General features: G+C 35.9%; 1 protein-coding gene across 4 annotated transcripts; it reads right to left on the bottom strand.

The window, feature by feature from the left end:
* Positions 1–99,267: 99,267 nt before the first annotated feature.
* LOC138710177 (beta-1,4-glucuronyltransferase 1-like) lies at positions 99,268–259,263 on the bottom strand. Of its 4 annotated transcripts, XM_069840812.1 has the most exons (4): positions 167,164–167,345; positions 122,706–123,700; positions 117,536–117,683; positions 99,268–99,508 (listed from the first exon to the last, which is right to left on the bottom strand). In XM_069840812.1, the coding sequence occupies exons 1-4, from the start codon at positions 167,170–167,172 to the stop codon at positions 99,311–99,313; spliced, it is 1,350 nt and encodes a 449-aa protein (XP_069696913.1). In that variant the 5' UTR covers positions 167,173–167,345; the 3' UTR covers positions 99,268–99,310. The 4 variants fall into 4 exon arrangements, 2 of the variants coding, with proteins under 2 accessions (XP_069696913.1, XP_069696914.1); XM_069840813.1 differs by lacking the exon at positions 117,536–117,683 and having other exon boundaries at positions 167,164–168,348; XR_011335144.1 differs by lacking the exons at positions 117,536–117,683; positions 122,706–123,700; positions 167,164–167,345 and adding exons at positions 226,546–226,716; positions 259,111–259,263 and having other exon boundaries at positions 99,272–99,508.
* Between the last annotated feature and the right edge of the window lie 29,095 nt (positions 259,264–288,358).

Raw genomic sequence — 288,358 nt, 5'->3', positions numbered from 1 at the left:
ACATCCAATTCGGTATTTGTTCAGTGACTGAGGAAAGCCATAAAAAACCTAGTCAGACTTGTTGGCTACTAGTTACCGTTTCAGCCATCTTGCTCGGTTATAGCAAACCTCGTCGCCAGAAAACCTGACTGGTGTTTTCCATTGTTTCTCCTCAATCGCAAAGGCAAATACCGGCTTGAGAATATAATACCATAATTAATCACCGTCTTGATTAACAATATCATAAACATGACAAAAAATCTAAACCAGTTACATGAATACAGTGTCTATACCACACAATACATACTGAAAACTCAACAATGCTTAACGGCCTACTAATATACCCAAAGATCCCACATACGCGTTATTTAATAATAATAATAATAATAATAATAATAATAATAATAATAATAATAATAATAATAATGATTTATTTTAGCTGGCAGAGTTAAGGCCGTAAGGCCTTCTCTTCCACACAACCAGCAAAAAGTGTATATACATATGCATGAACTTACAAAGTGCATGAACTCACTCACTCACTGGCTCACTCACTTAATTATTTATTTATTTATTTATTTACTTATTTAGTTACTTATTTATTTATTTATTTATTTTGCTAATAATTGTAACATAAAATATAATATAACAGAAAAGCTTTAGCTCGCCACTCAAAAAGTAGAACTCGTGCTCAGGAGCGAATTCCTGAATTGAAATTAATAAGTATATAATACAATTTGTCTTATGTTTACTACCCTATAAGAATATATGAATTTAAATTTACAATTATTCAATTTTTATAAAATCCATACGTAACTTTTTTAAATTTATTACTAGAACTAATAGAATTGACAAGATTAGGATATTTAAATATAAATTTGTTATATATTCTTGGCCTAAGTTCCTACTATGAATAAATACTATAGCAGTGTTGCATTTTGATTCAAACAATCTTAAAGAATTCATACCTTTTGTTTCATAACTACTGTATGAGAATACAATTCAACATTATTTAGATTATTATGTATGTATTCTTATGAATACAATATAATAAATTTGTCTGATTTTAAGAACATTAAAGTCTAAAAACAGTTTTTGAGATGGAAAATCAATAGGTTTATGAAGTCATATTTTAATTATTTTCTTCTGTAATAAATAAAGTGGATTAAAATTGGTTTTAAATAAGCTATCCCATACATAATTACATACATAATAAATTACCGATTGAAATAAAGTTAAGTATATTGTGCGTAATAAACTTATTGACAAATAATTCCTCAATAAAACAAAATAATATATTATTTTACGTAATTTATTACAAAGGTAATTAATGTGTTGCCTCCATTTTAAATTACTGTCGAAAATTATGCCTAAATATTTAACTTCAGAGGACTCCTTAATAATCGGACATCTATACTATATAAGGTAACAATCAGAGTTATGTAATTTAACACTTGATATATATGTAGGAGGTTTGTTACATTTTCAGATAATGAGAATGGAATAATTATGGTTTTATTTTCGTTGACAGCAGACGTTAAAACGTGTATAATGTACACTTAAAAAAAGTCGTTCAAGTTTTTTTTCTAACTGTTAAAAAATTACAGTTATTTTAATGGAGGCTTTCTTTTGATACTCAGGGACTATGAGAAAGATAATATTTTAGCCTAATGGCGATGAAAAAGAGTGATTTTATTTAATTTTGCTGCCTTCCAAATTAATGAGTTGTAGGTCTAAATATTATAGACGAAAAAATCCGCCCTGTAGTTTGTACACAGATGGAAAGCCGAACGAAATGCCACAAGTACATTCCTAACTTCAATAAGTCTTAGAAGTCGCTTCTGTGAAGATCCAGATTACATTTTTAAACACAGTGACAGTATAGCTAATTATAAAGTAACAAACAGGGAGAGAAACTTGTTGCCCGATGGAAGAGAGGGAAGTGACTTCAGGTTAACTATGATCCAGAGTTCCTCTACCGTAAAGGCCTACAATAGAAGGCGGCGTGGGTCGTGCTCCGTTGAACTACTGTTCCTTAGTTGTTCGCTATTTACTTCTTTGTGTCGACGAGTAATTTTTTATAATTGGTTATTTTACGACTCTCTATCAACTGCGACGAGTAACTTACTTTGTGGGCTAGAGACCACAGAATTTCGTATTAATTTCGAAACATAAATCGTGATAAAAGTAGCCTAGTATATTTCGCGTTTTGTCGCTAATTAGTTGTAAGATAATCGCAATAATTTCATATAAATTGGAAAGAGATTTTTACATGAAAAAATAACTACATATATATTGGGCATTAGGCGTCAAATAATGATAAAGGTTTCATACATCCATTTATTCAACAGATGGACAAGGAACCTAGACACTTCATCACAGCAGGTTTAAATTTAGGGCAATTCAACATGAAAGTCCGTAATGTCTCAATCACGTCAACTTTAAAATTGAAAGTGTTGGATGATTGAAAACTATTTCTTTCAAAGTGAGAAATGCTACAGTGCAATCAGTACTTTTCATATCCTTTAAGTAACTCATTGTTTTAACACTTTCCGTGAGTGCATTAATATTATCAACATTTATGTGTACAATATTTGCTTGGTTGAATAAGTAATTTAAATTTACACACAATAAATATGAATCCTGTTATCCGTATTCTTCAATTTTCTGAATCATCAGTTCACTGACATGCTTAAATAATTTTTATACTTCAGTCTTTCAGTCCAAACTGAAATGGTTAATTAATTTGCGTACCGACTTCCTTACATTATTATACATTACTGTATTCACTCTACAATTCATGTAATTATTCGGAAATCAGTGGTCTCCGCCTACTTCTCCCCAACGCTGACCATGACTACTCCCGCGGAAATAAATCCTTATCTATGGTCAAGCAACAGAATACCTGTTTCATCAGTCAACAAGTTTCGCTCCCTGGTAATGAATCATACTTGTAGCACCAAAACGTTGGATGTATCTGTATCTAGGGCACTGTGCATATATCCAAAAACATCGTAATTCAGAATCAATATGTTTCAGATGCTGTGCACAAGGTGTTCAAAGCGTAGCCTTCAATCCTAGTGATATTCACAGCTCAAAAGTTCGGGTCGTGCCCGAGAAATAGATGTGTGCTGTTGCTTAAACAATTCAACAGATGGGAGAAAAGTTTTAGTTTTTCTTAAACCAGGAAAAACTCTACCAAGTGTAAGACGCGACCTAGTTTCTTCGTGCGTATGGGAAAACTTTGCAACTTATTTATGATTGAAATCCGATACAATCCTTCTGTACCGTGAACGCAGATACATCGATAATACGAGACAAAAAATATATGAGACACAACATACTTTAACGTAGATTGTCCCTCGTACATACATTGATATAACTAACTCATAGCAAATCCATATTAAAATTACTTTCAAATATAGGCGATAGTTGATTTGAAAAATATGGAGCTATTTTAGACCAAGACAAACTTACATCAGAATTATCTCGCAGCGGATCTTTCTGTTTTAGATTTGAGAGGTCTATTGGGGTTATTTTACGACGCTGTATCAACATCTAGGTTATTTAGCGTCTGAATGATATGAAGGTGATAATGCCGGTGAAATGAGTCCGGGGTCCAGCACCGAAAGTTGTTACCCAGCATTTGCTCGTATTATTGAGAGGTCTATATTCGACCTGTAAGGAAAGGAAAAGTGTAACGTTTTGACATTAAAGGTTTACACTGAAGTCACTCGTAGTTTCGTGCAAACAAAAGTGTAAGATGAACTTCATATCTCCTGGTTTTCCAAACGATCCCTCCCAGTGAATGAACGAACGACTCATACATAATTTTACATAGCCTACATACATACAGGGCGAACCGTAATTTGTTGTCATTATATCAGGGGCTTATTCTCTTACATATTTCAAACTTAAAAGGTTAATGCAATTTTGCTCGTTTCTGCTTCCTTTTCGAGATAAAAATTGTTTTATGTGAAACATTTCACAGTGCGTTTTGAGAACGCTATTGATATAATTCCCAATATGCTCAGTCAATTTAAGAGAGCAGTGTCTTATGATAATAAATGATTGAAAGAATTTTAGTTTTGTCATTTAAATGTGCAGAAATTTCATCCTAACAAATGTAACTTTTCGTTCTGAAAATAAATTTTGAAATGTTACATTTGCTCGGATTAAATTTCTCGACATTTAAAGGACAAAACTAAAATTCTTTCAATCATTTCTTATCATAATACACTGCTCTCTTAAATTGACTGAGCACATTGGCAATTAAATCACTGACTTTCTCAAAACACGCAAATGAAATGCTTCATATAATAGTATATTATGATACATGGTTGAGAAGTGCTTTGTACAAAATCTCTGAAATCTCGATTTTGTAATGCACTTCACAAACATGTATTGTACAACATTTTTTGCATTGTCATATTTTTGAAATTGCAAATAGAATATACATCGAAAATTTAGAGTAATATTATTTCATAGCCTTCGCAAAATGCACTGTAATGGTAACTAAGTAACAAGTGCACTTAATGCGTCTATTTTTGTATAGCTTTATGTTATGAAAAATGGTTTCCTAGCAACAAGTTTCTGTGTGGAAAATGTAACTTTCAAGGCCTAACAACAATAGCTGTAAATACAGAAAAAAACAGGAACGTCCAGAATAGTAGTCTATATTGTAATACGGTATAAGTGTTAAAAGGCACTCATTGCGCATCCGAGTGTGATGGTTGATTTTATTAAAACATTTAGAAGGTATAAAGATTAATTGAAAATTATAATGGAATTTGACGAAATTGATAAAGAATTTGGAGGAACTCCACTCGAGGTGGTTGAAGCGACGACTAGTATAAGGAAAGATTTGCTGCCTGAGAAATATAAAAAACGGTACGAGCGAGAATATGATTTATTCACAGCTTAGTGCAAAAAGAAAAATGCCAGGAAAATTAGTGAGACCGTGATGTTGGACCATTTTCTGGAGAAATCGAAGGCAATGAAATCTTCAACATTATGCTCTATTTATTCCATTTTAAAAGTCTTCGTTTTATATCTGAGCCATAGTGTTGATATATACGAGGGTGGATCGGAAAGTAACGCACAATAATATTTTTTTCTGTGTTGGAATTGCGGCCGGGATGTTGACATTTCACAGAGATATAGTTTGAAGTTTTCACTAGAACAGAAATTGTTTTGCATGCACAGCTCTAGCGAGAGAAGCGTGAACTACGCAACAAAGATGGCGCGCATGTTACTGTCGTCTACTTGTGAAGAGAAGCGAAGTGTTGTGCGATTTTGGTGGGCTAAAGGACAAAACCCGAGTGAAATTGACAGGGGTATGTGTGGCGTGTACGGGGAACACTGTATGGACCGTAGCAACATCTCCAGGTGGGGCGCATTCTTCGCAGACGGCCGGTTGGAGTATGGACATATGCGGACAGTTGATTGCACTTCTGTATCGGTCGTAAAGCGATGGCCAGTCAGGAATTCTCTTCATGGGGCCTAACGGCTGAAAGTCCGACGATGCAAGGTCTGGACTGTACGGTGATTGCTGGAGCACCTCCCAACCAAATGTGTTGATTTTCTCTCTCCAAAAATTTCTAACGAGAGACTATCATGTGCAGCTAAAAATTCACAGTGGGGAATGAATCTAATACTGGATTGATAACTCAGAGAGACCACAATGTCTTATCCCGAAGGACCCTGAAGATTATAATTTAAAAAGCTAAAAATATCGGATAGGTAGTTACGCAAGACTTGCAAAACAAGAGAATTTCCTCAGGTGAACTCTTTCTTGTTAAACTGTGTGTGGCAAAAGTCTGAGATAAACACACAAGTCAAATATTTAGAAATTATTATAGATCAGCATTTACGTTGGGGTAAACAAATTGATTTCATGTGTACAGGTATAAGAAAGACAATTTATATATTCATAATACTTCGAAATTTTATCACTAAGGAGGCACTGAAAATAACATTTTAGCTTTAGTACAACCATTAATACAGTATGGTATAATAAACTGGGGTGGAGTAGCATCATCGTGCTTAATCCATTAATTTTATTGCACAGATCAATAAAAAATTTGTCTAATCAAAAATATAGATTACCCAACAAATTTAATTTATACAGACTTTAAAGTGTTAACTATTGAAGAAATTTATAAATATAGTTTAGTAACTGACTACCACAGAAATAAAAAAAAACATAAATGTAATCGACATGAATATCGTAGTCGAAGACAAAAGTCTACTTTCCCATTAATTGAGTCTAAATGTTATACAAGTGCAGCTCTTAAACATGGTGCTAGTTTCGACCCAAGACTTTATAATAAAAGTACAAACCATTTTCAAAATTTGAAATATTTAAAAATTGAAACTTTTAAGAAAGAAATTTATAAAATTATTCATGATATATAATATTAAGAAACGTGTGTATTCTTTTACCTTTTATTTCTGTCGACTGTACTCATGTTTCTATTGAATATCACTGGCTTGTCCGATTGTCAATTTATATTAATTGTGTTTTTTCTCTCTTTTTTTTTTGCCCGTGTGTTATTTATTGGTTTGAATTAAGTTACTTACTGTATTTAGTAAATTGTCCTTGTAAATTTTATGTTACATTATTGGCTAAGACCATACCGTACACTAGCATGACTCTTACGGTAGTGACTAGAAACATTTTTGTTTTATAATTTTAATTTGTACTCACTAGCTAGCTAGTTAAATAATAATAATAATAATAATAATAATAATAATAATAATAATAATAATAATAATAATAATAATAACAATAATAATAATAAAACAAATATTCCAGCAAGCTGATAAAAATCAGAGAATGCGAAGAAGTGAAGTATTGTTAAAATACTGTCTGAAAACACACCTTGGTTCTGCAGACCCCCATAGGTCTATGGACCACAGGTCTGTAACCGCTTCTCTAATTTATTTCTAACTATTCCGGATAATAGATGAAATGAGTGTTGGTGGAATGGAGGATTGAAACGAGAGTACCCGGAAAAAATCTTCTAAAACATTTAGTTCGTCTTCCATAAATTCTATCGTCACCAGTCCGAGGAACGAACCCTTCTGTTGTTATAACATTTTTGTTTGATTGGATATCTTCAATATTTATAGTTTTTTTATTTCTTCTTTAGTTATTTTATATAGTGATGACTATATAGATAGGGGTATAAATATTAATCGATTTATTTTACTAGTTCTGGACGGCAGGATGGAAAAACCAGCGCACATCTGTACAAAGCACGCACGTTCATACATTCCTTAATGAACTTTGTATGTACAAGTTACATTTATTGCAGTCCCTTCTCTGGCTGCCGTCCCTTTCCGCATAGTTTCCTTCATTCTCTACATAGTTTGTTATTTTTCCCGCCGTGCTGTGGGCAGCAATTAAATAAACTCGCCGCTACACCCCAACGATTCTTTAATACATCCACGAGCTGTGGGCAGTGTTACCAACTCAGAATTCCATTTACCGCTGCACAAGCTTAAAAAAACACTAAATTGTAGTTTAAAAACTCCAGATTTTACTTAACACATCACTTTCAAATTTGAAATACAAAATATATAGTTTTAGGAATTGGAGAATGTTATTTAAATACACACTAAATTATGGAAAATGTGTATTAATTTGGGGCTCTACGTTCTATGCAAAATCGTCTTCATCGTCGTACAGGAGGGATGATGTACCGGACAACCCTGAGACTCACGAGATGATTCCCCTTCATTATCCGATTTATATGCAGCCATTTTACCTAAAGAGAAGAAATCATACTCGTGTCGTGTTTATTATGAAAATATTTTTGTGATAAGATAAGGTTTTAAAATCATTATTGCTATTATTATTATTATTATTATTATTACTATTATTATTATTATTATTATTATTATTATTATTATTAAAGTTACCTATTTCCTTAAGTATAATACATAAGTGCATTCATTCCTGCTCGAATGATCAAAATTGCATTTATCATGGGATTTTCCATCCTGTTCCTGTGCTTATCTTTCACAAGATTCATCTGATTAAATAGCTTCTCAAGCTCTGCATCTGACAACGGTAGGATAAGGAAAGGAAATGCCAATTTAGTTAGCTCTTTGTAGGGATGGTCACCACATACGCATCATTGAAAATTTCAACCTAAAATATGGAATGAACCACAATGAGATTTAAAATTTTAAAACATTCTAATATTTCTAACTCTCTGGAAACTGAAATAACATTTTCCTCTGCCCAGAAGCTTGTAGTGATGGAGACATTTTTCCACTTCACAAAGTTAATTTTCCGCGACTATATCTCAGCAACTGTTTCCGACTAACAGAAAAAATACTCGCTATCAGCACGGCCAATTAAATCGGAATATTTTGCATTCAATATCACCTTACACCATTTACACGTAGCTTTCGAACTATCACCGGCAACTTATTTCACCCTGTCTTTCAACACATAATGTTTTTTCCACACATCTCCAAACTTTTCTACGTATGAAGTTTTACACGCCATATTTCTTCAAAAATTGAATAAAGTAGATCAGGAATATACTGGACACTTCGGAAATAACCACATTCACAATCACACCAGTCGGTTTGAAATCTGATTTCACACTGAGAATTCATTTACAAAAATAATGCAGACATTAGATTAAGAAGCGAATTCGGCATACCTTATTTGTACAACAACAATGGATGAGGCAGGAGTTAACCAAATCGAGCTAACATAAAACGTTGATATTTTATACTCGTACAATGAAAAATTGTGATAATACCATACTAAACTCTGGTTTATGATTAACTATACTAAAAGCCAGGTTATGAACCGACCAAACAGGAAGTAGTTGGCAGGGCGAGAGGGTTAGAGGGGTAGTCTGTGCAGCGATGACACCACAGTCTAATATATACAGTCGCGCAACTCATACGTATAAAATATGCCAACATTCGACAGCTGGCGCGACAGTAGCCCTCTAGCGGCAGGCAAGTTAAAAGAGTGCACCACGACATATGATAACACATCAGAATTTGCGTAATTTATTTTATATTTTTATGCTATACAGTAAGTGTATATGGTTCTTATTAATCCTATAAGAATTTCACACGCAGTTAATCTACAATTTTCAGAAGCTGGGAATAAACGTAATTCTTTCTGCTCCTTACAACTGAATCATGGCCCTGATCACGTATCATGGTTTGAAATAATATAATTGTTTGTACGTGGACGGTTAATTCAATTCATTCCTAAATATATTTATGAACCTTAGGAACTCAATATTTCCTGTGAGAAGAGTCAAATTTGTAGGGCATATCTCGTAGGGTACATCGCGTGGTGAACTCCTCTCTCTATTTCCTGAGAAATTAACTATTTTCCATACCGCAAATTGGGGTAAACTCGGCCGCTGAGGTAAACTTAAAAATAAAGAAGGGGAAGATTTAAACCTTAATTTGACAGACAATGGTTTATGAAGTTCATTATTTTTCCATTTTTTTTTTTTTTATTATTTTGAGTCGCTAATAGTGCTCATATTATGGTTTAAATTTTTATGCTAAGTTTTCCGCATTTTACATTACATTTCCAGTTTTCACACATAAGCTTAATTTTAACTTATCCTACCTATACAGGGTGTTTCAAAAATACGGGGCATAATTTCAGGTATGTATTTCCCACATGTAGACAATCAAAATAGTTCATTACAACATGTGTCCGGAAATGCTTTATTTCCGAGTTATTGCCTTCACAACATTGAAATTCACCGGAAAGTTCTTTCCGCAGGTCGTTGCCGTCAAAGGAGACATTAAGAGGGCACTCTGACAGTTCATTCCGAGGCGAAGGTTACATTCAGTGTTGTGTAGACGTTAGACTGTGCGACATGTATTCAAATCAAGAGCTGGCAGAGATACACTTCATGTACGGTAAGGCGGACGGCAATGCTGCGCTGGCTCGTCGTTTGTACCAGGAGAGGTGCCCACAGCGACAATGTCCAGATCGGAAGACATTTGTACGTCTCCATTACCGTCTGTGCGAGTATGGAAAATTTAACTCTCCTGGTTTGGGAAGGGGACGACCAAGATCTACAACTCCACAAGTACAGGAGGAGATTCTGGAGGCTGTGAACATGACTCCTTCTATCAGCACACGAAGGGTAGCGTTGCAAGTCAATGTTCCTCATACGACTGTCTGGAGACTGTTGAAAGAGTAGTCTATCAATTGTATCCTTATAATTTGCAACGTGTACAGGCCCTGTCACCAGCAGATTACCCTGTACGAGTTAGGTTCTGTCAGTGGTTCTTGCAGCAGTGTGGTGTAAATCCGAACTTTCCTGCCTTAGTATTATTTAAAGATGAAGCACAGTTCACACGAGATGGCATAACAAATTTCCACAATCAGCATGTATGGGCGTATGAAAACCCACGTGCAACTGTCCCATCTCATCACCAGGTGCGGTTCTCCGTCAACATGTGGGCCGGTATCATTGGTGATCGATTAGTTGGACCCCATGTACTTGTAAACAGACTTACGGGGCAGGCGTACACAAACTTCCTGGAAAACACCATACCTCATGTTTTAGAAGACACTCCACTGATCAATCGTCAACACATTCACTTCTTGCATGATGGCGCTCCTGCACACTTCAGTCGTAAGGCTCGCCGGTACTTGGATCGAAGGTTTCCTGATCGATGGATAGGTAGAGGTTGCCCACTTGCTTGGCCTCCACGCTCACCTGATCTGAACTCTCTCGATTTCTACTTGTGGGGCCATTTAAAATCATTGGTTTATTCGTCTCCGGTGCCTGATTTGGAATCCCTTCGGAATCGAATTGTGGCATGTTCTGAGGACATACGCAATACTCCTGGAGTTTGAGATCGTGTTCGCAGGTCAATGAGACATCGATGTGAGGTCTGTATTCAAGCAGGAGGTGGACATTTTGAACATCTTGTGTAATGACAACGACCTGCGGAAAGAAAAACGTTCCGGTGAATTTCAATGTTGTGAAGGCCATAACTCGGAAATGAAGCATTTCCGGACACATGTTGTAATGAACTATTTTGATTGTCTACATGTGGGAAATACATACCTAAAATTATGCACCGTATTTTTTAAACACCCTGTATAATACGTAATTTACATGCACTTACTGTTATTATGACGTAGGTGATAACAAATGAATATACAATTAACTTCAATGAACTCAGAAAATGTAGGCCTAATTTTATTTTCAGAGCAGAAGTGGTGTAAGTCAAAAATGGGTAATGAGAGTTAAAGTAAACATTCTGTAAAATACAGCGCAAAGTAGCAGTTAATATTGAATTTATTTAAACTATTAGTAGTCAGTGAATAGCACGAAGGATATATTAATTGCTACTTTGCGCTGTATTTTACAGAATTTTTACTTTAAACCTCATTACCTAATTTTGACTTATACCACTTCTGCTCTGAACGGCTCAAATAATCACTGGCAATGTAAAATCAACACCAATAACAGTCATGCAAATTATTACAGAAGAGATTGCTTTTTATATTAAATTTAAAAAGGTTCTTTTATTTCTTGAGAACCTAATACGTCTGCCACATGAATCTACACCAACACATCAGAAATTTATCGACACAGTCTGGATTTATTCAAGAAGTGAATATTTTGCAAAAGGATTATAATACGCCATGAATTCTTTAAAAATTAACACCATAATTCCTACTTGAATGCAATATAACATTCAACTTTTGAAGAATATAAAGGAAAAAACACGAATACAAAAATTATGGAATTACTTGCATTAAAAACTGTAGATACATTATCCAAATTCGGAATGGTTACACATTTACACATGATCTCCGCAAAACAATAATATACTGTAACAGGTATTTACTTTGATTTTATTTAAACTCTTCTTCCTGACATACAAATAGGTAACTGATAACTAATAAATGTTTTATGGAACACAATATGTAGGCTACCTCAAGAGGCCTATATATATATTATTAGTCCTTTTGGGCTACCTACAGCGTGGATTATAGGTTATGACTGAGTTATGATTTTCTCTTGGTCTTTAGGGAATCTGAAGAACGACAAATTCGGAGATTTAAACTTGTTGTTACTGCAATTTTCGTCATTGCACACATTGCCTTTATTCCGACGCATGATTAAAACGTTATTATAACATTTCGCATACCTTTAAAGTACGTGCTGGCTGTATCAACCCTATGACCAGTGCCTTGCCTGCCGCTTGAGCGCTAGTGTCGTGAATGTTGGCAAAAAAAGTGTTGAAGTTGCGCGACTGTATATATTAGACTGTGGATGATACGTTGAGTATGGCGGGGCGGAGGGGGGAAGGAGAACGGAGCTTTTCATTGGACCTCACGTGAAAATGTCGTCTGCTAACGAAAAACTGGCAACGGAATCACGGAGACAGTGTAGCCAAACTTCCCAGTTCCTTTGGAGTATCACGTGCATTATGAGTCGCATTTCGTACCAGCGTCATTAGCTCGTGCTTTCTTAAAAACAGTAATTTTAATTACTAATATTGTTGATAGTGTTATCGAGAACTATATTCAGTAGTTATTTTAAACATATCGGTGAATACGCTGAATATGCTTTGAATCTCGCGCCACTATGTGGCAACAGAGCTCAGAAAGCGAGCAACAGAACTTTGCTTCCGGTTTAGTCGGTTCATAACCTGGCTTTTAGTATAACATTGTTGTCCGCAAGTACATATAAAAACAATTATAACATATTTACAGAAAAAAAAAGCTTAAAAATATCATCTCCCTCTGCCGGAATCATAAAAAAACACCAAATAAATAGCTAGCCGCTGTCGGTAAAATTCTGTAGCTGACCATAGTCCTGAAAACACCAGATTTAGCTACAAAACCGCTGACTTGGCGACACTGGCTGTGGGCAAACTTTCATTTCAGGAAACAGAAGTTTCCATGACTACGCGCCGCGTCGGGCGGCGTGGCGGGAGACTGAACTACTGAACGCTCTACTCAAAGAAAGCCGCCAACAATCGCACAGCTGAGTGGTAATATCCAACACAGATGACAACGTGGAACAACTAGATTAAATGCCAGTATTCACAGAGAGCCGACGAACAGTAATATACCGGAGGTATCACAGCTGTTTGTCTCCTTATAGCCATTTTGTATATTAATTTCGTTTCGTAGTTTCCTCTATACTTTTGTCCGTCCAGAGTCCGTGGGTATCCAGAGTACCGCAATCGTTTGAGCCGGCAAATGCCGACAAATCCGCCATTGTTAGTCCAGCGCGCTATGCAGTATACAGTTGTATAGGGAAAGAATGTAATTTAAGTGCGAAAAAATGCAGTGCTGCTGTGTTCAGAACTGTTCACAGAGAACTGAAAAAAGCGCACATTTGTTTCCACTGTGACAAGGTGGAAGAAATAAAGAAAAATGAAAGAAGTGACTATAAATATAAAAAGGAACGATCCACTACCAAGGGAGCATACATTGTGAGATTAATGAATGACTGTGTTTTGATACTTATTTTTTCAAAAATTGGGCCCCAAAATATTTTTATTATAACTAATCTAGAATTTAAGTTGTTTCAGCAATGATATTTCTACATAAAACAAATTAAAATCACGTACCAATTAGGATCAGTGTCAAATTTTTACCATCTTCTCCCTTTGAAATCAAGCATTTCTGAATTTAATCCTATTTGCTATTTGCAAGAATGATATAATATATTTGTGAAGTTCTGAATTCATTCTTGACACAAGTTTGTATTGTTTGGCTCGATTGGAAAATGCAGAGACCGTAGAAACTAGAAACCCTACTAAGGTTAGACTGATGTGAAATTTAAATTTTCTAAACTATTTTAGGTAGATCTCTGAAATGTTGTACTTTTAATTTGTAATTTTAAATTCTGTAAATTTAGGTTTTCAAAAATTGCTACTATTATGGCCAGAATGTTTTTCTACATACTTGTCAGACCTTCAGAAACAAAACTTACTATACAATTTTCCTTTTATTTTACTAAAGAAAATAATTTAAAATATTTAATGCACTAAAAGTGTAAAAACAGAAAAAAATTCAACTCGAGCGTAAAAAAATAGTATCAAAATACCTTTTATTGATATTCTGGCTGATATGCATATATATTATCAGGCAGTACATCTCACTTGACGATATGTGTCAGAGGAAGAACAATTGTTTGTATGCATCTGAAGTCTGATTAGTGGAATATGTAGCTAATCGGCGAAGCATGCATTGGAGGGAGAAAGGAACGGGCCTCCCTACCCCATTATCTCCTGGCCTAGTTGTCTCATGAGTGATGCCTTATCGGTGGTACTTATGAGATTCAAACATGTGTTCGGACATTTGACTAAACAACAGCAACAAAAAAAAATATGAGTGTTAGATGTAATCCTGATAGTAAGTCTTCTTAAGAACATATTCAAAAACCTCTAATGATTATTGTAATACAGTAAACTCTATGTAAACTGTAAGAATTGTTTATGTATTTTCACGATATGACTTCCTAAGCTAAAACGACATAAAATAAATAAATTAAAAAAAAACTTTACAAAAATTTATGCACGTAGTACAAAATCTGTAGAAAGAGTTGAATTTTTAGCAATGCAAAATTTACAGTAAATTAAAGTTGATAAAATTCACTTCAAAGTTTTGGATTATAATAATGAACCAGGTCTCTGTCTTTTTTATTTTCTAGGCGTTTTGAAACATATAGATATAGCATATTAAATACAGAACTTACCCTTATATACACTACCACGCTGTGCACACCTAACCTACACTAGTAAATAAAGGTGACTAAAAAAACTATGTAAACTTATGAAAACACTATAATAGATAAGTATTATTTACAAATCACTATAGACTGTAGACACTATTATAACACTAACAATAAAACTGTTAGAAACTTGCAAATATTTCTTGTATCACAAACAAAAACCAAGCATGGAAAACACGTTGTTATGGCTACTAGAAACAAGCGGAATTTTCCTTTAGACAAGAGTTGTGCTCTCCATTGTAACTGAATGATTTTTAAAGGAAAGCAGCCTTTGAAGTAGGCCTAACACCTGTTGGATTCTATGAAGAAATATTTCGAGAAGTCGAGAAGCTACACTGGCTCAATCGGAAATCTAATATAATAAATAATGTATGAAGTAGAGCGTAATTTCCTAAGTGGTTGCAGAATTCAGAGTTGAGGGCGTGGACGGAGCATTTAAATTAAAAGTCAGAGACCGCAGGCTTTTAATAATGTGACCCTAAACACTGATAGACCGGTCGTATGGTCATGAAAATAGGGAGAGAGCATCTTTAGACCAAAAATTAATTTTTAAAGGTAAAATCAAGGAAACGATTTTTTGACCAAAAATGACAAAACCTCACGTCATTGTCTCCTTGGGGACATTATACTGAAATTACTAACTTCCATATTTTTAAAGCTAAATTCACAAAATGTTTATCACTAGTATATCTAGTTGATAATAACACATGTACAAAATTCGTCTCTCTATGATAAGTGATTTGCATTTTATTAATAACTTAATAGAATAATATTAAATTACTTTGTACAAAGAGCCCCTTGCGTCACAATTTACATTATTTTTAGTTGATATTCACTTATATGATTCTTCATATATATTGGAACAAACATTACTATTGGAATTTTCTGTACAGCGAATGGGTAAATTACTGGGAAATTTTATGGCTATTAATTTTTTATTTTTATAATAAAAAAAATTCTAGTAATTTACTGATTAATTTTACAGCAAACCCTATAGTAAGCTTTGATTTCATGTATGTAAGGATCCATATAAGTGAAAATCACTTAAGAATAATGTAAATTGTAGTGCAAGGGCATTTTTATATAATATTTTAATAAAATAATTAATAAAATGCAAACCAAATGCAATTTTGTACACTTGTCACTATTAAGCAGATATATCAGTGATAAAAGTTTGATGAATCTAACTTCGTAAGTATGGTAGTTATTAATTTCACTGTTGTGAACTCTTAATATTAATGAACTTCGCGAAATTTCAGTATAGTGTCCCCTTATATGCGGAAGCCGGAGAGTTCGCACGAGGAATGTAGTTGGAAATGTTTAAATTTATTGTTATTTTATTTGAAACATTGTTGTTTTAATTTGTTACTTGTAATTTATTAAGTTCTTGTTGCTGTAATACCTACAACTGTGACGTTTATGAAGGAGTGTATTGAACATTTAAATGTATATTTATGCTATTATAATTATTAAATGAATTTTTTTACATTAGTATGTTGACTGACAATAATGTTCTATAATGTAAGAAGATCCTTTAGACGTTTTTGCCCTTCAAATTAAAAATATCTGAGTTTTACTTTAAATATTCCTATCCCTAGCGTGTTGAAAAGGACTAACAATGGCGGCCGACTCGATGATTGCGCTACTCTGGTATATCCACGGACTCTGTGTCCGTCTTGCTTCTGCTGCCTCCTAGTCTTATTCAAAACTTCTTGCAGTTTTAGTTCTAAGTTCCTGTCGTTTTCCTTAAAACGGTAAAAAAAATTGGGAGCACGTTTTCTGTACGTCTACTCGCCTTGGATTCTATGTAGTTACCGACTGATCTAAAGAAATATCATTAATACAAATATCATCAAATTTGCTCAAAACGACATACATTGAAAAGAGAAAATTCGTCACAATAACTACCTTCATCTACATTTATTTACTCGAAAAGAGATATCTTTTATAAATTCATTGAATGAAATCCATTCATCCATAGTTTTCTGCCCAAGGGCAGGTCTTTGACTGCAAAGCCAATATTCTCCAATATTCCTATTTTCTGCCTTCCTCTTTGTCTCCACTTTTTGCGGTAGAGACATAGAGGTGAGGAGAGTGGATTTGACTAAATAGGCGCTCCGGATTTCACTGAATGAATAGAATCGAACGTATGTATTTTGCCCCAAGATTTTAACATCATTAAAAAATTCAAATTTACTGGGAGAACATTTCAACCCGGACCCCGGAGATAGGGTATCAGTACTTGCAGACTCAGGGTCACACTCTGAGAGGTAAGAACCCTATATAGAATGATGGAAAATAATCCGTATTGCCAACAATTGGTGGCGGCTTTAATTAATTGATATTGTAATACTAATTATGATATTGAATTACTCTAGCGATAGCTTGGAATGTAACAAACAGTACGCCGACCTCGTACATGAGCAAGTGTTTAAAAATTGACAACGTTTATCCCTGTACCAAGCTACGTTCTTGCCAGGAAGTTTGTACAAGTGCTGTGATTGTTCACGGAGACACTTGTCAGGCAACTCATGTAAAACTGAGGTAGCCAAATAACGGACCGCGGTCCACTAAATTGAAATATTTATTAATTTTAGTTTTATGCCATAGACTTCCTGGTGTGTGTATTTTTTTCATACTTCTTTTGATAACATATAATGTATTATATAAGCAAGGAAAACCTTTTAGCGAGTCTTAGCTTTAGGAATGGAAGTAGTAATTTCTTGTAAGCATGTGGATTTCAACACGAGCGAACACAGAAAAGCTATATGCATCCCATTTTAACAGATCATTCGCCTTTCCAATATCACTCACCACACGAACTTAATCTTCAGTCACAGGGGGGCAAGAAGCGAACCATTTCTCAAACTTTTTTTTTGTAAACGTTCAACCTTTACGGTTCCAATAGTAAAGTAGCCTCATAGTAAGTATAGAGAAGATTGAGAATGCTGGGTTTGCAGTGCAACACCTGCCATTGGACAGGAAACTATGAATGAATGAAATGAATAGTAAATATAACCATAACTAGATAATTTAGTGTGACTATTACACTTTTACTACGTCACACTACTTTTGACCAATAAAACGGTACGTAAGGACATCTTTCAACCAATCATGGCTGCTTATCGCCAATTTTATCGCATCCCTAGCATTTGTTTAATTTTAGCTTTCCCTAGCATTTGTTTCTTTTTATTACTCCCTAGCATTTGTTTCTTTGTTTGCCAACATTTCAAACTGCACTTGTCTGGACGTCAAAAAACAGAAAATTACAAACCACTCCAGTCGATGCACAGCACTTTCAAATATGACTCGCATTGACATTCAAGAACAAGAATTAATAAAGTTTACTGGTCATGGCTATGCATCTTCCCTGAAATCGTATTTACAAATCAATGAAGAGGACCATTCGGAAATACTCAATAATATCAGGAATAAACCACTTCTTTTACGCACACGTCCAATATAACATCAACTGAACCATCAACAACTAAAACATTCAAATTTGAAAATTGTACTTTCAATAATTGTTCCTTTTAAAATTATTCATGTTTATTTTTTATTTCATCAACCTTAATTAAAATTTTTCTTCTTTATTTCATAATCCCTATTAAAACTTTTCTAACACTTGTTTATATTACTTCGGTTATGTTATAGATTCTGCTCTGTGATATTACGGATAATCACGTATCAGAGATTGTTTAATATTAAGATTTATTGAAAATCATCTTTCAAATGAGGTTGATTACTGGGATCCGGATAATTGAAGTGGAACGCAACTGTTTTAACAAAAATGAAACTGAATCAACAAGGCCTTCTTGACTAGTAATCGTCCACAGAGTTCAATGAAGGTTCCATAGTTGGCACAATTGATAACAATAAAACAGCTAATCATAACACACTACTGCCATCTAGCGTAATATTTGTAATGTTCAGATGGAACAATAATACGTTTGAAACAGTTGTATTTTCGTAAGTCAATTAATATTTTATTGTATTGGAATACTTTGTTACTTCTAATCTTTATATACTTTCTTCTAATCGTGTAATAGTCAATTAAATCCCACTCGAGTTTTGACTTTCTCTAGATAAATCAAAACCTCTAGTGAGATTACTGTTGATAATCATTATGAAAGTTACTACTATACAACCAAAAAAATATAGGGTGATATTGATATAACTATGCAGATTCAAGTGGGTAATAGAATACATTAAAATAAATAAAAAGAAATTGTTATGCGCTATATACTTAAGAAGAAACGTGAGCAGAAAACTTGACAAAATATTTTCATATCTTACACAATTTTAATAATATATAGCTTTAACTTAAAATGCTTATTTGAAATGACTCTCGTACTTAATGTGAACTGATTAAGAATTTTTGGTTGATTATTTGTAAAGATTTTTGGTATGCTACGGTTTTCAGGTACAATTACTATTGATATCCGGTCACAGAATTTTGATATTCATGCATAAAAACGATCTGTAATAGCACATATACTTTTAACTGCAGAAACTTCTTAGTAAACATTTTCATTGATTTTGTGACATTTAGGGGTAGCAGATCGTAGGAAGAAGGAAATGAACAACACCCAAATGCCATTGGTCTGCTAAGTCGACCGGTTTAAAACTCTTCGCGGGATATTTCTTCTGTACAAAAAAATGACCATATTCAGGACTTGTTAAAAACCTTGACAATACTGAAAATTGACTTTGTTGATCTAGTTCTCTCGCATAAGCGCTCGTTGGGTTCTCTAACTTCTATTAAAATTTCATAACAGCAATACTTCACTAAAAATGCAATCATAATACTGTACTATTTTAAATGTCACACATGTAACCTTGTATTTTGTTGTTGTTTCTGTTCTATGATTTTACACAGTGAATATAAAAAATAACTATTATCTTTCAATATCAAGGGTTTATTATTCCAAGGCATATTTTTAACCACTGGCTAAACAAAACACTGCAGCTCGTAACGTCAATTCTCGCCCACTAGACTGCGAAAGTTTATGCACTAAAAAACCAAGGAATATGTATGCATTTATGTATTTAGAATTTCTGAAATATGCAGTAAAAATTAATGCTTAGTCGAAGTATTCGCGTTATTGTTTCAGTCTGACCTAATATACAATATATCAACTGTTCTCAACCATTTTCAATGACGTACCACTTGTTTGGATTTTGGACATTAGCTGTACCACTAACCAAATTCATAGCGTAAAATCGTCAACTGTCGATCCCAGGGTTATAATGAACGTTTCTGTGCTCCAGTACCAATTACTGATTGCATAATTTAGATGTGTTTAAGGCAACATCTCCACTAAAAGCATCTTTTTCAACCAAATTTCTAGAGCATGTCTACTATGTGAAGGACTAACAAAATCCAAATTTTGAACTCACAGACGCTTTTAGCTTTTCATTTTTTACTTTTTTTTTTTTCAAACTGAAATTTTTAGTAGATGATCTCAATTTGTAAGCCTATAAGTAAACATTCTGATGGGGGCAGATAAAAAAAGTTATTTCTTTTTCTTTCACCATGTTAATAATGTCAAAAGAAGTGCTTATAGAAATCATGGTCAATAGACCGCAATTACGAGGGCCGTAAAATAAGTAAGAACACACAATTACATTGGAAAAATTTATTGGAACAAACACAGCAATTAATGAGCAATTTTTAACATATTCCCCACCGGAATTGAGACATTTGCCATATCATGGGATAGACCGAGAGGTGCAGACAGCTGTCAAACGCTGGTTCCGATCCCTGGCTGCTGATTTCTACGACACAAAGATAAAAAAATTGATCCCATAGTATGACAAATGTCTCAATTCCAGTGGGGAATATGTTGAAAAATAGTGCAAAAATTAGCGTATTTTTTTAAATAAATATTTTCACGCAATTGTGCTTTTTTCTGCAAACGGCCCAGGGAAAATAACTTTCTGAACGGCCTCGTAATTGCGGTCGAGTGGCCAAAATTTGTATAAGCACATTTTTGACATTATTAACATGGTGAAAGAAAAAAATTACCTTTTTTATCTCCCCCATAAGAATGTTCGCTTGTTAGTTCTTCTTTTGTTACATTCATAAGACATAAAGAAACATATTTTCTATGCATTCATTTTATGAAATATTTCACTTATTCTTTTACAGTTTTTTTTTAATTTTCAATATGTTATTTTTTCTATAATTCATGAGAAAAATGACATCAACTAGCAGCATTTTATACAAAATAAATGCATACAAACATGCAGCTACATCATAAATATTTGGAATAAAAATTTCGTCCGGAGTGATTAATATTTGGCAAAAAACAAGTTTGCTGTCCTATAAAAAAATAAACTTACAGAAAAATAGATTTGAAAGTAAAATGAATATTTATGTAAATTAAAACAAACCTAACCTGTCACAGATTCGTATATACAAGATATACCAGAAACCTAAACTAACCTGAACTGTCACAGATTCTTATATACAAGATATACCAGAAACCTAAACTAACCTGACCTGTCACTGATTCTTATATACAAGATATACCAGAAACCTAAACTAACCTGACCTGTCTGAGATTCGTATATACAAGACATGCCAGAAAACTAAACTAACCTGACCTGTCACAGATTCTTATATACACGATATACCAGAAACCTAAACTAAACTCATCTGTCAAAGATTCTTATATACAAGACATACAAGAAACCTAAACTAACCTGACCTGTCACTGATTCTTATATACACGATATACCAGAAACCTAAACTAAACTCATCTGTCAAAGATTCTTATATACAAGACATACAAGAAACCTAAACTAACTTGACCTGTCACAGATTCTTATATACAAGACATACCAGAAACCTAAACTAACGTGACCTGTCACATATTCGTATATACAAGATATACCTGAAACCTAAACTAACCTCATCTGTCACATATTCGTATATACAAGACATACCAGAAACCTAAACTAACTTGACCTGTCACAGATTCTTATATACAAGACACACCAGAAACCTAAACTAACCTGACCTGTCACATATTCGTATATACAAGATATACCTGAAACCTAAACTAACCTCATCTGTCACATATTCGTATATATAAGACATACCAGAAACCTAAACTAACTTGACCTGTCACAGATTCTTATATACAAGACATACCAGAAACCTAAACTAACCTGACCTGTCACATATTCGTATATACAAGATATACCTAAAACCTAAACTAACCTCATCTGTCACATATTCGTATATACAAGACATACCAGAAACCTAAACTAATCTCTTCCGTCACACATTCGTATATACAAGACATACCAGAAACCTAAACTAACCTAACCTGTTACAGATTCTTATATACAAGACATACCAGAAACCTAAACTAACCTAATCTCTCAGAGATTCGTATATACAAGACATACCAGAAACCTAAACTAACCTAATCTGTCACAGATTCGTATATACAAGACATACCGGAACCCTAAACTAACCTAATCTGTCACAGATTCGTATATACAAGACACACCAGAAACCTAAATTAATTTAATCTGTCATTGATTCGTATATACAAGATAAACTATAAACCTAAACTAACCTAACCGTTTACAGATTCGTATACACAAGACATCCCAGAAACCTAAACTAACCTAATCTGTCACAAATTCGTACATACAAGACATACCGGAAACCTAAACTAACCTAATCTGTCACAGATTCGTATATACAAGACATACCAGAAACCTAAACTAACCTGAACTCTCACAGATTCGTATATACCATACATACCAGAAACCTAAACTAACCAATCTGTCACAGATTCGTATAGACAAGTCACACCAGAAACTTAAACTAACCTATCCTGTCACGGATTCGTATATGTATGGAAAGCATATCCTGAGTGTACACTAGCGCGAAACTTTCGTAATGTCACCAAAGTAATGTTGGAATTACAGATGAGAGAGCTGAAGATGTGGAAGCGAAGTGGCAAGAGAACTATCTCAGCGTTCGTTTAACCTAATTAAGCATTACTAATTACAAATTTCATTAATGGTGTATCTTCGATTCCGCTATGCAAAATACATGGATGAAAAAAAAAATGGACTTAAATAATTGAAAAATTCTAGAAACGTGGCTTACAAATTGGAGAGTAAAAGTAAATATTGAAAAAACACAAGCTATCATATTCACCCATAGGAAACCTAAAAAACCAGATTGCCTTCATCACTTCTCAGAAAACGTTGACTACAAAAATTAAGTTAAGTATCTAGAAGTGATTCTTCTCAAACGTCTGCGCTACAATGAACACATACTATATGCAAGAAACAAAGCTCTGGCCAGATTTATTCACTTATACCCACTGATTAGATCTCCGTATCTTAAAATTCCCCTCAAAATAATGCTTTATACATCTGTCATAAGTTCAGTGATGACATAATATATTTGTGAAGTTTGGAATTCCGCTCATCAAAGAATTATCAGAAGACTACATGCAATTCAACGATCCGTCTGCTTAAAAGTCACTGGTGCTGATTATACCACATCAAATGCACAGCTCCAATATACGTTACAGAGTGAATCATTTTATGATTTCATCAAAACAATTTCAAATAACTTTTCTCGAAAGTTGCTGTATCATTCCAACCCCCTCATTCGAGCTCTGGCTACTTCAAAAAGAAGTGTGATTAATTGTCTTGAGGAAAAAATAATTAAGTTGGAATCAAAAAACATTATAATGTCTTCCTATATTACTTTAACGTAAAAACCTTATGATATATAAGGCTGAAACTTTTGTAAAAATCAAATGATGGCAATAAAAATAAATATTATTATGAAATGGATAACTTTGTATGACGCTTATAATTTTATTTTGTTAATAATATTAATCGCGAATAATGTAATAAAACCTTACCAGATCATGCAAGTAAATCCCAGAAGAATATAAAAACACAGCTAAACAGTACCTACCTCATGTTGTTTCAGTTCAGCAGAACGATACCGGACCCGTAAAATTCCCGTCTTATACCACTTTTTTTTTAATTTAGTACTGCGTTATACAGATCTGTGTAATTTGTTAGTTGAATTAAACCTCTGTGAATGCTTTCTTGTGGGCTACTTATTTTCATATTTAATTTGCAATTCTTAAATTATGTTTTATGCTTCTAACGATAAACTTTTGTCAGGTTTCGGTGCGTACATAAAATGGAAAAGGAGTTTGTTATTGAAATAATTAATACGATCGTTAATTTATTGTTACATTATTTGTTCTTAAAATGTCTATATTATTTAATTTTTTAGACACAGCAAGTGCATGTTAGATAAGTATCTAGCAAACAGAGTTTCATTTGACCCACGATAATAATTTAGTATGGAAAATTAAAATTTTTGGCACGGATGGTACATAATTACAGTTAAACGCAAAATTTTCCTTCCAATTTTCAGAGAATTGGGACTGTTAGTGATTAAGACCGATGTTTACGTGTATATCACTGGTGTGGTGAAAACTTTGCATTTTGATAAAAATATGCTGCTTACTTGTACAATTCATTCATTCATAGTTTTCTGCAAACTCGGCATTCTCCTGTCATTCCTATTTTATACCTTCCTCTTTGATTTGTACAATATTAATCGATATTCTCTGCAAATCGCTTTACTACATGTTTGTTGAAAAAGGATGTAAATTGAAAATACTGGGGCTGTTTCTCAAAACTCATGGACTAGTAATACTAGTCTGCACAGTAATAATATTAGTTTATTTTACAAGTCTTTGTTTCTGGAAACTATAAGGGTAAAGTAGTAGTTGTCGGTTCGCAGACTAGTAACATTGGTTCACCAGTGGTACCTGCCATAACAAGAAAAAAAAATAGAAGTCATGTATTGTTAGCAAAACTTCAATTACAAATTCCTCTGCAAACTGGGATTATTTTCCAGTGCCATCAGGTCTTTCTGTCCTAGACAACCAAGAATTTCAGAATCTTTTCCTAATCTACAGCAGTGAATTTTGCTGGCTTTCTTCTTTCATTGCCAGTTTTTGTGACATTGTCAACTTCAGCGTACAAATTAAATATAAAACTATACTAATTTATGAATAAATCAAATGTAAAATTTAAACAAATATTTAGCAAATTTTTCATCAAGTCATAAGTGGCTGTCGGCAGTAGTCCCTACATGAAAATATGTAGTGTTCGCACGTTCTGTCCTGTAATGTTAGAACTGTATGCAGTAAACCGGCCTTCAGCTAGCTATGACATAATGCACTGCAGCGGCAGGTACTGAACACAAACAAATGCATGAAGGATTTGCATATGCCTACGAAACAAATGACCGTAGATAGCGATACCACAGTCAATTATACAGAGTGAAAAGTAACTAAACCGACAAAGTCCGGGAGGTTATTTGAGACACCAAAACAAACGATTTTCTCTAACGTTATACTTTCCTCAGAGTATTTATTAAACCGGCAGAAGGCGTATGCGTTCTTGATTTCATGACTAGAAATTTACATTTTGTTGTGCGTCTTGACCCGGTGCAGTCTTTTATTAAGCCGATCTGGTAGCTCGGATATTTGCTGCAGCAGAGGGGAAATAAACGATAATCCTGAAGTCTTTCACCATGTTGGACATTGCATGACAATTGAGATAAGGAACCCTGGTCTGGAAATGACTGAGTCGAATGTTATAAGCAAAAATAGTTGTGTGGAAATGGAAGTCTAATTTGGCACCACGTGCCCTCCTTCCCTTAACCTTTGGAACAGTCTTGGAAAGATGGTATGGGCCGGATGTCTCCTACGTGGATACTTGTTCCGATACAATCTGTGAGCTTGTCTGATGTTCCCATTGGCTCATCCATATTCCAAAATCAGATCTGCATATTCCGCTCTCGTGTACTCCTCCACTTCACTAGGACTGAACGACTGGACACTGCAACTTGTACACATACACTGCTGTCTACAGACGTGCATATCAGGATCGACCATGTCCGTTACACATTACACTATCTGCATTGCTTTAGTGTAGTTTCCTGTCCCCATCCCTCAGACAGCGCACTGAATGGAATACTGTATGTAGACAACGTAAACAACGCCAGATGAATACAGTATGATTGTGTAAGATGTACAGACAAATACACATAAATAAGGTTTACAGAGGAATGAAATTATTTCATTTCATTTCACACAACTATTTTTGCTTGTTACTTTGGACTCGGTCATTTCCGGACCAGAGTTCCTTATCTCAAATTGATACATGTGCCCTTCGCCATCATCCCTTAAAGTTTGTAACACTGCCGTTGTAACCTTTGTGTACAGGTCAATGGAGTTATTTTTTAATACCTTTTGCTGTGATTTTGGTGTGTAATGTTCTATAAGACACTCAAGCAATAAAGCATGGAGTCCACACCTGTGGAGTGACGGTCAGCGCGTCTGGCTGCGAAACCAGTTGGCTCGGGTTCGATTCCCTGTCGAGGCAAATTACCTGGTTGAGGTTTTTTCCGGGGTTTTCCCTCAACCCAATACGAGCAAATGCTGGGTAACTTTCGGTGCTGGACCCCGGACTCATTTCACCGGCATTATCACCTTCATATCATTCAGACGCTAAATAACCTAGATGTTGTTAAAGTGTCGTAAAATAACCCAATAAAAAATAAATCATGGTAATGGTTTGTGTTACATTAACATCTATTGTCCTGGCGAAATAGTGCCTGTGCTATATTTGCATGCTGCAGGGATATATCCTTGACTCTGGTGGCTATAATCTTGTATTATTGTTTTGTTATTTGAACGCACCCTTTCTTCCTCGTCTCTGATTGGAGCCTTTGACTTTCGATGGTGGATGTGGATCGGCTGCAAGCGAACGACCTGCGGGTTTTGGGACGACATGAGACTTCAGATGGAGAAAGCCACAGGAAGCAGTAGTGGCAGCCTTTGTCCTTCGGACTTGGAGGATTAGCCAGCCTGTGACCGCCCGGCTAGTAGTGCAGGAACCAATCTGGCGACACTGCGGTTTTCTTCCTGACGGGAAGTTGGCCTGTTGTTAAGGCCCAGCTACGACGTACCCGCTGGCAAGTAGAGCACCAGGGGTTTGTGCATAATTTCATTATTTCCTGAAGTGTGTGTGATCATCATAGTTGGACAAGAAAGAACATTCTTAACTCTGAAATTTGGTGTATTTTGATAATTGTACGGCGTGTGTCGTCGTTTCCTCGTACATGCAGATGTGCGTCGTTCCAAGGTTGGACTGTCCCATCTTTAGGAACAGTGCTAACGCAGTGCGAGAATATTTTCTTATATCTACATGACTTTTACCTTTTCGGCGCAGATGCCGTTATTTGTTATTACATTGGTTCTATGTTTAATTATATGCTCTCTCTCCTTCAGAGAAATATTTATTACACTAACCTGCCACCAGGCTACGCATTTACGTGCCTTCAGCACTAGATTCTTGTATAATATTTCTGGCTATGTCTTATGTGCCTTTTTTTTTTTACTATTTGCTATTTAATTGTAACATTTATAATTTTGTTTCCTAGTAATACTCTCTACTCTGTTATTGTTTTCTATAGTTTATTAAATAGTTAATATGATGGTGATTTTCTTATGAGATTGTTAGGGGCAACCAAAAACCTTATAAGCTGATGATCCATGTTTCCTTCCAGGGATTTTCCCCAGGCACTCTGACCTAACAGTGCCTCATAGCACAATATGACATTAGAGAAAAGTGCTTGTTTTGGTGTTCCATACAACCTCTCAGAGTTTAGCGGTTTAATTACTTTCATTTTTTATATTTGCAAAAATGGTGAATATCCAGAATATTGTGAGATCAGAAATATGCAAAGAGTTTGTAATACTTACTAGAGAGACATACCCGTGAGTGGCAGGCAAGAAAAATGTCACAAATTGAATCGGCTAGCATCCGCCATTAAAGGGAGTGTTTGCGGCTCGAAATTCGAAAACAGTACCACAATACATTGATGTAGCCTGGTGATAGACACTGTTTTAAACATCTTTTACAAAGGATGAGTCGTGATGAAATAAACATGAATGCAGAGGAGCGCTATATTTATTAAAGTATTATAATGGCGATATTCTAAAAAATAAATTAAGTCACCATATACACTCGGGATAAGTATGTGAGATATTGAATAATGGCAATGTCAACATTAATTTTCAGTATTACTAGTATTGTTTTAAAGACATAATAATGGATATTTACTGTAATAAATATCTATATGATCTATATTACAGTCCTTTCATGCAAAGGAAGAGGAAGGTATATGGTGCTTAGAAAATATTTAGTGGTGAAATATGAGATCATAAAAATTCTGGAAACCGATTTAAAATATAATGAGGATAAATTTTATCATAAAACAATCTATTCATTGTCTAATTGATGACCACCAAGTTAGAGGTCAGTACAGACTTTTTAATACAATTAGTAGCGGTAATAGTAGGCCTAGTTGTAGTGGTAATAATAGACCTAGTAGTAGTGGTAATAATAGGCCTAGTAGTAGTGGTAGTAGTAGGCCTAGTAGTACTGGTAATAATAGGCCTAGTAGTAGTGAGACCTAGTCAGTGATAGTGGTAATAATAGGCCTAGTAGTGGTGGTAATAGTAGGCCTAGTAGTAGTGGTAATAATAGGCCTGGTTGTAGCGAGGCCTAGTCAGTGCTAGTGGTAATAATAGGCCTAATAGTAGTGGTAATAATAGGCCTAGTAGTAGTGGTAATAATAGGCCTAGTAGTAGTGGTAGTAGTAGGCCTAGTAGTACTGGTAATAATAGGCCTAGTAGTAGTGAGACCTAGTCAGTGATAGTGGTAATAATAGGCCTAGTAGTGGTGGTAATAGTAGGCCTAGTAGTAGTGGTAATAATAGGCCTGGTTGTAGCGAGGCCTAGTCAGTGCTAGTGGTAATAATAGGCCTAATAGTAGTGGTAATAATAGGCCTAGTAGTAGTGGTAATAGTAGGCCTAGTAGTAGTGGTAATAGTAGGCCTAGTAGTAGTGGTAATAATAGGCCTAGTAGTAGTGAGACCTAGTCAGTGCTAGTGGTAATAATAGGCCTAGTAGTAGTGGTAATAGTAGGCCTAGTAGTAGTGGTAATAGTAGGCCTAGTAGTAGTGGTAATAATAGGCCTAGTAGTAGTGAGACCTAGTCAGTGCTAGTGGTAATAGTCGGCCTAGTAGAAGTGGTAATAATAGGCCTAGTAGTAGTGGTAATAATAGGCCTAGTAGTAGTGGTAATAGTAGGCCTAGTAGTAGTGGTAATAATAGGCCTAGTAGTAGTGGTAATAGTAGGCCTAGTAGTAGTGGTAATAGTAGGCCTAGTAGTAGTGGTAATAATAGGCCTAGTAGTAGTGGTAATAGTAGGCCTAGTAGTAGTGGTTATAATAGGCCTAGTAGTAGTGAGACCTAGTCAGTGCTAGTGGTAATAATAGGCCTAGTAGTAGTGGTAATAGTAGGCCTAGTAGTAGTGGTAATAGTAGGCCTAGTAGTAGTGATAATAATAGGCCTAGTAGTAGTGAGACCTAGTCAGTGCTAGTGGTAATAGTCGGCCTAGTAGTAGTGGTAATAATAGGCCTAGTAGTAGTGAGACCTAGTCAGTGCTAGTGGTAATAGTCGGACTAGTAGTAGTGGTAATAATAGGCCTAGTAGTAGTGGTAATAATAGGCCTAGTAGTAGTGGTAATAGTAGGCCTAGTAGTAGTGGTAATAATAGGCCTAGTAGTAGTGGTAATAATAGGCTTTGTAGTAGTGATAGTAGGCCTAGTAGTAGTGGTAATAGTAGGCCTAGTAGTAGTGGTAATAGTAGGCCTAGTAGTAGTGGTAATAATAGGCCTAGTAGTAGTGAGACCTAGTCAGTGCTAGTGGTAATAGTCGGCCTAGTAGAAGTGGTAATAATAGGCCTAGTAGTAGTGGTAATAATAGGCCTAGTAGTAGTGGTAATAGTAGGCCTAGTAGTAGTGGTAATAATAGGCCTAGTAGTAGTGGTAATAGTAGGCCTAGTAGTAGTGGTAATAGTAGGCCTAGTAGTAGTGGTAATAATAGGCCTAGTAGTAGTGGTAATAGTAGGCCTAGTAGTAGTGGTAATAATAGGCCTAGTAGTAGTGAGACCTAGTCAGTGCTAGTGGTAATAATAGGCCTAGTAGTAGTGGTAATAGTAGGCCTAGTAGTGGTGGTAATAGTAGGCCTAGTAGTAGTGATAATAATAGGCCTAGTAGTAGTGAGACCTAGTCAGTGCTAGTGGTAATAGTCGGCCTAGTAGTAGTGGTAATAATAGGCCTAGTAGTAGTGGTAATAATAGGCCTAGTAGTAGTGGTAATAGTAGGCCTAGTAGTAGTGGTAATAATAGGCCTAGTAGTAGTGGTATTAATAGGCTTTGTAGTAGTGATAGTAGGCCTAGTAGTAGTGGTAATAGTGGGCCTAGTAGTAGTGGTTATAGTGGGCCTAGTAGTAGTGGTAATAGTGGGCCTAGTAGTAGTGGTAATAATAGGCCTAGTAGTAGTGAGACCTAGTCAGTGCTAGTGGTAATAATAGACCTAGTGTTAGTGGTAATAGTAGGCCTAGTAGTGGTCATAGTAGACCTAGTAGCAGTGGTAATAGGCCTAGCTAGGCCATCAGCTATATTTTCACTAATTTCTTTGCATTTAATATAACCAAAAATTAGAAGTACATGCTGTACAAAACGGAAATTACATGATTAATTCATTTATTGTGAAACAAAACAGTTTTAGACAGATATAGTCTGAGGATTTTCTTATGCACTCTGCTATTATAATCCACTGTAATGTGATGGCACCTAACCCTTACATACATTGTTGAAATCTGTCTTATAAACCTGATTAATGTGTTTCTGGAAAAACTTTTATCCAAGAAATATTCCGACATTCTGTAAACACATTCAAAGGAGGAACTGCATTTGGAACATTCTTCCAAATATATTGAGATATGCATGCTTTCCTGGGCATCCTACAATAGTAGTTATGTTCGAACAAATATTTTCGGCGCAGTATTTCACCATTTTCTTATTATTTCCCTTCAAGTGTACTTATATTTATTCGTACTCCTCAATAAGCATGAATGCTTCTCTCCCGGCGAAGCATCAACTCCCTTTAATGGCGGCCGAACAGCGGTTCAATTTTGTACGCGAAACTAGCGCCGTTGGTGTCTCTAGTTACATATTACAAACTCTTTGGAAATATGCTATGTGAAAATACAAAACAATCTCAGCATTATTAAAAGAAACTCATATAAATCATTATCGTTTTATACCTACTATTTCCTCTGATGTAGACAGAAGCTTTTCTCAATGTAATTTTCTCTTAATTGAACATCACCGTAGGAATTTTCGTTTTGAGAATATGCATGAATTTCGTTGTGTATTGCAACGCAACTGTTACGGCATTGTAACCCAGGAATGACAGTAGTAGGTCAGTTGTACTTTTGTTTCATTGTAATTTTCTTCCTCTCTCTTTGCTTTCACTAAACTTTAATTTTGGAAATGTCACCCATAGAAACAAATTTAATTTAATATAATACAAAAAAATACGAGTGTCGTGTATTATATATAATACTGTATATCATATATATTATATTACAAACATTAATATTGCAAGTACCTCCAAATAAAAGGAAAATGAATTTCAGTACGCTGTAGTCTTTCCTCCCCTAACTACCCCTCAGACTCCAGCGCGGTAAGCGTTCCACTCCCCTTTTTCACGACAGGTAACGGCAGACCACGTTACTCTAGACAGAGGGATATGGTCAAAAGTTGCGTACACTGATTCATATTACGATACTGTGAACTTGAATTGGTAGGCTACTTACCAAAGTTGCTTTCTTAAAGTTGGGCCAGTAAATGCCCCTAACGTATGCATAATCTTTGTTCTGAGGTATCAGTTCCAAAGCCTCACACATTACAAAATGTTTTATCCATTTTTTTACTTTATCATTTTTTGTTAATATGCTTGAAAAATCATCGGTTCGGTTAATATGTCCTTTGATTCATTAAACGTATTGAATATAGTTAATTTGCTTTCAATTGATGGCATTTCAGCGAAAAGATAAATCGGAACAAAAAAAAAAAAAAAAACTTGGCCTTCTAACCTGAAATAACAATACCTACCAATGACTATAAACAAATGAACTCAGTCAGCTGACTAGTGAGAGAGATCATGTCACTTGTGAAAAATTGTCACAAGTTACTAGACTGGTAAAAGAGTTTGAGAAACAGAATCTACTAGAACTGGTGAAATACATTCTGGTAACTAGTAATTAGTGAACTACTAAATTATTATTTTTTGAGAAACAGGCCCCTGGTATCGACAGATTGACTTGCTACCATAATAACTTATATAATTCTGAAATTTTTGTAGCACTGAACTCATTGCGGATTTTCTTCGCACAACATCGTTCAACCCCATAGATGTTTAGGTAAGCTTTTCAATACTTCTAAAAATGTCTAAATGTCTGAGTAAGGAGGATGAAAATTAGAATTGAATCTGCTGTAAAATAACTCGCACGTATTTCTTGTGCGAGCATCATCACACGTTTTGTTTTCCCAAATCCTTGAAGATAATGTTGATTCATCTGAAATACAATTTTTAACTAAATAATCATTTTAAAACGTTACCGCTGTAGAAGTGTGACCATCTTCATTAAAAACAAATGCAAAAGAATCTCCTACTTTACATGCATCTGAAAAAGGAAGACAAATATACAGAATGTTTCCTAGGTGGTGTTACAAACTTTCAGGGATGGTGGCGAAGGGCACATGTATCAAATTGAGATAAGGAACCATTGTCCGGAAATGACTGAGTCGAATGTTATAAGCAAAAATATTTGTGTGGAAATGGAATAATTGGCACCACATGCCCTCCTTTCCTAAACCTTTGGAACAGTCTTGGAAAGATGGTATAGGCCGGATGTCTCCTACGTGGGTACTTGCACGGATACAATCTGTGAGCTTGTCTACTGTTCCCATTGGCTCATCCGTATTTGAAAATCAGGTCTGCTTATTCCGCTCTCGTGTACTCCTCCATTTCACTAGGACTGATCGACTGGACACTGCAACTTGTACACATACACTGCTGTCTACAGACGTGCATATCAGGACCGACCATGTCCATTACCCATTACGCTATCTGCGTTGCTTTAGTGTAGTTTCCTCTCCCCATCCCTAGACAGCACACTGAATGTAATACTGTAAGTAGACAACGTAAACAACATCAGATGAATACAATATGTGTAAGATGTTCAGATAAATACACATAAATAAGGTGTACAGAGGAATAAAATTATTTCATTTCATTTCACACAACTATTTTTGCTTGTTACTTTCGACTCGGTCATTTCCGGACCACGGTTCCTTATCTTAAAATTGATACATGTGCCCTTCGCCATCATCTCTGAAAGTTTGTAACATCACCTCGGAAACACCCTGTATGTCTAAGCCGTTTACTTTCGTTGTCCATGTACAAGTCGCTGAATTTTTCTGTGGCAAGCTTGTGAAAAACTAAACCTACATACAACCAAATATAATGGAACTTTTCCAAATATGTGTTATGTTTTATGGGTAGCACATTTGTAAAAATTAAATCTACATACATCCAAATATCCTGGAAATTTTCCACGTATGTGTTATGCTGTTATGGGTAGCATTATTCAAAATCGAAAAGAAATGTACTTGGATGTAAGGTCAAATTATTTTCTTCATAATTATCATTAAAAGTATGGAGTAGGCGTAGGTTTTATCTTTGAGGACAGCGTATACGAAAAGAATGTAATGACAGTTCTTTTGTACAGTCTATACAATCTATTCAACAATTACCGCACTAAATCTTCCTCGTCGTTCAAAAGGACTTTCGCTCAAAAGAATAGCATAGAAATTTGATGTCGCTCAAAAGGCGTTACCGGACCACACACATAACATTTAGACGTTCGGTAGAAGTTTAACGTAGGTATGGAAGAAAAGCAATGAAATGTAACGAATATGAACATATATCGTAGCGCCTGGTCCTCATGAAAACAAACTATTCTTAATTTCGGTTCTGACAGTAGGATTAAGAATCTCTAGACATGTACACTACCGGTCAAAAGTTTTCGATCACCTATAACAACTATAGATTAGTAGTTAAAACAGGGATTTCGTTTTGAATATTCTACCATAACTTAATTCTAGAGAGAGAAAATATTTCTTTTGTAAGTCTATTTAGTTTTTCCGATGTGTTTGTACATTGAAATAAAGTATATTAAAGTTGTTTTCATAGCTGATCGAAAACTTTTGACAGATAGTGTACATTAAAGGTCAGTATTGAGTTTGAAACTAAATAAAGTTACTCAGAATTGCGATATATGTACGTTTAAGGACCTTAAAATTTTATAAAGAGATTACTGTCCCTTTTTACATCATTACTCTAACACTAAACATATAAGATAATGTAATATATTTCTCGATGGAATCTCTGGAGGTTAAATATTAAGACATGCAAATATTACTATGAAAAAAAGGAACGAGAATACATATAAGAGAATAGTATTACTACTCTGTAAATCGAAGTCTCGAAAATAAAATATTATACAATAAAAGTGCAATGGAATGCTAAGCAGCTAATATTTTCTTCAACAGTAGAGAAATGATGTATTTGAAATCCGTTGGATGGACTTCTAGTGTAAGTTTTAAATATGGACTTTAAGAGTAGATGACAGGTGGATACATTTACTCTTAGATATCCCTCGCAATACATAGAAATGGAACATAGAAAAAATTTGTTAGACAAGAATAAACGTTTTTAATTAAATAATAATAAATCAAAAGCAATAAGTTTGTTCATCTTTAAGACTGAACGATACTATAATTTTCATACATACACTGCAAGTATATAGGCCTACCAGTAAATTCCAGATATTTATAAGAACGTATATTTTTATTTAAAAATGCCTCATGATTAAATAAAGTGGAAATTTTGAAATGCTGACCTAAAGGAAAGGAGATCTCCAAAGACTATTGAGAAGATTGAAAATTGATTCGGAAATCACCAACATCTTTAATGCAAGAAGTGAAGATTGATAAAAATTATGTAGTAAAAATAAACACAGATGTGCACAGGAAATGCTAATGAAGAACTAATAGATTGATATCTTCCTTACTGTAGATAATCTGTTGGAGACTGTGCAAAACTGTAGATGGTCATATGGAATGGCCTTGCTATATTCTTCTGGATCAGTTTCAACAGTTGCTCCTTGTTCTGTGGGAAGCTAACAGACTCATCCAGCTCGTATACTGGTATAACATAGGCTGTTTTACTTGTATCAGCACGTTCCTTCAGGAAATGTTCAAGTTTGTCCGCCATTCCTATGCTCGGTATTATATCCACATCCGTAAGCCACACGTATTTCGTTTGACAATTACTTCTAGCGTGATTCCTCATCTGATTTTGAGGATATATATACCTTTCCCTCCATCTCATCATCACAGGGTTTCTGAATTTTAGAAGCTCCGATAACATCTGTTCTGGGTGGCTGCAATTAAGTTGGTTGTTGAGAACAATTTTGGCGATATCACATGTCGCTGGGTATTCAGAAGGATATGCTAAGTGGAAGCTAGTTCTGTCCCTGATCTCTGGGAAGCATTGTCTCAAGTACGAGATATACATCTCGGCAAGTATGAATTCTTCTCCGGTGACGAAGATAGACAATGAAATCGGTGCTGTCCAATGTTTTGAAACCTCAACCAGTGAGTAAATTTTGTCCAAAGAGCATTGTGTAGCTAGAGAGACACTATAGGAGTCTGTTAATTCTACAAATCCGTCTCCTGGGACAACAAAGTCGAAGAATTTTAAAAGTCTTCTTGCATCCCATCGTCCAAGTCTCAAGTTTATATCGAAAGTGGTGTTGAACTGTAGTGACAGTGGCCGCATGGTGGTTGTTGGAAGGCTATTCATTGTGGGCAAGGATACTTCACCGTCTGAGAAATTCAGCATCTCTTCTTGGTGTACTTCCACTTCGTGCAGAGTATGGAAAGTGTCTATTGCTTGTACATAACATTCCGTGTAGTAAATCTTCCACGTAGAAAGCAGAACGTTGATGATCGTCAGAATAACCATGTATGCAAATCCACACTTCCATGTGGCACTCGTCTGGAAGAAATAATTTGCTCATAATTGCAATGAACAATGATGTGATTAATAAATTGTATTACTAGTATTTTTCTGTCGAATTTAGGTTTAGAAAGATAGATCATTTAATCATAATTCGTATTATAATTAATATTGTAACTTTAAATTCAAAACAACAATAATGTAATTTTATTCTTCCAACAATAAGAACTCTTCACTTTCTACAATTTAATTCCACTCCCATCAACAATGGGATTTGCTCTCCACACAGCAACACAGTGTTCGTTATTGCTCTCCACAGACGACAATGACAATTTACTTGGAATATTGAGAACAACAATGAACTGTTAATTTTAACTAATGTTCACAAAGCACTATTTACAAGTCAGAACTGTCAGTTCTCAGTTCACAGTTCTTCTAGCTCAGTCACTCGAGTTCACAGTATCTCGAACCACAGACCGTCAGAGACAGTCCACTGTACTCGAACCCAGGCCCTCCAACTGCGGTCCACTGCACTCGAACTCAGGACTTCAAATGCTCACACAGCTGCGGACACACTCAAGTCGAACTCCGGTACACAAGACTGGCTGGCTTGCTGACTACAACACTGCAACTAACTAAACTGACTGACGTTCACTTGCGTCTTCTCTTTTATAACCAAACCATAGTTTCTGGAAATTTCCGGAAGATTCCACTCTCGAATAATCTGGATTTCTCTCCTTTCTGCCGCGGTCGCTCTCTGCCCTGTCTTCTCTCCGCCATAGCACATGCCCCAGGAAGCAGATGCGCGCGCAACCTGCCCAAAACACGGCCCTTCCTCCGCCGGTCGTGAGATCGAATCTCACGTGGCCGTCACAATATGAATAATTTATTGTTTACTATAATTACATACAAATGGTTCTTAGAGAATCTGAGGGTTCAGTCCGCCCTCACGTAATCGGTTCCTGTCTTCAGCGAGGTTAATTTAGTCCCTAGAATTATATCTCACCTACCTCAAATCCATTTTAATGTTATCCTCCCAAGTAATAATCGGCCTCCGGAAAGGTCTTTTTCCCTCAGATCTTCGAACTAACACTCCATATGCTTTTCTCGTGATACATGCCCTACCCATCTCAAAAGTCTGGATTTCATCACCATCATCAGCGTCACAGCTTAAGCCATAACTGTCTCATTCCGGTCTCATGAATTACAACTGCTGTATCCATCTCCTTCTCGGTCTGCCAACATTCCTTACACTTTTCCGTTTATAAGTTAAAATTAATTTTGGAATGCGGTCATGTTCCATCCGTTCTACAAGCATATAAGATCCGTAGAACATTGAGTTACCGTTAAGTGGGCGTATAGGGACCGAGGAGTGTGTTTTTGTTTTGCTGAACTTCGAGGCAATGCTGGAGATGTGCTGCGGACAAGAGAGAGGTTGTGCGAGAGCTGTAAGAGAGGCCAGGGTCCTTCATGGACTGCAGCGCCAGGAGAATGGAGAATGAAAACCAAAGCAATGCTAACTCATTTAAAGCTTGTGTGACTGTACCCTGTATATATTTTCGTTTGGTTTTATTTTATTTATAGTTTATTTTTTTTATTACCTTATTTGTATTTCTGGTGATGTGGAAGAATAAATAAATAAATACACATATATACATACAAATTAAAGTACATTTGAATGAATGCCACGTGATAAAATGTTTTCTTTCACTGCCTGACCTACAGTTCTTTTAAATTGAGTTAATGCTTTCCGGCATTTGGCTAAGAAGTTCATTAATTCATGTAAATGATACTATGTAAGGATTTCATCTTTATGGACGAGGAAATCTTAGTAAAGGCAATTCGTTTTGGTTGTCTACAGTTGAGTTTCTGAGATTTCCGGAAAGTCTAATAACCAGTTTAATTTAAAAAAGAAGCAAAAAGGACAACCCGGCTAACGCTAGTATATAATAAATAGCAACGGTGAAAGACCGCACCTTGTCTTACACCTGTACGAATTTCTGTCCATTTTGATAATCTGTCACACCTTACTGCATTTAGATTTGTTTTATAGATATTATATATGTTTACTATAAGTTGTTACGGAACATGGTCTGTGACTAATACATTTCATAATTTATTTCTGTTCACCGTATCGAATGTTTTTTTCTAAATCAATGAAAGCAATATGTGTTTCTAAGTTCAATTCCTGTGTTTTTACATCAATAATTTTAATGTAAAATATCCATCGCAACATGATCTTCCCTTTCGGAAGCCATTTTGTTCTTCTCCGAAATGTGTCTCTTAATGTTTATACAATTTGTTCCTGATTATGCTGGTAAAGATTTTATAGCCTGTATTTAATAGACTGATCCATCTGTAGTTGACATACGATTTTACATCTCTTCTTTTGAATATAGGAACTACGATTCATTTGGTCCAACTGTCGGTATATCATCTCCTGTTCATATCTTATTTAGAAAGTGAAGGAGTCTATCTATAAATGTCTGGCTAGCATATTTAAACAATTCACTATGCAGTAAATCCTCTCCTGGAGCTTTATTGTTCTTCATTTTCTTTCAAACTTGAATGAGTTCAAATTTGGAGATAGGTTCAATTTCAGTATTAGCAGAAACTGGTAGTTCAAGAGGTTCAACAGTTTGGGACCATAATTTCTGAAAATATTGCAACCAATTTTCTAACGGAAAAACATTTACCTTAACATTTTCTCTCACTTCATTGTTTAAATTCTTAAGGATTTTGTATTTATTATACCACAAGATATAGAACGAAAGTAGTACTTGAGTAAAACAAGATCAAACACGCCTTCAGTTTTTTTTTTTCTTACAGTAGTGTACAATTATCGGAATGTGAAATTCAGGCCAACAGCCAACTGGTCTGTCTGGATCCTTCAAGAGTTTTGGCACCACAGATTATTATTATTATTATTATTATTATTATTATTATTATTATTAGTATTATTATTATTATTATTGTTATTATTATTAGTCGTAATTGAGCACCCACGTGCAATAATGGGGGGTAAGTAGTTACGAAATACATTCATACTTATCCCATTATTGCACGTAGTTGCTCAATTATGTTCTTTCATGTCCTTCCAGTCAAAATACTGACAACAATACGACCCAGAGTTTTGCGGAATTTTGGATGCGAGTATTGAAATACAGTTTTAATATTATATTGCTATTAATTTTTAATTGGGTTTGAAACGGAATTGTACTGACTGTATCCGTATTTATGTCCATTACTAGTAAAACATTTATTTGATTTATCGTTTGTCTTCTAAATAGGCCTTCTTTTTATGTTACAGCTCATCGTCTTCTTGTATAAGCTGGAAGGGCACAAGAGCAGAATAATAGATATTACATAATTTTGTTCATTAAGAAACCATTCAAAGAATACAAGATTTCTTCCTCAGAAAATATACTAATTACATATTAAATGAAAGGAAAAATAATTTTTAATAATTATAAATACAATAATAATAATAATAATAATAATAATAATAATAATAATAATTGTGAAGTAAATACGCTGCTTCTCCTGATGATGATGATGATGATAATGATGATGATGGTGATGATAATATTAACTGCTTCTTTTTATGTAGTGTATCTGTTGCCTATATATTATGCTTACTTTTTCATATATGTCATGTTATTTTGATTTTGAATATTGTAACTGTACTGCACCCGAGCACTAGGTTTTGTTCCTTCAAGTGTCTTTATTGTACACGTAGAAGTTATTCTGCACAATCAGAAGGAAACATTATTATTATTATTATTATTATTATTATTATTATTATTATTATTATTATTATTAAATAATAATAAATAAGATATTTATGAGCATAGTGTAATCATTCCAAATATAATTTTTAAAATGCATCTGGTGTACGAGAGGAGTTAGGTCCTTAATAGTAAGTTGTGACTAATGACAAGCTATCACAAAGTAAGGACACCAAGGTTTTCCGAGGGAATGATATTGGTACAGATCACTACTTGGTTATTAAAAAAACACCTCTCATAGAAAATTCGAGGAAACGAGAATAGAACCAAGAAAACTAAAGGAAGAAGATTTTAATATCAATTTAGAACAAGAAGAGAGCATTAGAAAATTATATAAAAACAAAATGATTGAATATATATTACAAATTCCGAGTAATGAAATAAATGAAGAATGGAGAAACTTAAAAGTAATAGAGATAAAAGCAGGAAACGAAATGCTTAAAATATGTATATAAAGAAAGATATAAAAATTTGGAACAAGATGAGATAAAATATATACATCTTGAATGTCTCAATGAGAATCTCTTCATGTCCTCCACACGTTTCATTTGACCACCAGAAATGCTTAATAATATTTTGTATCTACTCCGTTATCTTACTTTTAACTTCCTTCGGCTCTCTGGTTTTACGATGGCTGGCATAGTGACGAGTTCTTACACTGAGACACGTTTTGGCCCTATGTTTGCGATGATTCTCTAAGTTCGAGAGGTGACCTGTGCTGACATTGTGAATCCGACGATAACAGACGTGTCAACCTGTCTCAACCCCTGATGGAGCTAGGTCCGTTTCATTAAGGCCCAGGGGCCCGGAGCCCTAAGCCCTTCCTGATCACTCGGCGCTGTCAGGTGCGCCATCCTGCCTCAGCCCCTGATAAAACCAGGCCTCGTCCGCATAGGAGTAGCCCCAGGGGCATGAGCTCCAAGCCTTTCCTATATAAGCATTGTAAACCAGTACTACCTCCAAGACTTCACCCGAACCCATTTTTACTATGACAAAATGATAGGGAGGTGGAGAGTATTGATGGAATGACAGAGAGAAACAGGAATACCCCGAGAAAACCCCTGTGCAGAGTCTACTTTGTTCACCACAAATTCCATCTCCACCTAGCCGGGGATCGAACGCGGTCCGCGCTGATAAAAGCTCAGCGCTATAGCACTTGAGTCACAAACGCATTAACTTGCGTTAGATTCTTTCGTATAGATTTCGACGTATGACATACGTCGAATTATTCAGGCATTTTATTAGGAAATTTGTCTCATTATCATTCTTCTATCCCTCAATGCCTACCAGAAAGCAACAGTCCGTTATTTTGATCTTTGGATAAGAGACGAGTAATCCATGTTTTACAAGCCGGTCTTTCAGCATACATTTAATAGTACTCTTCAGCAACATAACACAATCTAACATTCTGTCCGTCAACATGTTCATTGTCAGTAAGCCAGTGCTGTCTTATTGGCCATCACAAGCTATCCAGACTCCGTTTTCCTTTACCATAATTATCTACTGTTCGTCCTTTTCTTGTCCCCACACTCTCCTAATTCCGAGACCGATTACTTACTTACAAATGGCTTTTAAGGAACCCGGAGATTCATTGCCCGCCCCCACAAAAGCTCGCCACCGGTCCCTATCCTGAGCAAGATTAATCCAATCCCTACCATCATACCCCACCTTCTTCAAATCCATTTTAATTAGTAATGGGAGTATTCGAATAAAAATTACGAATTATTCGATTCTTGTAAGTCTTCGAGGTATAACTCGAATCGTTATCAAGTATTCGAATACTTTGCTCAGATGGTAGATGCTGTGAGAAAAGACTGAGAACATAAGGAAACAGTATAGAGAAGTTCTCGAGAACACCGATTGCTCATCAATAGTATAGATTCGTCTATCCTCGTCTACAAACATGACGACGTAGTTGCGTGCAATAAAGACTTGATCCAGATCGTCTCTCTCTCTCTCTCTCTGTCCCACCTCTCTCCTCTTTCTTTCTCTCATCCAATTGCGGAACGCAGGAATCAACATCTTTATTGGCAGTTGCGGATAGCTACAGCACGTGATGCTCCTGTGCCTGCACAATACACTGCTGTCGTCGTCGCTGTCATGCTGGATGAGAGAACCGAGGAGCGAGAACCTGCCGGTGAGTAATCAAATCGCTCCAATGATAAAAGTATTCGAGAACATTTATTCGAATAAATTATTATTATTCGAGAACAGATTATTAGATAGCAACGTTCTCTTTTCAAAACACAGATTAGATTTCAACTACAATGTGGCCGCAGATGTAAGTAAGTATTATTAAATGCCTATTGCATAATTTTAATATCTTCCTACAGAGCAACAGAAATTAATTATGCAATTCGTTTGTCCGTTGAATAAAACGCAACAATGTAATCTAGATTCCTGCATCTCGTGACAATGTAATGACTGCACAGGTCGAATTCTGATTATATAAACATTATAGAAAATAACTAGGCCGATTTAGTTACTCCCAAGTCTAAAGAAAAGACGTGGAAAGAAATAATATTGTAACTAATTCAATGCTGGGAATATACCGGTAACTGAAATTTCTATATCCTCCGCACGGAACTGATCATTTACGATTTTCTTTGCGTTACTTCTTGAGCAAATGAAAGTGAGAGATGGAATAATTTACATTACAAAATATGTATATTCAACACATATTATCATCTGTCGTAAAAAATCTTGGTTTCTTTCTCGATAACAATCCAAATTGGAATTTTCAAGTTAAAGAAACAATAAAAAATCTGTTCCTCCATTCACTCTTTGAGTTGCTTAAGAAACTTCTTGCCTCAGCAACTAAAACTCACCCTAGTACAAACCCTAGTAATGTCGCCCTTCGATTATTGTGACGTTCTGTTAAGTGACCTAAGTTCTAAACTGACAGTCAATTTACAGCGAGTTGACAATAACTGCGTCAGATACGTGTGCAATATCCGACGATATGATCACATATCACCGTCTTTCGCAAGTCTTTCGTGGCTCCGACTCAAAGAACTAGAACTATACACTCTTTGTCTTTACTCTTTCGAATTCTGCACACCTTAACACCAAATTACCTTTCGTCTCGTTTCTCTTATCTATACTCTAACCACGACGTAAATACTAGATCACTTATCTGTGGCACGCTAATTATACCTCTTCATAGAACATCTTGTTATTCATCATCTTTTACAGTATCCACCTCGCGACAATGGAATTCCTTGTCACAAAGTATTAGGGGTTGCAAGACAATAAATATTTAAAAAAATAGCTTAAAGGATAACCTTCTTAGTAATTCACTCTAATTATACTGACTTAACGGTCACTGACTCTATGGTAACTTCTTTCTTTAGACATGCATCCTGATAGTGCTATATTTTCAAAATTGTCTCTCAATAACCTCTTCCTATTATCTAACATTATTTGAAATATATTAACATTCTATGCATGTTAGTTTAATTCTGCTACACAGTTTGTATTTGATTATTTAATAATTAATAGGTCATAGTATTTTACTGTTTAATTCATAAGTAACTCTTATTATACACGTAACTTTAATCTAAATCAAATAATTGTTGTATTCTTTGTGGCTTGTAAGTTCATACATATGTATGTATACGTTTTGCTTGTTGAGTGGAAGAGAAGGCCTTACGGCCTTAACTCTGCAAGCTAAAATAAATTATTATTATTATTATTATTATTATTATTATTATTATTATTATTATTCAGTATGCCGGCGAGCAAAGATCTTTGCCCGGTTTGTCGCGCTGCCTTCTCCGGTAGGCAGAAATTTTTGAAATGTGCGGGATCTTGTGGATCAAGATATCATCTGGAGTGCATCAATCTGGGTGAGACGGAGTACAACTTGTTCATGGATGGAGGCATCTCTTCCTACAAATGCGAGTGCTGCGTAAGTGCAATGAAAACTTCCCGAGGTGACGATACTCCGGTAAGTTCTAGAAAGCCTGTTTCGCCTACAAAAAAAGTCATTTCACCTTCAAGGGAGCTCAACCTACCGAGCCTGCCTTCAGTTGATTCACTCTCCGTTCAGGTTGAGACTGTTCGATTAAATAGTGTGAACATTCTGGACACAGTGAGTGACATATTGGAATACGTAAAGAGTCTCCAAAAGGAGATGATAGAACTGAAGAATGAAAATGCGGCTCTGAAAATTCAGATGGCCGAAATTTTGGTGAAGACAAATTCTAACATACTCACTAATAAGGGAAATGTCCCTTCTGAATCAATTCAATACGAACCCAAAGTGGGTCAGCAGTCCAGTCAATCTGGCATTAAGAAATCATATAGTAAAGTGTTATCCGAGAATGTAAACACTGTGAATTCCGCTGGGTTAGCGTCTAGTAGGATGTTGTCACACAATAGTACGGCGACTCAGCAAGATATTAGTTGTAACGGTATTCAGGCCAATGTTTCATCTTGTAATAAGAATTTTGATGATTTCCAAATTGTAACACGTAAGAGGAATAAAAATCGCGAACACAGAGTTAGAACTTTGGTCAACAGTAAACTAGAAATGGCTCCCGAGAGAATAAAAACTAAATCTTTATTCGTTTCAAGATTTAGTTCTAATGTTAATAAGTCCAACATTGAGGATTCACTAAAGAGTCAACTGAATGTAAGGTCACTTGTAGTTACAAAATTAAAAACCAAATATCAGACGTATTCCTCTTTCCATATATCTGTTGACGAGAGGGATTTTGACTTAATAAATAATACCAATGTCTGGCCAGCTGGGTGTCTCATTGCACCCTTCTTTGGAAAATTAAAACTTGAGCAGCATTTTGCTCCTGCAACTACTAGTGTTCCAGTTTAATCTAGGGTGAATGCCTCTTAGTTTGACTTAACCATCTTACAATGTGCAATTCAAGTAATCATCTTGAAATATTTTATCAAAATGTCAGAGGTTTGAATACCAAGACTAATGAATTTTTTGAGAATATAGTGAGTAATAATGATGACATTATCTGTCTCACTGAAACATGGTTATCTGATTCAGTTCTAAATACAAATTTATTTCCAAACAGTTATACTGTGTTTCGTGCAGACAGAATGTTTGTAGACACTAATAAAACAAGGGGTGGTGGAGTCCTAATAGCGATTAATGACCATTTGCCTTTTACATATCGCCGACATGATTTAGAAATTATTAATGAATGTGTTTGGGTTGAAATTAAAATGGCTGATGGTTATAACCTGTTAATCGGAAATCATTACTTCTCACCTGATACAGATCATAATCATTTAAAATCTTATCTCAGTTTCATTGAGAAAAACCTTGACACCCATAATTTTAGAATCGTCTTCCTTGGGGATTTAAACGCTCCTGGTATGGACTGGTCTACTGGATTTAATCTTAATGACAGTCATTGTTACTCTGAAATTAAATCAATGGATTTATATTCCTCGTCTTGCCTTCTTGGTTTAATTCAAATCAACTTAACTGATTCTAGCAAAAATTTACTTGATTTGGTTTTCACTAATATCTATAATAATTCAGTTAAGCTCGCTGACCACTCTCTACTTCCTGAGGATAATTATCACCCATCTATATCAATCGATCTTGAACTAAATTTATCGTTACCTGTATATTATCATAATAATTGCAATAATAGTTCCTACTTAAATTATTCTCAAGGTGATTACTTGAATCTCTATTCTATTCTGAAAAATTATGATTGGAACAGTATTTATCAGATCACTGATGTAAATGCTGCCACTAATTCATTGTCTCAAGTTATAAATAATGCTATATCTCTGTCCGTCCCAGTCACATTTGTTAAAAAGTCACACTATTCTAAATGGTTTTCAAACAATTTACGTCAACTCATAAAGCAAAAAAATAAAGCACATCGAAAATTTAAAAAAATACAAAACCGATTATCATTATCAAATTTTTTCTAATCTTAGAAAACAAGTCAACGCTATGATTAAATTGGACAAATTTAAATGGTTACAATCGATTGATGATAATTTAAAGAATGAACCAAATAAATTTTGGAAATACGTTACGTCTTTTCGTAAAACTAATAATTATCCTACAGAATTATTAATAAGTGGGGTTCACATCACGGATCAAATTGAAATTGTTAATGCATTTGCTAGTCAATTTAAATCTGTTCAAGAAAATTATAACTCTAATTTCATTACTTACGTTTCTAGTATTACTGACTGTTTGCCCCTACCTAAAATAACAATCGCTGATGTAACTAAAGCCATTAAAAAGATGAAGCCTAATAAATCTAAAGGTACTGATAACATTACTAATTTTATAATTAAGGGATGCTCTGATATTCTCATACCTGTTTTAACTTATTTATTCAATCTTAGTTTAAAAACAAGAATTTATCCTTCACTATGGAAAGAAGCATCTATTATTCCTGTTCTTAAAAATCGTAATAAAAACAATGTTACTAATTATAGACCTATTTCTATCCTGAACAATTTTTCTAAAATTTTTGAAAAAAATTATACAGAAACACATTTCATTTTATGTCAAAAATAAGATCAATTCAGCCCAACATGGTTTTACTAAAGGGAAATCTACAACTACTAATTTAGTATCCTATCTCAATCTCATTATGCCTGTTATCGAAACTCAAGGTCAAATTGACTCAATTTATTTTGATTTTAGCAAAGCATTTGATGTTGTTCCTCACAAAATTTTATTAAACAAATTAAGTAATTTTGGCCTCTCCACGAACTACGTGAATTGGTTTCAAAACTATTTAACAGATAGACAACCTTGTGTTAAACTAGGTAATTCCATCTCGGATCCATTTAATAGTATATGTGGAGTCCCTCAAGGGTCTACTTTGGGGCCTCTCTTATTTTTATTATTATTTATAAATGACATAAGTAAAAGAATAAGTTTTAGCTTTCTTTTATTTGCAGATGATCTCAAAATCTTTCTCAAAATTAGTAGTTTGGCTGATTGTCAAATTCTTCAAAAGGATATCAATTCAATTGCACTTTGGACTGTTGAAAACGGAATGAAAATTAATCAATCCAATACTTTTGCTATTTCTTTCACACGTAAAACAACCTCCCAAAAATTTAATTATACTCTTAATAATGTCATAATTACTAGGAAAGATACTATTAGAGATCTTGGTGTCTTACTTGATTCTAAATTATATTTCCATGATCATGTGCAATATATTTATACCCATTCATTAAGAATGCTTGGTCTAATTAGATCTATAACTTATTCTTTTTCTACACCTATGTATTTATTAATTTTATACTATACATTGGTCAGATCCAAGCTTGAATATGCATCTGTAGTATGGAAGTCTATTACTTCCACTGACTCGGCTAAGCTTGAGAATATTCAAAGAAAATTTATTTCCCTGTGTTCTTATAGATTTTTACCTAAATCTGATGATTATAAATATGAGATTAACTGAAAATATTTTAATTGTTGTAGTTTATTTACCAGACGTCAAGTTCTTGATTACTTATTTTTTTGTAAAGTTTTTAAGGGTGATATTGATTGTGAATATTTCCTAAGCAATATCAGTCTTCGTATTCCTGCTAAGGGTTTAAGATATCATAAAATGTTTTACAATAGAAATTCTAAATCTCTCTCTCCGGTCTGCAGATATATAAAATATGCTAATTTGCATGGATCAAACTTGGATCCATTTAATGTGTAGTATAAACTGTACTTTGAATTTCGTATCAGTTTTCATTTATATCTTTTGTTTAAATATATATTTTAATATTATTCTCGCCAACTTTTGTATCATTTTGTTATTTATTAATTCACTTGATTCCATCCTTTCATTTTCAAATACAATTACCTTTATCTCATTATGCTATGTAGTTTAGTCATCCATTTTATCCTGTCCATTCATTGTCATTATTGTCGTTGTATTATAATCTTGTATATCGTAGCTTAAGAACCAATACCGTGTAACAGACATTTTTGGTCAAAACTGTTTTCCTTGCACAGATGGTACCTCCACTGTCATCTGCATGCATTGACAAGCGCGGGAATTTGATTGCATGAATGGCCTGCGTGCGAAGGAGGGGGTACAATACCGCGTATCTGAAGTCACGAGAAGTCTGTAGGAAATACCGCGTATCTGACAACAGATAGGCTGTTATGTCTACTACCTGCGTGCCATCAGTACGGAAGCTGGTTCTCGTTACTGCCTTGTGAAATTGTATCAACAGTGTGTGATATTCTGAGAAGATTAAAGAAGTGTTCAGTTTCAATTATTTAAAAGGTAAATATAATAGAATTATTTCACTAATGTCAATTGAATGTTAGTTGAGCTGAATTGCCGCAGAATCTCCAAGTTCATTCACTGAAATATAGTACATTTAATATTTTATTATTATATAGGCCTACAGATACAAGAAAAGAAATGGACAGTGAATCGGACGACGGTCAGTTTAGCGAGAACGAAATCCTATCTGAGCTATGTTCTGCATTCAAGACGGGAGAAACTTCTTTGAGCATTAACAAAGGTATGGCATAAGAAATATCACAGTTCTTAAACGTTTATTTTTCTTCAGTTACGGAATCATAACAGCAAGCTTAATTTAAGTACTTAATATAAATATAATCATGAATGGGCCGCTAAAATAATTTGCGCTACATTCAGTGTTGCTGAGCTTGGTTCCTTCCATTTCCTCCGATAGGAGGAAGATCTAAATTGATGATAATATTTACTACACATGTTTTTAAGCCATTTATATCACATTTGTAAACACTAGTAATCTTATCTTATTCGTAGGTGTACTGCTTGATAATTCAAATGCAAAAGAAAACCGTCCTTCTGGAAATGAGTTGCTGCAGATCAGGGATTATCCGTCTAGTGTTACCGGTAAGGTTATGATCGTATTATGCAGTCTGGTATGATTTAAAGCAACGCTATTAAAGTAATACAGCTAGAAATAGGACAGGACAGACACTGAAGACAATACCATGTCAATGAAGGATCTACACCAAATTTCGGAAGCGTCTTCATATGTAGACGACCCCGAAGAATTTGTGAGTGCTACTTATTCTATATCTTTACATTCGTCAGAAGAAGGTAAAGAGAAGAATCTACAAGCGTTTCATGGAAATTTTCCAGAAAAGAAAAATAAGTTCAAAGCCACAAAAGGGTAAGTGGAAGAAAATGAAAAATAGAAAACTTAGAATGGAAGAAGAAGCTTATCTTAGCTACAAGAGATCGAAAGATGGCAAAGTAACACATGATACGGAAAGAGATGCAAGGAATTTGGGGCCAGAGTGTGGTTATAAAATGTGCCAAAATTCGAAAGTAATGGGCTGTAATTTAATTTCTAATTAGAGAAGACATCTTTCAGGCATTCTGGAAATCTATGACAGAGGACCGTTTACGTATCAAATCTACGAAAAGACCTGACAGTACAAATTCTGAATCGAGAAGAAAGAGAACATTTGTCTACAACCTAAAAGTTGATGAGAAAAAAATTCAGGTTTGCAAAAAGATGTTTCTGTGTACATTGGGAATTAAAGAATGAATTGTGCAATATTGGTTAGCTAATAGTACTGATGGCGTCCCTTCAGTAAAAAAAAGCCATGTTCTCGTGCAAAAGCACAGAAAAAAGAGCATTAGTAGCCTGCCTAAATTACCGTCACATTATTGTATATAGAATCGATTGTGCCATAGCTTTTATGATAGTATTCCACACTAGGGTTACTCAAGGATTAGTTTTTGTGATTTCAGCATAGACCTATAATTATTTCTTTATTGTGTTTAACGAATGTTGTGCCTGAAAAATTATCATCATTATTATATTTTTGTGATTTTCTTTTCATTATTCGCAAGTCAGTCAAGTCCATCGTTAATAATAATAATAATAATAATAATAATAATAGTATTATTATTATTATTATTATTATTATTATTATTAATTATTTTATTATAAAATTATATTTGTGAGCAAAGTTTTAGCAACAATTCTACTTATCTATTCATATACGTAATGTGAAAATAAAGTACCTGGTATCAGATTGTCATTATTATTATTATTATTATTATTATTATTATTATTATTATTATTATTATTATTTGCTTACTTACTTACAAATGGCTTTTAATGAACCCGAAGGTTCATTGCCGCCCTCACATAAGCCCGCCATCGGTCCCTACTATTATTATTATTATTATTATTATTATTATTATTATTATTATTATTATTATTATTATTATTATAACAATAAACATTGAACTGTGTCTTCTTTTTCCTTTCCCATAGTTTCAGCATTTGATTGACTAAGAATGCAGCAATCATTGTCAGGAACGTAATCTAGTGCTGATTCAAGCTACAGCCTACCGACGTTGACCTCAAGTCAGACGGTAGGACAATAATTCAGATAACATATTGACATATACAAGAGCACGAATAATATTTCCAGAAGGTAGTTTTCACGCAAAGAAAACGCTTGTCAGCATGTGTCCTGAAGCTGCTAAAGTTGCCTCACAATACCGCGTAACTAACAAAATGTAGTCAACGGCAGAGTTCCAATACCGCGTAAGTGATATGGCCAAATGTCTACGGCCATGATCATCCATTTTCACTTGGTTACAAATTAGTTATGCTATTTCATAGCCATACACCACTTTTCAAGACTATTGCGTTATTTTTATGGTTTTTATTCGGTTTTTCCTTCTCCTGTAAAATTTACATTTTGTCAGTTACGCGGTATTGGTTCTTAAGCGACGATATATTTGTAATATTATTTTATATGATTCCATTCTTTCTTTATGATTCCATTATTTTATTTGTAATTATCATTTTAATTAATTGCCATTAATTTAATTATTTCTTTGTACTTTTATTGTAAATGATTGCTAATGTTTTTGATATATTGTTTGTGCTGAACTGTAATTGGCCTCCGGCTGTTGTGCAGCACATTAAATATAAGTAAATAAATAAATAAATAAACAAATAAATAAATAAATAATTATTATATTACGTACTAATTATTCCATAAGGTACACATTTATTATTACTTAAACGTTTATTTCTTTATAAACTCGAAATTAATTAAATTATCAACGATTTCATACATGTTTATTTTTAATGATTAATAATAATAATAATAATAATAATAATAATAATAATAATAATAATAATAATAATAATAATAATAATAATAATAATAGGCCTATACGTTTGTATTTAGGATGTAGGACAATATCCTCATTACTGATATCTATAATCTCACTTCTGCTAAATTAATACAACCTTTAAACAATGTTACTTAAATAACTATAATTCAAAATGGACAGAATTCACCTCAATATAAGTAGTTGTTATACAAAGTTAGGGTACACGAAAATTCTTGCTTTATGCTTCAGAACAGGTTAAGTATTAAATATGAAAGCTTTTGATCAAGATTGAAGGAGATTAATCGGCGAAAATTGGAGAGTTAAATATTAACTTAGATTGAGATAATATGAACTTAGATTATTATTTGTACAACAGAAAATCAAATGTACAATATCATTCTGAAGGCTGTGTGAGTTTTGTGATGTCTAAAGTTTCCTTGCTGCAGGTTTTCTTTGAATTCCCCATTGTATCTGCTACTCATTGAATCTGTCATTTAAGAAAGGTCTCAATGGCATGTTGTTAAGAAAATGGTTTCTTCACATATATTGGCGCATAATGGGTAGATACATGATTCTGCATTAAAAGAGCTTATTTCCACTCAATAACATCGATTCTATAACTGTCTGAATATGGCATTCATTTTAGAAGTGGCTCAACTCCTGGAATTGAGGCCTTTATAAAGTGAATTTACCTTGACACCTAATGGCAAACATAAGAATAATGTGGTCACAGTTTGTTACCGGTTTCCAGTTCAAGCTGTTTTAAATAAACATGGCGTCTCTTGGAGGGAATGCAGTTATTTGTAATGAGAAGAAAAAAAAAAGGTGTATGTAATAAGTAAAATTATAAAAGTGGAATATGTAGAAATCATTGGAAATTCTTCAAATGAAGAGAGATTTATTGTAAAATTGGTATCAACTGATGATATGAAAGAGGTTAGTAAATGGTAGCAGAAATACTACAAGAGAACCTGCTTGTCAGGAGAAACACAATCGAGAGAAACACCCCGTGATCAAAAAGTGAAACTGCAACTAACAATGTTCAGTGAATACAAGTATGACAAGTACCCAGGGAAAGTATGTGTTTCAGCATTCATCGGATGTTTGATAAGACACACTTTTGATTTGAAGATATCTGCTACAGATGTTGTGAAACTTCCGGGTCAATGTGCCTACAGTGAAAAAGTTCCCATTAACGTGAAGAAGATTGAGGATTTGTCTAAATTAATGTGCTACATACCAGATGAACTTTTATGGGTTTACAGGGACATCGTAGCTTCTCCTACTAGGAGCAAAAGTGATGATAATTCATGAAGGACATTAAATTTATTGTTCACTTTTTCTGTTGTTCTTAACAATGTGTTATAATTTTGACGCAATATGTTAATGTTTGTGTTCCTGTGATTATGAATATCAGAACGATTTCAGTGAAAAGAAAATATTAGTCAAAATAGATTCATTTTTCATAATTTTATTCTCAAAATAGAAATTTCCTTTTGAAAGGGTTCAATTCCATAATTTGAATCAGTATAACAACTTATCTGAACGAACTTTGCTTGTGTTTCATACATGCTGATGCTAAAAGCACTGATAGGATAAGTGTGTAATTTTATATCAAATATAGCCATATTTTTATATAATCGGTTTTTTCTTTCTCCTGAAAAATTGGAATTTGTCCATTGAGCCCTTTCTTAAATGACTGATTCAATTATTCCTTACGGTAATTCACATGGCAACACTACGTCATCATAAATCTTATTTGCAAGATGTCTGTAGTTTAAAAGTCAAGATTATTTAAAGCAGTGGGGAAAATTTAATTGCGGACTGTAAATCTATAAGAAGTATCAATTTTATTATTTAAAATTGAAAAGAGAATAAATCTAGTTAGGGGAGACACTATGGTGAAATAATGGTTAAAAAATAAGAAAAATCCACTTAAAAATTTATTGTTACTCTCTATTTAGACCAAGCTTAAAAAATTTAATTAATATATGTTCCCATGACTATTTTGAAGCTTTTAAGCTAATATAAACTAAAAATTGTGATAATTGTGACGCAAGGAGCCTTTTTAGTGACGTCAATATAAAATAAATTTTAAAAGTGTAATTTCAAAACTATTAGCCCTAACGGCACCAAATTTTGTAGGCATGTTTATGTAGTTTAAAATTGTTAAATTTTGGATGAAAATTGTAAAAGATTTAAAACTCAGATAAGTGTCCCCTTTATTGATAAAAAATACTGAAAGAGTATTTTACTGAACGAGTTAAGGTCGATGGCTTGTAATCATGAATGAAGAATAACTTTACCTTAGCACCGTAGAAATGATCCTTCTGGGCCACCATCACTGGCAAATGAGAAACATTTGACAGTTGAACAGCTTGTTAATTATATGCTGGTAACTTGTTTCCCTACCCGATAAGAAATAGCGTTTATTTTATCACTGAAGGAAGGACACGCACTTCCAAAATATACTATGTAGGCTGCTTAAATAAGATTAAACGTTAATCTAAGGTCCGTCAAATGCCTTATTTTATAAGAGTTCTCAAAATTTCATGGAAGGAAATGAAAACAAACGTATAACTATTACTAAATGTTTTATAGAATTAAAACTAGAACTTAAACATAAGCCCTTGCTTAAGAAGGTGAATATGTAATTAGAGAAAACGTTGAAGTAAACACAAGACCGGAATGAGTTTTGTTTTATCTGTAACTGTTACCCTGCTTGATGATAATGATTAGAAAGGCAGAGAATTATTGCGCATTTTGAAAATGGCACGGTTATTATTTAATAATTGAGAAATGAAAAATGAAACATTAGGGCATGTTTTTAATTGGTTATTTTACAACATTTCACTATGGTGTACAGAAGTACATATGGAGTTTCAGTGCAGTAATTCTGTGTTTCCATATGGTGAAGAATCGGTAAATCGGAGAAAACTTCTCTCCGACACCGGGATTCAAACCCGAGTAGCGCTGGCGCTTTATCCACTAAGCCACACCGGATTCAAGTTTCACTGCCGGATTGAATCCCTACTGCGTTCCCTTTTGTTGGCCTACCCTCGCGTACCGTGTTACAGTAGATACAATGTCCAACCACAAATACAGAGGTGCACTCATTAAGAGTGAATAAAAATATATTACAGTATTTTACAACGCTTTGTCAATTGCGAGTCCAGGGTCCAGCAGCACCGAAAGTTATGAATCAGGAGGTCTGAAGAAAGATATTGTCGAAAAAAATATGGAGAAGAAATAAATGACGAAATTAAATGAATGGAGGGATGATGTGAAGAAATTACCCGAATCTTAAAACGAAACAATAGTAATAATAGGACTGAAATAATTGGAGATTGATGATGAAGGAGGGAAATAATCCATTATGTTGTTGGAGATTGGTTATTATTATTATTATTATTATTATTATTATTATTATTATTATTATTATTATTATTATTATAGGTTAATGGTAAAGAATAACAATATCAAAATTGAATGTTTTGAAAATGCCATTATATGTCATACCTTTGCAACAATTCAGTTACTTATCATCTCGCTAATGACAATAACATTCTCTATTGTATTTCATTTTTAACTGTCATTACACAGGTGTTCCAAAGAAGATTTTTAAATAGTGAAATGAAACTTAAGATATTGTATTAAATTAACTTTTATTGGATATATGAAGCTATAGAATATAGTATGCCATTTGCATGTAATCACTACTTCTTGAAAATGTCAGCCTCTAAATGCTCTCCACCAACGTGCATGCATTCTTGTAATCATTCTTCGAAGTTTCTGATTACACTTTCCACATTTCGGCTGCGATGTTTGAAATTTCTTCACGAATTATTGTTGTCTTCAGTTGTTCAATGTTTCGCGGTTTGTTTACGTAGGCCTACACCTTACTTTTTAGATACCTCCATAAAAAGAAATCACATGCACTTAAATCGGAGGATCGTCCAGGCCAGGGAATGTCTCCATTTCTTGATATGACATGGCTTCCAGAAAAGTTTCGCATTCTCGTCATAGATATGGCTGCAGTATGTGCAGTTGCACCATCTTGTTAGGACCAAGTTCATCTATTGATACGAAAATTTATTATTCTCAATTAATCACTTAAACAATTTTGAATCATTATCACACAAAGAACTGCTTTAACAGTTGGCACTTTTTTCTTTACCTGGAGGTTTCTTATTTAGTGCTGAGACTGTTTTTTTTTTAATTGCGAACCTAGATTTTAATAGCATGTGAAGAGAGTACAGGATCATGACAACGGAGTTTAAAGTGGCGGTGAAACTCCCTACGAGCAGCTTCTGCGCATTGACCATTTAGATAACAAGATTTTACAGCAAATCTTCGTTGCTCATCAGTCAAATTCTTCATGTTTAGTAAATTGCAACAATCAGAATCAGGTTAAACAAAGACAATGAATCTAAGCCTATTCAAATAATCCATGTATTACCAACAACAAAATTAAACTCTCCCATTTCTTTGACCCACCTTGTGCAAGCCACAGAGAAATGATATTATAATGCGCTATGAAACTAAATAAGAATGTAAAACTTTAAATTTCTCGTTTGCACAAATAACATGTTTCTAATTTGGAGTGAATAGCTCTTTAACTTCAATGACAGAACAAATATAATTTAATTCAGTTTGTACAATTTTACCTCATACGGCTCTTATGATTATTATTATTATTATTATTATTATTATTATTATTATTATTATTATTACTATTTTGCTACTTGTGAAAGTCAGTACTTTAAGTTGATAAAGATTTATGAAAATATATAATTTGTTTATAACGAAGTTCTATGTGTGTTGTCAAGAATCAATTAACCTTGAAGAAAGAAACTGAAGCCAAAATAATTTATGGATATTTCCTTTCCAATAATATTATGCAGTTGTTTTAAATCCAGAGTTTCTTCTTGCGTCATATAGATCCTTTCTTCAATTGTCTAAATATCTCCTTAATTGCTAAGGTTACGGTAGTTCTGAAAATTGCTTACTATAAATATATTTAAGTCAGAAAACTTCTATCTCAAGTGGTTTCCAGTTTTATGTATTTCCGTAATATAATATATATATATATATATATATATATATATATATATATATATATATATATATATATATATTGTGCAGACAGCAATATAAAACTAACCAAATGACAGAGGAGCAAATAGTCGGAAATAAGTTACACATAAAAGTAATGAAAAATGCTGAGTTGCCTCAAAGCAGTAGGCTACCATCTTATGACTAGCCCTGTACAAGTTTGACTACGAGTGTGTACAACTTTCAGTTATTATCGGAACCTCGCAGACTGAGGGTGATTGTGGAGTATTGATGTAATGTTTTTGAAAGTGAATTTTTATAGATATTGTTGAGCTTTAATTATTTTGCTTGAAGAAGGTTTTAATCGGAGATATTATACAAAGGTTTTTTTTTTTTTTTTTTTTTTTGGAGAAACGGTCTATATAATTTCATTTATCACTTTATTTTGCGCAAAAGAAACTGAAATGCCCCAAAGCCGTTTTCTAGTAAGTCACTATTTGTATGTACCTATTTTTAAGTAAGCTTCCATGCTCTATTAAAATTATGTTCCATGTTTATCATTCCAGGCTGAATTCACTCTTAGATAGTTTCTGGATATTAAAAAGTATCCAATAATTTAACAGACATCGCAGTATACAGAGTGCAAAAAATATATGTCATAAGGCTTGATGGTAAGTAGCTGGGTACCGTGTGATAATATTTTGTTAATAAACCCATGTCCAGAAACGCTTTGTTTATATGCTAGCATCTCTGAAATGTGAAGGAGAACGTAGGCAGTACGGATCACAAAAGCTACCGATCGTTGATGACTATCTAATCATCTAATAGGTCCGTACCTCATACATCTGCGTTTTAATGGTTCCAATTATCCAGTATTTCTGTGGCAAGTCTTACCTGAGTTGCTGGAAGAGTTGACTTTGGAAATCCCTCATGCGATTTGGTTCCAGCATGATGGCGCTCCAGCACACTTCGATCATGAGATACCGGTACGTGGTCACTTGAATGACACCTTTGGTAACAGATGGATTGAACGTGGAAGTCCAATAACCTTGCCTCTTCGCTCACCTGACCGGACACCGTTGTATTTATTTTTCTTGGGGTAGGCTACATGAAAACCCTGTTGCACGAGATTCCCGTGAAGACACAACAAGATCTTGTGGCACGAGTTCAAGTAGCAGCTGGAGTCATCCGAGATATGCCGAGAATCATTCCAAGATTTCGACATGACATAACCAGGAGATGCAAAAAATGTATCAAAGTTGGTGGCAGCCATTTGGAGCACCTTTGTAGTAGATTCAAATGTTGTTTGCTTACAGTATTTCAATTGTCTCTTTTACTTCTTTCCTAGCTTTTCGTGATCCACATTTCCTACGTCCTCTCCACATTTCAGAAAGCTAGCACGTTAACAAAGCGTTTCTGCAAATGGGTTTATTAACACAATATGATCGTATGGTAAACATCTACCTATCGCCAAGCCTTGTAAAAATATACCCTGTATAGACAGATAAGACGTGCAGAAAAACACTTCATCAGTATAGAGAATTCTTCGCATAGTGAGAAAGTGAAAATAGTTTCTTTCCAAACGTGAACAGACATATGTATCTGAATATTTTCAAAATTGAATCATTCCTGGTTTCTAACACAATTGTAGTAGACTAATACAACAATTTCAATTAATTCTATGCACATTGCCTCAATATAAAACGATTTATTGCAAGTTTTATTTTTATATTAAACATTGGGTAATCCTATTGTGGTTCTATTAATTATAATAAATTAATTCAACTCTCCGTTGATCAAGTACAACGATGAAATGCTAGTATAAGGCAGGGTTATAATGTGAGAATTCGGTCATACTGTAATAACTGGTAACACAATAATGCATTCAGTACATAACACTCATTCTAACATGATCCCGACTACGTTGCGCACAAAACTTAAATGGTAGTCTTGTTGATCTTTGGTTCTAATCTAATGTACGAAATGGATGTTTGCTCGCTGCCATGTGGAAGATTTTCGTCGTGTCCCTTTCATATCCATCATAACGGCTGAACATTATATTAAAATAATCTGAAGTAAGAAATCACATAGCATTTTTCTGCACGAGGTACAGCTGTCAAAAGAAAGCGGCCGCACTCGTGAACAGCGAATATTTTCGAAGTCCACTTCGGATCATGGTAATGTTAGACGATGCTCGCGCTTGTAAAAGGAGTATTGGAATTATAGAGCAATTCGACAACTGCATTTCGTAGAGTAGCGGCAGATTGCGCACTTTATGACTGGAAGTTTCTGAGTTCAACTTATTATTTTATTTGTTATTCTTTAACGATATAAATAATATTCAAGTTATTATTTTTATTCTGCTATCATTCTTTAGCGATATAAATAATATTCAAGTTACCATTTATATTCTGTTATCTTTCTTTAGCGATAAAAATAATATTCAACTTATTATTTTTATTCTGCTATCATTCTTTAGCGATATAAATAATATTCAAGTTACCATTTATATTCTGTTATCTTTCTTTAGCGATAAAAATAATATTCCACTTATTATATATATTCTGTTATCGTTCTTTAGCCATACAAATAATTTGAAATTCATATTAATATATTAGATATAAATAATATTAAAGTTATCATTTATAATCTGTTATAATTCTTTAGCGTTATAAATAAAATTCATCTTATAATTTGTATTCTGTCATCGGTCTTTAGCCATATAAATAATATTCAAGTTATCATTTGTATTCTGCAATCGTTCTTTAGCAATATAAATAATATTCAATTTATCATTTGTATTCTGCTATCGTTATTTAGTGATACAGATAATATTCAAGTTACCATTAATATTCCGTTATCATTCTTTAGCGATATAAATAATATTGAAGTTGCCATTTATATTCTGTTATCGTTATTTAGCGAAATAAGTAATATTCAATTTACCATTTATATTCTGTTGTCGTTACCAAATATCATTTGTATTCTGCTATCGTTCTTTAGCGATATAAATAATATTCAAGTTACCATTTATATTCTGTTACAGTTCTTTAGCGTTATAAATAATGTTCAAGTTATCATTTATATTCTGTTATCGTTATTTAGCGAAATAAATAATATTCAAGTTACCATTTATATTATGTTATCGTTCTTTACAGATATGAATAATATGCAAGTTATCATTTTTATTCTGTTATAGTTCTTTAGCACTATAAATATTATTTAGTTATCATTTATATTCTGTTTTTGTTCTTTAGCGACAAAAATATGTAAATATAAATATATATAGAGTGTCCCAAAAATGTATACACTCTTTAATAACACATAACTAACTCACATTTTAATATTTTTTTAGGTGTGACCGCATCAAATAATAGCTGAAGTCTAACTAAACTTCGAGGAAAGAAAATTCATTCTAAATAGGTAATGGAAGACTGAGAACATAAGTGAATCACAAAGAAGAGAGTTTCAACGAGGTGCAACAACGCGTTTCACAATTACTCATTTGCAAAATACGTTTGAGGATGAATGAACTGTTCAGAATGTCCATAAGAACAATTCCGGAAGACCACGAACATCCACCAGCCCCACAAGAGAAAGAGAAGTCATCGAAAGGTTTCAGCAACCTCCTAGAAAATCTGTTCGACAAACGGCTCGTGAGACAGGATTTTCAAAATCGAGTGTCATCGCGTTTTCAACCGTGCTCAATGGAAAAGTTTTACGCCTAGTCCACGTTCTCAATGAAGATGATCATGAATGGAGAATTGAATTTTGTGAGTGGTACCAGCAAAATGTACGGAGGACAATCAATTTCCATACAAGTTTGTTTGGAGTGATGACTCCACGTTTAAGTTAAGTGGCACAATTAATCGTCACAATTGCACCTACTGGGCAGCTAACAATCCTCATGTGACAGTGGAACACCATGTGGAGTTACAGTGTGGTGTGGTTTGTCAGCATTTGGTTTAATTGTACCTTTCTTTTTTTATGGTACCGTGACTGGTGCAATTTACCTCAACTTGCTATAGAAATCCGCCATGCCATGCATCCAAGAGATGTTTGGGAATGAAGAATGGTACTTCCAGCAGAATGGAGTATCTCCTTACTACCATCACGACGTGGGGACCTGTCTTAACGGCCACCTTAGAACAGATGGATAGGTCGAAGAGGTATTTCCGAGTACCCCCCTCTCTCACCGGATTTGACTCCGATGGACTTTTTTCTGTGGGGACACGTAAAGCACAATGTCTATAGCACAAACCCCGATACAGTTAATGAGTTGAGAGCAGCCACTGAAAGAGAATGTATCCAAATACCAATCAAAATGATTAGGAACGTTTTGGATTCCATCGGTCAACGTTATCAGCTGTGCTTGGACCACAATGGCCAACAACTTGAACACTTTCAATAAATGGCTGGTTTCTACATTGATTCACATTATTTTTAATTTTGAAACGTTTCTGTATCATAATAATTCTTAACGTCATAGTCATTCAAAGAGTGTATACATTTTATTAGGACACTCTGTATATATAAATTTAATGTTAGATTTGGAAAAATACAGTTGCATAGTTATAGTGTTAGTTTTTCTTCTTATATGACTAATTATTACATTACACTATCCTGTAAAACAATAAAATGAAAAGGAACCACGAGAATTTGAGCCTGAGACGTTAGCATCTGAATTGAAACGTTCTTGCAAATGAGCACGAAGGCACAAGTGAAGAAGCCTAATGATATTCGGAAAACTTAGCCCACTCCCCCTCCAAGACGTCCTGATGATTTGTGGAAGCTCGTCCAGGAATGTCCACTCGACTGCAAAATGTGATCGAGATTTGAGCAAGATGGACTAAATATTGAATCGTGGCTGTTGGTTTGCTTTTTTTTTAACTTTTAATTGTTTGAAGTTTCTAAGGCAGACGCCAATATACTTGTTTTGTTTATGCCACTAATGATATTTTTGTAGAATATACAATTTTTCTTTCTTTCTTTTCATTTGCAGCCATAATGTCATAATAAATAATGATGAAATCATGGCATAATGCATCCATGAACCTGATGTTAATTAGGCCTATTAAAACAGTGATAAAAGAGACAGCAGCAATTATATTTTCTCTCTATCTTAAAAAAAAAAAAAAAAAACTTAAAAACACTCGTTGGTGATCGAAAGCACGACCTCACGAAAACCAGCCCGGAACGCTACAAGTGTAACACGTACAATTCTTTAATTATAACTGTATATAGCAGGCATCGTGTTCCAACAACATGTAACATCGCCTGTATCCGAATTGTAGCGGAGATACCCGAAGGGAACTTAGTATCTAGAGAGCGGCCACTTTAACTTTTGACAGCTGTACAATGACGTATGCACACACTTAGTGCTCGATGACAGAAAGATGAGTCACCTTGAACTGGACTTGTATCACATGTACAATAATTACTATTTGGTTTTTTATGTGTCAGAATTCAGTGATAGGACGAATAGTTATTTTCCTGTAATTTGCATTCATAACTCATATCAGATACGGGAAGTAGGCTATTTTTTTCCAGTAGAGTGATTCCACATATAATGAGTAGTGTCTACAAATTTGTCAAGCATTTTGTCCAATAACTGAGAAGTCACTATTTTAAGCAAAACTGGAGAATTTTTTATCTACTTTCTTATTGCTCCGAGTGGATGCTTGAGAGGGTACGAAAGCAAAGCAGAGATGTATCCAATATCTTTATTGAGAAAAATATACACTTTTATTAAAAGGAAGAACTACCGATATAATTATACAAGGCGTTAAAATGGTCCAATACTTTAAGAGAACTCATTAGAACAAGTAAACAAACTAACATGTATCCTGAAATTAATATCTTCCGAGATATCAGTACCTATTTGTTCAAAAGAGATGCTCAATCTGATTTCCATTCATGATAACAAATCCTTCTGCTCTACGTCTTAGAGAGCCACGTAACCATTCAGACACCACTAGTTGATATCCAGTGTTTTCACGGGAGTTGAAGACACTCTCCTGTACTGTTTGATCATCTTCAATGAGTATTGCATACACTAAGGCCTTTGAGTGATCTCATAACCAAAAGTCAACGGATCTGAGAATGAACAGGTCATGGTTTTTTTTAATGTTTTAGTTAGTTATTTAACGACGCTGTATCAACTACTAGGTTATTTAGCGTCGATGAGATTGATGATAGCGAGATGGCATTTGGCGAGATGAGGCCGAGGATTCGCCATAGATTACCTGGCATTCACCCTACGGTTGAGGAAAATCTGGGAAAAAACCCAACCAGGTAATCAGCCCAAGCGCGGATCGAACCTGATCCCGAGCGCTACTTCAGACCGTCAGGCAAGCGCCTTAACCGACTGAACCACGCCGGTGGCTCAGGTCATTGTACTGGACCTTCCGGCCAATCTATCAAAGATTAAACACTTACATATCTAATAATTTAAGAAAAACTCGTTCCGGCACCGTAAATCGAACCCGGGACCTCTCAGCTCTGCGTGCTGAGCGCTCTTTCCAACTGAGCTATGCCGAGACACGATCCACGGCGCCATCCCAACTCTCCTCATTTTATTGTCAATGGCTTACTACCTGAAGATAATGAGGAGAGTTCGGCCGGCGCCGTGCATCGTGTCCCGGTATAGCTCAGTTGGAAAGAGCGCTCAGCACGCAGATCTAAGAGGTCTCGGGTTCGATTCCCAGTGCCGGAACGAGTTTTTCTCAAATTAATAGGTATATACATGTTGACTACTAAATAGTAGTCTTGATTATTCAATATGGATATAAGTACTTATATTAAACACCTATGTTAGATATCGTCTGACTCTGTTATGGAAATGGGCTGATGCAATGTCATGCATAAACTACATTTGTAATCTCTGATGGTGTGGCGCTTCCTCCAGCAAGAGGAGAATTTGATTGCTAAGAAACGCCGATACTGAGAACCAGTTAATCTACGGATAAGGATGTGTGATCCTATTAACCTATCACCAACACACAAATTTTATAGTACGTTTTCGTAATAACTGTTAATTTTTATTGGACTTTTTTACTACCACCCCTCAAAACATTAAACCCTTTTCTAACCTGTATATGTATAGGTATATATGAGCTGCATAAGTTCTATACCTTAAAAATTACTGAATACTAAATACATTATAACCTGAAATAACTACTGAAGCTTTCCAGGCGACGTGATAATTCGAAATTTTCTTAGGGACCAGTCTCATCATAATCAACCTCACGGACCAGCAGCTAGATGAGGCCACCACATCAGTACTTGCCAGGGGTCTCAACTTCGCTCCCGCTCCAAAGAAAATTCCGGTCCCAGACACCATTAGCAGTATTGAAGGTGCTATCCACCAGCTCCCACAAGACAGAACGGAAGAAATACACCGAGAAGTTGCCAGGGCTGTTACCAAGGCCACCATTCCTAAGCCCAACATCAGCCGAGAGGAGAATAGAGCCTTGCAGATGCTTGGGAAGAACGGCAACTTAGTCGTTCTCAAGAAAGATCCCACCAGCTCAGTAGAGAGACGCACCAACCAGCTAATCAAGAAATCCAGTTTCCGCGCCGGCGCCGAGAGTAAGCGGTTAGTTTCACCGTCAGGCAGTATACCACCCAGGTTATATGGTCTACCCAAGATACATAAGCCGGAGGTTCCGCTAAGGCCTATATTGGTTGCTATTGGCAGCCCTACGTATCGCTTGGCCCGCTATCTCACCAACCTGCTGCAACCACTGGTGGGTGGGTGCGTACATCATGTGAAGAACTCTAGACAGTTTGTACAAATCCTCGACAACATCAAAGTGAAACCGTCCGACCTTCTAGTCAGCTTCGATGTAGTGTCCCTCTTGACCAGAGTTCCACTGTCGGAAGCCATGCTACTGCTTTCCGATCAATCTCCACCTGACGTCACGGAATTGTTCCGCCACACGCTCACCTCCACATATTTTCTACAAAACAACACCAACTATGAAAAGATAGACGGAGTCGCCATGGGTTCTCCACTTTCACCAGCCATCGTCAACTACTATATGGAGCATCTGGAGCATGAAATACTAGCTACAGCGCCATTAAAGCCTACACATTTCTTCAGATACGTATACGATGCGTTCGTCATCTGGCCTCATGGACAAGACACATTACCAGATTTTCTCAGGCATATAAATTGTATACGACCCCAGATCCAGTTCACTAAGGATGTTGAAACGAACGGTAAACTCCCATTTCTGGACATCCTTATCTCCAGAAATAACAACGGATATCTTGGCCATGCGGTATACCGTAAACCAACACACACCAACTTGTACCTGAACGCGAATAATTTCCATCACAAAGCGCAGCGGATGGGCATACTTAACACACCGGCCCATAGAGCAGTCTCTATATCGGACCCGGAGCAATTAGACACTGAATTTCGACACCTGAAGCTCACCCTCCAGCAGAATGGATATTTGGCTAAAGACATCACGGCCTCTTTGAATAGAGCAAGACACAAGAAGCAGCAGCAGCAGCCAAACACGGACTCACTAGAAGCGGAAAAATCCAGCCACAGCCTGTCTACCATTCACAGGGAAGTTGTCGGGAAAAATAAGCAGACCCCTCCACAAATATAGAATAAAAACAATCCACAAACCTCCGGCGAAATTCAGGAATAAGGTGAGATCAGTAAAAGACGATCTAGGCCTCAGAGTACCAGGGATCTACCGCATCCCGTGTGAATGTGATGCAGCTTACATTGGACAAACCGGACGCACAATAGCGACGCGTCTTTCGGAACATCAAAGAAGCGTCAGATTAATGCAGCCCGAAAAATCCGGATTGGCTGAACATTACATTGAAAAAAAAGCCATATGGCTAATTTCAATAACACCGAGGTCCTGGCGAAGTGTTCGGGCTATTGGGATAGAAGAGTAAAAGAAACCCTGGCCATAGCGGCGGAACGCGGTAACCTGAACCGGGACTCGGGTCTCCAACTAAGCGCGGCATGGGCACCGGCTATTAAATTTCTCACCGTCCGGACGACGGGCCGTCATCAGCGGAGGACACATGAGAACTCGTCCGCCGAGCCCACCGCGAGACCCAAGGCCATTCAGCCGAAAAGCATAAAGCAAGACGACACGTCAGCAGCGTTCTCGCCTCGGTCCGCACTAATAACAGCCAATCGGCGCACAGCTCCTCTGCTGACTCCTCCCTGTGGCACTATAAATTAAGGATCTGGGTACCCATCAATCCAATTTCGGCTTCCCCTTCAAAATTTTCTAGAGCTCCTTCAGTGGAGCAGCGTAACCCGGAGTGAGACTAGTGGCCAACAGGCTTGGAGCTCACATATTTAGTTTTTGTACAGCCCCCAACCCCTTGCAAGGATGCGTTTTGCGTACTTTTTAAATTTGTCCTCCCAATTCTCTTTCGATTTTTCTCTTTTTCTCTTCCCATCAGTCGCCTCCGAGATCATATCCATTCCCTGCTTCGTAAGGCCAATGGATTGATAGTTAGACACTATCCCATTCTGGCGGCCTTCACTCCTGACAACCTCGGGGTTGTCATGTATAAGGCCCTCATTCGGTCTAGACCTCGGATTTTTAGGCTCGTTTAGCGTAGGCTGAAACATACGTTCTTTAATGCATCTAGTTTTAGGCAATATCATCGCTTGAGAGTATCTCGTGTTGCATACATTTAGGAATTTTTACATATAATTCTTGTAACCTATCCTATTCGAGCCTAAAAATCCTAGGTATAGTAATAACCTATGCCGCACCCGCATAGGGGTTCGCGGCAATGACCCATGTCCGGAAACTCCAAGTTATCCAGAACCAGGTGATTCGCATCATAACACATCTCCCGCGAGTCGCTTCGAGAGAGAAGTTCCACGATGAGGTAACCTTGCCAACCATAGACGAGTTCATTGCTCGATTGGCTAGAAACCTGTATGAGGCCGCTCGTGCCAGCCCCAACCCGCTCATATCAGGCCTCGGCCGGTATGATCCTAGGTTACGGCGAAGACACCAGACAGGTCCACTAGCTATTCTCTTAAGACAGGAAAACAGGGAGGCAGGTATCACTCCCAGATTTAGGTAGATTATTAATTCATGACTTAATCTAATAAGAAACCGCTGTGAAGTGACCTGCTCTAACTCGGGATATAAATCTATTCTATCCCTCTTACAGGTGTACGGAGTGAAGAGTCAATGACTAGACTCCGGATCTGACAGAAACCATCAAAAAGTCAATTGGCTAATACCGTTATGATGATTAAATTACTTGAGCTAACATATCGTCCCCAATAATTCCGTTTTGCTGATCGATGGAGTTGTAACTGAGCCAATTGGCTAGTCTAGATCCATCGAATCAAGTCATTTTACCTAAGAGCCAACTGGCTAGTCTCTGAAATTGAGACATCTCATCCTGCCTAAGGTTTTTCCGTGGTTTTCCTAAGGCGTTAAGACAAAAGTCGGGATGAGCCCTAAAAGAAATGGGCCACGGACCTGCATTCACTTCCTCAGACATTGGTGACGGCTCAAAATTAATGATTATTCACATCGAACTCGGGCCCTAACAGAATTCAATCGTCACCTTGTACAGATCAATGGAGTCATCAAAGAGCCAATTGGCTGGTCTCCTGATCTGAGAAAAATCATCAAAGAGCCAATTGGCTATTGCCGTTAAGATTAATCCCTTCGCTTTCGAATCTTCAAACAGCCAAACTGGCTATTACCGTTTCGTGCCTAGACTCCTCCTCCTAGTTGGTACCATCGCGTTTCTACTCCGGATCAGGTCGCTATACTTATGCCCCTGGCCCCCCGTATGTTGTAGCTAATCAGTTACGTCCATTTTCGGCTTACCCACTGGAAATTTCTAGCGCTTCTTCACAGGGGCGGCGAAACCCGAAGTGAGACAAGTGGCCAAGAGGCTTGGAGCTCACATATTCAGTTTTTCACAGCCCCAACTCCCCCCTTGCAAGGACGTGTTTTCACGTACCTTTAAAGTTTCTCCTCCCACTTCCCCCTCATTCATTCATTCATTCATTCATTCATTCATTCATTCATTCATTAATTCATTCATTCCCATCAGTCGCCTCGAGAAGAAAGTTCCATGATGAACTAGAGTTGCCAACCATAGACGAGTTCATTGCTCGACTGGCTAGGAACCTGTATGTGGAAGCTCGTGCTAACCCCAACCCGCTCATATCTGGCCTCGGCCAGTATGATCCTAGGTTAGACCAGACAGGTCCATTAGCATACTCTTGAGACAGGAGGACAGGGAGGCTGGCGTTACTCCCAGGTTTTGGTAGCCACGACTCAACTCCATGAGACTCCTTGGATAGTGCAACCGCTGTAAAATGACCTTGTCTTAACTGGGCTAAACAAAATCCCTCCCTAACAATATCTACTTTTGTTGATCGATGGAACTATCATAGAGCCAATGGGCTAGTATATATCCATCGATTCATAGAGTCATTCTACCTAAGAGCCAACTGGCTAGTTTCTGATATTGAGACAACTCATCCTGCCTAAGGTTTTTCCGTGGGTTTCCTAAGGCGCTAAGACAAATGTCGGGATGAGTCCTAAAAGAAATGGGCCACGGACCTGCACTCATATCCCCATGAATCTCCCTAATTACTCTAAATTAATTAATAATTACATCTCTTCCCTCTCTTCGTAATTGAGTCACCATAAAGCCAAATGGCTGGTCTCTAAATTGAGACGATTCAACAAGGATCATGACAACAATCACCTCCTACATAATAGCCAAATTGGCTAATCTCTTATATGTGAGACAACTCATCCTGCCTAAGGTATTCCGTGGTTTTCCTAAGGAGTAAGACGAATGTCGGGATGAATCCTATAAGAAATGGTTCACGGACCTATATGCCCTTCCCCATATATATTCCCCTTTTCTTGTAAACGACGTATGCCCTAGTTCAGAACCTATAAATTGTCTATTAAATGTACGAGGTCATTCAATTAGTCGCAAATTGAAAGGATAGGGACCTCTCAAATTGCAAATTTTGATTTCACGGCGATTCTTCCGACGGCCTTCACATGCCTTGTCATCGAACAACAGATGACAGCGTCTTGCCATCCTAACGGCAAACACCAGCCATCTCCTCCTCGCCCCGTTCCGTGATCACTTGATCAAATCTCCGTCCCCCTCGCGTATGTGGTGCCTAAGAGGTTACGTCCAATTTCGGCTTCCCCTTCAAAATTTTCTAGAGCTCCTTCAGTGGAGCAGCGTAACCCGGAGTGAGACTAGTGGCCAACAGGCTTGGAGCTCACATATTTAGTTTTGTACAGCCCCCAACCCCTTGCAAGGACGCGTTTTGCGTGTCTTTTAAATTTGTCCTCCCAATTCTCTTTCGATTTTTCGATTCCCTCAGATATCATTTAACCCTGAAAATGAGGAAGATGAACATCCTCGAAACGTCGGTGGATCACCAACTTATGACCTGGCTGGAAGCCCTAGAAAATTTCGACATTATAATCTTAAAAGAACACAATTTTCATAATTAGAAACATAAATAAGTAAATAAAATTTACCTTCTGGGTGTTTATGCAGTTTACAGGAACCACATTGTTGTAATCACCTGAAAATGGGTAGTTATTTGATTATCTGATATAGTGTGTGTGTAAACAGCTCTGACTCCAGCGTAGCATTTACAGTTATGTTTTTAAAGCCCAATGTGGATTGGATGACTCATTTTAATCTAGCATTATCACATGATCATTAGGAGGCGGATTTTTAGCATATGTGCATGTTTTATTTCTTAGTGCAAGTTCCTATTCTGCCATTATTTAAATGCGTTTCGAGAGATTTTCAACCAAAAACAGGATTTTATACTGCATATATTATATCCATATTTGAGAGGGTATTGAATATTACTGTAGATCCTATATGCACCTATGAATAAATATTTATTGATTTTTATTAATCGATCCTTGAAATTATGTAAAAAAATTAGAATCGCATTATGCAAATTACGAGAATCGGAGACAACGTAGCCATTTTTCAATTTTAACTTACTGTAATCTGACGACTCGCAGACAGCGACACCATTTTACAAAGCACTCGTTATTAAACTCATTGTTCTGTACCAACACAATGTTGTGATATCTTAACAGTTCTCCATCATCCTTATCATTATCATCATTGTCGTCGTCATTCATTACAAGTGTAACGTAAATCCAATGTCTGTGTGTACTCTGCATAGTCCCTGACATTAGCGACGTCTATGAGACAGGCTAGTGGAGCCAGAGATAATAGCGGCATGTTAAAGACATTGCAAATGTAATAATAATAATAATAATAATAATAATAATAATAATGTAGTACTATTTGCCGGCTCTTATTGAAACATTCTAGTGGACAAAGGAAAATCTTTGTTGTCTGATAATTTGTAAATATGTAGAGTGAAACGTAAGTATGATTGAATTTCCAATTTGCTCAGTCATTTTAACAGAGCGGTGTATTATGACAATAGATGATTGAAATAATTTTAGATTTTACCTTTAAATGTCCATAAATTTTATCTGAACAAATGTAAAGTTTCGTTCAGCAATAGTATATTACGATACAAGGTAGGTAGGTAAGTGCTTTTTACAAAATCGAGGAAAAGTTTGAAAATTTCCGAGATTTTGTAATGCACTTCGCAATCGTGTATTGTACAGTCTTTTTGTACGATAAGATATTGTGAAAATAATATTTTAAAAAATCTTCATTGATAGTACGTACATGACACTATTAACAGCTGACTGAAGGTTAGCAGTCTGGCCAACGTACAAACTTCACCATTAACTTCAATATGAAGGATTAAAAATGATTCAAGTACTTGTACTATTTCGTGTTCAATTGAGGACGTTTTTACAAAACTTACTAACTGAAAAAAACTAAATTTTACAGGAGACAAAACACTATAGTAGGGCCTAAGTAAGTTTTGCTGTATGTCTCACTTATAGCAGAAAGCACGTTTTGAAAAAACGATCATACTTTGACACACTAAAATGAAGAGAAATAACCCAATTTTACTAAGACGCTTTGAACATCATGTAGAGGCCTGCCTTATGTTAACGAATCCATCAAAATCTCAATTTTGCAAATTTTTCAGTTAGCAAGTTTTGCAAAAACGGTCCTCAATATTGCAATAATTTCTATTTCTTTTTGTCAAATGAAGTTTGAATTGTTGAAATAAAGTGCAGTACAGTTCAAATACAGTGATTTGTTTCGCATAATGTAGGCCTATATTAATTAACATTGCGTTTTGCAAATGAATTTTACATGCATTGTAGCATACATAGAAGACAGTGGTTTTAAATTTCTTATTTTAACCATTGTAGTATAGCCAGAATTGTTCTAAAATGATTTTCATTTGCAGCTGCACTTTTCTTGACAGACCTAGGAGCTGCTTTAAGCTTATCAGTTTGTTTAATAAAATTCTTCTAGAAATCGCAAGGAATCGGTCATTTGAATATTTTTCGTTTGTAAATTCTTAATGGTTTTGTCACATCTGCAAATTTTTCAGTGAATAAAAAATGTTCATACAGTTTGCTTGAAACAAGCGATTGTACAGATCTTATAGCAGAATTGTTTTAACGATTTTCGTTTCCAATCCCTAATTTATACATGTGATATGAAATTTTTAACGTGGCAACACGTGATGTTTATTATATTATTGAACTTCACGTAACTGTAGAATAGAGTGTAAAGAGAAAACTACTACAAAACAACGTTAAGTTATCCGTACTATGTCTTACCAAAGATTTTACAGCCATGAGTCAGTTTGTGACGTAAGACTTCACGCATACTATGCGCGTCGTAGGTAACTTGACGTCAGCTTCAATGGATACATGTCCTAGCTCTAGTCATAAGCAAGAAAGCCAAGCACTAACAAGCGGAGCGTTAACAATTATGAGAGGACGATACTCAAATTTGAAACACTTTCAAAACATATTAAAGATAAACACATCTTTGAACTTAATAATATGAAAAAAGTAATTATATCGAACAGCTATAGTTTATCAACATATTTAGTGCATGGTAAATTACAAATTTTTACTTTATTATACTGTACTTTTGATCCACGGAAAATACTCGTCTTTTACGAAAAGGCTAATTTTTTATTCACTGATTGTCGTCGATCAATCTAGATTAGTCATCATTCGTGGTGGATGAGAAATTACTCTATGTGTTATGACGGTGAAATTAAAAGTCTCAAATCTGAGTCCACATCAATGTCGAATAAATTTACTCAATGCCCTGATATACACATACGTCACAACTCAATAAGATATCTAGTAAACATTATGGAGACTTGAAAACTCACAGGTATTCGACATACTGATTTACATTATGGGTGTCGTCTTGATGTAAGACCCTATATTATGTTCCAGTGATCTATGTAATAAAGTCACAAACTAGCGAGTTAAGGTTGAGAGACAGTCACATTGTGGAATCCTTCGTTTCAAGAAAAATATGTTTCTTCATCGAAAAGAAAGGGAATCTTAAGGGTGAAACATTAAGTAAGCCAAGGTAGTGGCTATTACGTAAATAGAAAAAAGGTATCCCGTGAAACGATCACGAATTATTAATCTCCATTCTTGCAGAGAATTCAACGTAATGTGAACGGAATTCGCAGAACTACAACTAATTTATCGTGAAGAATACTGTAATCTCTCACTCCAGGAAACACACTTCAGCTTGGAAATTATCTGAAATTTCTGAATTACAAGTTGAACCAGTACAACCACTTTTCTGGTATTACAGTCAATGAAATCTGCAATCCTGATTCGAAAAAATAAATATTCGCCTGTCATTAAAATTAATAGCACATATCGATGGCTGAGAACCAAACTGTTCTAAGTCCAACATTTAATAAGAAAAAAATATTTGTTTCATTGTGTTCCAGCTCTTGTCTGCATATATGAATCAAGCAAAATTGTAAATATTCCTCCCCCTAAGGTTGCTATGAAGCTATTCCAAATTATTCCATGGAGCCTTAAATGTCAGGAGCTTAAAATATCTCTTGAAACAGTCTGGTTCTGGGCCATCGATATGACTCTAAAATTACATTGTTACATTAAATTTGAGTACCGTTCAATTTTAATAGCTTGTGCACTCACAAGCACATGAAATCGCCGACCATGTTTTTTTTTAATGAGCGCCAAAAGGTAGGATTGCCTCCATAAATTCAGACTGCATGTTGAAATAGGGGACCGCCGATTGCTGATCTCTTTTACCATTTCTCAGTCTACCATAAATTACATTAATACCTCTTACTTCCTACGGCTGCTAAATCAGATGTTTCTGGTGTACTAGTTTGGTTGGTTTGTGCATGGAAGCAATAATTAATAAAAGTAGTAGTTCTAATAACATCATAAATATAATCTAACTGAATGAGTAACAATTACAGCAACAATATACAATGAGATGATCAACGAATAACAAAGGTGCGTATAACTGAGCAATGAAAATATTAACATAAAATAATACTGAATCTAATCAAAACTATTACAAAAATTCGTTTCAGTTAACTTCTATACATTACGATCATGTCATAATATTCCTTTCAGATAAGTTTCTATACAATATGATCTTATTATAATATTATTTTCAGTTAACTTACTGTAAAAAACGTTCATACAATTGAATCCTTTGAAACGATGTCCCATACAACACGATCATACAATACAAACTTTAACTATCTCTCATACAATATAGATCATACTACTTTAACCATGGTCATTCATAGGCTATGTCCTCACATCTGTACAATAAACTTTATAACTCTGGTATATCGTGACGAGAGGAGGAAAGAAATACTCATACTTACAATTAGCTAGCAATCTGTTTCCCCATATTAACTACTCTGTTCAAATGCCATTTCTTCGTTGCGACCTAGAAACGTCTATATCCTGGCTGACAATATTCTCATGCATTCCGCCTGTTCTCAATATTGTGCAGCATTCTATCTGATCTCCGCATAATTCTACTCTCGACTGTACATAATCGAACCTCAAAATATTCTACAATATAAACTCGCCGATTACAACCATTAATATACCGACTCACTGGTCCTCAATATATCATATCAAAACACAATTCCACGGCGACATTAATATTCAGCAAATACCACAATGCTGCGTGTTTAGTTCAAAGTGTGTCATGCCTCGCTGTATGCCGTCATGTAGCTAGTCGATGAGCCTAGACAATTCAATCGTCCTACACTTCCGCAGAGGTGTATAACCTATGTGTCAGAGAAGTTGCCTAGCAAGTACGGCGTTCATTCTCAAGAGTACTTACCGATACGTACGGTAACACCTGCAGTGGCAGGAATGTGAACTGTTTGGAAACACGTACTGAGGTGAGTTTTTTTCTTACTGTCGGGATATGGGGAGAGGGTTAAGACCATTACTTACGTACAGTATTTGTTGACATTAACTTCGACGGTCAACATGGACACGGAGCATTTGATTTGTATTGTGGAATGTTGCCGTACGCAACCGATGATAACAAATATCCTGGGTACGACTTGCCCGCCCAAAACACAGTTCGAAAGAGGTTATATTAGTATACAGACTTTATAGACCGCCATCTGTTGCTATGACGTTCAAGTTGCACCGTACACGTTCTCAAGTTCAGATTGAACGCCTTGACTAATAGGCAACTTCTCTGATATAAAAGCTGAAACTCGCTTCAAATCGCTGACTCACAACAGTGACGTCATGACACACTTTGAAGTGAACACCCAGTATATCCTCGACGATTATCACGAATACAACTTTGTTGTCATATATCGCGACGACTGTTACGCTACTTTACCAAAATGTAACCATATTCCATAGCTCTGCCAGATTAAATAAATAAATTATTATTATTATTATTATTATTATTTTTATTATTATATTCGTATCCCACGAATGTAACTTAACACACACAACTACGCGAGTTTCTAAATAATCTCAATGCTGTTTCCCACATTTCACTACGTCTAGGCGGATTTCTACCACGATCGCAATTTACACTGACTATAATCCCTACAAGTTTCCGAGTAACACAAATATATTCACTAGAATGTAATTGATGCTAGACTAGTCATTCACTACATCGCTGGAAATCTCCGAGTCTAACCAAACGTTATTACAATCCAACAGACGCTAACCTAGATGATGTTCACTATATCGTTGGAGATTTTCGAGTAACGTATCTATTTGTAGCGACCTCCCAGCTAACCTCGGCTCCCTCCTCTCTCACATGCTCATAATTCCTGCTGGCCAATGAAAAGAAGGAAATGCACTCAGAATAGAGAGCTCTCACGTCAAGATGAACTCTAGTCGACTGTCGCGGCGCTGGAGTAGGCTGTTCCAACGGCTGAGCCAACGTGCACGGCTCAAGATTAAGGATATAAATAAAATGAAAACTGATCCTGATGTTGTGATATACAAGAAAATGCATCGTAATCAAGATGTAAAATGGTGAGAAACTACATTAGTCATTGAAAAATAAATGTTAGAGGTAATACTAATAAGTATGAGCTAATCAACTTCGACGCTACACTCACGCATTCCGTATGTTCTTGATTGCTGACTGTCAGCGCGTTATCCTGCCAAGGAAAGATTCCATGTTCGTTCCCGGCCGTTACTATTTTTTATTATAGTTACATCTTTACAATTGAATCTATTACTCAGAATTTTTTGTTTCTTGAATACATTTTGGGAATTTTATGTAGCCCTGAAAAGGGCTGTGTTTGGGTATCCATTCAATATGCTACACTAAATTTAATACTCGCGGAATCATATTAAACTATAAGATTGAAATATTTCTAGACCAGAACAATTATTTATAATTGCCATCTATAATACAAGACTGGCGTTATCACTATGTACTCTACTCTATGATGAATGAATGGCGGGAATACAGACAAAACATTTAAAATTTTCCACTTAAATAAAGTTATCATATATTCATTAATACTTTTCAGTCTAGCTAAAATTTTTCCTTTAAATTAAACTCATAGTTCATTTCGGTTTTTTTTTCAAGCTGAAATTATTGCATAACGTTAATATTATAAAAATATTAACGATTTAATATAAAATAAAATAAATGGAAATAAGATGTGTATGATAAGGTTACGTAAGTTTAATTAATGAAATGTTTCATAATTCATAGTTTATATAACTTTATGAGAGATGGACAAAATCTAACACATTAAAGTTTGGATCCTCTTGGGATTTGAAGGTAGAAAATGCACGAGCAAATAATCCCTAAATTCGTATCTTAATCTAAGTGACATGGGGTGCAGAGAGAGTTATTCCGTAAGAGTGTAGGTTGATGTAAAATTGAAGACCTTGGTGCAAGAAGGTGATAACTCATTTTTCTTAGTTTTGAGATACTTCGAGGTAAAGTTAAATCCTTGGAACTTTCAATGTAGTTTGAATAACATTGCTTTTATTCTCACAATATGAAGAGGATACATTCAGTTTTATTTACTATGAGCAGGGAACGGATTTATATGGACTAAAAATATATGAAATATGTAAATATATATGTAGTTATTTTTACCAAAATATGGAATTAAATATGGATTTTTACCAAAATATGGAATTAAATATGGACTTAAAATTATAAAAAAATGACTATGTACGTTAAATATTGGTACATTTTAATCAAACTAAACAAAAAATATAATGGACGTACCTTATCTTCCAATGTAGTTTCAACAAAACACAATTTTTATTGTCTGTTACCATAACAATAGGTTACAAACATTTCTTTCAAGTGCTGAAAAGTGAATCTTCTTCTATTGTCTCTGAGGATAGATTTATACTGACTAAAAGAGCGTTCGACGTCACAAGAAGTAACTGGTACATAATTCAATTTCACAATGTCTGCTGGGGATAAGTCCAAGTTAATCTTCACTGTTGATTCACCACTCATCACAGCAACAACCTTTTGTAGTTCTTCATATCCAGGGTTTTTTGAAAGTACAGTGTCCACCTTAGCTCTTACTGCATCTGCAACTTTACCTCTACCACGATTCAGTTGTTCCACAGTACTATTTATAATTTCAAAACTTTCAGATAGTGAAAGGTGCCTATTTTGGAGACTTTTGAGCGTTTTTATGATGCATGAAAATGTATGCTGAATGTGAGCTAAGTCATTCTTCACACTTATGTCACAGGTAACTGTTTTCGCAGTATCAATTGAGACTGCATCTTCAGAGTCCAATGCAAGGAGAACATTGTTAATAGAGTCTATATGTTCGGCATAATATTCAACTGCTTCTAGCCATGTACCCCATCTAGTTAAAATTGGCTTTGGTGGCAATGGAATTTCAGGGTACATTTCTTTCAACACGTTAACTCTACTGGGAGCTTTGAGAAATACTTTTTTCACTGATGAAATCAACAAATCTACTTTAGGGAAATTGTCTCTGACCACTTCTGCCACACGATGAAATGCATGCGCCACACAAGTAAAATGAGTCAATTTAGGATATACAACAGATAATGCTTGTCCAGCTTTGACCATATAAGGGGCAGCATCGCTAATAAAGAATAACACATTATCGTACATAATACCCTTTGGCCACAGGATACCCATAGCTTCGTTGAACAGTTTAACTATAGTTTTGTTATTGCACTTTTCTAGAACATCACAATGTAAAAGAATTCGTTCAGAATATTGTTCACTTAACAAACCGATAACTACATTACCAACAAGTCTACCTTCTTTGTCGGGAGTCTCATCAATGGAAACCCAAATTGAACTATCTTTAATTTCATCTCTTATCTTCTGTATTGTCTCATCGTAGATGGATGGAGCATACGTCTTCCTAAGTGTTGACTCATCCGGGATTGTATGTTGAGTATATTTTTCAAGGAATTCCCTGAAGACCTTATTCTTTAGTTTGTAGAGAGGAATATCAGCAGAGATGAGAGAACGGCACAGGTCGATGTTAAACTCAGATCTTACATTCGATGTTGTTGGTTGTGTTAAAAACAATTGTCTCTGCTTGGAATTTAGTTGTTTGTTGGCCTGATGTTTACTAGTTGTAATGTGTTGTTGCACCAGGAACTTTTGTGTAGATGATACTGCACACTGACACAAATTACAAAATAATATTTTATTGTCAGTTGATAAACCATCTTCTTTAAATTCTGAAATGTAACTTGTTAGTTTTGATTTTAAATTGACTGAATGACGTACTTTTGGCATATTTACCGTCTTTATAGTATGATTTACAAAACTGAACCTATGTGTACTCTGACTGGCATTTAACTGTTGAGCTGCACAACTGAAGTCTGTTAAAAATTTTAAATTAAATTAATACAGTTTTGTAACTTACTTTCCCATTGTTGATAGGACTGCTAATTTTCAAATAACTCTGATGTTAAAGGGATTACTGAACATGTGTTTAAATCTCTATTGTTGAAATGTATTTTTAAAAGTTAATGGAATTTTGTTTTGTTTTATTGTTAAACCTAATATAATATGGACTGTTTTATATGAAATATGGAAAATATATGGAAATTAACGAAAATATGTACTAAACTCTAAAATATGGAAAAATATGGAAAATAAAAGTAGGATTTTTCAACCCTACACATTGTGAAACATAAAGATAATGCAAAATATAAATTATATTAGCTTTATAAGTAAATATGTATTTACATATAAATCCTTTCCCTGGATATTAGCAATAAAGTCACTCGTTTGGGAATGTAACAGAAATTGGCAATGAGACAGGGAGGAATGTACAACATACTACTGATAATATTTCACCAACAGGTAAAGCTTTCTTGTAAATATAAATTCCGTAAGGGTTTCTAGACCTCAAGCTGATATGAGAGACAGGCATCACAATAGGTCAAATTCAATATCAAAAAAGGATGAAGAGCTTATTCATGAGCATATAAAATCTTTCTCAAGTGAAATGTTCCACTATTCTGGAAACAAAATCTTCCATTGCAGATACCTAACTCCAAAATTATCTGTAAATATAATGGATTATTTTGTAAGAATATCTGTATAAGTAAATACATAAAATCCGTATCTCTTATGATGTGTAAAAATATTTTTTAATGACTGCAATTTAGGTTTTTGCTTTCCATGTTGGGTACTAATACCTCTTGTTAAACCTGTGAGAGATGATAGCAACCAAGAATATATTCAAAATCAAAACTCCGTTTGAGGCTCAGAAAATGGGTAGAGATTGAGTTGGGAATGAAGATAAGACATTATATATAACTTTCGATTTTCAGAAAACTCTACCTCCTCCCAAACTTTCTACAAGAATAACTTTCTATTTGAGATAAATATGGTTATACAAATTTGGAATACATCTTATAAGTGAAACTGATTCAACAGGTAGGTTTTTTATTTATGGATAGAAGATGAAGGTTATAGAGGATCATTAAAAGTATGTAGTTGCATATTATCCTTTCTTGAAAACATGAGCTCCAATTATGACTGTAAGAATATTATAGCATGGAGCTATTCAGCTGCCGGACAAAATACGTAAGAATTCTCAGATTTATGTCTTTGACAGTATATTGTACAAAGAGAGATGATAGAAACAATACAACACAACTTTCCAGAACTGGGACATGCTATTATTAATTCTGATCGTGATTTTGTAGCCGTATAAACATGCAAGAAACAGAGAAAATATATGCAGTGTTGATTAGCATACAACCTTAATGAAAGAGGCAAAGGAAAATAAGACTTTCGCAATAACAAGAACGAAACACAATAAGTTTCAATAAAAATGAGTAAACTTATACTTTCGAAGGATCATGGTATTAAAATTAAGATGAAAACTATATGAAGTATTACATGTTCAGTTAACTGGTAATAATATATATTGTGTTTAGAGTTCGGATTTTGAACTTCCATTTATCTATTTATGTTAAATTATTGTATAAATAAAGAAAGTATTGATGATAAAACTTTCTTTTAATATGAAAAAAATATATATTATATGTCATCCTTTCAATTCTGTAAAAAGGCAATAGCTCAGATTTTCTGGAGAATTTTACAAGGAGTAAGTATTAATTATAAGAGTGAATCATTGTTACTCATAGTCAGGGAAAGGATTTATATGTAAATACATATTTACTTATAAAGCTAATATAATTTATATTTTGCATTATCTTATGTTTCACAATGTGTAGGGTTGAAAAATCCTACTTTTATTTTCCATATTTTTCCATATTTTAGAGTTTAGTACATATTTTCGTTAATTTCCATATATTTTCCATATTTCATATAAAACAGTCAATATTATATTAGGTTTAACAATAAAACAAAACAAAATTCCATTAACTTTTAAAAATACATTTCAACAATAGAGATTTAAACACATGTTCAGTAATCCCTTTAACATCAGAGTTATTTGAAAATTAGCAGTCCCATCAACAATGGGAAAGTAAGTTACAAAACTGTATTAATTTAATTTAAAATTTTTAACAGACTTCAGTTGTGCAGCTCAACAGTTAAATGCCAGTCAGAGTACACATAGGTTCAGTTTTGTAAATCATACTATAAAGACGGTAAATATGCCAAAAGTACGTCATTCAGTCAATTTAAAATCAAAACTAACAAGTTACATTTCAGAATTTAAAGAAGATGGTTTATCAACTGACAATAAAATATTATTTTGTAATTTGTGTCAGTGTGCAGTATCATCTACACAAAAGTTCCTGGTGCAACAACACATTACAACTAGTAAACATCAGGCCAACAAACAACTAAATTCCAAGCAGAGACAATTGTTTTTAACACAACCAACAACATCGAATGTAAGATCTGAGTTTAACATCGACCTGTGCCGTTCTCTCATCTCTGCTGATATTCCTCTCTACAAACTAAAGAATAAGGTCTTCAGGGAATTCCTTGAAAAATATACTCAACATACAATCCCGGATGAGTCAACACTTAGGAAGACGTATGCTCCATCCATCTACGATGAGACAATACAGAAGATAAGAGATGAAATTAAAGATAGTTCAATTTGGGTTTCCATTGATGAGACTCCCGACAAAGAAGGTAGACTTGTTGGTAATGTAGTTATCGGTTTGTTAAGTGAACAATATTCTGAACGAATTCTTTTACATTGTGATGTTCTAGAAAAGTGCAATAACAAAACTATAGTTAAACTGTTCAACGAAGCTATGGGTATCCTGTGGCCAAAGGGTATTATGTACGATAATGTGTTATTCTTTATTAGCGATGCTGCCCCTTATATGGTCAAAGCTGGACAAGCATTATCTGTTGTATATCCTAAATTGACTCATTTTACTTGTGTGGCGCATGCATTTCATCGTGTGGCAGAAGTGGTCAGAGACAATTTCCCTAAAGTAGATTTGTTGATTTCATCAGTGAAAAAAGTATTTCTCAAAGCTCCCAGTAGAGTTAACGTGTTGAAAGAAATGTACCCTGAAATTCCATTGCCACCAAAGCCAATTTTAACTAGATGGGGTACATGGCTAGAAGCAGTTGAATATTATGCCGAACATATAGACTCTATTAACAATGTTCTCCTTGCATTGGACTCTGAAGATGCAGTCTCAATTGATACTGCGAAAACAGTTACCTGTGACATAAGTGTGAAGAATGACTTAGCTCACATTCAGCATACATTTTCATGCATCATAAAAACGCTCAAAAGTCTCCAAAATAGGCACCTTTCACTATCTGAAAGTTTTGAAATTATAAATAGTACTGTGGAACAACTGAATCGTGGTAGAGGTAAAGTTGCAGATGCAGTAAGAGCTAAGGTGGACACTGTACTTTCAAAAAACCCTGGATATGAAGAACTACAAAAGGTTGTTGCTGTGATGAGTGGTGAATCAACAGTGAAGATTAACTTGGACTTATCCCCAGCAGACATTGTGAAATTGAATTATGTACCAGTTACTTCTTGTGACGTCGAACGCTCTTTTAGTCAGTATAAATCTATCCTCAGAGACAATAGAAGAAGATTCACTTTTCAGCACTTGAAAGAAATGTTTGTAACCTATTGTTATGGTAACAGACAATAAAAATTGTGTTTTGTTGAAACTACATTGGAAGATAAGGTACGTCCATTATATTTTTTGTTTAGTTTGATTAAAATGTACCAATATTTAACGTACATAGTCATTTTTTTATAATTTTAAGTCCATATTTAATTCCATATTTTGGTAAAAATCCATATTTAATTCCATATTTTGGTAAAAATAACTACATATATATTTACATATTTCATATATTTTTAGTCCATATAAATCCGTTCCCTGCTAATATCCATTACTGAGTCATCTTCTGAATCAGAACTCACTGAAATATACGAACTAGTCATAAATATTACATTAACGCAAATTAAGCGTAATTAATTAAATAAAAAATCACAAAAGAAAAAACAAAAAAATAATGGATGAAAAATAAAATGTGTTCCTTACCTGGACTTGATTTATTATTCTGAGCCAAAATCTTCAAACATTTAATCTAAATTGTCACCATTAAGTGTATTACGATGATTATTAATATTGTAGGTACTAACTACTGAATAAATAATATTTCATCCTAGCAAGAAGGTGTTATTTCCTGAGTTAAAACCTTCTTACAGTATTAAATTTTTTGACACCTTCTTCCAAAAATCAAAGTACCAGAATGCATGTGAGAGTCAATTATAGTAACGGTATGTCAGGATTTAGAAGACGGAATAGATTCCAATAGCCAAGTAGATGCAGTGATTATTGACTTTTCACGCGCATTCAATGTAGTCCCACACGATATATTGTTGGTTAAACTACAATCAATTCGATTATGCGCACTGTTCAAAACATACAGAGGTGAGCCTGCCTGGAGAGAAATAAAAAATAGGTTGCAGCCGCCAAATTACTCTTCAAGGAACGACCACTCATATAAATTGAGGGAAAGAAGACAGGGGACGGACACTGGAAAGTTATCTTTTCTCAATCGTACAATCTTGATTTGCATAATACACGTCACTGTTCGTTAACAGAAAACCACAATTTAAGTCAACGGAGTTAGTGTGCACTCGAAGTTGGTTGCTTGACGGTTGTCAGCCCACTTTGAGGTCTGTGGATATAGAGGGAAAAATTGGATCGGTGTCGGTTAGAGTTCCCGAGTAGCTCAGTGGTAGAGCGTTGGTACGTTAAACCAAAGGTCCCGGGTTCGATACCCGGCTCCGGAACAATTTTTCCCTCGAAATTATTCAAATTATTCTACATATTCTATGGTTCTCAACCTAGGCTTTTCCACCAAACTGTGCATGTCCTATGGCAAAAATTCCAATCTAAGCGACAAAAATAAATGACATTAGGCCTACTAGATTACTCCCTTATGTACCCACTGAGCATAGGAATTCTATCAAGAAATTACACTCTGACCTACAAGTGAAGTTGTTGATCCAGAAGAGCAAGATGACTAAAGATATGAATAGTGTATTGTCATTTTTTTAATTTCTGGCATTTGCTTACATAAATATTGTTTCAAAACCAACTGTTTTACTGTATTTTATGCTCGTTACCCTTAAAAAACCCTAAACTAAAACCATTAGGGGAGAGTTGCGTAATTTGTACCGTTGCCTAAATTGTACCACCGTCTTGAAATTTAGTTCCTTGTTAAGTGTTGTCATCTACGTCAAACATTGTGAACTACATTTACAAATATTCCATTTTATGAGAGACGGAGCCTATGGGTTGTGTTGTGTAGACGTGAAGTGAAAAAACTTGATTTAGTTAGTTTCAATGTAGTTTTTGCACTAAATGGCTACAACAATTACTTGCGAAAGGTAAGAGGAAGTCCACAATGCTATATATTATTTAAAACTACATTTATATATTGTAATTGTCATTAAGGTACAGACTTCTGTTAGAAACCGTTAAGCAGCAAGAATTTAACAAAGAAAATATGGCGAGGTTGCGTATTTTGTACCGGCTTCAGTTTCCTATAATGTACCGATACAATATAGGAACTTTTATTATATGTTTGAAATTATAGTGACGTATGAAAAAAAAACATACCTAATTTAAATCAGCAATTATAATTTATTAACTTCTTACCATTTCAATATGATTATAATACGGTAATTTTTATTTTTAAGAAATAAAGCACATTCAATTCTGAATTTTAAATAATCATGTCAGACGTTCATCACAAATAATAAAAATTACTGTGACAAAAATAGCATAGACACAATAAATTATGCATTTAGAATTTAATCGAATAATTTCCACATTTCATGTTCTGGCGTTTTTAAGTTTCTTCCTTAATAACAAATTATAATTGCATTTTACATTAATTCCAGAATGGCAAACATCTTGCTGTTTCTGCATATAGCTTATGAATGGCGATCATGGAGTAAATGGATGTGCCCGAATGTACAATGTGCCTAAGTCTACAATACTGAAACATGAGAAAAAAAACGTAATTGCTAATGGAGTTGTGAAATCGTTTGGAAGAACGACAGTATTTTCGGCATAAATTGAAAATGAACTTGAAAATCACATTCTAAAGTTTGAATAAATGATATTTGGATTAACTCCAACAGATGTTAGGAAACTTGTTTTTGATATAGCTCAGAGAAATGGACTGCCATTTAATTTCAATCGTGAAAAGGACCAAGCATTGAAGAAATGGTATTATGCTCAGCCTATCTGAAGAGGCATCCCAAATTGTTTAGGCAGACAGAGGCAACATCCATAGCTCGAGCGAATGGGCTCAACAAGGAACGTGTCTATGAATCCTTCGATTTGCTGGAAAACTTTAGTTAAAGATACAAATTGGAATCCACGAGAATTTTCAATGTGGACGAAAGTGGCTTCTCCACAGTACAGAAGAAGACACAGAAAATCGTAGCGAGGAAAGGCAAGAAAGAAGTGGGTGTGATATCGAGCGGATAAAAAGGAGTTAATACAACGATTTGCCAGTGCATCTGGTCAATATGTTCCTCCCATGATAATGATCTGTGTGTTGGTGCTCCACCGGTCATTATTAATATAGTTTCAGAAACTGGCTACATCTAATCTGAATTGTTCGTCACATGGATGCAACAATTCATTTCCTCCGTCCATCCTACCAAAGAAAGGCCAGTATTGCTGTTGCTTGATGGACACAGCATCCACAGCAAGAACTTTGATGCCCTGATGTATGTGGTACAATTTAGGAACCCAATGGTACAATTTAGGAACCCAATGGCACAATTTAGGAACGCAATGGTACAATTTAGGAACCCAGTGGTACAATTTAGGAAACCAGTTGCCTAATTTGTACTCATTGCAGACATTTAGGAAACTGAACGTCATGACTTTAAGTTAACTTGCAGTAAACTTTTATTTTTAGGAAAATCCTCCCAACATATCAGGAATTAAGATGTCGCTATTGAAATGATTCAACATTTGTCAGTTAAAATTAGAAAAAATAAAATGTGTAAAATGGTACAAATAAGGCAACTCTCCCCTACATCAATGAAATAATTAATCATGTTTATTTTCTCAGGGAAATACAAAGAATGTAAAGAAATATTTTGCTCCCTGCAGAAACGGCTTCAGTCCAGCACACAAAACAATGTTTCTTAGTAATTTAAAAAACTTCAAAGTCATTTAATCTCTGTAAGGCCATTCTTGCTAGGTCATAAGCTTTGAACTCATAATATAGTATACAGAGTGATTTTTTTTAGTATTATCAAAACTAGGTGTAATGGACTGAAGCCCTTTCTACATGGGGCGATTCATTATTTTGGAATATCGAAAGTATGGGCATTAAAGACACCGAGTCAAGATCACAGCCTTTAAATCCTAGGAACACAGAGATTCTAAAACAATTCCACAACTCTTTTCTTATAGAAGAAGGCAGAAGAGTAGTAGGGGAGAGGGAGGAAGGTTGGCTCAAATTTTACGTTTCATTTCTTTTTTTCTTAATTTGTACAGCATTTTATAAAATCCTCAAAGATGGTCGTGCTACGTGGTTCTTTGTCTATATGGAGAGATGTATGAAATTAGATTTCACCACGATTTAAATTTGAAATTTTGTATTATTTTGAAACGTGCAGATTTAGTCAACTTGCCCAGCCCTAAGGGCATATGGTATGGGGCAAATTTACTACAAGTTAAATATAGGCAAACTGCATATAACACTAGATTTTTTTAATTTAAAATTTATTTCTTTATACAGGCAAATGATTTAATATAATGGACGCACATGGGCAAATTTACTACAAGTTAAATAAAGGCAAACTGCATATAACACTAGATTTTTTTAAATTTAAAATTTATTTCTTTATACAGGCAAATGATTTAATATAATGGACGCACATGGGCAAATTTACTACAAGTTAAATAAAGGCAAACTGCATATAACACTAGATTTTTTTAAATTTAAAATTTATTTCTTTATACAGGCACATGATTTAATATAATGGACGCACATAAATATATACACATGAAGTTAAAGCTCAAATAAAAGAAGAACTGAATCCTGGAAAAGCAAGGTAGAAAAATTAATTTTCAACTTGTAAATGACTACATATCGTCGCTTAACAAACAATACCGCGTAACTGACATTTTTGGTCAAAACTGTTTCTTTGCATAGAAGGTACCTCCACTGTCATCTGCATGCATTGACAAGCGCGGGAATTTGATTACATGAATGGCCTGCGTGCGAAGGAGGGGGGTACAATACCGCGTATCTGAAGCCACGAGAAGTCTGTAGGAAATACCGCGTATCTGATAACAGATATTATGTCTGCGTCCTCAGTACGGAAGCTGGTTCTCGTTACTGCCTTGTAAAATTGTGTCAACAGTGTGTAATATTCTGAGTAGGTTAAAGAAGTGTTCAGTTTCAATTATTTAAAAGGTAAATATAATAGAATTATTTCACTAATGTCAATTGAATGTTAGTTGAGCTGAATTTCCGCAGAATCTTATTGCAAGTTCATTCACTGAAATATAGTACATTTATTGTTTTATCATTATATAGGCCCACAGATACAAGAAAAGAAATGGATAATGAATCAGACGACGGTCAGTTTAGCGAGAACGAAATCCTATCTGTGCTATGTTCTGCATTCAAGACGGGAGAAACTTCTGTGAACATTAACAAAGGTATGGCATAAGAAATATCACAGTTATTAAACGTTTATTTTTCTTCAGTTACGGAATCATAACAGCAAACTTAATTTAAGTACTTAATATAAATAATCGTGAATGGGCCGCTAAAATAATTTGTGCTACATTCAGTGGTGCTGAGCTTGGTTCCTTCCATTTCCTCCGGTAGGAGGAAGATCTAAATTGATGATAATATTTACTACACATGTTTTTAATCCATTTATATAACATTTATAAACACTAGTAATCTTATCTTATTCGTAGGTGTACTGCCTGTTAATTCAAATGCAAAAGAAAACCGTCCTTCTGGAAATGGGCTGCTGCAGATCAGGGATTGTCCATCCAATGTTACCGGTAAGGTTATGATCGTATTATGCAGTCTGGTATGATTTAAAGCAACACTGTTAAAATAATACGGCTAGAAATAGGATAGGACAGAAACTGAAGACAATACCATGTCAATGAAGGATCTACAACAAATTTCGGAAGCGTCTTCATATGTAGACGACCCCGAAGAATTTGTGAGTGCTACTTATTCTACATCTTTACATTCGTCAGAAGAAGGTAAAGAGAAGAATCTACAAGCGTTTCATGGAAATTTTCCAGAAAAGAAAAAGAAGTTCAAAGCCACAAATGGGTAAGTGGAAGAAAATGAAAAATAGAAAACTTAGAATGGAAGAGGAAGCTGATCTTAGCTACAAGAGATCGAAAGATGGCAAAGTGACACATGATACGGAAAGAGATGCAAGGAATTTGGGGCTAGAGTGTAGTTATAAAATGTGCCAAAATTCGAAAGTAAGGGGATGTAATTTAATTTCTAATGAGAGAAGACACATCTTTCAGGCACTCTGGAAAATTTTGAATTGGGAACAGAGGACCGTTTACGTATGAAATCTTGTGGATTTCACTCCTACGAAAAGACCTGGCAGTAAAAATTCTTAATCAAGAAGAAAGAGAACATTTGTCTACAACCTAAAAGTTGATGAGAAAAAAATTCAGGTTTGCATAAAGATGTTTCTGTGTACATAGAGAATTAAAGAATGAACTGTGCGATATTGGTTACCTAATAGTACTGATGCCGTCCCTTGAGTAAGAAAAAAGTCATGTTCTCGTGCAAAAGCACAGAAAAAAGAGCATTAGTAGCCTGCCTAAATTACCGTCACATTATTGTATATAGAACCGGTTGTGCCTTAGTTTTTATGATAGATTCCACACCAGGTTACTCAAGGATTAGTTTTTGTGATTTCAGCATAGGCCTATAATTATTTCTTTATTGTGTTTAACGAATGTTGTGCCTGAAAAATTATCATCATTATTATAATTTTATATGAATTTCTTTTCATTATTCGCAAGTCACTCAAGTCCATTGTCAATAATAATAATAATAATAATAATAATAATAATGATAATAATAATAATAATAGTATTATTATTATTATATTATATTTGTCAGGAACGTTTTAGTAACAATTCTACTTATCTATTCAAATACGTAGTGTGAAAATAAAGTACCTGGTATCAGATTGTCATTATTATTATTATTATTATTATTATTATTATTATTATTATTATTATTATATTTATTATAACAATAATCATTGAACTGTGTCTTCTTTTTCCTTTCCCATAGTTTCAGCATTTTATTGACTAAGAATGCAGCAATCATTGTCTGGAACGTAATCTAGTTCTGATTCGAGCTACAGCCTACCGACCTTGACCTCAAGTCAGATGGTAGGACAACAATTCAGATAACACATTGACATATACAAGAGCACGAATAATATTTCCAGAAGGTAGTTTTCACGCAAAGAAAACGCTTGTCAGCATGTGTCCTGAAGCTGCTAAAGTTGCCTCACAATACCGCGTAACTAACAAAATGTAGTCAACGGCAGAGTTCCAATACCGGCCAAATGTCTACTGCCATGATCATCCATTTTCACTTGGATACATATTAGTTATGCTATTTCACAGCCATACACCACTTTTCAAGACTATTGCATTATTTTTATGGTTTTTATTCGGTTTTCTCCTTCTCCTGTAAAATTTACATTTTGTCAGTTACGCGGTATTGGTTCTTAAGCGACGATATAATATTGTCTTATAAAAATATCTGAGAAGGAGTTTATGCATACAAAGTTTCTGTTTCCATCTGTAAAATTTTTATGTACCATAACTTACACTCCAGGCACTGTCACCTGGTGCACATTGTGAATACTATTTAACACAATACAGGCAATATGTCTCTCTGTCTTGTTCGTTACTTTCTTCTTGAATTATTCTTTGTCTTTCGACTGGTCCTAAAGTTCCTTTCCTCACTACTAAAATCTCTTCTTGTATTTTTCCTGAACAAATTTATTTTCCTTTATCGATATCTTCTCCTCTAGTGCTTTCTTAACTGGAGAGTCAGTAAATATCGCAGTAGACAATTTTCCCCTTATGTTCTCATCCGTAGCTTAAATACAATACCGAGTGAGAGTCTGGAATTGGATATTAAAATCCTTGGCCCCTTGGCCACACTTCTGTTTTCTAACTTTACAGCACTGACAGCTCGTAACATCATATTATCAGTAGAAATAGTTGCCCTATAATTTTTTAAAACTCTCATTTTCTGATTCACTGCAATGAACATATATGTTTTATATTTACAATCAATTAAATTGAACTTATATAATAACAAATTGTATGAAAAAGTAAATTATATATTTTATAATTAATATAATCATTTAAAGTAACACAACGGTGTATGTTAAACAGCGTGCCAATCTGCCTCCTAACAACTGTGCCAACTTGCCTCTCGTGTAGATATTTGAATTGTGTCAAAATTTCGGATTTGAGTGATGCACGATCGAAATATAATTAACACGAAACAGAGCCAATTGTTTGCACTTTCCAACGATATATTTAAAGTTCATTTAATACTACATATGTGCCTTGTAAAAAATAATCACGAGATGGTGAATATTTACTTATCTTACTGCAAAAACAACTTTATGACTTCCTTCTTCTACCGCTTGCCACAAAATTCTGACTTTTCTGTGGAGCATACTTTATAAATCAGGGATCATATTGTCTGTGTGGTGCTGCAATCCATCGCATAAAAACCGAAATAAAACTAGTGTGCCAACGTGTTTCTGTAGCCAACCTGCCTCCATCTCTCCTATTACTTCCAAAGAAAGCTCGCTCATTTCTGGACGACAACCGCGCGAATGCCGAAAAATGCCTTTGATTTCTAATAAGCAACTTCGAGAAAAATACCACATACAAGGCCATGTAACATGATCTAATCCTCAACCGTATTGTTGAAGGACAGGTCAAGGACGTCGGCATGAACAGTCAACCCGCCTTACCCTTCTATATGCCACACCATGCTGTCAAGAAAGAAAAACGTTGTTCTACTAAATTGAGAATTGCATTTGACGCTTCATCACATCGATATGGATCCCAGTCACTGAACGAGGTTTTTGAAATTGGACCCAATCTCTTACCAGAAACTTTGGCAGTATTACTTAGATTCAGATTACTTCAGCATGCCTTCGTAGCCAATGTCAGTCAGGCATTTCTGCATTTGTCATTGGATCCCGCAGACAGAGACTTAACAAGATTCTTATGTAATCGCATTGTCTCGGATGATCAAGGTCTTCACCACACTACTGATGACGTAATTACATACCGATTCACCAGACTACCCTTTTGACTGTCTCGTAGTCCCTTCCCTCTGTCAGCAACACTCCGAGAACTAGCTAACATGTACAAGACCAGATTCCTTCCGCCACCGTTCTCATGAATAAATGCACATACATGGACGACTTTCCTAATTCAGTCTCTAATGAAAGTGAACTTTCAACTATATACACAGAGCTTACCACACTAATGAATATAATCAAACTTCCTTTGTCGAATTGAGCTACAAACTCCATATCACTTCTAAATATTTGGAAGACCCAAGATTTAGAATTGCAGATGAAACAAGTCCTAGGTATTAATTGGGATACTGAGTCTGACATTCTTTCTACTTCTGTAGATATTTCGAGAATAGTTTCAGAGCAACCTGCAACCAAACTTCAATTACTTCAAGTTACTTCGGGAATCTATGATCCGTTTGGTCTGTACTCACCAATCACAATAATCGGAAAGATGATTTTCCAGGATTCTTGGACTAGAGGTATTGCATGGCACGAGACACTTCCCTCCGACATAGGCGAGAAATAGTCAATATGGTCCTCCAAGCTCAAATACTTACCTGACATTTTCGTTTCACGATGGATAGGATCTTTGAATTCAAGTATTGAGAACTCTACGCTTCATGTTTTCTGTTACGCATCTAAACGGTCATATGGTGCCGTCATGTAACTTCGTAAGGAATTCGAGAACGTGATAACAGTCCAACTAGTATGCAGTAAAGCCGGATTAGCTCCCATAAAAAGAGTCATGCTACCTCGTTTGGAATTACTTGCTACTTTAGTAGGAGCAAGGCTCTTACAGTACGTCTGTGAAGCCATAAGTTGCGATATAGCAAAACCGACACTATGAACTGACTCCACCATTACTCTTGAATGGATCCGCAACGAACCACACCTTTGGAAAACCTTCATTTGCAACCGTGTTACCGAGATCGTCTCTTACACCTCACCATCACAATGGAAGCACTGCCCGGGAAATGATAATCCCGCAAATCTCCTATCATGAGGACTTCAAGCTAATGAACTAGGTTCAACTGAATCATGGTGGAATGGACTTGCTTGGCTTCGACTTTCACCTCAATGTTGGCCCCGCAACGTGGATCTGAGCGCAGCCCACTACCAGAAGCTAGAAAACCCCCACAACAGACTCTTGTGGTAACTACAGAACAGACTTTTCTTCAATTTGCCAGATTCACTTCTTACACAAAGCGTCTACGGGTAATGGATTGGATACTTCGTTTTCTGAATAACATACACGGCAGAGACAAAAGCTGCAGGGAAATAACAGCTTCTGAACTTGATAGAAGTACCAATTGCTGTATTTGATCTCACTCCTACTGATTCGACACACTGACGTCGAGTTGCATTAACAGGGATTACGGACCGCGCTCCCTGACATTAGAGAAGAATTTTGGATTATTCGAGCTTGACAGGCAATAAAGAAAATTCTACGATCTTACTTAATTCGCAAACTTGCGAACAACTGATATGGACAACTGAAGCACCACTACCCGCAGACCGCGTCCAGTGCTTCTCACCCTTTTCAGTCACTGGATTGGATTTTGTTGGTACGATATATACGAAGCAAGGTCCTACTATTCAGAATGTCTATGTGTTATTATTTCTCACTTGTGCCATTCCTCGAGCCATCCATCTCGATCTTACTTCTGACATGGCAGTAGACAAATTTCTCCTTGCATTTCAAAGATTTGTCAGTCGTAGAGGTCTCCCACACACGGTATATTCTGACAATGCAACTACCTTCCACGCAGCCAATAAGGTGCTCAGAGAACTGTCAACTATCTTTCTGGCAGACAAAACGTTGCAATACTTCGCAATTAATGGTGTACACTTGAAGTTCACTGCTCCATGTGCTGCTTGGTGGGGAGGATGGTGGGAGCGTATGGTTGGCACAGTTAAGTGCTGCATTATAAAGTATTAGGACGCAGACAAGTAGATCAAGAAAACCTGAACACCATTCTGGCTAGTGTAGAATCAGCCATAGATTCATGTCCGTTGCTACAAAATGAAGGATCAGCTACCTTGACACTCGCTAAGGGACGACAATCAACTAACATCCCTATCGGATCAGAACCATTTCTCCATGGAAACACAAAAAGGGAATTCCGACTCCTACAACAAGCTAGAGGAGACTTTTTGAAGTGATGGAGAAATGAATACCTTCTAGAGCTGAGAAATTATCACTATGTGCGGCAGACTACAGGGAAGGGAGTTAAACTACGAGTACCAGACTTGGTCCTGCTCCAGGAAGACGTCCGTCGCCGTCACATTTGGGAAAAAGCTGTCATCGGGGAACTGCGACGAGGACGAGATGGCGACGTAAGGAGCTGATGCTGCGCACACCAGATGGACACCGAACCGTACGCCCCGTGAAGCTGGTCATCCCCCTGGAGGTCGACCAGGGTGGGGAGGATGTGGAAGATTGAACACTGTATTGATATCTTTGACTTTGTATTTAATCTTTGTGATGCTTAATATCTTTACATTTTGTACTAAGGACTTTGGGTAATAAAATGGCAGCGTCATAAACGATCGCATCTGACTTCACTTCCACCCACTATACATTCTGTCAGCATAATAACTGTGAATACACTAACACTAAAACAATAATATCACCGAAGTTCAGTTCACTTATATTACATGACAGGTTAGTTACGCAAAGTGGACACCGCCTCTGAAGCCGCACGCCAGCAATGTTATTTTGTTCGCGGCATCTCATTCCCCCTCACATGGGGTCCGCCACCTACACAAGCAGCATGGAGGCAGAGTGTGTGCGGCCGCTTTCCTGGCTCCCAGGAACGTAACTCTTGTTCAGCTTGAGCACACAGCGCGTTTCATCTCAACAATCACATGGTAAGAATGGTTCATTATAAAACCACCTAAAATTAATACAAATAAATGTGCATTAAACTTATTAATAAGTTTACAATAATTTCAGTTGGAAAAAGTGCCTATGGAGAATATTGATGAGGTTATATTCCTGGAATATGGCTGTTTGGGAGATTATATTAGGAGAATGTAATGAAGGTTATATTGGTGAAATTAATGTTAATAGTGAAGATTATATTGGGTGAATATTTTGAGAATCGTCAGATGAAAAGTAAGCATTGTCGGGTATCTTGTTACTCAGAGTACAAATAGAATTGTACGTTCTTTTGAATAGACGGAATGTGCTTGTTGTAAGGTACCGTCGAGAAAGTTCTAGGTCACATAGACGTAATTTGAGCATCAAAAATGATTGGTTAAATGGGGATAAGATTGACTAGCTGTTTTGCAGAATTGGCATTACTTTTCTCCTCTCATTGATGTACGCCAGAACTGTGGTTGATATATTGTACAGACGTGTGAACATAGTTTGTTATTGGCCGGATTTAAATAGCATATATTGCTTCGTGCTGCAAGCAGCCTGAGAGGACCTACTGTATGATTTGGCGGTCATTAAATATCAGATTCAGTATCCATTATATATTATCATTGTTATTATTTTCCATCATTCATGTTTAATAACTCATCAAAATCACTTCATTCCACACTGTTGTAATACTTTTCTTATACATTCAATCAAATGATATACTTATTGCTTGAAATATTGAATTACTTATTATTATGCTTCCACCGTGTTAATCGACCATATCCAATTTCCCCTAACATCTGATATAGTAGCCGTAAGAGCAGCTAGTCGTCGTATATTGTCAGTTCCACGATTTAGTAGCAGAACATAACGGTTTTATGATGTTAAGAGATAAGTGGTACGGTTCAAATGGTAGTAATAATAGAAACGTCATTATAATGGTAGTGGCAGACAAATGGTAGAAGTTTTCATTGATATCAAATAGTAAATAGGCAAGAGTGGTTTTACATTTCAAATTTTTTAGTACGTCTTTCCTGAAAAATCCGATTTTTGGAAAAAGTGCAGTTTGATTCTACGCAACTCATATTTGCCTGCATAATCAGTATATATATATATATATATATATATATATATATATATATATATATATATATATATATATGACTGCAATTAAGCTGCATGAAAGGTGCGATTGAAAAGTTATTGGCCTGAAACATAGACAGCACTGAACACGTGTCAACAATGCCGCCATTGTTAGCGGCCATTTTACAGTAGTTGAAGCACAAAAAATAAATTTCTGTTGACTACATTTTGTGTCATTTCTTTTTGTAATTAGTGCGGCGAACAGATCGGCAAAAATTGAAAATAACGAGCTTCATACTGTCATTAAATATTTCGTAAAAAGGGAATGCGTCCAACAGAAATTAAAGCAGACATGGATGCTACACTGGAGGAATCAGCTCCAGTGTTTTCGACTGTAAAAAAATGGACGACACTTTTTAAACATAAACGAGACACTGTGGAAGACGACCTCCTTAGTGGACGTCCATTAACAGCAACAAGTGAAGAAATCGTGAAAAAAATATCCTCAATATGGTAATAAATGAACGTCGAGTGACAGTGCAGAAAATTAGCGAGGTTATGCGTATCTGAACTGGTTATGCCACAGTTAGTCAATGCCTTGAGCATGTTCAAGGTGGTTCCGCGTTTGTTAACACCGGAACAAAAGCGCGTCCGATGTCAAATTTCGAGGGATTGTCAGGTTCGATTCGACAAAAACACGCGATTTGTGACCACTGATGAAACCTGGATCCACTGCTACATACAAGAAATAAAACAGCAGTCGAAACAATGGAAGCACGATGATTCTCCGCCTCCAAAGAAAGAAAAGTTGTTCAATCGGCTTGGAAAATCATGACTTTCATGTTCTGTGATTCTAAGGGGTTGTCAAACAAAGGAGAAAACAATAACCGGAGAATATTATTCAAATGCCCTGCAGTAACTCACCTCCTACTCACTAGGTTTCACATGTTCAGACTTCTTTCTTTTCCCAAAGCTCAAAACTCACTTGGTTAGGAAGAAATTTTCGTCAAATAAACAGGTTATCGCAGCAGCAGAAGACTTTCGAGGAATCTGTGTAAAAGGATGATATATCAATATTGCAGCACTGGTGAACCAAATGTGTGAGTATCAGGGGGTTATGTTGAGAGATAAAATTCTTTCGGACTATCCTAGTTAAATTTTTACGTCAGGCTATGAACGTTTCGAACAACCCTAGTAGTATTAGAAAACATCTAGAAAATTTTGAATTTTTATCAGTCTTTTGTTTAAGAAAGAAGTACTGAAAAATCTAAATGTTCTGTCAAAATTGTTACAAAGCACTAAAGTTGATCGTTGGGAAATTACTCGTTTGTTTGGATATGCAAAAATGAATTTTTCTGAACTTAGAAACAAATTTGAAGATGTCGTGATTGAGGCAACTCAACTGGCAAGTATTTGAATATTGAACCTAATTTAATTATCGAACGGGAAACAAAGGTAGAAAAGTTTTTTGAAGAGCTCTCTTCAGACAAAATTATTGAAAATCCATTGAAATCAATCAGAGTGACGGTTTTAAATGAGTCATGGGACATATATCAGCAGTTAACTAAGGATTTCCATTGAATCTCGTAGCACATGTTGCATACTGTCTCATATGTTTCCATTTTGCATTCACTTCCCACTTCTTCGTTTCCAAAAATAATTAGATTCCTTGATTCTTTTCATAATATTTAATGTCCTCCTTCATTTGTCTCTCTTACTTCATTTCTGACTTCCTGTCGTCTGATGTTTTAGCAGTCTTTGACTTTCGGATTTATTATTTTTTTTCAGGTTCTGTACTTCTCTGCAATCTTCACTTCCATTTTCCTCCAGTGATTTACCTTTCTTCGGATTCTTAGCCATATTCTGCTTTCTGTATTGTAGCTTCTTGTTTAACATTAGCTCATAGAGCATTTCCCTCTCTACACCAGAGACCTGCAAGAGAGCGATGCTTAACGATATCTGAGATCGGTTTTACCGAATGCTCTTCGTGTGTAATCGCTCGAGCTCGGGTTTGGCCTCCGCTCGCTCGAGCTCGCCCGGGGGATCGCTCCCCTGTCAGAACGAGCGCTCGCTTCAAGCACTGTACCGCGAAGCAGTATGCTACAGTACTACGTAGTACAGTACTGGTAAAAATAGAATGAATTCATTCGATTTGATTATCAAAACCATTCGAAATAATAGAAATATTCACAATATCACTCGATTATTCATTGGCTTTGCTTACCACCACAACAAGCCGTATGAAGTTATACAAATATGTACTCGCATAACAGAATATGTTCCATTTTATGATAATGATAAGAGCTTCGAGTTCAGAATCATATGACGCAACAATAGAATGATAAGCTTCGAATGTTCTGTGTGGGTGTTGCGTACTGACTCTTCTAACAGCCCCAGTATCTGACCCTGATCTTCATTAAATTAAACACCTGACCTACATGGCGATAAGAAAAAAAGAGTGCTGCTCTCAGATTAGACCTACGTATAGAAAGAGTAATCATCATACTGAAATTATATTGAACAATTCATCCATGCATTCGAATGATTTAATCCTACAATGGAATAATCATTATAGAAATCATTCGATTGTTCTCAACAATTATATATTTAGTGGAAATTTAATTAATTACACATTTTTCTTTGTTTAGATTGAAATAGCCTGAAATGATTTTCTGTATAAATATATTTCGTTCCTACTTAGTTTAACAATTAATCGTGATAATTACTGTAAATGCAAATGAAATGTTTGGTTATATTACTATAAAACGTATATAAAACAGAAAAATTACATTTAATACGTGGTAACTAAAAATGTCTATCGATGTATGAAATGCAAATAATAAATTAGTAGCGATATATTTTGTTTCATCTCGGACGTAGTATGAACTTTACTCATACTAACTTGGAATATTTTTATTTTTTATTTTAATAGGTTATTTTACGACGCTTAGGTTATTTAGCGTCTGAATCAAATGAAGGTGATAATGCCAGTGAAATGAGTCCGGGGTCCAGCACCGAAAGTTACCCAGCATTTGCTCGTATTGGGTTGAGGGAAAACCCCGGAAAAAACGTCAACCAGGTAACTTGCCCAGACCAGGATTCGAACCCGGGCCACCTGGTTTCGCGCTGACCGTTACTCCACAGGTGTGGACAATCCTATGTACTTTAAGGTAATCTTATCCCTTACTTCTCCGAATTTAGTCCAAGCAGAGCTAGTAACTGCTTTCCCTTTTTTTCCACTACTCTGACTCTGCTGATTTAACTTTATTTTCGGTATATACTTTTGACATCGTGTCTTGTAATCTTTTACCATCAACAGAGACGGTGTCCGAGCCTCTGCTTGAGATCGACGTCGATACTATTGAATCATCTTCAACATTCGTTTTGATGAAACGTACTATCAGACAAGCCTACAATTCACCTACTGCTACAGGAAGAGCACTCATGAACACCGAGCGCTCGTCCTCAGACCCGATCGCTCGGTGTGTTTCTTTACTTCGTGATTTATCGGAAATATTCGTAGATGATCGCTATTCATTCCGTCAGTGCCTTCCTGGACTGATAACGATATCCCGCGCTCGCTCTGATGCAGGTCTCTGCTCTACACTGCACACTCAAAACGCTACACTACGCTCCTTACTCTCTCGCTATTTGCTGAACACTCGTATGTGGGACATGTGAAGCAGATTTCCTCGAAATGCATTGGATTTATACATACATAAACACTGGAGATTATTTGCATTGCACTGAAAGCTTACTAATGTAAACGTTAGAGGAGAAGATGGTTCGAAACTAATTCAAGCTTGATAAGAAACTTCTAATGATGATGATGATGATGATGATGATGATGATGATGATGAAAGTCAGGGTTTAGATTTCCTGTAGTTGTTACATTCATAGTTTTCTGCCCAAGGGCAGATCTTTCACTGCAAACAGAGAATTCTCCAATATTCCCTATTTTCTGCCTTCCGCTCCGTCTCCGCGTGGGATTCATATTTCTTACTGTCGCTAACATTCTGATATCTTCCTCTGCCCCGAACTCTTTTCCCGCTCACTATTCCTTCCAGTGCATCTTTCGGTAGGCAATTTCTTCTCAGCCAGTGACCCAACCAATTCCATTTTTCTCCCCCTTCTATCAGCATCAGAATCATTCTTTCTTCACTCATTCTTTCCAACACATCTCTTTTTATGTCTGTTCCATTCTTTTCCATATTCACATTTAAATTGCTCCCCGTCTCTTCTCTTCACTTCGTCGTAATTATCCATGTTTCTGCCCATACAATACCACACTCCACGCAAAACACTTCATTAGTCTCTTCCTTAGTTCTTTATCCGAGGTCCGCAGAAGATGCTCCTTTTTCTATTAAAAGCTTCCTTTGCCATTGTTATCCTAATTTTGACTTTCTATCAGCAGCTCATGTTACGGTTTACAGTGCACTCCAAGTATATGATGTTGTCCACTTGTTCAGCTACCTCGTAAATAAACATTATCCATTTGACATTATTTAAACGTATGTAATCTATATAAAATAATGTAAAATATATCATAACAATATCTTATGAAAAATATATCATAACAATATATCATGTAATGTGCACGTGTATGTATATAGAGCGTCCCATTTATCTTGTGCACATTTTATAACTTTTTTGTTTGGATAGGTATTGCAATTTTTATTTTTGAGAGTTATGTTAGAACGAGGGGCTGACATGAATGTGGAGATTTGGTGCATGTAACTATATTACGGTACAAGGTACACGTGGCGTCATCAATTTTTCAAATAGCACTACATGCTTTAATCATGATACATTGATTACACACATTAAGACGAGTTCAAAAATGTATCACAATGTCATCTTCCTAATCAATAACAACAAAATTCAAAATGAATGCCATCAGAATGTGTCGTTTGTTGTGCCCCATTCATCTTATGCATTAACTTACACAAAATGAAAGACGAATGACGTCGGTACACGTCGTGTGTTGTGTATTTGCTGTCAAACGTGTTAACAAACCACAACAGTCGACGCCACAATCCACGTGCAGTGGTCTGCACGTTCTCCGGACCTGTCGCCACTCGACTTCTTCCTGTGAGGAACTGTAAATGACAGTGTGTACCAGAACATTCTGACAACACCAGACGACATGCAGCAACACATTCGACAGGCTTATGTGTCTATTCAGCCAACAACATGCCGGGCAGTCATACGGTCTTTCGGGGAACACCTTCGAATGTGCATTAATGTGAATGGTCACCATTTGGAACACCTTCTGTGACTCTCAAAGCATAACATTATAACATTGGAAGTACGTTTTTTTTTTAGTTCTGTTGCTGTTATTGATTAGGAATGTGACATTGTGATACATTTTTGAACTCGTCTTAATGTGTGTAATCAATGTAATATGATTAAAGTAGGTAGTGCTATTTGAAAAATTGATGACGTCACGTGTATCTTGTACCATAATGTAGTTACATGCACCAAATCTTCACACTGATGTTAGCCCCTCGTTCTAACATAACGCAAAAAAACAAAACAAAAATTCCAATATCTATGCAAACAAAAAAGTTATAATATGTGCACAAGATAAATGGGACACTCTGTATAGGCCTATGTACTGTACCTATATGTATGGTATATAGACCTATAATTAAAGCAAATCCACATATCATTGAGATCTAACAGGAGCTTAGGAAACAATGTAGTAGGTAATGACAAAACTTTCCATGTATGAATGATTCATGAATTATTGCTTTTATTTCTTTAAACAAATTAACAAATCATTTTTGCTGTGTTAGGATAACGTGAGCTTATTTCATTTCTAAATTGTTTTATCTTTTTAGTGTTAGTGCGGAGTTGTTTTACTCTTGCGTTTGTGTAACTGACGCTTTTGATTGAGAAGCCCCAGTGGCAGGCGAATACAGGCGACAGGACTTGGAACTTATAGCCGGCGGCCAACATTTCGTGTACCTGAAAAATAAAATTTAAAAGTCAACAATGATTTTTCATTGCGTTCTAACAAATGGATTTCCTATAAAACAACCCTAAATTACTTTCCTGAGAAGAGTTCTGCTTCCTTAGGAAACTCATGCTCGAGATAGAACTCAATTAGGTATTTTGTCCAGGAGAAGAGATCGCTTGATATCTAGGTAATATATAAATATGGTTAATTAATTTTCTGGAGATATTTGTTGTCAGATATTCGATACGGAATGTGAGGCAGTTCCTCAAACTACATAATGTTCAGGTTTGTTTTATTAACTTCGATATTTTAATGAAAGGCGGGCACAGGGGTACTGAAATAGTCAGAGAGAACCTGACTTGTTATCAGATATATGCATTATACAAATCTAGTCTATCAGGTAAAGCTCCCTGTAAAGCAGATTTGAATAATTTCAAGGGAAAAATTGTTCCGGGGCCGGGTATCGATCCCGGGACTTCTGGTTGAACGTACCAGCGCTCTACCAACTGAGCTCCCGGGAACTCCACCCGACACCATCTCAACCTTTCCCTTTATATCCACACAACTCGCGTGGGCTGTCGAAACGCCAGAGACCCACATCGAGTGCACACAATCTCTGTGTGACTTGGAATTGTGGTTTTCTGTTAACGTACACAGTGACGTATATGTTATGCAAATCTAGTCTTTCAGGTAAAGCTCCCTGTAAAGCAGATTTGAATAATTTCAAGGGAAAAATTGTTCTGGGGCTGGGTATCGATCCCGGGACCTCTGGTTGAACGTACCAGCGCTCTACCAACTGAGCTACGCAGGAACTTCACCCGACACCGTCTCAACTTTTCCCTTTATATTCACACAACTCGCGTGGGCTGACGAAACTCCAGAGATCCACATCGAGTGCACATAATCTCTGTGTGACTTGGAATTGTGGTTTTCTGTTAACGTACACAGTGACGTATATATTATGCAAATCTAGTCTTTCAGGTAAAGCATTATAGTTTTATATCCCTTAATTCTATGCGTGACTGTCTTCAAGAGAGAAACACAGTAAAGTTGGGGTACCATACAGAGTGCTCTAAAATTCCCCTTATAAACTTCTAGGACTTGTTAAGGGGACTGAGTAGATAATATTTTGAACTGGAACCCATGTCCGGAAACGCACCGTTTCCGTACTACAGCCGTTTGAAAACATGTTTTTAACGCAACCGCCTTTACAAGTAATTCATTTTATTATGAGGCGTGACCCAGTACTTCACTTGTTTTACAGTTCAACTCATTAATAACCAAAGAAACAAAATGGAAACTGAATCATTTGTCACAAACACTTTTGTTTACAGTTCACCTTAAACTGTTTTTGTCCTTTTCAAATGATGGTTAACATTCAAATCCACTACAAATGCGGTTCGATGTGGCGACCACCAACTTCGTTGCACGCATTGTACCTACGAATGATGTTTTGTTAAACGCGCTCTATCACACCTGGTGTATCTGCAATCTCTCCTGCAGCGACCACAACTCGTGCCACCAGATCTTCTGCTATCTCTACAGGAGTCTCATAAACCAAACTCTTCATACCGCCCCAGAGGAAAAAGTCCAATGGATTCAAATACGGTGATCGTGGAGGCCGTACAATTGGACCACATCGGCCTATCCATCTTTGTTCGAATCGTCGGTCCAGATGTTCCCGAACAGCAAGTGAAAAATGAGGAGGTGCGCCGTCATGCTGAAACCACATGTCTTGACGGACGTTCAATGCCACAGCATCCAACACACCCAATACGTGTTGTAGGAAGATCAAGTAGATGGGACCTGTTAGCGGGTATGGAAGAATGTACGGTCCAATCACATGACCATCCAGAATACCTGCCCACACATTGATAGAAAATCGGTGTTGGAATCCCTGGACATGCGTGGCATGAGGGTTTTCGCCTGCCCAGACATGGCTGTTACGTGAATTGAGTACACAATCCCTAGTAAATGTACATTCATCTGTGAAGAGAATGCGCCGTGGAAATAGGGGCTCGTTGATGCAGCGGTGCAGAAACCACGTACAGAACTGAATGCGTGGAGCAAAATAGGCTGGCAGTAGTGAATGTATCCTTTGGAGGTGGTATGCATTCCAGACGGTGCTGGGATCAACATCCATTACACGCGCAATTGCTCGTGTACTCGTTGACGTGTTCCCTTCACGTTGATGCAGTTTGGCCTCTTCCAACTCGGGAGTGCGGCGTCTCCTTGGAGCACCACAGTCATTCCTGCTGGCGGTGAAGGTACCCCTTTCTCGAAGCCGTTGCGTAATTATGGCGAAAAGGGTATGTGATGGAGTCGGACGTTGTGGATAACGATCTCGATTAAGGCGACGAGCACCTCTTCCATTACCTCGAGCTTCGCCATACAGAAGGATCATGTCGATGTATTCTGCAAAAGTTTACTGAACCATGTTTGCTCTAACACTGAAATACAAGTGAATGAGGCTCGAACTAGCTCCGAGAGGTAGGATAAACGTCAATTGACATCACATTTTCTGACGTAAGCACCCTTCATCATGTAACGCTGCAGGCGGACGAATCGCGAAGCTATTACTTGTTGAAACACGTGACGTACGTTCAGGCAGTACTTGCTTTCAAACGGCTGTAGCACGGAAACGGCACGTTTCCGGACATGGGTTCCAATTCAAAATATTATCTACTCAGTCACCTTAACAAGTCCTAGAAGTTTGTAAGGGGAATTTTAGAGCACCCCATATATTTATCACATGGACAAGAATATTGTCCCTGAATGAGAGGACTTCATGAAAAAATCACCAACAATTTGTTATCCTTGTCAAAGCCCTGTAACAATGAATAACGTAAGCAGTTCAAACATCTTAATTAAATAATTATTCAATAAGCACTGATGAGGAATAATCGATATTGATTAAAACCGAAGAAATACCTAGATATTAGTTATTTTTAATGAGGAATGAAGTTATCATACCTACAAACTTAAGATACTTCAGTTAAATTACCTTTATAAATAATTTTAAACCGACTTAGATTATTTTCATTCATATAGAGGGCATCATACCAGAACGGTAAAAGGTAAAGGCAACCCCATGACAGGCCAGGTCGGCCCAGAGAGTGGGTGACGAGAGGTTACTGCTCCCAACTTTACAGACAATCGGCAAGTTAATGCCAGTAGGAGTGTCAATCCTACGTACCCGCCGCCTTTAACCCAGGGAAATGTATCTGGTGCTCATTTCTGTTAGAGGCTGAGTAGACCCCGGGGCCATAGTGCGGCCGGAAGGCTTATGCCAATGGAAGAGTCCATGACCCCATCGGGAATCTAACCCGCGACCTTCCGGCTTTGTAAGGTTACGCCTTAAACGCGGTGCTACAGCACGCCCCCATACCAGAAGGGTGTAGAAAAAATGTTTCGTTATTGACATATTTTAAAATGGAACCTATTTATGTTTGAAAACAATCATTTCAGAATTACAATTTACATGAGAAACAATCAAAGAAAATACCTTGTTATGTAGACTAGGGTAGGAAAAATCATTTCATATTTATATGGCTCTTATGTATATTTACAGTGTTGTTGATAAGACATCTGGTGTGATTTCCTAGATGTATTACATTTCAGAATCTTCGGTGTATTCTGGCAGTAGAAATAAGCTTAATAATAGTAACAATCGTAATATTAAAAATTATGATAACTATTACTGACAAAATAATAGGTATTATTATATTAATAGTTCTCGGATGTGTCAAATTTTGGAAGATAGTATGAATGAATGATGATAATAATAATAATAATAATAATAATAATAATAATAATAATAATAATAATAATAAAAATAATAATAATAGTAATAATAATAATAATAATAATATATATATATAAAAGTCAATGTGGCTATGTATGTATGTATGTATGTATGTATGTATGTATGTATGTATGTATGTGTGCATGCATGCATGTATGTACTCAATACAAATCTACACGTTTTGACCGATATCTGCCAAAGTTTGCACATTTAAACTTCATAACCCGGAGAAGAACATAGGCTACATTTGAATTGGACACAAGGACGTTAAATTAATTGAAAATTTAAAAAATTGAAATAAATAGATCAAATATTCATGTATAATATTAAAGTGCAAAATCTTCTACAGTCAATTATTCTTTATTATTGTCTGTTGTATTCAGCATCGACTTTCACGAGGCCATGGAAATTATAACACGAAATTAAATTACATTGTTGTTACATCATGAAGGCTAAAATCTAGAAGACAATTGAGAGGTTTGGGGGGAAAACCAGGCATCTCAAATTTTTTTTCATTTTTGAGCTATTTATGCAGAGAGGAAGAAAAAAATACGCTCTATTGTTTGGTCGAAGAACCAGGAAATTCCAAGAACTACATTCACAGTTATAATGCATTTTGGACCTGCCTCTTTCTGTACATGTTCATTGTCTGGCGGTAAAACCAGGTAGCTCCAGGAGCCACTTTGTTGTTTCACCAAAATCTTACATTATTGTCAATAGGAAGCAGCGCTATTATCACAGATTAAAAGACAAATAAGAAGGTTAATATTAATCCATTGTTGTCAGTATTATATTCGTATCACATTAGTAGTCAACATGGAGACTGGTGAGAGTGATTTTTCTTCTTTTGAGAGTGAATATAGGCCTAATCCAAATGAAAGTGTGTCTAGTGATGAAACATCCAGTATACTTAGATTCATTGAAAAAGAAAATAGAACGTAATCCAAAACAGTGGCTATCAAATACAAGAAAGGAACTAGAAATGAGGTAAATCATACGTGAACAAGAAAGGCAAGAATTTTCCTATTCGTGTTTCTCAATCCGACTGTAAATGCAACCGCCAATGTTACCAGAAACTTGGTAACCAAATGCAAAAGGACATACTGAAATCATTTAATGACATGAAGAATAAAGAAACGCAAGATGAATATTTGGGTGGCCTGATAACTGTTCGTGATATCCAACGACACCGTGTTAAAAGTGGAGGTGGCACTCCTCGTCTGCACACATATTTATATAAGGTGAGCAAAATAATTAAATGCAAACAGGTTAAATTATACAACATATTTCAAAATACTAATTGAAAAGTAAAAATTAATGTCTACATGAAATTATAATAAATCATACTGAAGTATTATTATTATTATTATTATTATTATTATTATTATTATTATTATTATTATTATTATTATTATCATTATTAATTTTAATTTCGTGTGGGTTCATATGAAATGATAGTGTGTAAAACTGTCTTTGCTGGAAGTAAAATTTAAAGTGAGCTATGACTTTTACTACAGATTCTTCACTACAAATTTTAGTAATGTATCCTTTGGTAAGCCACGTAGTGACACTTGCCAAAAATATTATATCTTAGAGAAGAAGATGTTATATTCTCAAACTCAAGAAAATAAAAAAAGAGCCCTTATAATTCAGAAAGATTTACATCTTAGGAAAGCTGACCTGTTCTATTTACAGTTGAAAGAGAAGTCATCTAGAAACTATCTGCTTTGATTTTCAGCAGAATATGGATTTTCCTACCATACCATCAGGGAATGTTTTCTACAGCAGACACCTATGGCTTTACAGCTTTTGCATACATGTAAGCAGCATTCGTAAAAGTTGCTTCTATATGTATGATGAAAGTGCGGGTAAAAAGTGTCCCAATGAGGACATTAGTTTTCTTGATGTATGTATGTATGTATATATGTATGTATGTATGTATGTATGTATGTATTTATTTATTTATTTACACTGCAAATGGGCAAGCACCCGGTGGCAGTGGTATATACAATATAAACAATACACAATAAAATGATAAGCAATACACAATAAAATTTACAATACACGATACAATTTTACAATACATATACAATTTTATACACAATACAATAAGAATACACAATACAATTTAACACAATAATAATAAAACATAAATAAAACACCTAATTTTACAATACAACCTACATAATTATGTATAGGCCCTACATAAGTGTCAATAGTCTTTCACTTTACTCTCATCTCATTCCCTGTAGTGGCACTATAACGCATTTCACTGACACTTTAGCACACATTTCACTGACACTCTGTAACACATTTCACTGACACTATAGAACACATTTCATTGACGATATAAATTATCACTGATCGGAACTGTTCACTGCACTGTAAAACCATAACTTCACTGATTCACCTCGCTTCACTGATACAACAGTTCAAATAAGCCCTATAATTACATCCTTATGCATACTTATAAACAGAACTACATTTAAACTAAACATTTCTAGCCTAAGGCCCTCTTACACGCTATTTTTAAAATAATTTACAATTCAAACCAAGGAAGTAACTCGTCAGGCTAGATAAATACATGTCACCTTAAAAAATTAAATGTTGAATGTCACCTTAATTTTAATTTGAACTTTATACACAACTTTTTAAGTTATTCTTGAATCTCCTTAAGGAAGGACAGCCCTCAAAGACCGCTGCAGGTAGGTCATTCCAATCATTTATAGTTCTATTTAAAAATGAGAATTTACCTACATCCGTTTTCTGTTTCCTATATTTGATTTTAAAATCATGATCGTTCCTACTATAGTACGTTGGATTTTCTAACCGAGCCGTTATGTCTACCCATGCTTTCTGACCTAGATGTGCTCTATACAATGATGTTATTCTAGTTTTCCTACGTCTGTTTTCCAAAGTTTCCCATTTAAGTTCTTTTATCGTTACGTTTCCATCTTCTCTTTTACCTTTAACAGTTCTTTGCTATAGTTTGAAAGAAATCAGTAAAGCATATTTTCATGTTCTCAGACAACTGTGCAGCACAAAATAAAACCCACACTATTGTGCAATATTTATTCACATTTGTGCAGCAAAGCAGATTTCAGACAATCACACACATGTTTTCAGAGCTGAGTCACAATTTTCTCCCCTGTGATCGCTCATTTGGACTTGTTGAATCACAGAAGAGGAAACATGATTTGTTCCGCAGAACTGGTATAAAGTCGTCGAAGACAGCTCCAAAAAGGTTGAAGTCATTCCAGTAAGTCAATATATGCTGAAGAATTTCAGTGAACGTTACCAAAGCTGCTACGAGGAACTACTAAATAACGCTAGAAATGGCAAGTTCATGATTTCTACTTACAAACTATTTCAGTATAACATGCGATATAAGCAGGCTGTTCGGTGTAGTGAATCATTGAATGCAACTTTATTTTTTGACTTTCCTATCATGTACAAATATGGTCCTTCTTCCCTCATATACCAAAAAATATATTCAGAACATCTCTAGATAAAAGCAGCCAAGTTAAAGATGCTATGAAGTTGGCATGTGAGTATGTGCCACCAGCTGGTATGCCATTTTATGAGAGTTTACTGTGCGACTCAAATACACGTCAAACTGGAACTTCTGAATCTGATGATTAATGATAACTGAGAACGAAAATATATTCACAGTTTCATATATTTGACTCTCAAACAACACCTACGTATGCTATCAACTTTTAAAAATTAAAGTTACTTAAAAGTAATGTTTAAAAATAAAACAAAAATTGAAAGTATCTCTATTTGGTGGAATTACAAGGTGGCTCCAACAAATTCAAAATTTCTGTAATCCTAAAAAATAATTTTAAAATCATGTTTTTCTTAAACAATCATTTACTTATGCCAATTACCATGTTATATGTTAGATTGAACATTAGAGGAAGCATTATTAATCTTTTTAAGAGTTTTTCTTACTTATCTCGAAAAGAACTAAATTGGAGCTGCCTGGTTTTTCCCCGAAACCCATCAATAATCTATACTAATAATAAATCTGTAGCCAAAATTTTTCTGGTAATTTTCGATTTTCCAAAAATAATTGGTCCTAACATATATAATTAACCACTCTGAAACGGAAAATCGTTTTTTTTTTTTTTTTAATTTTTGTTTGTATCTCTGTCTGGATGTTTGCTACCATTTCACGCAATAACGGCTGAACCGATTTATATGAAAATTGGAATATAAATTAAGTTCGTTGTAACTTAGATTTTAGGCTATATGACATTCAAAATACTTTATTTAAAAGGGGGTTTATAAGGAAGCCTGAATTAAATAAATCGAAATATCTCGCTTAATATTGATGTTTGTAAAAAAAAATGTTACATAACAAACGTTTCTTTGAAAATGATTTCTGATAAGTTTTATTCTTTGAAAAATTTTGATAGGACTGATATTTAATGAGATAAATGAGTTTTAATATAATAATATCTAAGACGGTGCACTGAAAGAAGAAGAAATGACTTCGCCTATAAGGGGCCTTGGACAACAACAATCGAAAGCTATTAAAGATAGCCTACATAGAATGTTTCTGTGTTTGTATGAAGTAATATCGGAAGCTAAATTAACCGATTTGTATAATTAATTATTTCACCATTGGAAAGTGTACTTTCTCTAGACGGACATACTGTAATGCTATAATATTATTACAGTAACTTCTGAGTAAATCGAGGACACATAAGATTAAAATAGCTTCTTATGCACAGAAAATTAGATAGGCTATTTTGTACATTCGTTTTCTGTATTTCTTCAAATAATATTTATGTACACACCCATTTTAAACTTAGAGAATTAACGAACAACGAGAGTGTATTGATTTAGTATGCAGTAATAGTACGTTAGCTTAGCAATCCATTATTTTATAATTCAAATTTTAACTATGCTCAATTGAATCGTGTTAAAATACATAAAATATGCAATAAATGCAATACAAAAAAATTTGGTAATGAGCCAAGCAGATTATGTTGCGCTGTTGTAAAAGTTGTTCCTTCTTAAATTCAAGAGCCCCCACAACAAATTAAAAACTTACTTATCGGAGTACATCCGTTATCAACGCACTTTTTATATAATATAATATAATATAATATAATATAATATAATATAATATAATATAATATAATATAATATAATATAATATAATATAATATAATATATACTAATAACACTAGCCTGCGAATTTCAACTTTGTGTTTGTTGCCTAAAGTAAATAATGTGATTTTATATAATGTCGATGTGCTGAATTCGAATTTTCAATCCGTTTACTTCTATCACTTCAGGTTTGTTTGCAAAATCACTTTAAATATATTGTATAATTATTTGAATTTCATCGTAAACTTTCTCATTTCACTTTTTTATTTCAAACGCAAAAGCAATATTTAAAAGACACAGCTTGCTGCAATTATGTGTATGGTTGTTCATACATGTCACTACAGTGTTTCTGATTTGTTTTGTCTTGTTTACTTCACTATTGGATGTATAAATTAGCACAATGCATCACATAAAAAATTACACCACTTGCTTCTTAGTTGAGGAAGTCCTCCTGCTCCTCTTTCTTTTATGTCTGTCTTCGGGTATTTTACGCTTTAACATCCAACAATAATGAGGATGCATACTGATGCTCCAGCGTCCCTGGTATCTCCTTTCGAACTCCTGCAGAACCTTGTGAAATCGTTCACCTTGCTCTTCGCTCAAAAATCCTCTATTTCCCGGGAAATAATCAAGGTGAGAAAACAGAAAATGAATTTTGATACTCATGTTACAACCAAGTTCCTTGTATGCTTCAAGCATGTTAGCCACAATGTTTCGGTAATTAGGATCCTTGTTGTTACCAAGAAATTTTAAAACAAATTCACAGAAAGATATCCATGCTGCTTTCCCCTTTTCATCCACAGTGTTTTTAAATGCTGCATCAGACATCTGTTTTATTTAGTCAGGACCATTAAATATATGTTCTTTTAATTTGCTTCAGATAGTAGTGGAAGTTTCTCACATATGTATTTGAAACAGTCTCTTTCCTTATTTAAAGCCACGTTCTGCAGCACCCGACTCTGGTAGATAGTCACTGTCACTCGTCACAATATCCCTCACCACTACATCAGACTCAGATGAAAACTATTCAAGATTTTCTAGTCGCACAGTGATTGGTACATCAGGCCCATGGGGTACAGGTAAAATGGCTGACCGAATAACTGGATACACGATATGCCTTTTATTTTTAGAATCGTACTCTTTCACATCACACGAACAGAAGTAGCAATCATTACTATGGTTCGACTGCTCTCTCCAAACCATAGGTACTCCAAAAGAGAGCAACAGTCTTCTGCCGTTGATCCAATGATGAAGTTCTTCAATGCATACTCTCACATACTTTGTGTGGTGCCCAAGCTTTACTTTGATCTCTAAGTTTGATTCCAAAATAGGCATGGTATGACTTTTTCACAAAATCTGTAATATTACGCCTCTGCTTTAGGCAGTGTGTATATCCTGCATAAGTTATATAACGAAAATGGTCTGGAATGTTTATACATTCTCGATGCTACATGGTAAATACTTTCTTACTGAACTAGAAACTCTCAACTTTCTACTCCACAATAAAGCTTAAAAAACTGATTTCGTTTCGTTTCCAGGTGAAACACAGACTATTGAAATGTGAGAGGAACTAGACGAGTTGAGTTGAGTCTCTCACCAAGATATGGCTGACATTTCTATCTCCCACAAATAAAGATAATGGCAAGGCTGCACGTTATTTCACCCTAACTTCCTTATACGCTTGCACCCTCTATCTGCTACGAAACATATGTTATCCTTGATTTTCAATATAAACATCTTAAAAGTATGTTGAATATATTTGGTTTTCATATCTTAACGCACTAAAACAGAAGTTGTTAAAGTATTATAGTTTAATTAATTACGCTATAAATTGTCGTAATATATTATAAGAAAATTAAAATAACAAAAACATGGTACGTGATAGGAACTTTCTGGTTTCGAATTTGACTTCAGCATGCTAAAAATACCCTAAAAGCATTCGAACTTTGGAGGCAGTAATTTCATCGCAGACTAGTGTAATAAATATGTAACCGATATTTTTCTGGTAATTTTCGCTTTTCCAAAAATAATTGGTGTTAACATGTAGGCCTATAATTATTCATCCTGAGACCGAAAATCGCTTTTTTGAAATTTTTGTTTGTATGTCTGTCTGTCTGTCTGTCTGGATGTTTGTTAACTTTTCACGCAATAATGGATGAATGGATTTCAATGAAAATTGAAATATAAATTAAGTTCGTTGTAATTTAGTTTTTAGGCTATATGGCATTCAAAATACTTCATTTTACGTGGCCTGAATTAAATAAATCGAAATATCTCGCTTATTATTGCTTTTTGTGAAACATTTTATAGAACAAAAGTTTCTTTAAAAATGATTTCCGATAAGTTTTATTCTTTGAAAAATTTTGATAGGACTGATAGACTTTTAAAATAACAATACAATACATTTTCACCGCCGCATCAGATTGTAGCGTTGTTGTTCCTGCAGTAATTCCTATGTGCAAAATATAAAAATTTTGAGTAGGAAGAAAAAACACATTTATTCAGTCCATGGCAATGGTACATAGGATATTGTGAATTCTTACATTTTCGAAAGAAAGAAATATAATTACATATAATTACTGTAACACTATTTAAGTTATTTGAAGGGTTCCGAACCATAGTGGGCCAAGCGCCATTTACTGAAGACGTAGAAAACAATGGTTAAAATTAAGTTATTACCATAATTCAATGGAAACATATAGCAAGTAATATAAAGTATACACATTAAAACTAAAAATGTCACTCTTCATCAAACTATGGTTGCATGTAATAACAAATAAGAAACATGTTAAAGGAATTGTCATTGCACCAAATGAGTGGTCTCTGGACCAAAATGATCGCATTTTAATTATTTAAATACGATTTAAATTAAGTAACATATTAAACGATTTATCCTTCTATCAAACACGAATGTTCCCTGGATCAAACGTCCTATTTTAATTATGTAATTACTTTATATTTATTTCTAACATGTGCAGCCTAGCGCACGGGTACGGCTAGTTATTACAATAAGTATATTTACACAGTCCAGCACTGCATTATGAATTTCTTAATGTAGTTGTGTTTATCCAACTGAATTCTTTGAAACCACAAGGATTACTATCACATAATTGAATACTTAATATTGAATCACCAATAGTACTCTTGCGAAATATTGACCCACCAAAATTATACATTGGAACTAGATTTGGTGAGGAAAAAACTCATGAAAAACGTAACAGAATTGACAATATAACTGTCAAAACGAAAGAAGATGTTTTTATCCCACGTATTTTATGATATCCACTGACATGCCTTTCGATTTTAAGCAACTGCAATTTCAATTCGACTAGCATTTGTAATGGCCATTTATTAAAATGAAGCTCAAGGACAGTCGCTTAAAGTTGCAGACATTAATTTAAAAACTGCGTGTTTTTCACATTCTCAACTATATTTTATACAAAGGAGTGAAAAAAAAAAATTACACATAACAAAAAGCAATTCAATGATACTTTTCTCATGATGCTAATGTAGTATGTGAATGTACGCCCACTGAAAATAACATTGTAGTAATAATTCTAAAATATACGTATTGTTATTCATGTCCTACAATTTATTACTGCGAAAGTCTATCAGTATAATCACGTTGCCAATGTAGTATTTTATGCATTGTGGAAAGAAAAATCTCTTAATTTTAAAAATACCGGCATATTATATCTCTTAGAATATTAGTCTTTATGTTAGAAAATTACTTCTTGCGTGTTTATATTGTATGTATCTGTATTCTGTATATAAAATAATAATATAATTAATATGTTCTGAATTTGTGAGATACAATTTCTCAAGTCATGTTAAAAAAAAAACTGGGTATTATATAAGCGGGCGTACAGCGATCAAGGGGTAAAAAAATCCAATATAAGTTAAATTATATACGTATATTATATTGCTTCTTTTGTACGACCGATACAGAGATAAATTTTGGCTCACGATGACACCCCAGCGGGTTCAGACTGAGAACATCATCGTCATCGTCATCGTCAGCTGTCTCTGAAATTTAAGTGAACTCATACATATACATGAAGTGACGTGAAATGTATGTCAGCACAGCATAGATCAATTTACAGATCTTCTAATTAGCCTACTTTATCTCTGCTTCTGTCCAACGTCACATTTGCGGTGGGGAGGAAAGAAGACGGCAGGAAGGTTGTAATGATTTTTAACACGCTGACTCCCACGACTAAGATAAGCCACTTGAAATTTAAGTCAATGACCGGCAGAGATAAAATATAAGGCGTGTAGAACATTGAGTTAACGTTAAGTGGGCGTATAGGGACTGAGGGGTGCGTTTTTGTTTTGCTGAACTTCAAGGCAATGCTAGAGGTGTGCTACGGACAAGAAAGATTGGGCGAGAACTGTAGGAGAGACCAGGGTCCTCCATGGACTGTAGCGCCAGGAGAATGGAGAATGAAAATCAAGGCAATGCACACTCATTTAAAGTTTGTGTGGCTGTAACCTGTATATAACTTATTTTCATTTGTTTTTATTTTATTTATAGTTTTATTTTTCTATTATTTTATTTGTATATCTGATGATGTGGAAGAGAAGGTCTGACATCATTAACTACGTCAAAATAAATAAACAAACACACACATACATACAAATTAAAATACATTTGAACGTATGGCACGTGATGAAATTCGTTTTGGTTGTCTGTAATTGACTTTCTGAGATTTCCGAGAAGTCTAACAACCAGTTTAATTTAAAAAAAAAAAAAAGCAAAAAGGACAATCCGGGCAACGCCGGTTGCTTTCAGCTAGTAACAATAATAATAATAATAATAATAATAATAATAATAATAATAATAATAATAATAATAATAATAATAATAGTAATAATAGTAATAGTAATAATAATAATAATAATAATAATAATAATAATAATAATATAAGGTGAACCGAAAGTGAAATATGTCGTTACTTACTATACTGACTTTGCATCTGGTCTCTCATGTAGCGTCGAAATTACCTAGATTTTTAGTATTACAACTGCAAGAACTTTACATCGAAAGCTCTCTTTCGCTGTAAAATTCAATGCATATTATTAATAATATTATTATTATTATTATTATTATTATTATTATTATTATTATTATCATTCATTCATTCATTGTTCTGCGTAAGGGCAGGTCTTTCACTGCAAACCCAGCTTTCTCCAATATTTCCTATTTTCTGTCTTCCTCTTTGTCTCCTCATATGATCCATATATCTTAATGTTGTCTATTACCTCATATCTTCTTTTACCCCGAACTCTTCTCCCGTTCACTAGTTCTTTCAGTGCATTCCTAAGTAGACAGTTGCTTCTCAGCCAGTGACCCAACCAATTCCTTTTCCTCTCACTGACAGTGAGAAGTTTCAACATTAGTCTTTCTACACCCACTCTTTCCAACACAGCTACATTTCATATTCTCTGTGTTCACTTCACATTATTATTATTATTATTATTATTATTATTATTATTATTATTATTATTATTATTGAGGTAACTATCTGCCAAAATTATTATTAAATATTTTGTCTAACTATTGTAAAAAATTATCTTTTATTGCATTTAAGCCGCCTTTAAATAAATACTTCGTTATTATTGTTATTAAATTCAGTGGCATTTTGTATGTGTACTACTCCTGTTGTACACCGATTTATGGGCACAGGTAAACGAATACTGTAGATGTAAACACACAGTACCGGAGCGTGCGGGGGGAGACAACACAGTCAAGTTAGTATGATCGAGATACACCTAACTTCCATTCAACCAAATGCAGGACTTTAGTTATGAGTCTAGAATACGGAAAAAAAACTGCAGAAAGGACAACTTTTTTATAATTTGAATTTCCGAAGTGCTAAAAATGCTTACATTTTCAAAGACGATGCTGAAAACGTTTCCTATTTGCTTCAAGGCAGACATTGCATCGTTTGAAAAAAAAAAATTGATTCACACGCTGCAGTCCTGAATCCGAGAAATTTTGGCTATTTCTTCTCGTTTTTGGTAATTTTGTTTATTCTTATATGTTTTATTCCTGAAAGATTTCCGCGGTAATTGTTTCATTCAACGATTCTTCTGTTAAAACATGACGCTTTCATTTTCTTTTGTTGTCCAGTACTGATCCCGTACGAGATTTTAATTTATTCACTATTTTATGAACTGTAGTCTTGTCCTGTTGATTAATCTCTGGAAAACGATCTTTAAATTCTCTACTACACTGCGGGGGTAATTCTTTCTTTTTTTCTTAAGGTACGACAAATGGAAATTCTTTTCTCTGTATTAAATCTCAGAACCAAGACTCAAGAAACAGACACAAATTAAGAAATGAAACTCAACAATGCACGCAATAACAGATGTACTGCTCTGAAACTCAACAATGCACGCAATAACAGATGTACTGCTCTGAAACTCAACAATGCACGCAATAACAGATGTACTGCTCTGAAACTCAACAATGCACGCAATAACAGATGTACTGCTCTGAGACTCAACTAAATACTGTACACCAGCCCTGGAAGTGAAAGGGACGGAAAAAGCCCAGGCAAGGTCCCGCCAGCTTACACCGCCTTATAAACAAATACGTAGTAAGGCTCTGTGCATCAGTGGTGGATTTTAGGCGACCAACGAGAGCCAAACGTTCGTTAAAGCCATGATGCACGCCCAATACAACCCGTCACCGACAGTTTTGCCTGCACGGTACCGCACCAAAACAATACTCTCTGAACCAGGGAAAGTGGAGTGGGGAGTTAAGGGATGGTCTGCAATGACTCAGTCGAATTATTTACGTCCAGGCCTGCTGTACACAATAACCGATAACCGACTATGTGTGTCCTTGAATGACAGCACGCACAGCTACTTACTGCCGACTTTGGTTCCGTACGCGAGCGCAGAAAGATAAAATTTATGCACTGTAGTAGTCTAATAGCATGTGTAAAAGAGTCATCTGCTTAAACTTCATAAAATACGGTACACATGATTACACCGGGTTAGTACAAAAGAAATAGACATATTAAAGAATTTATAAATACAAAACTATTAAATTTATCAGGAATCAATTTACACTGTTCTGAGAAGTAATTCTTCACGTTTGCTTTGGGAACTAATAAATGTTCAATATGTGCTTGTTGTGTCACAAGGCACACATGAAGGAGATAGTCTAGTTCAGGGATGTCGAACAGCGCTCTCGAGCTGTGAACTGCAGAGCCTTCACTCCTCCCTTACCGTGCAACGGTTGAACACAGGTAGCAGGCACTCCGGCCGAGTGATAGTAAACAAAAGCGAAACTGCGGCGGCTGGTACTTGGATAACTTTTATACATCTTACCAATTGTTTGGGAACTCAGTTTAGATTTTCAATTGATTAACTCTGATAAACAAAGAATGTAGCCTACATGAGGATGAATAATAATAATAATAATAATAATAATAATAATAATAATAATAATAATAATAATAATAACAATAATAATAATAATAATAATAATAATAACAATAATAATAATAATAATAATAATAATAATAATAATAATAGAGTTTAATAATAGAGTTTTATCTACTGGGTCAATCCATGAATGTTGTTCGTTAGTGACTGAAATAGGTAAATCATAATTATAATGTTGTTAATATCATGTTTAAAATATCAACTTTGTGTGTATGTGTTGCAGCAGACCAACTTCAAGTTCAGAAACGTAAACTGTTTCGATGTATGAAATTAATTACTTTTAGCGTGACCTGAAATTTCTTCACAGTTTTTGTTACAGATTCAAAATTATCTCCTCCTCCTCCTCGAGTTCGATCCTTTAGTGAAATGACACCTAAAAGATCCCCATGAACATTGAAATCTGAATCGACACTCCTTATACTGTAGCTAGCTGCGCCGTATCTTTCCGGTCGGTACTTTCATCAACAGCTAAAGTGAGTGACAAGTGAAAGTTTTTATTCTTGCTATCAGTTGTTCCTCCAAGTTATCCCCCTTTTCTGGTACGCGCTCTGCGACAATATTACGAGACAAACATATAGATTTAAAATCATTAACGTATTCCGGACATATCCGTTTTGCAACAGCTATGAGACAGCCTATCACAAATTCTCCGTTAGTAAATAGCTTTGAAGTCGTTGCAATAATTTCACAAATTTTGTAGCTAGTACGAACCAAGCTTATTCTACTAACATCCGATGATGATGGAAGGTTTTCTGAATTCAATCTTGATTTTAATTCTTCTACAGCCTTTTCACGAGTGAAACCGGATAATTTTTCTGGTGCATAAGCTTCAGCATGACGTGTAGAATTAAAATGCCTTTTAATATTATGATGGCTAATGTATCCAAGTTCCTTTCTACATATTAAGCAATGTGTCTTTCCGTCCTTTAAGATAAATAAATATTTATCTGTCCACTCACTAATGAATCGTCGTTCCTTATCTATACCAGCCGCCAGAGTTGAAAAACACACTGCGTACAGAACACTGCTACAGCGAGCTGACTGTCGTTTCAGCTCAGCTACGGTAGGAAACAGTATTAATCGTTTCACAGTTTGAGAGCGCTGTTCGACATCCCTGGTCTAGTTCATCCCGAACCCTGTGTAACATACCTGCATCGACATTAGCCATAGCGCTCGTGATGCGTTGTTTCAACTCATCTAAATCACTAGCGGAAGTAAACATTGTATTTCACAAATCCCCAAAGAAAAAGTGTGAGATCGAGGCTCCTTGGTGGCCACCGTACGAGAGCGCGGTTGCCGTATGTTGCATGGCTAGTCCAGTGCTGTGGAAGTGTTTCGTCCAGATAATTTATAATACCCTGATGCCAGTCATCCCGATGGAGTTACCCGTTTCCCTATGCAGTTGAGGGAGTTCAATCGAACAGCGCAAAATGTATGCTCGTATCAGAGAGAGCCATCTCAGCTATTATGCTTGCACCAGAGCAGCAATCAACGCAGTAATACCAACAGTTTGTCTTGTCGAAGCTTCTGCAGTTCTTGCAATCTAACGACACAAAATGAATGTCACATCGCACATAGTTTTTGTTTTATACAACATTGAAAATGTCTATTTCTTTTATACCAACTCTGTATTATGTTTCACAGCATTCACCTGAGTGTTACGAGTGAAGCCATATCCAATGAACCGTTCGTCGTAAATTGGAACAGTGTTCAAAGCCACGTAGAACGGCTCATACCATTTCGGACAACCGGTCACAACGTGGCATACATGCACCTCTTCCTTGACATCACTCTCCCACCTGTTAGCAAACAAGAAGATTTTTACATAATTTTACAATATGCAATCCTTTAAAGTCTAGTTGATTTATATTGTCACAGGCGGTTAAAAAGAGAAAGTTTTCTTATCAGCAACCTGCTACCACCAATACTGAAGCACAATGCAAAACTCACATTCAGGCTTAGGATTTTCCGAAAGAACTCAATGTTCTTGCCATATTTTCCTCCTAACTATAGCGCTACTTAGTTCAATCAGCTGGTGGTTATCAGTGGTGGCGTTCACATTGTAGTTTTTTTTTTACTTGAGACAAATTCTAGATGTCATGAATCCGAAATTGTATATATATGTGAAGAGAGAGAGAGAGCGCACATAACTTTAATTTAATACAAACAGTTTTATTTGTGTTTATGGTTTTTCAAGCCATATCTTGAAGAAAAGGCAAAATATTATAACCAGTTGGAAAGGATGTCTCCATCATTGCTTCAGCCAGCGGCTATATACAAGGAGTTTTCTCTCTCCCTCCAACACCGTAAAACATAATATTATGCCTAAAGTTTAGGCAACAAGTGTGCAAGTGAGAGGGTGAGTATTACCTTGTGCTTCTTAAAATTCTGTTCCATCATAAACCAACTGTATTTTAGGTGAGATTCTTCAACGCTCTTTAGAGACGAATGATTGTACAGTAGAGTTTGTAGAACTAGATATTGGAATAAATATTTATTCTCCTCGAGACTTCTATTTAAACCAAATTCACATTTAATTCAAACTTTCCAACATAACATTATAATAATTATTTGAAGCAAGGATTTCATTTATTTCAACCAAAGCCTTATCATTGATTAATTGTTAAGTTATTTAAAATAATAAGTGATGACTTCACTGTATCAAAATTTAAGTAATGATGTCATTGTACCCGATTTACTAGTTTCGATGTTTCTTCAACATTTGTTGAATCTTAGTGAGTTTCAGCGCGATCTTCTGGTTTCATATTATGGAGGGGTGTGTTCATGATTGTATCAAAAATGCGTGTGTTCTGAAATTAAAGTGAGTAGTTAGGATGTGTTGTGAATGTGTTTTTGTGTGTCTATTAATTTCGAATTGCTATAGAGTTTCTAGTTTTTTGGTTGAATGATAGTATTTCTTTGTCTGTGTTTGTGTTATTATAGCTTTGGTTTGGAGGTTGTGATGTGTTCTGCGTAGGTTGAGTTGTGTGGTTTGGTTATGAAATGACTGTGATATGTTCCTTGTAACGTGTTTGAAATGATTTTCCAGTCTGTCCAATATAGAAGTCATTATTACTATTGCATGATAATTTGCATATATCTGTTAGGTTGTATTTGTGTTTTGTCTGTGTATTGAGTTCTTTTTGTTGTGTGTTCTATGATCTGTATGTAATGTTCCACTTTAATTCCTTGAAAAATTATACAATCTTGTATTTGTTTTTATTTTCGATAGTTAGTGTGATGTATTTGTTGTGTTCTTGTGTTTGTGTTGTGTTTCTTTGTGCTTCTTTCTTGTGATGTCTATTATGTTGGAGTTTTAGGTTATCCAGTATTCTGTTGTAGTATTTGATCGTGTGTATTTCTTCCTTATACTCTTGTTGGTGCATTGGAATTTTGATTAGTCTGTGTACACTGACGTTCAAAGGTATCTAACAACACTAATCAATAGTGTTCGATAACTTGTTCGTGTAACTGTCGCTTCTTTAGTTATTACTTCCATGAATAGATGGCGAAGGTAACAGTCAGTGTCTCCAGAAGTACATAAATGTACCCCCATTATAAAATTCAAAATTTTTTCCCCTCTAATTATAGTGTAAAAACATTAGATTTAGCGGGAAACCGCTTATAATATCAATTATAAGATAATTTGTACTTAATCTACACTTACATTCTCTGAAATACTTTTACCCGTACTTTTGAGAATTAGCGGAACTATTTCAAAGTTTGTTAATTTCACATATCTTTGGTTCAGATTTATCCCGTGGGTAGAAAGTTCGCTTACACGATCATAAATTCGTAGATCAGATAACTTTGAACGTCAGTGTACAATGGATCGAAATCGTGTGTGTGTGTATGCGCGTGCGTGCATGCGAGCGTGTGTGTGTGTCACTAGGATTAGCAGATGATGAAAATAATATCGAAACCAGTCAATCAGGTACACTGACAGTCAAAGATATCTGACCCCACTAATCGATAATGTTTGATAACTTGTTCGTGTAAGTGTTGCTTCTTGAGTTATTACTTCTATGAATAGGTGGCGAAGGTAATAGTAACTGTTGCCAATCGTAGATAAATATACCCGTGCTGTAGAATTCAATTTTTCATCCCACGCTACTGATTGTGAAACAACACAAAGTTTGTCTAGAAACCGCTGTTATTTTGTATTAAAAGAAAGATTTACGCTCAGTCTACATTCTCATTTTCCCTGAAACTTTTTAACGGCGCCAAATAATGGTGCCACCTATTGAGAACTAGCAGAACTCTTTCAAAGTTCGTCAATTTTGTGTATCTTTTGTTCTGACTTATCCAGTGGTTGGAAAGTTCGCTTACACGATCATAAAATCGTAGGTCGGATACCTTTGAACGTCAGTGTACAATAACATCAATATTTAAAATTTTAACACAGAGAAGTCGTTATTTATTAATTTAAATAGTTCAACAATAATTGTTAAAAGATTGTATACAAGAATGAAGAAGAACTATTCTCGAATTCTATACCAATCCGAAAACATTTCGAGGAAATCAAGGTTGTTAATGATACCAAAAACTCAAATTCTACTCTGAAATGTTATAGTGATCGACAAATATTGGAAGAGAAAATGGCCATTGCTATTGTTATCTGATTTCATACCATTATTTAGTGACTGACCGCAGTTAAGAGCAATGTGAGGGATGTTTATAGGTGTATAATGTATATAATTATATCCTCTTCCCTTTACCCACTAGTCAGTAACTTACAAGATAACACATTTTTTGTATGTTGTCTGTACAGAAGTTAATACATATGTTACAAGCTATTCTACATTGACAGTGTTAAAGTATGGAGTATGAACAAATCAACTATAGCAAAGAAACTTGAAGTGTTTCATTCTATTGATATTGTTATTCTATTATTCATTTAAATAGAATTAAAAACGTTGATACTTGGGAGCTCTTAAAATAATCTGAAAGACTATGATGAGCTAATATACAAGCAACAAGGATTTACTGCAAGAGAGACAAATATTTGAGGGTTGATAAGAGTAAAACATGAAAGCGCCGGTCATCGTAAAGTAAACTACACATGCATTACTCATTATTGTATGCGAGAGCATAATTACTTTATTTATAAGAATGTTATAAAAAGTATTAGCGGGTTAATTCGAATTTAGAATATTTCCATTTTTTAATTCCTCTTCAACTTCGAATTGAAAAGATTTCATTGCAACATGCCTTGTTAAATAGTTTTGTGTACGTCAAACTAATTTAAATATCTTAATTCCTTAGGCCTATTCTTCTTTAGTCGAGAATGGTAAATAAATAAATAATAAACGAATACTGTAAGTAATTACGATTTTAGACATTTACTGTGATGAACATGGTATAGGCTTTTAGAATATTCGCACAGTGCCATGGATATAGAGACATCCTGACATCTTGCCAACGGAGTCAACAGAGAAGTTCCCCTTCAGACCTTTCCTGACAATGGAATGGACATATTGTACGGTTCTATGTAGGACACGGTACAAATACTCAAAAACCTCATACCAAATAAATTAATAAAATAATATATTAATTAAACAGAATAAACATAGCTACAACGATGTAAGCAAAGGAATAAGTAAGCAATCAAATAAAACAAAGGGGTAAATATAGCCCAGAGTGAAAAATTGGTGAAATTCAATCTTTTTTTTTTCAGAACAGTGAATAAATCTGTAACGTTGAAATTCTATGTGCTCAGTATAGTCTTTTTATGCAATTGTATACTACTTTCATATTTAGCGAAATGATTGCCCTTAGAGGCAATTAGCAATACAAATTGGCACCAGTAACTTGTGCCTATTCAAACGGTTTCTCTTGCAATGAAATGTTACGTGTCACTGCATGTCACACTTGTGAACAAACCTACCCAGAACTATTACTTTAACACTTATAGTATTTTAAAAAAAATGGACTTCAAAATATAAATTAAAATAAAACAAATTATTCTTTAGACATTTCAAATATTATATGACATGTTCTCCCTATAACATTCTGAAATAAATATAAAATGAGACGCTCAGAAATATTGATATTCGTGGAAATTATCAGGAAAATGATATTTCAATGCGCAAAATGCAGCTACCATTCATTGCTAATTAAAGGTAATAGTTTTGCTAAATCTGAATATAGGTCTAGTATACAATTGCATAAATACCTTATAGTGAGCATATACAATTCGAAGGTTACATAGTTATTCATTGATGAGAAAAGAAATATTGAATTTTATCAATTTGTCAGTACTCAAAGCTGCAATTTCCTCCTTAATGAATGAATCAGTTTATATGCTACATTGTTGTTCAGCCAACTGTGCGAAGACAGGTCTGAACCTCACAAGTGATATCAAGAAGACACCACTTATGAGGCAACTAGGCCAGGAGATAATGAGGTAATTGGCCAGTTGCTTTTGCCCTCCATTGCTTACATCGCCGATTAGCTACATCTGAAGTCTGATTAGGGAAATATGTACCTAATCTGACACATATCATCAAGTGAGATGTACTGCCTGATAATAGCTGTAGCCTATGTACATATTGGCCAGAACCTTAATCAGAGGAATGATATGCTATATATTGATAAATGAATGTGAGACTAAGTAAATAAGTCCATTTTGTTAGAGTAACTAGCAAGTCGTAAATGAGGGTGATGAGATGTTTGAAAATTAAAAATGAAGTAAACACTTAAAAAATATATTACAATTTTAAAAATAAGAAAATAACAAAACTATTAAATTACACATGGAAAATATATAACCGAGAAAATTAAAAAGGCAGTTCAAATAAATTGTATTAATTTTTACTCACTTCTCGTAGTTGGTGGGAAAATGACCGTTCTTGTATACCATTCGACGAAACGGCCTTGCCAGTCCTTTTTCTATAATTTGCAATATTTCACTCTTGTTTTCCGGAAACGTAACACTGTCATGTAATTCGTATGCTGGTATCACATATGCACATAGATTTGTGTGGTTCTGCTGTGTGAGAAAGATGTCCAGTGCATCAGCCATTCCAGTGCTGGGGATTATATCCACATCCGTCAAGAACACATACGGAGTTTGACAGTTCTTGCGAGCGTGATTTCTCAAATGGTTCTGAGGATACTCGTAAGAATTCAACCAATCGACAGTTTCTGGACTACGAAGTGCAACAAGTTCTGATAACACTTGTTTTGGATGAGAACAGTTTTGTGTTCGGTTAACCACTAAACTAGGGTAATCACTTGCTGCCGGATATTCTGAGGAATAGGCCAAATGGAACGTAACTCTTTCCCTGACCTCGGTGAAACATTGCCTCAGGTAAGAGATATATATTTCTGTCAGAAAGAAATCTTCACCGACAATAAAGACGGACACCGAAATAGCGGCTGTCCAGTGATGTGACACTTCAGCAAGAGAATACAGTCTTTCAAGAGAACTTTGTGTGGCTAGGCTCACTGAATACATATCAGAAAGTTCTTCAAATCTATCTCCAATCACAACAAAGTCGAAATATTTAAAACGTTGATTCGAATCCCATCGGCCAAGCTTAATGTTTATTTCAAATTCCTTGCTGAAATCATCTGCCGATGACCTAATAGATTTCTTGTTAGATTCTGAGGTGTTCCTGTGGACAATTGTGTCATATTTTTCTCTTTGTATGTCCTGGAAACTGCGTGCCTTTCGTGTTGCCTGTAGCTGTTGTTCATAAGAATTTGTTACTTTTCCGTGCTTAGTAATTTTTGTCCAAGGTACAAACCAAATGTTAGCGATTAAGAGAATTATAAAGCACGCTAGAAGCCATCTCCACAAACGACATCTGGACTGAAAAAAAGAATTAGATCGCTGGATAAAAAGTAATAGAGAGAGGGCTATTTGAAATATATGTAATGTTATTTTTACAAACTTTTCTTTCTAATTACTAGTAGGTGGACAGTACAGCAATACTTCACTTACATGAATTTCTATGAAACGGGCTGAGGTTTAGTTAATTAGGGAACCTAATTTATTTTTAATAAACAGAATAATAAAGGAACAAATAGAAAAATTTAACACAGAAGGAAGAAATAGAATGTTTAATTTTCGCTGACAGATTTAAATCTCTAAGGTCTTCTCTTCCACTCAACCAGCCTTAATCAATACAATAGTTACTCGTACAAACATATTTAAATTATGAATATTTAAAATACACTTAAAAGATTCTTCAACAATATTCTTCAGTTAAGTTTTAACGACAAGTCTGCACACGTTTTTTTTTAAATTGAGATAAACCTATAAGAAAAAGTACTAACTTAATTTATGAGCTAATTTAATTCTATTCAGTCAATATGCAATACGCGTATGTAAACAATTGAGACAGGGAAATCAAAAACTCCCTAACTCCAATAAACCAAATTTTAAAGGAGAGAGAAAAAACCTATTATTTCTCTTACTAACTTTAAATATTATACATTTATCTATTAAAATTGTGTAAAATTACATTCTGTATTAATTAAATACTTCAAAACCTAAATTTTTACATTATCTTACGCTACAATTTGAAATAAACAATGCTGGAGTTAGTGGTTTTCTGACTTTCACAGTGTATGAATTAAGAAGTGAATAAATAAGAGCCATGTGAAGAAAAAAGGTAGGTTTAACATAATTCCCTTATGAAACATTGGAATCTACGAGAAAATGGAAGTTTATTATTAAGATTAACATTGCTACATATTTTTAAATTTCTAATATGTGAGACATAAAATCACAAATTACCATAAAGCACATCAAAATGCACAAATAAAACCACAAGCAATATTAAAATGTTAACACAGTCTCATTCATGTTACAGATTCTGTTTTTTTTTCTCTCACTCTCACGTTCTTCACGTGCATCTAGATAATAGATTATTACTGTCCGCAAACAGAGTTTGGTAATTCATCCTACTTTCCTCAGAAATAAAGTGCATTAAATTTTGCAAGTCCTTTTGCTCTATTCTATCAATACCCATGCTGATTTGTACTTTAGTTGACTGGGGAATGATGCATCTGTTTTGAATTTCTGGAAGTTAATCGACTCGATATTGTGCCTTTAATAGTCTTACTTACATGGATTTCATAGATTTTTGTGACATTCTGCTTACCATATCGTATCACTTTACTCAGCTGGTTGAGCGATAGTGTTGCCACCTGCCGGGAAATTAAGCTTGGAATGCAAAAACGCTTTTATTCCATAGAGTAAGTGGAGTTCTGACTTCCACGAGCTATGAAACAGCCCCCAGAATGCACATGAATGTCGATATTAGTGTATTCTTGCCTTCCACGCATGCGGGACAAACTAAAAACCATCATCCAGCCCATAAATCAGTTTTGCCAAAAATTGGGAGTCAGTGGGTTTTTTATCTCCGTGTCTCAATTATAATTAAGTTGAGATATCTAGTTGGTTAAATGATGAGAATTAATTTAATATGTTACTAGAACTTTGTTATAAGGAGCAAATTATAAATCTAAAATATATTGATCAAATGAGTATATTAATGTAATAAAATTCTACCATTAGAGGTTTTGTATTCTATTTAGAGAAATTAATGGTAATAATAAGAATGGACAGATGTCAGTTTTAGATAAAAAGCAAGGAAGCAAACGAAAGGAAAAACAACAGAAATAAAGACAGGTAAGGAGGACTCAAAACAAAAGTAGGAAGAAGAAAAGGATAGCAAAGAAGAAAGCAAGAAATAAAAAAGAATTAATAACAAAAAAAAAAAAAAAAAAAAAGAAAAAGACACGAATCACGAAGCTAAATAAGATTAATCATAAGTGAAATAGAAGCATTGCGATGTGTTCGTATCGGGGAAATGACCGTGGATTTTACGCGACTACGTCTGGCTCAGATCAACAGATCTACACAAAATCTTACGTTTGGCACCAAAGTCAGAGCTCTAGCGCATAGGAAAATTATTGCCCGGGAATTTTCGTCCACGCCTCTCAATATCCGCCAATAGCTGCGACCCCACCCGTGCCTCACGCATGCGCGGTGCCAACCCATGGTCATGGTCGTATCGTAGTCGTATACTCTCTTGAACGAGACGATATTATTTTAATCGCGTTATTAGTCACGAAGTTACAGTGTCGGAATGGATCACCCTGCATGCTTTACATAGCCGTTTCAGTTCTGGTACCCCATGTTCGATCTGTACACTCGTATATAAATCGTGCTGTAAAATCGAAATTTTTATTCATTCGTTAGGATACTGACATGTCACGCAGAAGCAAAGCATTCTATCTCGTGTCAATAGCTCAGGCAGCTAAGATATGTACAGTTCCCCAAAAAAAGAATGAGACGACTCTTGGTTGTAGAAAGTTAAAGTTCTACAGCGCGGTTCACGCGATATCGGCGTAGCCAGAAAGACATCTGGTCGTGCATGCGTAGACTTGTTTTCATCCTACCCCAAAGTGCACACAAGTGTAAAATGTTATCAGTAGTATATTTCTGATGTAGGTCTATTTTTACGTCCTTGGTCCTTTATCTTTTATGAAAATTTGGAATATACCGTGTAACACGAAAGTCAATCGCCAAAGCGATTAATTTTGAAATGACAAATGTATACTCATGGAAAAGAAAACAAGGAACATTGTAAGGACTATGACAAAGTCAAAGATCAGGACCACGATAATATATTAGATTTATTTTTTATTTGTATTTTATTGGGTTATTTTACGACGCTCTATCAACATCTAGGTTATTTAGCGTCTGAATGATATGGAGGTGATAATGCCGGTGAAATGAGTCCGGAGTCCAACACCGAAAGTTACCCAGCATTTGTTCGTATTGGGTTGAGGGAAAACCCCGGAAAAAACCTCAACCAGATAACTTGCCCCGACCGGGATTCGAACCCGGGCCACCTGGTTTCGCGGCCAGACGCGTTGACCGTTACTCCACAGGTGTGGACAATATATTAGAAGGAACACAACAAGGGTTATGATAAATACCACGACATGGACCACAATAAGGTTTACAAGAACAAGAACCAAGAGAAAGGCTACTAGAAAGAGAACAAAGACTACGATAAAGACAAAGATCAGGAACATGATAATATACAGCGACAAGAAATACGACATACACCACGACAAGAATGACGATAAATACCACGACATGGACCACAATTTGGATTACCAGAAGGACCAGGACCACAAATGGGACTATTAGAAAGACAAGGACAAGGATAAGGACCATGACAAAGATATCAACGATCTTCACAATAACGACGAAAAGGACAAAGATTTCAACGAAAAAGACCACAATAAGGATCACGACATGTACCACGGTAAGGAAAACTATAAGGCTCACAACATGGACCACGACAAGAAGTACGATAAGGATTACAACAGAAACTACGGTAAAGATCACGACATGAAACACGACAAGCTTCAAAATAAGAATCACAATAAGGACCTCAATATGGACCACGATAAGGATCACGTCAAGAACCACGATAATGTTCACGACATTATCCGCGATAAGGATCACAACATGGACCACGAAATGGATAATGACAAGGACCAGGATAAGGATCACGGCCTGAACCGCGACAAGCATCATGACAAGTATCACGATAAGGACTCCGACTTGGATTACAGATATGGACCACGATTAACACCATGAGAAAGATCACGATTAGAATCGTGACATGGATAACGACAAACAAAACAATGATCACGGTAGTATCCACGATATAGACCACGATAAGGACTACGAAATTTAACAAGATAAGAACCATGACAAGAACAAGAAATACCACAATAAAGACCATGACAAGAACAACTAGTGGAACGATAAAAAAAAACATTACAATGACAACAACCATTATAAGGACCATAGAGAAAACAACGAGGACAGCTCTAACGGCTGCGATAGAGACAACAATTACGATAAGGACCACAACATGGAAAATGATAAGTATAACGTTAAGGATCACGTCAAGGACCACGAAATGACTATGATAAGAACCAAGAAAGAACCATAAAAAGACCACGAAAGAATCGCGATAAGGTCTGTCTCAAAGACGATGAGGACCACGATTAGGATGAAGTTATGGGCTACGAAAAGCACTTTGATAGTGATCACTATAAGGACCATGACAATTATCACAAGGAGGAGGACTATAATAGAGATGACAAGGACAACGATAAGGACAAAGACAAGGACCACGATGAGGATCATGACATGGGCCACGACGAGCACCACGAGAATGATCATGAAAGGGACAATGACATTGGGCCACGATAAGGATCACAAGGAATAGGATTGCGGTAAGAAATATGAGATTGACAAAGACCACTATAGGAACACAACAGTAACAAAAACAGGGAAGAGAATAAAGATCCCAACATGGAACACAACAAGCACCAAGAGAATGACTACGATATGTGCCACGATAAGGATCACGACATAAATCATGATAGGTACCAAGACCACGATAGGTACAATGACAAAGACAACGAATACATAATATGGATTATGACAAGAGTAGGAAGGAAGATTATAAGGACTATTATAATGCCAACAAGAACCACGATTAAAACAACATACATCACGATAAGGGACATGTCAAAGATAACGACAAAAACAATAAGGATCACGATCAGAACCACTGCAAGAAAAACAAAGACCTATATAAGAAACGGGTCACGGACAAAGACAAGGGCCACGACAATAATTACAAAATGGACCACGATGAGGACAAAGTTCACGATAAAGGTCTCAACATGAACCACGATAAGGATCAAGACCACTATAACAACCATAACAAAGACAATAAATACCATGATAAGGATCTTGGTAAAGACAACAAGAACGATAAGTGTCATTTCAGTGTCAATAATCATGATAAGAACCACAACAAATACAACAAAGACCATGAAAAGAAACATAACAAAGACAACGGTGACCTCGATAAGGATTGTCACAAAGGCAACAAGAATCATTACAAGATCTACGTCAACGATCACGATAAGGACCACGACATGGATCATGATAAGGATGACAATTACCAAGACACGGATCATTAAAAGGACCACGACAGGGACCATGATTCACGTCGTGATACATGGACATATCGTGGTTCTGTCATTGACGTTGTCGTAATCCTTATCGTGGTCTTTGTTGTTTTTGCCAGAGCCCTTATGCTCATCCTTGTTGCTTTTGTCGTGGTCCTTACTGTGATTTTTGTCTTTGTCATGTTCCTTATCGTGGCGATTGCTGTCTTTATTGTGGTCTTTATTTTCTTTGGCAGGGTCGTTATCGTGAACTTATTCATTATCGTGACATTTATCGTGGTTCATTTCGTGGTCCTTATCGTGATCTTTGTTGCGGTGTTTGTCTCAGGTCATGTTCTGATTTTTGTCGTCGTATTCGTCTATGTTATTGTCGTGGTCCTTGTATTTGTCACGCTATTACAACTGTCATTTCAAATGATAATATAGTCTATTTCCCCTTTGACAAGTCACTATTATTTCACACGGCAGATAACGTCCTAAAAGCGGGATCTTACGATGCTGTACGATAGCCTGACCGATCGCAGATTTAATCAGAATATTTTCTACCGTGCTCCAAGATCCAGGTAACTAATTCTCAGTGAGCTATACTATAGTAGCGGCGGCAACTCCTGTCTTGTGACCTTATCATGTACTTCCCTACTTACAAATGGTTTTTAAGGAACCCGAAGGTTCATTGCCGCCCAATCATAAGACCGCCAACGGTCCATAACCTGTGCAAGATTAATCCTGTCTGTATCATCACATCCCACCTCCATCAAATCCATTTTAATATTATCCTCCCGTCTACGTCTCGGCCTCCCCAACTAACACTCTATATGCATTTCTGGATTCGCCCATACGTGCTACATGCCCTGACCATCTCAAACGTCTGGATTTAATGTTCCTAATTATGCCAGGTGAAGAATACAATGCGTGCACTCTGCATTGTGTAACTTTCTCCATTCTCCTGCATCTTCATCCATTTAGCCCCATATATTTTCCTAAGAAAATTATCCCAAAACACCCTTAATATCTGTTCCTCTCTCAAAGTGAGAGTCTAAGTTTCACAACTATACAGAACAACCGGTAATATAATTGTTTTATAAAATCTAACTTTCAAGTTTTTTGACAGAAGAATAGATGACAAAAGATTCTCAACCGAATAATAACTGGCATTTCCCATATTTATTCTGCGTTTAATTTCCTCCCGAGTGTCATTTATATATGTCACTGCTGCTCCAAGATATTTGATGTTTTCCACCTGTTCGAAGGATATCTCCAATGTTTTATTTCCATTTCGTAAAATAATCTGGTCACGAGACGTAATCATAGACTTCGTCTTTTCGGTTTTACTTCCAAACCTATCACTTTACTTGCTTCAAGTAAAATTTCAGTGTCTTCCCTAATGGTTCGTGGATTTTCTCTTAACATATTCACTCATTTGCATTGATGTAACCCGTTTAATTCCAAACCCTGCCTGTTATCCTGAACTTTCCTAATGGCATATTCTAGAGATAAGATAAAAAGTAAAGGTGATAGTGCATCTCCTTGCTTTAGCCTGCAGTGAATTGGAAAAGCAGAAGCTGGCCTATACGGACTCTGCTCTAAGTTTCATTGAGACTCATATTGATTAATCAAACTGATTTCTTGGGAATACCAAATTCAATAAGAATGTGATATAAAATTTCTCTCTTAACCTAGCAATATTATCTTTTTGAAAACTATATAACTGATGTACTATAACCCTATACTCCCATTTTTCTCCAATATCTGTCGAATAAAAAATATCTGATCAATAGGTCATCTATTACGTCTCAAACCACACTGATGATTCCTAATATTGGACAAAATATTGTACGTTGTCAAGAAAAGTGATATTTCTCGGAAGTTGCTACAGTTAGTCTTGTTCCCCTTCTTAAAAATAGGTACAATTATAAACTCCTTCCATAGTACTAGTACAATTTCCTTTTCGCAAATAGCAAGTACAAGCTTATAAATTTCGTTAGATAGTGCGCTTCCACCCTCTTCTATTAATTCTGCAGGAATTTGATCATACACGGAGACTTGTAATTTTTCAGATTCTCTATCGCAATTTTGACTTCAGAAACTATAGGTTCAGGTGGGCTATAAATGGCTCAGCAGTTTGTATTTGGATTTTGTTCCTATCATTTCCTAAGTACATTTATTAGTTGCCCAAATTAGCTCTTCTATCTGTTCAGGATTGAATGAGAGACTGCAAACATGTCACCATTCTCATCCTGCATCACGTTTACCCTTGCATAATATCCGTTCTTAAATTCCTTTATGCCCTTATATAAATCTGGAATGTCTTCTTCTTGCTATTTGTTTCTACCTTATTCAGTTTTCCCTTCAAGTAATCTCTCTTTATATTCCTAAGTGTACGACTTCCTTCCGCCTTTCATTGAAATAATTATCTCTATTCGCCTCAACTGGATCCTGTAAGAATTTCAATTTTGCCGTTTCCTTTTTTCTACTATCGTGCAACAATCTTCATGAAACCACTGTTTCTTTTTTTTAGGTTCATAACTACCTATGCTCTGCTCAGCTGCAATTTTCAGACTACCTCTGATATTTTCCCACGTACTATTATCATCTAGCTCCTACTCAACTTCGTCGGAGCTTTCTAAAGTGGCAAACCTATTTCAAATTTCTACCCGTTAATGCTACTTAATTCCTCGCCCTTTAATTTCATGATATTGGATCTACTTATATTAACTAGTTGCTCTACTCCCTTGGTACTGATATTATTTCTCTTAATTCTCAAATTACAAAATAAGGATCAGAATTACAGTCTTCCCTCCTCCCCCGCCTGAAAGTTCCAATGTCTATTACACTAATGTGTCTCCGTTTATCTATCAAGATGTGATCCATTTGGTTGTGTGTCAATTCATCTGAAGAATTCCAAGTATTTTTATGTACATCCTTATGGGGGAATGTTGTACTTTTGACTATTGAATTTTTAGATGTGGCATAGTTGTCTAATCTAACTTCATTGTCATTACTAGTTACGTGTAGGGTCTCTTTTCTAATAATCGCTTAAAAATATCCTCCCGTCCTACTTTAGAATTAAAATTCCCCAACATAATTTTCATGTGATATCTAGATAACTAATCAAAAGTGTGTTCCAATTCCTCATAGAAGCTATCGTTTATATGACCGTCTTTCTCTTCTGTAGAGGCGTGAGCATTTATAACTATGATATTGCACCATCTACCCTTAAGTATTAAATACGATAACCTGTCACTGATAAATTCGACCTTTCTTACTCCTGATTTTATTCTTTTATGAACAAAGAATCCTGTTCCTAATTGGTGATTATTATTTTCTTCCCCGTAATACAACAAGTAATCTCCTATTTATGATATGTCATTCCCATCTAACCTAACCTCTTGTACTTCCACGAAGTCTATTCAATATCTAGCTAGTTCTTTTGCTACTAATGTTACTCCTCCTGTTCTATAAAGAGTAGTTACGTTGCAAGTACCAAATCTCATAAAATTGTTCCTTTGCTGTGGTTGTCTGAGAGAATCAGTCCCATTCCTAGCGTTAATGTAAGGTTTAGTGAAAAGCCGGTTTTTTTTACGGCAATAGGTTCTTAGCCCAAGCTGGAGGACTACCCCTTATCGGCTGTCCACGACTGCTTATTCAATATATTCGCTGCTACCCTCCATATCTGGAGGCCGTCTCCTCTATCCGCAACCTGAGGACGCGCCATGCCGTGGTGATAGGAACCCGTAATACATGATCTTGTACTGTAGCTATATTACCAATGGGTATAGAGGGGAAGATAGATGTACTTTCGTGTTACTATATTCGTATAATATGAACTATCAAGAAACCATTCTCTTTCTGATAGCTCATTCTTTCCCCTGTCCAACAGCTCATATGACTGAATATATCTCGCCCCCTCATCTATATAGTAGAAACATTTGTACAATTGTAATCTTACAAAATTGTGACTTATTCCACATCTTGAAGTTTCAATACTAATGTGAGGTCTGTAAAATACAGTAAATAAAATGAAATTAATAAACTTAATTTAAAGCCTTCTCGAAGAGGGAAATTCAGCATTCTAACTAAATGGCCCTGGCTATAAGATTCTTTGTCAGTATTTTGAATGGAAACCTGCCTGGGATAGCCTAAGGCTAAAAACCTGAATAAATGTCTGTCTCTCTATCTTTTCTCGGTGACTGATACGGTTAATATTTAAATGTAGTTATTTGAAATCGATTTCTTAATGTTCGTTGCTAAAGAATTTTACATTTTTCAATTGTTTTGTAATGGTTAGCTTTTAATATATATGCCTTTACACTGTATGTGTGAATACTATATATATATATATATATATATATATATATATATATATATATATATATATATGGTGTAATTTCATTCACTAAATTAACGTTTATAATATTAAATTTGTAATTTTGTTTTGTCTGTGACCATTATTAGCACTTACTCTCAGGACTCTGTAAATTCTATTTCAATGTTATTCAGACAAAAAATTGTGAGTATAGATTAGGAATCAAACCCGCTCTTTTATACACCATACGCAGAAGCTGTAGCGTCCGAGCTATTAAGACGACACGGAAGTTTTCTTTTCTGCACGGAGTGTCGATCTACTGAGTGTTCAGTTCAAAGTGTGTCATGGCTCGCTGTATGCCGTCATGTGGCTAGCCAATGAGCCTAGAGAATTCAATCTTCCTACACTTCCGCAGATGCGTATTACTTATGAGTCAGAGAAGTTACCTAGCAAGTACGGCGTTCATTCTGAAGTGTACGTACCGATACGTACGGTAACGCCGGTAGTGGCAGGAATGTGAACTTTTTGGAAACACGTACTGTCAGGATATGGGGAGAGGGTTAAGACGTTTACTTACGTATTTGTTGACATTAACTTCGACGGTCAACATGGACACGGAGCATTTGATTTGTGTTGTGGAATGTTGCCGTATGCAACCGATGATAACAAATACCCTGCGTACGACTTGGCCGCGCAAAACACAGTTCGAAAGAGGTTATAGTAGCATACAGTCCGTACAGACCGCCATCTGTTGCTGCGACATTCAAGTTATACCGTACACGTTCTCAAGTTCAGATTGAACGCCTTGAATAATAGGCAACTTCTCTGATATATAAGCTGAAACTCACTTCAAATCGGAGACTCAACAACAGTGACGTCATGACACACTTTGAAATGAACACCCAGTAGTCATGAAGATTCAAATGTCGATTTAACTACAAGATTAAAGTATATATTTATCTGTTATTTACGTCATATTACCGTTTTTTGCAGTTTTTGAAGTGCATTTCGGAACTATGCTAGCAACAAACCAAATAGCCTGAATTTAAGTATCGGTAACTCAAATATTCGTTATCTTGTGTGCTCTGGTCTCCGATCATGCGTAGTGTTTTACATCTGAGACTTAAGAGTATTCCGTCGACCCGGTTGGCGAGTTGGTAAAGCGCTGGCCTTCTATGCCCAAGGTTGCGGGTTCGATCCCGGGCCAGGTCGATGGCATTTAAGTGTGCTTAAATGCGACAGGCTCATGTCAGTAGATTTACTGGCACGTAAAAGAACTCCTGCGGGACAAAATTCCGGCACATCAGGCGACGCTGATATAACCTCTGCAGTTGCGAGCGTCGTTAAATAAAACATAACATTCTTAAGAATATTCCATCGTGTCATTCTTTTTTGGAGAACTGTACGTATCATGCGGAAAGGAGCGCGTTCGAATCTTATACCAGCGATTTTTTTTTATTTATCCTACGACGTTAAAATGGGGTTTTACAGAATTTTAGAACCGATGTTTCTATTTGTTTATGGGAACACTATGGTGAAAAAATGGAAAAAATTAAGAAATTTCACTTTTTGTTTTTATGATCGTAATTTTATTTCAAACTGTTTAAATGGTCTGGCCATATAATGACATAAGGTGCGTGAGTGAATTGAGGGAAATGTTTTGTCTTGTTTTTTATTTTAAATCTGTTTTCTAGACTTTAAATTTTAAATAGTTTCTTGAAAAAAAAAAGCTTCTTACACAACAGTTATTGTCAGATTGGTCTGAAACTTCTGACAGAGGTCAATTGAATATTGATAAAAGGATATTTAATTATCATTTGTATGAAATATTAATATTAAGTACCTTCGATGCATATTCATACTCACTTAGATTAAAATCTGCTGTGATGGTAAATTCATGAAATTAAAAATTAATTGTGAGTATCTATTCAGGTTCCGCTCAAAAATCTAAATAATTTTTATTATCAGGACTATTTGTAAGCTTTCGACCAAATTTTAATTAGATTTCTTGAAAAATTTGACGCAAGGAGTCATTTTAGTGACGTCGAGAAAAATTCTAATTTCAAAATTAGTCTTAATAACACCAAGTTTTGTACAGATGACAGTATTTTAGGCCTGTTTATGTAGTTTAAATTTTACAAATTTTGAATGAAAATAATCTTTGTCCCATTAACTAAAAGTGGGATCACTACTGCTCATCTCCTATCAGTTATTATTAGGCTTGACCTGGCCCATACAAAACAAAACAAACTATTAATTGAAAGATAGTCTTTTTTCCTCAAACAAAATAAAGATAAACACAATTATGAAAAACAAAAATTAACAAAAGCTGTTCTCTCTAAAATTGTATTTTAATGATTTGAATGCGTAAGTTACTATCTACTCGTACTAGCTAATAATGCCGCTTCTTTTCGTCTCTTACAAAAGATTTATTACTGCACTCCTCAGAAGGAATCTTAGGACGTTCCTCTGCTGAAACCAGATGTCAATTCAGGAAAATATACTGGTGTTTCACATGGTCTAATTGTATTTGAGATATTTTCCGGAAAGTTAAAGCACAATTCAAGCACTTCTTATTCTCAACTAAAACTTTTCCAAGAATTCGAATACTTTCATTCCATTTTTTAAACACTGTATTGTCATGTCATAAATATTACATACAGTGACAATATCATCAGTATAGTTCACTAAATCTAGTTACTTCGGTATTTAGGCAACAACGCCTTTCCTTTCAGAAAAATCACTTTGACCTCGCCGAACATGCAATAACTCCCTCCGCGTAATCTGCGCCCTCAAACCTGAAAATAAATATAATACATCCGAAAGTGCGGAAAGATGCAGCTGAATTTTATACCGCTAATCCTTGTAACATTACTTCAAGGTCAAGTGCAATAATAACCTATAGGAGAGGGCAGTAATTACTCCACTTTTCGCCAAACAAACTGAAACATCGGTCCCAACACTGCAAAACTCCATTTTACATTACTCATGGAAAAAATACCAAATACTCTACAGAGAGTATTTGAAAATACTCTCTTTTAAGAAGCTCGAATCCGCTCCCTTCCTCCTGCGAGATAGACGGCGACCTGTCTGGACGCCTGAGACGAAATGAAAGGTCACACTTCTGAGCGGCGTGTCTCTCTGCTTACGGACGCTATCGTCGCGCTATGAAAAGATCTCTAAGAGTCGACGCATTACTTTTTTTTCGGTACTGTACAAGTCCAAGAAAAGGCAAGAAGGGTAAAAAGTGAATAGAATATGTTATAGTACTATTAATTGTAAGTTTGTTTACTAGACATAGACTAAAATAGCAACGCAGTAACTTCTTTGGCTCAGCTTATACTTTTATTATTATAAATATTATTTGATATATACTTAGTGATGTGATTTAATTGCTACTCTATGTGGAAACAAACAATGATTCGTTACAATGAACGCACATAAAGAAATACTTTTGTGACAGAGTGAAATTTGAAAACATTCAACAGAAAAACGAAATATTTGGTATTCAAAGAGAAACAACACATTGTAAGAAGAACAATGATAGAAAAAAATATGATGCTATGAGATTCTGGATTCAACTGTTATTACGGCAGATCTCTAGGACTGACATGTCGATAAACTCCAGAAATTGCAACGAAAATGCGAAAAATTTGATTTAATTTTTGACCGGATAGCAAGTAAGGCTAAAAATATATTTGTTTGTAAAACAATGGCAGTTTTGTATTATGCAATGGGAGTGAAACATGAGTACTGTGAAGCACTTATGTAATAAAGGAAAATATTCAGTATTGTGGCATGGAACTTTTGTATTCGTCTTCTATCCTATTTCTTACTCTATTTTGAACAAAAAATGAATTGAACATATACAAATTAATAAAAAGTTTATAGAAAATCAAAGGAATAGCCAGACGGACAATCATATGACGATCATTGCAAAGAATCAGGGAAAGAATAGAGGAATTTCAGAATACTTACATATGGCACTATGGACTGTTAGAGGACTGACTAGCAAAGAAGAGGAACTTCAAAGAGAATTATTACGAGAACAAGTAGATGTGGCTATAATTCCTGAAACAAAGAAGAAATTGCAAGATTCTAAAGACTTACAGCATTACATATTATTATATTGTGGAGTACCACAAAATAGAAGAGCACAGTCAGGAATTGGAATAATGATTAAAAATAAATTCAGAAAGAGAATAGATAATCAATGTAAGGATAAAATGCGATAGAGGATTTACAACTATAATAGGAATATATGCGTCAGAAGAGGGAAGAAAGAAGAAACCGAAAAATTTTATAAGGTTCCCCAAAATCATCTAGACACTATAAATAAAAATGATGGATTAATTGTAGGAACGGACTATAATGCGAAAATTAGGCAAATACCAGTTTTGAATATGATAGGACGTAATGGGGAAGACAAATTAAATGAAAATGGAAAGAGTTTGAGAAATTTCGCTACATACATTAAATTGAAAGTAACCAACTCATTTATTCCATACAAACGAATTCATAAATATACAAGAGTTAGCAGAGAACAGAAAAGCATAATACATTACATCCTCGTAAATAAGAAATTAGAATCACAAGTAAAGGATACACGAGTGCACAGAAGTTATGATATTCACTCTGACCACCTTTTATTGAAAAGTAAAATAAAACTGCTAAAACGATGGGTTAACATTAAAAACAAAAATCAAAAACCAGATGCAACGTTAGAAATACATCTACTCCAAGAGGACAGTATAAGGAAATTATACTGGAAACGTTTAGAAATGTATATCGATCAGAGAGCAATAAGAACAGATGTCAATTTAGAGTGGGATGACTTTAAAGAATAATAATAAAAGCAGCAATGGAAGCATTAGGCACAAGGAAGAAAACCAAGAGAAGATAAGGTTTAAAGATCTGGAATGAAGATATAGCTAAACTTATTAAAGAAAAGAAGGAAAAATACCTAAAATTTTTAAATAGTGGAGCAGATGAAGATAAAATAGAATATAAAAGAAAATGTGCTTTGGTTAAAAGAGAAACAAGGAAACTCCATAGAGAAAGTTGGGACAGATACGTCAGCGAAAAAGAACATGATATTCATGGAATGCAAATGAAACCTTGGAGAATAATGCAATATCTAAATACATTCGAAAAAGATACAGCGGAATTAAACAATATATCAGAAGATGAATGGATGAAATATTTTAAAGGATTATAGTCTCAACAGACCCCAATAGAAATTAATCAAGAAAATTTGATGTTATAAATATAGACCTCATTACAATTGAAGAATTTAATGCTATTTTGCAGACTTTTAAAAATAGAAAAACTCCAGGAAAAGATTACATTAATCTAGAATTAATTAAATATGCATCAGATAGAGTTAAAACAAGACTGTGTGATATATTTAAGTTATGTTGGTATACTCCACAAATCCCTCATGATTGGAATACAGCAATAGTGAAACCATTATTTCTGCAGTGCTTGGGAAAAGTGACATAAGTCAGTTTCCAGAAACCTTTTTTGATAATTTATTGGCAACTCACACTGGTTTATGCCGATTTGATTTTTTTCTGTATGAATTATTGTAATGTGAGGAATACCTTTGTATTTTTTTTTTCCAAGCGAACAAATATTCCGTAAGTTGTCAATAAATTATCAAAGAAGGTTTGTGGGAACTGACTTGTGTCATTTTTCCCGACCAATAGGAAAGCTCTAAATAATTACAGGAGTATACGTCTATTGAATATATCTTATAAAAGTTTTTCAAAAATAATTGCGAGAAGACTGAATAAAATAACGGAAGTATTGATGAAAGAGAATCAATATGGATTTAGAAAAGGAAGGTCATGTGCGGATTGTGTTTTTATAATGAAACAATTAATACAAAAAAGAAGAGAATTCAATTTGGAAACACACTTACTATTTGTGGACTACATTAAAGCGCTTGATGACGTATTAAGAGGAAAACTCTGGACAATAATGACTGAAAAAGAATACCCAAAACATTTCATAGATATGAATAAAATAATGTATAAAGATACAGTAATTGCTATAGACAATGGTAATTCCACTAATTTTAAAAAAGAAAAAATAAACTTAGGAGTAAGACAGGGCTGTCCTCTTCCGCCGATTTATTTAATATAAACCTGGACGCAGCTGTCATAGAATGGCAAACACAGCTAAGTAAACATTTACTACTGGGAACTACCATTGTAGGCACAATTATGTTCGCAGACGATCAAGTCATATGTGCAGAATCAGAGAATCAATTGCAAATAGCCACATTACTGCTCAAAATAACTATGGAGAATTACAATTTCAAAATTTCTACAAAAAACTAAAACAATGGCCTTTCGAGGGAAATATGCTGCCTGATCCAAAATAGTTTTAAACGATGAAATTATCGAACAAGTACAGAGTTTTAAATATTTAGGATGTCACATATCTTATAATTGGGAAAACGATATAAAAGAAAAGAATTACAAATTTCAAAGCATGTGTGGGACGATTAAAAGAACATTACAAACAAAAACAACAAAAGAAACAAAACTAAAGTTTTACAAAGTAATGGCAGTTCCCATCGTGACATATGGATCAGAAAATTGGGTCATGAATAGATCAGACAGAAGATTATTAGAAACGTCAGAGATGAAGTTCCTCAGATACGTTGCAGGATGTGCTCTAAAAGACCATATTCCTAGTGAAACAATAAGACAAGAACTCAAAATTTTAAATTTAAATGAAAAGATACAAAGTTACAAACAAAATGGCATGAACATATTTTAAGAATGGATTCTTCTAATCTAACTAAACAAGCATTATTATACCATACGATGGAAGAGTAATGGAACGGAGAAAAATTCTCTCCGGCGCCGGGATTTGAACCCGGGTTTTCAGCTCTACGTGCTGATGCTTTATCCACTAAGCCACACCGGATACAACCCCGACGCCGAACAGAATCGTCTCTGATTGAGTTCCAATCAGAGACGATTCTGTTCGGCGTCGGGGTTGTATCCGGTGTGGCTTAGTGGATAAAGCATCAGCACGTAGAGCTGAAAACCCGGGTTCAAATCCCGGCGCCGGAGAGAATTTTTCTCCGTTCCATTACTCTTCCATCGTATGATGACGCAGAATATCTGCATGGAAATATCATATGTACTTCGGTACATTGAAATAATATATTATTATACCAGCCACAAAGTCACAAAGTTGTGGGACATCCTAGAAGACGATGGGAAGACGAATTCTGAGAGCGGAACGGGCCGATGGCCTACCATGAAGAAGAAGAAGAAGAACAAGAAGAAGAATAAGAAGAAAATCATGTGGAATGAGTGGACAGTGTTAGTCCCTATTTACACTCGCTATTTGTCGTTCCACTTACAGCGCGGGCGCATGCGCAGTACGGATTTCGTTCCTTTCCTTTCGACATCTGCTGGGTAGAAGCATAGACTTACTAAATAACCGCTAGACCGCTCACTGGCGCTAGTGTTATGCTCCCAAATTGAACAGCCGACGGGCGGCCATTTGCTTGGTTGAGATGAATAAGTACAGGTTTAGTTTGTGTGCTATTTTTAATTGCAGCAATGCACACAGATGTAAAGATAAAGAAGGAAGGAATGTTACATTTCACTGATTAGTTAATCTTTAATTTCTACAATATTTTTGGCCCATATTATGCTACAGAAGACAAACTATTGTACTTATACGGCTGTTCGTGCTTCAGATTTCCTCTGAGTAAAGATTCCCTTAACCGAAAATGGATAGGTGCAATCCGCAGAGAGAATTTCTACCCTACAATGAATCATTCAGTGTTTCAACTCATTTCGAAGATAGTTGTTACCTCTCAAACTACGTTATTACCGTATACATTGTTTTTGTCTTTCATCCACTCCATATCCTTCCCTTTCTTCAAACAGCTGTTGTTTCAGTGCATACATGAATAATAAAATTATTCGCCGAATTCGAAGATACAGAATTAATAATAATAATAATAATAATAATAATAATAATAATCCGTGGCGCTATAGTCCGTGAAGGCCCCAGACCGACCAGTCGGCTGCTGGCCTCACGCCCACATGCCGAAGCAGAGGTGGACGATCATCCAACCAGTATAGAGGTATCGTGTGGTTAGCACGATGATCCCCCCAGCCTTTACAGCTGGCTTTCGCAACCGGATTTTGCTACCTATCGTAGCTCCCCAAGTGCATCACGATTCTGGATGGGCACCGGTCCCATACACTGGCCGAAATTTCATGACAAAATTTCTTCCCCATGAATACTCGAACCAGCGCGCATTCCGTAATGCGAGTCTTAGGCAGTATGCCTTAGACCACCACGCCACGGCGCGGGACGGTAGAAATAGATCCTGTTTAAATATATATATATATATATATATATATAACAAATTTCAGAGCCTAAAAGCTGAAACATGTTCATTGATACTGCATGTACTAACCACTCATTAACCAATGGCATAACACATTTCAAATTCATCTCCCAGAACAAGTATTAGGCCACATAGCCTGTTAGAGGAAGGAATTTTCACACCATCGTTCCTTTGGACAACTCAACAGAAACTGTAAAAACTACAAAAAGTTAATTTTTTAATATACCTGATTGAAAGTAACTCTTGTCTTAGTTACGGATTAATGAAACAGTTTTTATACTACTGCTTCTGCTGCTGCTGCTGCTGCTGCTCCTGCTACTTGCTACTACTACTACTACTACTACTACTACTACTACTACTACTAATAATAATAATAATAATAATAATAATAGTAGTATAATAATAATAAATAATAATGCTTTTTGATTTTATACAACAGTTTAACCTACAGATTAAATTAAAAAGTAGACATTATTAACCTTGGTAATGAATATTCACATTCGGAGTTCCTATGAAAATGATACAAGTCTGACAGCCTGGTTGAATCCCGATAAAGTGGATCGAGATTGATAAAAATCCCGATTTGAGGGATAATAGCCTAGAAAGCAAATTTAAACAAGTTAGTCTGCATTTCCTATTATCCGATATTTTTATTTATATATTGACTCAGATGGTTACATTGTAAACATAGAGGTAACCCGCGGAAATTTAGTAAGTCTGTGAGGTAACCCAGCTGATTGCAGTAAGGTAAATCTACTCGCAAGATAATAGTTCCCCTAGTTCTACCACATTGTTGATTAATCCGTTTCGGTACCTAGTTGCTGTTCTCGCAAGTAATCAACATTGTGTATTTTAGGTGCGTTGAGTGCCAAAAAAAAAAAAAAAAAGAGCGTTTTGATATCGTATTTTACACTAATAACAGACACATACAATTGCTGCATTTTGTAGTGCAGTGAACTATGTTTAAACATGAACTCATCGTCGATGTACTGTTGCAGTACCGGTTCCGAAAAAGAAAAGTTGCGAAGTTAATTTAGTAGCGAATGGTTAAAACATAATCATGGTTAATAAAAGAAAAAACGATTAGCCTGTAGTATTCACTGTAGTCTACTGTGTGTCTTGCGTATTTTAGTGTTTGTCAGGGAGGCGAATATTACATTAAAAGCACGCGAATACTACTTTGCAGAAAACAACTATAAATCTCTTTGATAAAGTGATGATAAATATAATGTCTTAAGTTAGCTTCTGATATCCCGATTTCCCTCGCAGAAAACCTAGCAACTCTGCTGACAGGAGACACACGTTATTAAAGATACATCGCAAATGAAGTATTGTTCCTTTAAACAAAAATATTTAGCTTTCGGATACGCAATACAACACGTATTCAAATAGCGGTTTCGAAATCCCGCGCGTTTTCTAACAAACAAATGGCGGCTTTCTGCTGCTTCAATTTCGGAACATATTTCTCAGTTCTCCGCTACAGCGTGGTAGGGGCTCGGGTAGAAGCTGTTTCTATTTCTGTGCGACATATCCGTAGGTGGGCCAGCCGAATTGACGCGACAGGACCCGAACGACAACTTTTAATCAGCTGTTTCTCTCTGTTTCCGCGCGCTTTGTAGCATCATGTCAGAGTTGAACAAAAACCAAGTAATGAAATTAATCAAGTTTTACGAGGAATTTCCATATTTTTATGACATCAAAAATAAGGACTATCACAATAGGATTCGGAGGGAAAATGCACTGGAATTTATTTGTAAAAATTTGGAGTCTGTTCGTCCCAATACTATTTCCTCCGACATCAATAGAAAAATAAAGAACATCAGGAGTCAATATGCAAGAAAAAAATTAAACTTTCAATTCATTTTAATATAATAAATATCTATTGGACAATTTTGTTCCAGTTTGAAATCTTTACTGAGAACATGGAATAATCCTTTCCCCTGCCTTCTGGACCTCCATCTCCTTTGCCAGTCTCTCTCTCTCTCTTGTTTTTTTTTTTTTTTGCTTCTCATTAGTGCAAGCTAACAAAACACTTGAAGCTGCAGAAACTAAAAGAGCTACTTTTTATTGTTAAAATCCATTCTGTTCATTTAAAAGGCTCACCTCATCATTCCCATGTTGCTCGAGCTCAACAACTAGCCTCGAGTAGCAGACGAGAAATCTGCCAAGAGTGAATGGTGATACTACATTTAGCCGACAGAAAGCGCAACAACTTGCGTCGACTTGTGGACGAAAAATCTGCCAAGTGTAAACAGTGATGCTACATATAGCCGACAGAAAGCGCTTGATGTTGCGCGACAAATAGCAAGTGTAAACGCGCAACTTGACTACTGGAAGTCCTGTGAAATACTAAACGATGGAGAAAAGAAAAATTGTTACATAAAATTAATATTATTATTTCCTTGAGGGTAAAAGCGGCGGCACGTAAAACTGACATCCCTACTGCCATTAGCGTCGATTGTCTGTACAGGTGGGAGTCCTAGCCTCTGGTCTCCCTGTGGGTCTCCATGGCTTCTTTTTTTTAGTTGGTTATTTAACGACGCTGTATCAACTACTAGGTTATTTAGCGTCGATAAGATTGGTGATAGCGAGATGATATTTGGCGAGATGAACCCGAGGATTCGCCATAGATCACCTTGCATTCACATTACGGTTTGGAGAAAACCTCGAAAATAACCCAACCAGGTAATCAACCCAAGCGTGGATCGAACCCACGCCCGAACGTAACTTCAGATCGGCAGGCAAGCGTCTTAACCGACTGAGCCACGCCGGTGGCTCCCATGGCTTCTGATGAGGTGACTATTTTTACCGGGAGTCTCAACGAATGTTGACGTATTGTAAGTCGGTCCACTAGCGCTAAGACACTCAAACTATTGCTGCTGTTTGCCTCGGCGAATGCTGGGCTCAATTCCGTCGTGGAAACATTAGCAGTGTGAGCTGTGATGTTATCCTGTCGAATGTACGCTGTGAAATGTTTTCCATGTGTTAAGTCACCACACTGCGGTTCTAAAATGTGACATGTACCTCGCACTACTGATTTTTTTATTTTAAAAATGTCCAGTAATTCTATTGATATGATATCACACCACGTCCCTATTTTTCATCATCCAGTGAAACCTCAGTCACGATTCTTGGTTTGCTTGCTAATCAGTATCTGTTAATTCACGATGCAGCTTGACCTTGGAGATGACACCAGCCTTTATCTGAATAGATAATAATTATCCGCGCTATCAATGTTTTGTAAAATCCAGTTTTATAAAAATTAAGTCTGATGTCTGATGAATTAACATATGTGAAATATTTCAAGGCGTATTTTAAGCCGGATAACGCCACAGTTATGTATCCATGACAAAATTGTGCTGAGCATTCGCGGTGGCTTAGGACAACAGTAACATGGACGTATTGCCGCTGACGAGCATAAGCTTACCTTATGTAAAAGTTCGTTGAGATTGTCTGTATTATTTCTTAGTGTATTACGTTAAATCAATTAATGGAAAACATTTTTCTTATATCCCTATATTATAGCCTATAAATTCTTCCACGTGGATAATTTTTCTCATTTTCACCATCTTCAGAAAAATTACGAATAAGTTTTTTGTTGTTTTTTTGTACATTGTGTATATATAGTTAATTAAATCCAGACGTTTGAGATGGCCAGAGCATTTAGCACGTACGGGTGAATCCAGAAATGCATATAGAGTGTTAGTTGGGAAGCCAGAGGGAATATGACCTTTGGGGAGGCCGAGACGCAGTTGGGAGAATAAAGTTAAAATGGATTTGAGGGAAATGGGATATGATGGTAGAGACTGGATTAATCTTGCTCAGGATAGGGACCAATGGTGCGCTTATGTGAGGGCGGCAATGAACCTCCGTGATTCTTAAAAGTCTTATTTAACAACTGTTAATTCTGTATGCTGAAATATGGACATTTTTGTCTTTTTCGAAAAGATTTTTTTTTGTGTCCACACCTGTGAAGTAACGGTTACCGCGTCTGGCCGCGAAACCAGGTGGCCTGGGTTCGATTCCCGGTCGGGATAAGTGACCTGGTTGATGTTTATCCAGGATTTTCCCTCAACCCAATATGAGCAAATGTTGGGTAACTTTCGGTGCTGGACCCCGGACTCATTCGCCGGCATTATCACCTTCATCTCATTCAGACGCTAAATAACCTAAGATGTTGATAAAGTGTCGTAAAATAGCCTACTATTTTTTAGTTAATCAGTACTTGGTGGTGATTTATAATGTTAATTGCAGTCCCGAATACGCTGTTTCTGCAATTCAAAATCATTTTTCTCTTTTGGAGCTGTAGTTATAAAATGGCGTATCCGACAAAATTACGAAAAATGGCAAACAATGATATTCATAAATTTCTTAAAAAATATTACGTGACTAAATACGAATAACTAACTAGGAAATGGAATACAGTCATCAAATCAAATACCTTCTCATTGTTCTCGATAAAAAAAAATGGTTATGACACATTCAAAATCACCTGGCTGATATGTGCAGTGCATCTCAATTGGGGCGTGTGGCGGAAGGAAGGCACAGAAGGATATGTGCATTTTTTTTTCGAATAATCTGTTTATGTGTACCGCCATAATCAAACAACACCGTCTCCAAGTTTCGTTGTCAGATCACGCAGCTAGAGATCTGGACAACAAGAAATGCATATAGGGCTATGTGTCCTTTTTCCGAATAATCGGTTTTAATATACCATCATAATCGAAGAACATAGTCTCCAGGCTTCATTCCAATATCTAGCTGTTAGAAATCGGAGCAACGCAATGTTAGAGTGTTCTTCATATGTTTTCGGTTTACAATCGTACACTCGTCTGTGTGCAAATTCATTGGCATTATTTTTATCATTCCATATTTCTTCGTGGTGCAGCATGAGGAAAAAATAGAAATACAATACTTCTGAAATTTTGTGCATGGTTTGCAAAAGTAGGGGAGTGGGAGGCATGTTGGCTCAAATTTTAAGTTTCTTTTTTTCCCGTTATTTGTATAGCATTTTATGAAATCCTCAAAGATGGTCGTTCTACGTGGTTCTTTGGCTATGTGGAGTGATATATGAATTTAGATATCACCACGATTTAAATTTGAAATTTTGTATTATTTTGAACCGTGCACATTGAGTCAACTTTCCTCGCCATAGAGGCAGATTGACACATGTTAAATAAAGGCAAACTGCATACAAGATTAGATTTTTTTAATTTAAAATTTATTTCTTTATACAGGCAAATGATTCAATATGATGGACGCACATAAATATATACCCATGGAGTTAAACGCTCAGATAAAAGAAGAACTGAACCCTGGAAAAGCAAAGTAGAACAATTAATTTTGAACTTGTAAATAACTACATATAATATTGTCTTATTAAAAATATCTGAGAAGTAGTTTATGCATACAAAGTTTCTGTTTCCATCTGTAAAATTTTTATGTACCACAACTTACACTCCAGGCACTGTCACCTGGTGCACATTCTGAATACTATTTAACACAATACAGGCAATATGTCTCTCTGTCTTCTTCGTTACTTTCCCTTCTTGAATCATTCTTTGTCTTTCGACTGGTCTTAAGATTCCTTTTCTCACTACTAAAGTATTTTTTCTGAATAAATTCATTATCCTTTTTCGATATCTCCTCCTCTAGTGCTTTCTTAACTGCAGAGTCAGTAAATATCGCAGTAGACAATTTCCCCTTATGCCCTCATCCGTAGCTTACCTTCGATACCGAGTGGGAATCTGGAATTGGATATTAAAATCCTTGGCCCCTTAGCCACATTTCTGTTTTCTAACTTTACAGCACTGACAGCTCGTAACATCATATTATCAGTAGAAATAGTTGCTCTATAATTTTTTTAAAGCTCTCATTTTCTCATTCACTGCAATGAACATATATGTTTTATATTTACAATCAATTAAATTGAACTTATATAATAACAAATTGCATGAAAAACTAAATTTTGTATTGTATAATATATTTAATCATTTAAAGTGACACAGCGGGGTAGGTTAAACAGTGTGCCAATCTGCCCCCTTAACAACTGTGCCAACTTGCCTCTCGTGTAGATATTTGATTTGTGTTAAAATTACGAATTAGAGTAATGCACGATCGAAATGAAATTAATATGAAACAGAGCCAATTTTTTGCACTTTCCAACGATGTATTTAAAGTTGATCTATTATCACATACGTACTTTGTAAAAAAATAATCACGAGATGGTGAAAATTTACTTATCTTACTGCAAAAACAACTTTATGGCTTCCTTCTTTTACCGCTTGCCACAAAATTCTGAATCTTCTGTTGAACATGCTTTATAAATCAGGGATCATATTGTCTCCGTGGTGCTGCAATCCATCGCATAAACACCAAGCGTGTCTCTGTAGCCAACCTGTCTCCATCTCCCCTACATCTTGTTGAAGTAATGTAAATATTTACTATTCGTAGCCACTCCTCGCATTGCGATAGAAACTTTGGCCTCGCAACATTTTATATAAAAAAAGTAATTTTTAGAACATGAAAACCATGGTTAAATAAAACAGCAACATGCAAAAACAAAGCTAGCACATTTGAGGTAATCAATGGCAGAAATAAGTATTATTGACTGGGAACGCACTATACTTAAAAAAAAGTCGCATGTGGATTCCTTTCAGTTATGCCAACAAACAATATGAGTAGGCAGCTTGATGTTTGACTTTACACCGTTCTCTTTCCAGTAATAAATAAAGCTAAAGTGAATGACATAAAATCCTTTTTTATATAACTAAAAGAAGACTATGTTGGAATTTCTCCCTGAATAACCTCACATTGCCTAAAATGCACATTGTGACACATAAATATGTACATAAGATTGATGTTGTAGAGAAGTTGTAGAGCCTATGTACTTTTCAATACAACTTTTAAGTTCTTTACACTTAGATCAAGAAGGTTATTCGTATATTACACGGTTCAAATTTGTCATTTGAGAACCGGACATCGTATACAACGCACGCGTTTGACATATATACATAAATGTAAATAGGCTTGGTACTATTGATTTTTGTAATTTTCAATAGAATGTTCAAGTTTTCTAGCATTTTTGAAGTCATTTGTGAAAACATATAATTACAGCTTTTCGGAAGAAGGGCACATTTGAGAAAATAATATAATGAAGTGTATGTCAAGTACAGAGTGAGTGAGCTAGAGATAGATCGGCGTCAGCGGAAAGTCGTATGCATAATAACTGCTGCGTCATCGCAGTGATCAGACCCCTTGCTCGCGTACGTTTCGTGTTCAGTTACGTGAACACGTTCATACACATACCGTACATTTAGAGTCCAGTAGTGTCCATTGTGAAATATAGCCTTGAACAACGAGTGTTTTTGTTTACGACAACTTTGTGAAATACAAATCTTGGAGAACAGATGTCGCAAAGTTTTGTCAGTCATTCCCTGATTTTCCAGAGCCTTCTAAAACAATTATTTACAATTTAGTGAAGACATTTCGTACAATTGGATCAGTATTGGATAAGAAACGAACATGTGTGAAGCGTGTTCTCACTGAGGAGATGTTAGATGAAATTGGTCACCAACTACTAAAAATTCCTACATCATCCCGCCATGTAGATCAGCAGGTAGGAGTGTCACAGTGTTCAGTGATAAGAGGCATAAAACAATTAAAATTAAAACCTTAAACAATTCGTGTAGTTCAGAGGTTAATGGAAATCGATTATTAGACCAGACTTAGGTCTTGCATGTGGTTTCAACAGTCAGTTTATGATGGTCTAATTGATCCCACGTTATTTTTATGGTGATGAAGTATGTTTCCACCTCAGTAGTTACGTGAACACTCAAAACACACTGGGACAGTGAAAATCCATACCGTTTTCACTAACAACCGCTACATTACATAAAAATAGGAGTATGGTGTGCAATGAGCCGACGAAGGCTGATTGGCCCCATTTTCTTTGAAGAAACAGTTAACGCACACAAATATACACAGTTCATACTTCTTCCAATTTTAATGAGCTGAACGAGGACGAAAAGTTATACAGTTATTTCATGCAGGATAATGGCGCGCTCACACTGCTCATGTGTCAATGATCGCCATTCAGGAAGTGTTTGATGACAGGGTAGTAAGTCGTGGATTAAGGTCACCTCGATCGCCAGATTTAAATCCCTGCGATTTTTATTTATGGGGCACACTGAAAAGTAAAGTTCACGCGAATAACCCAGATTCACTTGAGGAACTCAAAACGTCCGGCACGAAATTCGAGCCATTTCGGAGAACGAACAGCGGCGAGTTGCTGTACATGTTTTCAGGAGATGTGCAGCCTGCCAGATATCACTAGGACGTCATTTCGAACATGAATTGTGAATTCTGTAAGTACACCATTACACAATACTAAACCTAAAAATGCGGATCCAATCCTCCGCATATGGTTGCGTCATTACGTATGAATGAGCCGCTATGAGCCCTGGCTGTTTCACTCTGCAGGGTATTGCATATACAGTGCGTTTGCGTCCGAAAGACGCGGACGGAAGCAAGCTTTTAGAGGGCGAGGTAAAACGCCGCATTTTAGATCCGTAATCTCCGGCGTATTGCACTCATATAACCTTCATTAATTAATGGCATGCACACAATCATCATTTTATTTCACTATTACAGTAGTTGCTGAAAGTGGTGTCCATTAGCATTCAGACATTCCCGATATCTTTTGATGAAATTTGAATTCACACGCAAAAGGTGTTATTATGTAATTGTTTAAGAATCTCTGCGAGTATTTTCGTATTATAACTCTTCATTACAGCATTTTAAAAAATATCGGTTCTATTACTCGATTTACTGTTGCGACACTCCCCACACTAATCTTTTCGTCACGCAGGAGAACTTGGTGAATTAATCGCTGGTTTTCTGTGCACCAGAATATATTGTTCTGTGAACACACCTAACCACGTAAATGAAAACCATCAGCGAAAATGATTAAATATGAATCAACAATACCGTCAACAATATTTTGTAAAACCAAATTACAAAAATTCATTCGACTTTCGTTGTAATGCGGCCGTAATTCTTGCACTACAGTAAGTCTGTAAGGTTTCATTTTTAGTAATTTAGTAGACGGGCTGAAGTTTTTGATATTCCTACTTCTTGTGCAACACGACGTAAAGATTTATTAGGAGAACGTTCAAAGATTTATTAGGAGAAGTGATGCACCAGTATCATCAAGTTTGTCTTCTGTTAAAACCCTTCGTTTTGGCCTATGAATTTCGGAGTTCAGCGATCCCGTTTCTCTTAATCTAATGACAAGGATTCTAACTGTACTTCTGGAGGTCGAATATCGGGGAATTTCTCTACAAATTGCCTACACACTTTTCGGCGCGAATCTGTTTCGACGTAAGTTTCGTGCATAATTGCAGAGTAAATTTTTCGCTCGGCATTTCAATTATCTAAACAACTAATTTAATGCACAGCACACGCACTTGGAACCTATTTAAAAGAAGTACACAAGCACACACGTCTTCTATCACTGACATCTCAGGCTGTACTAAGCTGTGCAACGACCGGTAACATACAGGCCCGTGCAGCCTTGAAGCAAGAAGCGATCACAGGTTGGGATATTTCCGCGTTCTTCAAATCAAGCGTGATGCGATCGCACTGTATTTCTCAATATATAATGCACACATGGCATAGAATATTGGAAATGACATAGTACTTCAAACCCTAAAGTAGGGCATCAATGTCCTTAGCATGCACAATAACTGACATCCAAATATCCTTTTACAAATATCTCTTAATGCAGTTCCTGTCTATGCGCCATACTTCGGGATATGGCCTCAATTGACAATATGTGTCAGAGGAAGAACAATTGTATACATCTGACCAGTGTAAAGCCCGAGAGCATAGTCACGGCCGGTGTGAACACGATGCGCGCGAGCATTGGACGAATCTATGAGGTTGCGGAACGTAATCAGGGGGTGCAGAGGCCAGTTTGATGCAATCGCTTATACCCTGCAGATGGTAGTCGCGCTCCTTCTCCAGAGAGTTGTACTGGCGGTGCGGAAAACATCAATCTGTAGTGAAATGAGACTATTGACAAGCAAATTAAACAAAAAAGTGTTACATAATCAAACGCGTAAAATAATTGCGAATGTGTAGGAGTTCATGAAGAACCGGTACGTGGAACTCCCATTAAATGCACTCTGTGCATGAACAGGTAGCGAAAGCAACTAAAGTTTCATTACGTTCCGTTGGTCGCATCCCCTACCACAACAAGCAACTCAATCCTCCCACAAATTCTAATTCAACAAGGGAAATGATGACGTCATGTCTGTGAGAGAGAAATATAGCGTACACTAAGAAGGTGTGTCGTCCAGAGTTGTATGACTTAATCAAGGTGCATAAACTTGCCCATGTTACCTACAAGATAGACGCACTGGTTCACACCTGTGGAGTTTCGGTCAGCACTTCGGGCCGCGAAACCAGGTGGCCCGAATTCGAATCCCAGTCGGGGCAAGTTACCTGGTTGAATCCAATTGAAATTGTCTCGGTATTAGTTAAAAATTGGGTTGCAGATCACAATACAACGTTTAAATTAGATTATGTCAGATTCAAAATTCGCATCCATTTCGCAAGAGGACTGGAAACGTAGATGTGGGACACTGAAATAACGTGAAGATGAATATTTATAAGTGAGGGCTTGTTGGATGAAGGTATGGGCATAGTAATTCATCTTGGACATGATAGCGATTCGGCTACTAGTGACACTAATAGCGATACAGATTCTAACGGAGAGGAGGGTCACAACAATGAAAGTGGCGAATCGTCAGGTGTTGGAAGACGAGATGTTATGTCAGCTAATGTAAAGAGCGACGACAGTACTGATACTGCAGAAGAGACGGGTGTAAGTGCCCAAATACAAGGTATTGTGCCAATAAACTTAGACAGTGATGACAGTACCGAAACTCTAGACGAGACGGATGAAAGTGATCCAACACCAGGTGTTGTGCCTATAACCGCAGACAGTGACGGCAGTATTATCATGGCACACAAAGAGAATGTATGGTGATGAGAGTCAATAAATTCTACTACAAGATTTCATAGTTAGCGATAGAGTCAATGTTTGACTCTGTAGCAAGTGTTCTCTATCGCACACAATTACTGTCCTTGTCGCACTGCCTCCAAATATGTATCCCCACTGCTTTCCCCTCCACGTGCCTCTCACCGGCCTTGACTATGCTCTCGGTCTGTAATATGCAGCTACTCGGCGTTTTATGAAATGGTGGGGAAAGGAACTGGCCATCCTACACCAACATTTGCTGGATTAGTTGCGTTATAACTGGTTCCTTGGTACACCCCATATCACATATATAACAAATTCGCCATCCCCATGTTAAAAACGGTACCGGTAACATGTAAAAGAGAACAACCATCAGGATCGCTATTGTCAACGGTAACGATTGCTAGATGGAAATACACTACAATTCAAATGAGGGTTAAATCGTGACTTCTTAATATGTGATCTTAGGTAGGCTATCACTTGTGAGGTTCAGATCTGTCTTCGAAAAGTTGACTAAACAATAACAATCACATAACTCTGTGATATCCATACGCTCATAATATTGCACATCTCAACTCTTTCACTGTTTAAATTGATAGTTATCAGCCATTATGCTCTCCCAATCACTGATTCTACCTATCCTAACTTATACCTCTCTACTTTAGTGTTATGTCTAAAAAATTTGTTTCAAACTCTTCAGAATATTAAAAACAAAGTTATAGGAATAATTTAAAATTCAGACCACTAAAAACTAATGAACAAACACACCGGTGTCTGAATTATGAATTTCCTGAAGGCAGTGGCTACAGAGAATTTTGTCACGGGGGGGGGTCATCAAAATTGTTTACAATTTACATTATACAGTGCGATCATTTACGCTTTCCCCCGCGGCGCACGGTTTTTCCTATGAGCGAGCCCTCACTCCTTTGCCGCACATTGGAGAGAGTAGCAAGCCCGCTTCCTTACTTGTTGACCTTGTGAAAAGTCTTGCAGCTGTCTTCACAATAGATTTTTCAACTCTCCACTTAAAAAAAAAACTTTTAAATTACTGCCTAGTATTGTTCAAGAATCATTTGCTGACTGTGGACAGTCATAGCGCAGCTGTTCCCGAGTGTGTGTTATGTTGTTTCTTAGTTCGACAGTACACAAAAGTGTATTATGCCTCGTGAGTTTCCAACCAAACAACGTGTCTTTAATTACGATTCATATATATATATATATATATATATATATATATATATATATATACTCAATCCCGGGTGTAGACGCTCCAGATCGTAAAAATCCATAATAGTTTTTACACATTTGAGGAATTTGGAAGTGTTCAGCCTAAGAAACCAAAAATGCAGCGTAGGATTGTCACAGAAGACAGATTACATGACATTAATAATCATGTAGAAAATTTTGCTAGAAAATCTCTTCGTCGTCTTGAACAAAAAGTGGGACTTTCATATGGGTCTGTGCAAAAAGGCTACTAAATTATTGCACTTCAAGGCATATCAAATAACTGTGACACATGCCCTTCAGCCAGGTGAACCCATACGTAGGCGCACATTTTGTGAATGGATTCTGGAAAAGTATTACAATGGACAAACAGACCTACATTTAATATTCTTCTCGGACGAGGCCTGGTTCCACCTTCATGGTTTGTGTGTACTCACAAGAATCGTTACTGGAGTACTGATAAACCTCCATGATGACAAAATCGGTGTACGGTGCGCCATCAGTGCTGAAATAATTATAGGCCTAGGACCAATTTTTTTTTTTTAGAAAACTGTTAATTCTGTTATTTATGTGAATACCATACTAATCCCTTTTTTTCTGAGAATAAACCGACAGGGAGTGTGATCATGCATTTTTTCAACATATTCTGCCACTGCTCACATTGTGAATATTTTCATGAGAGAAACTCACAATGTGTTTCCACAAGAGACAGTTATTAATAGGGACTTGCGGCCCCCTCGGTTCCCCGATCTAACAACCTGAAATTATAATAACTGGGGTAAATTAAAAAATGCCGTGTACAAGACTAACCTGCACAGCATACAAGAACTCAAAAATAATATTCGTCAGGAAATTGTCCTGATTTCTCAAAACGAATTAAAGCGAGTGATGAATAATTTCCTAAATAGATGCCAAAAATATGCGGAGAACAACTCATTTGATAATTTGGTAAGTAATGAGCCTCTTAAATTTGTTTGGGTATTGCTGTATGGTTGGTTTGTTTTATTGTCTTACCCACCCGCTAATCACCGAGACGCGGCTAACTGGCTAACCGGCTAACGAGGGCGTAAATTTGTTTGTGAAGGGATATATAGTTGGTTTGTTTTATTGTTTTACCCACCGCTAATCACCGAGATTTGGCTAACTGGCTAACCGGCTAACGAGCGGCGTAAATTTGTTTGTGTATAGATGTATAGTTGGTTTGTTTTATTGTTTTACTGTCCGGCTAATCACCGAGACCCGGCTAACTGGCTAACCGGTAACGAGCGGCGCAAAATTGTATAGATGTGTACTACCTCTTCTTCTTCTTATTCTTCTTCTTCTCCTTTCTTCTAAAATTAGGATAAAATCCTGTTCAATCCACTATCCTTCCATCTTCTTTTTGGACTGGCCAAGCTTCTCGTCCCACATGGAGAGTTGTCTCTTGCGATTTTTAAAAGCTTTCCATCTTCCATTCGGTTAATATGATCTTTCCAGTCTTGTCTACATCGAATTACCCACTGGCTGATCTGTTGAATGTTGTAAGTTTCACGAATTACCTGACTTCGTTCCCGATCGAATAGTGTATTACCAGTTATCCTTCTCAACTCCTTCATTTCTGTTGTCTCGAGTAGTAACTTGTTCTGTTTTTTTAGTGTCAGGTCGTGATTCACAAGCATATATTAAAATTGGCCTTATAACTGACTTATATACCCTACATTTTACCTCTTGACGCAGATATTTATTATTCCATATATTATTATTTTTATTATTTAGTGCCCTGATATTCTTAAGGCCCTATTTGTTTGTTTTTTCACTTCCTTGTACAAATCTCCAAATGAGGTGATACATATGCCCAGGTAAGTAAATGAATTGACTTGTTCAATTATTTTATTTTCTATTTCCAATTTACATTTTAGTGGAAGTTTGCTCCATGTATTGTGGGTCCCTATCACCACGGCATGGTGCGCCCTCAGGTTGCGGATAGAGGAGACGGCCTCCAGATATGGAGGATAGCTGTGAATATATTGAATAAGCAGTCGCAGGCAGCCGATGAGGGGTGGTCCTCCAGCTTGGGAGTTGGGCGAAGGGCTATCAATCCATTACCGTAAAAAAAGAGCTTGTCACGCAACCTCAAAATAAGCCTCGGAATGGGACTGATTCTCTGGCACGACCACAACAAAGGAATAAGGTTATGAGATTTGGTACTTGGAATGTTACAAGTCTATATAGAACAGGAGGGGTAACATTAGTAGCAAAAGAACTAGCTAGATATAGAATAGACTTTGTGGAAGTAAGGAGGTTAGTTTAGATGGGAACGTCATAACACAAATAGATTACTTGTTGTATTACGAGGAAGGAAACGATAATCAACAATTATTAGGAACAGGATTCTTTATCCATAAAGGAATAAATTCAGCAGCAAAGAAGGTCGAATATATTAGTGACAGGGTATCGTCACATCTTGATAGATAAAAGAAGACATACCAGTATAGTAGACATTCAAACTTTCAGGGTGGCAGACTGTAATTCTGGCCATTATTTGGTAATTGGAGAACTAGAGAAAGACTATCAGTAGCCAAGCGAGTAGAGCAACAAGTTAATAACAGTAGATTCAATATCGTGAAATTAAATGTCGAGGAAACTAAGTAGCATTATGAGGTAGAAATTTCAAATAGGTTTACCACTTTAGAAAGCTCCGACGAAGTTGAGATGGATCTAGATGATAATAGAATGTGGGAAAATATCAGAGATAATATCAAAATTGCAGCTGAGCAGAGAGGTTAAATGGACCCGTCTTCTTGCTTATCAAGTAATGTATAGTCTTAATTATTAACTATGTCACATTTATTGAAATGGGTTAACGTTTTCGGCAATTATTTGCCATCATCAGATCATCATGAATATCATGTTATACATACTGAATACTGAATTACGAAATTAAGTGGAATGAAGTAATATTCGGACCAACAAACATGCCTACCACTTGACTAGATAACCTAAATGTTACTTTATAATTAGACGTGCACTGACTCAGCTGTTCACATGAACAATATCATAATGTTAAGATTAGACACAAATGGAATTATGACGTGCAATAATTACATATATTGTTAAATATTCATGTGGAAGTAAATTAAACTAGCAGGTTACGAACATGCTTGATCCCAAATGATTACTCTGTTTGAAAAATTATGCTATTGAGGAATACATGTACATATGTCAAGATATCACCCTGTGGTATTCCATTTTATCATAAATGTTAAAGATTGAGCACAGAATGAAATGTGAAAACAAAATGACAATATGCTATTGACTCTTCATGTGGAAAATATTATGTTCCATATGTTATATAAGTTGAAAACAAGTAAATTAAGAGCATGCTTGATACAAATGATTGCTGTGTGTTAAAAGTCTTGCTGTTAAAATTGCATTTACACATTATAGTAGTTACTCATGGTAGCTTGCCATGAGAATTAAAATAGTTATAAGTATTAAAATGTTAAATAAATATTTAAAATACAGCTGAGGTAGGTTAAATGTGGTACAAGTTTGGCTGTCACGTCTCGAAGATCAGTCAGCTGGTTTCGCTGTAAACACGCGAAGTATGAAGTTAATCAATGTTCAGAATTAGTTATATTGATCTCAAAGTATATGGATGTGAATGTAAAACTGTGTTCGTTGTTAATATGATGTGATCGGGTCGGTTGTTCAGCTGAGACTACCTTTGGAGATGTGCTCACAGAGTATAACCTTATATTAATGTTTGTCGGGGGGAACCGGAAGTGTGTGGGAGAGTGGGGGAAGCTTGCATAGGTTGTTTTCTTGAAATTAATTTGAACAAATTAAATAAGGGATAGGTGGTATTGCTTATTTGTTCACTTATAATGGGTATGCCAGTATTAAATGCTTTAGCAATGAAATATTGTTCTGTAGTGTCAATTAAAAGGTTATCATTGATAATAGTTACTATCTTGAGTGCATCTTTTGTTTGTTAATTCATGTCCTTCGTCAATAAGGTGTTTTGCAAATTTGGATTTGTTTCGATTGTATTTAAAATCTGTAATGTGTTCGTTATACCTGATTTTGAAGTTGCGACGTGTTTGGCCTATGTATGTTTTCGAACAGTTTTTACATTGCAGTTGGTAAATTCCACTATTTAAATATGGGTCGGTGTTATTAATTTTATTTTGGATTATGTTGTGCAGTTTGTTATTAGTGCGCGGAGCAATGTGTATGTTCTGTTTTTTGAAGAAGTTTAATTTATTCGAAATTTTTCCAAAATATGTCACGGCTTGCCATTGTTTTTTGATCTCTGAACGTTCGGGAGAAAGTGTAGTGGATTTCCTGATCGATAATTTAGCCTTTCCTTTGTTTATTAATTTGTTGATTACATGTTTCTCAAAACCATATTCTATTGCTTAATTTAAGATGTATTTATGTTCTTTATTGTAATTTTCTTTATTAAAGGGAGTTGAGAGCATCCGATCTACCAAGTACCGGTATCTAAATTTGCTTAATTTATGAGATGTGGGGTGCATGGAATTATTATCAATTGAATGTGATGTGGACGTTGGTTTTCTATATATATGAAAGGTTAATTTCGGCGGTTTCAGCTTAATGTTTAAATTTAAAAAGTTTATGCTCCCATTATTACTTTCCTCGTGTGTAAATTTCATGTCCGGAAGTAAATTGTTGAATGCCTCTGTGATAGAGCGCGTTTGATCTGTCTTATTGTCATAAATTATTAAGGTGTCGTCTATGTATCGTACATAAACAGAAATGTTGAATTTTTTAGTCAGAGAAATGATATTTGTGTTTTCAATGTTTTGTAGGAATATGTTAGCTAAAAAACCTGATACAGGGTCGCCCATTGCTAGGCCCTTGGGTTCAGAGTAAATTTTGTTGTTAAATTTGAAATAATTTTGTTTTAGTGAAAGTTCCAATAGGTCGATAACTTGTTGTATTAAATTTCTGTTGAGCTGTAGATCATTCAATTTTGAAAAAATTATTGCTAGAGTTTCCTTTATTGGTATGTTAGTATAGAGATTTGTAATATCCAGAGACATTAACTTTGTTGTTTTCGTAGTTCTTAACTTTTGTAGTTTTTTTATTAACTGTTTTGTGTTAAGTAATGTATATTCATTATCTTGAATAATGGTTCTGTTACGGAAATTATATAGATATTTATTGAGTTTATAATTTGTGGCGTTTCTGCAGTTGACTATGGGTCTCATGGATATTCCAGCTTTATGAGTTTTGGGAAGGGTTTTCAACGTAGGGGCTCGTGGATTTTTTGTGAGAACCGTATGGCTCTTATTTGGTGGGATTAAATCTGGAGAGTTCTTGATGGCCGATTTTATTTGATTTTGAAATGTATCTGTTGGATCAGTTTTCAATTCCGTAATATGATTATCATTGAAGAATTTGTGTGTTTTGTCTATGTATTGAGTTTTGTGCATGAGGACCACTGCATCATTTTTATCCGCTTTTATGTGACTAATATCATTGTCTTCTAATTTTTGTTTGAGATTCTTTATTTTCTTAGTTGGATCTTTGCTTGTTTAAAACTGCTTTCGGCGTTGGGGTTTGCGATATAATTTTCAATTATTTTCGCAGTACTGTAGCTAAGAAATTCTTCGTTATCATGATCGCTTTGCGAAACTACATGCTGGGTTTCAACTGCAAGCGTGTCTATTACGTTGTGTATGCTTTTAGGAGGATAATTATGTTTGTAACCTTTTTTTAAGATATCAGTTTCATGGTTGGTCAATTGGAGATAAGTTAGATTTACGATTCGATTATCTTGAGACATGGGGGTGCTGTTATTATGTTGTTGTGGAGAGTTTGTTATCAATGTATCCATTTTCTTTTGTAAGGTATCGTATTTGACTTTCATTATGTAATTAATCTTATTAGTACAACTGTTGTGAAGCAAAGTCCAGTGTTTATCAAAGTAATCTGCTAGTTGCAAACGGGTTTCATAAAGTTTTCTTTTTAAGAACTCTTTCTTTCTATATAGAAACTCGATCTCGTTTCGAATACGTAAGAGTTGGTATTGATAATTAGATCTTTTTGCTGGGTAAGAATATGGTTTATTTTTTATTATCCCGTATTTAGGTGTAACTTGATGTGCGAGGCATTGTTTGTTATACCAAATGTTGGCGTTAGCTTTTAAAAGTTTTACTTTAGTTTTGAGGAATGTAGTGAACAATTTTGCTTGACTAGCAATTGGTATTTTCATTTTCATCTTGAAATGTGGTATAGACCGATAAGCAATTAAATTAGGTGAATATAGGTTAAATTTCAATGAAAGGCGGGAAGGAAGTCGTACACTTAGGAATAAAAAGAGAGATTACTTGAAGGAAAAATTCAATGAGGTAGAAACAAATAATAAAAATAAAAACATTCGAGATTTATATAAGGGTATAAAGGAATTTAAGAACGAATATCTGGCAAGGGTAAACGTGATGAAGGATGAGAATGGCGACTTGCTTGCAGACTCTCATTCAATCCTGAACAGATGGAAGAACTGTTTCGGGCAACTACTTAATGTATATAGGCCAAATAGAAATGATAGGAACAAAATTCAAATACAAACTGTTGAGCCATTTAAATCCTACCCGAACCTATAGTTTCTGAAGTCGAAATTGCGATAGAAAATCTGAAAAATTGCAAGTCTCCAGGTATCGATCAAATTCCAGCAGAATTAATACTAGAGGGCGGAAGCGCGTTATCTTATAAAATTTATAAGCTTGTACTTGCTACTTGGGAAAAGTAAATTTTAAGAGAATTTTTTCTTTATTGGTCCTATATCTATAGTTTGTAATGGATTTTCTTGTTATTTTCTGGTAATTCGTACCAGAACAATGAAAGGAGTCCATAATCCTACCTATCTTTAAGAAGGGGGACAAGACTATCTGAAGTAACTTTCGAGGAATATCACTTTTGTTGACATCGTACAAAATTTTGTCCAATATTCTTTTCAGATTATTAACTCCATATGTAGATGAAATTATTGGGGATCTTCAGTATGGTTTGAGATGTAATAGATCAACTATTGATCAGATATTTGTATTCGACAGATATTGGAGAAAAATGGGAGTATAAGGGTATAGTACATCAGTTATTTATAGATTTCAAAAAGGCATATGACTCGATAAGAGAGTAGTTTTATATGATATTCTTAATGAATTTGATATTTCCAAGAAACTAGTTCGATTAGTTAAATTGTGTCTCAGTGAAAGGTACAGCAAAGTCCGCATAGGTCAGTGTCTGTCAGATGCGTTTCCAATTCAATGTGGGCTAAAGCAAGAAGATGCACTATCACCTTTACTTTTTAACTTTGCTCTAGAGTATGCCATTAGGAAAGTTCAGGATAATATAGAGGGTTTGGAATTGAACGGGTTACATCAGCTTCTTGTCTATGCGGATGACGTGAATATGTTAGGAGAAAATCCACAAACGATTAGGGAAAACACGGAAATTTTACTTCAAGAAAGTAAAGAAATAGGTTAGGAAGTAAATCCCGAAAAGACAAAGTATATGATTATGTCTCGTGGCGAGAATATTGTACAAAATGGAAATATAAAAATTGGAAATATATTCTTTGGAGAGCTGGACAAATTCAAATACCTGGGAACAACAGTGACAAATAAAAATGACATTCGGGAGGAAATTAAACACAGAATAAATATGGAACATGCCTTATTATTCGGTTGAGAAGCTTTTATCATCCAGTCTGCTGTCAAAAATTCTGAAAATTAGAATTTATAAAACAGTTATATTACCGGTTGTTTTAATGGTGTGAAACTGGGACTCTCACTTTGAGAGAGAAAGAGAGATTAAGGGTGTTTGAGAGTAAGGTGTTTAGGAAAATATTTGGGGCTAAGAGGGATGAAGTTACAGGATAATGGAGAAAGTTATACAACACAAAACTGCAGGCATTGTATCCTTCACCTGACATAATATAGAATATTAAATCCAGATGTTTGAGAAGGGCAGGGCATGTAGCACTTATGGGCGAATCCAGAAATGTATATGGAGTGTTAGTTGGGAGGCCGGAGGGAAAAACACCTTTGGGGAGGCCTAGACGTAGATGGGAGGATAATATTAAAATGGATTTGAGAGAATGGGATATGATGGTAGAGACTGGATTAGTCTTGCTCAGGATATTAACCGAAGGCGGGCTTATGTGAGAGCGGTAATGAACCTCCGGTTTCCTTAATAGCCAGTAAGTAAATGAGTACTGGAAGTTTGCTAACTGTGAGATTTGTTTTCTTTACAGAAGTGTTCATATCATATAATTTAGCTACATTAAAGAAGGCAAATAAAAGTCTTTGAAGGTCATCTTCGTTTTAAGCAATCAGAATTGTATCATCAGTGTAACACATGATTGAAATATTTGAGTTGCCCATTTTATATCCGCTTTCATCCTTCACTTCCTGTATAATTTCATTCATTATTAGATTAAGAAGTAAGGGGATTAATGAGTCACCCTGCCTTATTCCATTTCCTGCATTTATACTACCAGCTGATATAAATTTCATTATCTGTATATATATATATATATATATATATATATATATATATATATATATTTATTATTAATTTTATTAGAGATTCGGGGACATTCCTCTTATATAAAATATACACTACAGTACATCTAGTAGTCTAACCTTATCAAAGGCTTTTGCAAGTCAATAAAACACATAAAAGCAGTCTTATTAAATTCTAACGTCTTTTCTGCAATGTGTTTGACAATAAATATCGCATCTGTGCAAGATTTACCTCTGCAGAATCCCTGTTGTTCGTCCGATAATTCTGTAATTTCGTGTATTTTTGTGTTATGATTTTTGTTGTGAGTTTCAATGCTGAATTCAATAAGGATATCCCCCTGTAGTTATCTGGATCTCTCTTGTCTTCCTTTTTATATACAACAGGCATAAGTACACTAATCTTCCATCTATCTGAAATCTTCATATTTATAATTATCTTCTTCGAAAGCTTAGTACATTCTGTCGATAATTGTTGTCCTCCATATTTAATTAGCTCATTATGAGTTCCATATGGGCATGGTGTCTTGCTGTTTTTTAGTTTGGTTACGGCTGTTTCTGTATCAGAGTCAGATATCTCAGTTGGTGTTTCGTTAATAACTGATTGGGGTTCCATTCTTCATCATTCAGTTTATACAGATTAGTAAAACGTCCAATCCATGTATCTGATATAACTAGATGTATAGTTGGTTTGTTTTATTATTTTACCCTCCGGCTAATCACCGAGACCCGGTTAATTGGCTAACCGGCTAACAACCGGCGTAAATTTGTTTTTGTATTGTTGTATGATTGGTTTGTTTTATTGTTTTTACCCGCAAATCAGCGAGACCCGCCTAACTGGCTAACCGGCTAACAAACTGCGCGCTCGTAATAGGCAAAATACTCCGACGAAAAGCAAGACTGATCCCACTGAAGGTTTTTTTAAATTTTGTGTATCATTATTATTATTATTATTATTATTATTATTATTATTACTATTATTATTATTATCATTACTACTACTATTATCGTCACCATCATCATCATCATCATTATCATCATCATCATCATCATCAACATCAGCATCATCAGCTGAGTTTTCATACAGAGATGTGAAACTAGTTCCGGGAAGAACGTTCGCGACAACATCGTCACGCTGCGGCTGCGAAGAAACATTTGTCAATGTGAAATATTGACTAACCTCGCGAGAATTACTAAGCCATTCTGCTTAAAAAAATTTAATTAAACTTAAACATATCAAAGATTCCGGAACGATAATGTGAAGTTTATATTATAAATATGAACTGTCAAATGCATAAAACGAAAAATAAAGTCAGAAATCAAACTGATGAACTAGGGAATACCGCTCTGAAAATGAGTTTAAAATCGACAGTGCACAATATTTAACATATGTACTGCAATACTGTCACAACAACATGTTCAATATGTTTCACAAGTTAAATTTCATATTAATAAGCTTCACTTTATTAAAAGGTTGGTACTAGGCAGTAGGTCTCTATATAATAAAAATACCATTGCTACAATTTGAACCTGCCGCAGAACCAAGCTCAGGGATTAAATTGAAGGAGGGGTAGGGTGTCGATGTAGATTTCGTTACTCTGACAGTGAAAAATTAGAGAAGGGAAAATGATTATATTGATAAAAAAAATACTCAGATTTAATATGTTATTTTGTCAAAACGTTCAAGGAAGGTTCAAATGCGGTAACCCCCCATTGCGTACGTTCCTGCTTCAAAGAAATAATCATATACCAATTTGAAATAATCTATGAGTGCTAGTTTCAATAGGTTAACAATAATTTCATCAAGAGTCTGGGTCAATAAAATCCTCTCTTATATAAGAAATGTAAAATTCCCATGTTATTCTTAACTCTGGACTGTTCATCCTGTTTTGGACATCATTACTGCTCACCTGGGGTATGTTGTCACCCCTTGTCTCCCTCCCTCCACTACAGGTAATTGAGACTTTTATTGTCGTTGAATGGCCCAAGCTATTATTAGATTATTAGACTAAACTGCAGAAGAAAATGGAGTCGTCTGGGGTGACATGTCACCCCGGAGAGCAATGCACTGTTAAGTGACTGATATGAGATGACATCAATAACGTTAGTCCATTTACGTACCAATTATTCGTAAATTTCGTAAAGACATAAAACAGCAACGTTCATCTCGCCGCACGTGTGGACTGTGTGCTTCCTTCCTCCACGCCGCGAGTGTGGAAAGTTGCATTATTTTTACATTAAGAAATGTACAAATATTTGTCGCACTTTTCATCGTCATTTTATTTATTTCATTGTATTTTGTAAGTACTATTATAACTAATGAAATTATAATGTAAAGAAAGTTATTCCCTAAATGGGATAAATATATATCTGCATTCCATTTTATTTCATTTTCTGTATTTAATATCTCAATGAATTTTGAAACAAAACGAAACATGTTGAAATAGTTTATTTTCTTTACAGTATTATAGTAACAAATTATTATAATCACAGAACTAGAAATGCATTGCTCCAAAGTTCTCACCGTAAATGTCAAAATTTATGAAATTGAAAACATAATTACAGATTGAGATATTTTGTTTTGTGATATACACTTTCTCATTTTTATTTTATTTTATAAGTACTATAAGTAATAATTGTAACTAACCAACTCGTAACTTACGGAAAACTATATTTTAAATAGGAACAAATATGTGCATATATTCTATTTTACTTTATTTTCTGTATTTAATAAATGTATTATGAAACAACTAAACATGTTGAAATACAATATTTCTTTTATAATACATTACAGTAACAAATATTTATGATCAAAGCATTATTAATACATTGTTCCGAAGTTCTCAATATAAACCAACGTCAAAAGTTTAAAATTGAAAACAGCATTACAATTTGAGTTATTTTTAAACAACATAAGTAAGCAAACTGGTAAGAGAATAAATAAACACTGCAACACAAGTTTGACGTGTGTGTTTCATGCAACTGCATAGCTGGTTATTTATTTACTTTGTAGTTGTACTTGTATATAGCTGATTGTAACCTCTGTTTGTTTTGTTTGCTTTTCTACTTCTGAGATCTTTTATTCTGTGTCATATTTTCCTTTACTTTCTCCAAATAAATACATATTTTTCCGTTCTCGGTTAAAATGCACTGATGGCGAAACTGCTCCTTTATTCACAGATCTACTTGTCATAATAAGAAATACTGCACACCGACTTCACTCTGTAACATTGCAGGTACACCACTGATAGAGGTACTGCCTACCGTGCCACGCATGAGCAAATCCGGTTTGGTTGCTCGCACTCAGATTCCACAGTGGAGGAAAAGAGCGCTCTTCCACAAAATCAATGACATGCCCAACGCCGACATAAAACAATTTATGTTTTGACACTTCATCTTAAAATTAACGGATATAAAGAAAAGTATGTGATATTCATCGTCGTGAAATTGCTTCAGAATCAATCAACTGTAATGATCGTAGAAGCGATAGATCTGCGCAAATGTTTATCATAGATAATATCATAAGGGATATCAATTTTGTCTAGGAATTCACGAGTGCGAGAAAATTTATTCGAAGGAGAAATGAAAACCCTACGTAATATTTAATAAGGCTATTTCGCGAATTTAATAAACATACATATAATAACCGATAAAATAAAGATAACAATGCACACTGTTTACATAAATCACACCGTATTGCATTCACATTCGTAAAGCAAGAATGGAAATATTTATTTTGCACGATCGTGTTTTTTGTTGTATTTACAGTTATTGTTGCTAGGCCTTGAAAGTTAGAATTCCGACACAGAAACTTTTTGTTAGGGAAACCATTATTTATAATCATAACATAAAACTATACTGAATTAGACTCATTACAGTGCACTTATTCTTACTTAGTTACCATTACAGTATAGTTTTGCGAAAGTTTTAGAATAAAATGCTCTAAATTTTCAATGCAAAATATATTGTATATGCAATTTTTAAAACACGATTGTCCAAAAAATGTACAATACACGTTTGTGAAGTGAATTACAAAATCTTGGAAATTGAAAAAATCTCTCTGCTCGTTTTTCAAACTTTTCATTGATGTTTTTCAAAGCACTTCCCAACCTTGTATTATAGATATTGATATTTGATAACCATCCCAACCAGATAATAAACTGTAATTTACAAATACGAACATACCCATCTACTGTTAAGTAATTTACCTACAAATGAATGACACAAACAACAGACTAATGGAAAAATTTGTTATACATCTAGGTCTAATGAAATTTAAAAGAATGGAAATTTAATGTAGTGATCGATTTTGGAAAGAACATTTCGTAAAATTGGTACATTTATTGGTGAACTTGATGCTGTGGAAGTAACTTATATGTTGATTGGTTAGTTCTGAGTTTATTGATTATGATGTTGTGGAATTTTTCATTGATCTCTGGGAACAAATGCTGATCATTAGCGACAAGACAGAAATGACAATATAAAATAGATAATATTGCTCGAATTAGTTGAAATCCAGCTGACGTTTCTACTCCATTCTTAAATTGGTACATGACCGAAATAATCGTTGCAAATAAAGCAATGAAATTTAGAAACGATGAGGATTGCCGGCTATGTTCATCCAGCGATCTTCGTCATAAACAAATCGATTCTAAATGATGCTCCACCGGTCTGTGGACTTAATAATATACCGCAGTAATTTTAATACAGTCAACAAAAACCCTCCACTCATTCCTCAAAATTAAGTAACGCTTACCAGCCACATTGCAGGCTATAAATAATTAAGATGGACACCGACACTGTTGAGTTCACAGCCAATCGACAGAAAATGCGACAGACTTTACTTTACACGGCAGTTCCCCACAAGCATGTAGATAACACTGACTAATAAAGTGCTGATAAAGCTGTGCCTCGTAGATTTATCTTCACTAATCTCTCTCGATTCCTTCGCGGTAGTGATTTTCTATAATATGTTTACGAAGAAACTTCATTTCATTTGTTGCCATATTAAAATACAAAGCTCAGTCATTCGGGCAAGAAACGAAACTCATGTTTGCTCACGTTATCAATATCTCTAGTAAGTTGTGATAATTCCTTAAGGCCGCCAGATAATTTAAACATCAATACTGCAAAACATTTACCTGTGCATTTTTAGCAATTAAATAAATACGTAACTATCTCAACGGTTCATTCTTACCAATTTTTCTCCCTGAAGACACGAATTCGAATACCGAAGATTCAAAATGGAATGTATGGTGGACAAAAGCGACTTTACAAATTTTTTCCGGGCACTTTCGTTTTTCACAATTTTCTGAACAGTATAGTAGCAACAGGAAACTTCTGCAGCATTTTCTCGTTACCAACAGACCATTTCAATGTGGCCAATAATATGACGAAAGTCCTAAGGAGCAAATAATCATAGAATTTCTGTACTCTTGGCGGTCAGTCCTATTTATTATACAGAGTGTAACAAAAAGGCACGGCCAAATTTTCAGGAAGCATTTCTCACACGTAGAAGAAGAAAATATGATATTTTATGGACATGGTTTCACAAAACGCTTTATTTACATGTTAGAACTCATTTGTAGAACAAGTTGCAGTGTCCAGTCGATCAGTCCTAGTGAAATGGAGGAGTACACGAGAGCGAAATAAGCAGACCTGATTTTCGAATACGGATGAGCCAATGGAAACAGTAGACAAGCTCACAGATTGTATCGGGTCAAGTACCCACGCAGGAGACATCTGACCCATACCATTTTTCCACGACTGTTCCAAAAATTAAGGGAAGGAGGGCACGTGGTGCCAAATTACAATGCCATTTCCACACAACTATTTTTGATTATAACTTTCGACTCAATCATTTCCGGACCATGGTTCCTTATCCCAAATTGACACATGTGCCCTTCGCCATCATCTCTGAAAGTCTGTAACACCAATTCGGAATTACCCTGCATATGGCACCACGCAAGGAAAATTTCAATTGCGCATTATATAAAATTCATTGCTGAGTAAATCTTACTTCTTGTTACTCATAAAGTGCCTGTAATAAAAATAATGTAGTGTACACTGTAGCTGTATCTTGATATTAAAGATGTATTTTTGTTTTTTATCAACATTTTATGTATTTATGTTACACTACAGCAGTGATTCAAACCTCTTTTGACTGACGACACCCTTTACTGAACGTGCACAATATCGCGACACACTTATTTGTTTTTATCATTATCATTATTATTATTATTATTATTATTATTATTATTGTTATTATTATTACTATTATTATAACAACCAGTGCTTTTCGTCTGGAGAAAAAGATGGTGGAAATCTGCAGAGAGTATTTTATAGAAGACGAGGAAATGATTACTGTTCAATGCACGAGAATTTTGTCGTTTTTAACCTCCTTTTCGTCCAACTAAGACTTTCAAGGTGTAATCTGAATTCAAAGAAAAATATATTAAAAACATAGTTATTCATACACATTTTGGTTCCATGATGAAAAATTCAAGAAGTTGCGGAACGCCGTTCCGCTGAAAAAAAAAAGCATTGAAAACAATTTCTATGTAGTGTCGAATATCCCGTGTTGTATTTAGGTCGATGTTAACATGTAATCGAAAATTCTAAAAACCAAGCAGCGACTTGAGTGGCATGAGAAAAATACTAAGATATGTGTCAAAAATCTCAACAATTGACAATTCTAAGGAACTTCTCACCCAGCCGGTATATATCTTATGTAGTCGATGGTTTAAGACGCTGCATCAACTACTTAGGTCATTTAACGTCGTACTTATGCTTTTAGAAAAAATGATAAATAACTTATTTTGAGACACCTACTCTGCAGTGCAGGAGTTCCCAACCGCTGTGCCGCGAAATTTTGGAATTGAAATATAAATTTTATGCCATCCACAAAGTCTCTTTACAACGCATTTTTTATTTACAACGAAGTCTTTGAAATGGTACATTTTATTTTGAGGCAGATTTTACCAATGAAACGTGAACACCTGCAACAAAGCTCAGTTTAATTTTCCTGCCTGGAGATAATTCGAATGAAACTGAAAACCTACAACATTGCTTAGTATTATTCATTTACTATTTCCACTTCGTAATAAATAGAGTTTAGAATCGCCAGAACATACTGGTCAGTTTCAGTAAGAGATGGGAAAAGTTGTTATTTTCTTGTAACAGTTCCAACTGTCCCAGAAAATACTAGGTTCCAAACAACAGTACCATATTTAACTACACCGCTGAACAGTGGTATTTTGTAACATGTATGTTACGGCTAGTTTGTAATGTAATTGGACGCTAAATGGCCACATACTTTCCTGTATGCCATGTGATGCTGTATGTCAGTGATGTCAACTGATGTCCATAGGAGCAACCGCGCGCTTTAGAACCCAGGAGAGCCTGAGCGCTTTACATTGGGAAGGAAAGAGACAGACGAAAGAGGTAGTATATGCCGCTTGGTCGAGCTATATACAGGGATGGCCAGCACTGATTCAATGGATAAAGGGAAGAGAAATTATTAAAACTGTGTCCATGTCAATTTTTAGATTTGTCTGAGAAGTATAAGAGCATTATAAAAATCTAAGTTTTAATTTTAATGTTCATTTTTCACAAGTTTGCTTTTTTTTTTATTCAGAAGGAATATTTTCTCAACTTTTTTACAGAAAAGTGAAATTTTCATATATGTTTGTTTAGTAGCCTTACAGATACTAAAACAATGTTTTCGTAAATCTAATATATCGTAAATACGTACTATTGAAAATGGTGTATTAAAACGTTTGAAAATATTCGCATGGAAAATATTTGTAAGGAAATTAATTAACAAAGCAAATGCTGTTACATCACAAACAAAAGATATGTGCCTATGTGTTGATAAAACGTCAACTCTATTGCTTCAGCAGATTTAGACATAATTTGATATGCTGATAACAGAAAGTTGCCCACCAGTATCACCTAAAAGCGTAATGCGATAAGAGTTTTATTATGTAATATTAGTTACAGTTACAACATATAACTAGACAACTTTGCTTTGTACTATAATATTGTTTTGCTTACTTTCATAAGGCAAAAGATACCATCAATATCAGTTTCAACTTATCATGTCATATTCAGTGACTTTCTTTGGGATAACACTTTCTTTATGTTTAATTCACTTAGTACAGTATAGTAGTTGTAGTTGTTATGGAATTTATATGAATATACCTTCTTGACTCTATATTATGTTATTAACGTTTGAACCACAACTTCAATATTAGGCTAAGAAATAGGTGTTAGTATTTTTTGTTTTACAGACAATAGTATAGAAAATAGGAAACAGAAAGAAGCCATATAAAAATAACGACATACAATTTCACGTTCCGATTGAAGTTTGTGCACCACTGTTTTCTTAATCCAACAGGCTGCTTATTCCTCCTAGCATATCTAGTGCTTAATGCTCGCGCACGACGTCAAGGTCAGAAAAATGCGCTTGCTTTGACATCACTGCTGTATGTCATAATAATCTGATATGTGAATTCGAGGAAAATAAATGTTCTCTAATGCCAAACTGAATTCTAAGATTAGGTTTGTCAGAAAGCATGAAATTTAATGTAATTTTAAATTATTTGTAAATTGGTTACGAAATCGAAGTGAATCCCAATGATAAATGAAACTTAACCCATTTTTCCTCTTTTGCCCAGCTCAAGTTCAAAATGATCTTCAATTTCTAAAAAAATTAGTAAATAAACAGCTATAATCATTTCGGCTATGCTAAAATTCATAATACCTTCATGAAGAGTATCAATCTCATTGTACTGAAACAGGAAAATTTACAAACTTTGTATTTTCAAATAAAAAATCTTAAACATTCCCTGGTGTCTGACTAAGGTTATAATACAGCCATGTTTGAATAGCATTTAGTTTAATTTCAAGAATTAGTAATGAAACTAAAAATAGAAAACTTTCGTAAATATTGATAAAATTCACAATAGTTTCTATACTGTAATATGTTAATAATTCTTTGCTAGAATCCTATACTCAGTAACAGTTCCAAGATAATCTGTAGGCCTACATGTTTTCAAAGAGGTTCTTCGTATATTTACTATTTATCATCTAATTTAGTTTCTAACATTTCTTTCAGAGTGATGAAAAGAATTCCCATTCCTGCTTCCAATAGTGAAAAAAAAAAAAAAAAATGTTCCGTTCTGTGGAACAGGTGTTGTCACAATGTAGTTCCAAAATTTAACGGGTATTTTTAACACGCAAGTATTTTGTACTAGTTCAGGACAACAGTTATTTTGGAACATGGTATTCCAAGGTGCCTGTTACTTTTTGAAACAGTTCCTTGCTTGGAACCGTTCCAAAATAACTGTTACGTTATTTTTCCTCACCTCTAGTTTCAGTATATAGACCTAGGCGTGAGCGAGTAGCAGTGCGATCATTTTATCAAAAGTACTTTATTTAGATTTTCTCATGGATAAATTTTAATTCGAAAAAGACAATTTGAATGAAGTTCTGTGTTAGATGACAGCAGTGCTAATTCAAATAATGTGGCGAACATTCCCTTCAGGGTTTACAAAAACGTATTGCTTTTCTTATATATAATGGTGAATACTATCAAATTGTTTTACGTGTCATGAATATGAATATAAACAAAATCTGGAGTATCTTATATGCGGAAATGTTTTGTCAAATCAGAGGATGGTGCCGAATAAACTAAAAACACATTTATAACTGCCGTTTTCAACGTCATGCTTGTGTGAATGAGCATTTTATAACATGAAAATAGTGTAACCTAAACAAAGGAACAGACTGCTGAATCTTGAAGATGATTTACGTGTTGGCCTGTCAACCATAAGTCCACGTATAGAGAAACTCAATGTGCAACCCACCAAACGCAGACTTCACATTAATTTAAATAGGTGAGTTTCCAAAAACAATAATAAAAATCATTCACCGGACATTGTTGCCAATTGTTGTCAATTAAAGTTATTAGTGTTGAGCAGATTCACTTTTTATTTACTATGAATGTTACTGTTATTATTGTTATGTTACACATTATTGAGATAAGCATTTTCCGGCATTAGCTGAGGCCTGTGCATGTCACTTCACTTTAGTAATGGGGGAAGGAAAAACATGATCCACTCCGTTTAGTCGAAAGAATTAAACCATGGCGGATACAAGTGTTTTCAGTGTTGAGTAGCTTTTGGTGCCTTCTGTGTGGGTTCACGACAGTCAGAATACAAAGAAGACAATGACACACATTTTGAGGGACTTCACTGTGCGTTTTGGAAAACCGCCGCCATCACGACCAACGTTATTCGCATGGGAGAAGAAAGCCTTTGAGACAGTAAGTGTTCGTGATGCACCACGCCGAGACGTGTGCTGCTGTGGCGGAATCAAATGACGGAGTTCGCAATAGCATTGCAAAACATCACTCCTGTTATGCTGTAGCGGATAAACACAAGAACGCGGCGATGTATCAACTTTTGCATCGAACATGGAGGGAAGCACACAGACGTTGTTGATTAATGAATTTCTGCACAATGTTGTTCATAAAATTAAATATACATGTCTAACTGTACTATGCTAATAACGTGTAATGGGACTTCTCGCCCATCCACACACACATGTTATACACACACACACACACACACACACACACACACATATATATATATATATATATATATATATATATATATATATATATACAGTGCGATTCAAAAGTCCGTCCGCAGCTCCAGTAGTTATAGTAATCCTGTAGACAGCTGGTACGTAATCTTGTAGAAAGTTGACACTTCCCCATTAATTCCGGTTTGATAACCTCACATCCCCAGTCAATCATATGCTTAGCGGCCAGTGCTGTCACTTGAATTCTCTGCCTAGTGGATTCTCGGCTGCACCGTGGCTAGAGAAGCACTGCGGAGAAACTTCTCGCTCGCACTCTATATTATATATATGTATATATATATATATATATATATATATATATATATTCTGCGCTATGTCCTGGCAGATGATTCGCGGGAAAATCAAGAGTCACTTAGTTGAAGGCATCTCCCACACCTGCTCGTAATCGTGCCGTTGTGTTATAGCGGTGATTTCGCACTTTGCCTTTGATGAACATTCAGAGAGCATTATCGGTGTTGTTAGGTCGGACTTCGTGGCGGCCAGACAAAAGGAGCTTGCTCATCTCCAGATCCTCTTCCATTCCACCAGTTGGGAAGGGCCGTATTTAGATATTGGCACACTTGCAATGCGAAGTGTGCTGGCGCTCTGTTCCGTTGCAGGACCACAGTGTCTTCGATATCAGGTTGCAATTGTGGCACCAACCATTCACTAAGCATATCCTGGTAGGCTGGCCCATTAACGGAACTTTGGAAGAAGAAGGCCGAAAATGTGTTTCACTCAGTCTAGCCCATACCATGACGTGGGGTGGATTTCTCTCCACTTCTTCATAAAGGAATGGGTTTTCTTTATCCCAAAAGACGAAGTTTCGTGAATGCATGCTCCGGTAGATAGCACATTCGTATGTGAAGAGGACATTATCACGGGAATGTTCCCTACGAAACGTTTTAAGAAGCGACGCACATGCCACCTTACGTGCAATCCATTTCAGCAGTGCTTAATTCATTGTGAATGGACGGAAATGCTTAAGCTTTAAATCAACTTTCATGTGTCTCACCTTGGTCGAACGAGAAATGTCAAGCTCTGGAGATCTTTTCCGAGTGGATTTCAGAGGAGACCTTTCCACTGATACCTCAACAGTGTGGCATGTTTTACTTCTTGTTTTCGTACTTCCATTTCTGGAAAGTGTTTCACACTACTCGTCGCGAGTACACGTTTTTCCCACCCCAACATTCTTGCTTTCCTTTGTGGTTCCATACCAAAGCAATCACGAAAATTCATCTTTTCGTGGTGTCGCCGATATGACGTCTGTTCGATGGTAAACGGAGTCTGGTCAGCTATGTTTGTTTATAAATGCACGATTACCGTATGGTAGTATGATTCCAACATAAATATGGGGATACCAACATTCACATTCAACATTCACAAAGTAAGTGAAATAACAATACACGGGGAGTATGCCCACTTTGTGACCTCCAAGTGTATATTTTTCAGCCTCCGCAAACCATCCATATACCTTAATGTTGATTATCATCTGATATCTACTTCTGTCCCGAAATTTTCTCCAGTTCACCATTCTTTTCAGTGCATCCTTCAGTAAGCAGTTTCTTCTTACCCAGTCACCCAGCCATGTTTTCTCTTCCTGATCAGTTTCATCATTATTCTTTCTTCACCCACTTTTTCTAGCACAGTTTCATATTTTATTCTTTGTATCTATTTCACAAGCTTTCTTTTTCTCCATATCTGCATTTAAATTCTTCTAATCGATTCTCTTTACTTCATCATAATGTCCATGTTTCTGCCGTATACAGAACCATACTCCATACAAAGTACTTCAATAATCTCTTCTTTAATTCTTGTTCCAGAAAAGTTACTTCTTCTACTAAAAGCGTCCTATACTATTGATAATATATTCATTTTGACTTACTGACAGCAACCTATGTTACTATTTATTGTACACCGTAAGTATTTGAAGCTGTTCACTCCTTCCACTGCCTCATTTCAAATTCGCAAGTTCACCTTCTGTATTTTTCTTCCTATGACCATAGTCTTCGTCTTGTTTGCATTCATCTTCATCTCATACTGCTCACAGCTGTCATTTAGCTCCAGTAGCATATGCCTTAGTATCATCTCCTCTTCAGCTAACAACGTCATATCATCAGCAAATATTATGCACTTTTTTTTTCTTCCTTCTGCTTCACTCCACCCATGTTCTGAAAACGGTTCTTCACGAAATGCTCCAAGTAGATGATGAACAGGATAGGTGTTAATGGACATCCTCTCCCTTTTTCGCTTCCTTCTGACATTTCTTCTCCTATCCTGACTTTGACTAGTTGTTTCTTATAACGTTTATCTAATAACCTCCCCTCTTTCCAATCCACAGCAATTTCCTTCGGGATCCCCATACTCTGTTCAATCCATTCTGTGAAACCTTTTCCAGGCTCAAAAATGAATGAATGAAGTGCATTTATTGATACACAATAAATTATACAAACTCATGTACACAAGATCCTTCGCACGAGCCTGTGCGGCCATTCGTGCTATAACTATGTACAGTTTGCATTTTCAAATTAATGCTAATGTTATCATTATCACAATTACAACTAATCTAACTTCAGGCCAAATTCCACAAAAATAAAAAAAATAAATAAACGTAAGATGTGAAAAAATAAACACACGCACAGTGAAACACACACACATACACACACACACACACACACATATATATATATATATATATATTTATTTATTTATTTATATATATAAACAATTCATTTCAATTCCTTATTCAAATTGCAATAAATAATACATATTACATACACTTCTTCTTGGTATCTTTCGCCGAATGTTCGCAGCAGTCCAATAAATCGAAAAATAGTAGACATAGGAGTATAACAGAATTTCTTAGTAATACTTTATCAGGGGCGTACGTAAGAGGGAAGTTACCGGGATTGAACCTTGTTCCTGAACTTAAAAAAATGGAATATTTAGATTTGAGTGTTTTTTAATCCATAATCCTCTTCCCTCCTCTAATTTTTCACTGTCAGAGTAACAAAATATACATCGACATAAGGCTAGGGCTTCCAGATTTTCAAAAAAAAAACGGAAAGACGACTCTTTGTTTGTAACGACATTTTTCACACCTAATAGACAAAAAATACTACCGACCAGCTAGCACACATTTGTTAACACACAAATATTAAATACTACATATTTATAACTTCCAAGAGCTCTTCAATCAGATTCTGTTAATTGTATTTCACTCAACTCTTAGCAATTTTTAATAATGGAACATCACACTCTGCAAAGTTATAAAATTATGAACAGCATTTGTTTTAATAGTTCACGATCACCTGAAGTTTTGTCTTGATTAAATTTGTTGAGCATCTGTTTCTTGTCTCACCCCACTTACTTTTCATGAATGAAAAGATTCGCTCCACAAAAGCATTTGAGCCAGGGATGCTAAATAAAATACCTTGGAAATATTTTGTGCATCTTGCTCAGATACTGGAGAAAAGAATGTAAGCCCGTTTGCTAAATCACGATCTTTGTTCACAATGCTGCAGAGGTAATCTCGACGGCTGCTGAACTCCTCGTTCAGGTCATCAATGCAAACATTTTCACTGAGCTGAAACACTTCTATGGCTTTTTCAAAATCTTTGAACTCAATCCTTTCCTATAGAGAAACTGCTGCAAGGGATGCATAGGGATTGTCATATGTCACATCATATCATTTTTCCATTTTGAATCTTGCGTACACCACTTTTAACACTTGAATAAAAATAATTGGTGAACTAGTGGACTTACTCGTGTTAAATATGTAATATTTGTCCGGCTTACAGCTGTTTCAGTGCATCACGCACCATCATCAGAGCCTACTAGATCGCGGCGTCATCTCGAACTTCTCTGCCTGTTAGGAGGGTGTGTTTTATTGTTGGACTGTGTTGGATTGTGGAGTCGAATAGTGTGTGTGTACTGAGATTGATCTGTGTGTTGAGGATTTGATCGGGGTGTGTTTTAGTGTGTTTGTATAAGCTATAACCAGAGGACACAACACATCTACATACGCCGATCACATAACCAATGCCAACCATACATACAATAACATAAATACGGACATGGAAATCCTACACACACAACCCAAGAACCAAAAACTCAACACACTAGAACAATACGAAATATACAAACACACTAAAACACACCCCGATCAAATCCTCAACACACAGATCAATTTCAGTACACACACACTATTCGACTCCACAATCCAACATATTCCAACAATAAAACACACCCTCCTAACAGGCAGAGAAGTTCGAAATGACGCCGCGATCTAATAGGCTCTGATGATGGTGCGTGGTGCACTGAAACAGCTGTAAGCCGCACAAATATTACATATTTAACACGAGTAAGTCCACTAGTTCATCAATTAATTATATCATTTTTGCAGATACTGAAGCATATTGCTATAAAAACTGTCAGGACTTCGGTAACATTTTTCTGTAATGGCATAGACATCCATTACTGAGTTCTTTTGCTACCAAAAAATTGTCTTTCCTCCTCTGCTGAATTTTAGAACTGAGAAGATTCATTTCTTTGTAATTCTCTAGTAGGCTACAGTTAAAACAGACCTTTCCAGTGGTTTAGTTATGATTTCCAGCTGACTTCCAATATTACTTAAAAAATTAAATTATATTTCAGACAATACTGCTACCTCTGGGTCATCTTTAAAGAAAATGATAGATAAATATGTTATGTTTTATTTAACGACGCTCGCAATTGCAGAGGTTATATCATCGTCGCCGGATGTGCCGGAATTTTGTCCCGCAGGAGTTCTTTTACATACCAGTAAATCTATTGACATGAGCCTGCCGCATTTAAGCACATTTAAATGCCATCGACCTGGTCTGGGATCGAACCCGCAACCTCGGGCACAGACGACCAGCGCTATACCAACTCACCACCCAGGTCGACTGTGATAGATAATAATTTTGGACAGTCTGGAATACAACTGAAGTAACTTTCAATTGCTTCCCAGTTCTGACGCAATCGTGAAATAGCTGGTGCTAATGAAAGCCATTTAGTTGGAAATACCTCAAAATCTCAGTCCGCTCCAAATTCACAACTGAGAGCCATAGTGGGCCAAATCCATTTTCAGAGTTTTGAAGCTTATTTCATCTTTTGATTGCGTGCTGACTCACGTACTCAACAAATAGCGTCATTTGGTCCAAATCTCTCATATTATGAAATAATTTAACCAACAGAAATACTCCCTCAAGGAAATGGCAGTTCCAATGAAAGCTGCTGTTTCTTGCGACGTGATTTGATGCAGAACATGGCAGACGAAGTGGAAGAAAATAACTCAACTGAAGTGAAATATCTAGGACGCGTGTGCAAAACTGATGAATGGGAAAAGAATGTACGAAAAAGGAAAATAAATAGTGGGCAAGAGTATGTAAATGCAAGTGTAAATAATGTGTCTGCGAAAAATATGTACACTGAGAAAGACTGCAAATGTGGGTTTTGTTGTGTCGAACGTTTGGATAATGAAAATCATCGAGCACATGTGCATGATAGGCTACACTCTCGTCAATAAGTAATGTTTACCAGCAAATGCAGATCTTGCAGTAGTGGTTCATTAAGTGAATGCAAAGAGACACAGAGAATCTGCTGATGTAGAAGGTAGTCATGAACAGCAATCACGCGTAAACTATATTAAGTTAAAGGGGTACGTAGAATATCTTCAGACATTATTTTCATTTTGTTGGTAGTTTTAACCGATAAGCAGAAATACAATGGGTTTGGAAAGAATGGGGTCGTCTATTGCTTATCTTACAATGTAGTATTAATATGTTACATTTTATTGATGAACGTTTTCGGCATATTTATGCCATCTTCAGATCTCAAAAAGTTGTCTTTTATACATACTTAATATTATGCCACATTGGTTAAATGCAATACATAACTAACAAACAACGAAATCATAATTATACTATTTTAAGGCGAACTTGTGATTACTGTGTCTTCAATCAGCTGTTGATTGTACAATGTCACTTCATAATATGTTAAAACATAAACCACTAGTAGAATGGAACAGATTAAAACTGATCTATAAACCATTAACATTAAAACATTAACAGATGACAATTGATAAAATTCTTATAAGACGGATGTCGTTTTCGTCGTTCATTTTGTTTACATGTACTGATAAAACAAGTTTGACACAATTGGATACCTGTGTTATGTGGGTGAATTGCTTGACTGTATCAAATGTTGCAAAGTTTTCTAGCGTTAACAATCAAATTGAAGTACAATGAGGTTAATATTAGATAACAGCTTGACATGGACGTATGTTAACAGTTTTTCAGGTTGTCACTTCTCGAAGTTCAGTCAGCCGGATATGCTGTAAACACGCGAAATTTATTTTAGGTCTATTTTACAAAATAGAGTACTTTTTTGTGATCTCCGGTTGCTCGGCTTTGACTGAGATTCGGGACGTGCTCACATTATGTAACCTTATGGTAGTGTACGTCCAGAGGTACCGGAAGTGAGGGAAGGGGTGGGGGAACCTATGGAAATTTGCCTAGATTGTAGGTAATCAGCCGAAGTGGGAATCGAACCCGCGCCCAAGCGCAACTCTGGATCGGTATGCAAGGGACTTAGCCGACTGAGCTGCGCCGGTGGCTATTTTATACCTATATGTTAGCGGGTACTATAAAAGTATTAAATGTTACGAAAATATGAGTCAATAATAACATGAACCACCGATAATAATAATAATAATCTGTACTAATAATAAATCTGTAGCCGAAATTTTTCTGATAATTTTCGATTTTCCAAAAATAATTGGTCCTAACATATATAATTAACCACCCTGAAACCGAAAATCGCTTTTTTGACATTTTTGTTTGTCTGTTTGTCTGTCTGTCTGTATGTTTGTTACCTTTTCACGCGATAATGGCTGAACGGATTTCGATGAAAATTGGAATATAAATTAAGTTCGTTGTAACTTAGATTATAGGCTATATGGCATTCAGAATACATTATTTAAAAGGTGGATTATAAGGGGGCCTGAATTAAATAAATCGAAATATCTCGCTTATTATTGATTTTTATGAAAAATGTTGTATAACAAACATTTCTTTAAAAATCATTTTCGATAAGTTTTATTCTTCGAAAAATTTTGATTGGACTGATATTTAATGAGATAAATGAGTTTTAAAATTAAAATAACTGCCATCTAAGGCCGTGTAATGAAATAAGCAAATGACTTCGTCTATAAGGGGCCTTGGTCAACAACAATCGAAAGCTATGGATCATAGCCTACAGAAAATGTTTCTGTGTTTGTATGAAGCAATATCGGAAGCTAAATTAACCGATTTGTATAATTAATTATTATTTCACCATTGGAAAGTGTAGTTTCTCTGTATGGAGGAAAGATTAAAATAGCTTCTTATGCACAGAAAACTTGATAGGCTATTCTGTGTATTCGTTTCCTGTATTTCTTAAAATGATGCTTATCTCAGAGGATTAACGAACAACGAGAGTGTATTGATTTAGTATGCAGTAATAATATGATAGCTTAGCATTTCATTATTTTATAATCCAAATTTTAACTATGCTCAATTGAATCGAGTTAAAATACATATGCATTAAATGCAATGCAAAAAATTTGGATAATGAGCCAAGCAGATTATGTTGCCCTGTTGTAAAATAAAATTTGTCCCTCCTTAGATTCAAGAGCCCCCATAGCAAATTGAAAACTTACTTATCGAGGTACATCCGTTATCAACACACTTTTTATATAATATAATATATTATAATATAATATAATATAATATAATATAATATAATATAATATAATATAATATAATATAATATAATATAATATAAAATAATATAATATAATTTAAGTTATTTAAGTTATTTGAAGGGTTCAGAACCATAGTGGGCCAAGCGCCATTTACTGATTACATAGAAAACAAGAGTTAAAATTAAGTTATTACCATAACTCAATGGAAACATATAACAAGTTAAATAAAGTATACACATTAAATGTAAATGATGTCAATGTTCATTGAACTATGGATGCATGTAATAAAAATTAAGAAACATGTTAAAGGAATTGTCATTGCACCAAATGAGTGCTCTCTGGACCAAAACGATTCCATTTTAATTATTTAAATATAATTTAAATTAAGTAACATATTAAACGATTTATCCTTCTATCAAACACGAATATTCCCTGGATCAAATGTCCTATTTTAATTATGTAATTACTTTATATTTATTTCTAACGGGTACAGCGGAGCGCACGGGTACGGCTAGTAGTAATAATAATAATAATAATAATAAGATTAACTCCATATGTAGATGAAGTTATTGGGGATCATCAGTGTGGTTTTAGGCGTAATAGATCGACTATTGATCAGATTTTTTGTATTCGACAGATATTGGAGAAAAAATGGGAGTATAAGGGTACAGTACATCAATTATTCATAGATTTCAAAAAGGCGTATGACTCGGTTAAGAGAGAAGTTTTATATAATATTCTTTTTGAATTTGGTATTCCCAAAAAACCAGTTCGATTAATTAAAATTAAATTCCAACTCACTGTGGACTAAAGCAGGGAGATGCACTATCACCTTTACTTTTTAACTTAGTTCTAGAATATGCCATTAGGAAAGTTCAGTATAACAGGCAGGGTTTGGAATTGAAAGGGATACATCAGCTTCTTGTCTATGCGGATGACGTGAATATATTAGGACAAAATCCACCAACAATAAGGGAAAACGCGGAAATTCTACTTGAAGCAAGTAAAGAGATATGGTTGGGAGTAAATCCCGAAAAGACTAAGTATATGATTATGTCTCGTGACCAGAATATTGTACGAAATGGAACTATAAAATTTGGAGATTTATCCTTCGAAGAGGTGGAAAAATTCAGAAATCTTGGAGCAACAGTAACAAATATAAATGACACTCTGGAGGAAATTAAACGCAGAATAAATATGGAAAATGCCTGTTATTATTCGGTTGAGAAGCTTTTGTCATCTAGTCTGCTGTCAAAAAATCTGAAAGTTAGAATTTATAAAACAGTTATATTACCGGTTGTTCTGTATGGCTGTGAAACTTGGACTCTCACTTTGAGAGAGGAACAGAGATTAAGGGTGTTTGAGAATAAGGTTCTTAGGAAAATATTTGGGGCTAACAGGGATGAAGTTACAGGAGAATGGAGAAAGTTACACAATGCAGAGTGCACGCATTGTATTCTTCACCTGGCATAATTAGGAACATTAAATCCAGACGTTTGAGATGGTCAGGGCATGTAGCACGTATGGGCGAATCCAGAAATGCATATAGAGTGTTAGTTGGGAGGCCAGAGGTGAAAAGACCTTTGGGGAGGCCGAGACGTAGATGAGAGGATAATATTAAAATGGATTTGAGGGAGGTGGGATATGATGGTAGAGACTGGATTAATCTTGCTCAGGATAGGGACCAATGGCGGGATTATGTGAGGGAGACAATGAACCTCCGGGTTCCTTAAATGCCAGTAAGTAAGTAAGCAAGTAAGTAAGTAATAATAATAATAATAATAATAATAATAATTAACTACAACTTTTCTCCATAAACCAGATTGCAGGCTTAAAAAGCAAACGATTCGTCCCACTGAAGAGAATTATTGAGATACTAGCTTTCACATGTCTGTTAATTATTAAATACTAATAAAATATTACAAGGCTTACGCAGTTACACTTTAGATTAAAAGGGGCTTTGTGGCGGAAACAGTTTGAGAAATACTGCCATAGAGGAAAGAGTTTACTGATGTGTACACACGACAACCGTGATCGCGATTAGGTCGATAATCTCGAGTAGAGACTGTAGTCTACCACTCGTGTTAGTATATAGTTACAGTAATTGACGAGAAGGACGTAATTTGTTTTGTGAAGGGACAGCCTATACATTCGCTTGTCCATGGCTGATCTTGCTCCTTAGCTGACGAAAGCAATCCTGAAAGGCCGATGTGTTGAATGCAGGGTAGTAGGCTACTAACTGTATAGGATCTCCCACTCTCCCTCTCTGCGTCTCGCCCCGCAAAGAAACAACTCAGGAAGCGAGACACGGCATGTATTGCTATAAGTGCTGATTTGTGTATTTTAATCTATATTAAAATTGCAAGTTTCTTGTTTATGTAAGTCAATTAGTTAGGATATAATTAATTACGATATTTACTCATCTAAAGTTTGTGTGGCTGCAACCTGTGTATATTTTTGTATGGCTTTACTTTGTTTATAATGTGACTTTTCTTTTTATTTCTATTATTGTATTTGTATTTGTGGTGGTGTGAAACAGAAGGCTTGATGGCCTTAACTACACCAGAATAAATAAATAAATAAATAAATAAATAAATAAATAAATAAATAAATAAATAAATAAATAAATAAATAAATAAATAAATAAATAAATAAATAAATAAATAAATAAATAAATAAATAATTTACTTGTTGCAGTAGGCTACTTAGAGTCATTGAAGGCATGAATGTAAAGTTTATTTACGCAGTATTGCGAATTATGTGAGTCATGATAAGTTAACGCTAACTCTGCTGCTACTATTACTATTTTATTGTGTCACGCAGTACAATTTTTACAAGCATTTTAGAATAGATTTATTGTTCTTTATGTTCATGTCTTTATGTTGCAATGTGTTTATCGACAGTCTTGTTGCAAGTTGTAATGGACAGTACGACCTCTGAGTGACTGTAATGTTCATGAACTTAGGTCACTGTTTCACCCTTCAATTTGTAGAGCCTAAGCCTATTACTAGGTTTGCCTCCCAGTGCCAATGTGAGATTGGCCTGTAATGGCCAATACATTTTTAAAGTTATAAGGCATAATTAGTGATGTTATGGATGGATAGAAATGCTCTGTGGCTAACAGGCATTTCAACGATCTTTCCACCCCTCACTACACGAGCTTCATAGCTGTAGAAAAATCACAATATTCTGCTTAATGATAACTCATTCTCAGTCTCCTTCGCATTATACGTTTCACAGTGATCAGATCAGATAAATGTGCATTTGCTTGTATTACTAGATGTAATAAAATTATGAAATTACATATTCTAAATCAATCCTAATAGTATTATGGAAGCAAGGATTTATAATTTTCACGAATTACGATATGTAGGATGCAATAAACAGAAAATAATGTTTATGTTTCTTGACATTTTCGTAAAATGTTCATATGCCATACAAACCTTCCTTTTTTCCATTATATTTTGCCCGATTTTCCACCTCACTTAATACTGGTACTTCTATAACTATCAGTGAACCGGACTTTCCAGACATTACCGTATTTATCCGAGTATAGGCCGCACCAAATTTTGAGGCAATACCTTTGGACAAAAATACATTTGTAAGAAGCAAGACAAAATCGAGGCATGTGGTGTCTTGAAAATACGCTATGGAAACATTATAAATTCCTGAATTCGCAGAACCCGCATAGTGGTAGCACAGTCGTACGTATAAAATATGCCAACATTTGACAGCTGGCGCGACAGTAGCCCTCTAGCGGTAGGCAAGTTAAAAGTGTGCAGACGACATATTATGATAACACAACACAAAACGGGTTTTGCGTAATTTATTCTATATTTTTATGCCATACAGTAAGTGCATATGGTTCTTATTAATTTTACTTCAGAATCCTAGAAGAATTTCACACGCAGTTAATCTACAAGTTTCAGAAGCTGGGAATAAACGTAATTCTTTCTGCTCCTTACAGCTGAATCATGGCTCTTATCACGTATCATGGTTGGAAATAATATAATTTGTTCGTACGTGGATGGTTAATTCAATTCATTCCTAAATATATTTATGCATCATTGGAATTCTATATTTCCTGTGAGAAGAGTCAAAATTAGTAGCTTCAAAATTGTAGGGCATATCTCCTAGGGTACATCGCGTCGTGAACTCCTCTCCCTATTTCCTGAGAAATTAACTATTTTCCATACCGCAAATTGGGGTAAACTCGACCGCTGAGGTAAACTTGAAAATAAAAAAGGGGAGGATTTAAACCTTAATATAATAGATACTGAGTCATAAAGTTCATAATTTTTTCCATTTCTTAAGAACCGATATTTCCTTTATTATTTTGAGTCACAAATATGGTTAAAATTTTTTATGGCAAGTTTAACACATTTTAAATTAATTTCCAGTTTTCGCACATAGGCTTAATTTTAACTTATCTTACCTATATAGTATGTAATTCACATGTACTTATTGTTAATGTGACGTAGGTGAGAACAAATAAATGAACACACAATTTTGTTGAATAAAATTTAACTTTAATCAACTCACCAGAATGTACTTCTATTTTCAACAAATAATCATTGGAATTGTAAAATCAACACCAATAACAGTCATGCAAATTATTACAGAAACTATTGCTTTTTATATTAAATTTAAAAAAGCTCCTTTATTTCTTGAGAACTTAATACGTCTGCCACATGAATCTACACCAACACTTCAGAAATTTATCGACACAGTCTGGATTTATTGAAGAAGTGAATATTTTGCAAAAGGATTACAATACTCTATGAATTCTTGAAAAATTAACACCATGATCCCTACTTGAATGCAATATAACATTCAAATTTTGAAAAAAAGAAAAAAAAATAAGGAAAAGAAGACGAATACAAAAATTATAGAATTAGCCCTACTTGCATTAAGAACTGTAGATACATCATCCAAAATCGGAATGGTTACACATTTACACATTCTGCAACAAAATAATATAGCCTACTGTAACAGGTATTTACTTTATTCTTATGTAAACTGTCGTCCCTGACATACAAATAGGTAACTGATAAATAATAAATGTTTTATAGAACACAATACGTAGGCTACCTACAGCGTGGATTATTGGTTACGACTTAGTTATGATTTTCTGATATACACTTACCTCTCTTGGTCTTTAGGGAATCTGAAGAACGACATATTCGGAGATTTAAATTTGTTACTGCAATTTACAGCACTGCAAACATTGCCTTTATTCCGACGCATGATTAAAATGTTATTATAACATCTCGCACCCCTTAAAAGCACGTGCTGACTGTATCAACCCTATGACCTGTGCCTTGCCTGACGCTTGGGGGCTAGTGTCGTGAATGTTGGTAAAAAAAAAGTGTTGAAGTTGCGCGACTGTATGTATTAGACTATGGTGATAGCTTACATAACAAAAGTGATGGAACGTTGGTTACTGTTCCTTGGCCGCATATCAGTGCCACGCGTAACGAAAGAGCTCGAGATTTGGTCACTGCTCTTTGTTCATTAGGCGGTTATTTAGTAAGTCTATAGTTCATTACAGTGGGAGTTCAGTGTGTGAAATCATGGGCCGAGTGAGAACAGGCTACTCGTCGAAATTTAAGTTTCAAGTAGTGCGATATGCATGAGAAAATGCAAACAGAGCAGCAGAGAGGAAATTTGATATCGACAAGATGGATGAAAGCAAAGGATTCACTTGAATTTTTGTAAATAAACAGATGGAGATGGCTGGTTGAAGTGCGTGCTTTATACGTAATAAGGTACCGTATGTTACTGTATTTTATACGAAATGTGTTTCTATTTTAGAATGTCTCGAGTATAAGCGGCACTAACATTTTTTTTTACTTAGATTAGGGTGAAAAAATGCGGCCTATAAACGGGCAAATAGTGCATAAAGGTACAGTACAGATGTTTTCCAGAAACCCCTGGATAAATCCAAGACACTTATTTTATCAGTATTCCGGGGTTCCCAAGGGCAAGTGAAATCTCCAAATTTCCCTCTAGAGTCATTGAAGTAGTAGCGTCAATGGAATGGGAAATCTAAACTGAATTCTAAACTTTTGAATGAGATGAAGGTGATAATGCCGGTGAAATGAGTTCGGGGTCCAGCACCGAGAGTTATCCAGCATTTGCTCATGTTGGGTTGAGGGAAAACCTCGAAAAAATCTCAACCAGGCAACTTGCCCCAACCGGGAATCGAACTCGGGCCACCTGGTTTCGGGGCCAGACGTGCTAACCGTTACTTCACAGGTGTGGACTAGAAAGAACGTATTACGTAAATGTAATGAACTCCATAAGCTAAGGAATGGGCAGACACTATGATAGCTTTTACGTAAGTTCCGGTCCGAAATCTGTCCCTTCGAGCAGTACAGTAAATACAGAGAACGCCCTCTGTATTTACTGTACTACTCTACTGGATGAACGTGGCACCAAAATAGCAGATCTCTCAGATCAGCTGATCTCGGGCAAAACATTACACAGTATGCTGTACGTACATGTAATGTATTACAAATATTACGAAAATGACAGCCTACCCTAGAATGTATTAAAATAAAACAAAAGTTTTGATAGATCGTAATTTAACAAGTGTCTTGTTTTAATGGCTTGTTTTATAGTACAATATGAAATAACTTAAAGATAAGCCTGCTATAATTGTCTCATGAAAATATGGGGTAAGTTTACTGTCAACTTTTTTGTAAGGAAATTGAAGCTAGAAGTTACTGAAAAATATATTAAGACTGAAACAAAGGAGTTGACTCAATAAAGGGCACTATTGTTTTTAAAAAATGTTCACGAATATTCATGGCAATTTCCTTACGTCACTTGACAGTACTTTGCACTCTTTTTGTCTGACAGTACTCTTCATGAAGCTTCCAGTTCCACTAAGGGTAAAAAACATGAGTGAAAACATAGGTTATGTAACTTTTATTGATATGAAAACTGTAATACACTCAGGGACAAAAAAAAACCGGACACTTTAATATTTGCTGGTATTTTGCAAAACATTATCTTCTCATACAATATTATGGTAGCCATCTGTTTTTAAGGAGACGTGTATACATTGTTGCTTGTTTTTTGTTTTATAAACAAGCCATTACAACCAAATATTCCAATTTTGCTTTCGGAGTCTCAGCTATAACAATTTTGTCTCAACCATTTTGTGCTTCATTATCGTTATCATTCGTTATTTCTTTATTTTTACATTTTCTGAGTTTAAGTGGGGTTGTAACATTTGTCTTAAAACAAGATGCGACCTGAAGATGTGGCTCGAGCTGTAGCCCTTTACGATGATGGACGTAGTGTACGTTACATTGCAAATGTTATGAATATGGCTAGAAGCAAACCCATGATGCCATAAAACGGTATAGAGAGACCCTAGAATATACGAGAAGACCAGGTTCGGGTCGTCCAAGAGCCACAAATCCAAATGAAGACAGGTATATGGTGTTGAGAGTTCTTAGGGAGCGCAACCTGCCAGCTACTAGTGTAGCCCAGCAATTTGTTAACATGCATGGACGCCCAATTTCGGCCAAAACAGTTAGAAGGAGGTTGAAAGCAAGAGGACTGATATCAAGTAGACTTGCAACTGGTCCCAGACTTCTCAGGATGCATCGAGTTGAACGACTGCGTTTTGCAAATGATCACAGGGATTGGAGAAATGGACAGTGGAGCTGTGTTCTGTTCACCGATGAGTCCCATTTAAATCTGTGCTCACCTGATGGACATGAAAGAGTTTGGAGAAGGAGGGGAGAACGATTTTCACAGTGTTGCACTTCCGAAAATGTGCCGTATGGAGGTGGTGGAGTGATGGTTTGGGAAGGAGTGTGTACGGATGCTCGTACGCAGTTGGTTTTTGTTGAAAATGGAAGACTAACAGCTGATAGGTATATAAATGAATGTTTGGCTGATCATGTTGTGCCATTTGGCCAATTTGTAGGCGATAATTTTGTTTTAATGCATGATAACGCACGGCCGTATATTGCCCATGCGGTCGGAGATTATCTCCAAGAAGTGGGAATCCATGTTCTTCCATGGCCAGCAAGGAGTCCAGACATGAACCCAATTGAACACGTGTGGAACATGCTGGGACGGCGTTTTAAGAATAGACGACCGAGAGCAGAATCGTTACAAGAGTTGAGGCGAGCACTTGGCGAAGAATGGGAACTTATTCCTCAAGAAAGCATTGCTAACCAAATTGAGAGCATGCCAAGACGTATGGATGCAGTTATTCAAGCCAGAGGGGGTAATACCCGTTACTAAAAAGAGTTTTTAATGTTTAAGGCACCATAAAATTAAAAAATAGTTTGACCAAACGATGCCATAGTTATACGCCCTTTGTAATTTTTGGTAAATTTTCTCATCAGAGATTTTTTTTTCAAATGTTGTCGTATAAGGTGCTAAATGAAACATTATTTTGTTTAAATGGGTTTTGTTTCATTTTGAAATAATTGGCAACAAAATACAAGCAAATATAGAAGTGTCCGGTTTTTTTTTGTCCCTGAGTGTATTTTGAGGAAGTTATGTCTTATATTATAGTCGCTTTGATTTTGTGATTAACACCTTGAGGGCTCCGTGCATCACTCAATTGGCTGAGTATGACAAGGAATCAAGGAAACGCCAACGCCCAAATTTCTGGATCATTGATCAATACTTCGATGCCATTTTCTTGAGATAGTTTTGAAAATTGGTGGTGCTATAATTAAATTTTCGGCTAAACTAGCGCTGTGGTAGTTCACTTTGTACTCAGTTTATACATCTTGCTTATTTGAATCTGCGATAGGTTAGATTTGGTTAGTTTAGGAGTTTGTTATGCCTTGCATATTCGATCAACTGCATATCTATAAAAAATTCCCTTCTAAATTAAACTATTTTTACTTCCGAAATCACGAGAACTACTCCAACGCTAGTTTCATCTAGATAACTGCTTCAGTTCATCCATAGACGCTTAGCCAGGGGGGAGCCGAGCGGGCCATCATCATTTCTACAATTTAATAGTACATACACTGTAGTTACTTTGCTGAAATAACTTGAGACCTATTGAAGATTCGATTGCAAAACTGAAACAGCCACACGAAACAACTAGGGTAATTTGATAACTTGAGGTAGGCCTAGTCCTATTTGTTTTTCTTTATTTGAATTCGGAACCGTGATAATGAGCATTCGACAAACACAGATACTTCTGATCTTTTTTTTTAATCAAATTGCTAGCAGTGAGGAAATCGTACACGTGTGGAAGTTTTCCGAAATAAACATAATTAAATAACGTTATCGCGCTTTAATACATTGCAGTGAGGTTATTAATATGCATCAAGTGTAACCACCTATGAAATATTATCGTTATTTCTCTTTTTCTTTTGCCAAAATCAATCCAAAACACTCATATTCCACTAGACATATATTGGCATTTCCATATCCCATATCGCTTCGGCCCTAGATCAGCTGATCGAACTCTGGTGCCACTACCCAGCAAGCCTTGCCCCTTCTATCTATTTTATGTTCGAAGGTTTTTAATTGTCACAAATAGGATATTATGCGTAAGGGATGCAAACATCGCATTCTAACATATCAAAATTAAATTGTCTTATATGTTCAAATTGCTTGTTACTGTACAGTACATATTTTATAACATTAAATTCTGAGAAACTGGGTGAAGTTAATGTTATTGGCTGGTTCGGAAACATGGGTGAGACAGACTGATATTCATTTACTTACGAGGGTGAGTCAAATCAAACTTTAAAACTATTATAATAAATATTCGAAATTTCGCGTTATTTTCCTATAAGTTGGCAGTGCTGTTACCAATGCTGTAAAGAATGCCCTAAGGTGGCAGTATAGTGCAGACAAGCATAGAGTCCCTCGATAATAATATTTTAATGTAAGAGTTGAGACAATGAGCATACACCTTCTGATTGGTTGCATCAAATCATGACTTCCATTAACATACAATGAATAAATCTAGGTACACATATTATGTACTTAAGTAATAAATTAGTCGATGAAATAATACATCACTCATTATCTCCAATGTATAGACTCTAGAGTCCCTTTACAATGAGAATTGAGTAGTTTCATGGACTCTGATCCTCTCAACATTTAAAATATATAATCATTTGACAGCACTGAAAATAGAAAAGCAAATCTCCTATGAGAAGAAAAACTATAGACACATATATTCTGTACCAATATTAAACAAATTTGATACACAATTTTATATTATATTATTTTATAGTACAATTTATTTATTAATAATACCAGCCTATGAGGCAATTGGGAAGAAGAAGAAAATAAGGAAAAAGGCAGGTGTAAGAATTTAGAATGAAACCATAGAACAAGCAGTGAATGAAAAATGAAAAGCATAAATACAATTTCTACAAATGCAAACTGAAGAATCTAAAGAACAGTACAAGCAAAAACGAAACCATGTCAAAAAATTAATAACAAATGCACATAAAGAATCTTGGGATCAATTTATGACACAGATTGAAAACGATGTACATGGTCGACAAACTATATCTTATAAAATTATGAAGCATCTCAATCAATCAGAAAGAGATACAGCAAATATAAATGTAATAGACAAAGAGCAGTGGAAGCGACATTATAGATCATTGTGGTGCAACGAAAAATCAGGAATGGAAATAGAAGAAAATACACCTAGCTATGATACCTCGGTCGATCCAATTACATTAGAAGAACTGAAAACAGCACTAGGCAATATGAAAAATAGAAAGGCTTGTGGACCCGATGGCATAAACACTGAATTATTGAAATATGGAGGTTTAATCCTACATTTGAGACTACTACTTTTACTAAATGAATGCTGGAGAAGTTACACAATTCCCAAGACTTGGAAAGTAGCAGAAGTAATTTCACTTTTTAAAAAAGGAGAAAGAAATAATTGTAAAAACTACAGAGGAATAAGCCTTTTAAATACTACTTATAAAATATATACTAAAATAATTAATAATCGCCTAAAAATGATATCTGAAGTGAATCTAGAAGAAGAGCAGATGGGTTTTAGAAAAGGGCGCTCATGCAGTGACAATATTTTTAGTATAAAGAGAATTTTAGAGAAACGACGAGAAGTCAATGTAGAAACGCACATAGCTTTCGTTGACTTCGATAAAGCTTTTGATTGTGTAGAACGATCCATATTATGGAAAATAATGTATAATAAAGGTTACCCTCCACATTTGATAGAAATAATAAAATGCCTCTACACAGATACAAAGATAATAATAAACACAGGAACATCGAAAACAGAAGAAATAAGAATAAATCAAGTACTCAGACAAGGTTGTAGCCTATCACCTAGTCTCTTCAACATATATCTAGATGACTTAATTAAAAAATGGAAAATGGAGGTGAATCCAGGTATAAAGATTAGTAAAGATACATTTTTAAATATTCTAATGTTTGCCGATGATGTAACATTAATAGAAGTCAGTGAAGAAAAATTGCAATATGCCATTCACAAACTACACCTACTAGGAAAAGAAGACTATAATTTGAGCATATCAACTCATAAAACTAAAGTAATGGCCCACAGTGGTAAATTTCCAATTCGTACAAAAATAATAGTTGATAATAAGCTAATAGAACAAGTATCTCATTTTGATTATTTAGGTTGTAATATAACTTATGATGTAGATAGAGATATTGACAACAAAATAAGCAAATTTCAGTGGATATGCGGAACAATAAATAGAACACTAAAAAATAAAACTAGAAAAGAAACAAAACTAAAGTTCTATAAAACTATGGCAGTACCTGTGTTGACATATGGAAGCGAATCATGGATAATTAAAGAACGAGATAAAAGTAAATTACTGGCTGCAGAGATGAGGTGTCTTCGCAGAGTAAAGGGATGTACAAGAAGGGATCTGATAAGAAATGAGGATATCCGTAAAGAATTAAATATATACAACATAAACGATAAAGTTGAAGATTATAGAGGAAAGTGGAAAGAACACCTGTCTCGAATGGATAATGAAAGAATTCCAGCACTGATACAACAATACCAACCTGAAGGCAAAAGAGATGTCGGACGTCCTAGGAAGAGGTGGAACTGAATAAAATGTGAAGACGGAACAGGCACTAAGCCTAAACCATGAAGTGAAGATGATGATGATAATACATAAAAAATATTTCTACAGGTAGTTTATCACTGAGGAATAAGGAAAACTTGTTAACTTGTATTTTACTAGAAGCAAAGCCGTTGTGAGTACTTACTGAATTATGAAGTAAGGTAGGTGATATTCGGAGCCTGTGTATTAATTCTTACATTCAATTGTTATTGTCGGCTGTTTGGCGCAGTTGGTATAACGCTGGCCTTCTGTGCCCGAGGTTGCGGGATCGATCCCTACCCATGTCGATGGCATTTAAGTGTGCTTAAATGCAACAGGGTCATGTCAATAGATATACTAGATGTAAAAGAACTCCTGCGGGACAAAATTCCGGCACACTGCCGACGCTGATATAACCTCGGCAGTTGCGAGCGTTGTTAAATAGAACATAACATTTGACATTTAAATTATTATCGCGGAAATCTAGACAAGCTAAACGCTGTCACAGTAACAGCATGGATGAATATAATAGCATGCAAACTGCTATCAGCACCATTTACTTTTTGCCCTGCCGAAGTAAGAAGACCAGCATCCGGTGTGAACATTAGTACTCCTTGATGGGTAGATCCTCCAGAGTTCTCCACTTATCCGTCAGGGTTAGACAGTTGAGTTAGAAGAGAAGACAAGATGGAAGTTAGAAAATTGCAAATAAAATGGAGGCAAATGTTCTGTTCCTAGATGTAAGTAGTAAATTTGCGTATATGCAGTGTATGTTAAATAGTGATGTTTATGAATCTTGTTAAAATAGTGTTGTTGAATGTATTGTAAAATAGTAGACAGATAATTGAAAATATTACATTTTTGTTGTTTAGTTAACGGTCACAAGATAGGGCTGAACGTCACAAGTGATATCAACAAGGCATGACTTATGAGACAACTAGGCTATAAGCCAATGAGGTAGGGTGGTCAGCTCCTTTCCCCTCCATTGCATACATCCCCGATTAGCTACATATTACACTGAACATACTTCAGATGTATAAAAACAAATGTTCTTCCTCTGGCATATATTGTCAAATGAGAAGTACTGCCTCATAATAGATGTACATATAATATCAAGAGGAGGTAGAAATATTATATTACTAACTACTTTTTGCAGACTTTTCCAATGCACTATACAGTAAATACCCAAGGCATACAATTTCAAATACGAAATCTTTTGTTTTCTTCTGTCTTTTTTTGGATGTATTTTAATAAAGGAGGTAGTGTAACATAGACTATCTCTTTCCTCTTACTGTTGACTTCAATATGAATTTTTAGTGGAAGATGGGAGAAATAAAAGTTTAAATGGTTTACTTTAAATTTGTAGTTTCAGAGGAGGGAATTTCTTATGCACGTAATTATACTTTTCGCCATTTGGTGCCCTGCTAGATGAGTGGAAAAATTAGTTATATATTTCGCCACTTGGTATGCTACTACATGCCTGGAGTAAAACAGGGTCAGGAAAATAAATTTCTAAATTAGCGCCACTAGCATTTGAAACGGGAAAGTCAATAAGTTTACCATCCTATTATTCACCAATGGTACAAGTTTAAAGATAGCCGCTCCATTTTCGACATGCACCAACGAAGAACAACGTTCTATCATGTTTTCTGAGCAGTGATACTGTGAAACCTACTGAAATCCATCGACAAATGAAGTCCAGTATGGTGATGCATGTTTATCACAGCAGCAAGTGAACGAGTGAGTAGAAGCCTGGTAGAAGGTTCAGAAACGGTGTGGTTTCTGTAACAGACGCTCCTCTCCTGGGTCAGGCACACCGAGTTGTGACAGCAGAGTCTATTGCAACAATTAAAGTCATAGAGATGGAAATAGCCGTGTGATTTGTGATGGCGGATGAAACAGCCGTAATTCTTAATATTAGTCATGGCTCAGCATATGATGCTCTTAAGTTTCGCAAAGTGTGGGTATCACAAGGGTGAGTATCACGGCAGCTCACTCCAGAATTGAAAGAGCGGCGCTTTGAAGGAGCAGGTCATGGCTTCCTTGCGAGAATAGTTACTGGAGACGAAACCTGGATACAACACCATCAACTCGTAGCAAGCATGGAATGGCACCATTCCTCACCACCAAAACCTAATAGCTTTCGGACGCAGCCATCTGCAGGGAAAGTTGTGCTGACTCTTTGGAACGAACGAGGCGTAATCTTGGAACACTATACACATAGGAGGAACACTGTCACCAGTGTTTTATATTAAGATGTGTTAAAATCATCTTCGCACTATAATCAAATCAATGCTATGGGACGTCTGACTGCAGTTATCATTTTGATACATGACAATGTCAGAGGGCATACTGGGATAGTTGGAAATGAGAGAGCCGATGAATTGGCAAAGATGGCAGCCAACTCTGATGTGCCACTGTCGTACAATTTATGTCTGCTATCCTATATAAAAAAGTAGCCAAAGAACATTATATGCAAGAATGGAACGAAAGATTGGTCAATAGTGAAAGGGAATTCTTACAAAAGAGCTATATTTTCCAACGGTCTATGATCGTAATAAATGTAAAGTAATGACGCCAAATTTCGTACTGACACAGTTTTTGACTGGGCATGGAAAATTCGGGGAACACTTAAATAGATTCCATATTAAAGACGATGCAACTTGCATTTGTGGGGAGGAATCTCAAGATGTCAAACATGTATTATATGATTGTCCAATCTTTTGCCGTGAAAGATACGAGCTTGAGTTGTTACTGAACACTTTAAACTATACATTTACCAAACCGTTAACCAATATACTTACCAACTCTAAATCATATAAGTATTTCATGTCCTTCTTGAAAGAATATTCGTGAAACTGTAAAATGTTAAATTATTCCGGGAAAAAAATCGTATTATTTCTAATCAACTGTAATGAAACTGTAGGCCTAAGTCTTCAATTTTGCATACTATAATATTGTACTATTGGTTTTAATTTTTATTTTAATTATGCATTTGATTTCTAATTTTGAGCCATTTCTTGAAATACCTGATTATTGCCAATTGTTGTTACTAAATAATGTATTTAATTCGTAAATTTTAAGCCATCTCTTAGTATAGCTATTTATTGCTTCTAAAATAACATGTTTAATAGCTATTTTATATATATATATATATATATAAAATTATATATATATATATATATATATTTCTTCCCATAACCATTAGATATAAATATAGAGACATGCTTTGAGGCTTTATGAAACGATCCAATCTTTCATTAAGGTGCATTCTTATACATAATTCATGTGAATTGCAACCTTGACCACAATTTTGTATTATAATTTTATTATTGTTTATTGCTTATAAAATATATTTTGATGTCAACTATAACCCTAATATACCTCAGGGTGAAACAGGGTTTATTAAATTGGATAATAAAAAAAATGGTCGGCCTCACACTGACCGAGTAATAGATGCAACCATCAATGAACATCATTATGACACTCTTCCACACCCTTCATCCTCACCAGACTTCGGTCCGAGTGATTACCACATGTCTGCACAACTCAAAGAGGCAGTGCATGAGTGGCTGCGCACCAAAACATATTTTAGAGGAATCCATGCACTTTGTAGGCGCTGGAGGATCTGTGTTGAACGTCAAGCATATTACGAGTATGTTGATAAATTATACACTTATGAATAATTTCGAGGGAAAAATTATTCCGGGGCCGGGCTTTGAACCCAGGACCTTTGGTTAAACGTTCGATGTCCGGCCCCGGAACAATTTTTCCCTCGAAATTATTCAAATCAACATTACAGGGAGTTATACCTGAAAGCTTGATTTGCATTATACACTTATGTTTGACTTTTGTTTAATCAATTAAATTTAAAAAAAAATTGAAGTTTTCATTTTAATCTCTCTCGTAATAATGCCGGATGTGGATAATGTATTTCTTCTGGATTTCTTCTTGCATTTCAAATACTCTTATTGAGTTGTACAGATCACTTCCGACACAGTTGAAAATTAGATAAATTGATTAACTTTAATCTTATTCCTCCATGACTTGCATCTAAACTAGTTTTTATTTGAACGTCATTAGCAACTTAAACAACAATTTTATTCGCAGCAGTGAATTAAACATTTGTATCTCACAGCAATGTATTTTTAATATCACTCCCCCATAACATCCAACACATTATCTACGATAAAATCCATACATTCATTCATGTATCTATAACTGGTATCTAAACTGGTCTTTCTTTCATCGTCCTTAACAACCTAAACAATAGCTTCATTCACAGTAGTGAATTAGAAGTATTTTAATCACTCTCTTCATGACAACCAACACATTAGCAACAGTGAAATCCATAAATTATTGATTACTTTATAACTGCTTCACAAACAGCAGATTACAAAGGAATGGCCTATAATATTTAAACTTAATTTATATATTAGTAATGGATAAAATAGTGTACAGCGCACAAGAGTAAACAGATCGCACGCTCTCGTGGAAATTACCGGCTTCGCCTCGGGGGCTAAACTTTCTACTTAAGGATGAAATCTAATTTTATCCTTTACACTATAAATTACTATTATTGTAATCATGTATGAATATACGTTAAAACATTAAAACAATTTATTAGTATATAAATTTAACACATTATTTTCAACACATTTTCGTAAATAACATACGTAATATAAATCATTACAAAACCAATAAAAAAGACTCTCATATCATACTAAGTACTATACATTCACTCAAAAATTCATTCCAGGCATCTTTAGTTCTTCACAGCCGTTACTCTTCCCTTGGTATTTTGCTTGTTTCCTCGCCTTCCTTTCTTTTGATTGGCATATCTGCGACATCGTCCAGGACCCACGTATATAAATTCTGTGAAACAAATTTATAATTAAAAATTAATTAAAAATAATATAGGTCACCTTCGTAAAAATTTCAGTTCTGATGGACTGCCAGACGGTGAAATTATGACAGAAAGCAGAATAGATCATCTGAAAAATGTATTATACTCGTATTTCATATGCTCAATTAAAGTGATAACGTTTCTTGCTTTATTATAGAGAAAGCTTCGACGAAGCAAGTGGAGTACGAAAACGATGAAAGCTTTCTTTTCCTTCCGGCAGAAAAAAAAAGTTAAGTTTTCATGATCCCGCGACATTTTAGGCCCCCGACAAATAAATAAACTTTAAATACTCTCCCGAAATTATTTTCCGCTATGCGAGCTACCTGTAAATATTTTCTAGGTGGAGAAATCCTCTGCCGATTGCCTGGTTGGTTTCTCAGCAATGATCATATAAATAAGCATCACAACATTATGGTCTGAGTTTACCGACGAAAGAACACAGTAATTATAAATATTGAGCTTATTTCCTTTTCTTAAATCTTGTATATTAATGTATCTATACCTATAGCTTATTTTTGTCTATTAAAATAGCCCCGATATTCCTGTTTTGCAGGGACTTGGTTAAAACTGACGTTGAGTTGTATGTGTTAATTTTTTTAAGTCTGCATTCGTTATACGAATTCCCCGAAGATAGTAAGGTAGGTAAAAGTGGAGTTTCGTGTGGTTGTAGAGAATATTTTCAGTGTTGCTCTCTACGCGAAAATAATGTCTCTTTAACAAATAATTACAATGAATTAATTTTTCACACGCCGCACTGCATTTTTTTCTCCATAAATGTCATATGAATTTCATAACGACTCGCTGTCAATTCTATTATGATTATACTACTATGATTGATCTCTACGTATGATTTAACTGTAATGGTGTTAACCAAAAGGGTTTCAAAGTGTTTCGAAGCCTTGTCCAAAGGAATCTATATAAACAACACTATGGATATTTATGACTGACGTGAGATTGTGACTGATTACTGCGCACACAAGTGCGGTTGTGTAAATATTTCACCAAATGGAATTATGCCCCATCCCATCTTTTAAAATGATAGGTTTAAATAAACTTGTCAAATTAATACAATTAATTAACCTAGGGCCGTATAAATCTTGACACGTATTGTACGCAATACCATGCCACGAAAGAATGTATGACTTGAATGAACGACTGAGAGGGGGGAAATGGAAGTCGAAATTTAAAAGATACTCGAAAACCCGTCCTTGCAAGGAATTTCGGATCCGAGAAAAACAGAATATAATGAACTCCAAATCTTTTGGCCTCTTGTCTCACTCTGAGATTCGCTGGTCCACTAGAGCTCTAGAAAATATTGGAGGGGGAAAATATCGAAAATGGACGTAACCTGATAGCCACCATATAACGGGGGTGAAGGAGATGCTGTGGAGGAAGAAGAAACGCTGGAAGTTTAAGTCTGCACATCGAAAGGTAGCCTACTGTGTCCTTTCGCAGTGCAAGTGGAATCGAGTAAATTCGCTCGTGTAACAGGGTTGATGTTCGAAAGCTAAGCCAAGATCGCCGGAAGAAACGCCGGGAGCTGTAAATCTGCACTTTGAAAGGTCAGTGTCCTTTCGCAGTGCAAATAGGAGTCGAGTAAACTCGTTCATGTAACAGTTAATGTGTGAAAGCTAAGCCAGGGCATGTATGTCGAAAATTTATGTTTGGAAAAATACCAGGGGCAGGGGATGATGTATGATTTATACATTTATAAGTAATGAGAAAATGTTAATATAGCTCTGAATAATTTACTGAACTTACAATGGGTCCTTATTCCATTCACCCACTCTATTAACAACGTCTAGCAGAATGATATTTTTTCAAAGTGCTCTATTATGTTAAAGGAAGTCACAGAATAAATATATCATCGTGTTCCTTCTTGTTTTAAAAACTTCCTTTGCTTACCTTTATCACCTACCATGTTCAACATATACTTGGAGGATTTAGTAAAAAACTGTTTTCAGAACATAGGAGGGGTTATAGTAGGAGGAAGAAGAATAAAGTGCATAAGCTTCAAATACTTGAGGTATATTATAAGCAGTAACATGAGCTGTTGCCATGAAGTCAAAAAGAGGACAGCAATGGCAAAGGAAGTTTTAAAAACAAAAAGGAGCATCTTGTACGGACCTCTGGAAAAAGAAGTAAGGAAGAGACTAATGAATTTCTTCATGTAGAGTGTGGCATTGTATGAGGCAGAAACATGAACATTACAACGGAGTGAAGAGAAGCGAATAGAAGGATTTGAAATGTGGTTGTGGATAAGAATGAAGCGTGTGGAATGGACAGACAGAATAAGAAATGAAGCTGTGTTGTAAAGAGTGGGCGAAAAAAGAATAATGCTGAAACTGATCAGGAAAACAAAAAGGAATTGGTTGGATCACTGGATGAGTAGAAACTACTGAAAGATGCAGTGGAAGGTATGGTGAATTGGAGAAGAGTTCGGGATAGAAGAAGATATCAGATGATAGAAGACATTAAGATATATGAATCATATGCTGAGATTAAAGGGAAGGCAGAAAATAGGAAAGATTAGAGAATTCTGGGTTTGGAGTGAAAGATCTACCCTTGAGCATGAAACTATGAATGAATGATCAGTAAGTAGTCCTGTAATGATCCTTAACTCCGAATGGATGATAAATAAGTAGACCTGTAATAGTCCTTAACTCCGAATGAATAATGAGTAAGTATAGCCTACTTGTAATAGTCCTAAACTCTAAATGAATGATAAGTAAGTAGTAGATCTGTTGTAGTCCTTAACTCCGAATGAATGATCAATAAGTAGGCCTGTAATAGTCCTTAACACAGAATGAATGATAACTAAGCAGACTTATAATAGTCCTTAACTCCGAATGAATGGTAAGTAAGTAGACTTGTAATAGCCCTTAACTCCGAATGAATGATCAGTAAGTAAGCCTGTAATAGTCCTTAACTTCGAATAAATGATCAGTAAGTATACCTGTAATAATCCTAAACTCCAAATGAATGATCAGTAAGTAGACCTGTAATAGTCCTTAACTCTGAATGAGTAATCAATAAGTAGGCCTGAAGTAATCCTTAACTCCCAATGAGTGATAAGTAAGTAGACTTGTAATAGTCCTTAACTCCGAATGAATGGTAAGAAAGTAGACTTGTAATGGTCCTTAACTCCGAATGAATGATCAGTAAGTAGACCTCTAGTAGTCCTTAACTTCGGTTGAATGATCAGTAAGTAGGCCTGTAGTAGTCCTTAACTCCAAATGAATGATAAGTAAATAGATCTGTAATAGTCCTTAACTCCGAATGAATGATCAGTTAGTAGACATGTAGTGGTCCTTACCTCCGAATGAATTATCAGTAAGTAGACCTGTAATGGTCCTTAACTCCGAATGAATAATCAGTAAGTAGACATGTAATGGTTCTTAACTCCTTTTCGTTAATTTTGAGCTATTTATTAGTCATTTCCTGCGATAAGGTTGTGGATTTCTTTATATTTGATAAGGCCACCAGAACAGTCAATACCTTATGCAATACCTACATCTTTGTGTCCTGACACCCACATCAAGATAACCTGCTCGGACGGTCACTCGGATGCTACTCGTATCGTACGTAGCAACAGGTTATTCGAATACCGACATCCGACACGAGTGGACTAGGACCGTTCTCAACTTATAGTCCGATTGGCTAGGAGTGTGAATTAAAAATAGCGTCGAAAAGATCTCACTCAAGAAAAGAGACAAAACGTGAAACGATACAGTTTGTCGAGTTGTACGAAACAAAAGAAGTGATATGGAATTTCAGACTATCTTCCTCTTCTTCTTCTTTTTCTTCTTCTTCTTCACTTCATGGTATGGGCAATTGCCCGTTCCGGCTTCAAAGGTCGCTCCATCTTTTCATCGGTCGTCCCTGATCTCTTCGTCCTTTTGGTTTATAATTTATTGCTTTCTTGGAAAGTCTGTAGTCGTCCATTCTGTCTACATGTAATTTCCAATCTTGTCTGTAATTGTCTATTTTATCAATAAGTGGGTATACTCCTAGTTCCTGCCTAATATCTTCATTTCTAATTCTATCCAATCTCGTGCATCCTTTTACTTTTCGCAAGAATCTCATCTCTGCCGCTTGTATTTTACTGACTTCAGGTTTTGTTGTAACCCAACTTTCACTTCCATATAAAAGAGTAGGGACTGCCATTACATTGTAGAATTTCATTTTTGTTTCCTTTCTGCTTTTATTCTTCAAAGTTCTATTAATTGCGCCACATACTGTTTGGAATGATTGTAATTTTATTTTTATATCATTATCCTTTTTGTAACTCACATCACATCCCAGGTACTTAAAATTTGTTACTTGTTCTACTGCTTTATTATCTATTTCAATCTTAGACCTTACAGTATTTTTGCCTTGAAATGACATTACTTTTGTTTTTGTATTTGATATGTTAAAGTTATGCTTCTGGCATATTTTATTCAGTTCATATACTGCTTTTTGTAGTTTTGTTTCAGTACCTTGTATTACAATCATATCATCGGCAAATACCAGAATATTAATTTTTATTCCTCTATCAATTAAAATTCCAGGATTTACTAAAATTTTCCATTGTCGAACAATTTCGTCAGTATAAATATTAAACAGTGTCGGTGATAAACTACACCCTTGTCTTAAGCCTATATTTGTTTCAATTTCTCAGACTATCTGAATACAAGAACACTCAGAACTCTGTAATAAAGCGTAAACATCACAAAGAAAATTACTGATTATGGTCAGAGCCAAATGCATTTAATACTAGTCCACCACTATGGAGTAACGGTTAACATGCCTGACCGTGAAACGAGAGGTCCTGGGTTCAAATCCTGATTGAAACAAGTTATCTGGTTGAGGTTTTCCGGGGTTTTCCCTCAACCCGTTAAGAGCAAATGCTGAGTAATTTTCGGTGCTGGACCCTGGATACATTTCGTTGACATTATCACCTTCAGATATCCATAGCAATTGATAAAGCGTCATGTAAAATAAAACACTAAAAATTAATTCTGGACTATTAAGTACTTAGTTTATTCTAATATTTACATCCACAATACAATTATTATTTTCTTACTTTCATAACATATATCCAACTGAGTAGACCGAAACAGAAAACTTCCATAATGTACACTTAACGACAAAAAGATGGGCCGCCGACAATTTCCAAGTTCCAGAGACATAACATTGCGCATACTCGTCTCGTCAAAGCCGTAGTTCACCAGGTAACACATAAATTAAACTATTTACATTTGCTGTAATTTGTTTAAGAGTCTAAAATATGTTATAAAATCGAATGGAGGATTGATTCTAGATGCATCATGGCCTCTGAAGAGAGAAATAATAATAAAATTGATAAATACAAAATCAACCGAAGCGAATATGAACAGGAAAATCAAGTATTATGCCAAAAAGATATTAACAGTCTCAGTAGCGTAAGTCGTTACGGCATTGATATGGATTAGTGTATTGAACAAGTTAATAGTAGTAGCTCAAGGTTCGAATCTCCCACAATCTCTTTTTTTAATTACAAATTTTCCATCATATATAGCTATATTTATGTGGTGTTATCGCTTAGAATATGCCAAAACTCTAATAAATAATAAAACTCCCTCTCTCTTCCAAGCAATACTCCTGTCTTAATAAAACGTTGTCTCGTCATTACGCTTGAAGATGGCAGAGAGACAATAGAGTGCGTGGCATACGGTATCATCGAGCTGTGAGGAGAGAACATTTGACGATGGAGGATGCCGTGGACCGTCTAGCGTATGCTACTCTCCGACAAGACTTCAATTGGAGAAATGTAATTTTCTCCTACGAGGTAATTGTCTCCAGTAGTAACGATGGTCCTGCCTTGTTTATCGTATGGATGGCCACAAATACGATAAACGCTTCATGGAACGACTTAACAGGCTGGGTCGCGTGAGCGTTGCGTGTTGGGCGTGAATGTCATACGATTGGGGTAGAGCTTCTGAAACGCATCCACGGTCGGTTTACGGCAGAAGTCTACGAACACATTTTAGCAAGTGTAATGATTCCTTCCGCCCGAGAACGATATTCAGAAGGAACACTTTTCTTCCAGCAGGATAATCATCCGATACACACCGCCAACCGGATTCAAAGGTAGTTTACGACGAGGCGTGATGTCGACCCAGTCGACTGGCCTCCAAATTCACCAGATATGAATCCGATTCAAAATTTGTGGGCTGCAGTCAAAAGTATCCTACGCTCTAATTGGGCAGAACAACCACCCGTTCGGACACCTGAGGAATTGTGGGACAGAGTTCTAGATGCGTGGGAGGAGATGGCCAAGAATTTAGACCTGTTCCATAATCTTGTGGACTCCATGCCGCGCAGAATGAGGGCAGTTGTTGACGCAGGTGGTTTGTGGACGAGATACTAGTCCCCACCACAGGCCTTTTTTGTGAATATATTAACAAATTGTTTGTTTTTTGTTTATTTAATTATTTATTTATGTTTGATATGCGCCCGATTTTTTAGGATGTGAAACAAGTATTTTTTTGTATATAGGCCAGGTCTCGCCTCTTAATAGCCCACAGGTGATGGGCAATAATATTTTTACAAAGCAGGCATAACGAAATTTATGAACAAATGTCATTTCATATTTGAACCAATAAATTGATTAAATACTAAAAAAATAATAATTTTACCCTCCGGGAGGTGAACTCACAACCTCTGCTACGGAAGTTAGGCATCTTACCACTGGGCCACACATTGCTCGTAAGATTGACTATATTATTGCCTTGCACTGGGTTACGTTTACACGAGTGAACCGCGCGATAGCACTCAGCATATCTATCGACCAAGAGTCGGCCCATTCTTTTTGCCGTTAAGTGTACATATAATCAAACTGTCTCAAGGGTACGTGTAAGCTGTAAAGACACTTCCGTGACTCAGAGGTATATTAAAATTAATGATTCCAGAGAAAAATAATATAATTTCATTGTTTCTCTATTTCCATAGACGCTTGGGTCGAGATAATTATACAATTCATGTAGACATCATTAACCCTCAAAACTTTTGTCGTAACAATTCTTTGTTTGCAGACATAATTATGTAATAATGGACATTGCTTAAACCGTATTTTTTGGGGTCATATAGTGTCTCTTGTTCCATTTCATCTTAATAAGAATAAAATTTTACAACCCATTTTGAATAGCTTGTCATTTTCACTTATTTTATATTCTAATTAAGACGCATTAATGTTTAGTAATAAATGATTAGGGAACCTTGGTTCCAGGATTAAAGTTAAATTAGTAGTGCACCTAATTCATCGCACCTTAGAATCCATTTGCGGGTCCAACTTATTTTGTTTATAATAGACCTATGGAAAAGTGTTTGTTATGCAGTATGAACTGGCTCGTAAGAATGTAGGCCTACCGGTCTATTGTACTCGTATCGTGTCAACCCGACTTGAGTGAGCGTCCTTCATAGGCATCTGGAAAATACTGACGTGTGCCAACGACTGTCTCCGACAAGCGCCGATACGTCTCTGTTACGCAGGCAATCCGAGTTCGAGTGCCTGTCAGGCTAGTGGCACTTGTGGCTGACATGGTCGCAGCTGGGGTTTTACTGGAGGTTCTTCCGTTTCCTCATATTAGGCATCTGTATCATTCTCTAAATATTTCTCCATTTCGTCATCATTCCATAGCATTCCTCGAACATCAGCTGACAACGCACGGAGAGGACTGGCCTAAGGACGAGAGGGGTTTCCTGCTCGAAACCTGTGTATGTAGTGAACTTTAGTGTAGTCAGCCGGTGTGGATTTGGGAATGCGCCTAGCTTGAGGGTTAGCACAATAGATCGTGGAAGGTAGCAGTGCTGGTTCATGGTGCCCCGTCCCGAAATTCCATTCTATTCCAACCATGTCTAGAAGTGTGCTCGTATGGCTGGTTCATAAGAATGTACCCGGTCCAATTATTGTATTCGTATCGTGTCAACGCTACTTGAGTGAGCGTGCTTCGTTGTCATCTGAAAAACACGATTAGAGGACACTTTTCCCAATCCAATCTCCACTCCTTTTCTCCCAAACTTTATAATCCCAAAAATGCACAATTCCCAATTCATGATTACCCATTTATTTCTCCCCTTTGCCTCTGATTTCAAAACCTAATTTCTAAAATGGTATTTTCCTCCAACATTATACCAGTTGTTTGTTTCTGAAGATTGGCTTAATGAAAAGCAAATTGTTGGACGAAATCATCCCAGCTTTTACCAGTTAGTCAGTGAGCTCCAGAAGGAAAAAGGGAATATTGAGCCAATGCTGAATTAAGTAGAACTTGGACAGGGGATATGAAAATTTCAGTCGTAAATACAATACAGTTGAAGTACGCATATTTAACATTTTATCCAGAAACATAATGTAAAAAGATTTTCCAAAATTTATAAATGTTAACCTTACCTTGTGAGTTCATTCTTTTCTCAATGATCTTTTAGATTAAAAACCAAGATGCATTGGTACTAATCAAGATATTCACAATTTTAATATAACACAGAAATCAGATCTCCATCCACCCTCTGTTATAAAAGGGGAGTTTGCTATTCAAGTATTACAGTCTTCATGCACTGTCTAATTATTAGCCTATCTTAAAGCTTTGAAGGACCATAAGAAAAGGTTTAGAACAGAATTAACCAAATTTTAACATATTCATATCTTCCAAACAACTAACAAATTGTTTAGGCTTTTAAATTTAATTAATTTACTACCTATTCATTATAATTATTGTTTATAGCTCAACTGATGAATAATTATTTTGGTTTGTAAATTGAATTTGTCTGCTTGCTATGTATTGTATATTTTTATAGAGCCATTAGTATAACTCAGACGTAGCGTCGCTTGCCTCCTGCACTGGAGTTTGGGTTATATTCCCACTCGGGTTGATTATCTGATTGAGTTTTTTCCAAGGTTTTCTTAACCGTAAGGCAAATACCAGGTAATATAAGACGAATTTTCCACCTAACTTCGCCTCACCAAAAAATTGTATAACTCTTGACTTGTTCCACAACTTAAAATTTCATTGCAAATGCCAGATCTATGACATAAGATAAATAATTAATGAAAAAAATGAAATACGAGGAAATCAAGGACAATGATGATATATTAACATAAATGAGATAAATTTACTACAACTTGTCATTCTGAGTCTTCAGAATTTTGTAGTTGTGAGAATAATAAATTGGGAAAAGTTCCGTTTACAAATAATTTTTTGGAAAAAATTTTTCTTTGGGATTTGGGAGTGTTTTCTCTGGGGAAAATAGATTGGGAAATCTGCTCGCCAATGGAAAAACACTTATGCGTTCCTAGGACTGTCACCGACCAGCACAAATGCAAAGTAGAAATCTAACTGATCACTTCCTTCAGGCGTGACCGAAGCCTTTAGGTCATCTATTTTCGTTTTTATTAATTATTAATTAATTATATTGGGAAGACAAAACAAAATAAACGGTTTTTGCGGAATAACATTTTTAAAATGAAGGGGAAAAAGAGAACTTTGAAAATATTATCTACCAATATAATCATATATATATTATATATATATATATATATAGAACAAATCTTCAGCCTGCAAAATGTAGGCGGCTACAAAGTCCCTGAATTCTAAAAGACAGTGAACACTGGAAATTTGAACGTGAAATAGAAAGCACTTAAAAAAAAAAAGAAAACATGCAATTTAACAATGATATACATAAAATGCTACAAGTTTCACAAGTTATTACAATAATTTGGGCACAGTAAAGATAGCTATCTAAAACACAATGAGTCCTTATTAATAGAGTAAAAGCCCGATATAGTGCTGTCCGATTTACCGCGAATTCGTATTTAACGCGGGGAAGGTATGTCCCCCAGTAAAAAGACATAAAATATATAATACATTTAGTGGCAATCAATCTTTAAAAAAAATCAATGTACAAGACCATAGAGCATTTCTGCAGTATAACGTGCTGTCTCAGCAGGTATATTATACACAGCCCTTAAGGTCGATTCACATTATACGAACGTCAAAGTCACATTACGGACCGGTAATGTTACATCAAAATATTGCAACACGCATTTTGTATGGTAGAGTTCACATACACAGGCAAAGTCACGGACAGTCAACGGCACGGACCGTCAGGGATTCTCAAGGAGAATGTTTCGACATGGGATCTGTACGTGGACTGTTTGTTCTACTAGAGATAACAGCGCAGCTGCACATTCCAGCAAGTCACACATCCTACTTTATGTGTCATGACGCGTACAGTATTATTTTGAGGGAAAAGATTGACATTTGATATTCTCTATTTGGCTATTTAATGATACTATATCAACTGCAAGGCAACTTAGCGTCGATGGAATTGGTGGGAGTGAGATGATATTTAGCGAGATGAGACCGAGGATTCGCCATAGGTTACCTGACATTTGCCTTAGGTTTGGGGAAAACCTCGGAAAAAAACCAAACAGATAATCAGCCCAACCTGCAATTGAATCCGCGCCCGAGCGGAACTCCGGATCGGCAGCCAAGCGCTCTAGTCGACTGAGATAGGCCGGTGACTTAAAATTTGATATTAATTTACATATTACAGAATCTCAATAATTCTCAAAGAAAACTAAACATTTTTTTTTCGATTATACAGTATATTTCATTATTTTCTAGGTCCTGAATGCAAAGCGATGCGGATTTCATTAAGGGATCAGCTTTGAAAGGTAATAGAAAATAGGAAGACTGCAAGAGTGGAGAGGCAGTCAACACCGAGGAAAAACGCAAATATGAATATTGTATGCACTAATGGCATAAGCTTTTGACAACCGTTTCTCATCTCTCATAACCGTAAATTTCGTAATTATATTATGAAGTATTGTATATTAAATGAGCTAATAATAGCAATGCTCCTTACTACTGCATAATTACTTGTAGGCTACACTAATTTAGAAACAGACATAACTTAGTTTCCAGTGAAACAGTTTACACCCATCGAGACAAAATCTGGCATCATCCTCATCTATGTTGTCTTTTTTCTTTTTCGGCCTTTTCTTAATCCAGCCAAATACCAACCAATGCAAGTTGTTTGTGTTAAATACCGACAATGTTTGAGAGCGCACTTCTCTACCCGTGATGACGTCGGCAAACTGGCGGTCTTTTGCCGTTAAATGTGAATGAGTTGCCATTGGACGTGACGGTGACGGTACCGATCTGTGACGATGACGTTCCGTATAATGTGAATAGACCTTTAGTGGACAATGACCTTTCCTTCGGGGTTGTAAAACTGCATTCCAAGAGATTTTGCAGTCATAACGGGAAACAATTTGTGTGCGAACAAGTCATGAACGCATTTTTATTTTAGATTTCTCAAACCTTTTAAAGTGAAAGTTATACTGTACTGTGTTTTAGTCTGTGTCACATGTTCCGAGTGTTAGTTGTTCAGTTTTAGTCTGTGTCACACGTTCTGAGTCTTAATTTAATTAAACGTAAAGTGCAGTAATGTCGAAAAAACGAAAAGCATATTCAGTGAGTGAAAAGCTTAAAATAATTGACCGTGTAAAAAGTGGAAAAACGAAGGCAAACTTGTTGCGGGAATGCGGCATTCCAGAAGGTGTAATTAGAGGGTGAAGTTATCATAAATGTTATAGGGATGAAAATGGTGTTGGAAATGAAGAAAACGACGATGAAGATGGCGGTGATGAAAATGTTGTAGAAGAGAAAGATAATATTCCAAGTGTTACTGAAGTGATATCTCATCTAAATAATGTAACGTCTTGGTTGTAAAGGCAAAGTGAACCAAACAGTCTTCGTCTCTTCCATCTTGCTAATATAAAACAATACGCGGAGAAGAAACACATTGATTTAGTTCGTCAAACAAAACTTAGGACTGTTTTAAGTCAGTGTAAAATCAGGATAGTTCATAAACAGTGAAGTGAACTATTGATGGAAACAATACAATAACAAGTGTTATGGAATAAACTGCATAACTGATGAGTGTAAGTTTATATTAGAGTACGTATTACATTATTTATGTTCATGTGTAGAGTTATAGTGTATTAAATTATCTTAACACATGGACTATAATAACTTCCGATATATCGCGGTTCAGCTATAACGCGAAGGTTAATTATGTCCCCTAACAACCGCGCTATATCGAGCTTTTACTATCATTTTGTTCTAAAATTCTGTGAGAGATGCCGAGTTCCATTAAAATATTTCAGGTATACTTAGTTAGGGCCTATACTTTCTCTACTACCAAATAGTAATCCTCTCACAGACAGCTCTCTGGATTAATGCTGTATTTGTCACTGATATATATATGTATATATATACATACTAGGTTCAAAAAGTTCCCGGAATTTGCTAGTATCACAGAAAAAACATACCTTAAACACTATTCTACAGCATTCCCTTCAAAATAGTTGCCTTCCGCAACAACACACTTTTGCCAACGCGTGTAGAGTTCCTGGAAGCAGGCCTGGAAGCCATTTTGTGAAACCCGTCTTAGTGCTCTCGTCGCGTTTGCGATAACCTCTTCAGCATTGAATCTCCGTCCTTTCAGATGACTTTTCAGACGGGGAAACAGAAAGTAATCAGGTGGTGAGAGATCAGGAGAGTATGGTGGGTGATCCAAAGCAGTTATGTTGTGCCTGGCAGGAAAATTCTTTACAATAATTGCGCGATGAGCAGGTGCATTGTCATGCATAAGGAACCAATTGTTTTCTACCCACTTTTCTGGACGTTTCCTTCTCACTGCGTCCCGGAGGCGACGGAGGATTTCTACCTACAATTCTTTCGTTACAGTATAACCTTCTGGAATGAACTCATGGTGGATGAGACCCTGAGAGTCGAAGAAAACTTCCAACATAACTTTACCTTTGGAAGTGTCCCTAGGAAATTTTTGCTTCCGAGGAGTTTTCGATTTCCACTCAGATGACTGTCGTTTAGGGACTGGATCGTACAAGTAGCACCAAGTTTCATCACCAGCAATAATTCTGTTTAAGAAATCACCATCTTCATCAGCCATACTGGTCATGTCCCCAGCAAGAGTCATTCTTGTTTCTTTCTGTTCTGCCGACAACATTTTCGGAACTAACTCCTGAGACACGTAATGCATGTTGAGATGCTTGTGAAGAACATTGTGTACACTTCCGACTGATATTCCGACCTCTGCTGCTATCTCTTTTATGGTTTTACGTCGGTCGTCCCTCACAACATTACGCACACGCTGAGCGATTGCTTCATTTGTTGCAGTTGTTGGTCGGCCCTGCGTACGTCATCTTTGATGCTATCGCGGCCACCAGAAAAGCGTTTATGCCAGGCATACACTTGAGTTTTTTTCATTGCTGCTTCGCCATATGCTTCTTCCTACAATCCTAATGTCTCTGCAGGAGTTTTGTGTAACAAAACACAGAACTTGATGTTTGTACGTTGTTCTGTGGACATAATTACAAAATGCGACGAACAAACAAAACACTATGATAAACAATTGCCTACAACTCAAAACCAACAATCGCCAATATCAACAAACTTTAAGGAAATTACATCATGAATGTTACCAACAAAACAAATGTATAATATCCCTTGTTATATATTAATACGAAAAATGGTAGAAAAATTCCGGGAACTTTTTGAACCCAGTAGTATAAAGTAATTCGGTGGAAGACGCCACAACTAAGATATTTCTTGGCTATACAACTCAAACCTGAAGTGATAAGGCAATACAAACAAATTTATCGTATTTTTTCAAATATATTGACTCTCTATAATGATTCGTTCTTTTCCAAGTATGTATGTATTCTTAACAATTTTTCATATTAAAAGAATTCGTGTAAGGGTGACATCTTCCCGGAAAGTGCCACTTGGTATGGAGTAAGATGCAACAACACAGTAAATGACATAGATAAAATAAACATTGGAATGTTATATGTGAGGCACTCAGAAGCCAAGTGATACAAGTGACATTTTTTGAAAAAGTGAGATAAGTGTATATTCTAAATCTTTAACGTCACTTCTGTTCAGAGAAAAAGTAATATAGGTGCAGTTCCAGTCATTGCTGCTCCATGTTGGCCTTACTCTTGTATTACAATGCATATAGAGTTTTGACTGAGAGGCAAACTAATACAAGTGCGTTGTTTGCATAGTGTTGTTGCGTTTCTTCTGTTTATGACTAATTCATTTGCCACAATGGAGAGAGGTAACATATTACTTATTCGAAACATCTTCGTGGAAGGCCTGCACACATTGAGCTTGACCAACTATACAATAAGGATAACTTTTTCTAAGTGGAGCAACTTGCAATAGCTAAAGAAATTCATCCCACCCATACACTACTCTTTATTTGATGACATGAAGCATGAAGGATGGGCCTATAATAAGGACTGTAGGACGTGGAAGAGTGCGTGGGAGAGAAAGTTCAAAGAATACTCGCGGTAGGAGACCTACAGATGCACTTCATGATAGAAACATAGATTTTGCAGCAGAGAGAGATGTGACTTCTTCGGATGAGGCTATTGACGTAATGGATAGCGACTAAGGCTGAATTTCATTTAAAAATAAAACTTTTCTTAACCTTCTTCTTTCGGATTACTAAAAACCACATCAACTGTGGCCCTAGAAATTGAATGTAATATTCAACCAATCAGACACTATGTATTAAAAGGATCTAAAAGTATATTTAAAATTGCAAGCCTCATCCAGATCTCAGATGTTCTTCAAATTGTCAGATAATATGCTGTATAATTTGTACAAAATAAACAAAGAAGAAATATCAGTCTATATCACAGACACACTCATTGTTAAAATTCCAGTTGTGAACGAAATTCCTCCATGGAAATGGGTAATTCCTGAACACAGCATACAAATTCCAGGAAATCATTCCAAAAATGATCCTCCATACATTCTTAAGTTAGATGCCATGTAACTAATCTGCAGCACATATATGGATCACCTTCAAATTTATACAGATGGATCTCTAAATCCTGATGATGGAGGAGCAGGGTATTATATTCCAAAATATCAGGAAAGTTACTTCACACCATGTTCATCCTCCTCCAGGCTTGACACTGAACAGCTAGCTATTGATGCTGCTGATGGTATGTGAGGTTTTATGCCCTCACAACGAGATAGCACTTTTCATATGGTATTGTATGCATTCCCGCTAGATGGCGGTCTCCATATTGTTGTCTGCGTATACCCGCCAGGTGGCATATTTGTTCTTGCTCTACCGGGTCCGAGATTAACTATCCTACGTTTAGTTTTGAGACGAGCGATCTGGTTCGCCGATTTAAATGTTAACGTATTTTTCTTGCTTTGCATGCCGAGCTTGCTGATTGAGAGGGAGTTCACGACAGGACGTGGAGTTGGAGAGTTGACGACGGCATGCCGTGTTGGAGAGTTCACGACAGGACGCGGAGTTGGAGAGTTGACGACGGCATGCCGTTTTGGAGAGTTCACGACAGGACGTGGAGTTGGAGAGTTGACGACGGCATGCCGTGTTGGAGAGTTCACGACAGGACGTGGAGTTGGAGAGTTGACGACGGCATGCCGTGTTGGAGAGTTCACGACAGGACGTGGAGTTGGAGAGTTGACGACGGCATGCCGTGTTGGAGAGTTGACGACAGGACGCGGAGTTGGAGAGTTGACGACGGCATGCCGTGTTGGAGAGTTCACGACAGGACGCGGAGTTGGAGAGTTGACGACGGCATGCCGTTTTGGAGAGTTCACGACAGGACGTGGAGTTGGAGAGTTGACAACGGCATGTCGTGTTGGAGAGTTCACGACAGGACGTGGAGTTGGAGAGTTGACGACGGCATGCCGTGTTGGAGAGTTCACGACAGGACGTGGAGTTGGAGAGTTGACGACGGCATGCCGTGTTGGAGAGTTCACGACAGAACGTGGAGTTGGAGAGTTGACGACGGCATGCCGTGTTGGAGAGTTCACGACAGGACGTGGAGTTGGAGAGTTGACGACGGCATGCCGTGTTGGAGAGTTCACGACAGGACGTGGAGTTGGAGAGTTGACGAAGGCATGCCGTGTTGGAGAGTTCGCGACAGGACGTGGAGTTGGAGAGTTGACGACGGCATGCCGTGTTGGAGAGTTCACGACAGGACGTGGAGTTGGAGAGTTGACGACGGCATGCCGTGTTGGAGAGTTCACGACAGGACGTGGAGTTGGAGAGTTGACGAAGGCATGCCGTGTTGGAGAGTTCGCGACAGGACGTGGAGTTGGAGAGTTGACGACGGCATGCCGTGTTGGAGAGTTCACGACAGGACGCGGAGTTGGAGAGTTGACGACGGCATGCCGTGTTGGAGAGTTCACGACAGGACGCGGAGTTGGAGAGTTGACGACGGCATGCCGTGTTGGAGAGTTCACGACAGGACGCGGTGTTGGAGAGTCGACCACAGGACGTGGAGTTGGAGAGTGGCATCTGAAAAGTGAACTTCGAGTTTGGAGACATCTACGCATGGGAACGGGGCGGTGTGTCCGCTCAGACTGGAGTTCGTGCATCGCTGAGTACACGAAAGCACTTGTATTCGTGAATACGAGAGTCTTCAGGTGGCTACGTATCGTAACGGATTTGTGTGTCCGGTTAGAGTGGAATCTTCTGGGAGTGAACCACTATATTGGAAAGTAGGCAGTAGTCTTTGTGATTGGGAATCACATTTTCTACGTAATTTTGCTCATACTGCATGTGTGCTGAGTACGCGGCGTCGGGGACGCCGGGGCTGACTTTGCTACGCAGCGCTGGACATAAGTGGGGTTGTCTATACAGCGTGGGGCACGCTGTATATTGCAGTTAGCTACGCGTGTTGTGCTCGCTGGTGGTGTACTGACTACGCGGCGTCGGGGACGCCGGAGTCTAGTTAACCACGGAACGTCACGCACATTAGTTAAGAGTTATTTATGGATCGTCGGCGGCGCCGCAGTATGTGCTGGCCATAGGATGCTGGGCACGCTGGAATCATGCTGCCAGGTTGTGGACTGCTACTCAGACTCGAGTGGTATATTTCAGGTTTAGTAATAGTGCTTATGACATGGATGTATGTATTCAGTTTTATTTCCGAGGTGAAAGTACGATTACTCCCGTTAATGCGGAAAGACATGTGTGTCTGGATGATAAGTACGCATGTACTTGGACTCTTATGGCGGAGTTATGTAGAAGAAGAATGGACGTCTTGCCTAGTTGCAGTGTTCGCTAGATTTTTGTCAAGACTCATTAGTCACCTCCTCATTCATGTTAGTGTAGTAATATGTATCATAGTTTTATCATTGTTACTTTTAGTTTTTCATTTAGTATAATATGTATCATAGTTTTATCATTGTTAGTTTCAGTTTTTCATTTAGTATAATAAATTATCATTTAGTTGTTAATGATTTATTATTTATTTACTCGCTCCTCTGTAACAATGAGACAACTCGGAGATGCTTCGTATAGAAGCACGATCCACGGATGGTGTGCTACGCAATGAAAGCTACGTCTCAGATACTCAATTTCTGAAAAATCTATTGCATAATTACCAACTCCAAGGGCTATATTTAATATTATCTAATATGTACCAAACCTATACGCATATAGAATTATTCCAATTCAGAACTAAAACGAAATAACATTTCAATGGATACCTAGTCATTGTGGTATACCTGGAAACGAGAAAGTCAATAACGTTGTGAAATAGGCAACATATTTGCAACCAAGATCTCTTCAAGTGATATCTCTATCTAATGCCTTTGCTTCAGTAAAGTCTCATTTTATAAACTTATGGATCAACAACTGGTTCTCTTCTGAAAAAGGAAAAATTTTACATTCCGTCCAAAGGAACCAAATGACCTGGAAATATACAAAAACTTGCCCAGACATATTCAAACATTTTTAAAAAGAGCCAGAAAAGGTAACATTGTCACACAATTGTACCTACACCGATTTCACATTTCTGATAATCCTACTTGTCTGTGGTGTAACAATCATGATGAAGGTCTGGAACACATTCTTGTATACTGTGCATGCATAAACCATAAAAGTAGTAAATTAAAATCATCAGTACCAGTTGCAGAAGACACAGCCCTGCAGTATATATTGACTACACCCCAACTCTGGCTGCTAGTAACAGGCATCTATAATGAACACCGTTCAAAATATCCCTCATTTCTCATGAAAAACAAAAACTGAATAGACTATATAGTGGACTTTATGTTCTCAGAAAACGGCTGGATACATTAAGAAGATTGATTGGGTGATTCTTTTGATTATACAGACACATTTTGTGTTATAATATGATAACCAGAAAGCTCAAATGCTGTTAAGACAGAAATATTTCAGTGTTGTAAGCAATGTTCTTGTTCTTGTTTTAAATAATACACAAATACTTAAAACCGTTGCACTTATATTACTTCTCCACAAAAATAGTTTCGTGAAAAAATAATACAAGTGACTTTAGGACCCTATTTTACCTAAACTGTTTTAGAATAGATAATTTATATTTAGAAGTTAAAGAATATAGGTACCAACATACAACTGTAAATTTACAGCAACATAGTCCTGTAACAGATTTTTTAATTTCCTTTTCAACTTCAAAGTCATTTATCTCAAAACTTACTAAATATCACTTGTATCACTTTGCTTCTGTGTGCCTCATGTGTATTTTATTATAGCTATGGTGAAACATTTATGAAATTAATTATAAGTTTATTTCATGATTATTTTGCAAAACTTAATTAGTTAGGACATAATTCTGAATGTTAGTACGAGTTTGCACCACATTTAAAACAGTGCAAATTATCACCACTGCGATCTTCGTGCAACCATTTCTTGCATGCGATGCACTGAATTCTGCCTCATTTGGGACCTTTCTTAGCGTAAAAGTGTACACTACAAACAATACAAAAATCATCATTCTAATCAAAACTATTGTCACTGTCATCATGAATAATTTCATCACCAGAGGAAAAAGATGACCTTACACATCTATTTTCTTCCTTAGTTGGGAAGATTTCTTTTTATTTCTGGTTATTTCTCGAATAGTTTCTTTTCTCTGTGATGTAGTTAAGACCTCCGCTGTTTGTGTTTTACTCCCAAAGAGTATAGGGTTTAGGTTTCCTTACTTGAGGAATAGGGTTGATTGTTTCCAGAAATGAAATCCCGTTATCCGTGCTGATGGAAGCAACTGTTGATGTAGATCTACAGCCACTAGCTCTGCTAGTGGAAGGATCTGGTGAATTTAGTCAGGTCTGAAGATTCCATTCGTGCTTTCAGGATTCTATATGAAATGCCATACATTCTCGCTGGAGCCCATAACGTTTTTCGTTCATGCTTTACATCTTCAGCAGTTCAAATTAAATGTGATTCTGACCAAATGCCCGATCTGTTTTTCTTTTGTAGTCTCGAGTCGTCGTCTGTATGTAAATGAAATATGAATTACATTTTTAATCATTAATACTTTTTGTAAAGTATCTATCACATAATATCTAAAATAATATAATGTAAAATATTATCAAATAATAACCTTTCCACAACATACTTTACGGGTTAAATAATGTATTTCTTAACCATGTTGCGTCTTCCTCCAGTTACAGGGGGAAGACGCCACAGACACTTTCTTGCCTAGCTTCATGCCTCGTGTGCGTAATAGAATGCACAACTCACGTATATAGCAGACATTCCATTTAAAATAAAACATCAATCTATGAACTTTAAATATAAGCAACAGAATATTACAAAGTATGTATTCACCAGGCTAGATGCTCACAAAATCCAAAATAACGGCGATGAAAGGACAAATGCACACGTTTCATGTCCACCTCATCAACACTCTTCAAACTAGAAGGTCAGTGCTGCCAACTGCTGACACATAAAAGAACTATAAACAACGTTGCGTCTTCCCCCGAATTGCATTATATATGATTCATATATAGGCTAGATTTTCTTCTCTAAATTTACCTCAGAAGCCCCACTAATACTTTGCCCAATCCTGATGGTAGGATCTAGGCCTTCTTTCTCTGGTAATCTATGGCAACGATATCCGCTCCTCTAGATGGTCCTGAAGAGGACAAACAGAAAACTTCTTCATAAACTTTCCATTTAATGTACATACCAGCAGTGATCTAACTTTATGATGGCGGTTGTTTCGAAGCAACTCTCCCTGCTGCCAGAATGGCGGCAGCGGTTAGTATCGGAATTTCTGCCAGGGATGCTGCTTACCGCTGTGATGTTAGCCGACATTTTGAGTATATTAGACCACTCATATGATGACATTCCTCATTTATTCTTTATCCAAAATTTGCTTTAGGATGGTCAGCATAAACAACCACACCTTTTCCTCGTAATAAATGAAAGGTCCACGTTCCAAAAGCTTGTTTTCTTTTCCTTCCTTAATTTTTTTAGTTTCTTCAATTTTTGCTAGAAAAAATTCTTTATGAAATAACATAGGCCCCTACACAACATAATGCATAGGTACAGTTTCCCTGGAAAAGGATGAGACGATTGAATATTCCTAAGTCTCAGATGTAAGACACTGCGCATGATCGGAGACCAGAGCACTGATACACAAGATAACGAATATTGAGTTACTTAAATTCAGGCTATTTGGTTTGTTACTAGCATCGTTCCGAAATTCACTTCAAAAACTGCAAAAAATATGATAATACTACGTAAATAAAAGATAAATATATACATAAATCGTGTAGTTAAATCGACAATGGACCTTGATGACTAGATCGACACTCCGCACAGAAAGGAACGCTTTCATGTCGTTTCAATAGCTCAGACGGTAAGACTTCTGCGTGTTGTGTAGAAGAGTGCGAGTTCGATCCTTAGTCTACACAACGATTTTTTTTGGTCTAAATAACGTTGATATAGCTAAGTAACGTTGAAATATAGTTTTACAAAGTCCTGAGATTAAGTGTTAATTATCGCAAACAATACAAAATTACAAGTTATAATATTATAAACGTTAATCTAATGAATGCATTTATACACACATATACAATGTAAATGCATATATATTAAAAACTAACAATTAAAATGAAATTAAAAAATATATGTAATAATGGACAAACTTTTACAAAGGTTTAGAGTCCTTAGGTTAAGTCATTTGTTAAGTAATTATTACAATATTTTATTAACAGCTGTAGCAATGTGGTGTCATAACTTGGGGTTTGTTTACTTAATGTAATTAGATTTAATTTGATTAGTTTCGCAACAATTGAACTTCCTGTTATATCCTGTTATTTAGATATTTAATTTAGGGTTGATTTATTAACTCTTACTATGCAAGATGCCTGTTATTTCAATAATTCTATATCACGTTAAATAGTCATTGTCTACACTAAAGTATTATCGTCATCCCTCATTTCTCATCGTAATGGCGAACCGACGTGACATGAGACAGCGAGTTATAGCTCTAGTTGAGGCTGGATATGGGGCTAGATATGCTGGCCGTTTGGTCGGTGTTCCTGGAAGTACAGCCGCGAGGTGGGTTCATCGTTACCAAAATTCAGGGGAGGTCGAAAATCGCCCTATTCCTGGGCGTTCGCGGATATCTTCATTGGAAGAGGATGCTCTTTTATTCGAGACAGTTCGAAAGGACCCCTTTCTGACTGCTAACGAAATAAGAGCAGCATCTAACTTTCCCGGCTCTTCACAGACTGTGATCAGCAGGTTGAGGAACCGCGGTATTAGGAGCCGGAGGGCTGCGCAAATGAAAATATTGGGGGAAGCACAAGCTGTCGACCATCTTGCCTTCGCTACCAATCGAGTGGATTTCGATTGGAGAAATGTAATTTTCTCCGACGAAACAACCATCTCGAGTGATTACGAAGGTCCTGTCCGTGTCTATCGTGAGGATGGTCTTCGACATGATCAGCGCTATGTGCACCGACGTGAAAGATCGGGGCGCTTTAGCATATCGTGTTAGGGGTGGATGTCTTACGATGGACCTGGCGTTATAGAACGCATCGATGGCCGGTTTAATGTGGGAACTTACGAGCACATTCTGGAAAATATATTCCTTCCCTCCGCTCGAGAACGTTTTCCCGAAGGAACATTGCTGTTCCAGCAAGATAACCATCCCGTGCACTATGCTGCAAGCATTCAAAGATGGTTTCAAAGGAGACCCGAGATCGAAATCATTAATTTGCCTCCGAAGTCACCCGATTTGAATGTCATCGAAAATTTATGGGCGGAATTGAAAAAAAGAGGGATAGCCACCTATGCCCACCGACGCCCTCGAAATCGAGACGAATTGTGGGATAAAGTTGTTGACACCTGGGAAGATCTCGCCGGGGATCAGAACTTATTCCACAATCTCGTGACATCTATGCCGGATCGACTTAGAGCTGTAATAGAAGCTGATGGCATGTGGACAAGATTTTAAGTTAACATGTCTCTTTTTGTTTCTTATGATTTTTGTTTGAGGAAGAATACTTTTAACTTCCAAGTAAGATTTATTTATTTTTTGACGAGGTTCAGCCCACTTGTAAGACCCAGAAATTGGGCATAAATTATTCCATATTTTTCGACAAATTAGACAGTCGAGGTACTCTGAACAAATTAATTACACCTCAATAAAAAAAAAGTTTTACCCGGGATCGAACACGAGATGTTTCGGTCATACAGTGGAACCGACACGCTACTATATGAGCTAACGAGACAAGACAGTGACAGCAGCAGTCCAGAATGTAGATCCCTTAGCAGGCATTTGCCGTTCGGTACAGTGAAGCAATGATATTTTGTGACTCGAGCTATGTTGTAAAATCCTGGCCTTAAATGGCTGTCTATTCGTGATCCTTATTCTGGTCCTTGTCCTTGTAACAATTCTTGTACTATTTGTCATGTTATATATCGTGACGTCGATATCGAGTGAACCGCGCTGTAGAACTTTAACTTCCGACGACCAAGAATCGTCTCATTCTTTTTCAGGGTAACTGTACGTAATAAGAATATGTGTGATATTTAGGTATTACTGCAAATAGTCATAATTATTACACCATAAGCCGTATGATTCTAAGAATTTTCTCTAAATTTCAAGTAACTATAAATATTTTGGGGAGAAAAGAGATGTTGGAAAATTATACGATCTAAATATCCAACCTTTTTTATATATGCTAAGTACGAGTGCTTACATACAAATTAGCATGCTATTAAAAAAGGTCCATTTCATAGTGTTTTGCAAAATATTAGCCTAGTATGATATCAACATATTTATAACATAACCCCACTATTACTATTGGTAGACTTCATTTGTAGGGATTTCCAATATTGATATTTGAAATAAGTGTGATTGAATGCCCTGACGCGATTAAAATCCACGGCCTTAACCTTCCTTTCGTATTCAAGACTAGTCACAGGTATGAAGTTCCTACCAGAACAGTAAATTTCAGTTGAGTACCACGAGGAGTATAGATGTCACCCGCGCCTCGCCCTGCTCTCGCACGCTACAGACGATACGTAGTTCACATAAACAACGCATAGTATCATTCTGTGGAGTAGTGTACAGTCGTGAATAGTTTGAGGAATATTTTTAATTTATATTAATATTTTAGATTCTAAAGTGAGCTATTCTGTTATTATTGTATTATTACGCAATATTAATAAAATGATTCCAAAAAGTAAACTCATCAGTTATTAAGTAATTATGAAAACAGTAGTGTGTAACACGTTTATTTTTTCCCAGATTATTCTTCGTTAACTGTTGACGTCTCGTGCTGCTATGCATTCGGTTGCATTACAGTCCAAGTTCAACATCGGAATTACGATACGGGCTTCCTAGCTGTCATTACAATAGAAATGAAATATTTTCTTGAAAACAATTATGGGTTTAATATCATGTGTCACATACGACATACACTATTAGATAAACAAAGTAGTTGTTCACCTGATGATAGAAATACTATATCTTATTTCAGATTTGCTCCAGTGAAACGTCTTGTGACTAGTGCTGCTTATGATTGGATTTTCTCCGGAGCGGTTGTTTGCGCGCTTTCAATCGGAGATCTCCGGTTACCTCCGATTGATGCCGCGCAGGTTGTATATATGCTGTGGCGCAGACATACACTTTCCTCTGAGCATTCCTTTCATCGGATCAGGTAGTGATTCGAGTCCGCAGACGTCCGCTTATCTCTTAAAATATGAGTGTAATTTTTTGTTGTTTGTTCTCTCTTTTTTGTTTTCCTCCCTCTCTCTTTCTTCGGATCTTTTTTTTTTTCCTGCTTTGTTTAAAGTGCTACGTTAGCTGACAGATTTTTTTCTAGTTTTGAAATTCATAGTATACTCGTATATGTGGAAGGGCGTATTGGTTTTATGTTATTGATCACATTTATAACATTAAAACTAAAGTGAAAAAACTAACGCAGAAGTAAAGCTTTTCAGAAGCGAAGGTAAACATTTATAGTTTTCCTGGAAACACTCGCTTATTCAAGAACATTTTCTGTCAATTATTATTCTAATCGGTTTAGTTTAACGTAAAATATATTAAGGGAGTTTCAGAATGTAACAAAAAGAATGTGTGGTTTACTGTCCAAAAATTATTTATTCAGATTCTTTACCGGACAGGATTGTGGTCATTGTGTTAAAGGGTGTCAGTATTTGAACGGTCTCTTCTAAAAATGTGACAACTGTCGAACAATGAGAGAGAATTTCACCCAAATTTAGGGTCTTATCAATTATTCCCTCTTCGACGACAAGATTCAAGGTTTGTGTACTACAGCCTAGATGGCAAAGATTTAATTTTTGACGGTAGCAACCATATTTGGGGCATTGTCCGTGACAACGGCAGAAACTATCTAGTCCTCATGAATTAATGACGTCTTCAATACAACCAACAGTTTAGTCGGCTGTATGACTTCCCTTGATGACAGATAAGGCCAAGAAGCAGAAGTTAATTGGTCACCTGTCACGTAGTGACCTGTTACTGTTACGTATCCCTCTTGCCTGTTGCAGGACCAACAGTCTGTTGTGAAAGAAACAGTTTTTGCGTTCTTTAATTCCGTTCGCAGTTTATTCTGAACGCTGTCGTATGTCACCTAAAAGAACCTGCAAGATTCATGTAAAAATAGACACAAATTAAAAGAAGCAACCAAGAACCCTGGTTAATTAAATTATAATGAATAGTTTTTATATTAGTCAGTTCTGCACACTATCACATCGTTCTTATAACGCAGATCACGTGCTTTATTTACTTACATGAGAAGCAGTGCTACGCCACGGCAGTGAATATCTTGGGTTTAAACACTTTAAATTTGGCATCTTCGAACAAGCCAAGTGGTTGCTTATTTTTGGATATACATAAAAAAAAAATTTATCCAAATTAACTTTTTCAGCACTGTTCGATGGGTATGCTGAGTGTACGAGCTGCTGTCCAACATAATTGTCGGCGCTTTCTTCAAGCTCGCGATTGTGCGATCGCTTCGAATGGTCTAACACAATCGAAGTTCCACCACCCTTAGAGTAAATTCGCCCACAAAGTTTACAGCTTGCGATTTTATTATTATCTTCAACTAAATTAAAGAATTTCCATGCGACGGATATCCGATTTGGTGCCACTTTATTCCACTCACAACTACCCTCAGTCCGTACGCGCCGGTCGTCCTTGAGCTCTACGTCCTCCAACTTCGCTTCGCTCCGAGCCACCGCATCCCTCCGTATGTTCCCTGTTCCACCTACGATAGTACCGGAGATCACCGGTGGAGATCTTTATTCGTAATCTTCGATTCCTCACCGGTAGCAGTCACTCCGATGAGCAGCACTACTTCTGACGTACAACGAATACATTCAAAGCACCAATAGGGGAAGTCGGGGGAATATGGACACCTTAGTACTATTTCGGGTGTATTATCTCTCGGTTTTTTCTAATAATTAATTTTACAGCTGTTTCTGAACAATTTAGCTATATTATATAAGAATCCTGACTGCTTAGTCCAAAACGTATGCAAGTAAAACTGGAAAATGCAAGTTAATGTGTTTTGCCCATATTTCCCCGAGTGTGGGGGTAACATGGGCATTAATTGTGTGAATCACAGTCAACTGAAAGAAGTGAAAAAAAAACACTTAAAATACTTGAAAATATTAACTATATTATATATTGTATATGCAATTCGTGATAGTTATTGCGTAACGCCATTAGCAGATGATATAACTCTTTGCCGATGAATGACGTTTGGAGATTCTAAAACATTCCAATCAGTGGAAGGAATTGTATGAATTGTAGGTATGTCACCTGCCAATGTAAGCATAAGCAGGAATGACACTCATTGCAGTGGAAAAGGGCCTGAAACTCGGAAGGAATTTACAACCCGACATACATTGACACATCTGTTCCATGCTTCTTTGACAATGGAAGCAAACTCAACCTTCGTAAAAGGTCCCCTATGCTACCTGAAGAAAGCTGTAGCACCACTGTTGTAAGTTTTCTTCAGAGGACCAAACATACCCTTACCTGCTGATTTAAGCGAGGCTGTGGTGTGTGGAGGAAGACAAAACATGCATAATCCGTTTTCTAGTGCAAAGTTAAGAGTGTCAGGATTACAACTATGTGAATCACGTCCACCTATTATCAAAATTGCAGGTGCATACTCACTGATGTTGAAATAAACAATGAAGTTCTTGATTATTAAGAAAGATATACGAGGTGTGATCATTAAATTAAGAGATTGTGTCTGCTGAGGGCGAAGGGATCACGTGATTGACACGCGTGCGCAGCAGTGACACTAGACGACCTTGAAGAGACACGACACAAAGTTTCGAAGCGCTATCTTCATTGAGACCTGTGTTACACAAGGTTTTGTTAGCACGTGCATCCGCGCATTTGCGAAATCACGATGGACTCGAAACTGGAGCAGAGAGCCAACGTCAAATTCTTTGGGAAATCGGGAACCGTAACCCATGGAATGTTGAAGGAAGCCTAGGGGAACGAAGTAGTGAGTCAGGCGAGGTGTTTTGAGTGGCATTCGCGTTTCAGAAATGGCAGAACATCGCTGAAGGACGACGAGAGGCCAGGACGACCACACACGTGCAACACTGCCGAAAATGTCGAAACAAATTCGACAAATTGTGCATAATGATCCTCACGTACATTTTGAATATGAACGACCACAACTCTGGAGAAAGAAATACGTCACTGCGCCAGTTCTCAGAGCTCTCGCAACACTCCAGTTTTCGACCCGTAATAAGATGGTCGTCGTTCCTCACCCCCTTATTCACCAGCTTTGGACGCCTCGACTTTTTTTTTTTTGTTTCCGAAGATGAAATTCAAGCTAAAGGGTCACCGTTTTGACACTGCGGAGAAGATCCAACGGAAATCGCAAAAGGTGCTTGACAGGCTTCAAGAATGCGACTTCCAGGAGGCATTCCAAAAATGGCAGACACGTTGGGATCAGTGTATAGCTGCCCAAGTGGACTACATTGACGGGGATGGCAGCCAAATTTAAATGAGTTAATTTTATTTCTACTTATGGGACAGGTCTTGGAATTTAATGATCACACCTCGTATCTCCGTTAATGTAGGCAGACTGCTTGTTAAAGTACACCTTACTGAGAGGCAGGCAGCTGTTCTTTCAATCACGATTTTCCTCACTTCTTTTATAATGATACTTGGAGGAAAGTAGTTCCCTGCTGCAATGAAGCAGGCCACAAGAGTAATGGTTTCTCCCTTTTTTAGGGCAAATGCAATGCACCACTTTGTGTTCTTTGGGTACAGTGACATCTTTCGCTCTTATAATCATATGTAGGCCATTTTCATCAGATTGAAGAGTCATTTTTAAGAAGTGTAATGCTTGCCCATATTCCCCCGAACATTAGCGCCCATATTACCCCGACATGTAGGGTTTACTTTCAATAGTTGGCACTACCGTAAACTATTCACAAAACAACGTCTGACGCAATAGAACGACAGTTCAAGATGTGTACTCTGTATCTATTCTATTAGATTCAAACTATTTCCTAAAGTTCATGTGTAATCTATTGCATATAACATATCTAAGATAAGTACTGTGAAATTGTAGTATACTTTGAAGTCAATAATCACGTTTCAGATGGCTATTTTAACAACAATTCGAGACAATACTGCACAGCGCGCTTCCCACAGCAACCATTACGATGCTCACTTTATACTAACCGTTATTAGCGAAGAAATATAATTCGTTGCAAGAGTTTCGGCATGAAAACTTAATATTGCCCATATTACCCACGTGCCCATATGCCCCCGAATTCCCCTACTGTTTCTTTTTACTGAACATAAAATAAATAGGCCTATTTCTTTTGATAAAATGGAAACGTTTATTTTTATTTATAATAATGATGCAATAATCATAATTCTATATTTTTATGGGTAAATTATTTTAGATTGGCAGTTACAAATTACTGTTTTTTTTTTTTTTTGTTATTCGTTTATTGTTTTCTTGTACTAAGGCAGTGGACGATTGGAGCACATGTTTGGTTACCACCCGGCTGTATATGCTTGTTGTCCTGATTCTCTGCATTGAGAGCTGCGATTCCACTTTCCACTCAGTAGAGATATAGTCCAAGCTCACACAACTTAACAATTACGGCTATAGAAAGTAAGAAATGCACAGTTCCAGAACAAAAAACTGGACCGATAAAATTGATGGAAATCCACCTGTATGTAGGCAACAAGTTCCACACAACTTTCCACATGTAGCGTATATCAGGCAGCTTTGTTTACTGCATATGCGCAGTGCGTTTTATCTCGAACTTCGTAAACTTTGGCGGGCCATTTTTTTCTGGAAAGGTACTTAAAGCATTTAAAATTGTACTTACTATTATCCTGACATTTATTAGTGCAGTCAAACACACATTTATTAGAAAAGTGTCTGACTCTGTTAGTGTTGCTGTCTCTTGCACAAACAGGGTAGTACTGGCTTCCACATTGACACTGGGAGCAAATTTGAGCCGAAGGAGAATCTGCGAGCATCAACACGCAAACTGCGCCTACAACAGAGTTGTACGTGTTGCTGAAATCATTGCAGTTTAAAGATACAGCAGAAAGGCACTGAACACTAAAAAAAAAAGTCAAACACCATAAAAATTGGGATAATAGGAGTTACTTCTATGTCTTCAGAACCGCGAATATGTATCTTCCGTATGTAATTTATTCGAAAAAATATATTGCAATTTTGTTTATTTATATTTTAATATATGAAGATTCCACTGCAAGAATGATGGATGTCATTTGGAAAACATTTTGCAGGAGAAGCAATTGAAAGTTTGAAATGCTTAGCGCTCAAAGCTTAACTGTCATTTTCCGATCATTACTGGACAATGACTATCAGTCTTAATGCCATATAACTCTCTATGTACATTCTATACATCTTAAGCTATGCATTGACAGTCTTGGTTCATTTTCGACAAGAAAGTGGCATCCATCATTCTTGCAGTGGACTCTTCATACGCATTATAAATGACACGCGAGAGGATATTAAACACAGAATAAATATGGAAACTGTCAGTTATTATTCGGTTGAGAAGGTTTTGTTATCCAGTCTGCTCTCAAAAAAACTAAAAGTTAGAATTTATAAAACAGTTATAATACCGGTTGTTCTGTATGTTTGTGAAACTTGGACTCTCACTTTGAGAGAGGAACAGAAGTTAAGGGTGTTTGAGAGTGAGATACTTAGGAAAATATTTGGGGCTGAGAGGGATGAAGTTACAGGAGAATGGAAAAAGTTACACAACGCAGAACTACATACATTGTATTCTTCACCTGACACAATTAGAAACATTAAATCCAGACGTTTGAGATGAGCAGGGCATGTAGCACGTATGGGCGAATAAAGAAAGGCATATAGTTGGGAGGCCGGAGGGAAAAAGACCTTTGGGGAGGCCGAGGCGTAGATAGGAGGTTAATATTAAAATGGATTTGAGAGAGGTGAGATATGATTATAGAGACTGGATTAATCTTGCTCAGGATAGGAACCGATGGCGAACATATGTGAGGGCGACATTGAACCTTCGAGTTCCTTAAAAGCCGCAATTAAGTAACATTTTAATTTGCATGTAAGACATGAAAAATAATCCGCTATGAAGCCTTAAAAGAAATGTTAAATAAACATATTATAAATGTATTATAAAAACAAGGAAGTAAATAAATAAAGCGCGAATAGTTTGAAAGAATGAACATTTTCTGAATTTGTAGGTTGAGCTTTAATTTGGATCTATTGATAATCTAATTAATACGAGTGATAATCGTGAACAAAAGCCACACAGTAAAGTTGTACAGTTCCCCCAAAAAGGAATGAGAAGATGGAATATTCTAACGTCTCAGATGTAAGACACTGCGCATGATCGGGTACCAGAGCGCTTTTACACAGAATAACGAATATCTGAGTTATTTAAATTCAGGGTATTTGGTTTGTTCGTAGCATCATTCCGAAATTCACTTTAAAAACTGGAAAAATATGGTAATATGACGTAAATAATAGATAAATATAGGTATACAAAAATCATGTAGTTAAATCGACATTTGAATCTTCATAACTAGACTTTCATGTTGTGTCAGTAGATCAGCGCTAAAGTGTTCTGCGTATTGTGCAAAAAAGAGCGGGTTCGATTCTGAGTCTATACTAACGATTTTGTTGGTCTAAATAACGTTGAAATGAAGTTTTACAGTCCTGAGATTAAGTGTTAATGATCACAGACAATACAAAATTACAAATTATATTATAAACTTTAATATAATGAATGCATTTACACCATTTACATATATTATACACATATGTATATATATATATATATATATATATATATATATATATATATATCCACTTTACAGCAGAACGCCGGAGAGAGCAGTGGCGTGTGCACAACTCGCTAACACAGTATAAAGGCTATTGGCCTGAGGAAGAAGCGAATAATACAGTAAGAGAAAATATAACAGTGGTTACAGAAAGAGACATCAGGAAATGATAAAGTAAGTGAATTAAGTAGAGAGGAAAGGAATAATAAGGCAGGCTTGAATCAAGTAGAATTAGAAATGAAGAACCAGGCTTTAGAAAACTTAAGACTAAAGGTAGAAAACATCAGTGAAAAGATAGAAGAGTTGATAACAGAGAATAACAAATTAAAGAAGAAGATGAGTGACTACGATCTCAAGATGAGGAAAAATAACTTAATAATTTTCGGGGCCGAAGAAAGGGGCCGGGAAAAAGAGATGGATACCTTTGAGAAAGTGAGAGATTTATGTGAAGTGATCTTTAATATCGAGTTGAGAGAAGAACATGTCAACCATACGTACAGGTTAGGGAACGGGTCCAAAAGACCTATCTTGTTGAGCTTTAGGAATACAAAAATAAGGGAAGCTATTCTGAATAACCTAGGACGCTCTGTGGTGCAGGAGTGAGAGTGGAAGCAGATATGCCATTTGAAGTAAGAAATAGAAGAAAACGGCTACTACCTTATATGAAAGCAGTGAGGGCGAAGGCTCACTTTGCTAAAATGTACGAGGATAAACTGAAAGTGAACGGAAAATGGTATGAACTGGAGTTTTGCCTGAGGAATGAAGATCATCCAGAATTTGGACTAACGAGAAGAACGAAAGAGGACAGTGGACATATTTCAACTTTGCAGAGGGAAGCGACGAGAAGGCAACAGAGAGTCGATGTTAGCTACATAAGCGGAGGGAAGGAGCAGAAGAAAATCATCCCAACTTCAAGGACAGAACAAGTGATTGTCGCAGATCAACACATGGTAACAGGAGTGATTAGTAATGAGTTCAGGAACCCACATATTGACGTACGAGGAATGTAAAGATGGTGACACAGCAAGGAGAAGACAACAGTAACGTGATCATGCAGCGTAAGCGGATTCCTAATCTCCATACAATGGCGGTAAGGTTAGCGCACTCCAGAAGCAATGCTGACAATAACGGAACAAGCAACACGGGCGCTAGAAAAAAGGCGAGAAGTGATAAAAAGAGAAACCAAGAGTCGGGAAGTGATAGGGAAGGAAATAGTGTAAAGAATAAGGGTGCAAGTTAAGTGGAAATCTAGTATGTGCAAGTGAAAGCGTGGAGGGGGGAATAAAAGAGGAATAGAAGAAGAAATAAATAGAAGGAAAGACAAAGACAGACATAAGGCAGAGACGAACAGTAATGAAAAGTCAGAACTTGCGACAGTTGAGGATTTAGCAGAGATATTTGACATGTGTAAAAAAATTGGGGATGTGATCAAAAAGTGCAATTAAAGTGAAAGTGGAAAAGATCGAGAAGTATAGGGGGGAGAGAAAGTGTATAAGCAGATGTGCAGAATAAAATATAAGTATTCATAGGAAGTGAGAATAGTGACAATGGATTAGATGTAAGCAGAATAGTGAGAAAGTGGAAGTAAGCGCAAATAGGAATGAGTGAAAATAGTGAGAAAGGGTTAAGAGAAGTGAACAAGTGACAGCATAAAGTTAGTACTAACATTTGAACGTTGGAAAAGTAAATGAATGAAAGGTCAAAGAACAAATTGGACAAATAATTCAATATGATAATTTATAGAGAAAAATTGAAATTGAGATTTTAATGTATAATAGTTATAGGAAAAGGGGGATGTGAAAGGAGTATATAATATTAGATATATTAGGATTAATGAACAAATAGAGAATATCAATTGAAATGTAGGGGAGATTGACCAAGGAACAAAAAAGGTACATAGTGTAATTGGGAGTATTTGTGTGAACGTGTATTGCAAATAATGTGTTATTGTAATAATATGTTAATGGTGGCACCGGATACAGAAATGTGCGGTACACCATTACATGTAAAGAAGTGCTGTGAAGAAAAAAAAAAAAAAATATATATATATATATATATATATATATATATATATATATACAGTATAAATGCATGTAGATTAAAATCTAACATTTACAATGGAATTTAAAAATGTAAAATGCTTTAACATGCACGAAGAAATTCATTTTATAGAATTATATTTTTTTAATATTAATCTCATCAGTCAACAATACAAGATGCAAGATGGAGGGATAGATATTTATCCAGCTTTTTAGTCTCACCTTAGGGACGTTCTCATTCAAAATACTCACAAAAAATAGTATAGCCTGGGTCATTTAGGAAGACGTTCTAAAAGGGGAAACATGCGAGTGAGAGTGCTAACTTCCCCTCTTCGAGAAGGCTTTCAATCAATTTTTTTTTTCATTTCATTTACTGTATTCTATAGATCTTACATTAACATTAAAGCTTTAAGATGTAGAATAAGTCACAATTTTGTAAGATTACAATTGTACAAATTTTTGTACTATATAGATGAGGGGGCAAGATATGGCATATGAGCTGTTTCACAGGGAAAAGAATGAGCTATCAGAAAGGGAGTTTGTTTCATGATGGTAAATATTATACAAATCTATTGACACGAAAGTTTATCTTTGTTCCCCCTCTATAAAAATTGGTGATTCCCCCTCTATAAAAATTGGTGATAGGCCTATAGCCACGACACGTAAGGTCTTGCCTGCTCTACTATAGTATAGCTCACCTCAAAATAAGTTATATGGCGCTCGGTAGAAAATATCCTAAGCAAATCTGTGATCGGTGAGGTTGCCGTACATTATCTTAAGAGCCCCCTTTGAGGACTACATTATCTACCGTGTGAAATAATAGTCACTTGTCAAAGGGGAAGAACATTATTTGAAATGACAATTATTGTAGGAGCACTATAAAAACAAAGACCACGACAAGGACAAAGATGAAGACGACGACAAAAATAATAACATGAGCTGCGACAAGCACTACAACAAAAATCACGATAAGGACCACGAAATGAACGAGGATAAGGATCACAATAATGAACAAGACCACGAACAAGGCCAAAGAAAATAAAGATCATTAATTATAAGGACCACAATAAAGACAACAATTGTCACGATAAAGACCATAACAAAGACAAGGATCACAACAAGGACCACAACAAAGGCAACAATAATCAGCATAAGGGCCCTGATAAAAATAACAAAGACCACGATAAGGACTAAGACAAGGTCAACGACAAGATCCATGATAGGTCTAAGTATCACGACGTGAATCACGGTACTCATCGTGGTCACTGTTGTCTATTTAATACTACTTATTGTGGTCTTTGTGTTTATTGTGTTCCTTATCATGATCCTTGTCGTTGCAATATCCTTTATCGTTCTTGTTGTCTACATCATGATCCATGTCGTGGTATTTGTTGTCTTTATTATAGTCCTTATAGTGGTCTTGGTCCTTATCGTATTTCATGTCGTGACACTTATCGTGAACTTTGTCCATAACGTGGTATATTTCGTAATTATTATCTTGGCCCTTCTTATATTCTTCTTGTTTTACTTGTCATGATCCTTATTATTTTTGTCGTGATCCTTGTTGTCTTTGACATGTCCTTCATCATGATCTCTGTTTTCTTTATCGTGGTTCTTGTTGGCATTGTAATAGTCCTTATCGTATTCCTTGCTCCTTTCGTCATGGTCCTGATTAGGTATTTTTTGTCTTTGTAGTTGTCCTTATCGTTGTCTTGGTTCCTATCATGGTTCTTGTCGTGATCCTTATAGTCGCCCATGTCGTGGCCCCTATCGTGATCATTCTCGTGGTGCTTGTCGTGGTTCATGTTAAATGTTATATGTTATGTTTTATTTAAAGACGCTCGCAACTGCAGAGATTATATCAGCGTCGCCGGATGTGCCGGAATTTTGTCCCGCAGGAGTTCTTTTACATGCCAGTAAATCTATTGACTTTTTTCTTGTTGTGGTGCTTGTTATCTTTGACGCAGTCCCTATAGCAATCCTTTATTTATTCTTTCGTGGTCCTTTCATGGTTCTTCCTTGGTTCTTATCATTCTCCATGTCGTGGTGCTTATCGCAATCGTTGTCGCGGTGCTTATCATGGTCCATGTCCTGATCCTTATTGTGGTACTTGTCTTTATCACAGCCGTTAGAGTTGTCCTTGTTATTTTCTCCATGTCCATTGTAATGGTTTTTATCATTCCACTTGTTCTTGTTATGATATTTGTAGTTGTATTTCTTGTCTTTGTCATGGTTCTTATGTTAGTAAATTTCGAAGTCCTTATCGTTGTCCATGTCGTGGTTCCTACTGTGATCCTTATTTCGTTTGTCTTTATCCATGTCGTGATCTTTACTGTGATCTTTGCCGTGGTGTTAATTGTAGTCCTTATCGTAGCCCATGTTGGTGTCCTTATCGTGATCCTTGTCATGGTGCTTGTCGTGGTTCACGCTGTGATCCTTATCCCGGTTCTTGTCGTGATCCTTATCGTGGTCCATATTGAAGTCCTAAATGTGATTCTTATTTTGAAGCTTGTCGTGTTTCATGTCGTGATCCTTACCGTGGTCTCTGTCGTAGTCCTTATCGTGCTTCTTGTTGTGGCCCTTATCACTTTCCTTACCGTGGTTCATGTCGTGATCCTTATTGTGATCTTTATTGTTGTCCTTGTCGTTCATATCTTTGTCCTTTTCGTGGTCCTTACATAGGTCGTTGATATCTTTGTCGTGATACTTATCGTTGTCCTTGTTGTTTTTCTAATAGTCCTTTTTGTGGTCCTGGTCCTTGTCGTAATCTTTATCGTGGTTGATGTCATGGAATTTATCGTAATTCTTGTCGTGGTGTTTGTCGTGTTCTTGTCGTAATATATTATCGTGGTCCTGATCTTTATTCTTATCGTGGTTCTTTTTGTCTTTCTAATAGTCCTTTTCGTGGTTCTGATCTTTGTAATCCTTATCACAGTCCATGTCGTGGTATTTATCATAATCCTTGCCGTGGTGTTTTATCGTGTTTCTCGTAATATATTATCGTGGTCCTGATTTTTGTCCTGTCGTGGTCCTTGTTGCTTTTGTCGTGGTTCTTGCAATGTTGCTTGCTGTCTTTGTCGTAGGATTACATTTGTCATTTCAAAATTAATATTGTTCTCCCACTCTGGCGAATGACTTTCGTGTTACGTGATATATTTCAAACTTTCATAAAAGCTAAACGATCAGGGACGTAAAAAGGGATCTACACCAGAAATAGAGAGACAACTGATAACATTTTGCACTGGTGTGTACTTTGGTATAGGATGCAAATAGCTCTACACATGCACGACCAGATGTCTTTCTGGCTACGTCGATATCGCGTGAACCGCGCTGTAGAACTTCAACTTTCGACGACCAAGAGTAGTTTCATTCCTTTTCTGTGGAACTGTACATCACGGTAAGTTGGTACTGATCAAATATTCTGCAAACGTGTTGTTGCCATTTCTCAGTTAATTAGTCCAGGCTTTCGTTAAGGTTTCAGTGAGTCAGGAGCTAACAGTTATAGATCAATATATTATAATAATGTTCATTGTTAAAGTATTAGTTTAGATTAGTTTAGTTCAATCATTATTTTGCAATTTCTAGCACTGCTTAATGCTATTTTCTTCATGAAGTGAATATTTTACCCCAGATCACATGTATAACTGATTGATCATTCCCATGTTAAAAACCGTTAAATTTGTGGAAGAGAACAACCGCCAGGATCGCCACCGTCGATTGGGAACGACCGCTATACTAAAAGCCAGGTTATGAACCGACGAAACAGGAAGTAGTTGGATGGGCGAGAGGAAAGTGCGGGTTAGAGGGGTAGCCTGTGCAGTGATGACACGTTGAGTGTGGGGGATGGAGGGGAGAACGAGAACGGAGCTTTTCATTGGACCTCGCCTGAAAATGTCGTCTGCTAACGAAAATCTGGCAACGGAATCACGGAGACAGTGCAGCCAGTTCATTTGCAGTACCACGTGCATTACGAGTCGCATTTCGTACCAGCGTCATTAGCTCGTGCTTTCTTAAAAACCGTAATTTTAATTACTAATATTGTTGATAATGTTATCGAGAACTATATACAGTAGTTATTTTAAACATATCGGTGACAAACACTGAACACGCTTTGAATCTCGCCCTACTATGTGGCAACAGAGCTCAGAAAGAGACCAACAGAACGTTGCTTCCGGTTTAGTCGGTTCATAACCTGGCTTTTAGTATAGATATAAGTACATTTGCTCCATTCAATTCAAATGAGATTTATAACGTGACTTCTTATACAGTCGCTAGATGGCAGCATAGTGAAATTAATCAAAGTTTTTGCTGTCAAAGTCTATAAGGCTGAGCAATCTGTTATATATGTGGTCAGGCATTTTACAATGACAGTGGGAAACCGTACTTGATATCTGAAGTAGGCAAGGCCTCATGCCCTTACAAATCAAGTTCAAGAGTGGTGGAAGAGATCCAATTGTTAGGATGGACCATTTCGTAGTCCATAACAATACCCAGTAGGTTGGATTTGTTTCTTTGTATAAACAAATGTCACGCCTAAATTTTTATCCTGTATATTTAATTCCATTTTTTATTGTAATTCAACACATTACGTATCTTGTTCAAGTTCCATATCTAAAATTCTCTCTTTCTCATACTTCCCGTGTTTATAAAATTTGTGAATATGCCCTATCTCTTTTCATAACATATATTCTTATAGTCCTTGAAATTTAAGTTCTGTATTCCTCTATTAGCTCTCTTACGTTATTTTTGACGTCATAATTAGTGTAAAAAGTGTTCCAAAAATTTGGACACAATTCAACGTACAATAAAGCTGCCTAAATCTTTATTACTAAATTGATACACATGTCAAGGAATGGCTGTGACACATGTTCAACAACTATAGTACTATGACAACTGCTAGAAGTTCTTCACTTTAGAATTCAAACATTTCTAGGGTCACGAGTAACGTTGACCAATACCTGTGTATGACTCAAGTAATAGCTGATTTTCCATCCAGACGGCCCTGTTTCGATCTCCAGCCAGGTCGTGATGAATGTTATGGTAGACAAACATACATTGCAGAAGGTTTTTTCGGGGTATTCCCGTTTCCTTCTACCATTCCACCAATATTCTTGATTTCATCTTTCATCTGCTATATAGTTAAAAATTGGCTGGAATTTAGTAATTGAAGAAGAACGGGTTTTCAATACTGATTTTGGAAGGGCTGGAGGCTCAGAGTCCTAAGAATTATTAGGCCACTCGTCTGAGGATGGAACCTGTATCTCTCAGTGGGATCGCCCACCTGTCAGTACAACATCGGACTTACGAATTCCAACCAGGGCGCCTGTCATGCTTGGACAATTATCGCATGTAGTTATAGTGCGCATAGTTGACCAAAGTAAGCCTAAATCCAAAGCTAAGCCAACGTTGACCAATGTGTGCACTGCCATGGTTACACACGACATTTGAATTCCTTCACGTACCTCCTCCAATGTAGCTGGTTTCCTCCTATACGAAATATCTTTCAGAGCCCTGTATAAGTAAATGGAATGGATTGAAATTTCGGTAGAAGGCACTATGGGCCAGCACTGCGATTTTTCACGATCTATTGCACTAACCCTTAAGGTAGGCGCATTCCCAAACCCACACCGGCTGATTAATCTATGGTTCGTTGCGTATCTAGGTTTCGAGCAAGCAACCTCCCTCGTCCCTAGGCCAGCCCTACTCGTGGGTCGCCAGCCGGGGAATGATGACGAAATGGAGAAATGTTGGCGGAATTATGTAGATACCTAATATGGGAAAAAACGGGAGGAACCCTAGACAAGCCCCCATCTGCGATCTTATCCGTCATAAGTGTCTATGAATTTTTCAATGAAAAATCCCAGACCTGATCGGATTCTAATTCGGGCTGCCTGCAAAAGTAATGGTTAAGTTACACCTCAGAAAATGCACAACCAATTAAATTGTTTAAAAAATAAGCTACTTCTACTTAGCCTGGTTGGCTAATGCAGTTGCATATCGTATCGAAATCGTTTCAGTTCACATCTACTATGGATAATTGGGTGAAACGTGGACATTAGGGTACAGTGGAAATATAAAGTTTGTGGAATCAAAATGCTATACCAGGGAAACTTTGTGGAGTGATATCATAAAGAACAATGCAAAATATATATTCTCTACGTTAATATTTACAGATGCCACAAGAACATCATATTTTGACATTTTCATAAAATTTTGAGGTTCAGACTTTTTAGCGAGAGAACATTCTCCAGTAATTTAATCTGAACAGGATATCAGGAACATGTTAAAAATACATGTTAAAAGACTCGGGATATTTTGGTCCCCTGTTGCTTCATCTTGAAGTGCCACAAAAACCTCAATTTATAAGAAAATTGGGAATAATTACAAAACTCTTAGGTATGATAAAATTAATATAATAAAATTAATGGGAATTCAGTCCTATGTAGCAGGGTATTTAAATCAGAATATCTCTAATTAATACACGAAATCTGACCTTCTGCCCTGTATTCGCAATGCCAGAGGGGCTGAACCCATCACCTACCTATCATGACGTAATGAAATATTATCTATGCGTCAAAAATGAATTAAAATCTGACTTCTAATTAAAAGAATCTACTGTTGGAGAGATTTCAGAAAGAGTTGTTACCAAAACTAAGGAAATCCAGGTAAAGGCATAAATTCTGAAAGTCAGTCATACAAGAATATTACAACTGATTCGTACTTACGATGATTAATACACAAACTTAATTAAGCCTTGTAAGAAACGACATAGTGACGACAACTAAAATGACAACATTCCAAAATTCAAAGAAGAAGCGAACAAACTATTGCAGTTAAAAAAAAAAAAAAAAAAAAAAAAAAAAAAAAAAAAAAAAAAAAAAAAAAAATTAATACTGTAGGCCTAATTGTGAAAAAGACCGACGTGTTCCAAAACAAGAAGGAATGTTTACTAGGAAAAAGAACAGAAAGAAGGATGATAATTAGACCTGCTGATTTAGTTATCACTCACTGTCAAAAAGAAATGAAAGAATAAGAATAAATCCTAACTAAAAAATAGATGAGCTGAATTGTAATTTTTGTCATATTTTATGTAAAATACTACTTATATATTTTGTCCCTTTGGATTCTCTCAAAAATACTGTATATTACAACCCCAATTCAGAGTCTTCCAAATAAAGTTTAGGCCTAAATATGTGATTTTACAGCAATTCATTACCTATGTAATGAAAACAAAATAATAGAATAAATATACAAACAGGCAAAAAAATTATAATTTTAAGAAACTTCAAAGCCCTTAGGGCACCTCAAAAATTAGATAAGGAAACTCCATGTATTTCACATTCCTAAGTTAAGTGAAAATACAGATTTTTGCAATTATTACATTTAGAAAACAGATTAAAAAAAAAACTTTTTCATGTATAGATTCACTCCACTCCAGTGGACATTTTAAACGGGATCAGAAATCGGGAGTGCTGCGTCAAGTCCATCGGGTGATTCAGCTTCCAGTGATATGTATCAATCCGACAAAGTAAAGCAAAGAAAGTAAGATGATAATTATATTTGGTTTGGATTTTCCTTTATAGGTGACAAGAACTGTCCAAGACCGCAGTGTGTTGTTTCTGGTGACATTCTTGCTAACAGTCGTCTGAAACCTTCTCTACTTAAGCGCCATTTCTCATTGATTCTCAATTACATAAAAGTTATAAATCTTTGCCATTAATTAGTTTTAAGGAGTTTCCAGTGTTAGTGCATAAAACGATAACAGTCTTGTTACCTTTTTCTTTTTTTCATACACATATTTGTACGAGAAGGCTCTTTCTTCATAATCCTATCTAAAAAAATAAATCGAGAAATAGACTTACTTCGTGCTGAAAGTGATGTGAGATTTCCTGTAACGTCTTTAGTTCCTGACTTCAAAGCTGTGTGCTATCGAAATTCTCATTGAATATCAAATGAAAAGGTAAGTGGCCTAACCTTATAGTAAAAATGTTTGGGTTAAGAGAGAAGTTTAAAATATTGACAGTACCTCCAACTTAAGCCCGCATAAAATTCTGTCGCTACGTAAAATATTTCCATAATATCTATAAAGTAATTCTCAGCGTGTTGAAATTAAAATGTGTGAATTCCAGTAATGTCACTTTAAAGATAGCAAAATGCGCTATTGTATTATTAACTTACCTATTTAATTTTGGTTTTAATGTTGTGAAATGTAAAATAAATGTGTAATTATATTTGAACTAATGTAGGCTAGTTTCGATATTTTAGGCCTATGCGTTGTTGCATCATTTTTGGAGAGCATACTAAGATCAGGCTGTCTACCATAACTACAGTAACTTCAAGTTAATTTAAGTTGTTAAGTATTATTTATAATACTAGTAAGATGTAACACAAATTCGGATTAAGATCGTTCTGAAAGTGGTTAGCGAGTCGAAAATGTTTGGGAACCACTGGATTAGGACAAAAAATTCTAGTGTGTACCTACCCCCACGCTCACACGATTTAACTCAAGCTACACTGGCGGAATTATGTGAAAAAATTTAAATTCCGTGTGCAGCTATCAAATTGAAGGTTTTCAAACGTCCCTCGTTTAGTTCGTCGAACCCAAAAATTTATGGATGCTGATGGGGAATACTTTTGACGCTCTCATTCGGGAGATCCCGGGTTCAAACCCCGTGGCGGACTAATCTGACTTTCGGGTTTTTCGTGGTTTTTCTCAGTCACAAAAGGCAAATGGGAATTGGAAAATTACATACCGTGATTCATTACCGCCTAAAACACCAATATTATGAACATTAATGAAAATAAAAATCACTTACATAGACACGAGCCATCCACAACACACAACAGAAACAGAAATCCAACAATAGCAAAAATTACTGGTAAATGCCTACCCACAGGTCTAAAAATACGTAATATGACGACAGATATTAAATAGTGTATGGGTATAAAAAACTTTAGAAAGTTCGAGCTCCAACTCCGAACTAATATAAAATATTCAACTTTACGCAATTAATGTTTTCAAATTCTTTTTCTTCGTTTCATGATTCGGACTTAAGCGCGTTCCAACTTCACAATTCAAACGGATTTAACAGAAATTCTGTCATAATAAAATTTAACTAAAGCTGCTGCGCATTTGCCTAAATTCTTCCAGTTTCTACATATCAGTGTCCCCCAAAATTGCTTCTTCAATACTGTTTGTTGTTGTTGTTGTTGTTGTTATTGTTGTTGTTTAGTCAACTATCCAAAGATAGGTCTGAACCTCACAAGTGATACCAAGAAGACACCACTTATGAGGCAACTAGGCCAGGAGAAATTGGGTTCCTTTCTCTCCTCCATTACATACATCGCCGATTAGCTACATATTACACTAATCAGACGTCAGATGCATACAAACAATTGTTTTTCCTCTGACACATATCGTCAAGTGAGATGTACTGCCTGATAATAAATGTACGTTTCAGCCAGAATCTCAATCAGAGGATGTTCAATACTTATGAAACTCAAATAAGTTAAACGTAATTGCTCCATGTGAATTCTTAATTCGTCTTTTATTCATTTTAGCTTGGAAAATGAACGTTCTTCAGATGCACTGGCCACGAAAAGTGTCAGATATATTGTCATAGCAATTTCCATATTGGGGAATGCTGATAAATAGAGGTTATGAATATTAAAATCTTTATAAATTTGATCGTATCCAGCATATTCTTGCAAAGATTTCGTATTCACTTCCAGATGTGCACCAAATTGGTGACGTTCAGATATCAACTCTGCGGAAATAAGGTCTTCATCGAGGTCGAATTCATCGAGATTTGAAGAAAAGTAATGGGTTGTCATTTTAAATTTTTCTCTTTCTGGAGGAGATCACAGCAATATACATTAGATATTTTATCTTGTGAATGAATATCTCAGCACCGAGATATTCAGCAGCATTTCCATAAAATCATAATAATTAACACTGAAAATCCAGAAATATCTGCGCATAAATTTGGAAAAGTTCTGGTGACGAGAGTTCTTCCCGTTGCCTAGCGAGGTGGCTCATGCGTTCCGCATTGGACTCGCATTTGGGAGGTGCGTGGTTCGATTCTCTTTCCGGCCAACCTGCCTGTGGTTTTTTTTCGTTGTTTTCCACAGTTACTTAGATAAATGCCGGGTTGGAATTTTCATTGCCAGTGTCCATTTCTCTTCCCCTCCCATGTAGAAAAAAAATTTAGATTTCATAACATTCATTTTCTTCATCTCATTCCATAGACATATTATTCAGGTCAGACGCATATCTTCGTCCGCTTACGGGGAGGGGGGCGTCCTCTCCACAACCGTTCCTGGGTTTCCAGCCTTCCGCAATATCTCTGCCAGGATTCATTCCTTAAGAGCACTTCCGAGGGCGCTTCGACACCTTGAAAGAGCCGTTGGAATGGGTCCTGTGCTGCTTGGTCATCTTGGCGGTATTAAATTAGGGCGAGGGAATAGGGAGCCCTCATTGGGGGAATGTGTGAGGTCACATGCGGCCGATGGGCTGGTACACCTCATCCTCATTCATCCCATAAAAAATTCGGGTTGCATAATAGGCCTCAGTATGGCCGATGTGCAAAGGATCGTCTCTAACTCACTCCTAGCCACCGTTACCTAACCTAACCTAACCTAACCTAACCTTTTTCCTTGTACAAAAAGCAAAATTGGGAGACTTTCCCGGAGAACGAAGACACCTGGTAACCTTAATTCAGTACACAATTTCAGTAATGTTTAGAAGTTCCTTCTTTTCATCCTTGGTCTAGCGGATACAGATCCGACGTTTACAAGTTCAAACCCAACAGATTTAAGAGCGATAATATATTTGGAGTGAATTTCTCTGACAGGAAAATTGAAATGTGAGTCCCGTGCCGCAGATTCATGACACTTCAAGAAACCCTATCTCTGAGATGTAGGGTGCCAGACAAAGTTTATCGCCATATCCCACTCACGTTGAAATTTGTAGGCAGCACATACCAGTCCCGTACGTGCGCATATATTTTTAGAATGTGTTTATAGCGTTACTATTTTTATATTTGTTTACTTATTATTTTCCACCATAATTATGGGAATTTTTTATACATTGGAGTGGAGAACGTAACAGAACTTAGTACAGCTAGGTCTGTATTCACTCCAATGGACAGACGGGGCAAGCGAAACATCCGCGAATTTTGATATGAGTGAGAAAAAAACATTTCAGAAATCAATAATATGTTTACTATGTAATTCCTTGCGACAATATATTGTTATGATTCGGCATTGGAACAATCTCAAAGCGAATAAAAGAATACTTTTATTACAACAAAGAGTGGTTATAATCGCCCCGGCCTCATACTTAACATGTCGGCATCATACAATAACGTGCGGTGTGCTTTTAAAACATAATTTTGAAGACCACTAGTTTGATATATTGTTAGATGGCTATTATTATTATTATTATTATTATTATTATTATTATTATTATTATTATTATTATATTTGTTGTTGTTTCAAATACGAGTACGTTCACATTCTTAACACAATATGAATTTTTAATCACATACCTTAACGTTCGGTGTCAGCACAAGATTGCAACCTCGCTTTTAGTCCACGTGATTAGACAAGTAGGTGTCATTTTATAATGTAAGCAGCTTATTGGTTGCAACATTGCAATTGAGGCGAGTGATTGGAGTGGCGACATAAGAAATAGAAAACAATAAAACAATTAAATTTCAAAGACCTGCACGATGCCGCTCAAAGACCTGGCGAATGTTAAGCATGAGACCGCGGCAATAATACCAATTCATCCGTGAAACGGCGCGCGGTGTCGTCATTCTCAAAGCAACAATGAACAGTGTATATTTGCAAGGAATTATAATTAAAAAATAATTACATTAATAGCAATTAATATCCTAAAAAAAAATAATAGAAAAGGTTTGACCAGTGTTGCCAATTCAGCGGTTTTCCCGCTAAATCTACCTTTTTTTGGATAACCATCTCGCGGGTAAAATTATATTATCCCGCTTAGCGGGAACACTAGCGGTTTTTAATATTTGAAGTTTCTGAAATGAAATTCATATTAGCGTTATTGTTGTTTCGCAAGTTTAATATCAGTCGATTCTAACAGTCGGACAGTAATAAAATGCAATCAAACGTTAAAAATCGAACGTCTGCTGCCGCCGTGCACTAGTACTTCACGTGACAATAATGACTGTAATATATAGAGATTACAGAATAGAGACAGGTTAAATTCAATTGTTTAAAGAATATTATTTGTGTAAGACGTGTACCGTGACAGTGTTAATTAACTATTGCCGGTTTTATAAATAGGCTATATCGGTACAATATCGTTAAACATTTCTCTGTACTATTTATCCATAAATAACTGAGATATAGAGTAGAGCCCGGCAAACTGTCGATGAGGCTTGCCCATGACTGTTTACGTCCTTGAGCGGGCTTACGCTTCGTATCGTTCGGCCGCCTGCAACCTTCCCTCACAAGCAGGCAGGCAGTGTGGTTGCACGTGACTCCCAAACAGTCCTAAGAGTGACCCGAAAGGCCTGTTGGGTTCCGCCGACCTGCAGCAGATTGCTGCTTTCAGATGCATGATAAATATGAACCAAGTCATTCAAACCTGACAAGAAGCCTATAGATATAGACAAACTACTGAAAACTTAATTTGTTGTCTTCTGGAACGTACCGTTAACAAAGACAAAGGTCCACACCTGTGGAGTAACGGTCAGCGCGTCTGGCTGCGAAACCAGGTGGCCCGGGTTCGAATCCCGGTCGGGACCAGTTACCTGGTTGAGGTTTTTTCCGGGGTTTTCCCTCAACCCAATACGAGCATATGCTGGGTAACTTTCGGTGCTGGACCCCGGACTCATTTCACCGGCATTATCACCTTCATATCATTCAGACGCTAAATAACCTAGATGTTGATAAAGTGTCGTAAAATAACCCAATAAAAAAATAAAGACAAAGAAAACTGTTTCTCGTCAACATAATATCCATTAAATGCCAACAGTTATTACACTATAAATTACTTGCACTTTCCTTTTCATCGTAGTAATATAAATTTAATGCAAACCATTCAAACTTTCAACTTCATAAATAAAAAGAAATCTGTCCCTCAGAATTTAAATAGCAAATCAATATTCTGAAGAACGAAAAACTTTTATACAGTTTACAGTTATTCATGAGGCTTTTAATTGTTGATAAGGAAAAAGTTAAACTGAAATATTTTTCTATAATAGTTGTTGATATTCATAATAATTCTTACCAATATCTTTTCAACATATTTCTCTTCTCTTCTCTTCTCTTCTCTTCTCTTCTCTTCTCTTCTCTTCTCTTCTCTTCTCTTCTCTTCTCTTCTCTTCTCAACTAGTCACGAGTTAGTCACGAGTTACGAAATGTTACTATTTTGTTGAGTCAGATGCACTTTGCAGGAATATGAAATGTATAATATTGTCTTATTACATCATGAATTCTGTAACGCAATAAATCGTAAAACTGTGTTTCTTTAATCAAGAAATGTCTGCCGTGTTGGACCATAATATAAAGATTTTTTGAAGTGACTAAATAGCCAACGAACTTAGGTTTCAAACTAGTACTGTTTCATCTTAACCAGCGCAGACTGGCTTCCGTGAATGCAAGTCACTCTACCTTATAATACGAGCAAACAGGCAGGCTTTCTTGGGTCCCGCCTGGACTGAACCTATAAAACCCGGGCTCAATGGGTTCAGGCTAAAAGTTAACCTACTTTGTAGCGTCACCGGAACCCAAGCCTGACGGCAACCGGGTACGGGCGTGAGTCTTGTGTGATTTGCCGGTCTCTAATATAGAGCCTTAATGTCGGCAATGATTTCGTAAAGAAGTGACTACGTGAAGTGCAACTTAAAGACAAATGCAATTGAATTCTGGAGTGAAGTATCCAGTTATAGGGGCATATCTGCTATAAATCCTTTTCAAGATTTGGTTGATTTTATTGTGCTTTCTTGATCTAATGCTCAAGTGGAGGGAATAGTATGAGGAATGTTGTGAAGTCTACGAAAACGGATGGGGACAAAATTATTAATGAATGCAATTCTGACAATACGGGCAGGTCTGGGTCGTGTGAACAAGTGTTGCAAGAATATTATCAGATAGCAACAGAGGTTTTGGAGAAAATAGGTAGGGCTACTGTACCTTGGCTACGTAGAGAAAATATGGAAGTGGACAGGCTAGGAATACTACGGGGTCCTCACAGTCACAACATTATATTCCTGCGTTAGAAGAATCAGATGGAGATGATCCCGGAGGAGCTGCTAAGTTGAGTGAGTGATTTTTAAATCATTAGCTTCTTATCAATACCAATTGCATGCGCATGGATGGGCAACTCGCGCTCCCAAAGTGCTAAAAAAACCTTGAAAGAGAGAAAGACAGACGGAGCCAGCCGCAGCAGTTACAAGTTGTTTGTAGTTTCGCTGCAAAAGCTACGGTGCGCTCTGGTGGTTCATGCAGGTGATAGTGATATCTATTCCATGATTTGAATTTCAGAATGTCGCATGTTACAATAATTATAGTAATTTTAGACAGACTATACCTGAACACATAACAAAATTATATTATTTTCTAGCTTTGTAAATTAGTTTAGTACTGGAAACACAAACTGAATATAACCTTTTCAAGATACAACAAATATAGTTGCTACACTTATTTATTATTACACTAGTTAATATTTCTTATTATAATGTCTTATTTGAAACGTAGAACGCTAGAATTTAGAAGTCTTTATACATTAAAGAGTATTTCTCTGTTCTCAGAAGGCAATAGTCTGTATTCGCAAACAATAACAAATTCAAGAAAGTAATATTTACATGTCACGGCAGATGAAATAAGCTTACTTCTGAGCTCTTTCTTTACTTTGAGAGCTTTTACACTTCTTTCTTGTATTAAACTCTGCCTAACCACATACAGTATACATATATAGAAACAAAGAGTATATTTGGAAATTCTGAATTAGGGAACATTACGCATAGTTCGATTCCTGATTTTGCTGGAATATGAGTGGCGTGCTGTTCTGTAGATTTATTAATTCAAGCTATAAATTTTCAGGATTTTCTATCGGCTGTAAGCCAAAAAGATTTCAGAAAAATTTCGATTCCTTGTCAATTGTCACTGTTTCTCCAAACTTAGCAGTGAATTCTGCTGTAGGTCTTGAAGTAGGGTCTTATATTTGATAAGGAGATTTTCTGATCACTCTTCAAGATTGTTTATAGTCAAAGAAAGTGAAGTTGTCTATGTTGTATATGATACTGTCACATTTCAAATTTATCCATAAATGTTCTTAGCTAGTCGATTATATGTCGTGCAATTCTGTAATTCGCACGCACAACGTGCTAATGATATTTGATATCAATCTCACCTTGTTGATATCTCATTTTTACCTTTAGCTGCTCTAAAGCAGATGCAGACAATATTTCTTTAGTAAAACCTTCACTGTTTATTTGTAACATACTCGTAAAATGTCATGCGTAAGAAAGTGTATTAGAATACAAGTTTTAACTCTCTTCTTAATAAAAAAAAATCTCCTTTTACTCGTCACTAAAGGGAAATGTTCTGGGAATTACATTGTTTTTCACTTAAAACGAGCCGCCACTTACTACAGAAGCGATCGAACTTGTGTCTTGAAAGAACCGCACACAGACAGTACAGCTAGTACAGAGTCCGTTCTACCTGCACTGAGATTGTGTTGATACTTTGAGAGCACGAGTTGCCCACCCATGTGCATGCGTATAAAATTCAACGTCTTATATTGTGCCGAAACGAAAGCATCATTGACCAGCCTCTGGGAAAGTTCAACGGTCTTCTTCATTTATAACAGTGCATTGGCCAGAGCTGTTAATTGCAATATTCTACACAGTGTCGGGTGGTTAACATCTTTAATACGACAGTGAATTTTCTTCGAGTCTATGGTGGCATTAATGGTGATAGTTTGTGAGTCGGCGACGGCGTATTCTACACGGACCTGTACCAGCATTCGGTTAACCCACTACTGTATAAAGTTATTAATGACTTGAAAAATGCGTTTCTGAGTTTAAGTTTGCTAGTTGGTGACTTAAGAATGTGTTCTTACCATTTTTAACTTTATTTACTTTCTGGGATAAAAATTAAGGACCGTACCATAAATAGGACGCTATGCATAATGGTCAGTGATACAGTAGTTCAATAGAATAACCCCTTTTTGAAGTTCAAATTGTATTTATGTGTTTATTATGTAGCAAATACATATACATATTAGAATCAGTGGCTCAACTGCCCTTCTCACACAAGTCTACGCATTGTACAACACTATTTTGTGTGGTAAGGGTAGAAACATTTATGGTGGACACTTGCTGCAGATGAACTTTGCTTTCCCCGTACAATTAGCACACCTTCGCTGAGTTTCATTTTCAACTGGCCATTGGTGTTTACCATCAAATCTTATGTCTCCTGATGGAATGGGAACAATTTTTCCTTAGTGTGAAAGTCACCCCATGCCTTTTCAGTACTGTAAATGCCAGGAGACGGCAAAAGTTGAGGAGCGGTTCTGAAGAGTTTTGAGGCTTCAATTTTCCGTACTGAAACCAAGCATTTACTACGGCAACATCATGAAAATAAGCGAAGATGGACCACCACTCTGTTGTTGCCGCTGTTGCTAATATTGGTACTGCCAACGCTGGTGCTGTTGTTTCTGTGTTAGCGCTGGTACTGCTGTTGCTGCTAGTGATGGTGCTGCTATTGCTGCTGCTAGCGCTGGTGCTGATGGTGGTGATTGTAAAAAAATCCGTAGCGCTATAGTCCATGAAGGGCCAAGACCGACCAGCCGGCTGCTGGTCTCACGTCCACATGCCGAAACAGAGGTGGACGATCATCCTACCAGAATGGATGTATCATGTGGTTAGCACGATGATCCCCCCCCAGCCGTTATAGCTGCCTTTCGCAACCGGATTTCGCTACCTATCGTAGCTCCACAAGTGCATGATGACACTGGGTGGGCACCGGTCCCATATACTGACCGAAATTTCATGAGAAAATTTCTTCCCATGAGGACTCGAACCAGCGCGCATTCCGTAACGCGAGTCCGAGGCAGGATGCCTTAGATCACGATGCCACGGCGCGGTACGTTGGTGGTTGTAGTAGTAATAACAGTACTTGTAGTAGTACGATGGCCTTCTAGCCTGGAATTACCTTCCCTGTCTTGGAAATTTTCATATATTAGCTTCCTTCTTTTCGGACGGCAATAACTTGTGCGAGAAACCCCAGCTTCATTTTTGTCTAATGTACTTTCAAAATCATTTGTTGCAGCTTTTATGTTAGAAGACTCTGGCATACTTTCATCAACAATGTCATCTTCATTGTCATCATTACATATTTTTTTTTTTTGTAATTCCGCTTTACTAAGTAGCATTTTACTGCCAAGATTATTCAAATTAGCCTCATGCTCGTCGTCCGATTTATCACTCTCTTTATCTGTATCATGGGACACTTCTGGAGAGGTCACATATAGGAATGTCGAACAGCGCTCTCGAGCTGTGAACTGCAGAGCCTTCACTCCTCCCTTACCGTGCAACGGTTGAACACAGGTAGCAGGCAGTCCGGCCGAATGATAGTAAACAAAAGCGAAAATTCGGCGGCTGGTACTTTGATAACTTTTATACATCTTACCAATTGATTAGGAACTCAGTTTAGATTTGCACTTGATGAACTCTGATAAACTAAGAATGTAACCTACATGAATTATGTTTATGATTATGATTATGATAATAATAATAATAATAATAATAATAATAATAATAATAATAATAATAATAATAATAATAATGTTTTATCTACTGGGTCATTCCATGAATGTTGTTCGTTAGTGACGAAAATAGGTAAATCATAATAATAATGTTGTTAATATCATGTTTAAAAAATATCAACTTTGTGTGTATGTGTTGTAGCAGTGCAACTTCAAGTTCAGAAACATAAACTGTTTTGATGTATAAAATTTATTACTTTTCGCGTGACTTGAAATTTGTTCATAGTTTTTGTTACAGATTCAAAAATGTCTCCTCCTCCTCGAGTTCCATCCTTTAGTGAAATGACATCTACAAGATCTCCATGAACATTGAAATCTGAATCGACACTCCTTATGAATATACTGTAGCTAGCTGCGCCGTATCTTTCCGGTCGGTACTTTCATCAAGAGCTATAGTGAGTAATAAATGAAAGTTTTCATTCTTGCTATCAGTTGTTCCTCCAAGTTATCTTCCATTTATGATACGCGCTCTGCAAAAATATTACGAGACAAACATATAGATTTAAAATCATTAACATATTCCGGACATATCCTTTTTGCAACAGCTATGAGACAGCCTTTCACAAATTCTCCGTCAGTAAATAGCTTTGAAGCCGTTGCAATAATTTCACAAATTTTGTAGCTAGCACGAACCAAGGTTATTCTACTAACACCCGATGATGATGGAAGGTTTTCTGAATTCAATCTTGATTTTAATTCTTCTACAGCCTTTTCACGAGTGAAACCGGATAACTTTTCTGGTCCATAAGCTTCAACATGACGCGTGGAATTAAAATGCCTTTTAATATTATGATGGCTAATGTATCCAAGTTCTTTTCTACATATTAAGCAATGTGCCTTTCCATCCTTTAAGATAAATAAATATTTATCTGTCCACTCACTATTGAATCGTCGTTCCATATCCATACCAGCCGCCAGAGTTGATAAACACACTGCGTACAGAACACTGCTACAGCGAGCTGACTGTCGTTTCAGCTCAGCTACGGTAGGAAACAGTATTAATCGTTTCACAGTTTGAGAGCGCTGTTCGACATCCCTGTATTAGACTCTCACTATTATTATTTTGATTTTCCATTAGCCCCAGAATTTCACTCACGGTTAGACTGGAAATAAAACAATGTAATGGAAACCATATACATATTATAAAGAATACTACATGAGTGTACACGGCATGGTGTCCTATTTTTAGGACGGCACTTTATTTCACCTTGTACCTAGCAACATATAAGACAATTTTTTTGTTGTTATATACCACATGAAAACTGAAGTATTCAACTCATGTGAAAATAAAAATCAGATTTCTGTACCACCATTACAGAGTAACTAAGAATGAACTTACACGCGGTGCGTCACAAAATACTGTTATCTGCCATCTTGTAAAAAATGAGCTGGTATGAACAAATGTTCGCGCGGAATTCAAACACTGCAACACCATAATATAATGTAATAATTTACCTTCTAAACAATGCCTCCAACAGTACTAAACAAGAAAAAGTTCCATAGAAATCAGTATTTTACGTAAGTCCTATTTTTAGGACGCTATGCAGTAATGGGTTAAAGGTTGGAGTGTTGGATTTTATTGGATTTATCAGAGCCCGTATGCCAAGGGAAACTGTACTTTCTTGTGGGTGTTTGATCACGCACGGTGCATATTATCATCTTTTACTTCTTATTCTATGTTAGTTAATAGCTCTCTCTCTCTCTCTCTCTCTCTCTCTCTCTCTCTCTCGGAAATTTATGCCGTTATTAGACTTTAGTTTTCAATGTCTTTAATTATCCTCAACCTCTTGTTTGGGGTTATTCTTATGTATATACTGTTCTTAACTTGTACAATATTTGTAACTCCTTTTCTCTCTACTTTGTTTGTATTCATTAATTTGTTATGTTTATGATGGCTTTTCTTATAAGTACTATTGTTAGAGGCAACCAAAAATCTTGAATGATACGATCCTTTTTTTCCCTCCTTGGGTTTCTCCCAGGCACGCCAACACGACACTACTATGTTCAAGGAACTATGTAGTCAAGTTGTGCGTACATTGGTTTTTAAAGTGTCCCGGATTCTAAGCCTTATTATTATTATTATTATTATTATTATTATTATTATTATTATTATTATTATTATTATTATTATTATTATTATTATAAAATTGATTAAATAACCACACATTAAAATCTAGAGATTTTTGTTCGAAAATGGCGGGTTTTCGAAAGCCATCTAGCGGGATTATATGAACAACTGTTGGCAACCCTGGATTTGACAGATGAGACTAAGTTATAGGTCGTGCACTTCCGGTGTAACATAGCACACACATAAAATAATTGTGAACCAAAACGCTCTTACTCATTTTTGAGCACTTTACTTTGCATTCGTTTGCAATATCAGCTGGAAAAATTCCTGACAAAAGGTGAATTTTATATACGGGGCGGGATGACGGAAATTTTTTATACGTATTATATATTATTTCTTAAAAAATGCCCCAGTTACTGTAGTATCAATTTTCACATCTGGATTTTTAAAGTTATGTATATTTTTATATTAATAACTTTTCTTCACTGACGTTTACATAGAGCGATTCTCCAATGCAATATTAAATTGCCTATCATGACATATCTGTACGTGTTCAAGAATGAATACATCGTGCAGTATGATTTTCTATGAATTAAAAATAAATAGATTTTCTTATCGACTTTGTGTGTTGATTACGAAAATGTACTTAGTTTTTGTCCATCACATCAGAATATTCCACAATTCGCAATTTTATTTTTAGTTAAGGGACGAGAGGACTGAATTCTCAGACTTCCACGTTTCTTGACAGATTTTCTTAAAATTCCTACTGTCAATTAACAGTATTAACAATAATAATAGCCTATTACCAAATTTGAATTATTTGGACTAATAATAATAGTAATAATAATAATAATATTAATAATAATATTTAATTATTTAACCTGGCAGAGTTAAGGCCGTAAGGCCTTCTCTTACACTCAACCAGGACTAATAGACATTCAGTTACTTTTTTAAATATTTTTATACGCAAATAATTCCAATTACAGTAATCAGACGTTCCATGAACACTGTTTTCTAGATATAACATTAAATGCAATAATATTTATTTTGATTATAACTTATAGTCATGGAAATACTTATACGCAAATAATTCCAATTACAGTAGGCCTAATGAGACGTTCCATGAACACTGTTTTCTAGATATAACATTAAATGTAATAATATTTATTTTGAGTATATCTTATAGTCATGGAAATACTTTTACATTGAGATGTTTAGTATAACTGATTTCATTTAATTATAATATTTTTAGGGGAATTGTAGATCCTACTTTACCTAATTCAGGTACAATTTTGTCAGAAACTATCGCAGTTATGGAACTTTGCATATTTATAGCTTGGATCTTTCTGAATCTTTGTGTATTTTTAAGTGTGTTCATACAAAAATTAATATTTTTAATTATTTTTAACAAATTTTGTTTTGCTGCAATTTTAAAGTAATTTCATATATCTCTCTGTAAGTTGTTAGGTTAATGTGGATATGAATTAAATATTTCATGTTCTCACCGCTGTCGCATGCCTGGCCTGTGTTTGACACTGGTAGAATTTTTCCATACCTTAGGCCGGGAATATACGGGCGCGCTACGGCAGTAATGCAACAAGGGTCGAACAGAATTCGAGGCCTCGTTAGCTCGTTTGCACGCGATTTCAATGCCGCGCAGCGATCCGTTTCTTGTCGGTTTTTCTCGCGAACACAAAGGGATTCGTTGCCGCAGTGTGGACGGGTTCGTTGCCGTTTGTCTCGTGAAGCGCGCAGAGTGGACTGAAGTAGACTGGCCCTCATAAATTATGCCCTGTCTTGTGGAATCCTGGTGATATTGACTATTATAATAAAAACAACGGAACGTGCCAGTGAATAAGCAAGATGAGACAGGGTTCCAAAACGAGTGAAAAGCAGGATGATAGTACAGAATTACTGGCAGACGCTGTTGGAATTATGCAAGCCGCTGCTGAGACGTTAATTTTTTAATTAGTTATTTTACGACGTTCAATCATCTACTAGGTTAGGTTCTATTTAGCGTCGATGAAATTTGTGATAGCGAATTGGCAGTTGACGAGATGAGGCCGAGGATTCGCCACAGATTACTCGACATTCGTCTTACGATTGAGGAAAACCTCAGAAAAACACAATTAGGTAAGCAGCCCAAGCGGGAATCGACCCATGCTTGAGCGCAATTGCGGATCAGCAGGCAAACGCGCTACCGCCTGTAGGCCTACTACGCCGATGGTTTCTTGGAAGGTTAAGGATCACTGTCGAACAGTGTTAAGTCAAATCATTTTGTATTTTCTTTTATCGAAAATAATAGCATATCACGCGACTAGGAAAGGAATTCAGCAAGCTATTATGACATTCAGGTGAAAGCAAAACGAAACTTCTTTCAAATACCAACTTACTATGGAGAAGAACGTTTTCATTCATCTGCACCTTCATTTGATGTCTTATTCCCAAATGGGTTACCCTAGACGCCTAGATAACCTACTCAATCAATAAAATTACTCCCTCAACTTGCTATGCTTCAGCTCCCGAACCACCGCAACGTCCCCCGACTCAAGTCTTCTAAAGCCGACTTTAATGACAAAATCTCCAATCCTATTCTTACTACAGTACACCCTGTCACTTTCGGATTTAAATTAAACTCTCTTGGCTCTCCCCAACATCATCCAGTCAAAACTCCGTCTCCAGAATGTTAATCACATAGGCTACTCCGATAGTCAAAACCAGCACGTTTAATGTCTTCTGTTTTTTTTATTTTTATTTTTAATGAGTTGAATAACAATTTTTGTAGTATTTGCTGTACATATTTTGCATTCCTATGTTTTATTTTAAAATACTCGTTTTGACTACACTTAAATTAAAAACATCATTTGGCAAAATCGGCCTGAGTAGCATAGTTGGTATAGCATTGACCTTTTATGCTCAAGGTTGCGGGTTCGATCCCGGCCCAGGTCGATGACATTCAAGTGTGTTTAAATGCGACAGACTCATGTCAGTAGATTTACTGGAATGTAAAAGAACTCCTGCGGGACAGAATTCCGGCACACCGGCGGCGCTGATATGACGTCTGGAGTTTGCGAGCGTCGTTAAATAAACCATAATTTCTTTTTATTTGGCAATCAAATTTTGACTACTCGAAAAAGAAAATGTTTGTAGTTTCATTGTGTGTGTTTCCTTATTACAATGCGACTTCGAAATATTATTGATTTTTTTTTTTTTTGTGTGATATTTCGAAATTTTTAACTGTAATTCCCTCTATGTCTCATTATTTGTATTGCAATTAAAATATCCCCATTAAAGAAGCACATTATGTTGGTACTATGATTTAACTCGTCTTGATATTTTTCTTTAATTGCTGGGCAAACTTCTGGAATTATTTCTCCGATAATCTGTTTTGAAATTCGCAAAAGGTATTGAAGGCTTGTAAACGAATCCCCTGTCACCAAGAATCGTAAAGTCATTGCGAACCTGGAATATTGACATATACAATCAACCGAAAATACTGTTTTACATGTTTTGTTAATTACACAATAGCATTCTTCAAAGGATGAACTGAGTTTAGTACAATAAATAGGCCTACTGTCCTATCTTGACTTCAGATTTGTTCTCGCACGTTGGTGGCTGATTTTTTAGTGTGGCCCAATTTTTATCAATAATTATCCAGAATTGTGGAAATCAGCCGAGTAGTCGTAATGTTTTTATACTGGCCGCTTATTGAAAGTTTATTACATTTAACAAATTATTCCCTAGCAGCTTCTTGTACAGTCCGTAGGTCTACGTTTCTTTCTGTTGAAAATGTATCCTATTACTACCAAAGCGCAAATAGCAGTTAACAAAGCTTCCTCGTTTTCCATGGTCGTGGATCGTGCTAGATAGAATGGAACTAGAAAGGTGTTCGAGGCTTGCGCGCTGCTCAGATGGTTCGTACCTGCGCACCGCTTGTCCAGAGTGCACAATTTCCTCCGCGCATTGCATGTAGTGCCGCGTTGCAGCGCGTCCGTGTATTCCCGGCCTTAATGAGCGGCCGCTCCCTGACTTTTGTATCTGAAGTAAATGCACAGGATGTACAGGTGACTGTTCCTTCTTTGGTATATTTATGACTGATTAAAGAGTTTTGCAGACAGTATGTCTCCGCTACTAAGGTCTCAATTGCACGTACAGACGCAATAAAACATGTGTACGTAATTGCACTTTGTAGTAGATTTTAGAAATTATGTGTTTTTTTATGATTTTTTAAAAATTCTGACGTGATGGGGCTATTTGAAGGTCAGTTTCGAATTCAGCACTGTTAAGAATCAGCTATGAGATCAAAATCATCAGAAAAAAAATTAAAATGCAGCATGCTGAGAGTTCTTTTTAAATAAAGAATCGAATTCGGAAATTTTATTATTATACGTATTATTTATTATTTCTTAAAAATGCCCCAGTTACTGTAGTATCAATTTTACATCTGGATTTTTAAATGTATGTATCTTTTTATACTAATTACTTTTCTTCATTGATCTTTTACATAGAGCGATTCTGCAATACAATATTGAATAATAATCTATCGTAACATTCAGTACGCATATAAATCGCCGGCCAGTCGGAGTAACGACCGGCAGATCAAAGAAAAGGTTAAAAACAATAACAGACCTGTCGATTGCATACTGCTCTAAAGAGATGTTGCCGCGTCTTTTTCAAACTGCAGGGCGTACAAAGGAGAAACACGCCTACTTTATAACTAATAATAATAATAATAATAATAATAATAATAATAATAATAATAATAATAATACTTGTATGCTACCTAACTACATTAATTAAATAAATATATGTAAATTACAGTTATTAATTACCTGACATCCTAGCTCTCATCTGAACTGCTTCCTTCACTGTCATTGTCACCTACGCTTATAATGAACGAGTCTCTGTCGTTTTCAGAGTCGCGAATAATATATTGGTGTTCTATTTCTCTTGTCCTGTTAACACACGTCCACAATTCCGAATTTATAAGTTCAACACATTCTCGCATAGTTCTGCATACACTGTCACTACGTGATGGAGTCACATTTCGTTTTCCAACTTCATGTTTTAAGTGCGCCCAAATAAGTTCAATAGCATTTAAATTAGTCATATGGGGGCAACCGCAAAACCTCATGGCCGAAATATCTTGTAATTTCGTCAATGACAAACTCTCTACTGATATTAGCTTCTTTTATGAGTTCAAGCAATACAGATATAGTGGGGAGTGGATTGGGTACTTCTAGATTGTGTTGCACCATGAAGCTAATAACATCATCCTTTATTGTGGATCTATTTGGTAGACTAAACTGTAGCCTGGAATGATAAGCAGCGTTATCCGTTACAATTATACATGGAGGGCTTGTTGGAAGATTTTTCATTAATTTGTTTGTAAACCAGTCCTCGAAAATTTCAGAATTCATTTCATCATGTGAATCTGCTTTGGAGTTACCTGTATTTCTAGCTGAAAGGAACAAACAATTTGGAACCCAGCCGTCACTACTACCTGCGTGCAAAACCATAATTCGTTTCCCACGAGATACAGGGGCATTGAAGGCACATGAGCAACTCCCATCATCCCAACCTCTTTTGGGGACATTATGGGTGTCATATCATGTCTCGTCCAGAAATATAATTTTATGGCCTGCCGATCTTTTAGAATGAAGTGTGTTCAAATATTTGTACCTCCACGTTACTATTCTCGATGACTCCATTATCACGCGTCTTTTGTCAAGAATTCAGAACCTGAATCCTAACTTTTTCAATAATTCTCTCAGTGTTGTTTCTTTGTAGGGGATTTCACACTTGTTTTGAAGTTCTATTAATAATTCACTAAGTGTTGGCGACTTTCCACTATTTAAAAAATCATTCACCGTTCGATGAATCAGATCGCACGTGAAGTTATCAGCTTTATCAAGTTTATTTTTATTTTTACATTTTTGGGTGTTTTAGGACCTCTGTTTACAACTCTGATTACGGCTTGCCTACTTAATCTAACAGCTTTTGCGGTCCCTGTAATCGGTCCCTTGCCCAATTTATTACTTTTGACGTAGGCATACACATTACAATTATTTTCTGAAACTGTTTATTCAATGTCTCCATACATTTTCTACCTATAATTGTCTTACTTCTACTAGTTGAAGGAACACACGCATTTACATTACTTTTAACTTCATCATCGCCTTCCCACGGTCTCCACATCTTAAATATTAACACCAACTTATAACTTCCACTTGAAATGCTTTACCAAATTGAACGAACATTTGTTATTAAAAAGGGCAACCTTGGTGTTTTTTTCCAGGGTTTTCCCTCAACTCAATATGATCAAATTCTGGGTAACTTTCGGTGCTGGATCCCGGATTCATTTCACCGGCATTATCACCTTCATCTCATTCAAAATCTAAAATGTTTATAAAGCGTCGTAAAATAACCTACTAAAAAAATAGTGTCTCAGACATAGCCATATCTTTTGATATATATGTTAAAAAAACTGACAGAACAGAGAGTAACATATATTTAGTTTGGTGTAAAATTTCTTTCGAACAAAAATAAGTAACAAATAAAAAATAATGAAAGAGAATATAAATAATGATTTTGAATAGGCTTGAGAATCATGAATGTCTACGGAAATATTAATAGTTAATATGATTTGTACCGTGAATAAATTAAGGTGAACGGTGAAGTGTGTTCAGTAGGACTTTTTAAAAATATTATTGAGTTTGTTTCTATTGTCATGTATTATACTAGATGGCTTGTGTTTACAGTATGTCACTCATTTATGATTTTGATTAATCTTTATGATATTGAATCATGAATTCATAATTATGTAAATTTCCAACCCGGTATTTGCCTTCGTAAACGAGGGAAACCATGAAAAACCCCAGTCAGGTCACGAGGTTTGAACCAGGGAGGGACCTCCTAAATGCGAGTCTCAAAATTTCACTATTAAGCACAGCAAATGCGTTGTAAATATTTAAAATTTTTAAGCTGATCGAATTCGGTATAAGCGAGTAAGTATATCTCTTACTGTTATGTCACAGATATCACTCATTCACGGAACATTTAGACTTGCGCAGCAACATCAGAAAATGATATTTATTTTCACTTTCAGATAAGCAATCTGCAGAAGTAACGAAGCAAGGAAATAACGAACCAAGCACCACATTAAGGATTTCCTTAGCTTTAAAATAGTGAACTTTACATACAGCAAATAATATTGTAATAATTTAGATAAGATCAATAAAGTTTTAAGAACATGATGTTTGTCAGAGTTTGTTTCTTAAGCAGTATCAAAGTCATGGTAAAGCAAATGTGCCAATGGCACACATATTTAAGTCATTATTAACATAGCAATCAAATAGACTTTTAGACGACTTAAGGTTAAATTTGATAAGCTGGTGACTAATGAGAATAGATGTTGCGGCTGTAGGCAGGCAACAATTTGATCATCCGAAAAATTTTATAGAAAACATAAGAGAAACTTTTCCGAAAAATGCTACACACACAAATGCGAAAATACTATTAAAATTATAAGTTATTGGAAATTGTTACTTAATGCAACCCTCTAAGCCCAAAACCACCAGCATGCCACAAAAATAGGCATACACAACATACATTGCTTCTACTCAAAACGTGAGGCGTTATTACAAAATCAATTTCATTCTTGAGATTAGGATATAAACATAGCCTATATATTAATTTTTTGTAAGGTACACATTTCAGTGCCACGCAGTTTAATCAGATCAGACTCAACACTCGAAGATTTGAAGGTAATAATTGATATTAATATATTATATAACTTGATTTATATTTCTACTTTGAAAGGCGGGTTAATTACATTATTCTTATAATATAACCATTGTTTTAAGTTTTATTATGTTGTGAATATTTAGCTACATTTATAAGAAAAAATTGTATGTTTAATTATTTATTTATTATTATTTATTTACCACTTATTTACTTCTTTTAATCTGCAGTATGTACGGTAATTTACAATTTATTTATTTATTTACTTATTTATGTATTTATTTATTTATTTACCTATTTATTTATTTACCTATTTATTAATTAATTTATTTATTTACTTAGTCATTCACTTTTGTTTTATTTACTTATGTAATTCTTTTATGTATTTTATTTATTCATTCTTTCACTTGTTTATTTATTTATCCATTTTATTCATCTATTTATTTACTTTTTAATCTACTTATTTTCTAAATAATTTACTTATTTATATACTTATTCATTTATTTACATAATTATGCCTATTTATTTATTTACTTATTTATTTACTTACTTAGTCATTCACTTTTGATTTATTTACTTATTTAATTCTTTTATATATTTTATTTATTCATTCTTTCATTTGTTTATTTATTTATCTATCTATTTTATTCATATATTTATTTACTTTTTAACCTCTTCATTTTCTAAATAATTTATTTATTTATATACTTACTCATTTATTTACATAATTATGCCTATTCATTTACGTATTTTTTATTATTTAGTCATTTGTTTTTTAATTATTTACTTATTTATTTATTCATTTATTTATATTTATTTGTCAGTATGTATCTGCTACTCCTTAAGAAGAAAATTTCTTTGGTTTGTATGTTGACTTCAGACATCACCAACTAAAATTCTTATGAAATATTTCTCGAAACTTCCTTGTACTTACCCACTAATAAGACCACGTAATATTTCATTGCACTGGCCGAGGTTAGAGCTTGTTCAACGTGACCGCCGTCCTATGTAATACTTTCTATTCTTCCTTTTAACTGTCTATAAAGATGAGATTATGTCATAATCTATGAGTCCGGACGGAAAACCACTTCCTTGAAAACAAATGATTCCTGCAGGATTCCTGTATTTCTTATATTTCCACAGACATCCTCTAAATAGAAATTCTTTGCGTCAATGAGCCACACCTTGGAAGTTGCGGAAGTTCTCTGAAGAAGAATATTTTAAACCACATTGTTTTGCTTGCGTGTACAAGTTTGTAATATCCTGTTTGCAAGAATTGTGCTCTACAACATATCCCGGCATTACATCAATCCAGTGAACTGCTGCATCAACAACTTTTTGTAATACTGAAGTTCTAATGCTGTGGAGTAACGGTTAGCATGCCTGACCTTGAAACGAGCGGACCCAGGTTCAAAACTAGTTGGAACAAGTTATTTCGTCGAGTATTTTTCCGACATTTTCCCTTAAACAATTAAAGCAGAATTGCTGGGTAACTTTCGACGTTGCACCTCGGACTCATTTTGCCATCTTAATTACACTTCCCCTCTTTCATCATCATCATCTCGGTTTCACTTGCTCCGATATAGTCGGCTGTAGCCCACCACTGAACTTCGATCCTTTCGTATGTGGTCATTAGTTCTGATGGTAGTGCTATGTTCCGTGGGATCTCCTCTGGAGCTCATAGTGCTTGTGGACCATGGCGATGCACAAGGCGCGATGCCTGTGCGGAATCTGTTCAGATGCACACCATTCTATACAATGCGCCCACCCACGCAGCCCCTCCTCTCAACGGAGTCTAATATATAGGATAGTCCACACCTGTGGAGTAACGGTCAGCGCGTCTGGTCGCGAAACCTGGTGGCCCGGGTTCGAATCCCGGTCGGGGCAAGTTACCTGGTTGAGGTTCTTTCCGGGGTTTTCCCTCAACCCAATACGAGTAAATGCTGGGTAACTTTCGGTGCTGGACCCCGGACTCATTTCACCTGCATTATCACCTTCATTTCATTCAGACGCTAAATAACCTTAGATGTTGATATAGCGTCGTAAAATAACACAATAAAATAAAATAGATAGGATAGACGGGATTCCAATGGGAAACGTTATCTGAAGATGTACGAACGTATAATTGAAGGTTTTCTCGGGATCTTATTTAAACTTGTCTCCTAGCTCCAACATGATAGGACAGATTTTCATAGCAGGCAAAATACTGGACTTCATAATTTTCCCTAGGGGACCGATTCTGTGCGAGCATTCTGCAGACGTGCCTACTGCTGCGTTGTGAGATCCTGAGTGCGTCCAGCAGCAGTATCCCTCCAACTGTAAATCGTTTCCAGGAACACAATACTTCCAGAAGAGACTCGGATTAGGCTTTCCAACATGCACTTCGACCAGGGAAGGCCGTTTCTTGAAGCTTCAAGTCCTGCGAAACTAACATCTCAGTGCTATTGAGGCACGAAATCGCCTGATATAAGTCCACAATTCAGTGTCTAGTCTATATTCTGTTCAAGGTAACCGGACAGAAGTGAACGGGTGTGCAGAAGGTCCGGAAAGCGCTTTGCGAATTGTACCTCTGTGATGGTGTGGGGCCGCGTAACTCGTATTCATAGACAAACAGGTGCATTCAATAGATACTTGCTGATCATGTAGTCCCTTTTGCACCCTTCATGGACGAAAACTTTGCACTTATGCAAGACAATGCACGTTCCCATGCTGCTTATTGTGTGACGGACTACATCCAGGAGGTCAGAATTTCAATCTTTAAGTGGCCAGCAAAGAGTCCCCACATGAGCCTTATTAAACATGCGTGAGACATGCTTGTAGTACGTCATATCCGAATCCGAGTTTTCACCACCCCAACCGAGCTTCGTGAGTCACTACAGAAAGATTGGAAGGAAATAACACAGGAAGATATCTGGGCTTCGATCAGGAATACTCATAGCGGTAATGAAGGCAAGAGGTGGCAATGCGGGATATTAATTATAAAATTAGCAATTTTTAAGTTATGAATGTATTGTTTCAAATATGTGATTAACAAATCCTCTGTTTTCATTTATGCAAAAAACACGCCTATACAGTATATACATATATTTTAATTTTTAATAAGATTGTGGTAACATTAGATTTATATAAGCAATCTTAAAGATTGGAAATAATTTTAAAACGATAGTAGAAGCAAATTAAATTTCTCCACATTCATATGTGGTTTCTGCTAAAAAAAAAACGAAGGTGTCACCGTTTCTTTTTGGAGTACAGTCTATTAAAAATAAAAGTCGTATGTTATAAAAATTATATTTTAATAAAGATCACAGTCTAAGCAGTCTATTTGAAAACCGGGTTTCGAACGTAGCCAATGTCCTTCAAACGTATGAGGTAGGGAGTAGCAATGACGAGAAATTGAAATGGTGAATGATGAAGAGTATCGGGAACTGTTATGATGGGGTATACTCAATGTGGCAATGATCTAAGATTTAGTTTTAGATTTTGATCGGAACATAAATACACAAGACGAGACGACAGATGCTTTTTAGTAGGTTTTTTAGTATGTTATTTTACGACGCTTTATCAACATCTTCGGTTATTTAGCGTCTGAATGAGATGAAGGTGATAATGCCGGTGAAATGAACCCGGGGTCCAGCACCGAAAGTTACCCAGCATTTGCTCAAATTGCGTTGAGGGAAAACCCCGGAAAAACCTCAACCAGGTAACTTGTCCCGACCGGGAATGGAACCCGGGCCACCTGGTTTCGCGGCCAGACGCGCTGACCGTTACTCCACAGGTGTGGACGATACTTTCTATGGTGCACAATTTCCTTCAAGGTGATCTGCTATTATTTTCGGAAATGTCACTACTCATTAGTTAGACTACATCACATTCAGTTTAAAAGTGAATTATAGAGTGATTTGAAATATTAATAAAAATGAACATACACATTTATACGTTTCCTGGCTACGATGAAAGAGTTCCTTCCATAAGAAGATTTTTTTTTTGTACTCGCAACTGCCGAGGTTATATCAGCATCGCCAGTGTGCTAAATTTTGTCCTGCAGGAGTTCTTTACATGCCAGTAAATCTACTGACATGAGCCTGTCACATTTAAGCACACTTAAATGCCATCGACCTTAGCCGGGATCGAACCCGCAACCTCGAGCACAGAAGGCCAGCGCTATACCGACTGCTCTACACAGGCCGACTCCATAAAAAGAGAATTGCAAATACACACACACACACACACACACACCACCCATATGGCGGAAACATAGCAAAGGTTGGGATTGCGCATGCTGATGCGATAGCGGCCGAGGCGTGTGACGTCATCTTCACTGCAGACAGCGATCGCAGCTCATTGCGTTGAGTACATTTTCTTTAATATAGGCTACCTAACTAGAAATTAATTACAATACATAATGAGTTATTGTGCGGTGTACGGTTGCAGTACTCATTATAGAAAAACCAGACGCAGTAATATTAAATATTTTTCATTCCCGAAAGATAAACATCTTCGTGAAAAATGGGAGAATTGTTGCAAACGCCAAGACCCTCTACCAAAATCAGACGCTCCACATTTATTGAAATTACACAGGAATCACTTTCTAGATCAAGGTTTAAATTTGAACGGATTGAACATTTCATTAGAACCCATTCATGAACTTCACGTGCATCCTCGTCCTCTCATACAAAATTAATTTACAAATTAATTCCTTTACACTTAAGTGACCGTGGTACCCAAAGACAAAAAGCTAGTCTGGCAGCACAACTATTTCCGAACAGGGTAGCAAAGGCTTTGAAATGGTGTGGTGAAAACGAGCTGTTGAAATCAAATGAATGGAAAGAAACTTCAAAGGCAATACAATTAACTAATGATTGGTTTGATTTATTTAATACCGTTTCTAAATTCGGTATCCACCGTGGGCTGCATAGTTACGGAATAAACCTTCAAGATCATAATATTATACTCTCAGGAATGAATGACTTCATGACCACAGTTAAAGTAGGAGAAGCAAACAGGAAATTACCTTACCAGGAGGTAATGCCAATAAATAATAAATAAATCATTAAAAGCTGATAGTAATTGACCCAGTGCTATGCAATAAAGTGAACTATAGCTTCTAGTCGGAAATCACAGATTTTCTCTGCATTGAAACTGCAAAAAGCAGGGACGACAACTAGTGATTGATAAAAATTATGAATAATTACTTTAGAGGTTATGAGGTTATGAAATTAATATTATTGGCCTACTGTATTTACTGCAACCTTCATCTGATTGGCTTTAAATCCTGCTTCGTTCGTATCTGTCAGTTAACATAATATTCCCTCTTTCCCCAGACACGATTTCCTTGTCCAATAGCATCGGTGTCAGACACTGCTGTACCAGTAGAGGAAAGTGAGGCAAGTATTCATAGGGTGACCAGACGTCCTCTTTTGTCCGAACATGTCCTCCTTTTTAGGCCTTCGTCTGGGGTCCAGGGGAACTTTAAAAAAAATAATAAATGGCCTTCTTTTCATAACTTGTATGCTTGATGTTTTGAAATCCTCTGATTTGACGTCTTTTTCAAGTAATTTGCCCGTAGGCGTCAGCACATCGACAGAATATTCTCTTTGCCAACGATCATATCATAACTCTCTTTGTTAAATCTAAATAAATATATTCTGTCCTCATTAATAATTAATTATAGTTCCCTTGACTTTCATATGTACTCGTAGCTAACTGTAAAATCATTATTACTAAGTTTTATCATATTATTTTGTAACAAAAGAGATATTAACATACTTTTAAGTATGATATAAGCCTAAATCTGTACTGTAAATATTTTTTAACAAAATAGATATTGACGTACTAATTTAAAGTATAATATACGCCAAACTGTGAATGAGTATAGTACGTTCCAGAAATATGGTCGCATTTTCCAGTGAATAGAGTGCATTCATTATTGAATCATATTTTCGCACAGGTGGGTTACGTCGCTTCCCGATTTCCCCCAGCCGTTTCTGCTGACCCCTCTGTAAAGGCTAGTGGCAGGGCTGTCTTAGCTTTCTTCTGAAAATATTTGCTGTTAGCAATTTGACGTCTATGTAATATTTAAAAGTGTTTAAAACAATTTAAATGAAATGTCCTCCTTACATAAGTAACTTTCACGTGTTTTCCCCTCTTTCTACGATATAACCATTTGGACGGACAGTAAATAGCATGTCTGGGTAAATTTATCTGTGCGGATCGGACAGAAGTGAAGATTGAATATACAGCACCTAAGGTATTCTATTATAGAGTAGGTGCAGCATTACTTCAACAGGCGCAGGATTATGGCCCCACCATGTCGACTGATTTGAGTGCTTTGCATTATTTCTTTTAGGATTACTATAAAACAATTTTGTTTGCCAAATATGCTACAACAATAGAAGAATTAAAGAATTACATTTTAGAAACTCTACATTAAATTTCATAAAATATGATTAAAACGTTTTCGATAATATCCACAAAATAAGTGATGTCTGTATCGAAACGAACGTACATCATTTGCAACAATTTCTTTAAAATATCCAGAGTTTGATTATTTTTCAATTTAAATGCATTCTACATTCATTCATTCATTCATTCATTCATAGTGTTCTGCCCAAAGGCAAAGTCTTTCACTGCAAACCCAACATTCTCCCGTCTTCCCTATTTTCTGTCTTCTTCTTTGTCTCCTCATATGATCTTGTATCTTAATGTCGTCTTCCATCTGAAATATTCTTCTACCACGAACTCTCCCGTTCACTATTCCTTCCAGTGCATCTTCAGTAGCAGTGGCAGCTCATACTTATTTAATGCCCAGTGCCAAAATCAGTGGTAGATCCAGGATACCCTAAGGGGGAGGATAACTCTTTTTCCTACTATTTCCTCCCTGGATCCGCCTATGGTCTGAACCAAAGACAAGAAACAAGAAATAAGCAATAATAATAATAATAATAATAATAATAATAATAATAATAATAATAATAATAATTAGAGACGAGAATTCCATGCGAATGCATTTTTATAGGAACATATGACATCATTCAAACTTAGTACTTATTAGGGTGTATCGAAAAAAAAATTGTTTAATGAAAATGGCTAGTGCGGAAAAGTTACGACTTGTGGCAGAAAGAACGTAGAAAAAAAGAAAATGGTAATTCGACAATATCCTGTGTCTCCGCATCAGCTCTAAAGTTTTGCGAGCTTAATGCTTTATGTCTCTTTTCAGTTTTATTCTGTAGTGTAGCTCTTCGCTTATTTCTTTAATTTTACACTCAGACATAACCCAGGACTCACTACGAGGAGTTGGCTGCACTTCCAGCCCCATCCTTCCACCCACCCTTAGTAGTATACTCCGGTGTCAAATGTTAGTTTACGCTGCATAGTCAGACTTCGTTCCGAAGCATGATATTTCTTAGCTAAGCACACTGAAGTATATGAAGGATTCCTACAGCTCACATACAAGTGGAGAATCCTACAAGCAGTTGTAAGTCATCGAGATTGAACAACTGGCCCTGGTTTCTTCCTTTCAAGCTCTATCGGACAATGGCCAGAAGGCTTGAGAGATCCCCAGAAGATACTCCTGGTCAGTAGGCCTACTAAGATCGGAGATCTGTTCCTCGTTAATTTTGTTGATCCAGGGTTCTTCAATGACTTTGAAATTCGCCACTGATTTTGCCTCACAATGGAGTAACTCTGTCCAGAACGTGTGCCTGGACCTTTAGTGATACCAGCGAAATGTTTCATGAGATAGTGGAGTGGAAGCTCATTTCCATGGAGAAGACAAATTAATCGTTGGAGTGGTCTGCCGATTTCCTTTTCGATTTCCAATCTGGTCTCCATGTTCAGAGGAAGGGGAAGGGGAATATAGTTCTTCTAGTAAAGTTATAATTATGCTTCTCTTCTTTCTCTCGGCGATATAATCGGCTGTCCTTTTTCTCCTATGTTAGAGTCATTCCACGTCAAATCGCACAGCAATAAAACACGACCTTCTCGGAAATGGTCGAATTTTTTTCATGAATTCCAGACATCAAATAAGGAGACCCGTATTTTTTATTTTCACAATTATTAATTATTTGTGTAGTTATGAATATTTGAAGTTACGCAAATTATGCGCGCACTGTTACATAAACTTGCTTGGAACTCTGTGTCTACATATAATTGAGATTTGCGGTTTGGCGCATTTGAAAGACGAAATACAACACTTTTTATTACTTTAGGCCTATCACAAATAAATTTAAAATTTGGCCTATTTTTAATCGTTTCTTTTTTAAAGCAATATTACTATATTAAATAGCCAAGTTAAAAATCTGAAAAAAAAATATAGACTTGTTCGCTGATGTATTATCTGTAAACTACTGCATTTATAAATATGGGATCGGCACCCATACATTTGTAACAATTTATTTTCCGGAGGCATGCACGCGCTCGCGATGCCCAGCTAATGAACTGCTTGCAGCCATAGGCTAGAAGGCTGCTCGTGGAAATTCCCCGTTGCATCTGATGTCACCATACTAATCATCAAATGATTAATACCTTAAGGAACAGTAAATATCTTATCTAAAATTATTTTATTATTGTCAGATCAGCTAAGAGGGGAAGCACTTCACAGTGTTGTATGTTTATACTGTAATATAGCCAGAGTTTTTGTTGATAGCAAGGCTGGGTAAGGCAGTAAACTTTATGACAGTAAACAGATGGCAGGAGAGAAAAATAATCAGTTTGGGTTTGAATTTCGCGCAGTGACGTGACTTCTATACAACATGAGTGATGGTAAAGATCGCGTAATATATAACAAGTGTTTAAATCCATTTACCTTCCTAATCACGCTTTTAAAAAGAAAAGTACACTAAGACGCGTAAGTCGCGACTTATTGATAAAGCTCAATTTAAAGGAGTCTTTGAGTGTGCAAATATGTGATTTGTTCCGTAAAAATCAATCAATTTCCGCATAGGTCAGGTGAAATTATATGTGAGGCCGATAGTTCTTGCGATATTAATAAACATGAATCAAATGAAAGTGCAGACAGAGAAAGTGATTATCCCAGTACTTCTTCTAGCAGTTCTATGGCTACAGTGCTAGAAATCAGTAATATTGACGAATTAAACAAGAATTTGATGTCAATAGAATCCCCTATCAAGAAAAGAAAGATACAACAAAACGATACCCCCGTGAAAAGTTTCAAAAGTAAAAGACTCCCTAGCATGTTAAGTTTTTCATGTAGAAGATGCATCATCATCCATTCAAAAGTCAGCGATATTTTATTTTTGACGGAATGCAAAGAAAGGTACAACCTGAAAATTACATAGTTATTGCAGACTTTTCTGAAAATTATTCATTTGTAATACAATATTCAATACTAGGTGTGCATTGGAACATATGCCAAGCCACAATACAATACAATTATTATATTATAATTATTAATCTTATATCTGAACTGTGACCGAACACGAGCGCTGCTCATTCGGTCTCAAATTTTGTTAATACTACTGCATCTCCTTTTTTATATTGATTGTATTATTTTATTTCTATTTCTCTTGTTTGTACATATATTTTTTATTCTGTATATTTAAATAAATAAATAAATCCTTTCGTAGTATATTTCACAGGAGATACAGAAATTCGTTACAAAAGTAATGTCATCTCAGAAACCATGAAACATGACACCGATCCCTTTCACTTTTTTCAATCCGAAGCAATCAATTTCTTAAAGCAAGAATTCAACGATATGAAAAAAATCGTCTACTTTTCCAATGGATCAAGTTCACAATACAAAAAAAGAAAAGAAAGAATTTTTAAAATAATTGCTTACATGAAGACGATTATGGAATTAGTGCTGAATGACACTTCTTTGCAATGTCGCATGGTAAAGGTCCATGTGTTGGCATTGGAGATACTGTTAAAAGACTTGCCACGAGAGTTAGCCTATACAAGATCCTATAACAACACCAAAAAAAAAAAACTGTTTGATTAGTCACAAAAACCTTTCTAACGTGTCATTTATATTTTGTCCATTCAATATGCACAAAAACCACACTGAAAATTTGCAGGCCAGATACCATAATCTAAAACCAATAACTCGTACATTAAAATTATATTCTTTCATTCCGTTGTCAAAAACTGAAGATTTAGTAAAACAATTTTCTTTCAAGAAAGAAGGTAGGCGAATGAAAATTTAAAGTGTGAATGAAAAGAAACATTTGAAAAGCATAATGTACAATTATTTGAAGATATCATAATAAGTAAATTAGCAGTGTTTCCTCGAGTAACTTGATCCGTACTGGGTGTATTGTTGCAACGTTCAGTCAATTATCCAGCGCCGATAAACCTCTTAGCGCGCTTTAACGCTTCCCGTCCACTGCTGCTGCGCCGACCGCTGCACATTGTGTCGTAAGTAATTAAATTTCCATTAAACTATTGGAGATCCCATTCTGATTTTTTCTGGAATTATTAAGAATACTTCAGTGCACCTAGTAGGCATTTTTTAATATTTTAATAGGGCTATTTCCCATTGGTGTTTAAAAATTGAATTATAAAATAATATTTGAAATAATTATATTAAAATTAGTTAGTAAATATTTAATAAAAGATAGTACTTTAAGCTTTTAAATGCATTTTTCAAAAAAATTTAACATCAATATCGTTAGAAATATGACTCTTTAAATGTTGCATTGTGCGACATTTTTAACGAATTTGAACATGTAATAGGCCTATTTTAAAATCATGTGGACTTAGAAGAAAATAAAAATACACTTGTTGGTTTATGAGACCCATAGAGTTGGTAAAAAAAAATATAAACGCAATCAGAAATATGAAGGTTAAAATTTGTATAATTTTGTGCGATTTGACGTGGAATGACTCGTTTGTGCCTTGTCCTTTCGGCCAACAAAATATACCGCTCGAATGAACTTATTATTAGGGGTTTCTTCTTTCTGGATTTTATCTCCAATCTTCATTTCTCTCATGATCATCTATCATAAGACCCTTATTCCTGGTAGATATTATTCTCGCGTCTTGTAACAGCTATCTCAATTAGAGCCACATCTCTCCTCGAGACGCCTGTCCTGAAGGCTGCTGAAGATAATTTTGGTACAGACAAGTGAGCCTGAGCGGGAGAGGGCTTAGATTCGAAGTCAGAATCCGCACTGCTTCATTGCTGTTCCAAGTGGTGCGAAGGCGAAGACTCAGAGCTTGTAACTGATGTCTGTTATCTCTTCCTTGGAATCCAAGTCGCACTTCTTCAGATCGATGGCGAATGGGCCTCTTCGCTTTTCTCTCTTCATTCTTAAATAGTGTCTTGGTCGTCACAGTGTCGATATTATCAATATCCATATTTCGTTAATTCCTCTGGCCTATTAGAAAGGATAGTTCTATCGATGCAACTTTTCTACTTAACTCACATTCACAGAGGCTTTCCGGGTCCGGGCACTTACAAGTGCATATATCAAACAATTTTTAACCTTTATTAATAAAACCTGCTCATGCGCCCTTGAGATTGGCCTACTTCGTTAATGCGACTTCAGAATATTCTGATATTTACTATGGTACAATTTCATCTTTTCCACTACTCTACGTTTCCTGATGGAAGGAAGGCTTGCTGTTTTTCAAACCTCGATAAGTTTTTCGGTAGTAACATGAGCGATATCTTGTATTGAAAGGTGTTTTCCACCTAGTTCGTTTGTCTTTGCCTCTCTGATCCAAAGAAAATGTGTTATCACATCCTTATAGGTTGGAAGTTGAGACTCTCTTATCGGTCCTTATGTACCGAACAAAGGACTGTCAGCAGTACGGCGAGTACTGAATTATTTTTTCCATCATGACAACACGATGCATAAGAACTATTGCATGTACCACTAAACCACTGATATGATACACGATTTCACAGGAACAACAGCGTTACAAATCTGGCCAGCGTAGCTTACCAAATACGACTGCTGAGCAGATGCTACCCTGACTGCCAGCATCCCTCTCTTCTCTCACCCCACAGAAGATACTGGTGCCAGATACTTCTCTTCTTGTACTATCTTCGCTAACTTTTAAAAGATATGATTGATGGGGGGTAGCTGTATAGGTATGCAGACTGTCTTTATAATAATTTGTACAAGATGCGTTATAAATTCGAATCTTCAGTATGGATGCGGAGACACAAGATATTGATTCAATTTAATTTTCTTTCTCCTGCAGTCTTTCTACCACTAGTCGCAACTTTTCCGCACTAGCCACCTTCATTTTTCATTTTTTTTTTCGATACACCCTAGTACTTATCCATTTCATTACTTTCCGGTTCCAAATATGTGTACTTTTCCCGTGCATATTTGCATGTTTTCGACTTTTTAGGGATAAAACATGCATAATGCATATTTAGGTAATTTTTAGCTTAATAATGCACATAATATACTTTACATTCAGTTTAAATGCATGTTTTAATGGTTTTGTGTGGTCACCTCAATTTCTCCATTTTATGTCCCTTATTTTAGCTTCAGGAATCAGGATTGAAGAAGAAAAAGAAAAAAACTAAATAACAGAAAAATTAGATAAAATGTTAAGATTTTCACAATAAGGTGTTAGAGGACCTTTCCCTGGACGAAAGTCCACTTTTACAACATTTTACCGACGACCCTCTAAACACTGCGTGTCATAAATGAATTTATTACGTTGGATATTTTGAGAATAGTAAGTAGAGAGGAAATATAGAGGGTTCAAGGAAATTGCCGACAAATAATTTAGGTCACAAGCATCCTTATTCAGGGAGGTTGTAAATTCTCTTCCTTTTCTAGTACTAGTACTAATGCTGATTCTACTACTATTGTTACTACTTCTGTTGCTGCTACTACTATTACTACTACTACTACTACTACCACCAATGCTGATTCTACTACTATTGTTACTACTTCTGTTGCTGCTACTAATACTGATCCTTCTGCTATTACTAGGCTGCTGCTGTTGCTGCTACTACTACTACTACTACTACCACTACTACTACTACTACTACTACTGCTATTGTTACTACTTCTGTTGCTGCCACTACTACTGATTCTTCTGCTATTACTAGGCTGCTGCTGTTGCTGCTACTACTACTTCTACTACTAATGCTGATTCTACTACTATTGTTACTACTTCTGTTGCTGTTACTACTACTACTACTACTACCACCAATGCTGATTCTACTACTATTGTTACTACTTCTGTTGCTGCTACTACTACTGATCCTTCTGCTATTACTAGGCTGCTGCTGTTACTGCTACTACTACTACTATTACTACTACTACTACTAATGCTGATTCTACTACTATTGTTACTACTTCTGTTGCTGCTACTACTACTGATCCTTCTGCTATTACTAGACTGCTGCTGTTGCTGCTACTACTACTACTACTAATGCTGATTCTACTACTATTGTTACTATTTCTGTTGCTGCTACTACTACTGATTCTTCTGCTATTACTAGGCTACTGCTCTTTCTGCTGCTAATACTACTACTACTAATGCTGATTCTACTACTATTGTTACTACTTCTGTTGCTGGTACTACTACTGATCCTTCTGCTATTACTAGACTGCTGCTGTTGCTGCTACTACTACTACTACTAATGCTGATTCTACTATTATTGTTACTACTTCTGTTGCTGCTACTACTACTGATCCTTCTATTACTAGGCTGCTGCTGTTGCTGCTACTACTACTTCTACTACTAATGCTGATTCTGCTATTGTTATTAATTCTGTTGCTGCTACTACTACTGATCCTTCTGCTATTACTAGGCTGCTGCTGTTGCTACTACTACTACTAATGCTGATTCTACTACTATTGTTACTGCTTCTGTTGCTGCTACTACTACTGATCCTTCTGCTAGTACTAGGTTGCTGCTGTTGCTGCTGCTGCTACTACTACTACTACTACTACTACTACTAATGCTGATTCTACTACTATTTTTACTACTTCTGTTGCTGCTACTACTACTGATCCTTCTGCTATTACTGGGTTGCTGCTGTTGTTGCTGCTACTACTACTACTACTACTACTAATGCTGATTCTACTACTATTTTTACTACTTCTGTTGCTGCTACTACTACTGATCCTTCTGAAAAACCTTTTAATTCACGAAGAAAACTGACAAAGAATTAATACGATCCTTGTAATTTTGCAAAACGTTTTTTGTGCTCGGTTGGGTGTTATTGTGATATTTAGGCATACATGAAGGCAAATAAACGGTCATTTCATATAGTGCAATTTAGTTCCAGTAGCAAATGCATTAATATATCATCTTTATGCTAACAACGCGATATCATCAACAAATCTTATCTATTTCTTGAGAAAGATATTTGCGGTAGCTTCCTATTGCTTTCCGCACACCACTCTCTCCTTCGCATCTTTTAAGACTGCGGACATAACATGAATAAAATTATTGTACGTTTTATTTCCTACGTCAGAAACTTCCTCATCTGAAAGTGTTATATTAGCACTACTGTACAATGAAGAGGCATTCCATCCCAGAGATGTAAAATAAAATGATGACACACTTCTCGTAACTTTATTAGTTGCAAATAGAAACTTCACCACACCTAGAAATACCTATGTCAAGAGAAATCCTGACGGATGCCATTTGGATGTGTGCGTAGTTATTATAAACGTCATTATGGCCTGTGTCGTCACATACAAATTTCTCCACATTAAACATAATCGTTAAAGCTGCTTTGCTCTACCTTACAAGAAAATGAAGCAGACAGTATTTCTCCTCGCTTTATAGCCTACGACAGCGAAAACTGAACAATTACCCAGCATTTAGTACCTTTTAAGCTGACTAATTATTGCATTAGCTACTTCAAACTTAAGGTACGTGTTTTATATAGAAATGAGATCTATCTTTTCTTCCGAAATATAGGTCACAGTCATTTATTTTTATTTACTCATTATAGGAATGTATAGAAAGAAGTATTAAAGTACTGAAAATTATAACCTATCGGTGCATTAATTTACATAGATCGTACCAAGGAAATGGATTTGGCACAATGTTTGTTTGACATATGAAAACGTTTCCTAAAATATAGGACGTTGAAAAGTAAACAAAATGGCGATTTACATGAAATCATTCAGTAAGAAATTAATGCATTACCTCGATTTTTCGTTACTTAAATTTTACATGTAACACAAATAAGTAATAAATTTAACATTCATATCTACATTTTATTGTATACCTCGTTTTTACCGTGACAACACTTTTTAGTTCTTTTTAGCATTCTGATTATTGTATTATTTGTCTTCATTATATGAAGAATTTTAGATAATAGTAGCTGACGCGCCCTTTTTAAACCCCACTAACCAACTTGAAATTATATGTAAGTTACACAATGCAGAACTGCACGCATTGTATTCTTCACCTGACATAATTAGGAACATTAAATCCAGACGTTTGAGATGGGTAGGGCATGTAGCACTATGGGCGAATCCAGAAATGCTTATAAAGTGTTAGTTGGGAGGCCGGAGGGAAAAAGACCTTTGGGGAGACTGAGACGTAGATGGGAGGATAATATTAAAATGGATTTGAGGGAGGTGGGATATGATGGTAAGGGTTATCATAATAGGCTCCAGTGACAATTCATTGTTGAGTTATAATTATTACTGTAAATGAGCGTGTTGTTGACATTTCATTACCGGTACATGCCCCTTTTTCCAAACTTTAGAATGAGATATTAAAATCAATCAATCTTAGCTTTTTATAAACATCCATTTAAAACAAAAGCACCACCATCTTGGCCCTCTTTAAATTTTGGTACATCATTCTTTCCTTTGAAGGTTTAACCCTGTCATCACCAGCATGGCTAAGTAGTTTCAATAATACTGAAAAATTCTACAATGTGTTTCATGGCAAGAACACGATTAAAAAGTTCATAATTAATAATATTATATAGTATATTATATATATCATATATTATAAAAAGAACCAAAGAATATGTGGCAATGTTTGTACATAACCTTCCACGTGAAATTTTATTGTTGATTGTACAATCAAAACTAGGTTCTTTATACGACTCTAGTATGTGACACAAGACTGGAAACTAGCAGACGAAAACAGACGGCAGACACTGAGAGCAGACGAATTGTTAAGAAATACAGAAAAATAATGCAGTGACAAGTGTAAGTACAGCTTTTATATGCACGGAAAAACACTTTCAACGTACTTATTTTATTCCATGATACTTATACAATTGGTTTATACCCCTTGTAATGTATTTATTTGAGGCGATTAAGTTTATAATGTACGGCACGCTGATCAACTTGAAAATAAAGGACCAATCAGCATGGACACTTCGCGCGTCATCAGCCCACTAGCTATTTGTTTGGCTAATGAAAAACGAGATAACCTGTTTCGTGCATAGAAGCCTTGTTGACGTAGGGTATGCTAAAAGGCAAAATTATTTTGTAACTTACAATCAAATATCTGACTATAATAATACCGGACAGCTAGCAATTCTGCGTGCGAACGGCGCAGGTGCTGCTACCTAGGCGGCAGGGTGTGCTGAAACCAGCAAGCTGTAATCTACTACAATGGAGATTGTTGCTGGGCTAGTAAATATTTTATTAATTAGTGCTGTGTTGAAATGTCAGGGAGTATAACTGCTACAATTACAGCTTTACAAACTGCTTCAAATCATACTCTTGATTTCCGAGGGATCATAAAACGTGACTCAATAAAATTCTTTAGTATGCCTTCGTCTCTGTGTTGATAGAAATGGACGTAACCTCTTAGGTACCACATACGCGAGGGGGATGGAAATAAAAATTACCTTTCTTATTTAGGCCTAATAAATGAATAGAAGGTAAAATGTATTGGAAATGTTAAGGTTTTATCAAATTAAGTTTTATTGTTGTCCACATGCCTTTACTAATTATCACAAGCAACAAATTACTACCAATTTTATCTTTGCAACCGTCAGCAATGGGTATACGAAGCGTTATTATAAATTCATTCTTAATGTCAGAATTAATTTTGTCTCACTTAAGCAAAGAAAAGTGAACATATTGAATAAGCAGTCGCGGACAGCCGATGAGGAGTGGTCCTCCAGCCTGGGGGTTGGGCGAAGGGCTAACAACCCATCACCGTAAAAACAGCTTGTTACGAAACCTCAGAATAAGATGGGCGAATCCAGAAAAGCATATAGAGTGTTAGTTGGGAGGCTGGAGGGAAAAACACCTTTGAGGAGGCCGAGACGTAGATGGAAAGATAATATTAAAATGGATTTGAGGGAGGTGGGATATGATGGTAGAGACTGGATTAATTTTGCTCAGGATAGGGAGCAATGGCGGGCTTATGTGAGGGCGGCAATGAACCTCCGGGTTCCTTAAAAGCCATAAGTAAGTAAGTAAAGCAAAGAAAAATATGTAACTTACCGGTAAGAATCAATTACGGAAAATAATACGAAGTATCCAATATTTCTCACAATATGCAGCTAATAATGACACATTAGATACTATTCAACATTTCTTAAATGTCTCGTATTATCATCCCACGTTGTAAAGAATAGTCCGATTCCCATGTTAATATTTGTTTTTTTGGTCCTAATGCCACACTTCACCACTACAGTAGATGTCACTTCCGCGACATTTCGCACTCACGTCAAAGCTGCTAGTATACAGCAGTTCGGTATTATTATGGTATTTATTACAATGTAGACAGGGTTTTCAACTCTCACAATGCCTTACCCGCCAGACTGATCTTACAAACCCGCTAGATATCCGCCAGATTTAGAAAATTACATCATGTTATGTACACAACTCTTTTTACGATAATAAATAATAGTAGAATCTAAATATTCATGTAGGCCTACTGTAATATCGTTTGACTCGCACACTGTATCCTAGTTAAATGATCTATATTCTGAATACTACCGTGTTCAGCAATATACAACTGAATGAGGTCTTTCTAACCGTAAATCTCACAAGTTTCTACCTGTAGCCTACATATATTATGTAATTAGTAATGCTAAGGATTCAGTGTTAACGATCAGTGAGTATATTTCTATTGTAAACAAAGTGAAGACGAGTACAATAACACTCGGCGCAATGGATAGCTGGAGAATGTGGTCTCACAAGGTCACATGCTTTTACCTCTCCGTGTGGTTGACCCGAGTGGGGAGAGAACAGGCTATCGCTTGTTTACAGTTACTGCGCTGTCTGTACATGAATACGTATATCTATGTTCCTAGACACAGTTGACTTGTTTGCAATGTTTTGATGAGTGAAATTCGATCTCTACCAATTACAGAGATAGAGTTCTATCAAAAGATTCACAGTCCTAGATAATTATTCAAGTCCTTAATAATAGCAGTTCTTTAGATATGATCCCTCCAAAGTGTCTTTTTGAGTATTTGCATCCATTAACAGATTTCGCACCAATCCTTGTTCCCTGGATACCCATAGCAGCCTATTTTATTCGACACAAAAGATAACTGTCAGGTGCTTTGAATGATTTCTTAGTGCCATCCTTGGCTAGGCTCGATAATAAAGGCTGAAATTTCTTTAAAAAAATTTCGGAATATAAAGTGAATTATCACAAAATAAATAATCAGGTTAAGGGAAACCCCCTTTTGTTAAAATTACTGAATTTTCGGGATTGGCCAAATATTAACATAAAATTACACGATTTGAAACTGATAGCCTTCAAGAATATTGAGTAAGAAATATCAATAACATTAATAATGATTATATAAGAAACAATATCTATGAAAATACTAACGGAATAAATAGGTACAACTTATTTTAGTAATAAATCAATTAAATTTAAAGTTTGTGGGTAACAAAAAGGCTAACTGATATTAAGCTGAACTGTGCTGAATTTTGTAGATTAACTCGTCATTTAAGTTAATGTTGCATCTGTATAGTTGAGAGTGGAAAGTAAAATCCTCTACAGAGAGAATATATTATTCAGTCTGGAGAAATATTTTTAATATTGCGTTCGAATTTCTACGACAGGGACGGGAAACAACCATTCCCAAAGAGCTTAGCTTCTCCCGCTACAATAAATGTTACTGTTGTACGTAGATACTCATGCTGACTGCTCTGTTTACATTACGAGTTTCCCACCCCTGTTCTGCGAACCATGTAAGTCAACTCTGCAAAGCAACGATTCTGGGAACAGACGCGTGATTGAAACTTACGGATGAGTTCAGGTGTGGGGAGTCTAATCTAGACCGTTTGGCTTCGTTGTCCTCTCGCCTTATCTACTCATATAACTTACACAAAGAGAAACTTGGATCACGTATGATAAAATGGATATTGACAGCTTAATTTTTAAGTTCAAACCGATAAATTTTGATTTTCTCTTAAAATAGTTTGAAATATCTAGTTTGCATCATCTACAATCTCAAGGGCAGCAAATTGTTACTTTCTTTTCAGATTGAGCTCCAATGTTCGGAATAGTCCTCACTACGTTTACAATCAGATCTCATCTTAACTGGGGGAGGTGTGACTACATAAATTCTTGTAACAAGGACAGCAGAGCAGGTTTAGCGTGGCTAAGACTGGGGGCATGGAAGGGTAATAAAATCGTCGACGAAGAAGGAGAGCGCCTTTGCCCACTGTGCGGGGAAAAGGAATCCTATAGACATATTTTATTGCAGTGTGTCGAATTGGAACATATCCGGAGAAAATATCTACCACCCTCGATGCTAAGTCAGAATAGGAGTTCGCTTGCATGTCTTGACCTCATGGGGAATAGAGAATACGAACAAAAGACTGGATTGTTCCTCTTGAAGGCGAGACAGATCAGAACTTCAGCTGTTGAAGTTTGTGACACAAACTGACGAAGGGATAATGATATCTACTCAGTTATACACTTTTATGTCTGTTTTAGGTTAGGATATATTATATGTGTTTTGTTTATGCCATTTTTATTTTAATCTATGTGTTCTTTCAGAGAGTGGTTGGATATAATCATAGGTGAGAGGGATGAAACCTACAAAGTAGGACTTGTTTTAGGTACAAAGCACGTACGTTCAGAAAATCCGTGCATTGGATTTCAGTTAATTAGTACTTTCTCTTCATATTTCTTGCAATGCCTACTTTGTATATTTAATAGATTCTGCAGAAATAAACTATGATTTTCTCTTCTTATCCTTCGAATATATCGTTTGCATCTTTGACAGAACTACAGCAGTAAACAGAGAGTTTATTTGTGAAGGTGATAATGCCAGCTAAATGAGTCCAGGTTCCAGCACCGAAATTACTCAGCATTTGAACTTAGTGGGCAAAGGGGAAACCTCGGAAAAACTTCAATCAGGTAACTTGTCTCAACCAGGATTTGAACCCGGCCCGCTTTTTTCACGATTAGGCGTGTTAATCGTTACTGCACAATATGTATTACTATTAGAGCTATTATTATTATTTTTGTCGTTATTGTTATCCTTATTAGTGATCATGATTTTGTTTAAGATTAGTTCTTAAATAAAATACCACAGTTTCTGCATTGTCATATTTCCAACCCTTCTAGCTACAAATGTTATAATAATCAAGGAAAACAATAAGCATTTTAGAAAAATACTTCCTCTGATGTGACATGAAAATGTAACAATTACTGGATTAGTTATTAGGTTACAACTTACACTCAATTCGTGTCTCTCTATCGTTAAAAAATCCATTTCATTGCCTGCGAAGCATATCTCAATTAAAGCGTACGTTCTAACAAATGGTTCACGTGGTGTTGCCGATATATAATAACCGAATATGAGGTGGTCGACCTATTGGAATAGGCCGAAAATTAGATTATATAATTAACGTCACAAACGAATACAAAATTGAAGGAACAGATTCAGCTCTGATGCACGCATGTCGCGTTGACGGTTGGGTGGCTTTGTACAAAGATATCCTCTCACAATATTTCGGGACACAGATGTGACCTGTTATTGCATTAAGAGCCTCGTGATCCAGATTAATTCCGCCATTTTGGACATCTCCCTTCTCCCCTCCTCCCCCGCAATTGCATAACTCCCGCAATGTGAATGACCTAATACATTGTTATGCAACTGCCATACAGATGTTGTCCAGGATTTACGAACTCTGTTGTGTATCAATGAATTCAATATTCTACGCAATATCAAAAAATCAACAATGAATGAAATTAATCAATTTATCCTGAAGATGATTTGTGCGTTCTACATCAGTGACCACAAAATGTGGTTTCTCGGATATCAATGATCAACTCAAGAGGGCGGACCCCAGAGATTTCATACTTCTTTATTAACAATATACGATAACTTACACAAAATTGTCCACACCTGTGAAGTAACGATCAGCGCGTCTGGCCGCGAAACCAGGTGGCCCGGGTTCGAATCCCGGTCGGGGCAAGTTACCTGGTTGAGGTTTTTTCCGGGGTTTTCTCTCAACAAAACACCAGCAAATGCTGGGTAACTTTCGGTGCTGGACCCCGGACTCATTACATCGGCATTATCACCTTCATATCAATCAGACGCTAAATAACGTAGATGTTGATACAGCGTCGTAAAATAACCCTATAAAATAAATAAATACACAAAATTATATTTCAATATCATATGACTTTTCAGTAACTGAAATCAATTCTGTTATGTAGATTTTCACGTAGTTTTTCCCTTATAGGTTAGTGGTCTGCCGACCGATCTTGATTGGTTGCAATTTAAACAGTCGGAATTTTCAGTCTTCATTGTTACAGTTGAAGAAGTGTGTTCAGTGCCGCCATGTTTAGCGATAAGTCGCTAAATCTTGGGAATTTTAAATCGGCCTCGGCGAATAATTTTGTAAAATAGGCCTACTATTAGCGACTTCTCTGCTGATTTTGATATTCTTCCACCTCTTTCTTTCTTTTAAGTTAAAACATTCAACTGAAGTCATGCACTTCTCAGTTTTAGAAGAGGCAAGGGCGCATGACTGAGTAGTCTAATGATTCGTACGTGGAAGCCCTGATCTCATACATTTGTGATCAGTGATCAGGGGTGAAAGATGCTGATTCAATGATTCTCACGGTTAGGTCTCTCTCAATGCTACTGCTCCAACACCCATAAACAATGGCAACTTTGTTGGCACGTGACGAGTCTCGAGCTCCAGCTAATTCTTGGTTCTTGCCCTCAACGTGGAGATTTTCCACTGCGAACCGATCCGAGGCAATTGAGTTTTACAATTTTGTGCCGACAGTTCGTGTGAAGCAAATGAGACTGTAGTTTTAGCTCGTTTTAATATATTTTAACATATAAGATTTAAAAAGTGTTAGATTTCACAAAAAAAATTATGGTCAAAGGTTTGGGCGAAAATTTCCACACTTACAATTTGCCAGAAAGTGTAGTGTCAATGATTGGATCAAGTGCAGTGTATTCACAATCAGCTGTTCCCACAGCTTCCACCTCAAGGTCACAGCCGTCAACAATACAACCAGACTCCGCAGAAGAGGTGACGACGAGGAAATTTTATTTTTCTCCGCATATGTATGTTTTTCTTATTTTTATTTAGTGATATTTATTATTACCTTTCTGGGGATTTTTTAACAAACTTTGGAGAAATTTAGCTACATTTTGTTGAAATATTAGCGAGATTGTAGGGCGATATGTTGGCAACAGTGAGTGTGTTGCGCTGTATTTTTATTTGCAGTTGGTTCGATTAATTAAAATGTCTTTTAAACGTACAGAAGAGTCCGTATAGGTCATTTTCTGTCAGATGCCTTTCCAATTCACTGCGGGCTAAAGCAAGGAGATGCACTATTACCTTTACTTTTTAACTTCGTTCTGTAATATGCTACTAGAATAGTCCAGGAAAATAGAGAGGGTTTAGAATTGAACGGGTTATATCAGGTGCTTGTTTATGCGGATGACGTGAATATGTTAGGAGAAAATCCACAAACTATTAGGGAAAACACGGGAATTTCACTTGAAGCAAGTAAAGAGATAGGTTTGGAAGTAAACCCCCAAAAAACAAAGTATATGAGTATGTCTCGTGACCAGAACATTGTACGAAATGGAAATATGAAATCTGGAAATTTGTGCCTTGAAAAAAAGGTGGAAAAATTCAAATATCTTGGTGCAACAGTAACAAACATAAATAACACTCTAGAGAAAATTAAACACAGAATAAATATGGGAAATGCCTGTTATTATTCGGTTGAGAAGCTTTCGTAGGTCCGAAAGTACGTCCATTCATCCATCCATCCATCCATCCATCCATCCATCCATCCAGTCATTGATACTACCAACCAACCATCAATCCATCTATCCATCCATTCATTAATTTAAAATGCATAGGAAAATCCTCTTCCTTTCCTTTCAGTAACAATAACTGAGACCACCTCTGTGTTGTAGGGGTCAGCATGCTGGTCTCTTAAGCAGAGGGCCCGGGTTCGAATCTCGGGTTGAATTTCCTGGTTGAGGTTGTTCAGAATTTTCCATCAACCATAAAGCAAATGCTAGGAAATTCGGGCCACAACATCTCTGGATATCACCGGCTTCATTCATCAAATTCATATCAAATTAGTAATTGCCTACATCTTCAGACGCCATCTAGTTCACAACAATAAAACCAGTCTCAACAATACTATACAGGCCTTCGGATATCATCCAATAGTTTAACTTGCGATATGACCAGGGATGTTACAGCAAGCATACGAGCAAAAAATCCACTATGTTAGCTTTTGTATGAGATCAACACTATATATAAATATAATTAATTTAAGCAGACTATTACACTTTTACTAACTATGTCACACTACCTTTGACCACTAGAAAGGTACGTAACGACGTGTTTCAACCAATCGAGTATTGTACTTCTTTCAATCTTTATATATATTCTTATAATCGTGTAATAGTCAATTAAATCCGACTGGAGTTTGATTTTCTCTAGATAAATCAAAACCTCTAGTGAGATTACTGTTGATAATAGTTCTTGTTATGCTCTTAATTTGGATTTCATAGTTCAATAATATAAATCTTACTTGATGGAAATAAACATGATGCAAGACATAAGACAATATAAAATATGCAAAGTGAATTAGTGTTCGTTCACTTGTAATCAAAGTGTGTGAGGGTGAATATAATGTAAAGTCTTCGCTTTTTTACGAGTTTTTCGTCTCCCTTTTACAGCTACCATTTGAAAAATAATCCCAGCAGAACAGTATTATTATCGTTGTGTTGGTAATTATCATGCAGGTAGTCTAAACTTGAGCTGATCAAAACATGTAGAGCAGAGGTCTCCAAAAAGTGTATCGTCATTCGTGCTCTCGATGCTGCCCGCCGAACACAGTGTGCTGTAAGGCTAGAGTAGGGGAAGGGACTCATACCTCAACAGATGGGAGCGATCAGTGGGGGATCGCGGCAACGGTCTGCTTATATTTACAAATAATAACATCAAAAGAATAGGAAATATCATACGTTTGTATATTATTTTGACATACTATGAAGCTGGAGCCCCTTCTGCTGCTATTGACACAAGACATTGCAAATTCAACCTCTTCTGTTCTATGGTACATTTCAATGCCTGGAAAAGATATTTTGTAATTACATCTATAAGACATTCAGACACAGTAAAATGTTCATTAACTCCTCGGATGAAAATGGCTAGGTGAGCTTTGTCATTTCTATCTGTCCAATTTAAGTGAGTAAGCTACAAATTTGTTAATTGTGGTTTCGACTTCAATTTCAATTATATTTACAATCTTGAAATTCCTTCTCTGAACTGTAATTAGAAACAATTTAATTTTCTTAAACTTTGACTTTGTTCTGGACACAATATTTTAGTATCGTCCTGTAGGTCTATGCATGATTTTACAAATGATGCTTCTGTAAAGGGCTTCATTGATCTTCCAATATTCCAAGCTAGAACATAGCTAGCAAGAAGCTTTTTTTGTTTAAGACCGAGGACACGTGTGTGATTTGTGTTTGTATTTTCTTGTTTCATATTCATCAAAATATTAGTAGGCCTACGCATTTCACCTAAAATTAAAAGAAAAACTGTATGTTTGTCATGCGGAACTGAGTGTAAACGTATTGTAATATACTGATTATTATGTATAACCAATAGTTATACAGATACCCACAAAATAAATTATTTTCACATGTCCAACATGCCTGTAATTGTATGATATTCTTTGTGAAGAGTCGAGTATTGTCGTCGCATGTTGAATTTCAACATACCCTTAAGAATTTTCGCACAAATTAAGCATTTCACATTCTCCCCACTAACACAAAAAAATTTCTCTTTCCTTTCATCCTCGTCCGCCACTGCTCTTCGTTTGCACATAAACATTGAGTACAGTACAGGTGAGGATGGGTGAGGCGAAGCGCGGTCATTACGTACTGGCTTCGGTTCCGTTCAGGGGCTTACTCGCGAGTACGCTTTTGGAGACGTCTGATGTAGAGAAAGATAAGGTAGGGTGCCCATTTATCGTCCCCCATTTAGTTTTGTCTCACCATTCATATACCATTAAAGTTGAAGACTTGAAACTAATCTAGTTAAGAACTTTCAACATTTAACTACAAGTCACAGAATTCGAAATTCATAAATTTGGAATAAAATAGAATATAAAACACGAAGAATGAAATTATGCAATTCTGTACATTTCAATGAAGCGGTCTAAATTTCGTCCCCTATACTTTTTAACATATTGAATGACAATTATTTCAATAGTACAATGAAATAAAAACATAGGCTAGATCACCAAGAATGTTTATTAATAACTAATAATTATAGAAAGTATGTAAGAGAGCATTCAGAAAATTATTTAAATTACATTTTGTAAAGCAAAAACTCCTTCATGTGATATTTTCTTAAGTTTCTTAGAACTTCCTAAACAAAATTATAGTTCAACTTGTTAAGCTAACATTAACTAGCCTAGTTAATTACTTCCAATAGAACTAAAACCTTTCAATTTTATGTTTCACCCATTCAGACACGTCACAAATAAATTTTTTGTGTTCACAAGATGAGCACATTTCGTGGGACCAATGGCAGCATTGCGTGCATTTGATCCTTTTCTGTCCTCTTTTATGTTATGAAAATTTTTCCCACATAACGGGAATACTACATCTTCATTATCATTGTCTTCATCTTCACTTCCACTGTCGCTAGAAGACTAACAGATAGATTTATTTTTTGTTTGTTTCGGTGCAATTTTTTTGGTTGAAACTGAGGCTACAGTTTGTGAAGCGATAGTGGTACAGAAGTCGACGTTAAGATTTCTTCTCGTTTCCTGTCACTTTTGGATCTCTGACTCATTATTATTAATATGCATAACGGTATAAATTCCGTGCAGCACAGCATAACGGTACAAATTGCGTGCTGCACAGCATAACGGTACAAATTGCGTGCTGCATAGCATAACGGTACAAATTGCGTGCTGCACAGCATAACATTAAAAATTGCGTGCTGCACAGCATAACGGTACAAATTGCGTGCTGCACAGCATAACATTACAAATTGCGTGCTGTACAGCATAACGGTACAAATTGCGTGCTGCACATCATAACGGTACAAATTGCGTGCTGCACAGCATAACGGTACAAATTGCGTGCTGCACAGCATAACGGTACAAATTGCGTGCTGCACAGCATAACAGTACAAATTGCGTGCTGCACAGCATAACGGTACAAATTGCGTGCTGCAAAGCATAACGGTACAAATTGCGTGCTGCACAGCATAACAGTACAAATTGCGTACTGCACAGCATAACGGTACAAATTGCGTGCTGCACAGCATAACGGTACAAATTGCGTGCTGCACAGCATAACGGTACAAATTGCGTGCTGCACAGCATAACAGTACAAATTGCGTGCTGCACAGCATAACATTACAAATTGCGTGCTGCACAGCATAACGGTACAAATTGCGTGCTGCACAGCATAACGGTACAAATTGCGTGCTGCACAGCATAACATTACAAATTGCGTGCTGCACAGCATAACGGTACAAATTGCGTGCTGCACAGCATAACATTACAAATTGCGTGCTGCACAGCATAACGGTACTTATTGCGTGCTGCACAGCATAACATTACAAATTGCGTGCTGCACAGCATAACGGTACTTATAGCGTGCTGCACAGCATAACATTACAAATTGCGTGCTGCACAGCATAACGGTACAAATTGCGTGCTGCACAGCATAACGGTACAAATTGCGTGCTGCACAGCATAACGGTACAAATTGCGTGCTGCACAGCATAACGGTACAAATTTCGAAGTATTAAGAAGACTTCAATTAATTTATGAAAAATAAATTTTAGAGCAATTTGATACAAGGCAGTGTAATCGTGTATATTTCAAAATTTGACAAGAAAATAATTTACAGAAGAAAGATAATTTATATCGATTGAATGAAGTAGAACGCAGTTGTACATTCTTCAGATTTCTTTAAGAGAAAATGTCACGAGAATCGTATTGTCATGTAATTATTCTAATATGTATGTGAAAAAATTAATATATTTAAAGCTCTGCATTTTATTGACAAAATTTTATTACATTAATTCTCTATAATATTTTCAGTTTACGGAAAAACGAGCACAAGATGGTTATATGGAAGTACGTTGCAAGTAATCTGATCGTCTTCAAAACACAACATCAATAATGGTATATCCTTTCGTTGAATGCACTGTTGCTTCAGTCTTATTTATATTGCCGTAGTTAAAAATTGTGAAATAAGGCAATATTAATTTTATGAAATACGTAACATACACTTACTTATTTTCAAAATTGTCTTAACTTATCTGTGTTTAAAACCTATATTCTGTTTTATTAGTTCTGAATTTTGCAACTGATCTTTTATCGTTTTGAATTACGTAATTACAAGCGAGCAATATCTTGAAAATTGCTATGTTACAGCTTGTACTTCATAACGTTGTTTCTTGAAACCAATTTGTTAATGCCTTCATACTTTTGGAACCTAACTACAGCTTGTGTTAAACCTCGCATTTCTAATCTCCATGGTAGATTTTGAATGCGTTATGCGCAACGCATGACTTCCGTAACGGACTTCCTTTGCAGTTTTCGTTGCATATCTTTAAGATTTACATATATCTGTCGCAAAAGACGTTTTTACATCAAGAAGTAGATAGAAAGAGATTGTGCAATGAATTTATGGAAGTATAAAAACTCACAACAATTTTATCAAAAACAGCTTCAATTTCCATAATGTTTCTTTCTTAAACTAATTTGTTAATGCCTTTACACCTATAGCCTTCAGAATAATTGTAGATAGACTACCATGTGCATTGAACTCCACATTTTTAGTCTCCATGTTAGATGTTGAATACTCTGTGCGCAACGCATTCTTCCTCATAGGACTTCCGCTGCAGTTTTCGCTACATTTATGTTAAATATTTACATATGTCCGTCGCAGAAGACGTGAGGAAGACATAAAAAGACATTATTCAATGGATTTACAAGCATATTAAAATTTTACAACAATTTTATGAAAAACTAGGTAAGCTTATGTAACAATGCAGACTTCATATTATCAACAGTAATCTCACTAGACGTTTTGATTAAATGTATTATTGTACCATCTCAACATTACATATATTACGCTAGATGCATGCTAGATGGCAGTAGTGAGTTACGATTACTAGCAATGGGAACCTTTTTGTCATCGTGTCCCGACAGATGGCAGCAGGAGCTAACCCGGTCCAGGTCCGACAACATGGCGTCTGCTTTGTTTATATTGTATCCGAGATTGTTAAGTCTATTGACTGAATGAAGTTTCTGAATTACTTATAATTATTTTAACATCTGACTTGAATACTAATACTAGTAGCAATACTATTACTAATTTTGACTATAGTAGTCTAGTATTTTCACTATTTGCAGTAATTACACATGAATGATATAATATATACGTTTGGTAGTGATATTGTTTTATATTTGAGTATTTTATATTCCATGTTTAATACTATATTCAATTAGGCTATATGTTGAATGCAGATGTTTTTAAAAGTGAGAGTATTACCGAATGGAATAAAATAAAAATGCCAGTAAGTTAACAAATATTGTACAGTGAGGAAATTATTCATTCCTTATATAAGAATTTTGTGAGCAAAGATTCTTTGAAATGCATTTCATAAAAATTGCACAGTTTCTTAACCATATCATGAATAAAAGGATCATATATATATATATATATATATATATATATATATATATATATATATATATATATATGAATTACTTTAAAATCCTTGAATGTATACACAATTAATCTGCATACTTTTCTGTCACTGCAAAATAACTGTCCCTGCATAAGATAAAAATATTGATGAGTTCTTTTCACCACATACTGTCCACTCACATTGCAAAGATATAATAAGTCCACTGTTTCTGGAGATATTACACTTTCCTGAGCGGAAAATGGACATTTAATTTCTAGTATTTCTTCTTCACTTATCACTCGGTCAGGTGAAGCACAAATGAATGGATGTGAACTGCTGATGAACAACCCACAGGGAGATGCTACAATTACAAATCTGTTTTCAAATTCTCTGACAGCCACAGATTCATATTTTTTTGCAGTGCTCTGTGGGCTTTGAAAACATTTCTGACCAATTTGTCATGGTTTGCAAAAGGTTCGACAAGTTTGTTTTCTCAGTTAAATGACAAATTCTCTTCAATGTTGTACTAGGTATTCTCACTGATCGATGTTCAATCCACAGATGATTAGATATCTGACCTCTTGTTGCCTCTTCTATTTTCCTTGCTTCATCTGCACTCAGGTCGATCAGTTTATGTGAAAGGAAAAATAATTTTCCATGTGACTGACAGTAGTCATGGTCGTTATCACATGCTCTTAGATTTGCTGGGGAATAAAGCTGCAATATAGGAGGAGGAAATGTAGTTGGAAAATTAGCAGAAAAGTTAATGGATAATTTCCTAAAGTAACTGCGGTAGGACTCAGAGGAACGTAGGTTATGTGGTCTGGGGTCAAACTGAGAAAATAATTATGAAGTGCTTGTCTCACTTATATTCAAACATGACGCTTTCATTGGTGAACCCGTGAACTTTTTCACTTTGTGAAATGCCTGAAGCTTACTGGTACATGTTTATGTGTTTTCATTGTTTTTGTTTTTGTGAAGTCCATTAAAGCACATAATACTGTGCATACGTGCTTGCAATGCGCACTTGGTCCCATTCCTGCTGCACATTGACATTCACATTCACATTCGTCAATTAAAGAGTCTTTCACTTTCACATCGACATTATAA

This window comes from Periplaneta americana, chromosome 12 (assembly GCF_040183065.1).
Source record: "Periplaneta americana isolate PAMFEO1 chromosome 12, P.americana_PAMFEO1_priV1, whole genome shotgun sequence".
NCBI lineage: Eukaryota > Metazoa > Arthropoda > Insecta > Blattodea > Blattidae > Periplaneta > Periplaneta americana.
This window is presented reverse-complemented; position numbering and strand designations above follow the sequence as displayed.

What these genes read in the sequence shown, in the direction of transcription:
- LOC138710177 (XM_069840812.1), bottom strand. An exon ending in TTTCCCACCAACTACGAGAA is followed by an intron (nt 117,684 to 122,705) that starts GTGAGTAAAAAT and finishes GTTTGCTAACAG; the next exon opens with GTGGGAGAGTGATGTCAAGG. An exon ending in GCTTCACTCGTAACACTCAG is followed by an intron (nt 99,509 to 117,535) that starts GTGAATGCTGTG and finishes TTTATTTTTCAG; the next exon opens with GTACACGAAATGTTGGCCGC.